The following is a 288,358-nucleotide window of genomic DNA, read 5'->3' as shown; positions in this document are numbered from 1 at the left end:
CATGTTCTCCCCACCGATCTTGCTCTTAAAGTCCGGGATATCACTGGGTGGAGGCAGAAAAGGCGGATTTTCCAGGTTTTGCGATGATGTGAGAAGACAGTTCTCCAATGACCTGCTCGTGGTCTGCAAGCCAGCGGCACAGTTTCTTTGTCGTTTATTGGACTTCTCCTTGAGACTTTTGGAAATAGCCCTATTAGGGGAAGGTATTTGGGTCGGTATTTGATACCTGTTAGGTCTTTTACTTGCATTGTGATGTAGGGGCTTCATCACCATTATCACCAGAGAGGTTAAGGGGGTTATTCACCATCACAAATATAAGGGGGCAGAATCAGATCTTGAGCCCATATTGCCTCCAGCTACCACTGCCTTCCCTCCCTTTCCTTGTCTGCCCCCACGTTTCCTCCTTCCCTACTTCTCTGGGTAGATAGAACACCTTAAATTATTATCTGAGAACATTGTAGTTATCAGCTAACACCTTGGTTATCAGCTAGCGCCTCAACTATCAGCTAATGCCAAGAGGATGAACAGAACTAGTGCTCTGAAGACAGCCAGGATGTCGGCGCATTTCCCAGCCATGTAAGTGGGTGGGCACAGAAGATTAACTGCCCTCATTCATGGGCTGCCTCCTGGCTGGGCCTGTGCCAGTTCAGCCTCAATGGTGTCCTGTGTGCAAAGGAATCTTTGCACTGAGCTTAAACCTGAAACTAGAAAGCATAAAGGTGAGAGGCAGGGGCTACCCCACTGGGTACAGATGCACTGGGGTGCTGTCCAGAGGCACACATCGCTCTTTCCCTACAGCAGCTCCATCATCCCCAGCGAGGTTAGTCTGAGGGTGAAGGAACAATCATATGGACATTTCCTAGCAGAGCGCCTGGCGTTTAGTAGGTGTGCGAAGCGGCATCCCAGTTCTGGTTAAAAATTGCTTACATTTGGCAGTGCCCTGCCCCCCTTCTCAAGGACCTTCCTCCTACAGTTTTGTTCTTTCCTGCATCCTCATTCACTATCTGTCTCTCTCTCTCTCATCATTGCTATCAGGATCTGACATGCTCTAGTGTCTCCCAGCTTTAAAAAGGCGTTCCCTTTACCTGGCAACCCCCTTCAGCTACCACGCCATTTCTCTGGTCCCTGTTAGAGAACGATTTCTTTAAAGAGGTCCATACTTGTTACCTTCACTTCTTTACCTCTCATTCATTCTTAAAAATGTTTGTATGTGTACTGTTACGTATATGCAAAAGAATATATGAATCAAAATAACTTATCTACAAGTACAGTATTAGTTAAGTTAGGCTAAGCTATGCTACAGTAACACACGAGCTTCAAAATTTCAGTAGCTTAAAAGGCTGGATACATTGCTGTCTCATGTCCCAGAGCAATGTGATTGGCCAGGAGCAGGGCTGGTGGGGGTGCTCTACTCCACGCAGCCATTCAGGGCCCCATTCTCCACCAGTTTTAGGATGCAGCTCTCTTCAGTGTGTGTCCTTAAAGATAGCTGCAGAAGGGAAGGAAAAAACGTAGGATTACATGTGTGAGTTGTAATAAGCCCGTATCCCAGTGGCCAGAACACAGCCAAGTGGCTGGGAAATGTAGTCTAGCTGTATGTCATGGGAGGAAAATGTTTGGCGAACCCTAGTATTCTCTCTGCTGCTGTAAGTTATGAAGTGAAAAGTTAAAATGAACACCCATGAATCCACTACTCAACGTAAAAAGGATTCTATTGAAGCAACATGTGTGCTTATCCCTGATCACAGCCCCCTGTTTTCTTACTTCAGATAAACAGATTCCAGAAATTATTTTTTATCATAGCCTTGCCTATTTTTATATATTTACCACATACATATGAAACCCTAACTGATATATTGTTTAGTTTTACTTGATCTTGAACTGCTTCAAATGGGATCAGACTATAGGTAGTCTTCTTCCATTTGATTTTTTTACTCAATGTTCCTAAGAGTCATACAAGGTGATGTACGTAGCTATAGTTTGTTTTATAGTTCATTTGTACTCTGTGTAATATTCGCTCAAGTCTACTATTCCATGATTCACTGATCTGTTTTCCTATCGATGGATATTTGTAGGAACTGGGAGAATGAGGTGTTATTTACTAAGACGAGAAAGGTTATTGTGATGGTTCACAATTTTGTGTCAATGTGACTAGGTGACAGTGCCCAGATATGTGGTCAAACATTATTCTGGATGTTTCTGTGAGGGTGTTTTGGATGAGATTAACATTTAAATCGGCAGAGGGACCTTCAAGATGGCGGAGGAGTAAGACGTGGAGATCACCTTCCTCCTCACAAATACATCAAAAAACCATCTACATGTGCAACAACTCCTGCAGAGCACCTACTGGATGCTGGCAGCACCTACTGATTGCTGGCAGAAGGCGTCAGACCTCCCAAAAGGCAAGAAAATCCCCACGTACCTGGGTAGGGCAAAAGAAAAAAGAAAAATCAGAGACAAAAGAATAGGGATGGGACCTGCACCTCTGGGAGGGAGCTGTGAAGGAGGAAAAGTTTCCACACACTAGGAAGCCCCTTTACTGGCGGAGATGGGGGGTGGCAGTGGGGAAGCTTCGGAGCCACGGAGGAGAGCGCAGCAACAGGGGTACAGAGGGCAAAGCGGAGAGATTCCCGCACAGAGGATCAGTGCCAACCAGCACTCACCAGCCCGAGAGGCTTGTCTGCTCACCTGCCGGGATGGGTGGGGGCTGGGAGCTGAGACTCGGGTTTCAGAGGTCGGATCCCAGGGAGAGGACTAGGGTTGGCTGCGTGAACACAGCCTGAACGGGGCTAGTGAGCCACAGCTAGCCAGGAGGGAGTCCGAGAAAAAGTCTGGACCTGCCTAAGAGGCGAGAGACCATTGTTTTGGGGTGCATGAGGAGAGGGGATTCAGAGCACTGCCTAAACGAGCTTCAGAGATGGGCATGAGCCATGGCTATCAGTGCAGACACCAGGGACGGGCCTGAGACGCTAAGGCTGCTGCTGCAGCCACCAAGAAGCCTGTGTGCAAGCACAGGTCACTATCCACACCTCCCCTCCTGGGAGCCTGTGCAGCCCGCCACTGCCAGGGTCCCGTGATCCACGGACAACTTCCCCGGGAGAACACACGGCACTCCTCAGGCTGGTGCAACATCATGCAGGCCTCTGCCGCCACAGGCTCGCCCCGCATCCGTACCCCTCCCTCCCCCTGGCCTGAGTGAGCCAGAGCCCCCTAATCAGCTGCTCCTTTAACCCCATCCGTCCTGTCTGAGCGAAGAACAGACGCCCTCAGGTGACCTACATGCAGAGGCAGGGCCAGATCCAAAGCTGAAACCCGGGAGCTGTGCGAACAAAGAAGAGAAAGGGAAATCTCTCCCAGCAGCCTCAGGAGCAGAGGATTAAATCTCCACAATCCACTTGATGTACCTGCATCTGTGGAATACCTGAATAGACAAGGAATCATCCCAGAATTGAGGCGGTGGACTTTGGGGGCAACTGTAGACTTGGGGTTTGCTTTCTGCATCTAATTTGTTTCTGGTTTTATGTTTATCTTAGTTTAGTATTTAGAGCTTATTATCACTGGTAGGTTTGTTTATTGATTTGGTTGCTCTCTTCCTTTTTTAAAAATATTATTTATATATATATATATTTTTTTCCTTTTTCTCTTTTTGTGAGTGTGTATGTGTATGCTTCTTTGTGTGATTTTGTCTGTATAGCTTTGCTTTTACCATTTGTCCTAGGGTTGTCTCTCCGTTGTTTTTTTTTTTTAGTATAATTTTTAGAGCTTGTTATCATTGGTGGATTTGTTTTTTGGTTTGGATGCTCTCTCTTTCTTTCTTTTTTTATTACTTTTTAATTTTTAATAATTAAAAAAATTTTTATTTTAATAACTTTTTATTTTATTATTTTTTTCTTTCTTTCTTTCCTTCTTTTTCTCCCTTTTCTTCTGAGCTGTGTGGCTGACAGGGTCTTGGTGCTCTGGCTGGGTGTCAAGCCTGAGCCTCTGAGGTGGGAGAGCTGAGTTCAGGACATTGGTCCACCAGAGACCTCCCGGCTCCACGTAATATCAAACAGTGAAAGCTCTCCCAGAGATCTCCATCTCAATGCTAAAACCCAGCTCCACTCAACAACTGGCAAGCTACAGTGCTGGACACCCCATGCCAAACAACTAGCAAGACAGGAACAGAACCCCACCCATTAGCAGAGAGGCTGCCTAAAATCATAATATGGTCACAGGCACCCCAAAACACACCACTGGACACAGTCCTGCCCACCAGAAAGACAAGATCCAGCCTCATCCACCAGAACACAGGCACCAGTCCCCTCCACCAGGAAGCCTACACAACCCACTGAACCAACCTTAACCACTGGGGCAGACACCAAACACAATGGGAACTACGAACCTGCAGCCTGCAAAAAGGAGACCCCAAACATAGTAAGTTAAGCAAAATGAGAAGACAGAGAAACACACAGCAGATGAAGGAGAAAGGTAAAAACCCACCAGACCAAACAAATGAAAAGGGAACAGACAGCCTACCTGAAAAGAATTCAGAGTAATGATAGTAAAGATGATCCAAAATCTTGGAAATAGAATGAAGAAAATACAAGAAACGTTTAACAAGAATCTAGAAGAACTAAAGAGCAAACAAACAATGATGAACAACACAATAAATGAAATTAAAAATTCTCTAGAAGGAATCAATAGCAGAATAACTGAGGCAGAAGAACGGATAAGTGACCTGGAAGATAAAATAGTGGAAATAATTACCGCAGAGCAGAATAAAGAAAAAAGAATGAAAAGAATTGAGGACAGTCTCAGAGACCTCTGGGACAACATTAAATGCACCAATATTCGAATTATAGGGGTCCCAGAAGAAGAAGAGAAAAAGAAAGGGACTGAGAAAATATTTGAAGAGATTATAGTTGAAAACTTCCCTAATATGGGAAAGGAAATAGTTAATCAAGTCCTGGAAGCACAGAGAGTCCCATACAGGATAAATCCAAGGAGAAACACACCAAGACACATATTAATCAAACTATCAAAAATTAAATATAAAGAAAACATATTAAAAGCAGCAAGGGAAAAACAACAAATAACACACAAGGGAATCCCCATAAGGTTAACAGCTGATCTTTCAGCAGAAACTGCAAGCCAGAAGAGAGTGGCAGGACATATTTAAAGTGATGAAAGGGAAAAACCTACAACCAAGATTACTCTACCCAGCCAGGATCTCATTCAGATTCGACGGAGAAATTAATACCTTTACAGACAAGCAAAAGCTAAGAGAATTCAGCACCACCAAACCAACTTTACAACAAATGCTAAAGGAACTTCTCTAGGCAGGAAACACAAGAGAAGGAAAAGACCTACAATAACAAACCGAAAACAATTACGAAAATGGTAATAGGAACATACATATCGATGATTACCTTAAATGTAAATGGATTAAATGCTCCAACCAAAAGACATAGACTGGCTGAATGGATACAAAAACAAGACCCGTATATATGCTGTCTACAAGAGACTCACCTCAGACCTAGGGAAACATACAGACTGAAAGTGAGGGGATGGAAAAAAATATTCCATGCAAATGGAAATCAAAAGAAAGCTGGAGTAGCAGTTCTCATAACAGAAAAAATAGACTTTAAAATAAAGACTATTACAAGAGACAAAGAAGGACACTACATAATGATCAACGGATGGATCCAAGAAGAAGATAGAACAATTGTAAATATTTATGCACGCAACAGAGGAGTACCTCAATACATAAGGCAAATGCTAACAGCCATAAAAGGGGAAATTGGGGCTTCCCTGGTGGCACAGTGGTTGAGAATCTGCCTGCCAATGCAGGGGACACGGGTTCGAGCCCTCGTCTGGGAAGATCCCACATGCCGCAGAGCAACTAGGCCCGTGAGCCACAAGTACTGAGCCTGCGCGTTTGGAGCCTGTGCTCCGCAACAAGAGAGGCCGTGACAGTGAGAGGCCCGCGCACCGCGATGAAGAGTGGCCCCCCACTCACCGCAACTAGAAAAAGCCCTTGCACAGAAACGAAGACCCAACACAGCCAAAAATAAATAAATAAATAAATAAACAGGATGGTGAATTAATAATTACTGAATAAATGTGCGTTTATTAAAAAAAAGGGGGGGAAATCGACAATAACACAATCATAGTAGCAGACTTTAACACCCCATTTTCACCAATGGGCAGATCATCCAAAATGAAAATGAATAAGGAAACACAAGCTTTAAATGATACATTAAACAAGATAGACTTAATTGATATTTATAGGACATCCCATCCAAAAACAACAGAATACACTTTCTTCTCAAGTGCTCATGGAACATTCTCCAGGATAGATCATATCTTGGGACACAAATCAAGCCTTGGTAAATTTAAGAAAATTGAATTCGTATCAAGTATCTTTTTTGACCACAACGCTATGAGACTAGATATCAATTACAGGAAAAAAATCTGTAAAAAATACAGACACATGGAGGCTAAACAATACACTACTAAATAATCAAGAGATCACTGAAGAAATCAAAAGATACCTAGAAAAAATTGATAATGAAAACACGATGACCCAAAACCTATGGGATGCAACGAAAGCAGTTCTCAGAGGGAAGTTTATAGCAATACAATCCTACCTCAAGAAACAAGAAACATCTCAAATAAACAACCTAACCTTACACCTAAAGCAATTAGAGAAAGAAGAACAAAAAACTCCCAAAGTTAGCAGAAGAAATCATAAAGATCAGATCAGAAATAAATGAAAAAGAAATGAAGGAAACAATAGCAAAGGTCAATAAAACTAAAAGCTGGTTCTTTGAGAAGGTAAGCAAAATTGATAAACCATTAGCCAGACTCATCAAGAAAAAAAGGGAGAAGACTCAAATCAATAGAATTAGAAATGAAAAAGGAGAAGTAACCACTGACACTGCAGAAATACAAAGGATCATGTGGGATTACTACAAGCAACTCTATGCCAATAAAATGGACAACCTGGAAGACATGGACAAATTCTTAGAAAAGCACAACCTTCTGAGACTGAACCAGGAAGAAGTAGAAAATATAAACAGACCAATCACAAGCACTGAAATTGAGACTGTGATTAAAAATTTTCCAACAAACAAAAGCTCAGGACCAGATGGCTTCACAGGTGAATTCTATCAAGCATTTAGAGAAGAGCTAACACCTATCCCTCTCAAACTCTTCCAAAATATAGCAGAGGGAGGAACACTCCCAAACTCATTCTACGAGGCCACCATCACCCTAATACCAAAACCAGACAAAGATGTCACAAGGAAAGAAAACTACAGGCCAATATCACTGATGAACGTAGATGCAAAAATCCTCAACAAAATATTAACAAGCAGAATCCAACAGCACATTAAAAGGATCATCTACCATGATCAAGTGGGGTCAACTGTACATCCTATTGATTCTGTTTCTCTGGAGAACCCTGATTAATACAGCTGCATTTGGATTGCTTCCTAAATTTTTTTCTGTATTGTGAACAATACTGGTGGGCACTTTCTTGTCCATCCTTCATATGCCTGTTTTTAAGATTTTTCTCTAAGTGTTTTTCAAAGGTCTCAAGGGTGTGAAACAGTAACTCATTGTTGAGTTTACATTTTTCTGATTACCAGTGTGTTTAAACATTTCCCCATGTGTTTATTATCCATGCTAATTTCCTCCTCAGTGAAATGCCTGTTCAGAGCTTTTGCCCATATTCTCTCCTGTGATTTTTTTTTTGTCTTTTAAAAAATTGGTTTAACATTTATTTATTCCGAACATGATTTTCTGCTAAATTATAGATTGTCCTTTTATTTTCTTTAGGATGTCTTTTGATGTTCTGAAATTCTTATTTTAATATAGCAGAATCCATCTTTATGGTTTGTTTCTTATTTAGGAAGTCCTTCCCTACTTCTGCTTATGAAGATAGTCATCTATAACACACTGCTACACATAAAATAAATAACAAGGGCCTACTGTATAGCACAGGGAACTATATTCAATATCTTGTAATAACCTATAATGGAAAAGAATCTGAAAAAGAATATATATGTACAACTGAATCACTTTGCTGTATACCTGAAACATTATAATCAACTATACTTCAATAAATAAATAAATTTTAAAAGATAGTTGTCTATATTTTCTTGTAAAAATATCAAAGTCTTCCCTTTCACATTTAAGTCCTTAATCCATCTTGAATTGACTTTTCTCTATGATGTGAGGTAGGGATAGAATTTTTGTATATGGATAAACGATTATCCCGCCACAATTTATTAAACGGTTCATCTTTACCCACTAATTAACAATGCCACTCTATTCCATATAAGTGTGGGTCTGTTTCTGGGCTTTCTATATTGTCCCATTGTTCAATTTGTTCATTGTTCAATTTGTCTATCCCTGTGCCAATATCTTAATTACTGCAGCTGTATGAGTCTGAATATCAGAGAGCTAAGTGAGTGCTAAAATTAGATAAGAAAAGTTTCCTACTTTATCTTCTACTCTATTCTTGGCCCATTAGTCTTCTGTATAAATTTTTGAATTAAGTATATCAAATTAAAAAAACATTGTGTGGAATTTTGATTGGAATTAAATATAGTCTGTAGTTCACTTGGAGCAAATTGATGTTTGAAAAATTTGAGTCTTTTACTCCATAAGTATATTTATCTCCATGTATTTAAGCCTATTTCAATAAAGTTAAAACATTTTTTCCACAATAAGCTTCATATTTTTGTGAGGTATGCCTTAGATACTTTAGATTTTTCTTGCTATTAGTTAAGCAAGAAGTAAGCAAAAGTAGATAAAATAGTAAAATAAATCCAGTGCACTTATCACTCAGTTTCAGCAATTATGAATACATGACCAGTCTTGTTTCATGTATTAATATAACCTCACCTATTCCTCCTACCTCAGGATTATTTTAAAGAAAATCTGCCCATTTATGTTATTTCATCTATACATGTCATACATTTAAATTTACATTTTAAACTGTTCGTTGCTAGTATGTAGAAATGCAAATGGATTTTGAAATTGACATAAAATCTAGTAACCTTGCATTTCTCTCTCTATTATTCTCTCATCTCTATTATTTATAGTGATGTGTCTGTAGATTCAACTGGGTCTTCTACATAGACAATCATATCATCTGCTAATACAGTTTTGTTTCTTTCTCATACATGTGCATTTTATTTATTTTTTCTGTCTTATTACACCATGTCTTTCAGTTTAGTGTAGTAAATAACTTTGTGGTGATATTTCGTGGGGTGACAGCTTTGTCTTTTTCCTGATTTTAATGGGAATGATTCTAATACTTCAGCTTATTGTAGGTTGAATAGGTATACTCTATGAGGCTATGAAAGTTTGCTCTCTTTTTATCCTCTTTTGCTAAGAGTTTTAAAAAATTATGAATAATTGAATTTTACCAAAGGCTTCTTCTGTTTATACTGAAATGATTGTATGGTGCTCTGGACACTCCTTGTGCACCACTCAGATGCTCTCAGCCTTGACATTGTCCTACCGTAGTCACCATGGCAGTGACCAATTTTGTGTGAGGTCCAAGTAGCCTCCTGCAGGTGCATCCTGACAGCACCTCACCTCCAGGTCCCACTACATGCCTCATCCCTTCTCTGTTGATGCCTCAGTGGGAACCAGTATGGGAACCACTTGGCACTTACTAAGATTTATTCATCGAGAAAAAAGATTTGTTCTTCCCCTGTCTGGACAGTACCGAGATGCATTTCACATGGCAATTCACATGACAGATGCAGCTCCGTGGGATTAAGCCGCCCATGCCGGGACCAGCTTGATAACTCATCTGTGTTGGTTTTCCCTCCCTTCTGGCTTTCCTTTCTTGTCCCTCTCTCCTGATCCCACACCTCAGACGAGTACTGACACTTTAGCCTTTATTTCAAGGGAATTCAGGTTAAGGATGTGGTCTTTCTCCTTTAGTCTATTCACATGTTGAATTACATTTATAAAGTTTCTGATGTTAAATTACCATGCATTTCTTTGGATAAACTAGCCTGGTCACAAAGTATTTCTTTTTTTAAAAATAAATACTGCTGGAGTCAGTTTGCTACCACTTCATCTAGAAATTTCACATCTGTATTCATGAGTAAGATTGGTGTGTATATATATTTTTCTAAACTCTCCTTGTCTGGTTTTGGTATCAGTATTATATTAACATCATGAAATGGGTTGTAGAGTGTTCACTTTTTGTGTTCCATGGTAAAGATATTTGAAGGTATGAATGGTCTGTTCTTTGAAAGTTTGTAAAATGCACCTGTAAAGTCGTCTGGGCCTGGTGTTTCTTTTCAGAAGGTTTTATATTGCTGATTAAATTTCCTTAATGGTTATAAGATTATAGAGGGTTTCTATTTCTCTTTGAGTCAGTTTTGGTCACCTTTTCCTAGGAATTTATATTTTTAATCTATGCTTTCAAATTTATTAACATTAAACTTCAATTTAATTTAAATTTATTAATATTAAATTTACACTTATCATTTTAAGTCTCCGTGGTAGTGTTATATCCCCCTTCATTCCAAATATTGCTTATTTTTATTTTTATTTTTAATTTTTTTGATTAGTCTCACTACTGGTTTATCTGTGTCTTTCGTCTTTTCAAAGAGCAAACTTTCAGCTTTGTTGATCCTTTCTACAATGCTCTTGTTTATACTATGTTGTCATTAGACTTTTGTTCTCCTTATAACTTTTTCAGCTGGTTGCTCAGCTCATTAATTTTAAGCTTTTCATCTTTTCTTATACAAGTGTTTAAGGGTACTATAAATTTCCCTTGAAGCATTGCTTTCACTTTACCCCATAAATTTTGATATGCAATATTACTGTTATGATTTAATTCTATGTGTTTTTAAATTTTCATTTTTGTTTCTCTTTTCCCCATGAGTAATTTATACATTTATTTTAGAATTCCCAGTGTGTTTTAAAAACTATCTTTCTGTTATTGATGCCTAACTTAATTACATTGTAATTAGAGAATATCTTCTATATAACACTCATTTGGAATTTGTGGAGACTTATTCTTTAACATACTGCATGGCAATTAAAAAAGAAATGTTCCATGTTTTTGAAACTCACATTTTCTAATTATTGGAAGCAGGTTTTAAAATATGTGCTTAAACCAAGCTTGTCAATGAATTATTCAAATCTGCATTTTTTTACTTTTTTGTTTGCTTGATCAATGAATCACTGTAAGGGTGGATTTGTCAATTTCTCCCTGTAGTGTCATTAACTTTTGATCTCTATAATTTGAGGTTATTTTTTTAAATGTATACAAGTTTAGTATTATTATATCACATTGGTTAATCTGACTTAGTAGAAGTCTGCCCTTCCCTACTGTACTTACACAGTATAATATAATGGCCTAATTTGTGTCTATTTTTCCCATGGACTCTAAGTCTTGGGAGTTCAGGCAACAAATCTGTCTTGTTCATCTAGCATAGTGTTCACTCAATAATTGTCAAATGAACGGATGCATGAATTGACCATGATTCTTCTGATACGGCAAATGATTAATACTGAGTTATGTATACCAGGATCTCTTGTTTTATGCCCAGTCCTAAATATGTGTCATGATGTCAGATTTGCAAGCTAGATCTCAAATATCCATATCTCAGTTTAGTGGTCCTCCTCATTTTACAAAGGGCTAATATGCTGAGGAATCCTGCTGGTTTTAGTATTTTGATGGCAGCTCTGTTTCCACTTGGTTGAGAATCATTCTTCCAACCCTTTTTTCATTCTGAGATTTCCAACAAGGTCAGCAGGTTGTTTCCTTCCCTCGAGGCCATATCCAAGTGCTGATGGAGCAAAGCGGGGAAATGCCTCTAGTAGGGTACTAGGAAAGCTCTCTTCTCATTTGTGTCTGGAGGATCTGAGATTAGGTTGGGAATTGTTAATAAAAGAATCCAAAGGACTTTATTTAGCTTTAAAAGAATAAAGCCTTAAAGCTATTTTTGTTGCCAAGAGGATTGACTAAATGAAAGCTCCTCCCTCAGGCCCAATGGTAGATTTGGGGAAATGGGCAACTACTTTAAATCAATCAAACAAAACATTTTTGAGCCCCTGCTCCGTACCACGCATTATGCTAAGCATAATGGTTGCAGAGAGGCAGAAGACTCTTCAAGGAACTGCAGGTCTTTGTGGGGCAACAGGCCATGTACAGTTGCGAGCAATTTCAGTGAACCTCACAAAGCTGGCCTGTGAGTAGCATCTGAGGGTCCCTGGGCTGCCAGGGCCTGAGCAGTCTCAAGAAAAACAGTTGTTTTTTCCTTTTGGTGATGTAACTCATTTATATTCATTATCTCTTTTGTTCTTCACAACAACCCTTGCGGTTAACTTTTGTTGTTCCCATTTTGTAGATTAACAACCTACAGGCTCTGAAGGGGGCTCTGCCATGAGGGCTTGACTCCAACCTGTTCAATAAGTAATAAAAATATCTCACATTTCCTAAGTTCCTACTAGGTGGCAGGTACTCTTCTAGCTTTTTCAATGCATCATTTCCTTTAATTCTAAAAAATAACCCTGTGAATGTTGGTACCATTTAATCCCCTTTTGCAGATGATAAAATTGATGCGTGGAGAGAGTGAGAAGATGGTGCAAGGCTACCAGGTGTCAGAGGTGGGATTTGAACCCCCAGAGTCAGGCTCTGGAACTTTTATACTTTTAACTTAATCATAAACAACATGATTTAGTCCAGTAATCTTGGACTTGAAAACCTAAGACTCCATTTTGAGTCCCAAATCTGCCTCTGATCTCCTGGCTACTCAAAGTGTGGTCCATGGAGAAGCAGCATCTGCATCACCTGGGAGCTGAGAGAAATGCAGAATGTGAGCTCCACTCTAGACCTCCTGGGTCAGAATCTTTTTCTTTTCTTTTCTTTTTTTTTAACTTTTAATTTTATACTGGAGTACAGTTGATTAACAATGTTGTGTTAGTTTCAGATGTACAACAAAGTGATTCAGTTATACATATACATGTATGTATATTTTTTCAAATTCTTTTCCCAATTAGGTTGTTACAGAGTACTGAGCAGAGTTCCCTGTGCTATACAGTAGGTCCTTGTTGGTTATCCATTTAAAATATAGCAGTGTGTACATGTCAATCCCAAACAGAATCTTTATTTTACCTACATCTCTAGATAATTCGCCTGCTTGTTGCCTGACATCAAATCACTGTCTTATCAGCTCGGCCCAAAAAAGATCCCACAGGATTTTTCTCAGCCTCAGTTTCTCCAGCTGTAAAATGAGGACAGCATCTTGTCTGCTCCCTCCCAGGGCTGCTATGCAGATCAAAAGGCAGGAGGTCTGTGGAAGGCATTGTGAACTGCACAGTGTTCCACAAAGGTCAAAACCAAACAGTGAACCAGAGCATTAAAGCTTTAGAGACGATTTGACAAACAGATAATGCCTTTTATCCCCATGGCCTGGCTGGGCAGGAACCCACAGTGCTGTGTGTCATGCAAAATAACCAGACAGAAGAAATGCCTTTTACAAGCAGTTCCTGGAAATTTCGAGCTTTATCAAGGAATTTGGTTTCTCCAGTTCACTGCCTCGTGAAAATAGCTGCGCCTTAATAAGGCCCAGATGTTGACAGAGTTACTCACCTTCCCCATTGCATGGATGCGTTTCATACTGAATTTCACCTAAGGAATTTTAGACTTTAAAGATAATAATCAAAAACACTGCGAGCTTCCCTTTGGGATTCTTGCTGATTTGAGAGATCAAAGATGTCCCAATAACACAATGAATGTAGACAGAAAGTAGTTTTCTTTCTTTGCTAACGAAAAGATGAATTCAGCGAAACAATGGCCATTTTCACACTTTTAGCCATTTTCCCCTGATCTGCTCAAAGCTGGTTCTATTCTCACATATTTTTTATAATCCCCCCCCACCCCGCCCATTGCCCTTCTCCTCCTCGGGCTCTCGGTAAATGTGGTCGGTGTGCTAACAACATTAGCTTCTGTTTCAAATACAATTAAACGGATGCCCTTGCTGGTTAATTCTTGGCATACCTAAAAAATACTTCCTTTGGGTCTAGGAAAAGTATGAGATATTTAAATTCCATACAGTGAATGATTCCCAAGGCTATCTCACATGGAGTTTCGTGGGATGGGAATTTGGCCCAGAAGAAAGGCGCCCTCCATGGTGGCCCCTCGCTTTTTCCAGAGGCAGCCTGATTTGCCTTTCTGCGAGGGGCTGAGAAATAACATAACTCTTGACTTTCGAGAGAGCCCCGCACTCTTGCAGACCGACATCTATAGAGCAGGCTGTTTTCATTACACACGCACTGGAATGCATGTGATCTGCTGCAGGTCTCTAGGGATTGTACAAACCCCAAAGCAGGAATGGCAGAAATTTGACTTTTAGAGCCCCGCTGCCACTCTTCAATTTGCTCGGTGTTTTCCTCCCCTTCCCTAAAGAAACTATGGAGGGAAATCATCTCAAAACTGTTTTAAAGGGCCAGACATCGAGGATGTTACCTCACTGAGGCTACTCTTCCCCAGGCAAGGGTATCTTGTGGACATGGCCATTTCCACCAAGACAGAGGCATGAAAATGGGAAGCTTATCTTTTGGGCTAGCAATTGAGTCTGGGCAGTTACTCAACTCTTCGGAGACTCTGTTTCCTTGCTGTAAAAATGGCCAGCCGCATCTCCGAGGGTTCTTTGTCAGATTACATGAGCCCTTGGCTTATGCTACTGAAAATCTGTGGATTTCTCTAAAAAGATATTGTTTCCTTCTGTTCAGGAAGCCACCACTGTCAAGCTTTATCTTGAGTTCTATTATTTTTAAAATATTTAAGGTGGAAAATACAGAATTGGTCTACTTTAGGAGCAGGCTGGCTGATGCTGAGAACTCGGATCTACACCAGAAGCTGCTCTCTGCGAGTTTCAGAGAGCAAATATGTATTGGGCTCCTGCTAGGTGCTTCAGTTACAAGAGTGAATGAGACAGATCTGGTCCCTGGGGTTAAGGGACCAAGGTTAGTGGAGGAAAACAAATAAGCAAACCAGCAATTAGAAAACAGGGTGATAAATGCCACAATGGGAGAAGCATAGGTGCTAAGGACACCTGCTGAGACCTGAAAGGTGGGGGAAGCTTTCTCAGAGGTAGTGATATTGAAGATGTGATCTCGATGACAAATGAAACAGACTAGGGGACACATGTGCAAAATCCTGGACGTGAGACCAAGCAGGACTTGTTCTGGGAAGTGAAAAAAGGGCAGCAAAGGAAGAGCAGGGCCTGAGCAGAGGGGATTGTGGAGCAAATGAGGCCGAGGTGAGGACAGGCCCCATGACAGAGGGTGTATAAACCAGTTTAGGGAGTTTGGATAGACCTGAAAGAGATTGGGAGCTACTGCAGAACATAAAGCAGAGGAGTAACATGATAAGCTTTGTACTTTTGTCAGCGGGCTCTTCTGTGAGCCCCTAGGGGCATCCTGCTCCCCATCTCTGCTCTCATTCCCCTGGGTGGCAGCTGCCTCTTTCTTAATTCGTATGCCTTTCGAGGGCAGGGACTGGGTCTGCTCCCCTCTAAACCCTCAGCCGCCAACAGAGTACCTCAGTAAGTATCTTTTGAGCCATTTAAATGAAGGAGAAAGAGAAAAAGAACAGCAAACAGCTCAGAGAAGAGTGCCAGGCAGGAGTCTTAGCACTCAGCTAATACGAAGTCATTAAATCTTTACAACAATCCTATGAAGTAGGTATCATTTTTGCCTCTATTTATAGAGCCGGAACCAAGGCACAGAGAGGGGAAATCACTTGCCCAAGGTCACACAGTAGTAAATAGCTGATCTGGGAGTTGACCTCAGGCTGTCTGGCTGTAGGGTCTGTCCTTCCCTGATGGAAGAAATTCTCACCAGGTTGCTAGTTGCTAACCTAGATGAGAGGCAAAGAGCCTCACGTGATTTTCTGCATCACTTATCTGCCATGCCCTCCTCCCCACCCAACTGAGGGGGCCGCCTGGACAGACTGGGGGTACCACAGGAGAGAAGGGAGCCACAGGACTTGGCGCTGTTAGCAAGGCCTCTTCCTCTGATAAGCGAAATAGAATTAAAGGCTTTTGAGGATGATAGTGCAAGAAGCTCCATGCCAAGTTCTGAAATGCTGAGCAAAGCATTTACAGACAGAGCATTTGATAGGCATTTATATCATTTATGTTGACATTATGCTAAAAGAGTTCCTGGGTCTTCTGTTCTACCAAAAGTGCTCTTTTCATTTTGGCTGTATTTAATGGCATAGCTACACTTTTTATCCTGAGTGGAAGTGAGGGAGTGGCACCAGGCCAGAGTGGTGTTGGAGGCTGTGGTGATGAGGGTGGAGGTGATGATGGTATGACAGAGATTGGCTGGTGCTGGCGGTCCACCTGCATCATTGATTAGTGGGATAGCAAACTTCAACCTTTATCTAATTTTGGTATGGATTTTGTGATCTTGATTTCCAACTACATCTTAAAGTCATATTCTCAATGATCATCTGTTGTTACTAACTTATGCCATTGATTACAGTCATTCATATCCACAAGATATTACTCAAAAAAATGACCAGAAAGCTGTCACTTTGGGAGAATGTGCTTGGGGATTGGCTTTCTTGTTGAACATCTACGTTTCTGTTTCTTCGTGTTCAATCTGATCTCAACCACCTAGGCATGATTATACAGAATAAACGCGATAATGTGTGTGAAAGGTCACAGGAATAATAATAACAATGACTATTTGCTCAGCATCTACTCAGTGATAAATCTGGAATGTTCTCATACATTACTGATAATTCTAAAAACAATCCAGCTAGCATTGCTTGGTATGATCGATTTTCACTTTGATTCAGAAAGGATTTACAGGCTTATATTTGTATTACATAAAACGGGATTGGTTTAAAAATTAGGCACAAAACAAATAAGAACGTAGACTAAAATGAAGCCAGCAAAAAAAGGCTGAAAAGGCAAGCACAAAAACCTTGTATTTCCGGGGCCACGATTTGGGCAGTTAACTTTCTAACAACCATTTGGAAAGAGAAACTTGGTTATACAGTGCAACTTCCTTCAGAGAAAAGCCTGATGTTATTTGGTTGATCAGAAGTCCTGCAGGTGACCTGAAGGCCGCCCTCCCAGTGACTGGGGAGCCAGGTTTGAATCCACAGCCTCTCTACCTGCAACACCTGTGCTTGTCTCACTGTCTTGTGTTCCTTCTTGGTCCTCCGCTCTGTGAAGGCAGCAGTGGATGTTACCGACAGAGACTAAACTAGGGCTGATTCTAACGTTCTTTTAAAAATAGGAACCCCTACCCAGCTTGCACACGTATTCCAAGCAATCTGAAATCTGTAAGAGGTTGGGTTGCTTAGGACTTGTTCTCCAGCTTGTGTAAGATATACGTACCCACCCATCCCTATGGCTGTGGGCTTTGTGGTTGCCTTTAACAGTCTCTCTCCTCTCCCCTTACCGTGCCCCCTTCCCAGTGACCAGCTGCTGGAGAGGCTCAGGGCAGGGGAGAGTGTGGAGGGTGAGGCCATGTGATGGGGGAAAAAGGGGCCCGGGTGGGGGAATGAGTGGGACTTTCCCGACTGTTCATTCCGAGGGATTTAGATGCTTAAGTGTCTTTCACACTAATCCCTGGAAATCCTAACACTTGTGGAATGAGGAATTTCTCACTTAGGAGAGAAGACTGGAACCTGATTATTACCCTTCTGGGGGATTCGTGAAGACACATGCTACATGATGCCTTAGCAGATAAGAAAGTGAACCCAGAGGTGGGAGACTCTGTGCTCTGTGCTCCACCGTCTCCTTGTTTAGAATTCTTTCTCTCAGATACGATATGATCTCCAGGTTCTATTTATCACTGTCAGCTCGAGATGGGGGGAAATGCTTGTGTTCCCTCTGCTGATTTAAATTTTATCCCTCTTTTCTGATGCCTCAGCCTCCCTTGTTTAAGACATATCCATTGAGAGGTTAGTGGCTTGTGCTTGGATGATAATGAGACAGTGGTATTTGCCAGGGAGTTACTGTGTGTCAGGACTGTGCTGATTGCTGTACCTGCATCACCTCCTTTGCTCGTCATAACAGGTAATACTATTATCTCCAAGTGCACATAAAGAGAGTAGGATATAGGGAAGTTAAAGAACTATGTGATGTTACACGGGTTAGATGTAGTGTGGCTGAGATTTGTGCCCAAGACTGTTGGATTCCAGAACTCACAGGCTGAACCACTAGTTTTTGTAGCCTCCTTCCAACATAAAAATAGCCAATAGGTGCAGGACAGGAGTCAGGGCATTGAGTTGGAAGGTGGCTCTGCCATAGACAGCTGGGAGACCCATGGTAAGGATGCCACTTCCCTAGGACTCAGACTCCTTGACTTTAAGGATGCACAGTTGGTTTAGATATTCTTTAAGGTAACTTCTAACCATGAGAGTTGGTGGTTCTAGAATAATGTCTCCTCTCTGATCAAGAGCTGGAAAAAATTACTGTCCTTTCTTTATAGGCCTGGCTCCTTATAGCCAAAGAAGGAGACTTTGGCTTTGAGGTTAGGACCCTAATCTCATTTAGGAGGTTAATGTCCAGCATAAAGTTTTCAGGCTTTGGAACCTTTGGACCAAGATTCAAATCCTGGCTCTACCATGAGTTTTCTGCAAGTCACTCTATCTCTGTGAGCATCGGCTTCCTGGTCTGTAGGATGAGAATAAATAAACCCTTTCCTACAGAGGATCCGTGCATACCTCAACCATAATGGTGAGCCCATAGTATTACACCATCCTTGAGAATAGGACCATGCCTTATTTATTTCTGCCAGACATGGAATTGGGGTTAAACTGATTTCAAGAGGATAGAAAAAAGGCAATCTGGCTTTCTCTGAACAACCAGGGTATGTTTCTCCTTTGCTGGAGGTGGGTAGGGTATGTTTCCCAGCCCCATCATCTCCCATTAGCCAGTGTTTTGCCTTCACCCAAGAATATCACCCCTCAGTTCAGAGGACTGTGTCATCTCCTGCTACTCCAAGTGGGTCATGCGCAAGTGAAAGCACAGAGTGCACAGTGTCTCTGCCTTTGATCATGGGGAAGGATTTGGGGTGGGCTGGTTTTTCTTCTTTGGCCTCACACCAAGGGGCCACTTTGTTCCTACCTCTTTCCCCTTCCACCTGTGCATGCACGCTGGCTTACGTGGGTAGGGTTTCTTCTCTGGATTCCCCACACTGAGATGTCATCTTGGAAGATGACTAGCTCTGGAGTCAGACACACCCTGGTTGCATCCTGCCTGTGACTGACTTTCTTTCTGAGCCTCAGTTTCCTCAACTATAAAAAAGGATAATGATAGTACTTGCCTTCTACGGCTGCTGTGACGATTAAATGAGGCCTAGTACAAGACAAGGGCTCAATAAATGGTAGCTGTTAAGGGGCTTCCCTGGCGACGCAGTGGTTAAGAATCTGCCTGCCAATGCAGGGGACACGGGTTCAAGCCCTGGTCCGGGAAGGTCCCACATGCCTCAGAGCAACTAAGCCTGTGAGCCACAGCTACTGAGCCTGTGGTCTAGAGCCTGTGAGCCACAACTACTGAGCCCACGTGGCACAAATACTGAAGCCCACATGCCTAGAGCCTGTGCTCCGCAACAGGAGAAGCCACCACAATGAGAAGCCCGTGCACCACAGCAAAGAGTAGACCCCGCTCGCCACAACTAGAGAAAGCCCGCATGCAGCAATGAAGATCCAATGCAGCCTAAAATAAATAAATGAATAAATTTATATTTTTAAAAAATGTTAGCTGTTTTTACTTTTGTTTCAGCTGTACTCTGCCTGTCACTGGGGACTTGTTGGGCACTAAGTAGACAGAATGATGGGGAGAAAAGGAATCAAAGCTGTGGGTTTCTTTTAAGCTGTGCCAGTCATTCCGACCTATAGCTGAATTTGAAGTTAAACTTAGAAATTTGAGCTCTGTAAATGCATCCATAACTTTTAACTAGAACCATTGGTATTTCAGATCTGGAACAGACTAAATGATCATATACTCTGATATCCTCCTTTTGGAGCTGGGGGAAATGAGTGACAGAACATCCCTCCTCCCCTACTGAAAAACAGTGGTTTAAATAAGATAGAAGTTTGTTTGTTTTCACATAAGTATCAGTAGCCCAGGGCTGAAATATAGCTCATGATAACCAGTGAAACTAGGCTCCTTCAAGCTTGTTACTTTCTCATCCTCAATACAAGACTTCTACTTTGTGGTCCAAGATGGCTGCTCCAGCTCCAGCTATCACAACTTTAATTCAAACCCCAGGGAAAAGGAAAAGGAAAAAGAATGGCACAAACTTTCCACTTAAGTATACATCACGGAAGTTATACAAGTCATATCATACGTACATAATGATTTATACATATAAGAATTTATATACATAAGGATCACACGAGTCATATTCACTTACATCCCATTGGTTAAACTTTGTCTTATGTCTGTATCTAGCTGCAAGTGGGCTTGGGGGAGTGTAGTATTTATTCTGGTGGCTATGTACCCAGCCAATATTTGGGGGATTCTATTGTGGAGGAATAAAGGGAGAATGCATCTCTGGGGACAACCAGCAGGCTCTGTCACACTAAGGTAGCACACCTACTTTCCTGTAATGTTGAAATACAGATGCGTTGCCCCCCTCAACCCGTGTTCTCTCCATAGCATCACAAATTTAGATTACATTTCTCTTAGGTTCTTAATAAAATTTCCTGAAAAATTCTGGTCACAAGGGGCAGCAGTTGGCAAGTTCCAGACTCAGACGGGCTGGCAAGAGTACAGACAGAGAATGGGTGAGAACAAAGTGGGGGACAGAACCCGGGCAGAAGTGATACAAATGCCTTCTGTCTGACCGGGTCCCTCATCTCGAGGAGACCCTTGTCTGCACTTGGAGCATGGCAGAGGCGCCATACTGCAACAGGGAGAAATGAGATAATACAGTGCTGGGAGAAAAGGACAAGAACTTCTGGGAAGATCAGACACTTGTAAAAATGCCATCTATTCTGTAAATGTAAAATGATTTACTGCTAAGGTCGGTAAGTGGCTCCAAATTCAGCAGGCAGCAGGAGCTGTCCCAGTCTCTTAAAACAGCAGCCCAGAATTCTGGGAAAAGCCATATGAAGAGGATCTGGACCCAGAGTTAATAAAGGGTAGAAATGTGGAGCCTTCAATTTGTTTGGGTCACTGAGACTTGATAAGGACATGAGAGTGAGAGAGAGGGGTGAGTGTGTGCGTGCGTGTGTGTGCGTGGGGTGGGGGAGGAAGAAATGTGTGTGTGTGGAGAATAAAGGGATAGACATGGGGAGGGGAAGCAGAAATAAAGATGGGAGAGTGAGTATGGGAGAGGAAAGTATGATGGAGGATAGAAAAATGGGTGTTTGAGAGAGGATAGAAAAGAAAGACAGATGGATAGAAAGAAAGATGGAAGGAAGGAAATAAAAAGAGAGAGAAGAAGGAGAGGGGGAAAGAAAGAAGGAAAGAGAAAGCAGAAAAAAATGGAAGGAAGGAAAAAGGGAAGGAAGGGAGAGAGGTGTGTTTACCTGTGTGTGCACATCAGAAAACAGTGTTGAGTAGACAAGGTACTGTGAGCCTCTGCTATCACTTAAGATAAAAACCCAGCCCTCCCCCCCCAAGACTTCTACTTTGGTAGAAAGTCTACTTCTACTTTGGTGTATTTTCCAATACACCAGCTCTAATGTTCACACCTTCAGGTCCCAGGAAGAAGCGAGGACTCACTGCTGTTTCTCTTCCATTTCCAGTCTCCTGAGCATGGTCCTAATTCTACATCATTCTCATCTCACCCAACCTCCACCCCAGTGGGGTTCTGGAGCCTCTTGGGAAACTGCAGAATTGTTTCGCTCATGTCATTGGCCGTGCTTTGGCCAAGGAGACCAGGGGCTTCAGTCTGCCATGTGTTTTCAGTGTGCTGGTTGCCTGAGAACACATCTGTCAACCTTAACAGAGAACAAAAGCTTGGGTTTGACATGAAAAGGACAGCAAAAGAGCAGCCCTGACCTGACTGCCATGTGGCATTCCTAAGCGTGCACAGATTCGGCCTGGAAGATATGCACAGTACTTGAAAGAAGTCTTTTATCCAGGCAAGAGGGGATAAACACATCTGTATGGCATTGATTTTTTTTTTTTTTCCTACTTTCTTTCTGGGATTTGGAGCTGGGCTGGGGGAAGGAACAATGAAAACATTTGAAACATCTGACACTGAGTTGGGTTTGTGGGTAGGCAGCGTTTGGGGGGAAATGAAAGGTGAAATGCCAAATTTAGTTTGGCTCTTCTTTCTTTCTGGCGCCATTTTTCTCTCTTCTATTCCACCCGTATTTTCCTTTTAGCACCGGTGGGGGGGGTGGATCATGTAACATTCCTACTTAGCACATACATAGCTTGCCTTGTCTTGGAAGGGAAACATACACTGACAACGGAAACCCCACAACCTCCCGAGTGGGAGACAACCTTAGGATTCTGGCTTCCAGGATATTTATTTTGGTTACTGTTTGGTGTACTGATACACCAGGATCCCTTGACTCACAACTGAAATGGGATCAGGATCCAAAGGCAGGACGTCTCTGCTGGAAACACAAAAGTTGTAGCTATACAAGAGCAAACAACTATATTCAAGAAGAAACGAGTCATTTGTACAGGGGTGTGGCCAAGTATATCCAACCAACCTTTCTGAGTTTCATTACTTTTAATTTTCAAAAGTAGGATATTGTGAGATATAAGTTAAAATATAATATACAGGTGAAAAAAAGCCTAGTATACTAGAACTTAGCAAATGCTGAGTAACATATTTTCTTATTTCCTGCCAGTGTATCTTCAGCTAGACTGTAAGCTTCTAGAGTGTGTATGTATTAATTTGGGGGATTTCTATAATATTTAACTTTATTGCTTTGTAAGCTTAAACATTTAAAATTCCTTACTAAATGTGCTTTGGTTGATTATAATAAACTTTCTTTTTCTCTTTTAAGATAATTTTAGGGTGGCTGTTTTGGGAAATCATCCTTGAACTCTTAAAGTCATTTTTTAAAATAACAGTTTAAGATATAATTCACATTCCATAAAGTTTGCCATTTCAAAGTGTACATTTCAGTGGTTTTTAGTATATGCACAGAGTTGTGCATCCATTACCACTATCTAATTCCAAAATATTTCATCAACCCAAATAGAAACCCTGTACCCATTACCACTCACTTCTCCATGCCCTTTACCTCCCCTTACAGGTCTGGGCAACCACCACTTTATTTTTGTTTCTATAGATTTGCCTATTGTGGACATTTCATATAAATGGAATCATACAATATGTGGTCTTTTGTGATGGGCTTCTTTCATTTACCATGTTTTCAGGGTTTATCCAGGTAGCAGTACCTCATTCCTTTTCATAGCTGAATAACATTCCATTGTATGGATATACCACATTTTGATTATTCATTCATCAGTTGATGAACATTTGGGGGTGTTTCTGCTTTTTGGTTATTATGGATAATTCTTCTATGTACATTCATGTACTAGTTTTGTGTGGACATGTTTCCAATTCTTTTGGACATATACCCAGGAGTGGAATTGCTAGGTCTTATGATTACTCAGTGTTTAACTTTCTGAGAAACTGCCAAACTGTTTTCCAAAGTGGCTGCACTATATTTTCCTGCCAGCAACATGAGAGTTCCAATTTTTCCACATCTTTGCCAATATTTGTTATTGTATTTCTTTTTTTTGTTGTTATATCCATCCTAGCGGGTGTGAAGTGGTATCTCATTGTGGTTTTGATTTGCATTTCCCTGATGACTAATAATTTTGAGCATCTTTTTGTATGCTTATTGTTTATTTGTATATCTTCTTTGGAGAAATGCCTCTTCAAATTCTTTGCCCATTTTTAAATTGAATAATCTTTTTATTGTTGAATTGTGATTTAAAACATATTCTCTACTATTTTTTTTTTAACATCTTTATTGGAGTATAATTGCTTCACAATGGTGTGTTAGTTTCTGCTTTATAACAAAGTGAATCAGTTATACATATACATATGTCCCCATATCTCTTCCCTCTTGCGTCTCCCTCCCTCCCGCCCTCCCTATCCCACCCCTCTACGTGGTCACAAAGCACCAAGCTTATCTCCCTGTGCTATGCGGCTGCTTCCCATTAGCTATCTATTTTACGTTTGGTAGTGTATATATGTCCATGCCACTCTCTCACTTTGTCCCAGCTTACCCTTCCCCCTCCCTGTATCCTCAAGTCCATTCTCTAGTAGGTCTGCATCTTTATTCCCATCTTGCCCCTAGGTTCTTCATGACCATTTTTTTTGTTTGTTTTTTGTTTTAGATTCCATATATATGTATTAGCATACGGTATTTGTTTTTCTCTTTCTGACTTACTTCTCTCTGAATGACAGTCTCTAGGTCCATCCACCTCACTACAAATAACTCAGTCACCATCGTCCTCAGTGGTGAAAAACTGAAACCATTTCCACTAAGATCAGGAACAAGACCAGGTTGCCCACTCTCACCACTATTATTCAACATAGTTTTGGAAGTTTTAGCCACAGCAATCAGAGAAGAAAAAGAAATAAAAGGAATCCAAATTGGAAAAGAAGAAGTAAAGCTGTCACTGTTTGCAGATGACATGACACTATACGTAGAGAATCCTAAAGATGCTACCAGAAAACTAGTCGAGCTAATCAATGAATTTGGTAAAGTAGCAGGATACAAAATTAATGCACAGAAATCTCTTGCATTCCTATACACTAATGATGAAAAATCTGAAAGTGAAATTAAGAAAACACTCCCATTTACCATTGCAACAAAAAGAATAAAATATCTAGGAATAAACCTATCTAAGGAGACAAAAGACCTGTATGCAGAAAATTGACACTGATGAAAGAAATTAAAGATGATATAAATAGATGGAGAGATATACCATGTTCTCTACTATTTTTTGAAAGAGTTTGTGAAGGAATGGTATTAATTCCTCACATGTTTGGTAGATTTCTCCTGTCATGCTATCTGTGCCTGGACTTTTCACTGTGAGACTTTTTGATGATTAACATAATCTCCTGTTATATGTAAATTCAGGTTTTCTATTTCTTCTTGAGTCAGTTTCTGTAGTTGTGTCTTTCTAGGGATTTTTCCATTTCATTTACGTTATTTAATTTGCTGGCAAACAATTGTTTATGTTATTACCTTAGAATTTCTTTTATTTCTGTAAGGTAGGTAATGATGTCCCCTCTTTCATTCCTGACTTCAGTAATGTGACTATTCCCTCTCTGTCTTGGTCAGTCTAGTTAAAGATCAATCATTTCTGTTGATCTTTTCAAAGAAACAACTTTTGGTTTCACTGGTTTTCTCTATTGTTTTCTATTCTCTATTTCAGTTATTTCCACTCTAATTTTTATTATTTTTTTTCTTCTGCTTGTTCTGGGTTTAGTTGGCTCTTCCTTTGCTAGTTTCATAAGGTGGAAAGTTAGGTTATTGATTTAAGATCTTTCCTCTTCTTTTTAACGTACATATTGATAGCTATAAGTTTCCCTCTCAACATTGTTTTGTCTGCATTCCATAAATTTTGATATACTGTGTTTTTATTCATTTCAGAGTATTTTCTAATTTCCCTTTGATTTCTTTTTTGAGCCAAGTTTTGGCTAGGAATGCATTGTTCCACAACCACATATTTGTCAATTTCCCAAATTTACTTCTCTTGTTGATTTCTAATTTCTGTCTATTGTGGTTAGATAGCATACTTCATATAATTTCAATTTTTTAAATTTATTGAAGCTTGTTTTGTGGCCTAACATATAGCTTATCCTGGAGAATATTCCATGTGCACTGAAAAAAAATATGTATGTATTTTGCTGTTGGCTAGAGTGTTCAATAGATGTCTGTTAGGTCTAGTTGGTTTTTAGTATTGTTCAAATCTTCTATTTGTTAGTATTCTGCCCATTATGGAAATGGATCCACCAAAAATGGATACCTTATCCATTATATAAAAGGGGGATATTAAAGTCTCCAATTATTATTGTTGAGTTGTCAATTTCTCCCTTCAATTCTGTTTTTGCCTCGTGTATTTTAAGGTTCTCTTGTTAGATGCTCATATGTTTATAATTGTTTTATCTTTCTAATGGATTGTCCCTTTAATCATTATAAAATGTTTCTCTTTGTCCCTAGTAAAAATTTTTGTCTTTGAGTCTATTTTGTCTGATAGAACATAAATACTCCAGCTTTCTTTTGGATACTGATTGCATGGTATTTCTTTTTCCATCATTTTACATCAACCTATTTGTGTTGTTGAATCTAAAGTGTGTCTCTCATATAATTAGATAACTTTCCCCCATCCATTCTGCCACCTCTGACTTTTTATTGGATTCTGTTGTCCATTTAAATTTAATGTAACTACTACCCCTGACCTTTTAAAGTGTCATTTCTCAATGTTCTCCCCCACCCCGTTCTTGTCTCTCTTATTACATTTTAAAAACATGTTTATAAAATAGACATTGTCTCCTTGAGTTCAGTGGCATGTTCATGTTTGTACCCCCAGTGGCTATTACCATGCCTTATAGGTATTATCTTAATGTTTGATGAATAAAAGTGAAGTTTTTTTTTTGTTTTTGTTTTTTTAATAATTGACTTCATTTATTTATTTATTTATTTATTTATGGCTGTGTTGGGTCTTCGCCTCTGTGCGAGGGCTTTCTCCAGCTGCGGCAAGCGGGGGCCACTCTTCATCGCGGTGCGCGGGCCTCCCACCATCGCAGCCTCTCTTGCTGCGGAGCACAGGCTCCAGACGCGCACGCTCAGCAATTGTGGCTCACGGGCCCAGCTGCTCCGCGGCATGTGGGATCTTCCCAGACCAGGGCTCGAACCCGTGTCCCCTGCATTGGCAGGCAGGTTCTCAACCACTGCGCCACCAGGGAAGCCCATAGGTGAAGTTTAAGAACTAAATAATTTAATGAAACTTGTTGAGAATTTTCCATAGAGGCATGACTCAGAAGGATAGAACGTTTTTCTGATACATTTACTTCATAACCTTTTAATAAAAATGCATTGTTTACCACTAATGCATAATCATATTGGGGAAACTGAGGCAATATCCCATAATTGTAAATGTGTTGCCAGTATGAATCAGGCACCACTGTGGGGCAAGAATCAAAAGAATCAAACCTCCACAGAACTGACCTGACTCAACTACTCAGTTTCAGGGGGAGAAGCTGGAATAGCGAGAGCAGATTCCTGGCTGGGTCTGTGTCCAAGAGAGCAAGAGACAAGTGGAGATGTGAGACAAGCCCTATTGCTATTTCAGTGTGGTGATCTTATCTCCTGATACATGCAGCACAATGGATGTCAGGATTCACTGGTGTCACCAGTTACTTCCCTTCTCAGGTAGATAATACAAGAGTGGAGAGAGAAACTGGATGAAATCACTCTATACTGAAGTTCCCTCGTATTTCAAAACTCTTTTTAGAAAATCTCCAAACTCAAACTGGCTTGAGCAAAGATTTTATCAATCCAGGTAACTGAAAAGCTCAAGAATTCTCTAGGAGCTTGGTTGACGCCATGAGAACTGAATTTCTCTTCATCTCTCTACTTTCAGCATGATGGATTCAATCTCAGGCTCTTCGTGGAGGCCTTTGGCACTCTAGGCTCACATAGTCCCAGATTTAAGTCCTGCAGAAAAGAGGACGTGTTTCTTTCTTGGAAGTCCCAACAAAAGAATCATTGTATTTCAATTACTCTGATTGGGTCTTATGTCCACTCCTAAAGCAATCACTATGCCCAGAACCATATAATGACCTGAATAGCCACCTCTGGATCTGGCATGGCATCAACTCCATTCTAAATGCATATGAGCTAAATGGGGGACAGGTGGCTATAGATAGGACTATTAGGGTACCATTCAAGGAAAATAATAAAAATGGAAAAGACGGATGTTCACTTTACTCTCCCTCAATGGAAGTGTAAGAACCGTGTTGATTTTCCCACAAACATTGTTGAGGTTTGTGTTGTCCAGTATGAAAGCTATTAATCACATATGGCTATTGAACACTTTAGATGGGGCTAGTTCAAACTGAGATATAAAATATACATTGAGTTTAAGACTCGGTTAGAAAAAATCTTATTTATAATTTCCTTATATTGTTTACATGTTGAAATAATTTTGAATATATTGGGTTAAATAAAATATATTAAAATGAAATTCACCTGTTTGTTTTTATTTTTGTAGTATAGCAACTAGAAATTTTAAAGTTACATTTGTAGCTCCCATTATATTTCTATTGGACAGTGCTCTTCTAGATGTTTCTAGATTCTTTATTCTACTGCCATATTAGATGGCATTTCTCTTGAGATTGGGGACTGTGTCTTATTTGTTATTTCTTTAGTAGAGGGCCTTGTATATACTATGTGCTTAATAAATATTGTAGAATAAATAAGTGTTGTCTGTGTTAAATAATTACCCATTTTCAATAGAATGAATGCAAATTTCCTTAACAATCTGACTCCAACATTGTATTCCAAATTTATTTCCTATAGTAGGTTGGACCACATCTCTTGGGCCACGTTATGTTCAAACAGGCCTCTGTCCTCTTCCTTCCCAGTCTAGCCTGCAGAGACAATGCAGCCCAAGACACAGAAGAAAGAGGTAGTTAAGAGGGCTTGTGGCAGTAAGATATACTGTCATATTAAGAGCTGTTCATTTCTTGATGTTTAAAGCCATAGCTAGAGAACCCTCATTCTCTGAAGCCCTCCAGATTTTTAGGGAATGACTCGGGCATTCCCCCCACTATGCGAGTCTTGGACTTAATTCAATTTGGACTTCCTGAAACTTTTCCTAAGATTCCCAGAGTTCATAAATACCCTTGTCCCCTCTTTGGCTTAAACTAGTTCACCTGAATTTTGGTCAGTTGTCCTAAAGAAGAAGACTCATAGGAGCACAGCCCTCCCAGGACTATGTGTGGTAAGTGCTGATTGGACAAACTAAAGGTTCTGTGGTCTTAGTCCAGAGAGCAAGACAGAGCAGGAACTAGGACCCAGGTCCTTTGGCAATGTGATCAGTGCTCTTTCTTCCCATCTATACTGGGCCACAAAAAAGAAATACTGAAGAAGTACTGTGCACTCTTTATAAAAGGTGATATCTGGTTTCCTTCTTCAGGCAGTTTTCCTGTAGAGGAAAATGGAATAGATTGTGGGTATAGGGCCATGGCGTCTGTTGTGTCTGTACTTGTTCCATGAGCTTTGAGATGTTCTCTCAGTCCCCCAGGAAACAATGTACATGTTAATGTTTCCTGCTATGTTTTCCCTCTTTTCAGGAAAGGTGGGAATAGTACCATACTATTCTTCCTAGAGGGACAGTATCTCCCAGGCTCAGGCCTGTAGTGCTCTGTAGAGCTGATTCTGGCTATGTTGCAGAGGTCAGTAATCACACCTGTAGTCTGAAAGCCGAGAGCCCTCATGATGCACATCCAATACTAAAAAGTCCAGAGTTACTGAGTTCAGGCATAGCTGGAGCCAGGTGTGCACGTGATTTTTATCAGGAAGTGACTTCTCTACATCTCTGTCTCTTTCTTGGTATTGACTTCTTTCTTAGGTTGGGGGGCTTTACTCTTGAGGTGATGCCTGGCAGCTCTAGATTTATAGATTCACAATTGAATGACTCTTCCTTGATCACGCCAGCAACATTTCTAGGATTAGCTCCTATTGGACACACTTGTGTTACATTTCCACTGTTGAGCTATTTCTTTGGTTCATTGTTTGCTAAACTATTCAACCAAAATACATTGACTGTTTCCACGTTGCAGCAGCATTTTAAGGTACTGGGGATATAGCATTAAAAAGACATACAAGATCCCTGCATTCATTCCAGATGTGGGAGATACACACACACACACACACACACACACACACACACACACCCCCCACAGAAAAATGAATAAACAGTAAGAAAAGACATCAGATAAGAGCTGTGTAGAAAATTAAAATAGGGCGATATGATTAAAAGTGATTGGGTTTCTACTTCAGATTGGGTGGCGAGGACAGGCCACCAATCACCATCGCCAAGTGGCACCTGATTGGTAATATGGTGTTGCCCCCTGTATCATGGAGACAGGGCAGCATTCCCATCCAAACCAAGTGCCAGAGAGAGAGAGAGAGAGAGAGAGAGAGATAGACAGAGAGAGAGAGTGCTAGCTTCTCAGGAAAAACTGGAGTGCTATTTCCAGAATCAGAGGGAATGAATGCTAGGTAGGGAAAATCATAGTTGTAGACTATAGGAATCTTTTTATCAAAAGATTAATAAAGCAATTTCTATGAGGATACTTCAAATATTAAAATAAATGAATTCAGCAGTATTTTCTTAGGTTGAATTTGTCTTGCAAGGTCAACGTCATCACAGTAAGCACTGTGAAGTCAGGCTGTGAGAACAATGTTTTGACGAGCCTCATGTGAGATCTATCTTGAGCTGCATCAAATGTAATTCAAATCCTTTTCTCTGTCGCTAGTCCTCTGCGAGGGGGACGGAAGGGCACATTTGCCAGTTCCTTCCAAGGACTCGTCCATTTGAACTGATCCTACAGCAAATAACTGTTTGAAGGAAAAAACACCCAACCCCGAAAGAATAAAAACATGTTCAGCTGTATGGTAGACACATCCATATAGAAAAGAAAATTTTCTACCCCCAAAGGCAATGGCGTTCACAGAGATTTTGCTCTTGGAGGCTCTGGGCATAAGCAAACAGGCTATTCAGCTCACTTGTCTAAATTAGATGTATTTATCGGATTCCTATCTTTCTCCAAGATGTTCTTGCATTACTTTTGCATATCTAAAAGCATCATTGATATGGTTTTATAAAAAAAGAAAAAGAAAAAGAAACCACAGACAACACCCCCCAAAAAAATGGATTAGCCAATCCCAAAGGAGAGATCAGATTTCGGGCAGATTCGTAACCTGACACATTCAGAGTCCTCCACTCATGATTCCACCTTAATTCTCACATTTTTCTCCTTCACTGCTAGCCAATGTATCGTTGGCTTCAGCTTGAACAAGTTCTCCACTCTCCCTTGTATATTCTGTGCCAATTCAGCCTCCACATTTTTATTTATGTTGTGATACCACTGGATTCCTTCTCTAGTTCTCTCCAAATCCCATCTATCCTTCAAGGGTCTACTTAAAGTCAAGGAAATCCTCCCAGACCAGCCCACTGGATTTCCATAATGCTTTGTTTCTCTCAACAATTTGGATTTGTTATCTAAATCGCAGACAGGAAAAATGAGGTGAAATGTCTATGATCTAACTCCATTCTTTTCGAGAGGGAACAGCTTTGGCTAAAAACACCTTGATTTGTCCATTAAGGGGATTGGCAGGCCCCAAAGGCATGGGTTTTGGCGGGCTCACAGGCAGATAGAAAGATGGCTCAGATGCTCTGCCTGAGAATAAAAGAGAGGCATTTGTTTTCTGCTTCTGGGAGGAGGTGTGGTTAGAGAAGAGATGAGAGGTGAAGGGAAGGAATGGGGAAGAGAGGGAGGAACCTGTGAGATCAGTAAAGGTGGCACCTTTGAGCGAGGAAGAGCAGCTTCCTTGTGGCAGGTGACAAGGGCTTTTTAAAAAGGGGTGTATCTTGTGTTCCTCCTAATGTTGTTCGTGCTGTGTTGTTGTAATCCCTTTCCTCGGCTTCCTCCAAATCTTTAGAAAAGTCTGCCGTTCTCATAAGAGCTTTGAGTGAGCAGGTTTTGGAGGAAATGGAAGAAAGAACTGAGTTTTATATCGGGTTGATGTGAAAGTATGGGTAAAGGGAAGCAAGAAACTGGACCCAGTGACTACACAGTGACTCTGTAGAAATCTTTGGGAAGAATCTTTGAGGAGTTCTACCCAATCATAACCATATCTCAAGGGCTCACATTGGGACTCCCCTGATTACAGTCTCTGTACAGTGAATCATCCCAACAACTTGATAATCCCCAAACCACCTGTACAGGAATCTCTTGTCCCAAGGTTCTTCTCCTTTAAGAAGCTACTTATTTCCTCCCCCTCATTCTTTCTCACTTTCTGAGAATGTCTCCTTCCTCCTCTCTCCCCTCTTTGGCCTCATCCTGTCTTATTTAGAGCAATTTGGCCTCTACCATCCTTCGGTCTACTCTCTCTGTCAGCATGACAAAGACCTGGTAATGGACCAAATGATCAAAAGATCATTCTTTCAGGGATAGTGGGAAGTAGGGTGCAGAAGAGGTAGACTGCAAATCTTATCAGAACCCCTAATTTTTAAATTCTATGAGAGCAGAGACCACATCGCTTTTATGAGTCCTTATTCAAGGAATCCTAGATGACCTTCAGCAAGTCACATGACATCTATGGGAGGAGGAGGGAGGGAATGGGATTGACATTTATAGAGCCTCTGTTACATGCCAGGCATAGAACAAGGCACTTCACATGTAACATCTACAGTATACTCAATGCCAACCATGCATCCAGTATTCTACATAAGTTCTCTTATTTAATTCTCACTGCTGGACTTTGTTACTCAGTTTTAGGAATTGTGCAATATGATGGCCATACTCATAATCGTCTTATAATATAGACATTGTGAGCACCATTACACAGATGAGGAGTCTGAGGCTCTAAGAATCATTACCTCTGCTCAAGCTTCCACAGTTGGAATGGCAGAAACAGAACTTGGTCCTGGTATTTTTGACTCCACGGCCATGATCTTTTTTCCTCCACCATAAAATGTGAAGACAAGATATGTCAAGGCCAGGAATGAGGAAGCCTGTGCTCATAACTAATGTACTGTGGAGTAGGAGGGTACAGGATGGGTATAGGGTGACACACTCTGCTCCAGCAGGGTTTCTCTGGAGGGACGCCAGGAACATTTTTTGGCTGGATAATTCTTCATTATGTGGGAATGTTCTGTGCATTGCAGGATATTTTATATCCTTAGTGCTTGCCCACTAAATGCCAGCAGTGCCCTTTCTCTTTGTGACGCCCAAAGATAAGTGCTCTCAGACATTTCCAAATGTCCTTAAGAGTGTGTACTGCCCCATCTACTCTAAGAGCCACTATAGACCAAGCTGCCTCCCAAAGTGATTTCCTAGATCCCTTTAGCTTCACTATTCAATAATTCTGTGTAGAAACAAATGAATGAATGTACAAAGAAGAGACGGTCAGGAATGATCCCAAGTACTGGCTGTTCTAATGAGGACAGGTTTGACTGGGATGTTCCTGTGGCCTCGGAGTACTGAGATCACAGGGGCCTCAGAATGATACCCAAGTGGAAGTGTGATGTATGACCCAGGAGTGAGATGAAATCACCCGGAAGGCAGACTTCATCTAGTCTGTAGTTTACCTCTAACCAGATCCCTTCCTGGTGCTTTCAAGACTGTTAAATGAAGACTCTACTTGCTTAGTGGCAGCCCAGAGTGAGAGCAGAGGAAGGAGAGGAGGTACATCAGCCTCAGTATAGTAAAGCAGAATCCCATCGCTCTCAACGCTAATGCAAACCAGCTGCTGGCCGGCCCCAGCTTGCGATAGAACAGGCGGAATTCTTGGACACTGAGTTATTCTTAGAAGCGTATGCACAGCCCCCCTGGCAGCGCTCACTGTGAACTGGCTGCTGCCAGCCCCTGTCGGGATGCCGTGCCAGCAGACCCAAGAGTGATTGTTCTTGCTTATGAAAAATAACTTTGGGATTTTAATTTCAAATTACCCACAGAGTTGGTGGGGCCTGGATGTGGAGAATGATGGTAAGGGCAAAGAGTGGAGCAGGACAGAGGAGGGCATGAGGGATGGAAGAGCATCATTCACTAGTTCAATGAATATTCGAGTGTCTACGGCATGCAGATACTGGGGTTCTCATCACATCCGGACTTTCATTTGATCTGGGTGGAGGTAGATGGATGTTGTCTAGACCTTGAGAGTGGGCACTCCCATGAGTTTTTAGATTGTTCATTGAGTGCCAGGCTCTTTACATAGAAGATCTCATTCAGTCTTTACAGGGACATGGAGAGGTGGGTATCATTTCTCCTATTTGACAGGAAACTAAATGTTGGAGAAGGAATCTGCCCAAGGCTCCACAGCTATCAAGTGGCAGGGTCAGGATTTGAACTCAGGCCAGCCAACTCCTCCCTTCATGGCTATGTTGAGAGCCAACTCTAGGCCAAGGCTGAGCTGGATGTTAGGCCTCGTGAAACTGAATAAAGGGACTGAATCTCAGTACTCAATTCTCTGGGTTGCACTGTCTATGGGAGAAACAGGCATATGACAAGGAATGATAACAGGATTTGTAAAGCAGGAGATCAGAGCTACTGATGAACACCGCTGGGATGCGTCAGGGACAGCATTGAGGAGGGAACGGTTGAGTCTTACGTGGCACCTCCATGGATGACAATGGGGAAGGGGCGCTTCCAGCAGAGGACCAGTGCGTGTGGTGCCGCATAGCTGGCAATCACGGGTCTCTCAGTGGGGCTGCAGTGCAGGGCGTACTGAAGATATGTAAGACGAGATGGCTGAAGGTGAGAAGGATCTGACCTGGAAGGGTCTTGTAGGACAGACCAAAGAGCTGGAACTTCGACCTGGAGGAACTGAAAACTCCTGTATCCATTAGTTTAATTATTCGTTTATTCAACATATATTTATCGAGCACCCACTTTACACCGGGCACTCTATTTAAAAAGTTTTAAGCAGGAAACAGGTGCATGCTTTTAGAAAAAGAAAAAGTACCTGTATGGAAAATTATTTAGGGGCCTCCATAGTTGCCCAGGTGAAAGATGATTCCAACATGACCCATGGTAGAAGCTGGGAGTTTAGGGGCATACGTAACAACATGAAAGACCTTTTCACTTGACAAACACAGCCTGCAAAACACATAGATGAATGCATGCCCTCAGCACCGGAAGTGCTTGCGGATGTGGGCTGCACTCCAGGATACCCACTCACTCACGCTTGTGCCCATCAGTCGAACTGTACATCTACCAAGGATCATTTGTGTTTGGTACCAAATCTATGTATGCCAGGCTTAGTTGTTAATTACTTAATGAAACATTGGCCAAAAAAGAGTGTGTAGAAAGGAGAAATGTTTCTATCAATGCTGGGTTGAAAGCTTTGAAAAGACTTAAGAGAATTGCTAAAAAAAAAAAAAAAAATTGCTATGGAATTGGGTGTGGTTGAGACAATGAAAGGACTGGGAAAATCATAAAATTCTAGCAAGATTCTGCACTCAGACTGCTTTACAAGGGTCTTTAAGGTCTCTCTCTACTTCAAAGAAACTGACGCTGGGAATTGCAGATGATGCATTATGGGTGTGGTTTATGTAAGAAAGATGACAAGAAGCTCCAGTGAGCTGACCCGTTAGCAAAGAAAAGTCTTGGCTCCAGATCAAAAGAATGGTGAATGAATGTGCATTTATATGCTTTAAGTTAAAATTAAACAGGTTTGAAGTATTACGGATCATTTTTAGCTTTAAGAAACGTTTTTATTGAAGCATAACATACATAGAGAAAAGTGCACAGATCTAGGAGTAAGTGGGATGTGTTTTTACAAAGTGAACACCCAGTGTATCCAGCAACCAGATCAGGAAATAGAATTTTCCAGTACCCCAGAACCTTTCCTCATGGCTTATCCCAATCATTACATACTCCCACCTCAAATGGGACCACTGCCCTGACTTCTACAAGCATTGATTACTTGTGCCTATCATATAAATCAAGCAGAATGTTTTTGTTTTCTGTTTGGGGCTTGATTTCTTTTGTTTGGTATTATGTTTGTGAAATCCATCTATGTTGTTTAGCATAGCAGTAATTTGGTCAGTCTTGTTGTATAACGTTCTATGAGCTATGTAGTGGTACACAGTAGGCACTCAAAAATGGCAGCTGAAAAAAGATGTAAGTGACTGCTAGCAAAATAGAACACCTGGATAGCTGTTGATCATCTGAGTTCAAATGGTGCTTTGGAAAAATGTCTATTCAGGTCCTCTGTCCATCTTTTAATTAAGTTGTTTGTTTTTTTGGACTTCAACTTGTATGAATTGCTTATATTGATATATTTTGAATATAAACCCATTATCAGACATATCATTTGCAAATATCTTCTCCCATTCAGTAGGTGGCCTTTTTGTTTTGTTGATAGTTTCCTTCACTGTGCAAAGGCTTTTTAGTTTAATGCAGTCCCATTTGTTTATTTTTGCTTTTGTTTCACTTGCCTGAGGAGACATATCCAAAAAAAATGTTGATTGCTAAGTCAAATAGCGTACTACCTACGTTTTCTTCTAGAAGTTTTATGGTTTTGCATCTTACATTTAAGTCTTTAATCCATTTTAGTTTATTTTTGTCTATGGTGTGTGAAAGTAGTCCAGTAGGATTCCTTTGCATATAGCTGTCCAGTTTTCCCAGCACCACTTATTGAAGAGACTGTCTTCGCCCCATTGTATATTCTTGCCTCCTTTGTCAGAGATTAATTGACCACACAAGTGTGGGGTTATTTTTGGGCTCTCTATTCTGTTCCATTGATCTATGTGTTTGATCTTGTGCCAGTACCATACTGCTTTGTAGTATAGTTTGAAACCAGGGAGCATGACTCCCCTAACTTTGTTCTTTCTCAAGATTGCTTTAGCTACTTGGTGTCTTCTGTGTTTCCATACAAATTTTAGGATTATTTGTTCTAGTTCTGGGAAAAATGCCATTGGTATTTTGATAGGGATTGCATTGAATCTGTAGATTGCCTTGGGTAGTGTGGTGATTTTAACAGTACTAATTCTTGCAATCCATGAGCATGACATAGCTTTCCACATGTTTGTGTTGTCTTCAATTTCTTTCATTAGTGTCTTATAGTTTTCCGAGTACAGGTCTTTTATCTCCATAGTTAGATTTATTCCTTGGTATTTTATTCTTTTTGATGCAACTGAAAATGGGATAGGTTTCTTAACTTCTCTTTCAGATAGTTCATTGTTAGTGTATAGAAACGTAACAGATTCCTGTATATTAATTTTGTATCCTAAAACTTTACTGAATTTATCAATGAGTTCTAATAGTTTTTGGTGGCATCTCTGGAATTTTCTATATAGTCTCATGTTGTCTGCAAACAGTGACAGTTTTACTTCTTCTTTGCCAATATGGATTCCTTTTGTTTCTTTTTCTTGTCTGATTGCTGTGGCTAGGACTTTCAATACTATGTTGAATAAAGTGGTGAGAGTGGGCATCCTTGTCTTGTTCCTGATCTTAGAGGAAATGCTTTCAGTTTTTCATCATTGAGTATGATATTCACTGTAGGTTTGTCACATATGGCTGGCCTTTATTGTGTTGAAGTGTTGTTCCCTCTATACCCACTTTATCATAAATGGATGTTGAATTTCATTGAAAGTTTCTCTGCATTTATTAAGATGATCATATGATTTTTTCTTCTTCAATTTGTTAATATGTGTATCACATTGACTGACTTGTGAATATTGAAGCATCCTTGCATTCCTGAGGTAAATCCCTCTTGATCATGATGTATGATCCTTTTAATGTATTATTGAATTGTGTGCTAATATTTTGTTGAGAAGGTTTGCATCTATGTTCATCAGTGATATTGGCCTGTAATTTTCTTTTTCTTTTTTATGGTGTCTTTGTCTGGTTTTGGCATCTCAGTGATGCTGGCTTTGTAAAATGAGTTCAGAAGTGTTCCTTCCTCTGCAGTTTTTTGGAATAGTTTGAGAAGGATAGGTGTTAACTCTTCTTTAAATGTTTCATAGAATTAACCTGTGAAGCCATTTGATTCTGGACTTTTGTTTGTTGGGAGTTGTTTTATTACAGATTCAACTTCATTACTGGTGATTGGTCTATTCATATTTTCTATTTCTTGTTGAGTCAGTCTTGGGAGAGTACATTTCTAGGAATTTGTCCACTTTTTCTAGGTTTCCATTTTACTGGCATATAATTATTTTAGTAATCTCTTATGATCCTCTGTATTTCTGTGGTGTCAGTTGTAACTTCTATTTCATTTCTGATTTTATTTGGGCCCTCTTTCTTTTTACTTGATGAATCTGGCTAAATGTTTATCAATTTTGTTTATTTTTTCAAAGAACCACCTTTTAGTTTCATTGATCTTTTCTATTTTTTTAGCCTCTATTTCATTTATTTCTGCTCTGTTCTTAATGATTTCTTTCCCTGTACTAACTTTGAGTTTTTTTCTTCTTCTTTTTCTAGTTCCTTCAGGTATAAGGTCAGGTTGTTTATTTGATATTATTCTCGTTTCCTTAGTTAGGCTTGTATCCCTATAAACTTCCCTCCTAGAACTGCTTTTGATGCATCCCATAAATTTTTGGATCATTATGTTTTCGTTTTTATTTGTCTCCAGATATTTTTTGATTTCTTGTTTGACTTCTTCAATGATCCATTGCTTGTTTATTAGTGTATTGTTTAGCCTTCACATGTATGTTCTTTGCAGTTTTTTTTCTTGTAGTTTATTTCTAGTCTCATAGTGTTGTGGTTGGAAAAGATGTTTGATATGATTTCAATTTTTTAAAATTTACTGAGACATGTTTTGTGTCCTAGCATGTGATCTGTCCTGGAGAATGTTCCTTCTGTACTTGAAAAGAATGTGTATTCTGCTGCTTTTGAATGGAATGTTCTATATTTATCTGTCAAGTCCATTTGCTCTAATGTGTCACTTAAGGCCATTGTTTCTTTTTCTTTTTTTTTTTTTAGAAATTTCATGTAATGTCTAAGGCCATTGTTTCTTATTGATTTTCTGTCTGGATGCTCTGTCCCTTGATGTAAATGGGGTGTTTAAGTCCTCTACTATTATTGTGTTACTATCAATTTTTCCTTTCATGTCTGTTAATAATTGCTTTATGTATTTAGGTACTCCTATGTTGGATATTTACAACTGTTATATCTTCTTCTTGGATTGATCCCTTGATTATGTAATGTCCTTTTTTGTCTCTTATTACTGTCTTTGTTTTGAAGTCTATTTTTTCTGATATAAGTATTGCTCTGTTTATGATTGTAAGAATATTCTTCTATGTTATCTTCTAAAATCTTTATTGATTTACCTTTCATATTCAGATCTATAATACACCTGGAATTGATTTTTTTGTGTAGTGTGAGGTAGGGTCAAGGTGTTTTATTGTTTTCCATGTGGACATACAATTGACCAACCCCCATTTATTGAGAAGACCATCCTTTCCTCACTCCAGGCATTTTCTTTTTCTTTCTTTCTTTCTTTTTTTTTTTGAATCTCTGTTGAATTCTGTAAGTCTATTTGTCTATCCTTTTACCAGTACCACGCTCTCTTAATTACCATTGCTGTAAGTCTTGGTATCTAGTACTGTAAATCCTCCATTTTCTTCTTATCCTTCAAGATCTTGGCTATTCTTGGTTCTTCTTTTTCCATACAAATATTAGAACAGCAAATTAATCATCACACACACACACCCCTATAAAAATAGATGCCTTTATTTATTTAGGTCTTGTAAAATTTCTCCCAATAATGCTTTTCAGTTTTTGTGTAAAAGTCTTATACATATTTTGTTTTAATTTAAGTAGTTAATATTTTTGATATTGTATAGGTAACTTTAACATTTTAATTTGAAATTGTTTACTGATAGTGTATCAAAGTATTATTTTTAAAATATATTGATGTTATATCTACTATTTCTAGCTTCCCTTATTAATTTAATTATTTGTCTGGAGAATCTTTTGGCTTTTCTATGTACAAAATTATGTTATCTTGTCAATAAGGGCAGTGTTTTTTGTTCCTTTTCAGTCCCTATACCTTTTATTTATTTCTCTTTCTTTTTTACACTGGCTATGACTTCCAATACAATGTTGACTAAAATGCTGATAGTAGACATTCTTTTCTCATTTTTGATCTCAGGGAGAAACTTTAAACATTCCATTGTTAAGTACTTTTGTAGCTTTTAAAATATATATACGTATCAGATTTTAAAAGTTCCATTACAGGCCTAGCCTGCTAAGATTTTTAAAAAATCACAAATGGATGTAGGCTTTATAAAAGTCTTTTATTCATTTTCTCCTATATTATACTGATGTGGTGAATTACATTGACTGATTAATTTTGAATGTAAAACTAACGTTGCATTACTGGAATAAACCCAACTTGGTTGTCATATATTATTCTTTTTATATATGGTTAGGTAATATTTGGTTACCATTTTTCCACCTATGTTTATGAGAGAGATTGACCTGTAATTTTCAACTCTTATAATGTCCTCATCAGGTTTAGTTTTCAAGGTTATTCTGGCATTATAAATTGGGAAGTGTTTTCTCTTTTGCTTGCATTTGGAAGAGATTGTTTAAGACTAGTGTTATTTCTTCTTTAAATATTTAGAAGAATTCACCAGTGAAGTCATCTGGGCCTGGAAATTTCTTTGGGAAGGTTTTAGATTACAGATTTAATTTTTAAATTAGATATAGTACTATTTCAGGCAAACTCCAGGATTCTTTGATATTCCTGAAAATACACAGTTAAACAAAAATGCTCTAAAGGTATCAAGATTAATGCATAGGTCACCCAGTCCATACAGCTTAGTGGTTAAGAACATGTACTCTGGCACTCTTCTGATCCTCTTTAAAAATGAATTATAAATGCAAACAAAACAAAAATCCTTGTTTACTCAGCTTTAGTATTAGAATCCCAAACAGTCAAGAGGCAAGTCATTCCAGGGTTAAAATCTGCAGCACATTTCTGTTTGGCTTCTTAACCTTTTGCCCTGGGTAAACGCTTTGAGGGGAGAAGAGTGCTGGGCTCCCTTCTCCATGCTTCTTTTCTCTAAGGGATCTTGGTCCTTCAATTCTTGGCTGCCTTGGAAGCCCTAAAATGCAGTTTTTATCTCCCCAGCTCTGTGAGATTCTTGAAAGCTTTCCTGGCATCTCTGCCCTTAACAATTGTCCTCCGCCTGGATACCTTGCAGATGCCACTAGGGGAAAAAAGAGGAGAATGTTGGCTCACCTCCCTGGGGCTCCTCTCTCTCCAGGATCTTGATTTATCATGTACTGGCTGCCTCAGTAACTCTCTGATGCCTTCAAACAGATTTATTTTTGTATTTTAATGAGCTTTTCTACTTTTTCTTGGCATAAATGTTGATCTCCTGCAAGCTACTCAATATAAGTAGAATTAGACATTTGAAGGTATCTTATTATTAACTTCTCATGATCTGACTTTTTGATTTTACCAATTGACCAAGGCTTTTGATTAATAAGAGATCTACTACTATGATGATGATATTAATAGTAATAATAACAGCTTAGCATCCATTGATAAGTCACTAGGTATAACACTCTATGTTAAATTATTTCTATGTGCTCGCTCATTTTATTCCCCTAAGAACCCTGGAAGTAGGTGCTATTATCCTTATTCTTTGGAGCAGAAAACTGAACTCAGAGTAACCTGCTCATACTCACAAGGCTAATGAATGATCATAATAAAATATGGGACAATGCTACCTGATACCAGGGGCCACTCCCTTACACAGTCTTCAAAATATAGAATGTATTTACCTTATAGTTGATATACTTGGGTTAGAGGGACATGAGGGTAATTGAGGCAGGTGGGACTGTTTGGAAGTCTGGAATGGGGTGCAGGAAAGCCAGACTGGAAGGGTGAAGGGGCAGGCTCCTGCCACGTGGGGGATTGACTTATTGCCTAGAGAAAAGGGAGATTCTAGTTTCGAAAACCCTATTTCCCTCAATCTGAAATTTGCTATTTCATATGTTTTCTGTTCTTATGAAAAGAGGATGCACCTTACAATAGATGTCAAAAGAATCTTGCCAACTCCCCGGCACTGGGATCAGCTCTAACAAAGCTGTCATCTCAGCACATGTGCAACCTGCCTCTACTCATCTGATTGTCACTTCAGTTGAGTTATTGGTTTTGGTAGCACCTTATAAGGAGGACTATTATTTTCTCTTGCCTACTTCATGAAGCGCCTTCAAAAAAGTTACATTAGGATTAAGCATTAAAACACGAACTTGCTGAATTCACAGGTTTTCCATCACATGTCAGAAAATGCTATTAATGCAGATGAAATTGCCAAATATTTTGGGATGCAGAATAGACTTTTCAAAGACAACAGCAATTGGTGTGACTGATTCATGTGTCATGAAGGACACCGAGCACCCAACATCTAGCTGTCAAAAGCTTCTGACTGACTTTCAAGAGAAGCTATTGAACTTCCAGGAAGGTAAACTGCAATTAAGGAAAAAACAGAACAACTCATTTAACCAAATCGGAAATGCATGCAAACTTCAGTGTTCTTTGATATGCCTGGAAGTTACTCTGTTAGTCGAAAGGTTTCCCAAAGGTCAAGATCAAAGATTTGATTGTGAGAAATTACAGCCTATTTGTTAAAATGCAGATCTAGCCCACACTGCCTGGGTTTAAACCTTTGCTCTGTCTTTCAATAGCTAGGGAATTGGGGGGCACTTCTCTCTGCCTCTATGTTCCCAGCTCTACATAGGGATAATAACAGCCCTGACCTACCTAGCAGAGTTGCCATGAGGAGTAAATGAGTTAGTCAACATGAACACTAGGAAGGATGTTTGGCAAATGTTAGCCATTAGGATAAGCAGCACATCAGTCCCGATATTACACCCGATGTTGTGCCTGACTATCCACGGCCAAAAATAATTCAGAAAAATATTTAGATTCTGAATTTAAGGAGGCCTTCGGGGCTAATTTTGAATGTGATATTGATGAAGCAAGGAGCATTGACGTATATGGAGAAATGTGTGCTGTTGTCAGCCACGAAACATTCTATTTGTTGTTATTGTTTTTTGTTTACACTTAATGTAGTGTCTCTTTTTTCCACCAGAGCTGATGTTAAATTACAATGTCAATAACTGAAATCTGTAAATCATTCTCCATTCACCGGCCCTTAGTCCATGCTGGGCCTCTTACAGTCACCGCTTAGCTGGTCTCCCCATGTATTCTTTTGGTTTTTGGCCATCTTTGTTAGGCACCAGTGACAGACACCTCTGATAAATGCAAACTGGATTATGTTGCTCTCTGGGGGAAAGCATCCAATGGGTCGCCACTGCTTTCAGAAGAAAACCCCAAATCCTTCACCTGGTCCACAGAATCTCCCCCCCCCATATGCCACCTTTCTGGTCTGCGTACCTGTGCTGCTGATTTGCTCTTCTCCCGCATCTGTCAATCCCACCCAAGGGCCAAGCCCATCTTGCTCAGAACTTTGCTGTCCCCTCCCTCTGCCTGAAGGAGGCTAACTTATGCAGAATTGAGTCAAGTGTCACTTCCTTAGAGAAATCTTCTCTGATGCCAGGTTTCAATCAGAGCTCATGTTACAATCTCCCCCACTTTTTTTTTATTGTACTGATCGCAATTTGTTGTTCTTTCTTCCTTTGGGTAATTATTTGCTTAATGTCTCTCCCTCCACTCACTCATGAGTTCCACAAGGGCAAGGATAGTGCTATTTTTAAAGTGTTAAACCCCTAGTGACTGGTTCTCTCTCTCTTTCTAAGTATCTATATATGTATGTATATGTAGATGGATGGATATAGATGGATATTTCTTATTAAAATACAATATAAAGTTCACAAACTTAAAATGTACAACTTGATACATTTTTACAAATAGATGCTCTCATGTTACCAGCACCCAAATCAAGAAACAGAACATTATGAACACCTAGTAGTCTCTCTTCTGTCCCTTCTGGTCATTCCCTCAAGGCAATTACTCTTTGTACTCTTATCATTGTGGATTACCTTTGCCTGTTTTTGAGCTTTGTAGAAGTGAAGTTGTAGGCATGTACTCTTAAATCTGGCTTCTTTTGCTCAAAAGTATGAGTGTGAGATTTATCCATGTCACGTGTGTCCTAGAACCCTTTTCATTGCTGTATTACAATCTATTGTCTGAATATACCAAAATTTATTTATCCATTGTGCTATTGATAGACAGCTGGGTTGTTGCCAGTTTGGGGGTATAACCATGCTGCTATGAACATTCTTTTGCCTGTCCTCTGGCAGACATACGCACTGATTTCTCCTGGGTATGTAACCAGGAGTGCTATTGTGGCCACTGCAGCAATTTGGCAACAATGGATTTGACAAAACATATGTTTTCTCATATGTTTATCATATGTTTTGTCAAATACATAGCTGCCAAATTTTAAAAAATGCAAGATTTAATGTAGTATTGGAGGAGCCCTCACCTCTATTTCTGATGAGGATTCTGCCAGAGTTCCGGACTTGACTTTAGTCTCTTTTTCACTAAGTGTTTATGGACTGCGAAGATTCACAAAGATGGATGGATACAAATTGGCTGTCACAAAGCTTGGAAGGAATTTACAGGGAGAGGGGTATCCAGAGGTGCAAGGTCTCTTTGCTGGTGCCCCGCTGAGAATTGCTGATCTCAGCCCTGAAAAGTCTTCCGGGCTGGGACCTGTCCAGCCTCCTCCACCCATCTACCCCCCTCCTCCCCTTCTTGGGCCCCTGCCTTTCTGTCCGTTCTCACTTTCTGGAGGGAATGGGTTCCAGGGATGAGTTTGCAAACCTCTCCATCATTTGTCTCCCAGGACTGAAGGTTCTCCCCAGACCCTGCTACACTCAGATCAGTAGGGTTAGAAGGTGATAGAACCATTCGTAAGGGGGCTGATCGTTATGTATGACTGAGGGCTAGCGGTGGGGACCGGGCTGATTCAGAAACAGGATTTGAGTAGTGGCAGAAAGAGCTATGTGCTCCAGCCTATGTCCCCCTTCGGGGTGACAGTGACAAACTCCACTCTGTCTTCTCTCCCCTTTGGTTAAGCAGCAGCCCTGCTAACACACCCAGCCCTGGCTGCAAAGGTGTCACTAGCACCAGAGCATGTGGATCCTAACAGCTTGGGGACACACTCAGGGTCCAGAGGAGGCAGCAAACATTTCTCCCCTTCTCAGATGGCTTTTTTAGGCAATGCCGAATCTCCCTTTCCTAGGTGTCTGCAGTCCCTTCTCCTTTACTTTTCCTCTCTCCTCTCGGTTCCGCCCCTCTTCTGGGATCCTGCCTTTATGTTGGGCATCTCAGGCTGGAAGTAACATTTTCAGCATCCTCTGCCTCCTTCCCCACCCGCCCCACTCATGTTGGTGTACTAGTTAGGGTCCTTCAGAGAAACAGAACCAAGAGGGTGTGTGTGTGTGTGTGTGTGTGTGTGTGTGTGTGTGAAGAGGAGATTACTGTAGGAATTGGCTCATGCAGTTATGGAGACCAGAAAGTCCCACAATCTACTGTCTGCAAGCTGGAGAACAGGGAAAGCTGGTGATATGATTTAGTCTGAGTCTGAAGGCCTGAGAAACAGGGGAGCAGATGGGGTAACTCCTAGTCCAAGGTCAGAAGCCTGATAACCAGGAGCTCCGATGTCTGAAGACAGGAAAAGATGGACCTTCTATTCAGCTCAAGAAGAGAGATAGGGAATTTGCCCTTCCTTCACCTTTTTTTACCTTCTGGGCCCCAGCAGATTGGATGATGTCTCATTGTTGAGGGCAGATCTTGTTACTCAGTCTACAGATCCAGATGCTTAATCTCCTCCAGAAATACCCTCATAGACACACCAGAGAAATAATTTTACCAGCTATCTGGGCATCCCTGACTCAGTCAAGTTGAGACATAAAATTAACCATCTCAGTAAGTAAGGACCTTTTCCCCAGGCTCTCACTACTTCCAAGAAGACATGAGATAAAGGCTTAAGGATCTCCTATTCAAGCAGATTTCTGCCCCTAAAGCACTACTTTGATTCATTATTATCCTAAAACACTCCTCCCCACCAAACTTGAGGATTGGCTGGAATGGGTAGGAGAGTCAGAGAACTAACATTGGCAATTTCTTTTAATAATTAAAAATTTAAATTCTGATTTATTGAGTTATACTATATAACCAGTACAACGGGACCAGTACCCTTTTTGGACCTATAGGGTGATGAATTATGACAAATATAGACAGTTGTATAACCACCACCATCATTGAAATACAGAGCATTTCCGTCTCTCTGAAAAATGCCCTGGGGTCCCAGCACAGACAGACCCCTCCCCAAACCCATGGAAGGATCTGCATTTAACAGTGCAAATGCCCCCTGAGATGGCCACATTAGTGGGTCCTGAACGTTTGACTGTGGGGATAGATCTCTTTCTTCCAGATGAGAGGCCCTGGGGGAGGGCCGGTTGAGGATGGAGTGGCTGGTGCCCAACATATAACTGAGCCCCTGGAAAGAAGTTTTCATTGGGGTGTCAGGAGACTGAGATCAGGGTCCGAAGGAGAAACTGGGGGTGAACCAGAGCTGGGTGTGGATGGGGGCGGGTCACAGCGGGTGCAAAACCAGAGAACAAGATGTAGGAACTCAGCATCCAACATGGAGTCCAGTGCGTTCTTCAGGCTGGGTCCTTACTGGTCAAAGTGTCAGCAGGGTCACCTGACTGGAGGAATATGGGCTGGGCTCATGAAAGAGGGGACAAAGGAGGAGGGTCTGTGTGGCACTGCAGACTTGCTGATTTCAGGCAATGCGTGTGCGTATGCATGTGTGTATGTCTGTAGTTGGAGACCATGGCAAGGCGCTCGTCCATCTAGAGACATCTTAGCTGACCCACATTCTCAGTCGGGTGGGGAAGCTTGGAGCCTCCTCTCCTTGTGCATGTGAGACCCCCCCCTCCACCTCGACTGCAGCCCTTGCTGCAGCCTGAGAAGCATGTGCCGGGGGCTGACCTCCCAGCCGCGAGCTCAGCTCACGTGTCACCCCGGCTGGGGCAACCTCACATTCTTAGACGCTCTATGTCATGGAAAGAAAGGTGAAGTGCTCCGTCTGCCTTGCTCTGCTCTCCCCAAACATTACCACTCCAGCAACAAAAGGGGGGGCCTGGTGGTGAGAGACTTTCTTTCTCCTCTTGGAGGGTGGGGAGAGTCTTTCAGATCCCAGAGTCCATGGTGATATTAAGTTTGAGGAATTTTTCAAATCATCGTCCCACAGAAACATTTGTGAACCACCCTGCTGCACATGGTCCTTGTAGAGACAGTCCGAGGAGAGGGATGCGCTTTCTTCCCATTGCTCTTTGCTTTAATGGATGAACACATTCAAACATCCAGCCCCTACGTGTGCCAGGTGTGAGAGAGAGAGCAGGGGGCACAACAGGCAAGGCCTCTGCCCGTGGGAGCTCACAGCCTCGCAGGAGTGGGCTCCCATGTGGTGCAAGGCTGGGGGAGGCGCTGGGAGGGGATCCGGTAGCCAGAACTGGTTACTGCTTCCGCGGTCTCAATTCATGATTTCTCTGCACCTGTGCCCTTTACAAAATGATCGTCTTAGCCTGTTCGGGCTGCAGTAACAGAAATGCCATGACTTGAGTGGCTTGTAAACAACAAACATTTCTCTCTTTCAGTTCTGGAGGCTGGGAGACCAAGGTCATGATGCTTCAGGTTGGGTGTCTGATGAGGTCACTCTTCCTGGTTCATGGGCAGAAGGGGCTAGGAGGTCTGTGGGGCCTTTTTCTATAAGAGTGTGAATCCCATTCATGAGGGCTCTATCCTCATGACCTAAGCCCCATTGCCTAAAACCATCACCTTGGGGGCTAGGTTTCAACGTGTGAATTTGGGGCGTGGGGGTGGGGGGGACACAAACGTTAAGACTTTGCCGCGCTTGCATCACGAGGCGGAGCCTGCTTGCCTGGACCTGGGCTGACCTGTGACTTGCTTTGGCCGACAGAAGATGAGGAGGGGAGGGAGGCTGTACCCATTGGGAGCCCAGGCCTCAAGAGGCTGTGTGTGCACAGCCCTTCTCTTTCTTAGAGCCCCGCTTCTGTGGTGTGAAGCGGCTTGGCCTCATCTGCCAAGGGATGAGAGTCCACGTGGAGAAGAGCTCATTTGTCCAAGTTGAAGCCATTCTAGACCAGTCGACGGCCAGCTGCTTCCAGAACACGTGCAAGTCCAGCCCGGATCAGCAGTACCACCTCCGCTAACCACAGCTGACCAGAGACTCATGGCTGTGCTCAGCCAAGGGCCGCAGGGCCATCCAGCCCGCCTGTAGACACAGGCGGCACTCTTCCTAGAAGACCAGTCTCACCTTCCTTCACCTTCCTCCAAAGGGTCAAGCTTCCTGAAATACCTCACCTCCAGAAACTCTGCCAAAAGCCCCACGATGACAACCTGTCCCCAAAATAAAGCGTGTCTTTTACTTTCCAGTTAGGAATACTGCTAACAGCTAGCATTATTGGGCTCTCACCACGTACCAGGCATTGTTTCAAGTGCTTTCTGTATATGAATTGGTTTGCCCCACACAGCAGCCCTACGAGTGCCCATGTCAGAGGCTGGTTGTACATGCCGGCCCTGGAGTCACATGTTCTGCCTGTGAGTCCTGACTCTGCCATGTACTGGCTGTGTGATCTTTTGCAAGTTACTTCCCCTCTTTGTGCCTCAGTGCCCTACGGATAATGAGAGCATTTACCTCAGAGGGCTGTCATGAGGAATAAATGAATTAACTCACGGAAGTCTTTAGAACAATGCCTGAATGTCTGACACAGAGAGAATGCAATAGGAGTGTTAGTATTATCACTCTCATTTTTAAAATGAATTAACTGAGGTGCTGAGAGGTTAAGGAACTTTCCCAGGGTTCCACAGCTAGGCAATAACTGTGATAGTCTTTCTACAGCATATCACAGTTAAAATCTTGTCTTGATTGGTACTCACAGCAGCCTGATGAGGTAAATAGTCTCCATCGTTATATGGGTGAGGCACCTGAGGCTCAGAGAGGGGAAGTATCTTGCTCAAGGTCACACAGCTGACTTGAGGTAGAGCTGGCTGTCCTGTCTGGCATAGTTTCTTTATGCCATTGGGACAACCCCACACCTCCCCACAAAGCTGCTATTAGGCCAGCCTAGCATAATGGCAGAACCCCTGATCACAGCCTTACACCTGAGCCCTTACCTATCGCCTGGCATCCCGGCAATCATCTGGTTACTGTTTTCTCATCTCTGTCTCTCCTCACTCTGAGATGCTGATGTTGACCCCCACTCGCCTGGCGGCAGCATTTCCCCTCCTCCCTGCCTTCTCCCCGCCTGGCTCCACAGAGGAGCCCCTTGGTGTAGCTCACATGGGCCACAGCCCCGCAGGGTCACCTACAGTCTTGGTTCTGTGACTCTAGTTCCAACTCTCTCTCCCTTACACCAAGCAAGGGCTCACTGGTTGGCTCTTCCATGCCATTTCTGAGTGACTGGAAGCGGCTGCCTAGAGTTCTGTGCTAAGAAGGATTCTGAGGCCATGTGGCAAAGAGTGCTGTGATTGATTTGTTATGTCTGCCGTGGGGGCAAGAAGGGGAGTGGCAGTACGTGTGGCATGTGTGTTTGCCATTGATACTCAATCCTGCATTAGTTTATTGTGAGATATGGAATGTCTGTTTTTACGTATACTCTTCCTCTAAATCTAAGCGTTATTGTCACATCTTCCAGGAATCCTTCCTTGGTTACCTGAGTCCAGCGAAATCCCCTGCTTCTGTGCTCCCATAGCAGTGTAGGTGTCCTCTCCTCTCGCACTTAACCATGTAGGACTATCACCGTCTGGCTACTTGTCTGTGTTTACCATTAACCTGGAGCTCTGTGAGCAGAGACCATAACTAGTTGCTTCACTGTGGTATTTCCAGCACCTCAGATAGGTGCATGGCAAACACAAAGAGTTAAATAAATATGTAATGGATGAACACATGCATGAGTGAAGGAATATGGTACTGACTTTGGCATGACCTTCCGTGCCTCAGTCTGAGGCTTGGTTTCTCACTGAGTGAGGCCTTCTGTGTTCATCGTTGGCCAGAGCAAGGCTCCTGACTTTCTGGAAGCACAGAAAGCACCTTGTGCCCGAAAGGGCCCCCTTGTAGCAGCTCCTCCTCCTTTCCACCCTCCAGCTTCAAACCATCATCTGTTTGAGGCAGCAAGAACTAGTGCAGCGATATTTATAGCATTTCACAAACCGTTTTACAGAGAGAACTACACAGCCACATCTCTACCATGGTTATTTATTTTCCTCATACCACTTACAAGGGGCTAGTTGTGGGAAGAGCTGGTCTGCTGGACTCCTCTGCAGCTGGCGAAAGGGTGGGGCTGCTGAGAAAGATTTGAGGAAGTGAGAGATGCAAGGCACTTCTCCCGTCTCTCAGAGGGGAGGGAAGGGAAGTGGGTGGTGGGGAGAGTGGGGAAGGATACAGGAATGTCCAGATAGGGATTTGGTGGAGTGGTTAAGAGATGAGTGTGTCTGAGCTTTCATTCATTTGTTCCCTTGTTCACCCACTTGACACATCTTCCTTGGGCACCCACTATATGCTGGGCACGTGCTAAGCACTCCTGTTACCATGGGGAACGAAGTGAGCATCATCTCTTCCCCAGGCAGCTTACACTCCATCCAGGTGGACATCACTACGTAAGGATAAATGTGGTGAGAACGCTCCCAGGAGGGTTTGGGTGGGTGGGCTGAGTGCAGGGGAATGCAGGGGATGCAGGAATGGAGGCGAGGCAGCAGTTGGGGCCAGCTCAGCACCCTTTTCTCCATTTTCCAGTCTAGCATCCTGCTTCCCTTTAGGGGAAGAATCTCTCCCCACCCTTGTGCAGTCGTGGTGAGTTAAATCAAAGTGCTTGCCCCTCCTCAGCCACTCAGTTCCTCTCTCTCTTGGGACTTTGAATTTTGAACTCAGTGATGCAAAAAATATAACCCAGCAGTTGGGGAGCATTCATACCAGTGGCAGAGTCCTGCTGAGGCTGTGAGCCCTTTCTGCTATTTAGACCCACAGAACTCTCCTGGTCTCTGTGATTGAGAATAAATTGCCAGGTTTTCCTTTGATTCTGTGAATTATCTGATAAACTTCAAAGAACTTCCTTCCTTGTGTAAGCTAGCCACGGTCAACTTTTGTTGCTTGCCACCAATGACCTCTAATTACTTCAGCTGCCCTCATGGGCCCTCCTCAGATACTTCCTGGTGTCAAGGTCAATGGCTCTGACAATGCTGACCCAGAGTAGGGCCTCTAGACATTCTTATTACTTCTCTCCACATGTTTTGAAAATCCCATACACTCCTCATAGGATATTTTCTTTTTCTGAATTGTGCTTTAGTGCAAGGATTAGCAAAATTTTTTTGCAAAGGGCCAGATAGTACATATTTGAGTTTGTGAGAGGTAGATGGTGTTTTAGTTTTCTATGTTGCGTAATAACTTATCACAAACGTAGCAGCTTTAAACAACACACATTTATTATCTCACGGTTTCAGTTGACCAGGCTCTGGGCATGGCTTAGCTGGATCCTCTGCTGAGGGTCTCATAAGGCTGTAGTCAAGTGAGAGGTTGAGCTGCATTCTCATCTGGGAGCTCAACTTGGGAAGAAGCTACACCCAACTTCATGTGGTTGTTGGCAGAATTAAGTTCCTTGTGGTTGTAGGACGAAGGCCCTTAGCTCCTAAGACCACCTGCAGTTCCTAACATGTGGCCCTCTCCATAGGCAATTCACATCATTGCTGTTTGCTTCTTCAAGGCCGGTAAGAGAGTCTCTCTCTCTCTCCAGTCTGTTTAGACAGAGTCTTACACAAAGTAACATAACCAAGGGAGCAATATCCCATCACCTTGGTCTTATAATGTAATCCAATCAAGGGAGTGGCATCCCATCACCTTTGCTGTAATCTACTGGTTGGAAGCAAATCACAGGTTCTACCCACACTCCAAGGGGAGGGGACTGTACAGGGTATGACTCATTGCGGGGGGTGGGGGGTGTCATCTTTGGGTGTCTTGACTTTGTAACATCTGTTAAACTCTGCCTGTGTAGTGCAGAAGCAGCCATAGACAATATGTAAACAAATGAGCATACCTATGTTCCAATAAAACTTTATGTACAAAAACAAGCTGAGGGCCAGTTTTGTAGTCTGATGAGCCCTGATTTTTAGAGTAATATTGGTGACCTTCACCAAGAGATCTTTTTAATAAGAATATTATTCACTACTTCATTTAGCATTCTTTTTATGATAAGTCTTGGAATGAATTTCTTTCTGGTATTGTGTTTTTCTTGAGTAACTGTCTGGTTTTAATCTCATGAACACTATGATTTGTAAAAAAAATTTATTGAAGTCAAATATAATGGCAAAAAATATGCTGAACACTGATTTTTAAATTTGATCAGATTTCATTCTTCACTTTGTTTGCTAGGAATCTCAGAGCCAAAGTACAACCATCCATACCAAGTGTAAAGGACTCCACAGTATGCATTTTCTGTATTTGTTCCCCCCTTGTTCCTAGTTCCATTTAATGTTCTAATCTTGATTTCTCTTCTTTCACGCTGACATAATTCATGTCTTCTTACTGCATTGTGCGTGTCTAAATCCTAAATCATCTCTGTATAAGGTGGGGAAAATGCTTTATAAAAGAATAAAGAATTGTCCTTTAGTATGTATGGTGCACTGAAATGTGAATAACCTCTATATTCAAATTAGGGTGAATAATAATTCATTGGAGGGACATTCAAATTCTCCTCTTATTGATATTAAACATGAGGAGAGAGTTGAAAAAATTCTTCTCCAGGGAACATTGTTGGTTTCTTCTTATTTATTCTAAGCTTTGGTTTGGAGGAGAAGATTAATATCAGCTTATGGACAGTGCAGGCTGCCCTGGGCTGCACCTGGGTAGGGCTGGGCTGAGGCAGGGATATTGGCTCTGTGTTTCTGGACCCATGAGATCACGAGCTATATCCTACAAGGGTGCCATTGTACCTGGCGCCTCACTGGTGATTTCACTGCTGGGCCGTCTCCCTCCAAGATTTCTTGCAGCCCAGGGAAGGCAGCTGTAGAATGGTTCTTCAGGGAAATCACTGGGCCCAAACAGCAGCTGTCAGCCTCACCCTGCACACTCAGGTCCCAGCCTCATCTCCTGGGGTGGAGGTACTGAAGGACAAGCAGGCTGACTTAGTCAGCATCTGTGACACTGGCCTCCTGGCCTAAGAGGCCTGAGGTAACTTAGCTCATATGACCTTCCAGAGAAACCTGGCCCTTCCCGTGTAACTGGAACCTGAGACCAGCTTTCTGAGGCCCAAGGACTTTGGCTTCTCTTCTTCCAAGCCATGAATGCCCCAGAATCGTGGGATTTTTTTCAGGGGTGGGGGTGATGTGTGCATGGCTGAAATGTCTCCTTGAGTGTCTAGCCCAGTGCTTGGCACATAGTATGAATGGACCAAAATCGAGCTAATTTAGGGGAGCATATATCACACACAGTTCCTAGCGAATAGTAGTTTCTTTTATCCAGTAAATATTTACTGATTGGCCTAGAGAGGCAGGATAGCATAATGGTTAGTAGCAAGAGCTCTGGAGCCAGGCTGCATGGTTCAAATCTTACCTCTGACACTAATTAGGTGTGAGACCCTGGACATATTTACCTGGCTTCTCTGTGTTTCCTTATATGTAAAATGGGGATTAGTACAGATGTTGAATCTTTGTTATGTCCCTGTTTTCTCTCTTGGTTTTCTCTCCCTGGGAGAAGCTAGCTGACGTGTCATGAAGACACTCAAGCAACCTAACGAACACATGCATATGGTGGAAAATCTGAGGCCTCCTCCAACAGCCATGCGAGTGAACCAACTTGGAGGTGGGTCCTCCAGCCCCACTCAAGCCTTCAGATGACTGCAGGCCATGCCAACATCTGGACCATAACATCATGAGAGACCCTGAGCTAGAATCACACAGTTAATGTTCTCCTGGTTTCCTGATTCTTGGAAACTGCATGAGATAATAAATGTTGGTTGTTTTAAGCCACCAAATTTTGGGGGTAACTTGATATGCATTATGTAATTAGATATGCAATGATTACTAATATGGATTTTTTTTAATGTACAAGACAGACATGGTTTCTGCCATCATGGACGTTAAATTCTAGTGAAGCATAGAAATGAGAAAGCTAACAACTATATTGCAGTGTGAAAAGTGCTATGGGGATAGCACAGGGTGTGATGGGAGTATATAGAAGGGGTACTGGATATGGCTTGAGGGTGATGGCCACTGGGGGAGGGGGCTTCCTACAGCCAGTAACATCTAAGTTGCATCTTGAAGGATGAGCAGAGTTAGTCAAGCAGGAAAAAGAAATGGGGAAGGGCATTTCAGGAGAAGGAACAGCATGTGCAAAGACCTGAAGGTGAGAGATGGCAAGCGGGGGCACGGGTTGGAAAGGGGCCAGATGACATTGGCTTTTGGGCTCCATGATAACGTAGTTTGGACTTTGAAGGGTTTTAGGCAGGATAGATAAGATTTGCATTTTAGAAATATCAATCTGACTATGCATGGAGAATAGATTGGAGTAGAACTAGAAAAAAAAATTGGAACCTAACCATTTATTTCTATTTGTTTGTTCTATGATGATATTATATTACATTACCATACATGTGTAGACTTAAAAATAGAAGTCACTCTGAATATACTGAATATACTTGCTTTATTTAAAATAATATAATGTGGTGAGTATTTTCTCATGTTATTACTAAATAAAGTCTAATATGATGGCGTGGTATATTTGAATGTACTACAATTGATTTAACTTCTCTCCTATTGATGGGTAGTTAGATTATTTTTTTATTTTTCACTATTATACATACTACTAGGGTTGATGTGAGAAGGGTCTCCAAGAATCTTGCACAGCGAGTTTTATGTTCTGGTGGTCTTGAGTAAGGAGTTGAGCTGCATGTAGGGGCAGGAGTATACAGCACAAGTGGTAGACTGAGCCTTAAATACCTAGTATATTGGTGACATCAGCTCTGGTATTTTCTGAGACATTCCTGATTTGGAACATTCCGCCTCACTGGGGCCATATATCCTGAGTTTTTGTTTGGAAAATATTATCACCCCTCCATGCCATGAACTTCACGCTTCAGCAACACTGACTGGCTTCACACGTCCCACACCTGCTCTACTGTTCTCACTTCCCTGCCTTTGCTTATGCAGAGCCCTCTGCCTGGAATGCCTCCCCCTCCTCTTCATCTGTCTACCTCCTTTTCACCATTCTTCAATATCTCCTCCAAGAAGGTATTCCTAATCTTGCTCCACCCCAGACTGGGTTGGGATCCTCTCCTTCATGTATCCATAATGCCCTGTGCTTACTTCTTTCACTGAACTTAGCATTTTATGGCTCTCCCCACTCAGCTGTGAGATCCTCAAGGGCAAATGATCATGGATTTAAAAAAACAAAACAAACTCTTTTATATAGTGACTGGAATACTTCGGGCATTGAGCAAAATTTTAGTGAAATCATAAACAAATCAATGAGTCCCAGTGGAAAAGGTGAGTAGTTGAACTGTTCTAGGGCCAGGGTTTTGCTGGACAAAACTAGCCCATCTGGGCAAGGAAACTGAAATTGCCAAGAGGGTTGAAGTGGTGGATGATGGGGCGTGTGCTAGACGGGAAGAAAGTGAAGGTAGGAAGGGCTGGTAGAGTGAACGCGGAGGAAACAAGGATCAGAGGGCTCTGTGGCTTTGAAGGACAGCTGTGGTGAGAGTAATGCCAGGGCTGGACTGACAGGTAGTGATTCTTAAACTCAGCTGTGCATGAGCGTCATCTAGGGAACTTGTTAAAAGTGTAGATTTCTGAGTACCTCTCTTAGTGATTCTAAACCAGTAGGTCCGAGGTGGGGTCTGGGATCTACATATTTAACAGGCACCCCAAGAAGTTCTCATTCAAGGGGTCTGTGCACCACCACCCTTGGATAATTTCTGAAATGTGAGGCTTTGGGCAGAAAGTGAGTTGTCTGATTTTTAGATTTCAGGGGTGGGGCCATCCCTTCTGAAGCCGAGGTTCAGGTGCAGACACAGGAATGCATGATTGGAGCTGGAATGCAGTGGTTGTAGGTGGAGACGAAGGTCAAGGAATGGAATAGATCATCCACGTGACAGTCACCAGGAGGGTGGAAGGGCTTAGGGGGATGAAGGACTCAGCACCGCGTGCCAAAGCCTTCCATGAATGAAGGGGAGTTTCCAGAGGGGTGGGAGATGATCTCCACGTTGGGGTGGAAATTTTACGAACTAATAACTACAGTTCTTGGGTGTGAATGCCAGCCTGTGCTGTGGTGAGGAGCCTGATTGTAGCTGAAAGGAAGAGAGAGGGCTAGGTCGGAACCGTAACGACTTTTAAAATATATCCCAACCCTGTCTGCCTCTGCGTTGCCACCACTCCCACTCCCGGCCACACCACTGTCTCCCCTCCCCGGCAGCTGTAGTAGCCTCCTAACTGGTCTTGCTGCTTGCATTCAGCCCCTTCTAGCCCCTTCTGTTTGCATACAACCAAAGAGATTGCGCTAACAGTCAAATCCATCACAGCCCTCTCCAACTTTAAACACTTATATGGCTTCTGGTTACACTTGGAAAAAGATCTGGACTCCTTCCCACAGCCCCAGTGGTTCTTGAGGCCAGGTCCCCACCTCTCGTTCTAGCCCTCTCTGGTCCAAACACCTTCCACTCCCCCATCACGTCTCTGTGTTGCTGGAACAGACGGAGTTCTTCCCCACCCCACGATCTTCGCACTGGCCATTTCGCTGGCCTGAAATGCTCTCTCCCATCTTGCCATGTCTTGTTTCTCCCCTTATTCAGAGTCCCCATGACCACACAATCTAGAGCCAACTCCTCTCCTACCCCCCAGTTGCTGCCACACAACACTGCTTTATTTTCCTCAGAGTGCAAACCACAATGGGAAGTTACGTGATTTACATATTCACGTGTTTGTGTTTCCCCAACGGGAATGTCAACTCCATGGGAGAAGCCTGCTGTCTGCTTTGTTTGATTCTGTATCCTCAGCACTGAGAACAGTGCCAGGCACATAGTAGGTGCTCAGTAAGGATTTGCTGATTGAATAAAAATCAGCAATGGGAGTAGAATTGGGTCTAAATGAAAATGTAAGCCAGTGGGGAAGAGGTGAGTCTAGATATGACGTTACACACAACAGCATGTTTTTAATCCACCTGCTCTTAGAAGAAACCCGTGTTCTCTTCCAATAAAACCGGACTTAAAGGAAAAATTCATTAAGAAGATTTGAAGGCTTGATTCAGGATGGGAAGGCCTTATGGCACACGTCTCCAATCAGGTCTCCCTCAGGGAAATTAGAGGGGAAGGAGGTAACATTTGGTGGACACCTACCAGCGGCCCAGGCTGTGCTGGGGTCATGAAAATAATAAATGGCGCTTATTGTGGGTTTACTGGGTGGTACCATCCCTGCGACACATGTGATATCCCTTCTGTCAATTAATCCTCACAATGACCCTAGTGTTGGCACTGTCGTGGACCCCATAGTACAAAAGAGGAACCGAGGTCCCAGGATGAGCACTTGCCTGAAGAACCACAGCTCGAAATGACTGGAGCTCAGATTCCAATCCTATTCTCTTTGATTTCAAAGCTCGACATCATACAACCTTACGTGTGACTTACATGGCTGCCATAAATCGCATGTTCACAAGGGCCAGGCCCAGGGCTAAGGTTTTGGGTAAAGGCATGTTTATCAACCAGGACTGGAATCCAAATTCTCTGCTGCTTCTCACCTCAGGCCACACGGCCTATTGAATAGCTTGGCCATCCTCTGCCTTTGGTTTCTGGTTTGTTCTCCTGGGAGCAGAGATCGATACAATCATGTGACTGACTCATCCGTTACCAGCAAAATAAAGGCTCAGGAAGGTTTTTGACAATTTGTGAGGTGTGATGTTTGTTGCTCGGCATTGGAATACTATGTGCCATTTGCAAGGATACTTCACATGTTTATTGCATGCCCACTAGTTGCCTGATGTTCCCAGTGGAGTGTCGGGGTTATTCTGTGGGTCCTGGAGTCACAAGTGGGTTCAAATCCTGGCTTTATCACTTATTAGCTGTGAGAAAAAGCCTTTCGAAGCCTCTCTTTCCCTATTTCTGTGTGTGCAGAAAACAGAAGTGGCCTGTGTCATAGCTGGTGCTTGGTTGTGATCAGGTACTTGGCATGGTGCCTGTAAGGAGCTCTCAGTAAACGTTAGCTATTGGTGATATTTTTATCACCATTATTGTATCGTGTTTGAGGGCTGTCCTGGGCCAGACTGTAGGAGAGGCCTGGGGACAGGATGATGGGGAGGTGATTGTGTTCCAACTACATTGGGAGGCTTTAGATGACTAAGACCAAGGATCTTGACCGCTCATGCTTTCTACGTCTATAAAAGAGCAATGGCTATCCTCTTGGTTGGGTGTAAAATTTAAATGAAAACACCTACAAGGATAAAGATAAATAATGGCTAATATTTACGAACACTTAATATGTTGCAGGCAGTATTCTAAGACTTTAACATGCATTAACTCCGGAAGTCCACACAGCAAACACTCTGAAGTTGGTGCTGTTAGGATCTCCATTTTAAAGATGAGGGACTGGAGGTGAGAGTGTGTCTGGGATATCACAGGGATTAATTAAATATTTCTGAGATGTTGAAACCTTTTAGGGGAAGAAACTTTTTATTACCCTGCCCACCTCCCGGTACAGAATAGGTGCTCAGTACATTGTTATTTTTGAAAAAGTGATACAGATCAGAGGTTGCCGTACCTTTACTGTGAAGGGCCTCATAGCCACTATGTTGGGTTTTGTGTTCTATACACAAAATATGTTGGGTTTTAAGTTCTGCTGTACCTTCTCAACTCTTCTGTTGTAGTGCAGAAGCAGCCATGGATCTATAGGAATAAATGAGCATGGCTGTGTTTTCATCAAACTATTTCTAAAAGCAGGTGGCAGGACAGATTTGGCTGTGGGCTGTAGTTTGCCCCACCCTGATATAGATGCTGATGCTGATAAATGGTACCATTTATTAAATGCATCCTCTGTGCTAGGCTGTTCAAAGTACCTTCATGCTCTATCTCCTGAGATACCTGTGAGAAAAGTAGGCTCACTGGGTTCAAGTAACCTGTCCAAGTCTGCCAGACTGCAGAGCCCAGACTGAGGAGATGATGTCAAGGACTTTGGAACATGATCCAGATGAAAGTATAAGTCTAGATCCTTACTACTCAAAGTCTGGTCCGTGGACCCGCAGCCTTGATATCAACTGGGAGCTCATTAAAAATGCAGGGTGTTGCAAAACAGAAATAGAGTTACAGATGTAGAAAATAAACTTACGGTTACTGGGGGGGGGGGAGGGGGGAAGGGATAAACTGGAAGATTGGGATTGGCATATACACACTACTATATATAAAATAGATAATCAACAAGGACCTACTGTATAGCACAGGGAACTCTACTCAATACTCCGTAATGGCCTATACGGGAAAAGAATCTAAAAAAGAGTGGATATACGTATATGTATAACAGACTCACTTTGCTGTACACTGAAACTAACACAACAATGTAAATCAACTATACTCCAATGAAAATTAAAAAAATAAAATAAAAATGCAGGATGTTGGCTTCCATCCTTACCCCAACCTACTGAATCAGAACCTTCATTTTCCCAAGGCTCTCAAGTGATTGTCATGCATGTAAAAATTTGAGAAGCAAAACAAGACAAAGATCCAAACACTGTTCAATATCCTCAAATTTTTAGCTTTTGTGAGTAATATAGCAAATCATAACATGGTTAAGCTTTGCATTCATCCTGCAGGTACCCATGTAAACCGACTGTCAGCATATTGCTGCAAGAATAAGAGGCAGAAACACCTGTGAGGAAAGATATATTTAGATGCCAGATAGAAGCTGTATTGTCTAACAGTCTTTGGAAGCTACTCCGAAAATGTAACCAGTGATTTAATGATCTTTAAGGTAAAGGCATTAGAAATCTGCAAGTGAGCTGGTCAGTTTTGCCAAATGGGGTTAGAACTTGGCTGTCTACACAGAGAAGAAAACCCAGGTTTACATTTTCTCAGAAGCTCCGAACAAGAGCCAAGCATATAGATGATCTATTCGGCTTTTTTCTTGTGATGGGGACAGACGCGGTAGCGCCTGCATGGCCTCTGCTCGCTCTGGCTTAATGTGATTGACAATCAGGTCAGCACACAAAGGGCAGTGAGGAACCACTCAGCTAACAAGCTCCTTGCCCTCCAGTCTCTAGAAGAATGTTGACTGACAAGGACACAATTAAAAAGGGATTGATTTATTGAGCTGGAATGCTCTGGCCCCCCTAATCTCAGCATCTCTCTGTTTCGTGTAATCACCATTTCCAAACAAGAGTCAGCCTCTGCAAATGAAACCCTCATGGTCACCGGGGAGCCAAAGATGCTCTTAGTTACCGAAGGTAGCTCAGCCCTAGATGCCCATAAAGAGAAACCGCATGAAAGAAATCCTCTCCTTCACCAGGGCCTGGATAAGGATCTGGAATTCAGCAGGGAAGGATGATCCAAACAAAAAGTAAGCAGTGGTCATGAAAACTGCTAACCTTGGCCCCAGGAGGGAACTGGGTTAAGAAGAGTAGATGGGCAAGGAGCTCTATTTTTGTCTTTTATATAGTGAAAGTGTAAATTTCTGTTAGAAATCACAGGGTCATCAAATATCTGGAATGTTGATGGGGATGCCAGTGAGATTCAAGGGAAGAAAAAAGTCTGTGGATTGGAATTCACTGTTCCTTTTGAACTGTTTCATTGAACCGATGCAGTTGAATCTCAGTTATATGTATGCAAATAATTATTTCTAATTGTTGGGATTTGAGGGTCACCCCATAAATAGCACCTCTCTTTTCCACTGGAGTTATGAACTGGTTGAGAAGTAAAACAAAAGTCTTGGCAGCTGGAGACTGAAATACAGCACCATCTTTGTTTCTGATGAAGTGGGAAATGTAAGCTTATATCTGTGTGTTCTATGGACGGGTAAATCTCTTGCTACTGAGCCCCAAACTTAAAATAAAAATATCACTCTTTCTCCCCTGGGGGTCAGTGAATGAGGGGACAGAGAGAAACCAGGAGTGGAGTGGGACCTCCCCCACGTGGAAGGAATAGTCTTGAGTGAGGAAGAAGGGCTGATGAGAAAACAGACTGAGAGGGTTGTGTAACTTGCCCAGGACACAGAGCTAGGAGGTAGGAGGACTGCAGGGCACACCCAGCTTTCCCTGGCTCTGAAGCCTGAAATGTGAAGTAGTTCTGCTCTATTTGTTGAATGAATAAAGTGAATGGATGAATGAAGGAGGTGACATTTGAGGGTAACAGGTTGAGAAGTACAGTCAGGATGGGATGGTCTGTGCATCGTTGTAGATCCTTTCTTCCAGCTCAGGGGCTGGCACTGGGGACGGTTCACCTAGATGTCCTGCCCTGCCAGGCCAGGCCAGGCCAGGCCAGGCCAAGTGTCCAGGCAGGTGGGCTCTGGAGCCGGTCCTGCTGGCGCAGTGGCCTGGTGTCAGGTGCACGAGGAAAAGCCGGTGTCTGCTGGTCCGTTTGGCCATCACCATCCCCATGGCGTGGTCTCTGATTTCGTTCTAGGTTGCCAGGGGATCTGCAGATTGGCCTTCCAGATGGCCAAGGGGAAAAAGCCCCACCCTGCAAGGGGACTGGGATAAACCCGAGCTAGAAATCTGACTCACAGATTAGGGAAAAGCACGGCCAACCAAGGCTGACATTCAACTTCCCCTCTCCTGGTGGGGATTTCACAGTCCCCTGTGCACCTGGTCACCACATTTCCGACATCTTCTACTCCTGGGTATTGAGCATAAAACAGAGCCCCTGATACCTCATTTTCCCTCACTTACTCTTCACACCTCGTCATTCATTTGTAATCCTTGGAGCAGCTGGAGTTCCCTTTATCAGCGTGTCCTCCCTCCAGGAGGGGACCCCTTCCCTCCCCAGGGGTCTGTTTCCTGCTCATCAGCGTTGCCACCTCAGCCTGTCCCCTCCTTTGCTGTCACGCCGGCCCTGGCATGGACTTCTGTGATCTTAATTTCTTTCTTCGGAAACTTCTGTCACTTCCAATCTTCCCCAGTTTTCTCCCTCCGCCTCAGCCGTTGGCCCCAGGCCCCCTTCGCCTTCTCAGCTTTCTCTTCAAAGATGTTGTGTGTCTTTTTCTCCTTATTTGGTCCAGTGTGACCTGACAGGGTCGCTGAAGCAGCATACTGGGGATAGAAATATGTACTTAGTTCTCCACAGATTTTCTTTTCCTTCCTTTTTGAATGGGGCATTTGCAATCAATTTATGTCATTTAGCTGAAAGGTTAAGAATTTTCCACTTAAAAATCAACTTCCCTGAATGAAAACAATTTTTGGTGCTTTTTTCCATTGTAGTTAGGTCTCCACATGCCCCTGGGCACAGAGACTGTTCTGGAAAGGGCTTCCTGAGGAATGCCTGTGGAGTGAGTACTGCTTCTATTCAAGCCTTGTGGACATCGATTTCACGGAGCGGGCAGGAGATCTTGTTCTTTTGTCTTCTTTAGGATTCACTCTCAGAGAAGTGATGTCACCATGAGATGCTTCCAATGGTGCCACGAGTGGACATGAGACTAAGGGTCACCCGTACTGACCCCTTCCAGGATAGGTTTCTATGGAAACAAATGTGAACAGAATAGAACAAGGCAAAGCAACCCTGAATTATTTGCTAAGACCCTGACTCCAAACCTTGTTACAAACCTCAGTAGACCCAGGCTCCTGTGAAGACTTCCTTTTCTTAAGTGGCACCAAGTATGGAATCTAAAATACGATACGAATCAACATATTTACGGAACAAAAACAGGCTCACAGACATAGAGAACAGACTTGTGGTTGCCAAGGAGGAGGCGATGTGGGGGAGGGAAGGAATGTGATTTGGGATTAGCAGAGGCAAACTATTATACATAGGATGGATAAACAACAAGGTCCTACTGTATAGCACAGGGAACTATATTCAATATCCTGTGACAAACCATAATGGAAAAGAATATGAAAAAGAATATATATAACTGAATCACTTTGCTGAACGGAAGAAACTAACACAACACTGTAAATCAACTATACTTCAATAAAATTTTTTAAAAAGTGGCACCAAGGAGTCTAGAGGGGTTGCTGTTCATGTTCCCACCCCGATCCCTGTTACCAGGCTGGTGCACCCAGATCCCAGCTGCTCTGGGTGCTGCCTGCTAAGGGCTCCCAGCTTCCCCTTCTCTAGAAGTTTGCCTTCATTCCCAGAGTTTCTTGGGAGGATACAAGCTCCCTCATTCACCTCCTGTAGCCTGCATCCAATGAGTAACCACCAGGGGATATAAGAGGCCAGCCCCCATTTCAAAGTGGGATCAACTCTAAGGTACAGTTCACACTCCAGGGCTCCCGGTGGGGTCAGGCTTCAGCTAGATCCCAGCTGAGACCGTATCCTGGCTTAAGTCCTCCCCTCCCGATCCTGCTTTCCTCACTTCCTCAGTAAGTCACGTGTGCCCAAATCCTTGTCTCAGGCTCTGCTTCCAGGGAACCAGATATAAAACAGATTACCACACCACATTGGCAAAAGGTTTACCCCATCAATGCCCACACCTGAATCTGGGGTCTTACCGTGTCAGGGCGAGGGACGGTCACACTCATGGGGAGAAGTGGGGAGACCATAGTACAGATGCTTGCCCCGGTGCCAGAGCAGAACTGGTCTAGACGGCTTGACACAGGCTTGTTGGGACTGGGACGGTGGAGGGAGTGGCAGGCCTGTATCAGCCCCTACTGGCAGGATCAAGAGAGAAAGTATTCCCAAATGGGTTGGAGGGTATCCAAGAGAAAGAGATGGGTGGTTGAGCTCAGGTTCCTAACCAGCTGCTGAGAGATGGAGCACGGTGGTCCTTAGGTCCCTGCAACTGTAGAAGCAAGGGAGATGCAGAAAAGACCCCACTGTTTGGTCCTGAGCTTTTAGGCAGGCCCAGCGAAAGCTCTGTTTCACCTCTTTCAGGGGTAAGAAGGGAGGGGGTGGAGATGGGGTGGGTGAGAAGGGATCGAGGGGTAGGTGTGTTAGGATGAGCAGACAAAGGTGAAGAGAATTGCTGCTCTCCTCCCCAAGACCCACATTTACCTACATCTCTCTCTCCTTTGTCTTACTTCTTGGACTTCACGTCCTTCCTACCCCTCCTCACTGTGAAGTCTTAGCCCACCTTTCGCTTCTCTCAGCTTCACTCCCACTTTCCTCCCTGCCCAAATTCTTGGTGTTCATTCAACAAATATTTACAAAGTGCCCACCAGGCGTCAGGCAATTTTCTAGATCTGGGAAGTCACCAGAAACAGCTGTCCTTAGTCATGGCCAGTGTGGGAAGACACCCAGTAAACATGCAGTCAGTTGCAGAGAGTAAATTCAGCTAGAGGTAAGTGCCATGAAGTAAACACAAGGAGAGGATCATGTGGGTGTTTGTTTTGGCTGGGAGTCTTGTCTGCCCTGTGGAGCTCCAGGTGTTTGAGGGAGGAGGTCTTCAGATGATACTTTGCTTCCTCCAGCCTGACGACCCAGCGCCCCCCCCCCCCACACGTCACCACACACGTGTTCATTTCTGGACTACACTTGGGCTTTTCCCCTTCAGACCAGACTTGGGTTTCAATCCTTTTGCCGTTGGGTTTCTCCCCCTGAGTGCATTGGGTCAGCATTGCGCCTCCAACCTCCAAGCGCCTGCGCTGGAGTCTCGAGTTGCTCACTGGTGTGGGACCTACAACGCGTCTTGACGTTCACAACCTCAGTTCCTTCTGTGTGAGACAGGGGAGGTGAGCGCGCCCACTTTCACAGGGTTATGGAGGGCAGAATGAGACCATCAGCAGGAAGTGCTCCCTCAAGGGATGTGTTGATGATGGGTCAAGTCTTCAGCACCACTGGGTCAAGTCATCCACAGGCAGCCAGCCAAGAACTGGGACCCAAGGCTCTTGCAGGCTGGATAGCTTGAACTGGTGGACTTCCATAGCCCTTTCCACTGCCCCAGACCCGGAGCTCATGCTTTTCTCTCCTCAAGACTGACTGACTTCCCCAGCCTTCCACTGCCCCAGACCCGGAGCTCATCTTTCCTCAAACTGATACCCTCCAGCTGTCCCTATATTGCTCCTTTCTTAGGTTGAATCCCAGTTTCATCCCCCAGCCTACTCCTCTACACAGACTCATCCTACTCCTCTACTCAGAATGCGAGTCTCCCACATCCTGTGGTTCATTTCCCCAACTCCCCTTCTCCTTCTCCCTGCCCTCGCTCCAGCCTCGGATCCTCCTTTCACATTTCTGGTGGCTGGTGTAACTTCCTCTTGGTATCTCCCACCACCGTTTCTACTCATTACGGGTCCATGAGTCACACTTGGAGATCCCACTCCCTAAAAGAAAAAGAGTTCCTACTCCTCGTGCTGGCGTCTGGAGCTCTCTCCTCCATGACTGCCTCTACTCTCCCACCTCAACCCAAAGAGCCAACCTTGCCCATCACTGCTCCCCAAACAAATGCCGTATTCCCCTGCCTCTGACGCGTTTGTTTGTTCCTGCAGCTCCCGCTGCCGAGGCTGCCACATTCCCCCCCCCCCCCACAATACACCCAATTAGACGTAGCCCCTGATGCCATGACTGTCGGGAATTCGCCCTCACCCCGCATATTCATACCCCTTATCTCACACCTTTCGTAGGACACTCATATCGACTGCTCCAGAATTCGAAGCACATTGTGGGATCCTCCACACCAAGAAGTACACAGTTGCACCTCCTAATCCCCACATGGGATCCCCTGTATTACATCCCACAGGGGAAACGTGAGATTTCCTCTGGTGACACATGAGGCTCAGATTAAATCACTTGCCCAAGTTCATGCAGGTCCTAATGGAGAGAGGTGGAATACAAACCCACAGTATTTCTTAATCCAAACACAGCGTTCTCAGTAACTATGCTATCGTGCCTCCAGGTAGACGTTTGCTGACTGAACTGGGTTGAATAGCACTAAGGGACCGTGGCTGGTTGAGTGCCAAGTGCCCAGTACGGAGAGGATTGCTGTAGGAATAGAGTGGACCTCCTGCTTAACTACTGGCGCTGCCGTGGGGCTGTCAGGTGGCCCCGCCACCGGATCGAGCCAGCAGCTGCCAGTGGGGCGGCCTCGCTGGGCAGCCCGAGAAGGATGCGACCTCATAGGAAAATTGATTTAGGATGAACCGTGCCAGAAGCGGCCCCTCCGTCACCAGCCCCCTCTTGGGTCATATTTCAAAGCCTGGCTCAGGGCCACTGGCTGGGGCGCACGCTGTGAGATCATGGCTGAGCCATCTGACTCTCCAAATTATAAGGACCAACTTGGGAGTTTTATCGCATTTCTGCCGCCCAGGCATGAAGTCAGCTGGACGGCGCGTGACAGGGAGTGTTCCTCTTGTAATTAATCGGGGTGTGCGTTTTTTTTCATCTTCTGCCTAAATTCAGCGTGCCGTGAGCGTGCACGCTCCCTCGGAGCTACCCTGCGCAGTAGCGGAGGTGAGTCACGGCTGTAAAATCTGGAAAGCTTGTGGGGGGATGCAGGTGGAGGAGCAGAGAAATAGAAATTATTGTTATCATCTTCCAGGCGTGCTCGACTTAATTACTGCCCTTTCAGCAGCTGCATTGTGCCTTCCTAACACCGAGCCAGAAGTGATGGTTTGAGCGGGGAAGGATCGGTTCTCTATTGGGGCCGAGGCCCCGGAGGCCTTTGTCTCTTTTGAGGGAGGATGGGGCAGGTTGGATGCCCAGCACTGCCGCTAGGCAGCTGGAACCCGTGTGGATTTGCTCTGAGACCCTTGGGTGTGAGCAGCCACACGTTTTTTTATTTTTCTAAAGCAAATAAATCTGGCTTGGTCCCCCATCTGCCAGGGCTGGCAGGAAACCCATTCTTAGTTAATGTCTTTTTGGGGGGAGCAGCGGTGAAGGATTCTTTCTCTCCTCCTTGGGAATGTAAGGAAACCCTGGCAAGTGTTCAGCAAGATTGAGGGGCAAGTTTGCCGTGTTGGGTCCACGGTTGAGAAATTCTGGCTCATGGTCTGCAAGCACCATTTCGAAGGGAGCCTCCCATCTTCCTCCATCCCAAGCCTGGTCGGGGGTCTCGGCAGAGGCTCCCGAGGTACGTGGCCTCACATTTTCCCTGGGCGCACCCCTCAGTCATGCCCCCATCCCGGGCTGCAGGTCTCCACCCTCAGGGACTTGCAAACCATTGTCTCTTTCCCAGTCTCAGAGAAGACGCATAACCCCTCAGGCTGAGCCACCTCTCCTCTGTCTTCCTACCCTTAAAACAGTTCCCCTCTCAGACAGCACGGTTCTCTCATCTCTTTAAGCCTTTCTTTTCTTTTTTTAATTAAAAAAATTTTTTTTTGCGGAGCACAGGCTCTAGGCACGCAGGCTTCAGTAGTTGTGGCATGCGGGCTCAGTAGTTGTGGTGCGCGGGCTCAGTAGTTTTGGTGCACGGGCTCAGTAGTTGTGGCTCTCAGGCTCTAGAACACAGGCTCAGTAGTTGTGGTGCACAGGCTCAGTTGCTCCACGGCATGCGGGATCTTCCCGGACCAGGGCTCCAACTGGTGTCTGCAACAAGAGAAGCCACTGCAATGAGCAGCCCACGCACCGCAAGAAGAGTAGCCTCCGCTCACCACAACTAGAGAAAGCCCGCGCGCAGCAATGAAGGCCCAATGCAGCCAAAAATAAGTAAATTAATAAATAATTAATTTAAAAAATGTTTTTAATTTAATTTTCATTTTATATTGGAGTATAGCTGATTTACAATGTTGTGTTAGTTTCAGGTGTACAGCAAAGTGATTCAGTTATACATATACATATATCCATTCTTTTTCAGATTCTTTTCCCATATAGGTTATTACAGAATATGGAGTAGAATTCCCTGTGCTATACAGTAGGTCCTTGTTGATTATCTACTTTGCGTATAGTAGTGTGTATATGTTAATCCCTACCTCCTAATTTATCCCTCCCCACCTTTCCCCTTTGGTAACCGTAAGTTCTTTAAGCCTTTCTTAAAAGACAAACAAACCAACCAACCTGCCAGAAAAGCAGAAAACCAAACCAAAGTAAACAAACAGAAATTGTTAGATTTTTTTTCCCTTGGCTATTTGTTCAGACAAGGAGAAAAATGACCTTTTCATTCTTTGAGTCTTCTAGCAAGAACAAGATAGAGCCACTCCTCCATGAGTTTGTCACACTACAGCTCGGTGATCTTGGGCAAGTTACCTAAACTCTGAGGCTCAGTTTCTCTTTTAAAAGGTGGGATACATGGCTCCTTGTAGCAGGGATATTGTGAGGATTAAGTGACATAAGTCAGGCATTTAGTGTAGAACTTGACATGGAGTTGGCTCTCAAAGCATGGCTGTTGTTGGAAGACCGTGAGCTCTGTGATGGCACCTGGGGCTTCCCCATCCTGGAGGCCAGGGGCTGTAGTTCGCTGATCTCAGTATCCTTGGCAATTGGGCCATACCCGGCACCCAGGAGGCATGCACAAATGTTTGGTTAAGTGAATGGTTGTAAACAGCAAGGATTTAGGAGGGGCTGAGAGAGACAAGCTTCCTTTACCAATCCCAAACAACTGGCATTCCTGTTGCACGTCCACAGTACACACACATATGCATCTTGGGTGTGTGTGATGTGTGACACAGTGATGGCAAGATAGAACCACACAAGGGAACTGCAGGTTGGGTCCTCTGACTCTGGTTACTAACATCTTGACTGGAATAGGTCAGGGGACTGTACTCATTTGGGACATATGCTATATTTAACAAGAGTATCTTTCCCTTTTGCCCAACTTTTCCTAAGGCTCACTTCTGGGGCTCTCCCTTCCACGTACCCTTGGCTTCAGTGGGGTTTACAAGTGTCCCAGATTGTTGAAAAAATGGGAGTATGCTACAAGGAAAATTTGATGGGGCTCAGGTAAATCTCAGGTCACAGGCAGGTGACTTTCTTCTGGGTGATCAATGGACAACGTGCAGGCACCACAAGGACACAAGTAGCTGAGGTGGCTCCTCTGTCCTGTCTACTTGGGATGCTCACTTACATGGTGGCCTGTGTTTTGCAGGCATTGTCCTTCTGGGCGTAGCCCAGAGACTCCAGTGCCTCCCCTTTCTTGACTGACCTTTGGTCCTTTTCATTTCTTTGCTCCCCACCCCATCCCCATCTCCTGCAGTGTCAGTCCTGAGATCTAGTCATTCTGTTACAAAGCAGGTGTCCCTCACGTAGGGGAAGGCCTGCCTTTTCTCCCATCTTCTTTCCAGTTTTATGGCTATAGCTTAAACTCTGCATTCGTCTTCCCTTAGGTCTTCCTTTTTGGACACTGAGAACCTGTGCATTGCTGATAGTAAACTGATGGGTTAGGCTGGCCCTGTTTCTGAGAATCCCCCAGGGTTTCTGAATTCTTTTCTCCACTCGTGTCTCTGCCTTTCTTCTTTGATGGTTGCTTCCTCCATTCCCAGTGGGAAGAGAAGAATCCAGGGGACCCAGATCCAGAGGTAGGACTAGAACAGAGGTAGGATCCAGAGGTAGGACTAGAACACCTCAGTGGTGGAGACCCTTGGAACTCTCTGGAGGAGGGGACCTCAGGAGGCTTCCAGCCCCTTGCTCAGCATGCATGAAATCTCAGCAGCTGATCCAAGGGACACTGGCTTCTCCCCTCCACTGCTAGTAAGCCTCCCCTTTCAGGGCCGCATTTTGACTTCTGTGAGCGTGAGCCACTCTTGCCTTTTTTGGGTTCCTTCCTCCATAAAAACATACGAAAATAATTTAATGGATGTTCAGGGGCCCTAAAGTTGATTTTTTTCTCATGTGGGAAACAAATGAAAACATTTTATTCATCCTTACAAGTTCCTATTTTTTTGGCTTGAATTTTAAAGGAATGAAAATATTTTTGTGGGTCCCTGAAAGTGTGGAGGGCCCTAGGCACTGTGCCTCCCTGACTGGTGGAGAAGTTGGCCTGGTCCTCAGGGATAAAAAGGAGACATCAAAGGGCCAGTCGGAACCTGCTTGGGGGTTCCAATTTCTTGATGCCTGGTCTCTAGATGCAACTTCCTTTACTTGAGACCCAGATGAGTGTGGAATGGCCTGTGGCAAAGCAGCAGGTGGTGTAGGGTGAGTCCAGAAGCTTGTGGAAGCTTCAGTCCTGCATCTGCAGTTTCCTGTCTGCACTTCCTTCCTTTCCTTTGTTGAGCTAAGGAAGACCAAGGACTGCCAGAAACCACCAGAAACTTGGAGAGAAGCATGGTACAGATTCTCCCTCAGAACCCCCAGTGGGAACCAATCCTGCTGACACCTCAGTTTTGGACTTGCAGCCTCCAGAACTGTGAGAGAATAAATAAATAAATTTCTGTTGTTTTAAATTAGTTTGTGATAATTTCTTATGGCAGCCCTAAGAAACAAATACATCCCTTAAAATGCAAACAAACAAATAAACAAACAAACAAAAACAATGCAAAAAAACCCCCACATAAAAACAAAACAAACAAACAAAACCCCAAACCAAAACCAAAAGTAGTGATTTATCCCTTCTTCCTTCACTGAGAGACATTAATGAGCATTGAAAAATCACCTGGAGGATCAGGTCCCCCAGGTGAAGCTGTGTAGACTGTTCCCACCTGGCCAAGGGGGTCCAGCCCACCCTAAGCCATGCTGCTCACGGGGCCACATCCACTCAGGGTCACTGTACAGGGCACCTCTACAGGTGAGTGGGTTGAAGTAGAGATTCCCAGGTTCCAAGCCTCAGATTCTACTTTTGTACTTTGGATGTATGTCCTGGAAATCTACATTTTAACAAACCGCCCAGGTAATTAACTCATGGCCATGTCTTGGACTTCCGCAACTAGGAGTTCTTAATTTTTCTGTGCCGTTGATCTTTTGGCAATTTATTGAAGCCTATAGGCCCTCCCTCAGAATAGAATATAGTTCCTAACTGAGTAAAACAGAATACAAAGGATTACAGAGCAAGCCAATTATATTGAAATACACAATAAGAATATTAAAAAACACAAACTTCTAAATTTAGTGCTATAAGTGTTTCCTTATTGACACACTACGTACAAGAATTAGCAGTGAGTCTGGTAACTACTGTAATTTCAAGGTGGTGATGAGTCTAAAATCATATTTTGAAAAGCTGTGATGACTATAAAGTGATGAAAAAATCTGTGATCTCCATTCATGCAGCGTCACAGGAACTGCTTATACTCCCATGGTTTGTGGTCCACATTCATAACTGAACACATTTCAGTTAGAATGAGTAGAAATAAAGATGAAAATTTCCCTCAAGATCATGGTCCTCCTGAACTCTGTCCACAGATCCTTTGAAAGTTCATGACCTCACTCTGGAGTCTAGCTCTTCATCTTTTTCCTTTCTTGCTGGCTCCCACCCCCAGCCCCCTACCCACCACCTGACACCCTGCAAGCCCACAGCAAACCCAGATCCCCCTCCTCTTAGCCCACGTTAAAACCTGCCCTTCGACTACACGGTATGGTAGGCCAAACACAGGCGTCTGGGCCAGAAGGTCCACAGGTTCAAATACTTCCCTCCCAGTCTATTAGCTGTATGATTAACCCCCTGAGCCTTGGTAGCTACATTTATAATACCCACTTTGTCAGGCTATAGTGAGGATTAGAGAAGATGTACATAAAGTGTTTGGAACATATTAGGTGCCTAATAAAGATTAAATGTCATTTGATTAAAAAAAATTTTAATTGTTTCCCCAGTTAGGAGATATTTAAGTTTTAATGAGGATTCATAGCATTTCAGCATCTGTTGGAGAAAGGATTGGATGGGAGGGAATGAGAATTCCTCGAATCGCTCCTGGTTGGAGCTGGATGGACTCATTCACTGAACAGTCTTTCAAAGAAATGGCTGAGCATGGTGTCTATTAGTGCAGTGCTGGAGCCAGAGGAGCACGGGGAAGACCTCGTTGGAATCTGGGCCGAGTAGCAGGCGTTCAGGCCTCCTGAGGCCTAGTCAGCTGATTGTTGCCATGGTGATGACGGCTAGCCGAAGGCAGGTGGGCGCTTGCAGTGGTTTGGCCACTCCTGAGACATGGCCAGTGCCTTGCCTTGTGTGAGGCTGGGGTGTTGAGAGGACAGGCAGACAGGCGGGTAAACATTCCACTATGGTGTCCGGCCTGCACAGTGCCCGGGCCTGTTCCTAATAAACCCCGTGTGTGTGTGTGTGAGGGCCTCTAACAGATGTCCTGGGGCCTCCGCTTGCCAAGTTGGCTCCCCTCGTTCTGCTTTGGCCCACTGGGGGTGTTGTCTGCAGAGCCCCAGGAGAAGCCCTCCTGCACCCCTCCTTCCCATCTCTGAGGAGAGACAGGAGAGAACTAGAACTGGAGGTCTCTGGGGAGCAGGGTGCTTGTATCGAGGGAATGGTAGGGGGGAATTTTACTGCTGTCCTCTAGGGTCAGCAATAGGGCAGACTGCAACTGTGTCTCCTGTGTGAGGGAATCGGGGAGTGGATCATGTGCTCCGGCCCACGCTGTCCAAAAGTCAGGCCCCAGGCCCATCTTCTGCCCTGTCAATGCTGACACTATTCTTTGTTCAGTAGCATCAAGATACAAGGGAAACAAGAGATTGAAGGTCAAGTATATATCCTGCATTTAATTGGATTTTCTTTCTACCACCTGCTACCTGTGTGACTTGGGGCAAGGTCCTTAACCTCTCTGGGCCTCGGTTTCTTCACAGAACAGAGCACAGCTGGAAACTAGGGCCATTCTGTCAGTGAGACGGTGGAAAAGGAGGCTTAAACCTCTCCCCACTCCTACCACAGCTCATAAAAATCTCCCAAACGTCTGAATTCTGGGCTCCAGCTTCCTCATATGCAGTCTCTGTTCTGTACCATGTGGACCCAGCATGAAGCCTGGTCCTTCCTGGGAGTTCCAGAACAGCCCACTTACAGACTAGGAAGAGTAAGATGAGTAACATTGACCAGAGTGTCTTGTTTTTGTTTTGTTTTCATTTTGGTTTTGGTTTTGGCAGGGGAAAGAGAGATGAGGGGTTTACATGGCAGAAATTTCATCAACTTCAAGAGGGTGGTAGGCATTATACCATCCATAAAGTGTCCCTCAGATGCCCTCCCCCTGACGAGCGAGTCTCACTGGCTCCTCACCTCACTCCTAGTTTAAGTCCTTCCCTCTCTTTGGGTCCTTTCTTCCTATCAACTATCTTCTCTTCTTGTAACTGACCTCAGCATATTCACCGCCTTACCTCTTGCCCAAGGTCAAGATTCTTTGCTCTCCTCTGTTGTCTGGGTCAACATCTCTGCCCTCGTGGTTCTCACCGACCTCCACCACCTTGAAGTGTTTTCCCACAAAAAAACTGATATACATCCAAGTGGAATTTTTGTACTTGATGTTCATAATAGTAACAACTCACCAAGTCACATGAAGATGACGTGAGACAATGTAAACAAAAGTGTTTTTTGAAACGGAAGGTTTATACAAAATCATTCATCCAGTCATTCGTTTATGCCATGAATCTTTGTGAAGACTTTATCTCAGCATCCCCAGCACCTACTAAACAAGATGCTGTCAGGAGTTCATGGTCTAATGAGCTGTTAGGAAACAATTGCAATAATGCATAATAAATGCCATAATTGCGCTACATCTCATGTGTAATGTTGGGACAAAGAAAAGAGTGATAGATTCATGTTGCTATAAGTATAATGGAGTAAATATTTGAAGTGTAATATAGACAAAGCAAGCTCAAAGTGCTCTTCTGAGCATTTTGGGGAGGAAGAGCTTTCTATTTGATGGATCAGGACCTTGGATTCATATCACCTCTCTGCATGTTCTCTATGTGTCTACAGACTCAAATCTGTGTTCAAAGTCTGCAACTTTATACATGGGATAGGGTATTTGACCTCTTAGAGTCAGTTCTCTCATTTGTCAAATCTGTATGATGATCCCCCATAAGGCTGCCATAGAGACTGAAAGAGATTCATTAACTCATTCATTTAACAAATAGTTATTGAGCAACTACTATGTACTAGACACTGGACAATGGGGTTTTACAGGGAATGAGATGGCAAATGGGTTCTTGTCCTCTCAGAGTGAACATCCTGCTGGGGAGATAACATCTAGTGGTGCCCAGCCCTGTTAATTGCACTAGAAGCTATATAACATCTTCACTCCAGCCTTTTCTTTTGATTGTTTTCCTTATTTACTCCCCCTGCACCTTGCATCAAAGTTCTGTTGCCTTAGGGTCCTTCAGATAGAACTCCTGGGAGTCTGGGAGAAGGGGGCAGTCTTCAGGCCCATGGGCCAGCAAGCTGCTATAACAAAATACCATAGACTGGGTGGCTTAAACGGCAAACATTTGTATCTCACAGATCTGGAGGCTGGAAAGTCCAAGGTCAAGGTGCTGGCAGATTTATAAATGGTGAGAGCCTGCCCTTATGTCCTCACATGGCAGAGAGAGATCAGCTAGCTTGTGTCTCTTCTTTGAAGGGCACTAATCCCATTTATGAAGCTCCACCATCATGACCTAATGACCTCCCAAAGACCCCACCTCCAAATACCATCACACTGGGGGTTAGGCTTCAACATATGAGTTTTGAAGAGGATACAAACAGTCCATAGCAGGGAGGAAAAGTGGGGGGCAAAGTGAAGATACTAAAACCAATGAGGAAATACCTCTTTCTCTTTGCTCCCTTCTGCCAAGGGCACTGGGGAGAAACCCAGCTTTTTAATGACTTCATTTTTGGTTCAGGATTTATTACAAATGTGCTTCCTTTGCTTCTCCGATAATCATGTCATTGAGTGGCCCAGAGAGAAATGTCAACCGTGCAGCCCTTAAGGAGCCCTGGTGGTGGAGAGAGTGGAGGGCTGGCAAGCTCAGCAGAGGACACATTCATTAAACTATGGGAGGGGTGGGGTGAGCCATCCAAACCCTGGGTCTGGCAGAGTTCACAAGCAAGTGGTAGAGAGAAGAGTGCTTTTGTGGCTCAGGGAAGCTTCTCCTTAGCCATTGGGCTGGTTTTCCCTGGCTCCTTTGTCAAGCCTGGGCTCTTCAGTTTTGACATTTGTTTTCCCTTTTGGATTTTTCCTCTCATTACAAGTAAGTGTAGTGAATTGAAGCTTTGGGAAACACGGTTGCATTTGGGGCATGGAGTGTTATGGGTACATGGGACCTGTGGTAGGAACCCAATACTGGGACTCTTAGAAGCAAGGCTTGAGGCTTTGTGGTGTGTGGTGTGGGGATGGGATGGGATGGGAGAGTGATGCAGACAAGTCAACCACGCAGGAATGGGACTGGGTGTCTCGACTCCCAAGCTGGCTGGCAGCACCGCACAACTCCAAAGGGCTCTGCTCACAAAGATAGGTCAGTGGTGCCCTCGGGATGTGCAGCACAGCGGTCAACTCTTTATACTCCCCTCTCTCTCTCTCTGTCTTCCTAGTTTTCAAGTACTTGGACTAAGTGCCAATATCCTTAAGAGCTAGGATTGGATCCAAAGGATGTACTCTGGGGGGATTTCATCAGGAATCCTGTTGTGGAGACAGACGCAGGGGAGCCATGGAATCAGATGTTCACTACAAGGCTGGAAGAAGGACTCTGCTCCCAAGGGCCTGGGTGGGACCTCTTAGGATTGGGTGGGAAAACGGGGGAAGACCTTGCTGCTGTGGTTTGAGGATGCCTTTATTTACCTCTCCCCTTTCCTTGCTCCCTTCTCATTCCCTCCATTGCTCCTTCTAATGCCCGTGTTAGGGTTACAAAGACAAATAATGATGGGAGTTTGGAGTAAGGCTTAGGTACCTGAACCTCACCATTCTCTCATTTGTGCCTTTTGGCTTCCCCACCGAGAGCCTGGAACTCCCCGGGGACAAGAACTGAAGGGAAACAAAATCCTGCTCCAGTAATAGTTGGGCATGTACCCTATACCCCGTTCCTCTGTATACTGCCCCCCATCCCTGGTGCTGTTGTAGGGCTTTCTGGGGCTGTGCTGGGGCACAAGGAAGCCTGGAAACCTAAGCAGGCTTCCTATTGCCTCCACCCAAAGCCAAGGTAGATCTGTAAAAGAAGCCCGTTTTTGTATCCATCTAGTGGCTGATATGGTGATGCTGGAATAGAGAGAAGGAGATGGATTAGGCTCAGCCTAGGGTGTAGGAAGTGCAGGAGAACATGTCTGACATCAGTCCTGTCCTTGAGCAGGTGCAGTGACCCTGTCTGCAGGAAATCATGACCCAGGGAATGTTTCATCACAAGTATCACAAGCTGGGAGCCAACCTTGACTCCTTTCTCTTTCACTCTGGTACCCAACTAGTTACCAAGTCCCATCAACTCTATTTCTAAAATATCTTTCAGATCCATCTGCTTCTCTGTATCCCATCTGCCACCCTCCTGGTCCAGGCCACTATCACCTCGCTTCCAGTACAGCAACTGCATCTTTCTACATCTCCCCACATCCTCTCCACCCCACCCATCATCCATGCATCCATGGTCCACATTGCAGCCAGGGAAATCTCTATCTGGTTAAGTAATTCTCCCTATTGAAACTCTTTAACGTCACCATTTTGCCCTTGGAAAAAACTTTTTAAATGTTTCTGATCATTCTGAGAACCCCTGTTTACGCTTCCTATCTCATCTTTCACCTCATCTATTCCAGACATGATGAAATGCTTTCCTTTTCTCCAAATGAACCATGCTCTTGTCTTTTCTCCTGCTATTCTTTCTGTTAAGGAACTTTTACCCCACCCCCACTCTTTTCAACTCCTACGTGATCCTCATGTTCTTTGCTCAGCTGTCACTTTCTCCAGGAAGCCCTCCTTCCTTTGTCTGGGCGGGTGGCCCTCTCACATGTTTCTGTAGCTACCTATCCCTTTCTGAATATGTTTTGTCACCACCAGTTTACTTGAAATCCTTCCTCGCTATTAAGAGCAAGCTCTCCCTTCAACAGGTACCTCTTGACTTCTGCTCGGCTGAACACGTGAGTCGCCCTTCCATCCCACACCATGTGGATTCACTTCATCTCTTTATGAGTTTGCCTAAAGCAAGAGAAAAGGGACACTGGACATCGTAATGGATGATGTCCACAATAGCAATTATTTCTTTTAAGACGGAGACATTCCACACATTATTGGTTGTTTTATTGGCTCTCAACAAAACCAAGGGTGAAATGAGATGTCAACTCCTCTAGAATCTTCAAGTAGTGATTCTAGGGGGCAGTGTGGTAGGGACTGCTTTTTAGGTTATATCTGAAAACTCCCAAATGGAACACAATTTCACCTCCTCTCTTCTTTGTTATGGAGGAAACTTCGGAGAAATCTTGGTCAAATTTTTCTCTCTCTGGAGTATCAATAGTTCAGCTAGGCTTTCGACAGGAGCTGTATATCAGATGACTCACACTGTGGAGCCACTCGGGAGAATCTGAAGTGTTGTGTTTTTGGTTAGGAGAGAGTCTGCACATTCTAGATAGCAAGATGCTTCTCTCCTGCAATCCGCATTTCCCAAGCACCTATCCTGTGCCAGGCTCTGCTGGGTGCTGGGGTACAAAGTGATTCACTTAGACCCATCCCTGCCCTTGAAAATCTCACCAGTCCCTAAGTTCTATACAAATGGCACAAACAAAATGGTAGAAGTTGAGAGAAGGAAGAGAGCACAGACAGAGACATACCCAATGAAGAGAAATGGGCAAGAATGGTGGTTCTCATTTACACAGGCAAACTTGGAGATGACGGGGGAACCTAAAGCTTCCCACTGCCACATTGGCCCCTGGCATTGCCCCTGCCAAGGGGACACTATCCAAGGCAATTATATCATGTCACTCTAAGTTTGCCTGTGTAAATGGGAACCACCATTCTTGCCCATTTTGTACAATCACCTCTTCCTTAATGTTATGTAAAGTGTTATGTAAACACATCCTCAAGTCCCCCGATGTCCTATCCGCAGGTTGTCTCTCAAGCATGATGTTAGACATTCTGTAGCAAACATTTCCTCCCTCCCGTTCTTTGCTAATTTACAAGTTGCCAACAGTCGGTTCCTAGTTGGAAACTGAAGGACACTGGGCTTGTCAGAGACCTGGGCACGGACAGACGCAGATGCCTGGGCCCGTGCAGACACGCATGCACTTGTGTGCATGCACACACAGCCCCATATACCCTGTGACACCATGTTGTTGTCCAGTTCCCTTACATCATTGGATAGGAATGTCTGCAAACACTCCAGGGACTGAACAGACTCGTGGGTAAGACCCTTCCTCCTCCTAAATGCTTGGCAGGCTTTTGCAAAGCTGACCTAACAAGGCCCTGGCCCAAGACAGGGGGACAATGAAGATCTCAACATTATTTATGGCAGCCTCTTTTGTATTGTAAGTGACCTTGGATTGTAAGTACCCTCTTACTAAGGGAAGAGTTTATGTGCTAAGAAGACAGGAAGATACGTGGGTGTGGAGTGATGGATGGGGTGTTTGTGGGTGAGAGTGCAGAGGAGTTGGAGTGAGGGCACAGGTGCTGATCTTGAGGCCATTTGCAGGGGTATTGGGACATCTCTGAATCAACCAGTGAAGATGGAGATCCTAAGTTTTTGTGGTTGGTAAATTTGTCTCAGAAACAAGGAAATGATGATATTAATCATCGCAGCTCTCATTTTTGTTAGCTGGGGTTTTGAGGGGGCAAAATTAATATCTCCTCTTCCTTCTGTTTCTGAGACAAGACAAAGGCGTGAGGTGGATGGGGCCGAATTGTCACCTTTATGACTGGAGCACTTTTGAGTGACAGCCCACGTGGGCTTGTGGGCTCCCCATATCCAGGCTGGACTTCAGAGGAACCAACCTGAGAGCACGTTGCAGCCTGCAAAGCTGCACACTTGGCTGGGGAATAGAGGATGCGGAAGAGAGACCAATTAATCTTCGCTAATCCTTGATAGATGAGCACCACCCATTCAAGAAACAGACAGCGGGCTCTTGTTCGCCCACCAGGTAACTCATCGTCTCCCCAGGGAGTAACGAGAGGCAGGACAAGAGGCCAGGTGTGGTCAGGGGACGCCCCTGCCCCATTGCAGTGAACACCTAGACTGGGGAAAACTTGTCTCCCCCGAATGTTCCCGTGTTTTTGTCATAGCCAACCCACAGTCAGGGAGGGGTGGGGCTGTCCCCTCAGGGGAGATGAGTCCCTTCATCTCCCCCTTCAAGAGGCTGCCCTTCCCATATGATCTCTGCTCCTCTGGTGTTCTTCTTGGGCTGCTGGTGCAGGGTCAACTTAGCCCTCAGAAGGTTCTGAGATGAAGCAAACCCTATGTTAATTAACTCACCTCCACTGACATTCTGGTCAAGGCTAAAAAGTTATTCCATTTCTTACTTCTTATCCCAAATTCTGTCTAGCTGTGTTGCCTAATACAGCTCCAAAGAGGTTCCTGTCCAGTGGAGAAACAGGAGTGATGAAGGGGATCTGTCAGGACTGAGCCCTTGCGCAGAGCCTCTGAGGTCGGGGAGAGAGTTGGTGCTGTGAGGGGCTTGTTGAAGGGGTTCCAGCTGCTTCCAGAGAGGAGGTGCTGTCTTGGATTTGGGGCGGGTGAACTCCATTCAAGGCAGGAATGTGGTTATGCACGAGGGCAAAGCCTCTCTCTTTCCCTCTCTCTCTCCTTCTTCCTCTCCCCCATTTTTTCTCCTTCCCTACCCTTCAACCTCTCTCTCTCCTCCTCACCCTTCCTGAATTAATAACCCCACCAGGACATCCTGAGAAAAACAACCAAGTCAGAAATCACGCCGCCTCTCTGACAGCCCAGCCCAGCCCTACAAACCCATATCTCATGGGCAGCCACTCCCACGTGTCACCAGGGCCACCGAGAGACTTCCTGTTCATTCCACTGTCAGAGACATTAGCTGTTAGCATTTTTGGCAAAGGATCTTGACAAACGCCTTGGGAAGGAAAACAAGGCGGAGGGCTAGTGGAAAGAATGTGGCTTTTGGGGCCAGGCAGACCCTGGGCTCACCTCCAGCTCTGCCACTTAATACATGGGTAACCCTGGGCAAATCACTTAACCTCTTTGACTTTTCGGTTTCCTCACCTGCAAAATAAACAACACAAAGAAGACAATAGTAATCTTACAGAACAGTTTTGAAAGGTAAGTGATTCAATGCATGAAGCGTGCCTGCAAGACACATAGTAGATAGGTTTTTAACATTTTGGGAAGATTCCATTGCAGGCTAGTTGCAGAGTTTTATGGGTCTCTTCTTCTTGAAGACTCTGAAATCATACAAATCAGGCAGCATTTGCTCTGCATAAGGAAGTTCTTCTTAAGGAGTCTTCATTAGGATTTCTAATGAATTAATCTTTCTTTTGCTCAAAGTCTGTGCCTGTTTTCTTCTTGGTGGTAGCTCCTCATTAAGGTCATTTTGTAAAACACCCTCTCACAGTATCTTTTCAGCCATTCCCTTACTAGACTGGCCCTGGTTTGTAATGAATTTCTATTGTATTGAGGTTGCCTATACATAGCCATGGGATTTATAGTGTGGACAGAAGTGCAGAGGACTCGGGAACCTGGCCGGCCCATGTACTGTGGCCTCTGTTATGGACCTACTCTGTAGATGACTCAAAGCCTCTTTGTTCGTCCACATTTTAGAGATGGATGGAACACAAGCTGGACCAGTCTACCCAGAAATCCTTCTTTGAGGCCAAATGTGTTAGAGAGAACATCTCAGTATGTCCTGTGGATGTTTCTCTAAGGGTATCACTCAGGGTTATTGGGTGCAAGCAACAAATTTGAACAGATAATGTATTGAGAAGATATTGAGTAGCTTCCAAAATTGATGGAGGACCAGAGAACCAAGTTTAGGAAATGTGTGTATTCCCGGGAGGTTAGGCCACAACTGAAGTCCCTTGTTAACATCCTGCCACTACGTCACCACTGCTGCTACTGCTGGACCCTGAGGTTTCTAGCACTGAACCTTGATGTCACTGGATAAAAATCCTCAATTATCTCTGTGTCATTGGATTGCATGCTCAATATTCACAGGCCTGAGTTGGAACAACCCAGTGACTGATCCTAGGTCATGTGCCTGTTTCCAGATAGCAGGGAGAGTCCTCTTTGGCTTTCCTTGTGGGATCACATAGTAGGGAGTTTCTCCAAAAGTAGGAAGGTGGTTTAAAGATTAATGTCTGGTATGCTCAAAAACTAGGCAGCTTTAATTTACTGTCACAACTTTTGGTTCAATAGACAAAGGGCATGAGCGAAATGCCCTGCCCACCCCTAAAACTTAGCTGTAGCAGAAAAAGCACTGAGTCTCAACTTCTCTGACCCTCAGTTTCTTCCTCTATGAAATGGGAGTTAAAATAACTATCCTGCATATCTTTCTCAAGGTTGTTGTGAAGATCAAATATAATAATATGAATACATAGCAAATGGTTAAATGCTATATCAAAGGAGCAGATGGTCTGAATATTTTCCCCTATTATCTGATAAACCACTGGCAAACATCTATAATATGGGCTATTCGTTGTCTGGAGTGTGATGATGTGCACAGGGGCATGAAAGATCTCATTCTGCAATTAAGGTGTCCAAAGCTCAGGGACAGAAAATGCTGAGGGAGTCCCCTGAGGCTATACACTGGTACGTGGCAGAGTCGGGATTTACACCCAGGTCTGTCTGACTCTAAATTCTACCTTCTTTCCAGGAGCCCTCATTCTCATTCCCCAAACCAGATGAATTAACTAGAAGCTCAGGAAGGAGATTTCTGCCCAGGAAAGAAGTGGGAGGAACCATAGAAGGAGGGGAAATGGAAGCCCAGTTCTTGAGTTCTTTGAATGCTGATTATTCCATAAGAGCACATGGAGATATCAAAGCTGGAAAGCCCTCATGAAAATCACAACCAGTCTTCCCAAGAAGCCCGTGAGCCATTGCACTGAATGGCTTTCATTTGGTAGATGAGGAAACAAGCTGAAAGAAGTTAAATAATTTGCCCAGAGATACCCAGCTAGGATATTCAGGGTATGAGATTCAACCCAGGAAAATCACCTTGGATTCTTAGTTGGAAACAGAACCCAATATTGGTTAGTTTAAACAAGGAGTTAATTTCATAAGAGATATTGGTGAAAACTAAGGAAAGCTGAATCAACTTAAACGAGAACATATCAAGATTGGTTCATTAACTGCAGTAAGTGTACCATGCTAATGTGAGATGTTAGTAACAGGGAAATCTGGGCATGGTGTATATGCGAACCCTCTGTGCTGTCTTCTCAATCTGCCTATGAATCTAAAACTGTTCTAAAAAATAAAGCCTGTTTTTTTAAGGAAAAAGAAAAAGATATTGATTGGCCCTAAAGAAGCAGGCATGGAATATTATCCCCAATTCAGCAGCTTATACTGCTAATGTCACCATTAGGTTGCTCATGCTAGAACTTCTCCCATTGCTCTCTCTGGGAGCTGGACGTAGCTGCCACTACTCTTGTTTAAACAGATTCTCCCTGGTGCCACCTTCCTCGCATCATATAGTTTACAGAGGCTTCTGATAGCCTGAGCCCAGGTTACATGCCTGCAACTTATCTGCAAGGGAGTTGGAAAAAGTGAGTATATGGCTTCTATAGAGGGAAGACATTTCTTCTTCCCATCAAGGTGAGGTATTTCCCAAACAGGAAAGTGTTCCGAGATGCTGGGGGTGCAGAGACTTTGGTCATTCTTAGCTGAATTCCCAATGCCTAGGACAGCGCTTGGACATAGTAGATGTTGTGGACTAAATGTTTGTGTCCTCCCCAAATTCATACGTTGAAGCCGTAACACCATCCCCCCGCCCCCGAATGTGATGGCATTTTTGAAAGGACCTTTGGGAGGTAAATAGGTTTAGATGAAGTCATGAGGGTGGGGCACCCATGATGGGATCTGTGCTTGTATAAGAGGAGGAGACACCACGGCTCTCTCTCCGCCATGTGAGGACACAGCAAGAAGGCAGCCATCTGCTGACCAAGAAGAGGGCTCTCACTGAGAGCCGAATCAGCCAGCACCTTGATCTTGGACTCTCCAGCCTCCAGAACTGTGAGAAATAAATGTCTGTTGCTTAAGCCACCCACTCTGCGGTATTTTGTTATAGCAGCCTGAGCAGACTAAGACAACAGGTGTGTAATAAGTATTCACCAACTGACTGACCAAATGATTCTGTCTGTGACTTTAAAGTCCATGCCTTCAGCCCCTACACACTACCTCTCTATAGACAGTCCGTGACAAGATCTAGCGGAAAATATGCAATTGCACAATAGCGAAATTATATAAATTTTCTGTCCTGTATAAAACTATCTTCCTGTGTGCATATTATTCATTCGTTCAATAAAATGTGCAGTTGTGGTTTCTGACTATTCTGAGAAGGAAGGGACGTATCCATCTTGTTCACCATCGTATCACCCATTTTTCATACAGTACTGAAGAATAAGCAATTGTAAAATAGATGAGTGGATTGATGAATGACTAAGAGGTAGAGCTGTCCGGACGTGGGATGAATGGATCTGGTAGGTAGGGAGAGATGGTGTCAAGGATGGCTTCCAGGTTTTTGGCTTGAACACCTGGTTGGATGGTTCCTGCCATTTCCTTAGATAAGGAGCATGGGAGGATGAACGTTCTCAGGAAGGACAATCAGGAGTTTAGTTTGGGGCTTGCTGAGCTTGTGCATCTGTGAGACATGAAAGTGGGGATGTTGAGTGGGCTGCTGGATATATGGGTCTGGAACTTAGAAGCAGTGTCTGGAATGGGGATGTAAATTTGAGAGTTCTCAGCATTTAGCTAGTAACTGAAGTTACAGGCATAGACAATGAAAGCATATGATAACACAATATATAAAACTATATATGACTCTATAAATATTTAAGTAGAAAATTACATACATGTGCAACCATGCATATCGTGGAATGAGGTTACTGGTAATATTCAGGAATGAAGAAGATGTAATGTCAGCCTGAGAAATTAATTACTGATCAATGTTGGTAGAAGCCATACATTGGAGGTTGGTATAGTTTAGGTTTAAGTTGGTCTGTCTGCAAGGACAATATAAACAGATCAGTGGTGTGTCCATGTCTCAGAGCCCCTCCTGCTAAGTTACTGGACACAGCATGTTAGATATTTCGGGTAGATATTAGCCAAGGTGTAGGTATTTCCTTTGTGTCAAGCCTAAGATCATTCTTGGGGAGGAGCACAAAGGCAGGGCAGTGGGAACATCAGGCTTAGAAGGGGTAGGGGCTTGCAGAAGAGCTCTACAGGGACTGAGTCTTAGGAACAGGAGACTGTGAAAGAAAAGAATACCCCATACCCCTTCTCCGCTCTGTGAAAGGTATTTTCAAGGGACAAGGAAATCAAAAGATTAACATTGAACTTTCCTAGGCTCCCAGCCTGGGAATGGGCAGAGGGCCCCTGGGTTATGAGTCCTTATGCTCTACAGTTCAGTGATTACAGGCCACCCAACCATCACTGAGATTAAGAGCAAGAGGTGTGGATTCAGCGTTCAAATCCCACTTCTGCCACTAACTTGTTGGGCAGCCTTTGGCAAGTGATTTATTCTCTCTGAACCTGTTTCCTCACCCTGCTGAAAGGATAACTGAGGTACAGTTTACCCTTGAACAATGAAGGGCTTAAGGGTGCAATCAAAAATCCTCATTTAACTTTACAGTAGGCTCTTCATATGCAATCTGCGATTCAACCAACCGTGGATGGTGTAGTACTGAAGTATGTATCTAGTGGAAAAAAAAATCTGCCTGTAAGGGGACGCGTGCAGTTCAAATCCCTATTGTTCAAGGGTCAGCTGGGTAGGGCTTCCCTGGTGGTGCAGTGGTTAAGAATCCGCCTGCCAATGCAAGGGACACGGGTTCGAGCCCTGGCCTGGGAAGATCCCACGTGCTGCAGAGCAACAAAGCCCGTGCGCCACAACTACTGAGCCCGTGTGCCACAACTACTGAGCCCACGTGCCACAACTACTGAAGCCCGCATGCTTAGAGCCTGTGCTCTGCAACAAGAGAAGCCATGACAATGATAAGCCCACACACCACAACGAAGAGTAACCCCCGCTCGCTGCAACTAGAGAAAGCCCGCACACAGCAACGAAGACCCAACACAGCCAAAAATAAAAACAAATAAATTTATTTTTAAAAAATGGGTCAACTGGGTAAAACACAGGAGGTTTTGGAAGTAGCGAATATCTAAACAAGTTCTTATTGGTGACAAATTTGAATCCCCACTCTGCCGCCCTGTTAGAGGGGTAGCCACTGGTGGGTTAAATAGAGAGGTGATGAAATCTATTTACCACTTAAAAAAATACTCCTGACTCCCATATGGGGAGTCAGAGTGGACACCAGGGGACTAGGTAAGTGGCTTCTGCACTTACTCAGTGCAAGCATGGAGTGATGGTGGTTTGGATCAGGGCAGTGGTGAGGTGGGGTGGTGGATTTCCAGGTTGTTGTAAAGATTTGTGTTTAGTAGGAGCTTAACAAATGACATGGTTAAGATTATTGCTTTCATTCTTAACAGTAGGCAGTTGCAAAAACATATTTGGAGATATGGCAAAACATGCACATTAGTTATTGTTTATAAAGTTAATAAACTCCTATGTAGTGCTTACTATGTACCTGGCACGGTACTAAGCACTTTACATATGTTAGCTTATTTACTACTCCTAACACTTCTATTCCCATTTTACAGAAGAGGGAACTGAGGCTCAGAAATGTCACACAGCTAGTACGTGGTAGAGCTGGATTCGTACTCTCGCCATACTCCCGGCCCCGCCACCTGGGTAGTCTGGATTAATATTAGATTTGGAATTTAAAAAGGTGATTCTTAGAATTAGTTTGGAAAAACTCTGTTTTAATGCCTCCAGCAGTAACTGGCTCAAAAATCTCTTGCCTGGGGATTGAACAAAACTCCTCCATGGAATTCAGCTGTCTCCCTGCTACACTCCAGGGCCATTTAGGACACATCCATTTTGATGGTGGCTATATGAACATTTGAACTAGTGGGCATTTGGGTTGAAAGTTTCTTGGAAAACTTCTTGTAGTTCTCTGGGGTGTATGCTTTCACCCCCAATCAAAAATGAAAAAAAAAATAAAGACTTAAAAATATTACCTGACTGTGCAACTGCCAAGAGCCCAATTAGTCAGGGCAGACCTTACAATAATACCAAATAAGGGAGGAAGTCTGATAAGAGAACACCGCCTAAGATGATTTTTAATTGGCAGTGAAAAAGAGCTTGAGAACAATAGCCTGATGGAGCCAATTCCCTTCCCATTTCTCACTAAATCAATGTCTTTTCCCCATCCGGAATGCTCTACCCTCCTCTTGACCCACCCATTTATATAATTACATTTGGGACTTGGCTGAAAAGTTAGCTCCTGCTAAATACCTTTCCCACCTAGCATCTACTTGCTTGGATTTGTTGGATTGAACCATTAATTCCTCACTCATTCAGTGAGGGTCTTCTGGGTATTAGATACTCAGCTGGCTGCTGAGAACCCAGTGGTGAGCTAGGCACCATTCCTGGCCTCTTTGAGTTCAGAACTTTCTATTCTGGGAATAGCCTATGTTTGTGTTCCCAACATAGTATCCACTAGCTACGTGTGGCTTCTGAGTGCTTGAGAAGTGCCAAGTGCAGCTGAAGAAATGAATTTTAAAATGTTATTTCATTTTGATTAGTTTCACTGTAAACAGCCACATGTGACAGCACAAGTCTAAAGTGAATGACTGGGCTTCCCTGGTGGCGCAGTGGTTGAGAGTCTGCCTGCCAATGCGGGGGACACGGGTTCGAGCCCTGGTCTGGGAGGATCCCACATGCCGCGGAGCAACTGGGCCCGTGAGCAGCAACTACTGAGCCTGCGCGTCTGGAGCCTGTGCTCCGCAACAAGAGAGGCCGCGATAGTGAGAGGCCCGCGCACCGCGATGAAGAGTGGCCCCCTCTTGCCACAACTAGAGAAAGCCCTCGCACAGAAACGAAGACCCAACACAGCCATAAATAAATAAAAATAAATTTAAAAAAAATTATTAAAGTGAATGACTAATGATAAAGAAAGGGTTTCATCTAAGTCTTCAGGGGCTGTGATAGGAATCTGTAAGCTGTGGAGAGAGAGAGCCAAGGTGGGGCTGGTCAGCTCTCCTGGGCAGAGTGAGGGTTGTTCAAGGGGATGGTTATGCATAGCCTTTGGGTCAGCTGCCTGGGTTCAAGTTCAGGGTTTTTCCACCTGTTATCTCCATGATTACAGGCAAGCTACTAAAACTTTGTTTTACAAATGAGGAATCTGAGGCTGAACTAGGGCAGAGGTGAGTGGAGCTGGAGAACAGGCAGGTTCAAGGTCTGGCCAGTCTTAACAGTAGTGCTCTCCTTAGCACACATGACAAGGCTCATGCACCATTACTTTGCAGGACCATTCTTGCTGGGATTCACATTCCAGTTATGCTTCTTGCCTTTGTCATTTCCTCTTACTCACTTGCTCACTCCCAAATAAAATCAATTTTTTTCATCTGATTACAAACCATATTCTTGCTCATTATCAAAAAAGTACAGAAATCAGGGAAAATTCTAAAGAAGAAATCACAAATCCCCTCACCCAGATTTTCAGGAACTGGATGGACATGCAAATATTCCTAGAGATTCACAAATTTACATAAGTGGAAATGTACTGTACATTATGCTCTGTAATTGCTGTTTCACCCAACAGTTTGCTGTGAACATTTTAATATGTTAATGTAGAACTTCGTAAACACATTCATGACTACACACTATTCCATTGTACCATTGTGATGGACACAGATTGTTTTTAATTTCTCCCCATTCTAAAACATTGTGATGATCATACATCTTTATGTGCTTTGTGATTATCTTTATGGGAAAAGTTCAAAAAATGAATTTAAAATTTTGTTATGTAATGGGTATTGCATTGATTCTGTAAAGCGCTTTGGGTAGTATAAACATTTTAAGTGTTAAATCTTCTAATCCATGAACACAGGATGTATTTCCATTTATTTGTATCTAATTTCTTTCAATGTTTTGTAGGTTTCAGTGTACAAGAGTTTTACCTCTTTAGTCAAGTTTATTCCTAAGAAGTTTATTCTTTTTTTAAAATTAATTAATTAATTAATTAATTAATTAATTGATTGATTTTTGGCTTTGTTGAGTCTTCGTTGTTGTGTGCAGGTCTTCTCTAGTTGTGGCAAGCGGGGTCTACTCTCTGTTGTGGTGTGCGGGCTTCTCATTGCGGTGGCTTCTCTTGTTGCAGAGCACGGGCTCTAGGCATGCGGGCTTCAGTAGTTGTGGCTCGCGGGCTCTAGAGCACAGGCTCAGTAGTTGTGGTGCACGGGCTTACTTGCTCTGCAGCATGTGGGATCTTCCCGGACCAGGGATCGAACCAATATGCCCTGATTGGCAGGTGGATTCTTAACCACTACACCACCAGGGAAGTCCCAAGAAGTTTTTTCTTTTTCATGATATTGTAAATGAAATTGTTTTCTCAATTTCTTCTTTGGATAGTTTGTTATTAGTGTATAGAAATGCAACTAATTTTTTTTTTTTTTTTGTGAGTGAAGACAATTTTATTTCTTTGTTTTGTTTTTTTTAAAACATCTTTATTGAAGTATAATTGCTTTACAATGGTGTGTTAGCTTCTGCTTTATAACAAAGTGAATCAGTTATACATATACATATGTTCCCATATCTCTTCCCTCTTGCATCTCTCTCCCTCCCACCCTCCCTATCCCACCCCTCTAGGTGGTCACAAAGCACCAAGCTGATCTCCCTGTGCTATGCGGCTGCTTCCCACTAGCTATCTATTTTACATTTGGTAGTGTATATATGTCCATGACACTCTCTCACCCTGTCACATCTCACCCCTCCCCCTCCCCATATCCTCAAGTCCATTCTCTAGTAGGTCTGTGTCTTTATTCCCATCTTGCCACTAGGTTCTTCATGACCTTTTTTTTTTTTGTCCTTAGATTCCATATATATGTGTTAGCATACTGTATTTGTTTTTCTCTTTCTGACTTACTTCACTCTGTATGACAGACTCTAACTCCATCCACCTCATTACAAACACCTCCATTTCATTTCTTTTTATGGCTGAGTAATATTCCATTGTATATATGTGCCACATCTTCTTTATCCATTCATCCGATGATGGACACCTAGGTTGCTTCCATGTCCTGGCTATTGTAAACAGAGCTGCAATGAATATTTTGGTACATGACTCTTTCTGAATTATGGTTTTCTCAGGGTATATGCCCAGTAGTGGGATTGCTGGGTCGTATGGTAGTTCTATTTTTAGTTTTTTAAGGAACCTCCATACTGTTCTCCATAGTGGCTGTATCAATTTACATTCCCACCAACAGTGCAAGAGGGTTCCCTTTTCTCCACACCCTCTCCAGCATTTATTGTTTCTAGATTTTTTGATGATGGCCATTCTGACTGGTGTGAGATGATACCTCATTGTAGTTTTGATTTGCATTTCTCTAATGATTAATGATGTTGAGCATTCTTTCATGTGTCTGTTGGCAATCTGTATCTCTTCTTTGGAGAAATGTCTATTTAGGTCTTCTGCCCATTTTTGGATTGGGTTGTTTGTTTTTTTATTATTGAGCTGCATGAGCTGCTTGTAAATCTTGGAGATTAATCCTTTGTCAGTTGCTTCATTTGCAAATATTTTCTCCCATTCTGAGGGTTGTCTTTTGGTCTTGTTTATGGTTTCCTTTGCTGTGCAAAAGCTTTTAAGTTTCATTAGGTCCCACTTGTTTATTTGTGTTTTTATTTCCATTTCTCTAGGACCTGGGTCAAAAAGGATCTTGCTGTGATTTATGTCATAGAGTGTTCTGCCTATGTTTTCCTCTAAGAGTTTGATAGTGTCTGGCCTTACACTTAGGTCTTTAATCCATTTTGAGTTTATTTTTGTGTATGGTGTCAGGGAGTGTTCTAATTTCATAATTTTACATGTACCTGTCCAATTTTCCCAGCACCACTTATTGAAGAGGCTGTCTTTTCTCCACTGTATATGCTTGCCTCCTTTATCAAAGATAAGGTGACCATATGTGCGTGGGCTTATCTCTGGGCTTTCTATCCTGTTCCATTGATCTATATTTCTGTTTTTGTGCCAGTACCAAACTGTCTTGATTACTGTAGCTTTGTAATATAGTCTGAAGTCAGGGAGCCTGATTCCTCCAGCTCCATTTTTCGTTCTCAAGATTGCTTTGGCTATTCGGGGTCTTTTGTGTTTCCATACAAATTGTGAAATTTTTTGTTCTAGTTCTGTGAAAAATGCCAGTGGTAGTTTGATAGGGATTGCATTGAGTCTGTAGATTGCTTTGGGTAGCAGAGTCATTTTCACAATGTTGATTCTTCCAATCCAAGAACATGGTATATCTCTCCATCTATTTGTATCATCTTTAATTTCTTTCATCAGTGTCCTATAATTTTCTGCATACAGGTCTTTTGTCTCCTTAGGTAGGTTTATTCCTAGATATTTTATTCTTTTTGTTGCAATGGTAAACGGGAGTGTTTTCTTAATTTCACTTTCAGATTTTTCATCATTAGTATACAGGAATGCAAGAGATTTCTGTGCATTAATTTTGTATCCTGCCAAAATTTTACCAAATTCATTGATTAGCTCTAGTAGTTTTCTGGTAGCATCTTTTGGATTCTCTATGTATAGTATCATGTCATCTGCAAACAGTGACAGCTTTACTTCTTCTTTTCCGATTTGGATTCCTTTTATTTCTTTTTCTTCTCTGATTGCTGTGGCTAACACTTCCAAAACTATGTTGAATAATAGTGGTGAGAGTGGGCAACCTTGTCTTGTTCCTGATGTTAGTGGAAATGGTTTCAGTTTTTCACCATTGAGGACAATGTTGGCTGTGGGTTTGTCATATACGGCCTTTATTATGTTGAGGAAAGTTCCCTCTGTGCCTACTTTCTGCAGGACTTTTATCATAAATGGGTGTTGAATTTTGTCGAAAGCTTTCTCTGCATCTATTGAGATGATCATATGGTTTTTCTCCTTCAATTTGTTAATATGATGTATCACGTTGATTGATTTGCATATATTGAAGAATCCTTGCATTCCTGGAATAAACCCCACTTGATCATGGTGTATAATCCTTTTAATGTGCTGTTGGATTCTGTTTGCTAGTATTTTGTTGAGGATTTTTGCATCTATGTTCATCAGTGATATTGGCCTGTAGTTTTCTTTCTTTGTGACATCTTTGTCTGGTTTTGGTATCAGGGTGATGGTGGCCTCGTAGAATGAATTGGGGAGTGTTCCTCCCTCTGCAATATTTTGGAAGAGTTTGAGAAGGATAGGTGTTAGCTCTTCTCTAAATGTTTGATAGAATTCACCTGTGAAGCCATCTGGTCCTGGGCTTTTGTGTGTTGGAAGATTTTAATCACAGTTTCAATTTCAGTGCTTGTGATTGGTCTGTTCATTTTTTCTATTTCTTCCTGGTTCAGTCTCGGCAGGTTGTGCATTTCTAAGAATCTGTCCATTTCTTCCAGGTTGTCCATTTTATTGGCATAGAGTTGCTTGTAGTAATCTCTCATGATCGTTTGTATTTCTGCAGTGTCAGTGGTTACTTCTCCTTTTTCATTTCTAATTCTATTAATTTGAGTCTTCTCCCTTTTTCTCTTGATGAGTCTGGCTAATGGTTTATCAATTTTGTTTATCTTCTCAAAGAACCAGCTTTTAGTTTCATTGATTTTTGCTATTGTTTCCTTCATTTCTTTTTCATTTATTTCTGATCTGATCTTTATGATTTCTTTCCTTCTGCTAGCTTTGAGGTTTTTTTGTTCTTCTTTCTCTAATTGCTTTAGGTGCAAGGTTAGGTTGTTTATTCGAGATGTTTCCTGTTTCTTGATGTAGGCTCGTATTGCTATAAACTTCCCTCTTAGAACTGCTTTTGCTGCATCCCATAGGTTTTGGATCGTCGTGTCTCCATTGTCATTTGTCTCTAGGTATTTTTTGATTTTCTCTTTGATTTCTTCAGTGATCTCTTGATTATTTAGTAGTGTATTGTTTTGCCTCCATGTGTTTGTATTTTTTACAGATCTTTTCCTGTAATTGATATCTAGTCTCATAGCGTTGTGGTCGGAAAAGATACTTGATACGATTTCAATTTTTTTAAATTTACCAAGGCTTGATTTGTGACCCAAGATATGATCTATCCTGGAGAATATGCCATGAGCACTTGAGAAAAATGTGTATTCTGTTTTTGGGTGGAATGTCCTATAAATATCAATTAAGTCCATCTTGTTTAATGTATCATTTAAAGCTTGTGTTTCCTTATTTATTTTCATTTTGGATGATCTGTCCATTGGTGAAAGTGGGGTGTTAAAGTCCCCTACTATGATTGTGCTACTGTCGATTTCCCCTTTTATGGCTGTTAGTATTTGCCTTATGTATTGAGGTGCTCCTATGTTGGGTGCATAAATATTTACAATTGTTATACCTTCCTCTTGGATCAATCCCTTGATCATTATATAGTGTCCTTCTTTGTCTCTTGTAATAGTCTGTATTTTAAAGTCTATTTTGTCTGATATGAGAATTGCTACTCCAGCTTTCTTTTGATTTCCATTTGCATGGAATATCTTTTTCCATCCCCTCACTTTCAGTCTGTATGTGTCCCTAGGTCTGAAGTGGGTCTCTTGTAGACAGCATATATATGGGTCTTGTTTTTGTATCCATTCAGCCAGTCTGTGTCTTTTGGTGGGAGCATTTAATCCATTTACATTTAAGGTAATTATCGATATGTATGTTCCTATTCCCATTTTCTTAAATGTTTTGGGTTTGTTATTGTAGGTGTTTTCCTTCTCTTGTGTTTCTTGCCTAGAGAAGTTCCTTTAGCATTTGTTGTAAAGCTGGTTTGGTGGTGCTGAACTCTCTCAGCTTTTGCTTGTCTGTAAAGGTTTTAATTTCTCCATCAAATCTGAATGAGATTCTTGCTGGGTAGACTAATCTTGGTTGTAGGTTTTTCTCCTTCATCACTTTAAGTATATCCTGCCACTCCCTTCTGGCTTGCAGAGTTTCTGCTGAAAGATCAGCTGTTATCCTTATGGGGATGCCCTTGTGTGTTATCTGTTGTTTTTCCCTTGCTGCTTTTAATATGTTTTCTTTATATTTAATTTTTGATAGTTTGATTAATATGTGTCTTGGTGTGTTTCTCCTTGGATTTATCCTGTATGGGACTCTCTGTGCTTCCAGGACTTGATTAACTATTTCCTTTCCCATATTAGGGAAGTTTTCAACTATAATCTCTTCAAATATTTTCTCAGTCCCTTTCTTTTTCTCTTCTTCTTCTGGGACCCCTATAATTCGAATGTTGGTGCGTTTAATGTTGTCCCAGAGGTCTCTGAGACTGTCCTCAGTTCTTTTCATTCTTTTTTCTTTATTCTGCTCTGCAGTAGTTATTTCCACCATTTTATCTTCCAGGTCACTTATCCGTTCTTCTGCCTCAGTTATTCTGCTATTGATCCCATCTAGAGTATTTTTAATTTCATTTATTGTGCTTGTCATCGTTTCTTGGTTCCTCTTTAGTTCTTCTACATCCTTGTTAAATGTTTCTTGCATTTTGTCTATTCTATTTCCAAGACTTTGGATCATCCTTACTATCATTATTCTGAATTCTTTTTCAGGTAGACTACCTATTTCCTCTTCATTTGTTAGGTCTGGTGTGTTTTGACCCTGCTCCTTCATCTGCTGTGTGTTTTTCTGTCTTCTCATTTTGCTTATCTTACTGTGTTTGGGGTCTCCTTTTCACAGGCTGCAGGTTCGTAGTTCCCGTTGTTTTTGGTATCTGTCCCCAGTGGCTAAGGTTGGTTCAGTGGGTTGTGTAGGTTTCCTGGTGGAGGGAACTAGTGCCTGTGTTCTGGTGGATGAGGCTGGATGTTGTCTTTCTGGTGGGTTCGTCCACGTCTGGTGGTGTGTTTTGGGGTGTCTGTGGCCTTATTATGATTTTAGGCAGCCTCTCTGTTAATGGATGGGGCTGTGTTCCTCTCTTGCTAGTTGTTTGGCATAGGGTGTCCAGCACTGTAGCTTGCTGGTCGTTGAGTGAAGCTGGGTCTTGATGTTGAGATGGAGATCTGTGAGAGATTTTCGCCATTTGGTATTACGTGGAGCTGGGAGGTCTCTTGTGGACCAGTGTCCTGAAGTTGGCTCTCCCACCTCAGAGGCACAGCCCTGATGCCTGGCTGGAGCACCAAGAGCCTTTCATCCACACGGCTCAGAATAAAAGGGAGAAAAAATGGAAAGAAAGAAAAAAAGAGGAAAAAATAAAATAAAATAAAGCAATTATAATAAAAAATAAGAAAAAAAATTATTAAGAGTAAATTTATTAAGAAAAAAAATTTTTTTTAATTTTAAAAAATAGATTTATTAATTTTTTATACTAAAAATAAGAAAAAAATTATTTAGAAAAAATTTATTAAGAAAAAAAATTTTTTAATTTTTTAAAATAAAAAATATGAAAAAACTTATTAAAAATTTTTTTAAAAATAGAAAATAAGGAAAAAATTATTAAGAAAACATTTATTAGGGAAAAAAAAATTTTTTTAAGCCAAAAAAAAAAAAAAAAAACGGACGGACCTAACCCTAGGACTAACGGTGAGAGCAAAGCTATACAGACAAAATCTCACCCAGAAGCATACACATCTACACTCACAAAAAAAAAGGAAAAGGGGAAAAGTTAATATATCCTGCTCCCAAAGTCCATCTCCTAAATTTGGGATGATTCCTTGTCTATTCAGGTATTCAACAGATGCAGGCACATCAAGTTGTTTGTGGAGCTTTAATCCGCTGCTTCTGAGGCTGCTGGGAGAGATTTCCCTTTCTCTTCTTTGTTCGTACAGCTCCCGGGGTTCAGCTTTGGATTTGGACCCGCCTCTGCATGTAGGTCCCCTGAGGGCGTCTGTTCCCCGCCCAGACAGAACGGAGTTAAAGGAGCAGCTGATTCGGGGGCTCTGGCTCAGTCAGGCCGGGGGGAGGGAGCGGTACGGAGGAGGCGGGGCGAGCCTGCGGCGGCAGAAGCCGGCGTGACGTTGCAGCAGCCTGAGGCGCGCCGTGAGCTCTCCCGGGGAAGTTGTCCCCAGATTACGGGAGCCTGGCCGTGGCGGGCTGCACAGGCTCCCGGGAGGGGCGGTGTGGAGAATGACCTGTGCTCGCCCACAGGCTGTTTGGTGGCGGCAGCAGCAGCCTTAGCGTCTCATGCCCGTCTCTGGGGTCCGCGCTGATAGCCGCGGCTCGCGCCCGTCTCTGGAGTTCGTTTAAGTGGCGCTCTGAATCCCCTCTCCTTGCACGCCGCGAAACAAAGAGGCAAGAAAAAGTCTCCCGCCTCTTCGGCAGCTGCAGACTTTTTCTCGTGCACCCTCCCGGCTAGTTGTGGTGCGCTAGACCCTTCAGGCTGTGTTCACGCAGCCAACCCCAGTCCTCTCCCTGGGATCCGACCGAAGCCCGCGCCTCAGCTCCCAGCCCCCGCCCGCCCCGGCGGGTGAGCAGACAAGCCTCTCGGGCTGGTGAGTGCTGCTCGGCGCCGAGCCTCTGTGCGGGAATCTCTCCGTTTTTCCCTCTGTGTCCCTGTTGCTGTGGGATCCGCACTGATAGCCGCGGCTCGCGCCCGTCTCTGGAGCTCGTTTAGGCGGCGCTCTGAATCCCCTCTCCTTGCGCGCCACGAAACAAAGAGGCAAGAAAAATTCTCTTGCCTCTTTGGCAGCTGCAGTCTTTTTCCCGGACTCCCTCCCGGCTAGCACCGAAGCCCGAGCCCCAGCTCCCAGGCCCCGCCCGCCCCGGCGGCTGAGCAGACAAGCCTCTCGGGCTGGTGAGTGCTGGTCGGCACCGCTCCTCTGTGCGGGAATCTCCGCTTTGCCCTCCGCACCAATGTGGCTGCGCTCTCCTCCGTGGCTCCGAAGCTTCCCCCCTCTGCTACCCGCAGTCTCTGCCCACGAAGGGGCTTCCTAGTGTGTGGAAACCTTTCCTCCTTCACAGCTCCCTCCCACTGGTGCAGGTCCCGTCCCTATTCTTTTGTCTCTGTTATTTCTTTTTTCTTTTGCCCTACCCAAGTACGTGGGGATTTTCTTGCCTTTTGGGAGGTCTGACGTCTTCTGCCAGCGTTCAGTGGGTGTTCTGTAGGAGCAGTTCCACGTGTAGATGTATTTCTCATGTATCTGTGGGGAGGAAGTTGATCTCCGCGTCTTACTCTTCTGCCATCTTCGCAACTAATTTTTATATGTTGATTTTGTATCCCTCAATTTTACTGAATTTATTAGTTCTAACAGTTTTCTTGGTGCCTTTAGGGTTTTCTACATATAAGATTGTATCATCTACAAAGAGAGAGAACTTCTCTTCCTTTCTGATTTGGATGACTTTTCTTCTTCTTGTCTAACTGTTCTGGCTAAGACTTCCAGTAACATGTTGAATAGAAGTGGCAAGAGGGGGTCTCTTTGTCTTGTTTTTGATCTTAGAGAAAAAATTTTAGTTTTTCACCATTGAGTATGATGTTAGTTATGAACTTTTCATATATGACCTTTATTATGTTGAGGTAAATTCTGCCCCTCAGAAAGTATTTACTAATGTATGTTCCTTTTCATAGTGATGATGCACAACAAAGAAAGATACAAGTTCTGCAATATTTACTTCCAACTTCTTTTGTGTGAGTCAGAAACAAACTTCTATCTTAACCCCCTGTTATTTCCATCATTTTTTACCCACAATCAAAGGTAATTCCTTACTAATACACAACCTAGGTCAGCATATATGCCTTAGCTCATTTCCATAACTCTTTCATCTGTTTTTTGTTATTGTTGTTAGTTTCTGCTTTATAACAAAGTGAATCAGCTATACATATACATATATCCCCATATCTCCTCCCTCTTGCATCTCCCTCCCTCCCACCCTCCCTGTCCCACCCCTCTAGGTGGTCACAAAGCACCAAGCTGATCTCTCTGTGCTATGCAGCTGCTTCCCACTAGCTATCTATTTCATATTTGGTAGTGTATATATGTCATGCAACTCTCTCACTTCATCCCAGCTTACCCTTCCCCCTCCCCGTGTCCTCAAGTCCATTCTCTACGTCTGCATCTTTATTCCTGTCTTGCCCCTAGGTTCTTCAGAACGAATTTTTAAATTTTTTTTTTTTATATTCCATATATATGTGTTAGCATACGGTATTTGTTTTTCTCTTTTTGACTTACTTCACTCTGTATGACAGACTCTAGGTCCATCCACATCACTACAAAAAGCTCAATTTTGTTTCTTTTTACGGCTGAGTAATATTCCATTGTATGTATGTGCCACATCCTCTTTATCCATTCATCTGTTGATGAACACTTAGGTTGCTTCCATGTCCTGACTATTGTAAATAGAGCTGCAATGAAACTTGTGGTACATGACTCTTTTTGAATTATGTTTTTCTCAGGGTATATGCCCAGTAGTGGGATTGCTAGGTTATATGGTAGTTCTGTTTTTAGTTTTTTAAGGAACCTCCATACTGTTCTCCATAGTGGCTGTATCAATTTACATTCCCACCAACAGTGCAAGAGGGTTCCCTTTTCTCCACACCCTCTCCAGAATTTATTGTTTGTAAATTTTTTGATGATGGCCATTCTGAGTGGTGTGAGGTGATACCTCATTGTAGTTTTGATTTGCATTTCTCTAATGATTAATGATGTTGAGCATCCTTTCATGTGTTTGTTGGCAATCTGTATATCTTCTTTGGAGAAATGTCTATTTAGGTCTTCTGCCCATTTTTGGATTGGGTTGTTTGTTTTTTTGATATTGAGCTGTTTATAAATTTTGGAGATTAATCCTTTGTTAGTTGCTTCATTTGCAAATATTTTCTCCCAGTCTGAGGGTTGTCTTTTCATCTTGTTTAAGGTTTGATTTGCTGTGCAAAAGCTTTAAGTTTCATTAGGTCCCATTTGTTTATTTTTGTTTTTATTTCCATTTCTCTAGGAGGTGGGTCAAAAAGGATCTTGCTGTGATTTATGTCATAGAGTGTTCTGCCTATGTTTTCCTCTAAGAGTTTGATAGTGTCTGGCCTTACATTTAGGTCTTTAGTCCATTTTGACTTTATTTTCGTGTATGGTGTTAGGGAGAGTTCTAATTTCATCCTTTTACATGTAGCTGTCCAGTTTTCCCAGCACCACTTATTGAAGAGGTTGTCTTTTCTCCATTGTATATTCTTGCCTCCTTTATCAAAAATAAGGTGACCATATGTGTGTGGGTTTATCTCTGGGCTTTCTATACTGTTCCATTGATCTATATTTCTGTTTTTGTGTTAGTACCATACTGTCTTGAGTACTGTAGCTTTGTAGTATAGTCTGAAGTCTGGGAGCCTGATTCCTCCAGCTCCGTATTTCATTCTCAAGATTGCTTTGGCTATTCAGGGTCTTTTGTGCTTCCATACAAATTGTGAAACTTTTTGTTCTAGTTCTCTGAAAAATGCCATTGGTAGTTTGATAGGGATTGAACTGAATCTGTAGATTGCTTTGGGTAGTATAGTCATTTTCACAATGTTGATTCTTCCAGTCCAAGAACATGGTATAACTCTCCATCTGTTCATATCATATTTAATTTCTTTCATCAGTGTCTTATAGTTTTCTGCATACAGGTCTTTTGTCTCCTTTGGTAGGTTTATTCCTAGGTATATTATTCTTTTTGTTGCAATGGTAAATGGGAATGTTTCCTTAATTTCTCTTTCAGATTTTTCATCATTAGTGTATAGGAATGCCAGAGATTTCTGTGCATCAACTTTGTATCCTGCTACTTTACCAAATTCATTGATTAGCTCTAGTAGTTTTCTGGTAGCATGTTTAGGATTCTTTACGTATAGTATCATGTCATCTGCAAACAGTGACAGCTTTACTTCTTCTTTTCTGATTTGTATTCCTTTCATTTCTTTTTCTTCTCTGATTGCTGTGGCTAATACTTCAAAAACTATGTTGAATAATAGTCATGAGAGTGGACAGCCTTGTCTTGTTCCTGATCTTAGAGGAAATGGTTTCAGTTTTTCACCATTGAGAATGATGTTTGCTGTGGGTTTGTCATATATGGCCTTATTATGTTGAGGTAAGTTCCCTCTATGCCTGCTTTTTGGAGGGTTTTTATCATACATCGGTGTTGAATTTTGTTGAAAGCTTTTTCTGCATCTATTGAGATGATCGTATGGTTTTTCTCCTATCCTTTTAATGTGCTGTTGGATCCTGTTTGCTAGTATTTTGTTGAGGATTTTTGCATCTACGTTCATCAGTGAAATTGGCCTGTAGTTTTCTTTCCTTGTGACATCTTTGTCTGGTTTTGGTATCAGGGTGATGGTGGCCTCGTAGACTGAGTTTGGGAGTGTTCCTCCCTCTGCTATATTTTGGAAGAGTTTGAGAAGGATAGGTGTTAGCTCTTCTCTAAATGTTTGATGGAATTCGCCTGTGAAGCCATCTGGTCCTGGGCTTTTGTTTGTTGGAAAATTTTCAATCACAATCTCAATTTCAGTGCTTGTGATTGGTCTGTTCATATTTTCTATTTCTTCCTGGTTCAGTCTCAGAAGGTTGTGCTTTTCTACGAATTTGTCCATTCCTTTCAGGTTGTCCATTTTATTGGCATAGAGTTGCTTGTAGTAATCTCTCACGATCCTTTGTATTTATGCAGTGTCAGTTGTTACTTCTCCTTTTTCATTTCTAATTCTATTGATTTGAGTCTTCTCCCTTTTTTTCTTGATGAGTCTGGCTAATGGTTTATCAATTTTGTTTATCTTCTCAAAGAACCAGCTTTTAGTTTTATTGATCTTTGTTATCATTTCCTTCATTTATTTCTGATCTGATTTTTATGATTTCTTTCCTTCTGCTAACTTTGGGGGTTTTTTGTTCTTCTTTCTCTAATTGCTTTAGGTGTAAGGTTAGGTTGTTTATTTGAGATGTTTCTTGTTTCTTGAGGTAGGATTGTATTGCTATAAACTTCCCTCTGAGAACTGCTTTTGTTGCATCCCATAGGTTTTGGGTCGTCGTGTTTTCATTATCAATTGTTTCTAGGTATTGTTTGATTTTCTCTTTGATTTCTTCAGTGATCTCTTGATTATTTAGTAGTGTATTGTTTTGCCTCCATGTGTTTGTATTTTTTACAGATTTTTCCCCCTGTAATTGATATCTAGTCTCATAGTGTTGTGGTCATAAAAGATACCTGATACAAATTCAATTTTCTTAAATTTACCAAGGCTTGATTTGTGTCCCAAGATATGATCTATCCTGGAGAATGTTCCATGAGCACTTGAGAAGAAAGTGTATTCTGTTGTTTTTGGATGGAATGTCCTATAAATATCAATTAAGTCTATCTTGTTTAATGTATCATTTAAAGTTTGTGTTTCCTTATTTACTTTCATTTTGGATGATCTGCCCATTGGTGAAAGTGGGGTGTGAAACTCCCCTACCATGATTGTGTTACTGTCGATTTCCCCTTTTATGGCTGTTAGCATTTACCTTATGTACTGAGGTGCTCCCATGTTGGGTGCATAAATATTTACAATTGTTATATCTTCTTCTTGGATTGATCCCTTGATCATTATGTAGTGTCCTTCTTTGTCTCTTGTAATAGTCTTTATTTTAAAGTCTATTTTTTCTGTTATGAGAACTGCTACTCCAGCTTTCTTTTGATTTCCATTTGCATGGAATATCTTTTTTCCATCCCCTCACTCTCAGTCTGTATGTTTCCCTAGGTCTGAGTCTCTTGTAGACAGCATATATACAGGTCTTGTTTTTGTATCCATTCAGCCAGTCTATGTCTTTTGGTTGGAGCATTTAATCCATTTACATTTAAGGAAATTATTGATATGTATGTTCCTAGTCCCATTTTCTTAATTGTTTTGGGTTTGTTGTTGTAGGTCTTTTCCTTCTCTTGTGTTTCCTGCCTAGAGAAGTTCCTTTAGCATTTGTTGAAAAGCTGGTTTGGTGGTGCTGAATTCTCTTAGCTTTTGCTTGTCTGTAAAGGTATTAATTTCTCCGTCAAATCTGAATGAGATCCTGGCTGGGTAGAGTAATCTTGGTTGTAGGTTTTTCCCTTTCATCACTTTAAATATGTCCTGCCACTCTCTTCTGGCTTGCAGTTTCTGCTGAAAGATCAGCTGTTAACCTTATGGGGATTGCCTTGTATGTTAGTTGTTGTTTTTCCCTTGCTGCTTTTAATATTTTTTCTTTGTATTTAATTTTTGATAGTTTGATTATTATGTGTCTTGGCGTGTTTCTCCTTGGATTTATCCTGTATGGGACTCTCTGTGCTTCCTGGACTTGATTAACTATTTCCTTTCCCATATTAGGGAAGTTTTCAACTATAATCTCCTCAAATATTTTCTCAGTCCCTTTCTTTTTCTCTTCTCCTTCTGGGACCCCTATAATTCGAATATTGGTGCGTTTAATGTTGTCCCAGAGGTCTCTGAGACTGTCCTCAATTCTTTTCATTCTTTTTTCTTTATTCTGCTCTGCGGTAATTATTTCCACTATTTTATCTTCCAGATCACTTATCCGTTCTTCTGCCTCAGTTATTCTGCTATTGATTCCTTCTAGAGAATTTTAAATTTCATTTATTGTGTTGTTCATCATTGTTTGTTTGCTCTTTAGTTCTTCTAGATTCTTGTTAAACGTTTCTTGTATTTTCTTCATTCTATTTCCAAGATTTTGGATCATCTTTACTATCATTACTCTGAATTCTTTTCAGGTAGGCTGTCTGTTCCCTTTTCATTTGTTTGGTCTGGTGGGTTTTTACCTTTCTCCTTCATCTGCTGTGTGTTTCTCTGTCTTCTCATTTTGCTTAACTTACTGTGTTTGGGGTCTCCTTTTCTCAGGCTGCAGGTTCGTAGTTCCCGTAGTTCTTGGTGTCTGCCCCCAGTGGCTAAGGTTGGCTCAGTGGGTTGTGTAGGCTTCCTGGTGGAGGGGACTGGTGCCTGTGTTCTGGTGGATGAGGCTGGATCTTGTCTTTCTGGTGGGCAGGACCACGTCCGGTGGTGTGTTTTGGGGTGCCTGTGACCTTATTATGATTTTAGGCAGACTCTCTGCTAATGGGTGGGGTTGTGTTCCTTTCTTCCTAGTTGTTTGGCATAGGGTGTCCAGTACTGTAGCTTGTTGGTCATTGAGTGGAGCTGGGTCTTAGCATTGAAATGGAGATCTCTGGGAGAGCTTTTGCCATTTGATACTACGTGGTGCTTGGAGGTCTCTGGTGGACCAATGTCCTGAACTCAGCTCTCCCACCTCAGAGGTACAGGCCTGACACCCAGCTGGAGCACCAAGGCCCTGTCAGCCACATGGCTCAGAAGAAAAGGGAGAAAAAAAAGAAAGAAAGAAAGAAATTAAAAATAAATAAAATAAAATAAAGTTATTAAAATAAAAAATAAAAAAATTATTAAAAATAAAAAAAATTAAAAAGTAATAGAAAGAAAGAAAGAAGGGAGCAACCAACCAAAAAACAAATCCACCAATGATAACAAGCGCTAAAAACTATAGTAAAAAAAAAAAAAAAGGACAGGCAGAACTCTAGGACAAATGGTAAAAGCAAATCTATACAGACAAAATCACACATACACACTCACAAAAAGAGACAAAGGAAAAAAAATATATATCTATATATATATTTAAAAAAAGGAAGAGAGCAACCAAATCAATAAACAAACCTACCAGTGATAATAAACTTTAAATACTAAACTAAGATAAACATAAAACCAGAAACAAATTAGATGCAGAAAGCAAACCCCAAGTCTACAGTTGCTCCCAAAGTCCACCGCCTCAATTTTGGGATGATTCGTTGTCTATTCAGGTATTCCACAGATGCAGGGTACATCAAGTTGATTGTGGAGATTTAATCCCCTGCTCCTGAGGCTGCTGGGAGAGATTTCCCTTTCTCTTCTTTGTTCACACAACTCCTGGGGTTCAGTTTTGGATTTGGCCCCGCCTCTGCATGTAGGTCGCCTGAGGGCATCTGTTCCCTCCCAGACAGGACGAGGTTAAAGAAGCAGCTGATTAGGGGGCTCTGGGTCACTCAGGCCGGGGGAGGGAGGGGTACGGATGCAGGTCAAGCCTGCGGCGGCAGAGTCCAGCGTGACGTTACACCAGCCTGAGGCGTGCCATGCGTTCTCCCGGGGAAGTTGTCCCTGGATCACGGGACCCTGGCAGTGGCGGGCTGCACAGGCTCCCAGCAGGGGAAGTGTGGATAGTGACCTGTGCTTGCACACAGGATTCTTGGTGGCTGCAGCAGCAGCCTTAGCATCTCATGCCCATCTCTGGGGTCCATGCTGATAGCCACGGCTCGCGCCCATCTCTGGAGCTTATTTAGGCGGCGCTCTGAAGCCCCTCTCCTCATGCACCCCGAAACAACGGTCTCTCACCTCTTAGGCAGGTCCAGTCTTTTTCCCGGACTCCCTCCCAGCTAGCTGTGGCACACTAGCCCCCATCAGGCTGTGCTCACGCAGCCAACCCCAGTCCTCTCCCTGAGATCCGACCTCCAAAGCCCAAGCCTCAGCTCCCAGGACCCACCCGCCCCAGCGGGTGAGCAGACAAGCCTCTCGGGCTGGTGAGTGCTGGTCAGCACCGATCCTCTGTGCGGGAATCTCTCCGCTTTGCCCTCTGCACCCTGTGCTGCGCTCTCCTCCGTGGCTCTGAAGCTTCCCCCTTCCGCCACCCGCAGTCTCCGCCAGTGAAGGGGCTTCCTAGTGTGTGGAAACCTTTCCTCCTTCACAGCTCCCTCCCTCTGGTGCAGGTCCCATCCCTATTCTTTTGTCTGTGTTTTTTCTTTTTTCTTTCACCCTACCCAGGTACGTGGGGAGTTTCTTGTCTTTTGGGAAGTCTGAGGTCTCCTGCCAGCGTTCAGTAGGTGTTTTGTAGGAGTTGTTCCACATGTAGATGTATTTCTGATGTATTTGTGGGGAGGAAGGTGATCTCCACGTCTTACTCCTCTGCCATCTTGAAGGTCTCCTTTCATCTGTTTCTCATCTCATCTATATATCCCACCCAGACCTTGGATGAATCCAAATTTCAAGTGACTGTGTGTACTGCTGGAAAAAAAGTGAATCAAGTGGCATCACTGAATTCATCGTTACCAACCACAAATGGGTCTCTGCAGTGTCCCCAGTAATCCTAATAAGTCAGTTCACCTTTCCTTTTTTTAAAAAAGTAATTATTGCAAACCATCCCTCTCCTCATACTTCTGACAACCCTTCACATGCCCATTTCTCCCTTTACGCTCAATGAATGACATTAGGATCTATTTGATTGTGAAAGTAGAGGCCATGCCAAGGGAAAGCCCTCTCTTCCCTTCTGATTTCTTCCTGTTACTCTAGCAGAAGCAGCTGGAACTCTCATACACTGCTAGTGAGAGTGTAAAAAGTTTCCTCCACTTTGGAAACTTGTATGACAGTCTCTTATAAAACTAAACATACATTTACCAGTTACCCAGAAAATCTACCGAAGAGAAATTAAAACTTATAAAAGACTTGCACAAGTACATTCCATACCTGCTTTATTCAGAATTGCTAAAATAGGGAAATAATCCATATGTCTGTCCATCAATAGAATTAAAACTAACATTCATACAATGGAATAAGTAATAATGAACTAGAAATAGATTCAACAACATAGGTCTCAGAAGCATTATATTCAGTGAAAAAAGCGAAACACAAAAGAGAACATGTCACGTGATTCAATTTATGAGTTCTCAAATAGGTAACACTAATCTATGATGATAGAAATCAGAACAACAGTAGCTGCCTCTGGATAGAGGGCTGAGATTAGCTGGGTAGGGGTTGGAGGGAGCTTTCGGGGGTGATAGAGAGTGTGGGTCACATAAGTATAAGTATATGGTCTCATCAAAATTTATCAACCTGTACTCTTGAGATCTGTGTTTCAGTGTATATATTTTAACTAAAAATCAATATATTTATATACATACAAAATAGATACTAGTATAATAAATCTGATGCAACTATTAGCTTGAAAAATTATTAAAACATGGCAAATTTTGTTTCATCTATTCTCCCACCAACCTTCTGGATTATTTTGAAGCAAATATTTCAGTATATATTTCTAAAAGCTAAGAGTCTGAGGGTTTTCCTTTGTTACCGTCTATCTTTTCTGCCTGCCTCTGTGACCAGCTCCACCATGAGAGCCACCACTGTCTCTTGCCTCCTCACTGGACTCTTGCTTTCAAGTTCATTCTTCATATAGGATCCTAAGAAATCTTCAGAAATCCAGTGTGATTATGTTATCCCCTCCCAGCCCCTCTTTAAAATTCTCCAACGACTTCCTAATGTTCTAAAGGTAAGTACCCAAATCTTTAAACAGCTGTACTAGTTTCTATTGCCACACAACTAATGACCACACACGTAGGGACTTAAAACACCCACTTGTTATCTCCCAGTTTCTATGGGTCAGAAGTCTGTGCATAGGGTCGCCAAGTTCTCTGCTTAGGGTCTCACAAGGTTGAAATCCAGGTGTTGGCTGAGGCTGTGGTCTCACCTGGAGCCCAGGATCCCCTTCCAAACTCATTCAGTTTGTTGGCAGAATTCATTTGCTTGAGGCTATAGGACAGAGGTTTCCATTTTCTTGCTGGCTGTTGCCCAAGGCTTACTCAGCTCCTAGAGGATTCCCTCAGGACCTAGCCACACGGCACCCTCCATAGGCAGCTCACAACATGGCCAGTTCCTTTCTTCCAGGCCAGCAGGAGTGTCTGTACTGCTTCTCGTCTCTTTTAAGGGCTCACTGGATTAGATCAGGCCTTCCCATGATAACTGCCCTTTGATTTTGTTCCAAGGCCACTGATCAGTAATCTTAGTTACATCTGCAAAAGCCTTTTGCTATTTAATGCAACACGATGGCAGGAGTAACATTCCATCATATTCACAGGTCCTGCCTGCCTAGACTCAAAGGGAGGGATTACAGGGCATTGGAATCTTAAGAACCATTTTAGACTTTTACCTGTTGTGATGGTAACCCCTTCACACCCTGGCCTGGATGTGTGTCTCTGCTTCCCTCTCTGGTCTCATCTTGCTCCACTCTTTGCCTATCTTTCTCTGTTCTAGCTTCTCACCCCCTGGCTGCTCTCAGGGTCCTGAAAGTCCCTTGTTCTCTCCTGCCTCAAGGCCTTTGCACACACTTTCTCTCTGCTTTTCCTCCCTACCCACCACTCCCTTATCTAGTTAAAGCCTATCAGTCCTTCAGGTCTTAGATCTAAAATATGTTCTTGGTATCCCGAGTCCCTCTTCACAGAGCTCAGCTTGTGTTAGATATTCACACATGTGATTATTCAATGTCTCTCTCGTCCCCACTCTACTGCAAGCACCTTGAGGGAAGGGGCTGTATATATTTTCGCTCACTGGTTTATCCCTAGCATCTAACACTTCACCTGACACATAGTAGGGCTCAAGAAATATATGCGAAATATATGAAATCGGCCTCAGTTTACTCGTCTGTGGTATAAAGGAGTTGGTTTAGCTCACCAGTCATACTCTAATATTCTGCGATTCCAAGATCTGGTCCAACCAGCTCAATTTACAGTCAGGAAAGTAGCTTCAAATATGAAGTGACTTCCAAACACTTGGTAGAGCAGAGGAGCTGCAGCCCCTACCTCTTCTACACTATGGCTCTGAGGCACACTCTGGCAGCCAATCAGACATTCCCTTGTTCCTTTCCTTCTCCAAACCCCAGGACGCCTGAGTGAGATTCCCTGTTTTCAGATTGACTGGCCCCTGTGCCACGATGACTGTCCAAGTGTGGACACGGCCTTCGGGTGTTTTTTGTTGGCCAACTCGATGTGACCTACTCGGTGAAGAAAGACAGTCCCTCCTCCTTGTTGGCAGTGGTTGAGTGATGCTGAGGGCAGAAGGCGTGGTGAGCAGGGAGGGCTGCTTTGTCGCTGTCTGCACTGGGCATGCACCAGCCTCCTTGCTGGACAGCTATTCTTGCTCCTTGGCCTGCAAGGGACACCGGGCAGCAGATCCCCCGAACAGAGGCCTGTTTCTCATTCGCTTGTCACCGTGCGGTCTGTCCACCTCAGCCACGTGAGGATCACCGGATGCCTGGAAGGAGTCTGGAGACAGAGAGAAGCGTTTATTCTCCTTGGCTCTGAGTTACTGATGGAGCTTGGAGAGAACAAAAAGAGCTCAGGATGATGCACAGTGTCACGGGACCAGTAGAAGCCGGAAGCATCACAGGGGGCACCAAATTCTCAAGGGGGGGAAACAACTTTGTGAGAAAATTAGGAAGCAAGACGTCCAGGTGTGTCGCCCTGGATGTGTTCCAAGAAATGGTGTTCCAAGAAAGGGAAGTGAACCGGGCTTTTCTATGCAAAGCGGGTACTGAGTCTGACTTCCAATAGCTCTGAAATCTTTAGGCTGGAAGCAGGAACAAACTGATATTCTAAAGCTGCCACAGGTTATTTTCCCTGTACGGGTAGAAGCAGAATTCATCTTTGGAGTAAGGCTGGTCTTTTATTTTGTGAAAAACATAACATATTGGCGTACACAATGTCAAGTTAAACTGCTAGTCTATAGTGGAGAAGTTTGAGACAGAATAGCTCAACTACTTTGCATGACAATGTATCATAATATAACAAATTGCAACTCTGGAAAGTATTACATGTCTGAGGGGAGTTGGGGGCTTGGATTTCAGGACACTGGTGATGGTGGGAGGTGGGCTGGCCCTCAACATGGCAGAGGGCAGAGGAGCACTTCAGTCTCAAGAGGGTTGCTGGTGGGAGGGCACGGGTGATGGACCCCAGGAGCAATGATATCTGATGTCCACTTTTTAAAATTAATTAATTAATTTATTGATTTACGAGTGTGTTGGGTCTTCGTTTCTGTGCGAGGGCTTTCTCTAGTTGAGGCAAGTGGGGGCCACTCTTCATCGCGGTGCGCGGTCCTCTCACTATCGCGGCCTCTCTTGTTGCGGAGCACAGGCTCCAGATGCGCAGGCTCAGTAGTTGTGGCTCACGGGCCCAGTTGCTCCGCGGCATGTGGGATCCTCCCAGACCAGGGCTCGCACCCGTGTCCCCTGCCTTGGAAGGCAGATTCTCAACCACTGCGCCACCAGGGAAGCCCTGATGTCCACTTTTAAATGTCCTCTTCTCTCACCCCATGTGAATTAAGTGAGGTTTCTTTCATTGTCAGCCTCAAACCCCAACACTGTCTAATTGAAGAAAAACGTTCTGGAAAAATATGTTGGGAAGCTCCTAGGATTGGAGGAATAGACAATCCAGAATTTAAAAAGCAGAAATAAGCACATTCCCTGAAATACAGAAGCACATGTTTATGTTCCTTGTCATTTGGGCGGACTCTTCATGTGACCCAGTGCCCCAATTTTTAGTCTCTGTCTCTCTGTTCAAGCTTCATATTCCAGGTGGGAAGAAGCTGATTCCTCCAGCTCGTAAGGTATTTCTACTCCTGGACCAGTTGTCTGTGCTGGGACAGAGGGTGGCAGCGATGTGGTGGCTGGTACATTGTAGAAAACCTGGCAGCTGCTCCATGTGGTTTCCCTACAGCAAATCAGAAATTTTGTTTAGAAACTACCCTCCTCCAGTACTGTGAGAAAATAAGCGCAAGTGCCTACCGACAAGGATTCTTCAAATCTTTAAAATTATATTATTTAGCTATTCTTTAGGTTGGCTCTTACAGAATGAAACTAAAATTTAAAAAGTACTTCTAAGTTCATTCACTTTTATAGTGAATAGTGCAGGCACACGCTTTGTGTTAAATACTAAGACACCTGTTGTATCTCTTGTTATCTCATCCTAATCAATAAAGTTTATTTTATACGTATCCATGCAAAACAGTGTGTGGTTCTGGATATATTTTATTTTAAACTCAAAGACTTCTATTTATACATTATTCATAACTTTTTTGGATGTAAGTACAGAATCTAAGGTTTGGTTTAAGCCAAATCAGGGTTTGTTGGCTCACATGAAAAGTTCAGAGGTGGTTGGCTTTAGGCACAGCTTGATCCAGGAACTTAGAAAATATTATTGGAGATCTTCTTTTTCTTCACTTCTTGTTGATATTTTTTTGTGTGTTAGCTTCATTTTGTAGATACACTCTCTCTAATAAATGAGCAGATTACCACTAAGAGGCCACCATATACATTATTCTACCACAAGAACCCCTGTCCAATTACTGTTGTAAGAGGGTGAAACGGTAGGGTCTAGCTTGGGGCTCCTGCCCATTTCTGTGGTGGGGAAAGTTGGGGGGGTGGGTGCCATGAATCAATAATTTCCAGCCCATCAGAACCACATGCAGTGGAAGGAGTGTCATTCCCTGATGGAAAATGTAGTTCTGGGAAGTCAAAAATGGCAGGTTTTCACTTTGCTATAATCATAACTCCTGAATTACAGATTTGGGAGGGATCTTAAAAATCACGTGTCTGCCACATCAATTTTAAAAATAAGGAAACAGGACTTCCCTGGTGGCGCAGTGGTTAAGAATCCGCCTGCCAATGCAGGGGACATGGGTTCGAGCCCTGGTCCAGGAAGATCCCACATGCCGCGGAGCAACTAAGCCTGTGCGCCACAACTACTGAGCCTGCGATTTAGAGCCCACGAGCCACAACTACTGAGCCCACGTGCCACAACTACTGAAGCCCGTATGCCTAGAGCCTGTGCTCCGCAACAAGAGAAGCCACTGCAATGAGAAGCCCGTGCACCGCAATGAAGAGTAGCTCCCGGTTGCCACAACTAGAGAAAGCCCATGTGCAGCAACGAAGACCCAAAGCAGCCAAAAATAAATAAATAAATAAATAAATTTATAAAAAAGTAAAATTAAAAATATAAGGAAACAGAACAGAATTGAAGAGACTACTTATTCATTCAACAACGCTATGCTTTGCAGGTATAATTGTGGCCAAGACAATCCTAGTCCCTACCTCCAAGAAACACTTTGTCAGTAGGAAAAAAGACAGACAAGAGTCTATTACAACAGCATGGTACATGTCACTGAGAAAAGAATGGGTGTGTTATGGGAGCACATAAGAGGGGCCACTAACCCAATTTGAGGGACCCTCTATGAGGAAGAAATGTCAAACACCCAAAGAATGCATGTATTAGCTAAGATAATGCTAGCTGTGCAACAAGCAAACCCTCACATTTCAGTGATATGATAGACGTTTCCTTCTCACTCGTGTAACTGACAATGTGATTGGTCTGTGGGTGATCTTTCTTACAGTGATTCAGGGTTCCAGCTCCTTTCATCTTATTATAGTTCCACCATCCCCTAAGACTTTGGGGTCCTTACGTGTGGTTTTCAGATGAGGATATAGGGAGAAGATATACCTGCTTCTTAACGACTTTGGCCCAGAAGTGACAGGCATGCTTAAACTCACATTCCACTGGTGAGATCTAGTCACATGGCCCCACCTGGATGCAGGGGGCTTAGAAATACAGTTGCTGACTTGGTAGCCACAGCCCAGTGACAACTTTACACTATGGAAGGTGAACGTGGAGCTTTGGTGTCCCTGACTCAATAAATTAGCCAAGCTATGACAGAGAAAAGGCTTGGTGTTCTAGCAAAAGGATGGCGCATTTTTAAAAAGCCCAGAGGTGAGGAAAAATCAGGGTCCAATTGAAGCAAAACTGCCAGATTTAGCAAATAAAAAGAGAGAGCTTCCAGTCAATTTGAATGTCAGATATCCCAAATATTCCATGGTACATACTTTATAAAGATTACTCATTGTCGCTCTGATATTTACACTTAACCCGGCATTGTGTATTTTATCTGACAATCCTCTGTTTGCAGAAAGAGCAGATTATTCAGGATGACTGGCAAAGAGAGTTTGGGTGGGTGGAAATGGGGATTATGAAGCTGGGGACGAAAGCGTACGCCAGGTTTGTGAAGGTCCTTGTGAGCTGTGTTACACATTTATCCTGATAGCAGAGGGGAGTTATTACAGGGTTTTAAAATGGGCACAGGGGGTGAGACTGGCTCAGATCTGCATTTTAGGAAATTCCAGGGGTGGTGAAGAATATGAATTACAATGAGGTGACAGAGGAGGTGACCACAGGCAAGGAGATAGTGGCAAAAGCAGGACCAAATCCAAGTTTAAGTCTGAATCCATCAGTTCATGACTCTGCAGGGTTCTTAGCAGTTTGGAATAGTGGAAATGTAACCAAGCAAGACCCTATTGGGCCTTCCCAGGACAGAGCCACCCCCCATGTCTGTGTGCCTCTTGTTTGTAGTAAAATTTTAGCCTCCTAGACCTTCTGAGTTCCAACAAATAAAATTAATCAGAAGCAAGAAAATGCAGAAACACAGGAAAAGAGTCAAGCAAGAAAAAAAATAATTTAGCCATTAAAGTCAAGGACCTTTAGCTCCTCCTTAAGGGCTACAGATAATTTTCTGACCCATGTCCTTGGAGCTGTTTCACAGATACTGAAACCCCCACCAGGTAGAAGAACTGTTTGCTGCCCACAAGCAAGTAGACCCCGGATGGGTTGCAACCAGAAGGTTGATGATGTTGACTCCCGATTACCTCACGAGGAAGCAATCAGAAGAATGTCCACGAGCTGATCACACACTGCACCACTCCCCTCCCTCACCTTGTCTTTAAAAACCTTTCTCTGAAAGCCATCTGGAAGTTGGGGTCTTTTAAGCACTAGCTGCCTGGACTCCTTGCTTGGTGCCCTGCAATAAACGCTGCAGTTTCCTTCACCACAACCTGGTGTCAGTAAATTAACTTCACTGCTTGCAAGTGACCCAAGTTTGGTAACAAGTAGCATGGGCCGGGAGACTCCGGGCCCAATTCTGAACAGCTGGGTAGTCACTAGACTTTTCTAGGCCTCCCTGTCCTAGAGGCCTAAGTTCCTCTGGAGTTCGAGGATTCCACCTACTCTGCAGAACGAGTCTATCTCTGCATTCTTGTTCCTTCCCCATTCCCAAACCCTGAAAGTCTGAGTGCTTCACAGTCAAACACCAGACCCTGCCTGGCTCTGGCACTTATATAATTGTCAGAATCTTCACAGTGTTTTTCTTCTATCAACAGTTTGGTGCTATCAGCTCCAGCTGCCACTGGCAAATCCATTACATTAAGCCGCAAGAAGTCACACCTGTCAGGCCCAAGCTGTTTATCTCAATAATTTCCCCACATAAAGACAAACAGCTGACTATTTATTTTCCTTCCTGACATACATAAGGCTGTTAAAAGTCTGAGTGTGCTGGCAGTTTACACGAAGCTAACCTTAATTGCATACTAGGGCACCATAAAAGGATGATCAGGCCTCATTAGCTAGCGACCAATTTTACATTTTTCTCCCCTGACCAAAACTGTTTAAAAATGTGGGGTACTATCTCCTCCCAGGCAGACATAAATTTCAGTGCTGTCAAAATGCCCTTGCTGAATTCCAACTTTTCTCATGCTTGAAAGTGTTCAGTGTGTCAGCTTGGGCCACAGAAGGGTTGTCTCTTCCTTGGTTCCCCACCCACAACCCGAAATGAGTGAAAATCTCGTATTTACAGCACAATCTCAGATAACCCAAAGGGCATTCTCCTGATCCAATTTTTTTCCTGATTAGGGGTTAATCAGAAATATTTTCAGCCATCCTTGTGGAAAGTTTTCCTGGCCTTCCTATTACTTATGGGCCACCTATGCTGTGGCAAGCAGACTGATAATCAGGGCATTATCTCAGTATCCACCACTGCAGCCCAAATGTCTTCCACTGCAATATTCCTCCTTTTCTCAGCAGAACGCAGCCCAAACCTCCAAAGGTCACTCGGTAAGCTGATAAGTTTTTTTTTTTTTAATGCATGCTTATATGACACCTGTCACAATACAATCTAGTAAAATTGTTTCGAATGAAGTTCAAGACAAAGCACTCTTAGAGCCATCTTACGGAAAAACCCAGGGAACTTTTTGGCCAACCCAATAGAACTCCCGCCAAGACAAGTGAGGGCACAATCCTGTCCTATCAGCCCCGCTGCCTCTACAAGAGAGCTAAGAAAAATAAACGAAGAGAATATCTTATACAGTGGGGAGCTGCATGGGCACGTTACGGAACTAGGTTCATTTGCCCCCCACGCAGCAAGCCTAACGCAGAGATGCTGAGCTTTGCAACACAGAAAGGGCTCAGTTCACCGGGCAGCCAAGCGAGGAGACGGGAGCACAGATCTCCAGCGCACCTCCGGGAAGGCGGCGGTAGATTTAGGGGGTATTTATGGATAGAGCCGAGGCGTGGGAAGCGTGGGGAAAGGTGATCGGAACTAAAGTTACAGTCGTCTGTGGCTCTGCGCAGGCGCAACTAAGCTACAAGCTTCTTCCTGGGACAGAGTTCACGCTCTTAGGGCGGAGTTTTGGGCCCTCTGACGTCAAAAGGTCACCTGACAGACTTTCGTGCATGCGCAGTTGGTGGGTTGGGCGTCTCCACCCGTTTTAACCAGCTCGAGTTGGAACTGGACGCCGCTGACTCCAAATTTCTGTAAAACTACTTGGGCAAACATCTTGTTTAGGCCATGTGAGACTTGGAGGACGAGCAGGATTTTGTAAAAACAAAGCGAGCTGGATCAGAGAAGGCCGGTTACAGGTTTAATGGATCTACCCGATGATTACCTTGGTTTCAGGTGTAGGTCAGTGTTTTTGCTGTTTTATAGGACTACGGGTCAAATGCAGGGGTGGAGTGAAGTGGCATAGAGAGTGTTAGAAGGAGCCCTGGATGGCCTGGGCAGTAGGAAATGATGTGACCTTGGACAAGTCATTTGCTTTCCCCATGCTGCAGTTTCTTGCCTCTGAGATGAAGGAGTTGTACAGGGACCCTTGCTGGAGTCTCTTTCAGCTGTAACCTCTCTGATTCTATGGTGGACCTTTAGCTAAGTAGAGCCCCTGGAAGTTGTTTGAGATAAATTTCTAACACAAATTATTATATTTTAAAGGATTTGCCTTTTCTCCTTCATGTAGAGGATGGCAAATGAGCCCAGTGATCAAGGGTTTCTGACCATTGGGTTGCAGTAAGTTGAGGTTTTGCTCTGTGTTTGTTGGTACATGACCTCATCCCAGGACAGGGGACTCAGCACTGCCAGGGATTTTTTTTTTTTTTCCAGAGATGTATTCACTAATCCTTTTTGTTATTCTCATTCTTGTTTTTCAAGCAATTAATGAGGCCCCAGCACCCCGAAGACCCCCCAAGTTTTAAAAGTTTGCCCTGCTGCCTGCTGTTCTCCACGGAGAAGCTGCCAGTGGGCCTCAGAACTCTTCCTGGGTTAGTTTGCCCCAGCACGTGCATAGCCTCAAATGGCTCCTTGGGCAGCCTCTGGACTCTGGCTCTCGGATCTTAACTGGCTGATGGCACCCCAGGTGAGTCTAGTAAAGGTGCGGCTGTCTGGCTCAGAGAGGACATCAACCAGAGGAGTAAGTGTTAAATTTTTCCTTTCTCATTTTCTGCCTTTCCATCTCTCTGTGTGTCTCTCTCCTTCTCCACCCCATTTTATGGTCCGATTGCTTGGTTTCGCATCTATAAGTACAAAATATCTGTGGAGGAGCAGTGGAATGGAATGGTGCTTCTCTCTCAAGAGGGTCTGAACTATGATGTATCTTCTTTCTTGTGTATTCTGATTTCTTTCCTTTTTTAAAATCTGCAAAGTGTAAACAATGCATGTGTTGGAGTTGGAGACCTTGGTTCTGAGTTCTGAGAGCTGTGTGACGCTGGGAAGTTACTTAACCTCTCTGAACCTCACTTTTCTCAGTCCAAATGTGACATCATCTACACTGATACTGTGGTGATTGCTTTCTAACTTGTCCTCCTCCAAGTCACTCTCCTAAGGCAGATGGCTAGAGCTTTAAAGAACATAAAGCAAGCCTTAAAAATTTTTTTAAAAAAAATTTTACCTTTTTTATTTTTTTAACAATCAGTAGATTCTTTTTAACGCAATTTATTTAAACTGAAAAAAAAAAACAAAAAACCCCAAATCTTGTTAAATCATGCCATGACCCTGTTCAGTATCCATCTCTGACTTCCCAAAGTATTTAGAATAAATTCCAAGCTCTTTGTTGTGGTCTGAGAAGCCCTGCATGGCCTCACCTCACACCTTGCTGCCCTCACTCACTAGGTTCCCCCCACCATGCTTACTGCCCCAGGGCCCTTGCATATACTGTTCCTTCTGTTCAGAATAACCTCTCTCTACTCTTCTGGTAACTGATCCTTTGATCCCCAAGTCTCACTTTAAATGTTACCTCCTGAAACAGACTTTCCTTGACTCCCCTCCCCAACCTAATTTGGTGTCTCTGGTTATAGTCTTTATAATTAAAAAATTTTATTTTTATTTTTAAAAATTGTGGTAAAAGATACAGAACATAAACATTTACCATCTTAACTGTTTTTAAGTGTATAGTTCAGTGGCGTTAAGTACATTCACATTCTGGAGCAACTGTTGTCACCATCCATCTCCAGAACTTTTTTTCATCTTCCAAAATGGAATCTCTCTACTTATTAAACAAAAACTCACCATTCCCTTCTCTCAAGCACCTGATAACCACCGTTATACTTTCTGTCTCTAAGAATTTGACTACTCTATTCCTCATATAAGTGGAATCATACAGTATTTGTCCTTTTGTCACTGGCTTTTTTTCACTTAGCATATTGTCTTCGAGATTCATCTGTGTTGTACCACGTGTCAGTATTTCCTTCCATTTTAAGGCTGAATAATGTTCCTTTGTATGTGTATACCACATTTTCTTTATCCATTCATCTGTGGATGGACACTTGGGTTGCTTCCATCTTTTATATTACATTTGTTATTGTGAATGATGCTGCTTTGCACATGAGTATACAGTTATATTCTTTTATAGCGTTTTGTGCTTTTCCTTCAGATCTTGTGTGTTTATTCATTTACTCTCTAATCCTCCAGTAAACTTTAAGACATATAACAGGAACTGTTAACTGTTTTGTTTTGTACTATGATGTACCAGCTGCCTTTGCAGCAACTGGCATGTGGTGTTATGACATGAATGTCAGAGCTAACTTGTTTGTGTTCGAATCCTGCCTCTACTCCTTAATAGCTATGTGACTGTAAGCAAATAACTTAACCTCTCTGTGCCTCAGTTTCCTCACCTACATAAGATGAGTACTTGCCTCTTAGGATTATTGAAGGCATATATGTAAAGGGCTTAGAAGAGAGCCTGACCCATAATAAATGTTCAATAAATGTGCACCGTTATTACTGTCCTAGTAGATGCTCAAATATTTATTGAGCCAATATGTTAAAAGAATGAGATGATGCTGGAGATGAATCTATTTATTTCCCTCCTTATCTCTGTCTTTTGTATGCATCTTCATCGTCCTGCTCTTCACTGCAGGTGTAGATGCTAATGGAAGGCATTTTCCAGCATCTCAGTATGCTCATTAGAACGCCATTAGCAGAGCCTCTGTGAAGCTGTGGTTCTCAGCCTCGTGCACATTAGAATGACCTGGGGAATTATATTTAATATCTTGTAATAACCTATAATGGAAAAGAATCTGAAAAAGAATGTATACATATGTGTGTATATATGTATAACTTTTATATTTATCTATATCTATATAATGGAATCACTTTGCTGTACACCTGAAACTAACACAACATTGTAAATCAGCTATACTTCAACAACAACAAAAAGAATGACCTGGGGAGCTTTAAAAAATCCTGTTGCCTAGGCTGCACCTAGATCAGTTAAATCAGCAACTCTGGAGGTAAGACCCGGGCTTCAGTGTTTTTAAAGCTCCGCGGGTCATTGTGATATGTAGGCAAGGCTGAAAGTCATTGATCTAACGAATGCCTGGGAGAAGCTGGGAGGTAGCACCGGAGGGCTGGATGCTTGGGCTCAGCTGCTCAGAATCTAAGCATGCCTGAGTTTGGGGAGGTTTCTGTAACCTTAAAGAACAGACCTGTCGCTAACAAAAGAACCTACCCATGGTCGACAGTCATATGAACACATGTTCAACCTCATGAGAAAATCAAGGAAGGGCAGATTAAAAGACTGGGGTGACTATTCATTTGCTCCCCATCAAATTGGTACAGATTTAAAAATAATAATGATACCTATGGTTTAAGGTTATGGGGAATTGGGCGAGCTGGGACAGTCTGTCTGGAGAACACTTCAGCATTAAATGTCAAAATTTTTATAGGCTTTCATATCAGGTCTATTATGTATGGTTAAACAAAACAATTGGCTTGAAAAAAATTGTATTATTTTTTTCTGGCTACATAATTTATATATGTTCATTATAAATTAAAAAAAAAAGTGATCTCTAGCCCCACCAATCTAACATTGACTAACATTTTGCTGTCTATCTTTCACACATTTTTATACATGTATGTATTTATAAATTTTTAAGAGAATGTAAGCGTATTATGACTACCATTTTATAGCCTGCTGGTTTTTTCTACTTTATCATATTTCATATATTGTTGGTGCCAAATAAATATTTCTCATCTGCTTAAATGAATTAACATTTTCCAACAATGTAATTTTTAATAGCTTGAGATTTGATTATTATGATGTACCATGATTTAACTAATCCTGTATTGTTGGATATTTCTATTACAAATTACTTTGTCATCAATTTTTGTCTTAGTCCATTTGAATGGCTGTAACAGAATGCCATAGACTGGGTGGCTTATAAACAACAGAAATTTATTTCTCATAGTTCTGGAGGCTGGAACTTCAAGATCTGGGTGCTTGTATGGTTGGGTTCTGATGAGAACTCTCTTCTGGGTTTCAGATTGCTGATATCTCCTTGTGACCTCACATGGTGTAAGGGGCAAGGGCACTCTCAGGCCTCTTTTATAGGACTAATCCCATCAGGAGGGCTCCACTCTCATGACCTGATCACCCCCCAGAGGCCTCAACCTCCAAATACCGTACACTGGGGATTAGGTTTCAATATAAGAGTTTTTAATTTTAATTTTTTTTTTATTTTTTAACATCTTTATTGGAGTATAATTGCTTTACAATAGTGTGTTAGTTTCTGCTTTATAACAAAGTAAATCAGTTATACACATACATATGTCCCCATATCTCATCCCTCTTGCGTCTGCCTCCCTCCCACCCTCCCTATCCCACCCCTCTAGGTGGTCACAAAGCACAGAGCTGATCTCCCTGTGCTATGCGGTTGCTTCCCACTAGCTATCTGATTTATGTTTTGTAGTGTATATATGTCCATGCCACTCTCTCACTTTGTCCCAGCTTACCCTTCCCCCTCCCCGTGTCCTCAAGTCCATTCTCTAGTAGGTCTGTGTCTTTATTCCCGTCTTGCCACTAGGTTCTTCATGACCTTTTTTTTTTTTTTTTCCCTTAGATTCCATATATATGTGTTAGCATTACTGTATTTGTTTTTCTCTTTCTGACTTACTTCACTCTGTATGACAGACTCTAACTCCATCCACCTCACTACAAATAACTCAATTTCGTTTCTTTTTATGGCTGAGTAATATTCCATTGTATATATGTGCCACATCTTCTTTATCCATTCATCTGTTGATGGACACTTAGGTTGCTTCCATGTCTTGCCTATTGTAAATAGAGCTGCAGTGAACATTTTGGTACATGACTCTTTTTGAATTATGGTTTTCTCAGGGTGTATGGTACTGGCACAAAAACAGAAATAGATCGATGGAACAGGATAGAAAGCCCAGAGATAAACCCACGCACATATGGTCACCTTATCTTTGATAAAGGAGGCAAGCATATACAGTGGAGAAAAGACAGCCTCTTCAATAAGTGGTGCTGGGAAAACTGGACAGGTACATGTAAAAGTATGAAATTAGAACACTCCCTAACACCATACACAAAAATAAACTCAAAATGGATTAAGGACCTAAATGTAAGGCCAGACACTATCAAACTCTTAGAGGAAAACATAGGCAGAACACTCTATGACATAAATCACAGCAAGATCCTTTTTGACCCAGCTCCTAGAGAAATGGAAATAAAAACAAGACTAAACAAATGGGACCTAATGAAACATAAGAGTTTTGAGAGAACACAAACGTTTAGTCTATAGCAATACTCTTGTAGATAAATCTTTAGGTATGTTCAGTTATATCCTTTGTATAAATTTTTAGTATAAAGTGGAATTACTGGGATAAAGAATATATACCTATATAAGGCCTTGTTTCCCTTTTAGCTTTCAAAGCTTAAATATAATGCATCTAGGTGTGCTTATAATGACTAGTAGCAATAGTCTCTGATATAAGTAAATTGTAAACAGAAGTGGCAAAGGAGACAGATACAGTTAAAGAGAGGCTCAACCCAATCCTTAGTTAATCATGGTGTATATTAGCTGGTTGTTGTACTTTAGGGACTATTATCTACACCTGTGTGTGTGCGCGTGCGCACGCGCGCGTGCGGGCATGTGCTTGTGAGCATATACAGTATATGTCCTGCTGATTCCCTCATGTAGACCAACAAGCTAGCAGTCCCTGTTCTAAGTAAGCTCCTTTCATAGTCTTGACCCACCATTTTGTCCTTATTTTCCTAGCTGATTTGTAGAACCCTACCCCATACCCTGGCTTCCGACATCTGTTTTTGTTCTCCTGCCTTGGAATCTGCATTTGCAGTAGAGTTGGCAAGCCAGTTAGGAGCCCAGAGTTTGGGCTGGAGATGAGGATCGCCTTCTGCCAACGTTGGCTTTCATGGGACCTTCCCAACTGGGCTTCTTCCTGGTCCCCCTCCTCCTACTCCCACTAAGGGGCATCCAGGCTACTGGGGGGTCCCTGGAAGATCACAGATCTGGGGTGGGCAGCCCCTCCACTGGTATGCAGCCAAAAGGAGACTCTTCCTCTTCCCATGAGTAGGTTTCCAAATGCTTCCTGAAAGTCGCCTTCTTCCTCCTTCCCTCCATGGCTGTTTCTTGATTCTTCCTCTTCCTCTTCTTCCTCTTCATGTGGAAGCATTTTTCAAATAAGAAAATGGAGAATTATATGAATGAGAAAAAGGTCACATTTAATGCCGAAAAATTGGTATTAAAGTAACAACATGCAGCAAAAAGCCTCCAAAGCTCGTATAACATCTGTTTTCTGGGCAATGGAGAAGCCCTCTTTGTAGTTGAAACCCAAATCGTGATCCTCAGGGGCTGCTGGGGAGTCAGAAACTGGAATAGTGAGGTACACACTGGGCTTTGGAAGAAAGTTGGAATCTAAATGGCAGCTCCAGCCATAATTAGTTATGAAAAGTCAGAGACCAGGGCAAGTTATTTACCTGATTTTTAATCATAAAGCCCTCTGTAGGTTAGTTGATTCAGAGCCCAGAGATAAAGCTGGCTTTCTTGTAAGATGACTGTGAAAACAAGCAAGGAAAACTACACTGTTCTAACCTGGAGGCTGATTGCAAGGGCCTTTATCAAAATGTTATTCTTTTCCAAAAGACATTCATCATGTTCAACAAGGCTTCGTCCTGGTGTCATGAAGGAAAGTCTTGCCTCAGGTTAAACTAGCAGCATTCAGGAAAAAAATAATCCTCTGACTACATCCAGGGAGCTGTCAGCATGATTAATTAGCCCCGAGGGTCCCAGGTGGGTGATAAGGACCAACGCGTTCTTGCCTACTCTTTGTGCTTAGTCAATGATAAGGGCTTGGGTTTGGGTCCCCTGCATGTCACCCTCATTCTGGGGAAATGTGCCCTTATACCTGTCTCAGGGAAGTCAGTGGGCAGCTTTTGGTTTAAAACCTGAAAGGCAGGAGTGCAGGCTGGTTTCTGTGCCACATTTACTCTATACCGTTGAGTAAGTTTCTTGGTACGTCTCTGCAGCTTAGTTTTCTCAAATTTAATGCAGCTCTGAAAGCGCCTTGTTATCGGGCTATGGTCCACCTCTCCAACTTCATCTGTCCCCCCTTCCCTCAGATAGGATGCTACACCCCAGCCTGATAGGGCTGCTTTCAGCTCTTTCAACTTTCCTTTCCTCCTCTTGTCTCTAGCCATAACCCAAGCCCTGCCCTAGGTCTACTACAGAATATACTTTCCTCTCTTCTTTGCTTGGCTAACTCATGCGTATCCTTCAAGCCTGAACTTAAACATAGCCCTCTTTGCGAAGTCTTGCTGGAGGCTCCTCTGGTTAGTTAGGTACCCTTAGCACTCTGTCCTTCCCTACAGTGGCGCTAACCTCTCATACTGTGATGGCTAATTCGTGGCTGCCCCAGCTGGCCTTTGGGATTCTTGAAGTCAGGGAAAGTGTCTTTCTCATCACAGTAGGTAGAGCACCTAAGTACACTGCCTGGCACATGGAAGAGGCTCAAAAAATAATAAGGAGATAACAATATAAGATGAAATAAGAGGAATCCTATTTGGTGAATGGCACAAACGTTTTGAGTGTAAACACTATCCTAATATCCTAAAATTTGCATCGTTATCCCTCCTCCTCACCTCCACACACATGCATGACAGTTGCTGGCCCTTTGATACCCATTTATTGAGAAATAGGAAATGACAAAAGTCACTATAAATTAGCAATGCCTTTAAATTAATTTGTATTTTACTAATCACCATAACATCAACGTGTGAAAGTACTTATACGTATAAGTAGTGGAATATTCCATCAGAGACTAACATTGTGTTTTAAATTTACCTTTCAGCCTGAGAGGTGAATAATATTGCTTTTAGAATCCTTGAAGGTAGTATATCCCACACACCTCCGTTCTCCCTGTCCCTCCAATTCTCCCTACTTGGGGCGGGTATGAGAATCTCACAATCACTTGGAAAGTTTCTCTGGAAGAGTAAATCACTTTTGAGTCACCAAGAACCATTATTACTATTATTATTACTATTAATACTAGTAGTAGTAGTACTGTGGTTATTATTACTCACTTAGAAGTATGATATATAGACCCACAGTTTGGGGAAAAGGGTGTAATCAGATTCTTTGTATTTTGAAGGTGTATAGGAAAACTGTTATCACCCTTGACGGAAAATAGACAGCAGTTCTGGGGCCAAGAGCTGGCAGGTATCATAAGCCATCCTGACTCAGTGCTGCTGGGGGGGATTAGACTTCAAATAAGCCTAAAAACTCAGGCTCTGAGTTCCATCTTGCAAACCTAAGCATTTCAGAGCTTAATCCTGAGTAACTAAGATCATCCTGCTCCAAAGAACTTCAGTGACCACAGTGAGTTGCCATAGAAGCCAAGCGTTGGACCTGTAGGACCAGTCTTCAATGGCAACATGGTCATAGAAGACTGATCAGTCCCTAGTTCTCTGTCTGCTTGGGTGGGAAATCAGATTGACACCCTTCTGGACTATAAAAGTTCCTGAGGTTCTTGGACAATGTAAAGGAAGGAATTGCTGAAAGGAAGAAGAGAATGGATTTTCTGCTAATAAATTTAGTAGGGATTGCTCATGAAAAATTAGTGGTAATGAGTTTCACAGGTAGGGAAACAGCATAGACACAGGCAAGGAGGTGAGAAAATGTGGGGTTGATGGGGTAAGAAGAGCAGCTTGGCTTAGTTTAATTCATAAGGAAGAAACAACATGTAATGGTTGAGAGATTGGGTTATGGAGTCAAACAGACTTGAGGTCTTTTTTTTTTCCCCTCTCTCTTGGTTTCTGATGTTTTATTTTTTTCCCCAGGAATTTATTATGAAAAATTTCAAGCATACAGAAAAGGTTAAATAATTTTACAGTGAACACATCACTAGATTCTACAATTCACAGTTTACTATAGTTGTTTTACCATTTATCTGTCTATCCACCCATCAATCTATTTTTTTTAATGCGTTTCACAGTAAATTGCAGACGTCAGTCCCGTCTCGCCTAAATCCTTTGGATGCATGCCATTAACTAGAGTTTAATATCTGTGGTTCTTTAAAAATTTTTCCTTTCGAGATGAAATTTACATACAATGAAATGCACAAATCTTAAGTGTCCCATTCAGTGAGTTTTGATATATGTGTAACCCAATGCTCTATCAAGATATAAAACATTTCTGTCACCCTAGAAAATTCCCTCATGACTCTTCCCAGCCATTCCCTGCTCCCACACCCCCAGAGGCAACCATTGTTCGGATCTTTTTCCACTATAAATTAGTTTTGCCTGTTCTAGAATGTTTATGAATGGAGTTGTACAGTTTGCACATTTTTGTGTAAGGTTTCTTTCACTCAGTACAGTGCTTTTGAGACTTACCCATATTATCGCATGCATGGTACTTCATTCCATTTTTATTGCCAAGGAGTCCCCTTTTGTACCATGTACCACAGTTTGCGTCTCCATTGTCCTATTGATGGACACCTCAGCTGTTTCCAGTTTTTGACTATTACAAATAAAGCTGCTATGAACATTCTTGTACAAGTGTTTTAGAGGGAATAGGTTCTTGTTTCACTTGGGTAAATGCCTAGGAGTAGAATTGTTGGGTCTGTAAGGTAGGTGATGTTGAGAGACAACATGATTTCTCACATTTCTGTAGATCTGACGAGCAGGGGCACCAACTGCATTCATTCCAGGCTATTTCGTCAAGAATGTTTGTATTTGTGAACAGTCTTGGAAGATATGGTGTCTCCCTCTAGAACAAGAGGTAACTTTGTTTACTGTCTAGTGTAATGTCTTCTTCCAGGGCAAGGGTCAGGCAGGCTTACTTCCCTTTGGAAAAGATTTGGGTTCCCTAAGGTCTTTCCTAAAGGGTTCCTCCCCTGGAATCCAGCCCACCATATGTGCAGATGTTACCTGGTCCTCTTCATGTCACCCTGTGATTAGGGCTTGGGGACTGACACTGGCTGATATTCTGACTACTGCCATAACTGTGACTAATAAACTGTTCTTTTTCTCTAACTCAAGTCTCATAACTTCTGCCAGCATCCAAGAAGCTGTGGCAGACTAACTTATTAGATTGAAGTATAGTAAAATCTTCGACACTTCACAGTTTTTGTAGGTATATGTTTAGTGGTTAAGAAACTAGCAGACCTTTTTTGTTTTTACAAAGTTGTGTATCATTTCTTCTAACTTTGTATTTTTTTCCAAGCTTCAGTTAGATATGAATTTAGAATGAGCTGGTCAATTTCTGTAAAACAAAACACTGCAGGGATTATTATTGTGATTGCCTTGATTCCATGAATCAACTTGGTAATGGTTGATATCTTAACACTATTGGGACTTTCAACCCCTGAACATGATATAGGTCTTCATTTATTTAGGTTGTCTTTAATTTCTCTCAGCAGCATTTTGTAGTTTTCAGTGTAGAGGTCTTGTTTGTCCTTTGTTGAACTTATGCTGAAGTATTTTATGTTCTTTACACTTTTGCAAATTTAACTGTTTTTATTTTAATTTCTTTTTATAACTCTTTGCTACTAGTATATACAAATACATTTGATTTTTATGTAATAATCTATCCTGTGATTATTGTTTTAAGAGTTGTTTGTAGATGCCTTGCAATTTTCTACATATACAGTAACACCATCTGTAAATAGATACAGTTTACCTCTTGCTATCTGAACTTTATGCATTTTATTTTATTTTTTCTTAACTGTATACAATGGCTAGGACCTCTAGTACAATGGCTCAATAGAAATGAACCATTTCTGAATCTCAGAGGACAAGTTTTTACTGTTTCACTATTCAGTGATAAAAGTATGAATTAACCTATCAATTTTTTATAAATGCCCTTTATGAGATTGAAAAAAGCCTCTTCTCTTCCTAGTTTGCTGAGAATTTTTGTCATGAGGGATTGAATTTTCTCAAATGCTTTGTCTGAATCTATTAAAAATGGTTTTTTCTCTTCTGTTCTCTTTATATGTTGAATTGCACTGATTACTTTTTAAATACTGAAACATCTTGCAGTTCTGAGATAAATTCCACTTGGACATGACATATTCTTTTTATGTACATTGTTAGATTCACTTTGATAATATTTTGTTAAGAATTTTGCATCTGTAGTCAAAGGAATTTTGGTCTATAATATTCTTTTCTGTAATATCTTTGTTAGGTTTTACATTAGAGTGAGGCTGGCCTCATGAAATGAACTGAGAAGTATGCCTTCTTCCTCGATTTTATGAAAAAACTTTGTATAAGATTAGTGGGGTTTTTTTCCCGTAAATGTTTAATGTATTGCATTACTGAAACAAGGGACCTGGAGTTCTGTTTGTTGGAAGTTCTCTGAAGATGAATTTAATTCTTCAATAGGTCTGTGACTGCAGATTTTCTGTTTTTTTCTTGTGTCAGTTTTGTTAAGTTGTAAGGAAATTTGTCCATTTCATTTAAGTTGCCAAATTTTTTGAGATAATGTTGCTTATGAAATTCTGTTACTATCATTTTTAAGTCTATAAGATCTATAATGATAATCCCTCTTGTATTTCTAATGTTAGTACTTGGTGTTTTCTTTCTTTTTTTTTCCCAACCAGTCTTGCTAGGAGTTTATCAATTTTTTGTTGAAAACTGAAATTTTGGCTTTGTTAATTTTCTCAGTTGTTTGGGTTTTTTTTTCTTTTTTCTTAGCTTTATTTTTTTCTTAACTTCTCTCTAAGTTTACCCTAGGCTTACATTTTTCTTTTTCAGTTGGAACATTGAGTCATTGACTTTAGACTTTTTGTAATGGGCTACATTGTGTGTCCCTCCAAATTCTTTTGTTGAAGTCTTAGCCACATGCTGAAGTCCTAACCTCAGAATGTGACTCTATTTGAGGATAGGGTTTTTTAAACAATGATTAAGGTTAAATGAGGTAATTAGGGTGGACCTTAGTCCAATATGACTGATGTCATTATAAGAAAAGGAAGTTAGGACACAAATGGATACAGAAGACAAACCATGTGAAAAACACAGGGATGAAAATGGCCATCTATAAACCAAGGAGAGAGACCCCCATTAGTTCCTTTTCTCTTGAAAATATATCACATTTTCCTGTTTCTTTGTGTGTTTATCAATTTTGGATTGTGTCCTGGACCCTGTGAATATTTTTCTAGTGGGCACTTAACTTGGCTGGACTCTGACTGCAGACATTGCTTCCCCTGTACCGGGTGGCAGCTCCAATTCCAGTTGAATATTTTATTCTTTGCCTGTCTGCCTGGGGTCTGCTTCATGTATTCGTGATGCAGCGTTCAGCCAGAGATTTGGGCATGGTTTATATATAGAATTTAGGGTTCCCTCTCTCTGGATCTCTCTTTCCTGGAATTGTGCCCCACACTTTGCAGTGGCTGGGATCACCCCAAACTCTATTCTTTGGTTCTTTAAGCTAGTAAGACTGGGCTTTCTGCTGGACTTTTAGCCTGTCCAAAGTGTTGACTCCCCTCCCCTCCAGTGTCTTTTTGCTTTTAATTACTCTGTACTGCCTTCAAATATTTGTTTTAAAACATTTCCCAGAGTTTTTTAGTTGTATTCTGTGAGAGAGTTGGTCCTATAGAAGCTATTTGGCTATGTTATAGGCTAGACTTGAATTTGATTCTCAGATCTGCCACTTACTAACATCTTGACTTTAGACAAGTTGGTTAATCTCTGAGACTTTTAGCATCCTCATCTATTATATAAAATGAGGAGGAGGATGATAATGATGATGATAATAATTCATATAAAGTTAGTCTGAAGATTAAATGAAATAATGTAAAGTACTTAGCAAAATGTCTGGCATATAGTATATGCTCAGTAAGTGATAGTCATTAACAATTATTGGTACAGGTGCAAAAAGCAGTGGAAGGTAGAAAGGTGGTTGGATATGGAGCTAAGGAATTTGAATTTTATTTGAAATGCATCAAAATCTATGGAGTGATCAGTTTTCCTACTGTGGTTTAGACCTATATAATCAATTCCTTGAAAGCTACAAGCCTCTTGAACTTCAAATGTGATGGTGCCCTTGGTGAAGTTTGGATATCTTTCTATGTATCTTCTCCCTGTGTTACAAACAATTCTACCTTTAAGATTTGTCTCTGCTGCATGGGCATCCATTTTTCTCTGTCTTCATGTGTTGGTATACCTGTGTTGGCATGTGTTGGTATACCTGTTGTGCTGTAGGCATCCCAGGCTAAATGGCTGAAAGATTTAGTGTGTGTTGCAGAGCACAGGGCTTCCAAAGGATGTCCTAGATTCATGGCCTGGAGGCCTGTTGGCTCTTTCCATTTCAGTCTGCATGCTAACTGAGGAAGCTCAACATCCATGTCTGTGTGAAATGGAAATCAAAGCAGGTTGTCCACAATCAGTGGGTGACCAAATTGTGACAATTCTGCATTCCAAATATCCCTCGAATCTTGCCGTCTCTCTCCATCTGGACGCTGACGTGGCTCTAGCTCAGATTCTCTTGGCTCCCATCAGCACATTTCCAGTTGCCTTTATTCACCCTTCCTCTAGCCTCTCATTCCTCCTGTTTCCCTTCCATGTCACTGTTATAAATGTCTCCAGGTGTGCCACTCCTTGGCTCCAAAAACATTAAGTATTGTAGACAAATTCCTAAGAATTGCTCTCAAAGGCCTTCATGGTCTGGACACTTATTTGTCCATTTACTAATCCATTAGTCAGAGTCCTTTCCTGTGTGATGTGTTTCTGTGTCATTTCACTTTAGTTAATAATAATAGTAGTAAATAATTTCTTCAATCTTCAAGGGTCAGTTATTACAAGACTCACTTTCAGTTTAATAACAGCTTTTCAGGAAGAAAAGAAACACTACTACACTAAATAAATGAACATTTTAATTGTAAGACACATTGTAATTCCAGAAATGTTGAAATGTGAAAAAGTTGTAGGTCTGAGTGTTGATGGCACATCCTAACAGGTACTATTTATTGTGAACCAAGGGCTCAGTACTGATTTAGCTGAAGAATCTTTTCTTGCTTCATTCTGCCTCCAAGGAGCTCTGAAACACATAGTCCTGCCCCTCTGTAGATGACTTTCTAGATTGTTCTCTTGTGCTAAAATCAAACTTTGCAGAATATATTTTTTCCAAGCTGGTTGGGCCTGCAAAGAGCATACATGGTTTGTGTATTCACTGTGTAAAATTCGCTATTCTTTAAGGAAAAAACAGTTTTTGAAAATAGGACCAAAAGAAAAAAAAAGCCCCCAATTTGTTCTCTATTGCTGGCAGCTAAGGATTGATTATTTCTGCTTCCTGGAAAGAGTATAGGGGTGAAAGTGGGGGAGCTCTGCTCTTTTTGTCCAAGAATGTCATTTTTTTTTTTCAAGGTATTACCAATGCAGTTATTACATCAAGGTAAATTAAATACTTGGGGTCCAGGCTAGGGTTTCACTCAGTCTTTTTTTTTTTTAAACCATTTTTAGCTTCTAAATATTTGACCCAGCATTTGAGTTGGGATTAAGCTGTCACAGGTCTTGATTTGATAAGGGAAAAGGAATTAAAACGGGCAAAAAGAAGTGAGGCTAATCGGCATTTCCAAGTGATTTTCCCTTCGCAGTTGGCCAAAGAAAATTTCATGAGGGAGAATGGTGTTTGCCGTCTTTGCGCTTGCCCGTGAGACCCCTGACCAGGCCTCACCCCAGTCGGTCTCTCCGTTCTTGGGGTGTAAGTGAGTCGGGCTTCGTTGTGAGCGTCTCTACACGTTTAATGGGACTTCTGTTTTCTGTGCTCAGAGGATTCCAGACCCTCCACTACATTTTATTTGGAATTCATCCGATGTGGGCTGTTCTCCAGGCTTAATGACTGAAGAGTCCTTCCAAAGGGGAAAGAATTCAGGGACAGAATTTAATAAAGTTTAGTATGAAAGCTAATTCTCCATAAAACCCTGAAAAATTTTCCCCAAAGTCCAGACACCAAAACTATTGTCGACCTCAGGATTTCATCTCTGCCCTCCTTGCTGAGGGCCTGTGGACTGTAAGCAATGTATCTGCGTTTGTAAATAAGAAATAACTTCTTGACAGTTTGATGGGGTTGGAGAAAATGATCGCCATTTTTGGGGGGGAGAGCGGCTCTTCCTATCGTGTCCTGCTGTGGTAAACCATGACGGTGGATTTGCTAGAGATAAGATCCTTAAAGTGAGACTAAAATAAACCAAAGATAATCTTACTCCATTTCTGGGCTTAGACTGTCTACCAAAGAGAAGTCCGTCCATTGTAAAAATGAACAGCATTCCTGGCCAGGCGGTCTGAGGGGAGGGTGGGGGAGCAGGGGAGGAGAGGACAGAAGAAGCCAGCTGCTGGGAGCCCTGATGGATGTGGCCCCCGCTGGCCACTCATCCATCCCACCCCGGTGACGCCTCCCTTGGTTTCAGCTTCAGTCAAGCTCAGGTTCATCCTCAGTGCTATCATTTAAAATTTGCCTTTGAACTTGAATATCCTTGTTCACTTCTTTGCTTTGGCAATCCCTACCCACCCCTTAAGGATGGTCTTTTTGGGGGGTGTCCCGGTTACCCTTCCTTTGTGCTCTCCTGGCACTTTGTTTGAGCTTGTGTACAGTACGATAGTGTTATTTCCTGCCCTAGACTGTGAGCCCACTGAGGTCAGGCACGAAGTAGACATTCATTTGTTCATTCGCAATCATTGAGTCAGTACTTCTCACACAAGCACACTGTGCTAGAGATACGAGGGAGAATGCAGCAGACTTGCCCTCCTTTTCAGTATAGTGATGGAGACGGAAAGCACGGTGACCAAATAAATAAATGCTGTGAAGGAAGCAAACAGGGTGCGGAGATAAAGAAATGAGAATATATAATATTATATGTTTTACTGTATTATATATAGGGTCCATGAGGAAGTTTCCCTGAGGACAGCATCTAAGTTAAGACCCCAAGAAGGAGGAACTAGCTGCAGGAGAGCGCACTGACTACTCAGTGATTGATGGAATGGATGAATCTAAGTGGGAGGTCCTCATAGTTTACTGTGTTGAGTTAAAAATACTGCTGAGAGTAAAGTCAGGCAGTATTTCTTAAGGCAGTGTTGGTGCTGACTCTGATCTATTGGCGATGGCTGCTTGGAGCACAGTTTCGGGGAGAACTGCGGTTGTATCCAAGCTCAGTGGAAAGAGTGCCATGATCAGTGAGTGAGGTCAGCCATCAGTGTGGAAGTAATGGTTGCCTTGAGTGCTGGACCTTTTACATCCCCGTTGAATGGACTGACTGGCAGCAGGGACCATTTCTCCGTTCTTACTTGTTCTAATCTTTCCTTTTTTGCTCTCTGATTCTTCTCCCAAAGTCTTCCCACTCATCTCTTCTCCATTCAATTGGCTTATGATATTTTCATGCTTAAGATTTTCCTAACTATATATATATATGTGTGTATATATAGTGTATGTATGTGTATATATATAAAAATATATGCATCAGTATGTGTATATATATCATATATAAACACTGGGCACACACACACATTCCCAGTCAATTCAATCTCATCTTATGTAAATAGCACTACCCCCATATGATACTCAAATTACTCACTCTAGTCTTAGCTGAAGTAAATATTTTACCTTATCTGTGTACAACTGCTTCAAGCAGCCTGGTCAACCCTAAGAAAATAGGATTTGATCTGAATCTAAATCTTAGCTCTTCCATGTACTAGTAATAACTTCCCCAAGCTTTAAATGTAAAAGGTAGATTTAATAATAATAATAGATAGCACATATTCCTCACAAAATATGTCAGAAGATCAAATGAAACAATGCATGTGAGTGCATTTGGAAAATTTGTGCAGTGTTTTAGAAATGTATTATTCCATGAGTTTGTTTCAGTGACCTCTTTGTACTTGGTGTTTTCATGTGAAAGATCTTAGAGGTGGGCTCATTTGATTTATCTGGAGAATTGTTATATATAAATTGGTGTTTATTAAGTACATTCTGATACAAATAAAAATGGCTCTATATAGGTTTGTTTTACCTTTTGGTAACTGAAGAAATAAATTTTAACACGGTTTTAAAACTTTTTGCTCTGCTGGTTTTCATAGTGAAGTTCCATTAGACTAGAATTTCTTTCATGCTAGGTCCCTTTTACAGGATCTAATATTTTCATGTAGAGAACAGATAGCACATCTCATTTTAAGGCTACTGTTAATTCAATGCACATTAAATACTTTGAAGTCAGGTCCTATTACCAAGGGAAGTAGGCTAAGGGAGAGAATGGTGCAAACTTCCTGACTGGAAAATATCAGCTGTGGAGAGGACACATCTACTAATATGAGAAACACAATGTGTGATTGGCCTGCCTTCGTGTAGAGTAGAAATACAAGCAGGAAGTCAAAGGGAAATGGCTCCAAATTCTGACTCCTGAAACCTAATGGCTGCTCAGCTTGGGAAAGGTACACCTCTCTGAACCTCATGATGCAAAACCAGGCTTTTTTCTAGGCACTAGGGATGCAACAATGAAAATAACAGACAAGATCCCTGCCCTGATGTACCTTACATTTTGAGAAGAAGCTCAGCAAACTGAAACAGGATAAAAACAATGAACACTGCATCTAGATAACATTACTGTCAAACAATCGAAAAGCAAAGATAAAGAAGAAATCTTAAAATCAGTCAGAGAAAAAAAACCTGACATGTTACACAGGTGAGAAAATGTTTCATGTGACTGCTGCCTTCTCATCAGAAACTGTGGCAGCCAGGAGACAGTGCAAGAACATTTTTACTGTGCTAAAAGAAAAAAGATCTGTCAATCTAGAATTCTATATCCAGCAAATATATCCTTCAGAATAATGTAAGCAGAATAAAGACATTTTCAGATAAAGATAAGCTAAGCAAAGTCACTGCCACCAGACCCGCATCACAAGAAATGCAAAATGAAATTCTTCAGTCTGAAGGAAAAGGATTCCCAGGAAGAAAAGAAAAGGATGCAGGTCTTTAGGAATGGATGAAAACCACCAGAAATCGTAACTGTCTGAAATTCACTGCAGCCTGATAAAGTCGTCATTAACACAACATTTACCCATGAGGAAACCCTGGCTTAGAGAGTTTTAAATACTTAACCATACGTCATACCTGCCGAGATAGCACAGCTTGTATTCGAAAGGTGATCATTTCTTTGTTCCTTTGACTATATCAACCTGTCTCAAAAGTGGTTTTTAGCAGCGGAAGTAGAAGATTTAGAAGAGATGGCACACCCTTGACCTCTCTTCTTTTCTATGGGTGAAAATGTCACAAAGCAAAGTCCAGAGCAATGGAGAATCTGGCGTTATGGAGGAACAGAGGGTGACATGTGCAGGAGAACTGGACGGGCTGTGGCTGTAGAGTGACATTTTTTTCCCTTCTGTGTTTCTAAGAGACTTTTCTTTAGCTTGGATTTTGGGCAAGTGTTTATTGGCAGCTGCTATGTGCGGAACACTGGGCTGAGAGCTGGGGAGCCTGAGATGCATGCAACATGGCCCTTGTTGATGAGCTCATGGCATTCACCTGGATGGGCTCGTGCAGACCTGTGTAAAAAGGCAGGTGGACTGCTGGAGCTGCTGTAACAACACTCCAGAGAAACTGCTTGCTTTGCTCCAAGACTCTCTCTCTGCCTAACTCGTCACCCACTTTTAGGCAACACGGGCCATCTGGCCTGGCCAGTTCTCCTTGCCACCGTCTCCTGGGCTGAACTCGGCTAATTCTCTGTGCTACAATATTACAGTTCCCTCAGCCTAGATATTTAACATTAAGACAAACCCTTAACTTACCCTCAACCCTATTTCTATCCTCTTCCTTAACCTTTTAGAGCCACCCTGGCTCTAACCCTAACACTCACCAGTTCTCTCAGTTTGAATACTTTTTGCTCTTCAAGGGCCAAATACTGTCTTCCTTTTTCTAAGTAGTGTTCCTTGATTTCTCCAGCCCCAGAGCTCTTGGGGCTCACAAAGCGTGGTACTTTCTTAGAAAATTCCCTACACCATTGCTTTCTTTTTCCCTTCTTCTCTTTCTTTTTCTTCCTCTTCTCCCCCTCCTCTTCCTCCTCCTCCTCCTCCTCCTCCTCCTCCTCCTCCTTCTCCTTCCTCATGATAGCTAACATGTATTGATGCCCTTCTGTGTGCCAGGCACCATGCGAAATGCTCATATATTATTTTAGTTAATCCTCATACCAAGCCCACGATGTCATCTCCATTTCACAAATGAGGAAACCAGGGTTCATGGAGAGTCACTCCCTGGCCCAAGTACCCCAGGTGTCTCCAGAGCCTCCTAGCAGTGCTCTCTCTTATAACATTTTACTGTATCCCAGATCCTTTTGTGAATCTGGTATGAGTTAAAGTCGTTTCCGAGAAAAATTCACACATGCACTTACACAGAAAACTGCATTCCTGTTTTTCTCCTTATCTCTGCTGTCATCCCTTGAAGACCTGGGTCCTGTCTTAGTCATGTCTTGTGTCTGCTCGGAACAGTAACTCCAATAAATATGCTGATTGGCTGAGCTGAGGGGGTTTGGTGTTCTGATGGTGAGTGTGATTAAAACAAACAAGTAGCTGATCAACCCTTTGAGGTTATTTGCAAAGCTGAAATAAATTGGATCAGGTCCAGCTATTGTGGCCAAAACTCTAATCAAGACTGCAAGGTTCAGTGGAGCCTTGTACCCCATGCTCACACCGCCCACACACGTAACCCCTCTTAGTTCTGTTGCAAAAATGGAGACAAATCCCTAATTGCTCTAAACACCTGAGGGGAGAAATGTCAACCTATTTTTCATGCAATAGGTAAGGCCAGGACAACCAAAACTGAAATGAGAGTTTTGCAAACATGAAGAAGTTTATTAGCCTGGGCAGAAAGTCAAAATCACTAAATTTTCCTGCAGATCTGCTTTACCCCTCATTCTTGAAGTCTTAGGCTTGGTGCACACTGGTCTCTGTAGTGCGTGAGAGAGTCATTAATTAAGTTTTGCACGATGGGGAGAATGGCTCCCAATATGTTATTCTTGCGCTAGGCAGGTTTCAGTGGTATCATGGCCTCATTGCTTCCAAAATGTAGCTGCTGCCCTCCACTTGCCCTCTCCTCATCCCAAAATGTATATGCACGGATGGCTGAGGAACTCTGGCACCTTACAAATTACCCATTCAGACTGTCAAGCATCTTTTGTTTGGAAGGAAAAGAGATGTGACAAATGTAAACACTGGAGAATGGGACCTGCAGCGAGGACGGATGCCATGTCAAACCTGATAAAAGCTGATGCTGCATTCCTTTGCCATCAGTCATCTGGCTCCTCTCTCTCTCCAGCTCTCCCAGCCTCCTTTTTTCTGCCATGATATTTTCTTTCATTCTGACTCCTTAGGCACGCCCTGGAAGCCAGACTCTGATTAGTATGAAACTGCCCACCATAATTTTTTATTTTCATCCATGTTTCCTGTTTGGTGCCAGGCTGCAGGATTCAGATACAGATCAAATTAGATGAGGGCCTCTTATTTCCTAGGACACAAAGCAAAGAGAATTCCTTTCTATCACCCAGAGTGGAAGGACCATCTGATTCAAATGTTGATGGAGGCCATGCCTTCAGTTACTGAGATCCTGATTTCATAAAATTTCCTGAGGCGGAGGTGCAGGTTTGAAGGCCTGGGGAACAGTCAAAGGAAAGGAATAGCCCCTGGCAAAGTTTTGAAAACCAAATCGGTGTCATACTCCAACCCCATCCCTAAGACACGACCAGATTAGCTCCTAGCATGCTCAACATGGCTCTAAAGTTGGAGTTGGCTAGCTATGGATGGTACCTCTCAGAATGGTCATCCAGGTTGGAATCTCGAAACAGGATACCAGCTGTCAGCTAAGCCTTCTCTGGCCATGTTAGGACATCTCATTTCTTCTCCATTTGTACAAGCTCTTGCCTTGGATAAACCACAGTAGAGAGTAGTGATTAAGAGAACAGGTGTTGGCCTCAGATAGACTCGGGCTTAGGTTCCAGCTCCGTCTTTTCACTCTTACATTTGATCACAAACAACAAAAAAGTTGACCAGTGATGGCTTGAAGGGAGTTATTCATCTTACACAACCAGAAGTCCAGACGGTGGCAGGCCAGGGCCATCATAGTGGTTCACGGATTCCATTGTGAACCAGCTCCTTCCAGCTTCCTGCCCTGCATCCTTAGGGGGTTGTTGTCGTGGGACAAAAATATAACCCCCAAATCTCCATGGAATGTAGTTTATTTTCAGGAAAGGATCCAACAATGGTGAGATTAAACAAGCAGAATCACTCTGTGTATCTCAGTGTTCCCAGGAGAGATGCTGCTCTCGTTTCAGCTAGAAGCTTCCCTAAGTATGTTCGAAAGCAGAGGTTCCATAGGGGGAAAACCTCCAAAGTCTTCTCCTGGGTCTTGTCAACCAACGAACACATATGTGTCAACATAAGTGATGTCTTTTGTCTTTTTGTCATGCTCACTTATTTAAGAATGACTGATCTGGGCTGACTCTCTACACTTTATTTCACAACAGTTTTACTACTACACAGCCATGAGTCTGAGCCAGTGGTGATAGATGGGGGCCAGAATGAGGGCAGGGATAGGGGGTTTCGAGAAAGAAATTGGTGAGCAAGAAACTCTATCCAGATGGAGAGTGACCGGTGGTGGAGAGGTCCAAGTAGACTCCGGGCCCTTCAGTTGGAGGTGCTGGGAGGACAGCGAAGCCATGAATGGGAATGAGGAAGTCCAGAGGAGGAATCTATTCAGGATGGAAAGTGAGAAGTTCAGTCTGGGACACACAGAGAGGCGGTGGGTTTAGCAGAGGCATATCCAGAGGGAGAGACCAAGGGCACAGCTGGGCATCCAGACCTGGGGCTCAAGGGAGCCGTCAGTAGAGTTCCAATGCGGTATCTATTTAATGATATTAGTGAGAGAAGATAGATTTTTTTTAAAGTTTTTGCCTGAAATAGCGGGGTACTTTGCCATGAGTTACAGGCATCCATTCTGTGACTGAATCCGCAAGTTGAATAAAATGAAGTCTGTAATTATCTGGTGAACATGATCTTTGTGGAGGAAAACACAAACCCCTGATTCCCCATAACTGTCGGGGAAGCGGGAAGGGTGGTTATTTCTGAGTTCACAGGAATACATAATTCCTTGGGTTATATAAGTTTTAAAAGGTTTTCACACATCAGCTTCTTCAGTGTTTACAAGAACCCTATGAAGAAAGCAAGGGAGAGCTCCTTTCTTATATTGACAGAGGAGGAAAGAGAGATGCAGGCAAGCCCTATGGTGAGTCCAGATTCTCGAATGGCTGAGCTCTTGATGGAGACCAGAACCCAAACCAGCTGGCCAAGTGCTATTTCCATCCTGAGTGTAGGGAGTGGCTGCCAGGCCTCATGGCTCCTCCCTCATAATAAAGTATCCCTCCTGCAAAAATAGGACTACTTAAAAGCATTTTACAATACCACCTCCACTCTTTGATGACTTCACAGTGAAACAGATAATTGTTTCTTAAACTTCAGTTCATCTGGGAAACTTGTCAGATGCAGAGTTTTGATCCTCACCCCAAAAGATTCAGTTTTAGTATGTGTATTAGTCAGGGTTCTCCAGAGAGATATAACTGATGAGATATAGATATAGATGTAGACAGATAGAAAAAACAGAGAGATTTGTATAGCTATTTATGTATCTATCTCTATATAAAGAGAGATACTATGAGGAACTGGCTCACATGATTATGGAGGCTGAGAGGTCCCACAATTTACCATCTACCAGCTGGAGCCCCAGGAAGCTGGTATTTCAGTTCCAGTCTTACTCTGAAGGCCTAAGAACCAGGGGTGCCAAGCGTGTAAGTCCCAGTCTGATGTCCCAGCTCAGAGAGATGTTTCAGTCAGGCAGAGAAAGAGAATTCTCCCTTCCTCCACCTTTTTGTTCAATTCAGGGCCTCAGTGGATTAGATGATGCCCCCCTCCAATATTGGGGAGGGCCATCGGCTTTACTCAGTCTGCTGATTCAAACGCTAATCTCTTCTAGAAACATCCTCACAAAACATACCCAGAAATAATGTTTAACCAGATATCTGGGCATCCCATGGCCCAGTCAAGTTGACATATAAAATTAACCATCACAGTATATTTGCCTGGAGTCCAGGAATCTGCATTTAGCAAACATCCCAGGTGAGTCTGATGTGATGGTTCACCCACTGCATTTTGAGAGTCACTGAAGTAACGGGGTTGGGAGTGGGGGAAGGCGGTCTAAGTCCCCTTCTGTTTCCTTTCCTGCCTCTCCCCCACTCTCCTCCAGATGAGGAGCTGCATATCTGATGGGCCAAATTCTGGGACATTACCCAGGCTATGTTTACTGATGAACCTGATCATTATATTTTAAAATGTCAAGTAGTTTTCTCCTCTCTTTGCTGCTTCTTGCTGCTGTTTTGATGTGATATCCCTAAGCTGAGCCAAGATCCCTCAGTGTCTGACTACTGTATCCTGTCTTTCGTTTTCTTTGCATGCCTTCCTAAAAGTTGTCATGAAAACTCTGGTCCCCTGGATCATCTGGCCCATCCAGAAGGTGATTAATACCCAGGAGTTGCAGTTGGGAGGTTGGAGCCTTTGTAAGCAATTAGACCTGTTTGCTTACCAGAGTGCCACATGTTGGAATATCAGATATTGATCCCAATAAAAATGAAGTTTTACCTTGAATACATTTGGTCTTGTTTCCTATGTGTATAGCACCTTCAGGACTAATAGCTAGACTTTATTGAGTGCATACTAGGTGCCAAACAGTGAGTGTTTTGAATAAAGTAATTCATTTTATTTTCGTAACAACCCTGTGAGACGGTACTATTATTATCCATTTTTTTTCCTAGGTGAAGAAATTGCCTGAGGTTTTCTCACTGGTGAGTGAGCAAAATTTAAACCTAGGCCACCTACCTCATTCATCCCACTCTACCCTGACCATACTTTATTATCTTAGGAAATCCCTGGGGGACGGGATGGGTGAACAAGATAGAATGTTGGAATTCTTGGGTCCCCTGGATATATACCATCTTAATATCATCCAAGATCTGCCTAGAACTCCTAATAGAGGGCAACTCAAAGGCGAAAGGACACAGGAATGCAAAGACATTATCTGGCTAATTAGAACCAAAACTCTATAATAGAGTTGCATTAACTAGACAGATTTTTTCAATAGCTTGCTGTCTTTCTTTTGAATGAGTACTTAACTCTGGCCTCTCTTAGCTGCTGTTGAAATTTCTATAACCTCAGTGGTTCTGGGATCAACGGATGACAAAACTTTTTAGCAGATTCATTTTCTCTGAGCCAGTTGACAAGAACAGGGCTGGTATTCCCTATCTTAGAACACACTATAATCAGAAAGAAAGGCTGCAACCATAAATCGACATGAATTGGGTACAATCGTCCCCGAATGACTTTGCCCTGCCAAGAGTGTTCTTAGCTTTATAACATTGGTCGACACTGGCCCTAGCCCAGCGGTTTTCAGTTTTTCTTTATGGAGGTAAATAGACTAAACTCAGCACTTTCTCAGTCTCTCAAATAAGTGCACTGACATCATTTGGAAATTATAAGAATCCACATATCAAGCCAAATTCCACCCTGGGTTCAACATCCGCTGCCCCCCTCCCCCGAATCAACCCCCGAGAGTATGGTTAAGTGAGGGCAGAACTTGGCCGGAAGCTTGTTATTTCTGCAGTTTTAATTACACATACCTCAGCCATTTGCCCAAATTAGGAGAAAAGGTTCACAGAGGGAACCTTCGCCTATTGGCTTGCTTCAATGTCTGGTTCTTCTATCACCTAACTTGGGAATTTTAAGAAAACAGTCAAGAATTGACATTTTACATTTTTAGGGATGGAAAGAACTTGGATCATGAGTATCTAGGCCCATGGTTTTACAGACCAAAAAACAAAAACAAAAAACTTCCTGAGATTTAGAGAGGAAAAGTGCTCAAAGTCATAGGAAAGGTATGGTGAGCCAGGCTCCCCAGAAAAACAAAAAAAAGCTAGGAATTGGTCTCTCTTGTTTACTGTGCTTTCTACACATCCCACCAGAAAGGGTAATTTTTCATAGAAATTTGCTCTTGTTGTATCTCTGAATTGTTGTATTCAGTTGTATTCAGTTGTATCTCTCTCTACCTCTAAAAACCTAGGTCCTTTTCTAGGACCTAGGTTTTTAGAGGTAGAGAGAGATAGGAGTAGATCCAAGTTCAACTACTTCCTAGTCGTGTGTGCCTAGTTTCTTAACTTCTCTGGGTCTTAGTTTGCCTATTTATCACATGGGGAAGACTAATACATATCTCCTGCAATTAAGTGGAGTGATACTCCCTCCCCAGGCAAGTGGGACACAGAACCTGTTTGGTCCCCTTCCTCTTAGAATTCTTGGGTTGCAAATGATAGAAACTCAAACTGGCTTGAGCGTAAAAGGGAATTTGTCCAGCTACCTGTATGATTCTGAGTAGATTTTGGTTCAAGAGAGGCTGGTTCTACAGGCCTAAGTGTTATCATTAGAAATGACAGCTTTCTTCTGCATCAGTGACATTCTCAGTCCATTTCCCTCCTGGTGTGATGAGATGGCTGTCAGCATCTCCAGGCTTCTCCCACAAGGTTCTAGTCCAGAAAAAAGAAAACTTTTCTTTCTCAATGTTTCCATTGAAGGTCCTTGAATTAAACCACACTGAGCTAGCTCTGATAAAACATAAAACAGAACAAATTAGGTACAGAAAAAATCACTGTGTCATAAAGCTGGGTAGTAGATCAGAAGGTCAGGTGGAGGTCATATGCCCACTCCTGGAACTTGGGGGTGGCGGTGAGTGAGGATGGGGCAAACCTCCAGGAACATATAGATTGAGAGTGGGACAGGGTTAATTCGCCATAAAAGCATCCAAATGTTCTTTTTTTTTTTTTTAATTTATTTATTTATTTTTTGGCTGTGTTGGGTCTTCATTTCTGTGCGAGGGCTTTCTCTAGTTGCGGCAAGCGGGGGCCAGTCTTCATCACGGTGCGTGGACCTCTCACTATCGCGGCCTCTCGGTGCGGAGCACAGACTCCAGACGCGCAGGCTCAGTAGTTGTGGCTCACGGGCCTCGTTGCTCCGCGGCATGTGGGATCTTCCCAGACCAGGGCTCAAACCCGTGTCCCCTGCATTGGCAGGCAGATTCTCAACCACTGCGCCACCAGGGAAGCCCCCCATCCAAATGTTCTTGACAGGATAAAGTCAATAGACACTGAAGTTGGAAAAACAAGATTCTCCTTCCTCTCCCTTCTCCTTGCCCTAGGCTGTTTGTTTTCTCAAAATGTTTGTATGTTCTATCTGTGCAAGGAGGTAGTAGTATTACTGAAGTTAGCGCCTCCTGGGCTGAGTAATTAGGCTTCCGCGGTTCAGAAGAAAGAATTGGTCAAAGGAAGTATTCTTTTCCATTCAGCTGTGCTTTATCTGTCCTTATGAAAACATCACACTATATTAAAATAGACAAATAAGGCTTGCAAATAGACATATAAAATGCTACCCATTATTAAACGTGAGTCATCACACTCTATAGCACTATGACCTATTTAGATGTAATAATGCATATTAAAGCAAAAGTTATTTATTAAACATTTACTATGTGCTAGGCACTGCGATGGAGGTAAGTGCTGGGGACACAGCTAGTTTTGATAGTAATCTATCTTAAAATTCAGTTAATGCAAAAGTATTTATTGAGGCCCAGCCATGTGTTGACCATCTTTCCAGGTAGAGCAGGAAGTGAAATATTAAAAGCCAGAAGAACATGGTGGTTAAGTACATGCAGCTTTGAAGAGGGACAGATATGTGCTCAAAACTCGGCTTCATCACAGATCCACTGCATGGCCTTGAGGAACTTGCCCTTGAACTCAGTTTCTGTAAAAGAAGCATGAGAATTGCATTTGTTTTTCACGGTCATTGTCAAAATTAGCAGTCATCATGTATTTTAAGTTATTTGGCACATGTCATAAAGTAAGTTACAAAATGGTAGGTAGTGTACATTGACTTCCTGCCACTCACCTCAAAGCCCTTACATGCACGTGTACACACACACACACACACACACACACACACACACATACGGAGCCACTGATGTAATAGAAGCAAAGGCTTCTGCCATGACACACGTGTCCAAGCACATGTGAAATGTGAATTGTTGATGATACATGAGAAACCAGGGTCCCCATGTGGTTCATAGCTGTGACTCTCACACCAAAAGTAGCCTGTTTGTAGTGAGGGTAGCCCAGCTGCTAACTGTGTGACAAAAGAAGTGAAATAGCAGTGGTAGAACTTCTACCTCTGGTCATGATGGACTAACAGGTACTTTATCTGTTAGACCTTTTAGCATACTAATCATAATTGTTTCAAATTCCTGGTCTGATAATTCCAACACCCATGACCTATGTGACTCTGGTTCTGATGCTTGGTCAGTCTCTTCAAACTGTGTGTTTTGCTTTTTTTTTTTTGGCTCATTTTGATGCCTTTTAGAATGTCTTGTAATTTTCTGTTGAAATGCAGACATGATGTACTAGGTGGAAGGAACTATGGTAAATGCGGTAGGTAGCGCATTTAATGATGTAGCGGTAGGGCATGGAGAGAGGAGAGAGGGTGATCATTCTATAGCCCGCTGATTAAGTCTCAGTCGTTTGGTGAGCCTGTGCCACTGGACTGTGAATCTCACCAGTGCTTCTCAGTTTTTCCTCCTTAGGTGGGACTAGAGGGAAGGAGGAGGCTGGAGTTGAGTATTCCCTCGCCCCAGGTAGGCTAGGCTTTGCTATAACCATAGCCGGTGAGGCGATGGTAAGTAGTTTTTCTTGAGGGCAGACCTTGTTAAGAACAACAAATGTTCTGGCATATTCACAATGGTTCCTTTTTTCCTCCCCCTGCTGGAAGCATGAAATTTTCTCCAATATTCACTGGGAGGACCAAACAGAGTTCCTGGAGGTAAAACTCACAGAAGGGTGAGGGTGCTTCTATGACTGAGTTCCCCTGCAGTTTCCTTCTCTCGGGGTGGTCTGTACTGAGCCTCCAGCAGTTCCTCAATTACAGTTCGAGTTTTCACACTGTTGCCCATGGAAGTTTCTGCTCCAGCAAATTGTGATTCTCTGTATCCACCTGTCTGTCTCTAATTTTGGAAGCAGCAGTTTGCCCTGTGACTTCCCTTCTCTGACAGATCTAAGAAGAGTTGTTGATTGTTTCAGTTTGTTCAGGTGTTTATTGATTGTTTATTGATGGACGGAAGACTTCTAAGTTCCTTACACACCCGACCAGAAACCAGAAGTCTACACTGACTTTTAAATACTTATCCCACACCTGACACATGTCACTTTCACTGCCAAAATATTGGCCACATCCAGTCACGGGACCCAGCCTATGACAAGAGATCCTTGACGTGTCCTCCAAGCCTCTGCCCAGAAGGGGGAGAAGAGAAACTATTTGGCAAACCACATTAATGTCTACCACGGAGATCAACATACATTTTTATTACTGATCAACTTGGACTGGCTCTGCCTAGATATAGAGACACAGCAGGAGCTCAGTACTCCCCCTGAATTAGATGCTTACCAGTAGTCACTGGTATAGTTGGACAACCACAGCCTTCTTTTCCCAGGATGCCAAGGAGACCAGAATGTATTCTCTCTGCAGGCAGATCAGAAAAGAGAATCCTAAGAGGCTGAGAGGAGCACGCCCAGTTTCTTCTCTCAGGCTCATCGTTAGGTAGACCTGTCCTCCTCCTTGGTGCGAAATGAGACAGGAGAGCATGACGGGGAAGGGCAAGAATCTTACTCCATTGAGAGTCCCCTCATGGAAAATAATAGCCCTGCTTTCTCACCGAGAATCATGGTTTCTTGGAAACGGTTATAGAAACTCTGTGTTGTGCTCATGGCGCTTGCGCCCATGGCTGAATGCCTTTGATTGAAAGCACCAACTAGAACATGGCAGATCCCACCTCAGTGATTCACATTTTTCAGAAGACTCTGTTTCCTGGAAGAGTTTGTCAAGCGCTGTAACTCTCTCTTGAGTAACCTTCGAACGGCACGTCTGGGCTTCCGAGGGGAAGATCATGGTCAGGAGAGTTGCTTTGGAAGAGGGAGGAAGGGAAGCGAACTAACACAATTGGAAGGCCTGTAATGGACCAGGAACTAAGACGGGTACTTTGACATGTGTTTTCATCCAATAATGTAACAATATTTTATTAAATGCCTACTATTTTCCAGCTATCACTTATAACCCTCAAAACATGCTGACAAATTGGGTAGGTGGCTACAGTGTATTGGTTAAAAACATGGGCCAGACCGCCTGTATTTAGATCCTGGCTCTGACCCTTGTGTGTTAACCTTGGGCAAATCACTTACCTTCTTGTGACTCAGTGTCCTCATCTGCAGAATGAAGATAGTAATAGCTTCCTCCTCACAGGCTTCTTTGGAGGATGAAATGAACTAATCTGTGGCAAATACAAAGTGCTCTCTCACTGTCATCTATTACTGCCATTATTACAGGTCAGGAAACTGAAATTTGAAGAGCTGTGTCCAGGGTCAAGCAGCCAAGAATTTGTCGACTTGAGGTGAAGGGGTAAGCGTTGAAGGACAATTAGACTTGGATGAGCAGACAGCAGTGGGGAGTGTCACCTACAAATTGGCACTTGCCATCTACCTCTACAAGGATCAAATCATGAGCCGCTGCAGCTGCTGACCATCAACACCCCCTGAAAGGAGTTCAGGGTGCAGATCAGGAATGAGGCCCTCTGTGCTCTGGGAAAACTGGCAGAACGGGTCTTTAGATATTTTCAGGAGGAGATTTTATGAGCCCAATTCTTGCATCTCTTTGTATCTAGAAAAGCACTAATATCCTTCAAGGTGACGTCTGCTGCTCGTGACTAGCAGTAACCTTCACGAGATTATCAGAAACCTTCTGCAAAAAATATGTGCTTGATTGCATGTATCCCCCCTTCACCAAAATCACATATATACTGACCTTCCCCCCTACCTCTTTGGAGCAATTTCTCAGAGCTATCTGAAATGCTGTCTCCTGGGCTATAGTCCTCATTTTGCCCCAAATAAAAAATTCACAACTCTCAAGTGCATTTTTTTCAGTTGATAGGAGAGCGCTAAAGGGCTAGACAAGGATAAGATGATGGAGAATTGCCCGCAGGGAGCTTGGATATTGTAAGGGAGTGTGGTGAGGATGGAGTTTCCAAAAGTGAATTTTTTTCCTAATTTTTTTTCCCACGGAGGCATCCCTGCAGCTTGCTTTTTACTGATAATCATACAGGATGTGATCTCCTGGGAAGATAAATGGGAAATGGGGTCCCCCAAGCACAAGTGATGAGTCATGGCCTATTTTGGTTCAGGTTAGAAGGGTAAGCTGGTGAAATTCCAAGGCTGGTTGGTGGAAAGAGCTTTCTTCTTTGCTTTCCTTACAGAGCTAGATGTTGTAAACAGAGTTTCCCAGACAGGAAGAGGAAACTAGGTTCCAGTAAAAACAAGTCACTTGAGGAGAGCCAGGAAGGAAGCTGTGTAGGTGTTTGGGTCTACTTGCTTTGGTTCTGGTTGGTCTCTTAGACCCTTACATGTGGCCAGGGAATTTCATCAGCATTGGAATAAAGCTGATAAGGACCCTGCAGGCTTATAGAGCCTCCACCATTGATGCCTTCTGGGAGGCATCATGTCACGTCTGAAGCCCCGCATGTTTGCTATTTATGCCAGTTGAGGAGCTTCAAGCCCTTTTTGGTGTCCACATTTTATATAATGTTTCATTTCTTCCAAATCTTCTGTGACTGTTGTCTCAAGGCTACACAGCTACCATGATGAGATGGGCAGGACGAGAGTGATTATTCCCATTTTGCAAATGAGAAAGCAGTTTCTAAGAGAATACATTTCCTGCCTGAGGTCACACAGCTGGCTAGCCGTAGCGCTGAGGTTGAACCCAGAGCTTAAGAAGAAGCCCACTGGCCTGGGGCGGGGGGTATGTGTATGTGGGGAGTGGGGCTGGACTGCGAGATGTGGAAGTGGAGGCCGTCTTCTGCACCTTTGCACTCTGCTGCCCAGCCCTGTGCCAGCCGGTCGCAGGAGGTCTCACATATTTCTTTAAATGCATTAAAAGGAAGCCACCGGAAGTCAGGGTTGGCTTGGGACCAGGGCAGGGCTGAGCCTTTTTGTAGCAAGAGCAGGAGTCCTGGCTGGGGAGATGCACAATAAAGTTTTAATAAAAGACTGCCCAAGAGATGTGTTTTTAGACTGTATCGTGCAACAGCAATAAAATGTGTTGCTTTCCCTTGTTTTGGTCAGAAAGGAAGTGCCTGAGACCAGCAAGTAGAACGAGATGCCTTTCTCTGCCTCAGTGTTGCCCCAACATGAAACAGCCACCCTTCAGCACCTCCTGTGTGTTTTACATGCCTGCCCCATCCTCCCTTCCCTCCGGCCTGACACCCCAGTGGCTCCAGCACACAGCCATCTTCCCTCATCCCAGGTGAAGCTCTTTGGACCCAGTTTAAGAAAGACAAATGGGCCCCTTCATGTTACTGGAGACGGTGTAGGGAGGCACGGCTTTGCAGGCAGGCAGCCTTGGGGTCTCCCACACCAGGGTTTCCCGCGTGCATCCCTGGCCCTACGGTAGCTCCCTTCTCCTTTGCCCTCTGCCACGGCCCAAACCACAGGCCCAGGTGTGCGGTCTGGATGAGTCAGATCTGACTCTTTAGAGAACACGCAGGGGAAACAGCCGGCGCCCGAGAAGCTGAGAGAGCGCCCTGAAGAGCTTATTAGGTGTGGAATCCCAGGGCGTGTCGTAGGGCTGTCAAAGAGGGTGCTTTGTTCTTCCTCCCCTGCCCCCCAGCCTCACTCACATGGAGGGAAGCCAGCTTCTCAGCCGCACTGCGGCTGCCTGCCTTTCACTAAGGGACAGCATTGCTGTTTCTGCAGGTGCAAGTGGCTTGTGTTTCTGGAAGCCTCCTTTCAGTTTTGAATAGTTAGCCTGACTTGGGAAGAGCCTAACCTAGTGAGTATTTCTGCCATGCTGCATGGACACCAGTGAATAGTACCAGGAGTAACGGTGGTAATAGCAAAGGTGAGCTTTAATTGAACACCTGCTGCATGCCAGATACCGTTTTGTTTTTTTTTTTAAACATCTTTATTAGAGTATAATTGCTTTACAATGGTGTGTTAGTTTCTGCTTTATAACAAAGTGAATCAGTTGTACATATACATATGTCCCCATATCTCTTCCCTCTTGCGTCTCCCTCCCTCTCACCCTCCCTATCCCACCCCTCTAGGTGGTCACAAAGCACCGAACTGATCTCCCTGTGCTATGCGGTTGCTTCCCACTAGCTATCTGTTTTGCGTTTGGTAGCAGACACTGTTTTAATTGCATTGCACACATCATTTCTCTTAGTCCTCACGGCAATATGTAGTAGGTACGACAATCACATTTCAAGATGAAAAAATTGAGACTCCGAGAGCTTACATCATTTGCCCATGGACAAAGTGTGTGACGGTGAGTACCTGACAGAGCCTGGGTTCTATCACAGACCTTCTGACTCCCTGGTCCAGCCTCGTAACTGCTACATCACACGGCTTCTCAGATGCCGAGCATCTGTGCATGTGGACGTTATGTGACGGCCTTTGCTGATGTGTCCTCTCACCAGATGGAGTTCAGAGAGGCTGGTTGGAGGGGCCATCGTACTCCTCCACCACCCCTGCCACGGCCGTGCCTGCCGAGCCTACGGCCCTCATCAACACGCTCCGGACACTTCTGACCTCACATCCCGCTACCCTTCTAACCCCTCACTCCTTCTGTTCTGCTCTCATTGACCTCCTCACGGTCCCTCAAACATATTAAGCATTCCCCTGTCTCAGGGATTTTGTGCTTCCTGTTCTCTCATTCTGGAATGTTCTTCACCCTGATGACTGCTGGGTTCACACTCTCGTTTCACTCAGGTCTGCTCAAGTATCACATTAGCCGAGAGGCTGTCTCTATTGTGTATAAACAAGCATCCTCTTCTTCCCCCACCCCCCTGGCCTCTATTCCTTTCCACTGCTTCATTCTCCAATCTCACTTTATAACTTAGAGTAAATGTTGACATATCAAGGTAGAAGCTGATAAAAATCCAGAAGGTTGCTATTAAACACAGTAGCTGAAAACAGCACAAAGACTTCAAAAGAAAAAATGTGTGTTTTTTAATGATCATATACAGATTATGTGCTTGTAACTATTGCATGAAAAGTTAGACTTTTGGACTTGCTCCCAGCTAGAAAAGTATTTGTTATTACCTGTATGAATGTGTGTATTTAGAACTCTGTATAGAAATTATATGTGCTTTCTCCATGAAGTCTCCTAACTTTCCCAGTAGGAATTAATACCTATGTCCTTGGAAATTCCAGAACACGTTTTTTGTGCCTCTCTAATAAATAAGGCAGTTAAGCCAAAGTGATTCAAATAAACACTGGATTTAAAGTCTAGCAAATGCAAGTTCAAATCCTTCTTTTTGACATTTGCTGGGTAGGTAACTGGATGATCCACACAACCACTCTCAACTTGTTTCTGCATTTGAAAAATGAGGGTGCAGTAATGCGGTCAATATTTCATTCATTCAACAGATATTTCTTAAGTATTTTCTGTATGCCAGGTTTCTATGTGTTTGTGATACATTCTCAAACAAAACACACAAGAGATCCCTGAGCTCATGGAGTTTATATTCAAGTGATCATGTGTATGAAAAGGATTTGAATACCATCAAATGCCAAGTTAACGATTCTAGCAGATGTTGCTAGTTGCCCTCCTGCCGTCTATCCTGTTTCTCCTGAGTTCCAGAGTCTCAATTATGTTTTGGTGTCTGCCTCTCCCACATGTTTCATGTTTCTGAGAACAGTGACCACATCGATAGCCTCAGGAATAAATCCTTACCGTGGTGGTCCCAGATCCATTTGCCAGTGGTTGGGGTAGGGATGGGAATGTCACCTGGGTCTGGACAATGAGATGGGAGAGAGGTTTTATGGGAAAGGTATCCTTTCTTCTGCAAATAAGACAACAGAAGAGATAGCCTCATTTTTGCCTCTGGAAATTGTCATGTCCAGGTGTCACATCTGGAACTGGCACAGAAGAATTAAGTAACTCCCTAAACTGAGGAAGAAGGCAATATTGAAAATGCAGAGCAGGAAAGTGGAAAGGATCTTGGTACTTGATGTTATTGTCAACCACAAATTCAGAATTGTCACCCAATTCTAAAACCTGTCCCACCTTTGGACTTGCTGCTGCGTTTCCAAATTATTGAAAGTATGAATTAGCATTTCCTATTATTTGCATCCAAAGACGGTTTAATCTATTATTTGTCACCACTTCCACTGCTTATCAGTAGCATCACTGGGAATTGCGTCTGTCTCAGGTTATGTTTGTATTTGTACTCCTTGGCACACATAGCACCGTGCTTGATATAGAGTGGACAATGAATGTGTATCTCAGTGAAAATGTATCTACAAGCATATATTTATAGTTTTGTATGTATACGATCTTTTAGATTTTTTGCAGGTCTCGGATTCAATGCTTTATACAATTATACGAGAGGATAATAAATACCACCTTACTTGCAAATGTTTGGATATGGCAGATACAAAATTTAAAAAAAAATTTTTTAATCCATGTACTTTAAGTGCAGATTCTCAGATTCAGTGTGTGTAAAGTGGGTTTACTTGAAGCAATGGCGTGTAAGTCAACACAAATATCTTTTATAAAACCCTATCAGCATGGCTGAGACTTGCAATTCCACTGAATAAGCAAGGACGGTCCTGCCCTGATGTCTGCTGCGTGTTCATGCCAGTGAGCTGGAGTGAGGGTGGGGTCCACCCTGCCCCATGATTTTGTTTGATGAGGTCATGGGAACTGGATAAGGTTTGCCCTGGGTTCCAAGCTGACAGCCTGAGGTCTGGTGATGTAGTGTTTGCATGTCATGGGCCAATTACTCTGCTTTCACAGGTGGAGAAGCTGAAACAAAAGCAGCAGGAAGAAACTGGTCTACTTGAGAAGGACACTGAGAATTTATGGGGAGAGTTCTCACTGCTCCCCAGAGAGTACCCGCCCCTCCATAGAGCAGGCCCTTCAGTTCAGTTCAGCTTCACGTTCAACACCTATTTCATGTTTGGTACTGTGAGGGATATAAAGTTGAGAAAAATGCAAGCTTTCCTCAAGGGATGAACCATCTAGTAGAAGAATATGACAAGTATATAATTCTTTCATACATATGTTCATTTGTTCATTCATCCCTTCACTCATTCAGCCAACTTCTAGAAACTTGAAATAAAGCAGTGAATGATGCAGATGTGGGCTCCGCCTCAGTGGAGCTTGTATTCTAACAGAGAAGACATATATTCAAGCATGTATTACCCAACCAGTGACCTAACTGCATTGGTAGTATGTGCCACAAAGGAAAGAAGGACAGGCTACCACAAGATCATTGACAGGGATCTGATCCAAATTGGGAGGATTATTATCTCCATTTTATAGGTGAGGAGCCACCTGAGGAATTAAGTAACTTGCCCAAGATCACCCAGGTAGGTGTGATGGAGCCAGGTTGTCTTATCCAGAGCTCTTTTTTTTTTTTTTTTTTTAATATTTATTTATTTATTTATTTTTGGTTGCGTTGGGTCTTCGTTGCTGCGCATGGGTTTTTCTCTAGTTGCGGCGAGCGGGGGCTACTCTTTGTTGAGGTGCGCGGGCTTCTCATTGCGGTGGCCTCTCGTTGCGGAGCACAGGCTCTATCTAGGTGCACGGGCTTCAGTAGTTGTGGCACGTGGGCTTCAGTAGTTGTGGCCTGTGGGCTCTAGAGCGCAGGCTCAGTAGTTGTGGCACACGGGCTTAGTTGCCCCGTGGCATGTGAGATCTTCCCGGACCAGGACTCGAACCCGTGTCCCCTGCATTAGCAGGCTGATTCTTAACCACTGTGCCACCAGGGAAGCCCATCGAGAGCTCTTAACCACCCTACTTTTCAGGGAGAGGCCATGAGCCCCAGGTTTGTCATGGAGCGGTCGTTTGGGTGAATAAGCCTGTACCCATGAGGAGGCATCTGGGCAGGGGCCGTAGCACAAAATCCAGTGAATGGCACCAGAGAAGCACAGCAGGCTGCAGGGGGACTTGAGGGAGAGACTGCATCTATCTGACAGAAACATAAATGACTTCCCAGGGAGGGTGCCCTTTCCTTCAGACCCTGAAAGAGATATGGAAGAATTTCTGCAGGGAGAGAGAGATCAAGGGTAAAAAGGGCTTTGCAGGCGGAGAGGAATAAGGAGTCAGCAGAGGCAGAGTGGGTGTTAAAGACCTTGCCAGCCCTTTCTCCTGCCTTGCCTATTTCTTCCTGACATTCTGAACAGCACACGTGCACTTGCAGTCACGTGGGCACACACAGAACTGTAGCTAGTTGTTCAATACTCCCTAGGGCCTCCATTTTACAACCACTGAGCAGCAAAGAAACCAAACGCAGCATCTATCCCGACAAGGGACCCAGAGGTCATCCAGCCCAAAGCTCCCATTTTACTGCCTATGAATTGAAGCTCAAGATGGGAAGTGACCATCCCAAAATCATGCAGCCCTTTACTCAAGACTTGCATTCCCTCCCCCAGCCTCTTTCTCCCTTCTTCCAACCCCACCGCTTTAGTAAATTTCTCTACCCTCAGGCCCAGGCACCCATTCATTACCTCACTGCAGGGCTCTGTAATGTGCATCTGTTCTCCCTACCCTGCCCCCCAACTATGGTTTTTGTGTTTTGCTGTGTTTTATTTTGTTCTTGACCATTTATGGAGCATTACCATGGGCCAAGGGACTCTGCTAATTGATGTACATGCATCATCTTTTGTAATCCTACAACCCTCCTGTAAGTTATAGGAATTCTTCTACCCTTTTTACAGATGCAAAAACAGAGACACTAGGAGATTGAAGTGCTCTTCTCCAGCTCGCAAAGCAGGCATTTAGTGGAGCCAGGATTTCAACACTTTCTGCCTGACTCAGAGCCTGTACTCCTGTCTAGTCACCCTCGATGCCTCTCACCCACAGCTTCTACCTCATGGGAGCCTCATGGCTTTTAGGCTAGAAGCCTAACAGTCTGTATTCTCCTTGAGACATGGGTGTCCCTACACACAAGGAACAGTTTCCTCTCTTATAAGTGTATTTCCTATAGTTTCTTGGCCATTTGGCTAAGACCAAGTGTAAAAGTGTGTTTTCTCTGTGTGCCATTCATTGTTAACAACTGGTGTTTTCAGCCAAGGCTGAAATTGAAATTCATGCTACGGTGTAATGGCTTCTTCTCTTCCTCACCCAGGCAAATAGCAATTAGATTTAATATATTTAATAGATTGAATTATTTAATCTGTATTAAATAGAGTTTGTTTAGTTTTTTTAAAATTAATTAATTAATTTATTTATTTTTGGCTGTGTTGGGTCTTCGTTTCTGTGCGAGGGCTTTCTCTAGTTGCGGCAAGTGGGGGGCCACTCTTCATCGCGGTGCGCGGGCCTCTCACTGTCGTGGCCTCTCTTGTTGCGGAGCACAGGCTCCAGACGCGCAGACTCAGTAATTGTGGCTCACGGGCCTAGTTGCTCCGCGGCATGTGGGATCTTCCCAGACCAGGGCTCGAACCCGTGTCCCCTGCATTGGCAGGCAGATTCTCAACCACTGCGCCACCAGAGAAGCCCAGTAAATAGAGTTTTAATATTATTTTTTGTTGATTTCTTATCTAAAAATGTTATCTGATCCTCAGAACTTGGGAGGAGGGAGAAAACATTACTAACCTTGACTGTCTTAATTTTGGATAAACACTTAATTTCCATAGTCCGTATATACCTCCTTAGGAAAGATAGAATAAATTTGATCTGGTACCCAAAAAGATACAATACCACATCTCACTGTGTTCCATGTCTTTCTGATGGAGTGTCAACAATGGCTCTTTTCCTGGCTTCATTTAGCCTGGCCTGGAACCAGAGAACATTATCTCCATTCCCAGAATGCTCGTGGATGAGGCTCCATGTCAGATTTCCTTGCGTTACCCAGGAATGCCAGGACTCTTGCCGCTCACTGTGAATTTACAGTTCTTCCTCTTCCAAACTCCTAGCATTTCTTTTGATGTGAAAAAGCAATTTAAAAATGTACCATATCTAATATAACACATGGACGTATTCACCACACACACTCTTTTAATGAAAAGGATCGGTACCCTGCCTTTTGCTGACAGTTAACACCAGTGCTTTAATGCCATTTTCTATTATGGATTTATGAGGTGCATACTCAAAGCAAATTAGGGAATAAATCATCGATGACATTGATTGCTTACCAGCTCTCCAATAAATGTGTGTAATTAATTGTGGGTGTGCTACCTGTCTCTGCTAGTTGAGACCTTCCCACAGCTTTTGGCCTCTCCTCTCTGTTACACTGTTACACTGCTGGGCTTAATGAAGAAGGATTGGTAGCATCCCTGAAGGAGTAGTGCAGCTAAGAGCTTAATCCACCAATACAGCTGATAGTCGGAGGTGGAAAAGGAATTTTTGCGTACTCCTCAGGAAAGGGGGTGAGGAGATGGGTGGGGAGGGAGTTTCTGCCTGAGTGAGGCAGCTCATTATTTCAAAGGGTTTACCTGGGTCTCAGTAACACCTCTGGAACTGGTTATTTCTCAACCAGGTTGGCTGTAGACCCAAGTGGTTTTTACTCTGGTGGTCATGCTGGGAAAAGGGCTTGGGCTGCAGGCGTCAGGTAGAGGAACAGGCGGCCCCTGCTCTTGACTGATTGGCCAAAGGGTCTGCTCTTGTAAGAGCAAGTATCTCCTCTGGATGCAGGTGGGGAGTTCAGTACCCCTCCAGGAGGCGGGGTCTTGAGAGGCAGCAGGGTGTGGTAAGTGGCTGTACTTTCTCTAGAGCCAGCTTGGTTTGAATCCCAGCAATGTCACTTTACTCTCACACTTTAGTGTGACCTCTGGCAAGTTATTTAACTCCTCACTCTCAGCTTCCTTGTTTATAAAGGAGGAAATAATAGTAGTAGCTACCTCTTAGGGTTGCTATAAGGATTAAATGAGATAAGTTGTGTGAAGTTCTTAGGCTAGAGCCTGGAACACAACTGCGCCAGCATTATATGGTCACCATTATTTATTATTCTGGAATCCATGGGTGTGCTTTTGTGCAAACTCTGTGTGTGTGTACATGTTTTGGGGGGAGTGGGTCCATAATATTCATTAGTCTCAAAGCGGTCCCAGACCTCCTAAGAGTTCAAGGCTCTCTGCCAGAGGAGAGCTCTTTCCTATTTTTAGAGCACTCCTAACTTCCTCCCTGCTTTGAACATACTTTTCCACCTGGAATTCTGTGTGGAATATACTGCCCCCAACCGCTCTCCCTCCTTTTCAGTAATAATAATAATACTAACAGTGACAATAAAAGCAGCTAATGTTTATAGAGCATCTACTATAGGGCAGGTGTCAACTTGAGTTCATTACTAATTTTTCTCTGAGCTCAGTTTCCCATCTTGTATGGCTGTTGTAGAAATTAAATGAGATAGTGTGGGCAGATGAGCTGATATTTTATTGGTATATAGGATATAATCAATACATCCCCTTTATTGTCCTGCTTTCAGATAATCATTTTGCAATCCACAGTGGATAAGAAGCATGGGGAGAATAAGTCTTTGTTGTTTTAAGACATTATGTTCTTGGGATTGTTTGTTACTGCAGCATAACAGAGCCCATTCTGACAGATACATTGCTATATTCTCCAGTGCCCCAGGATAACCAGGTACATGACTTAATACTCAGTGATTATATGTTGACCAATTGAATAAGGGAAAGAAGAAAAGAAGGGTGGGAAGAAGAGGGGAGGAAAAGAGTTGGAGAGAGTTACGATGAGGCTAACTAAAATGACTCACATGGGTCATCTTTTCTGGAGTCATCTTAAAACAATAAAAATTCTTCCATCTAGAAAAATAAGGACTTTCCAAAGCCTCCAAAAGACTGAAATATAATTATAAACGGCAGGCATATTTGGGTTTGTGATGGGATCCAGGAGTCTTGGGGTATCCTGCTCTTTTATAGGCGGTTATCAGGTTAATCACTGAGTGTGGTATTACCAATCCTCTTTGGTGCCTGTGGTCTCCTAAGAAAAACAGACTATAGGGATGCTCTGCTGGAAGACTCCTTTGCATGTAGGCCTTGATCCAGTATTGAATTCCTGGTCTTTAACAAAAAAAGCCCTCTCCCCTGCTAGCCCAGTTCTCATTGGAGTGTGACTCGCACCTTTGTGGTCACGTCTGGCCCCAAAGGCTCTAGGTCATGAGGTTCACTTGGTCCTCGGCGCACTCCTGGCTGCATGGTCCCATAGAATAAAGAACGAGACCAATTAAAACCAGATGCCTCGCCAACCACCAGGTCCTCTCTCTATTTCTAATCTCCCTAAGCCACACCGTGCTGTTTCTCAGAGCTCAGGAAGACTCTGGCTGGGGATGTAGAGTGTAAAGGACTGCTGAATTATTGGCATTCTTTTGTTCTGAGGAGAATAAACTAGTTTCAGCTAAAATAAGAACCAGATTGCCCCCAAAATGTCTAAGCCTTGGGACTTGCTGGTTAAAAACAACTCCTAGAGTGTTTGAATGAGAACTTTTCCCAAGGATGGCTTTGGTGAAGGAGGAGAGGCTGCCAGATACTGCACTGTTAGCTAAATACCACAGAAAACAGCTCTCTGTTTTATTGCTGTGTGTGTTAAACTATGGAGAACAAGAATCTGGAAAGCCCAGCCGTAGTCAAAGAATGAAGAACAAAATGCCCCAGCTGTTCTGTTCGGGGAAGGATAATTCATAAACACAGAAACAGGCAACACATTTTTTGGATCTGGCTCAGCAGCTACTTGGAAGCCATGATGGGGGCAGAACTCTTCCGGCCACTGAGCAGCACTCCCTACCTTCTCCCCTCAGATGGGCTGAAGCCATGTCTCAGTCCCGTTCAGGACCAAGTCAAGCAGCATGCACAACACTGTCCAGCAAGTTGCCTGGGCCCTTTTGGTGACCATTTCTTGCTGATCTGGGCCTTGCAGAGGGATGCACAACCTAACACGAAACCAGGGCAGCTGCTGGTGCCCCTAAATTTGGGTTAGAAGAGAGAAAAAGGACTAAAGAAAGTGGCAAAACGGTGACCTCCCCACCGTCTCCTGTTAGAATCCTATTAGAGCTTCCATTCAAGTCTGGAAAAATTCCGCTGATGACATCTGCTTGACCTCCTGGGCAGTGGAAGAGCGGTGGGGCTTACCAACAAGAGAGCTTCTTCCTTCCCCCACATCCTGCAGCCTCCTGCTCCAGCAGCGCCCATGGCTGCCTTCCAGCTGGGCCTGGCTACTCTTCTATCGGGGACCCCACCCTGCACGTTCGTGTCTGCATCTGGAGGCCCCTCGGCCTCTGGCTGCTGTCCTACTAGAGCAAGACAGACTTTCCCAGCCCAGCAAAGGCGTTGGCTCTGAAGACAAGCAGTTAGGACTTGAGAAGCTGATGGGTAAGGAATTCCAAGGTCTTAGAGGAGCTCCCTGTGAAAAATGTGGATCAATACTCCTGTTTCTGAAAGAGTTCTTCCTATAGGAATGTTGGACTCTGTTATTCCCTTTGAGCAAAAGCGTGGCATAAAATAAGGAGAATCCATTTCATTCCCTTTTTGTTTGCGGATTAATTGCCACTATTCAACTGTTTTTGAGCTACGAAACTGGCATTTTCATATGCTTCCAACTACTGTATTACTTTAACACTGTGCTGGGCACTGAGGATAAAAAGAACAGTAAGAAAAGGTCCTTCAGAGAACATAGCATCCAATAAGGGAGATGGATATTTACTGGATGATTACAGAACATTGTGAATAGTGTAATTGGAGAGGGCATGGCGAATCCTGCTTGACCAGTACTTAGTAACTGCATGCACATGAGCGTCTTTGCTTAAGACTACTTTCTATCAGCTTTTAGAGTGGGGAGAAGGAGGTGTGTAGCATTCCTGTTTAATTCAGCTTTTTATTTTTGAATAATTTTAGGTTTATAGAAAAGTTGCAAAGATAATACAGAGAATCTTTATACACCCATCATCCAGTTTCCCCTAATATCTCACATTGCCATGCTACATTTGTCAAAACTAAGAAATTAGCTTTGGTACATTACTATTAACTGAACTGGACTTTATTCAGTTTCACAGTTTTTCCACTGATGTCCTTTTTCTAGCCACGTTGCATTTAAGTGTGGTGTTTTTAAAATGCATTTGCAAATTTTTTGATGCCTTCCTCTTGGAGAGTGGGGTCTATGTCCCTTTGCCCTGAAACTGGATAGGCTTTGGTGACAATTTTGGCTGATAGAATACAGCGGAAGTGACAATACATAACTTTCCAAGTCTACGTCATAAGTAGTGATTCATCTTGAAGCCTCCAGTCTCCACATAAGCGGTCAACTGCCCTGAGCTGCCATGTTGGGAGGAAGCCCAAACTGGCCCACTTAGAGAGACCACACAGAGAGGCCTTGAGACTACATGGAGAAAGATACCCAGCCACACTCCAGCCTCTTAGTTCCCAGCTGCTCCAGCCCCATACTGTTCCAGCTTTAATCACTATCAGACTGCAACCAAGTGAGAGACCCTGAGCCAGAGCTTGCCAGCCAAGTATTTCCTGAAGTCCTAACACACAGACACTGTGAGAGGTATTATACTGATTATTGTTGTTTTTAAACTACTGTATGTTGAAGATTTTTGTTATGTAGCAGTAGATTAGTGGAATCAGGTGGCTCCATCAGCAGGTCTTAAATGAGGTATGAGGCTCATTCACGTGTAATAACCTCCCAGATGTTCCACTGTTTCATTTTTCACACATTCGTTGAACAACTGTTAGGTGCCATGTGCTGGGGGAACTAGGTGACTAAGATAGTTTCTGACCTTAAAGCATTCACATCAGAAAGAAAAGCAGACAAATGGCCACAGTAAGATATGTTAAGGCAAAGTGTCATGACACGAGAGAAAAGGGACAGCTTTCCTGGAGACCCTGTGCTTGAACCAGGACTTGAAGGATGAATCCGAGTTTTCCCCTGGGGAAGGGGATGAGAGAGCATGGGGTGTTTGGGGCTGGGAACGCAGAATAGTTCTGTGTAGCTGTAAACACCAAATTTCTTTGCATGAATGTGTTTTTGGGGTTGGGCGTGGAGTCAGGCATGGAATAGGAAGTAAAAGTGAATAGGGAGACAGAGGTTGAGTTTCCAGAGTGTAATCTGGGGTCCGAAGTGGAATGTCAGCCCTTTTAGCCTGGATCTGATTCTGTTTCCTGAAACTTCTCAAGAAGGTGATGTTTAAATGTTAGTCGTTGGTGTCCTCAGGAATTTGGACTCAAAATATGCATTCATTATAGGTAGCTTGACCTTCTGGAAGAATAAACTTCGGAAGTATCTGGAGGTTAGGGTTCAAAACATCTACGCGAGCCTGTCAAAGTAGTGGTCAAGAGGGTTATGAAGTTTTATTTCTGTGGTTCGTCTTTTCCGTGGAAACAAGTGTATGGGGAGGGGGGAATGGAATGAAAACAGGCATTTTCAAAAGTAAACAGGTGAAAGGAAATCCAATAAACTCTGTAAAGGCAACAACTGAGGGCTGAAGTGGGAAAAGGGTTGAAGGAGAATGAACTCAGTGTGGTGGGAAAAGGAAAGAAGTTAGAGCCGAGAGGAAAGGGGCAGTCGACGGGGTGGAGAGAGAGCCTGCACTTTGGGAACTCGGAGTGTTGTTTGTTTTAAAGTGGTCCCTTCTTTGGTTTAATCTGCTTTGAGTCTGTTTCTGTCCTTTCGAAACAGAAGAGTCTTGACTACTTCTCCAGGCTTATATATACTCCCTCATTTGATTCCTCCCCAAATGCAGATTCTCAAGGAGATGAAATAATATGCTCAAAGTCACACAAGTGGTAAATGGCAGGGCTGGATTTGACTCCAAAGCTGGTGGTCTTTCCAGAATCCGAGGCAACACTTCCCCTATTTTACCTGCCTCTCTGACTGCTCACCTTCTTTCTCTGCTCACTCCCTCTGCTAGCAAAAGATGGCTGATGCCCCGGAAGCCACCATGGGCTCTCGTAAACTCTAAGTTACTGGAAGGCATATCACTGTAGAAGGTTACATCACCTGCTCTTGTCTCTCAACTTAAAGAGAGAGGTTATACCTCTCAGCTGCCATTCAAGGCGAGGCAAAGTCTGCTCAGGCTGCCGTAACAAAATGTCATAGTTTGGGTGGTTTATGCAACAGACATTTGTTTTCTCACAGTTCTGGAGGCTGGAAGTTTGAGATCTGAGTGCCGGCAGGGTTGGGTTCTGGCGAAGGTCTTCCTGGCTTGCAGACTGATGCCATCTTGCTGTGTCCTCACATGGACTTTTCTTGGTGGGATCTCTCTCTTCATCTTCTTATGAGGCCACCAGTCCTATCAGATCAGGGCCTTACCCTTATGACCTCATGTAACTTTAATTACCTCCTAAAAGCCCCATCTTCAAATATAGTCATATTGAAGGTTAGTGCTTCAACATGAATTTTGGGGAGATACAGTTCAGTCCACAGCAGCAAGGGAGACAACACTGCTGTCATTTCGCACATTAGGGAGCTGAGGCTCAAAGAAGTTGTCTCACAGTCAGGAAGTATCCAAGGTGGAGTCTGAGACCAGGTCTCTGACTCCAAAATCCATGATCTCCATTCCCGGAACTTTTGATGCATTCTTACCATTGCTGATGATAATACGGTACAATTTCTCAGAATATACATAGTGCTTACTATGTGCCCGGCACTGTTCTGGTACTTACAGGTATTAACTAATTTAATCTTTGTGACAGTCCTGTGCTAGACTTTGAAGGTGGTGAGTGCAAAAGTGAAAGTAATTAGAAATGAGTCTTCAGAGCAAGTGAACTTTCACCCTGGCATCTTCCCTTCCTTCAGCACCTTCTTGGCATCCTGCTTGTGCTTCAGAGGCGCTTGATGGCACTTGTCTGGGTAAGAAGTGGGGGGTTGGGGGAGTCCAGATCCTCTGATTAAGGTCTGTGATTTGCTTACTTGCACCCTTCCAGGCTCAGCGGCTTCTATGCACAGCCTCCCCATTTCTTAGAGTTTCTGGTGGGGGCCCTTTTCCATTGAGGTCCTGTTTCCCCATCTCCCTTCCCGTCTCCTTTGGCTAAGTCTGATCTGTCTCTTTGACAGCTGGACACCTGTTGCCAAGAGAAATAATCCCCATGTGTACAGGGTGTTACGGAAGAGAACAGGGTGGAGAGAGGAGGGAAGGGCTTCCTGCCAGCAGCCCAGTGGGCAGGGGGGAGGAGCAGGAAGGCTGGTTGGGCCGGGAGGGTGGGGCAGATGTGTGCAGGGAGAGGATGTGCCAGGGGAAGGAGCGGGGTCCCGGGGCAGCTGGGAAATAGCAGGGATGGGAGAAGCCCAGAAGCAGAGGGGAAGAGGAGGCAGCTTCCAATGAGCGGGGGAGGGGGGAGCCGCTGGAGCCTGAGGAGGCCCACGGGGAGGGGAGTGGTACTGGTGAAGGAGACAGGGGTGGGTGGTGGTAGCGACTCACGGCTGCACAGCATTTCACGGGACACACAGCACTGCGACCTACGTTGTAATACCAGGGGGCTTCCCGAGGCTACCCACTTTGCTGAAAAGTCAGCTGAGGCTCAAATCATGAAGTGCATAGTAATAATGCTTGTTGGGTGCCCACTATGTGCTGGATAAGGTAGCAGGTGCTTTTGCACCTGTGAATTGAAGCAATTCTCAAAAGCCAGTGGCAGGAGGTACTTAGACTTAGCTGCCCTTTTGCAGATGAAGAAATAAGCTCCAGCTAATTCCTGCATTTTTGAAATACCTACTGGCCAGTACTAGTTTCCAGGTGCCATACAAAGGCTGGAGGTGAAATCAGTGCAAACATTCCCCCTGGGCCGATTGTTCCAAGAGTTTTGCACACATGATTTCCTTACATTTTCACAGCCAGGAGATAAGCACACAATTGTCATCATTCCCTTTTTGACAGATGAAGAAACTGAGCCACAGACAGGTTAAAGTGGCACAGGGGTATGTTATGAATGAGGTTTGAACCTAGGCATTCTGGCTCTAAAGTCTAAGGTTGCACCTACCATGCTCTACAGCAGTGAGTAGAAGAAACACAGCAGTGTTCTTAATTTCGAGTGACTAACTCCAAATCCTGTGTACTTTCCGCTAACCTGGACTGCCTTTCAGGTTAATTAAAGGGTCAACATATACGATCTAAACATAGTGAAAAAGGGATGGTCATGCACCACATGCCATGCTGAGCCAAATGAGTGGCCCTCTTCCCTGATTGCCGGGGCATAGCCAGACACTAGGACCCCACACCAGGACCTACAAACCAACGTACCAACCAACCAACCAACCAACCAACCAACCAACCAACCAACCAACCGACCGATATGTCAAGGAAGATGCCGTGGTCTCTGGTTCCTTGCAGATTAGCCAGGTCTCAGGCACTTGGGCAACATCCAGCTCCAGAATAATCTCTACACATAGGGAAGTAAGATATTCAAGTGGTTTGAATGCCAGGCTCAGGTGACAGACCTGGCTTCCATTCTTGTTCTGCCACTTGCTAGCGTGGACCTCCAGCTTATTGCTTCACCTTCTTGAGCCTTAGTTTTCTACTGCAAAATGGGTGAAACGGTACCAATTTTTTTAGGTTTGTTGTCAGAATGCTCAAGGCAGGATCCCTTTATATGGGCTTTGCATTCAGGCCGATCTAGGTTTCAAATTTGGGGTAGGCTGCTTTGCCTTCCTGAATTGCCATTTCCTTTTCTGTAAGACAGGGAGAATGATTTTTAACTTGTGTGCGCTACAGGATGATTAAATGAAAGGGCCCAGGACTTTACCTGTCATGTAACAAATATTAAGCAAATGATGATGATTATTCTTGACCATAGGAGTCAATTTTTTTTTTTTTAAGAGTATGTAATACTGAATGGAAAAGTTTTCACATTCTTTTGATAAGAAATGTACAATATCATCTTTATATCGTGAATAACTGACTTTTTAGTTGAGGAAGGAAAGGAGGGGTAAATAGAAGGAAGGAAGCAAAGGGGGAGGGAGGGAGGGAGGGAGGGAGGGAGAGAGTGGTGGATTCAAAATTAGAGTTACTATAGGTCCTGCCACAATCTTTTATTTCTTGTACCATACCATCTATCTCTTCCTTTCTCTGCTGCACCCCCTATCCCTTCCTCAACTCCATTTATACATTCTGTTGGACACTTGTGTAAAGAAGTGGTCTAGTTAAATAGTTTTTATACAGTGAGTGAGTTTAAGATTAAAGTATAACTTAATTACAAATGTATAAATATGGCAACTCATAGTTACAGAGAAAAGGGAGAGTGAGTTTCTACAGAAGAGCTAACTATAACTATATTTACTTTCTCCCCACAACCTTCTGAACTGGTTTTAACAAAGTCGACTTCTGAAAGGTTTCTATTTTAATGATTCATCAAAGACATCCTCTAAGGACCCAATTCCTTCCTGGACCCTGCATTACAGGCAGAGGTTTGGGGACAGGAATGTTTGCGTGTGGCTGTGCTTCTGTTTCAAAAGCCAAATGGAATTTTGTGCCTCTTTTTTTCTGCGCTGAAACCTTACAGTCACTTTGGCTCCTTGAAATGATATTCAATGGTATAATTCCCTTTCTCACTTTCTTTAATTCTTTTGTTTCTTAACGTCAATCTGTACCAAGGAATCGATGAATTTCTGGTCATGGCAGCTAAAAAAGATACCTAATCTGGGCTTTATCTGGGTCCTCTTTATTATACATCATTCTTTACCTGTATTGTATTCTGAGCTCCATCAGCATCCATTACTAGTCTACACCTCATGTTGATCCATTTTTGTGGGCCTGTGCTGAGTTATTCAGCGTCCTCTGTGGGGTCTTTCATAGAGCAAATGTTTTAAATTTTGATGAAGTCCTTATTATCAACTTTTTTCTTTTACGGATCATGCTTTTGGTGTCATGTCTAAGATCTTTTCACCAAGCTGTAAGTCCTGAAGATTTTTTCCTATGTGTTCTTCTAAAAGTTTCATAGTTTTATGTTTTACATTGAAATCTGTGATCCATTTTGAGTTCATTTTTCTATAACCTGTGAGGCTTAGGTTGAGCTTCATTTTTTGCCTATGTCCAATCGCACCGTATGTTGAAAAGACTATCTTTCCTCCATTGAATAGTTTTTGTACCTTTGTCAAAAATAAGTTGGCTGGGTATGCAGTTAGGATAGCTATGTCTTCTTTGTGGAGTAACCCTTTTAGCACTTTGTAATGTCCCTCTCTGTCCCTGGTCATTTTCTTTGCTCCAAAGTCTATTTTATTTGGTATTAATATAGCCATTCCTACTTTCTTTTGGTTAATGTTTGCATGGTGTATCTTTTCCCCTCCTTTTACTTTCAGTCTACCTTTTACTTTCAATCTACCTTCATCATTATATTTGAAGTAAGTTTCTTATAGACGGAACATGATTAGATCATGTTTTTTAATCAATTCTGCCAATCTGTTTTTTAATTGGTGTATTTAGACCATTTATATTTAATGTAATTATTGGCTCATTAACCCTGAGCAGTGGTTAAAGTCCTGACTCTCCACTAGGCCCCCTCTGATACCAACCCTATGAGTAGGGGATGGGATCCTTGTTGCCTCCAGGTAAGAGTAGAAGCTCATTTCCCTCCCTGTGTTGAAGGGGAGAAGCGAGAAGGACTCTGGCAGTGATACAAATCTTGGCTTCCTATTTGGTCTTCTCTAAAACCACCCTGGTGGAGGTGTTAAGAACCTTGTTACAGCCTGAGTGGAATTCCTCTATTGCTATACCTAAAACACTATTTTCTTTGCTGCAAAGGAACACCAGAGAGAGTTGCTAGCACTGTTTCTCAGAGTCAGTATGCACTGACTCCACAATGACCTGCCTTCCTGTCCTGGGAATGCCTTTCCTTTTTGTCTCATGACAAACTGATTTGGATCTACCTATTTACTGAGGACTTCTTCTGTGCATTAGAGCATGGGTAGGACTCTGAGCCTCAGTCTCTTCTTTGCACACCCAGGATACCCACTGCCTACAAAGGGCTGTTGGATAATGGAGCAAGTGCTAGAAGATGCCAGATGCACCCTGGGTTAGTCACCTGGCTCCTTGAATGTGCTGAAGTTGAGTCTCCTTGTTCCCCTATGGGTATCACAATACCTCCTATACTTCCCAGAGTTATTGTAGAAATCTAAGGACATAATGAAGTATAAATGCTAAAACACTGGAGCAAGGGCAGGATTAGTAGTTATTGTGGAATCCAACAGGAATCTTGATTCCAACAAGAAAATTATTAGTAGACACTGCTAGTTGTCATCCAATATCTATTCTCTCTGCTTTTCTAAGAAATATGTATTTCAAATTTGAGCTGAGCTACCCAGAATAAACAATAAAGTTCCCAATGTCTCTTGTAACTAAGCATGGCCAATGGGATGTAAGTAGAAGAGATGTGTGCACCTTCGCATGAGTATTCCTCAGAAGAAAAGAGCATCACCTTCTTCTTTCTTTCTTCTTCTTTCCTGTTGAATGAAATTTGGACATAGTGACTAGTGCTCCAGCAGCCATCTAGAATAAGGAACCGCACTGTAGGAATTTCAGAGTGAGTGGAAGAAGCCTGGTTCTCTGATAGATTCACAAAATTGCAATACCAGCTCTGGACAGTTGATCCAGAATGACTGCATAAGGAAGTAAGGCCTTTTGTGTTTAAGCAACAGCTACATTGGATTTTCTCTTTCTTGTAATTGAACCAACCCTAAACAATAAAAATGCACACTCCAGTAAAAAGTACAGATTTCAAATTAATTGCCTATGATAGAAATGAACATCATTAGCAGTTACACAGCCTTAGGAAGATTGGTGTGGGCTAAATACTGATGAAAGCTCTTTTTTTCATTGAAGCTTTACCTGTCAGAACTTACAAACTCTTATATGAGGATTTTTCAAAGTCTAATCTGTGAAACAATTGAATTAGAATCAATTTGTGGGATTATTTTTTAACATGGAGATTTCTGGGCCACTCCCCCAAATTATAAGTAGAAATTCTGAAGAAAGGAATCATAATTCTGCATGATTCCCACATGATTCTTGATTATTCCAAAGCTTGAGAACCAACTTAAATGTTGGCTTTTATTCAAAATTTCATTGAATGTTGTCTATCACAGAACCACAGATGAAGAATATTGAAGTGATCTTTAAAGACTGCAGCCATATACTGTCAAACTTAATTTATAAACCCAATCATCTTTTTCTCATGAATAGCAGCTAAAATTTTCTTAAATTTGCTTGTTAAATATTTCCTAACCTTTATTATTAATATTATCAGAAAAACAATTCCATGTGCTTGTGACAATCTGATAATGAAATGCATTATAAGTAATTAACAAACAAACAAAATCCAAGGAAGTTTTCTCTATTTAACTGACAGGAACCATGGCAGCAAAGACTTAAGCAGCCAGGATCACAGAGGGAAGGAAAGGGAAGCACAAAGAAGTGAGGCCTATATTCCGAGTTGATTTTCCCTTTAAGGAATTTGCTGTTCTGAGATTAGTAGCCAACAAGATAAGTAGCTATGAGCCTGAGTAACTGACAAAGCTACTGGCCAACTCACGAACTGGGGAGACAAAAATAGTTCAGGACTCACTAAAGAGGAAGATCCCTGATTAAAAGCACAAAGTTTTTTGGTTTGGGTCCTCTGAAAGGCTACACTCTAGGAGTACAGCTTAACTAGAAATAAATCAATGCTCCCAAACACTCAAATGCAACTTCAGTTTAGCTCAGTCCTAAACTGAATTGTGATCCACCTTTATCTTAACTGCCTGATAGAAGAAAAAGTAAATCCTCTCTTGAAGACTATAATAGTACCCAGAGCCTTATATTACATCTCAAGTTTTTCATGTGTGAAGTCTGGCATTCAGTAAATAATTATTAGGTACACAAGGAGATTAAATTAACTGATTGAAAGACCAAACCAATAAAAACAGACTCTACAAGTAAACCCACAGGAGATTCTGTTAAAATAACTGTGATTAATAGATTCAAGAGAATAGAGAACAATGAGGACATTTTTATTGCATGTGAAATTTATAAAATATAAAATAGTAATTTTACATCTTAAAAAAGCAATAGGTGACATTAACAAATTGAACGTTGGGTTTAGTAGAAAATTAGACTCTGCTGAAGAGAGAATTAGTAAACTAAAAGATGCATCAGAAGAAAATGATCAGAGTAAAGAGTGGATTAAAAAAAGATGCAAAATACAAAAACAAGCATAAGAAACATATGGGGCACAGTAAATGGACTTAACATATTTACAATGGATTCTAAGAAGGGAAAAAAAGATGGATCAGAAGAAATATGTTTTTCCCCACAGCATTAAAAAAAGAATGAGTGTGAAGAGAATGCAGGGATTTAAGATGGATCAATACAAGGAAAACCAACCCAAGTGAAGAATATTAAAACTGATGAAAATAAAAGACAAAGATGAAACCTTAAAATACGTGAGAGAAAAAGACACATTGCCATCAAAGGAGCAAAAATATGCCTGACAGCTGGCCTCTTAATAGAAATGACAGAAATCAAATTCCTTGTCTGCATCTTCTAAAAACAAACAATCAGGCAAAAGAAAGCCAACCTCGAATTTGATACACAATGAAGAAAAATCTTTATACATGCAGGTGAAATAAGGACAAAGACTTTTTCAGACAAATAAAATAAGTAGAGTGAATTTGTTATAACCAGTCCTGCACTAAAGAAATACTTTAGGGAATACTTTAGGTGGAAGGAAGATGATTCCAGATGGAAGCATGTAGATTCAGGTCTGGATGAAGAACAGTGGAAATGATAACTATGTAAGAAAAATTAAATATTACTTATTATTTTTTAAAAAAACAAATGTTTTGTAGAATTTAAAATGTATTTAGAAATAAAATGCCTAACAACAATAATATAAAATAAGGTGGTATAATGGAATTAGAGTATTCTTAGGTCTTGAAAAATCTAAGTAGTAAAAACACAAATTTATATTTGACTTTGATAGGTTAAAGATGCATATTATAATCGCTAGGGTAATCACTAAAAGAATAGTGAAATAATAGATAAGTAAGAATTTAATAGAGGTATGTCAGCAAGATGGCAGAGTAGATATCCCAGCCTCTGTTCCCTTCATTCCCCCCACAAAAAACAATTAGACAGCTATCCTTGAACAAAAATACCTCTGGGAGAGCTCAGGAGCCCACTTAAGAAGTTTCAGAAACATAGAGGAGCAAGTAACCTGAGAATAACTGCACAAAAAGGGTAGGAAGAATAGTTTCATTTTGCTTACATCATCCCATTGCCCAGGCTGGCACTGCTCAGCACCAAGAGGGAACTCGCCAGACTGAGACTATCCCTAGCAAAAAAAAAGGAAAGCAGGGTGAGTGACCAGATTTCACAGCCTTTTGGGTCACTGACCAAAGGATCTGCTTCGGTTCTACGCCAGCCAGATTGCTGGGGAGACCAGCATAGCTGAGATATGTGGAGGTGGCTAGGAACAAAGAAAAAGGGCAGGGGCTATCAGTATCAGCCTAATGGCAGGAGCAACCATGGTACCCAGTGGTCTGATTTGCAGAAGACCTCAGCAGCCTTCATTGCTGAGGACCTCAACAGACCTCATGGTAGCCATGTACACCTACCCTCACTGCAGCTTTAACCTCTGAGAACCCTGCCGTGTTCACCATTGCAGACACCAGCAGCATACCCTGCAGAGGACCCAAGGAACTTTGACTTCCGAAGAAACCAACAGCCAGTGCAGTTGCCTCAGACCCCCCACAGGTTTCAGAACCACCTCAGCCAGCACCACTGCAGGAGCCCTGGTCTTTGCAACACAGCCACCACATGTGTGCCTGCAGCCAGCTCCAGCCCTTGCAAGCTCGTTGCATGCACACTGCCAGCCCTGACCACCACCACTGCATGCCCCAGTTCCTTGCCACTGAACTCATCTTTAGCATTCCAATGGCATTTTTCACAGACATAGAGAAAACAATATTAAAATTCATATAGAATCACAAAAGACCCCAAATAGTTAAAGCAGTCTTGAGCAAGAAGAACAAAGCTGGAGGCATCATATTTCCCGTTTCAAATTATATTACAAAGCTATAGTAATCAGAAGAGTATGGAACTGGCATAAAAACAGACAAATAGACCAATGCAACAGAATGGAGGGCCCAAAAATAAACCTATGCATATATGGTCAACTAATTTTCGACAAAGGTGCCAGGAATACACAGTGGTGAAAGGACTGTCTCTTCAATAAATGGTCTTGGGAAAACTGGACAGCCACATGCAGAAGAATGAAATTGGACCCTTTTTTTTTACACCACACCCAAAAAGCAACCCAAAATGGATTAAAGACTTAAATGTACTACCTGAAACTCCCAAGAGAAAACATAGGGGAAAATCTCCTTGACATTGTTACTGGCAGTAATTTTTTGAATTTGGCATCAAAAGCACAGGCAACAAAAGCATCAAACTAAAACATTTCTGCACAGCAAAGGAAACAACACAATGAAAAGGCAACCTTCAGAATGAGAGAAAATACAGTTGTAGCTCATCCCTTGGTATCTGTGGGGAATTTGTTCCAGGACGTGCCCCAAATACCAAAACCCATGGAAGCTCAAGTCTCATATAAAACGATGTAGTACAATCACCCCTCTAGATCTGTGGGTTTTTCATCTGTGGATTCAACCAACCTCTGATCAAATTTTGATGGGCTCTTGGATCTGTGCATGCAGAACCCATGGATACAGGGAGATGACTGTATTTGCAAACCATATAATTGTTAAGAGATTAATGTCCAGAGTATATAAGGAACTGGTACCACTCAGTATCAAAAAAAACAAAAACAAAAAAAAGAATAACCCAACTAGAAAATGAGCAAAGGATCTGAATGGATATTTTTCCAGAAAAGATCTACAAATGGCCAACAGGCATATGAAAAGATGCTCAACATCATAATTGTTGGGGGAATGCAAATCAAAACCACAATGAAATATCACCTCACACTTGTTAGGATGACTATTATCAAAAAGGTAACAAGATGACTATTATTAAAAGGTAACAAGTAATGGTAAAAATGTAGAGAAAAGAGAACCCTTGGACACAGTTGGTGGGAATGTCAATTGGTACAGTCATTATGGAAAACAGTATGAATCTGGTGGTTCTTCAAAAAGTTAAAAATAGAATTACCATATAATCTAGCACTTCTGCTTCTGGGTATATAGTCAAAAGAAAGTCACTATCTTGAAGAGCTATCTACACTCCCATGTTCATTGCAGTATTATTCACAGTAGCCAAGACATGGAAACAACCTCAGTGTTGACAGATGAATGAATAAAGAGAATGTGGTATATTATTCAATCCAAGGGAATATTATTCAGCCTTAAAAATGAAGGAAATCCTGCCATTTGCAACAAAATGGATGAAGCTGGAGGACATTACACTAAGTGAAATAAGCCAGACACAGAAAGACAAATACTGCATGAGCTCACCTATATGTAGACTCTATAAAAAAAAAAGTTAAATTCATAATAACAGAGAATTGAATGGTGGTTATTCAGAGGCTGGTAGTTGTGGGGGAAAGGGAGCTATTGATCAAAAGGTACAAACTTTTAGTTGCAAGATGATTAAGTTCTGGAGACCTAATGTACAGCAAAGTAACTACAGTTAATAATAATGTATACCTGAAATTTGCTAATAGAGTAGATATAAACACACACACACACACACACACACACACACACACACACACAGAGTAACTATGTGAGCTGATAGATATGTTAAAAAAAAAAAAAAAAACAGTGCCAGGTAATTGCTTCTCAACAACCCCTGCTGGTCCTCAATAGTTTCTTTCTTGCTGAGATTGTAATTAGGGAATCAGTAAATTTAAATAGAAAAATCTTAAAAAGAGGAAGTTAATACAGGAAAACTGCAATAATTAATGCATAATTGATTAATGCAAAAGAAGTCAAAGAAGGCAATAAAAAGGAATATTGTTGTGAGAAAAAAATGAAATGACATCAGTAATCATATAAAATGTAAGTAGACTACTGCAATTAAAACACAAAGAAATTGTCAGACTGCTGCAAGAATACAGAAATTGTGAAAGTAAAAGGATAGAAAAATATATAGCATCTGAACACTAACCTAAAATAGACCTTAAGGCAAAAAGCATTACTAGATGTAAAAAGGACCATTTTGTAATAACAAAAGGTCCATTTCCCTGAAATATGTAATAATTCTAACTTTGAGTGTATTTAATAAGAGTATCAAAAAATAAAACAATAATTCTCAGAACTAGCAGGAGAAATAGATTAACTCACAATTCTAGTTAGAGATTTTAACATCTCTCATAGTAAGTGAAAGAAGACCAAAACAAAAAATCAGCAAGAAATAGAAAATTTGAACTTGATTAACAAACATCAGATATAGGATACTGTACTTCAAAACCAAAGAACATACTTTCTTTTCAGATGCACATGGAATAATTACCATTTGCTGAGCTATAAAGCATGGCTTAACAAATTTGAAAGAATTCCAATTATCCAGAGAGCATTTTCTGACCACAGTAGATTTAAGTCAGAAACTTAAAGGTACCCAGAAAATCAGTCCTATGTGTACTTCAAAATAATCCATGGGTCAAATTTTTAAAAATCAGGTTGGAAATTGCAAATTTTTAAAATTGAATAATCATGTATGGGATGTCCACCTGCCCCTTATTTGTTGACTGAATGTTTCCCTTACTGACTTGCAATATCTTAAACCCAGGAAAGGACTGCACCAACTAGATCCAGAAAACAAATTTTCATGAACCCCCCTCTCCTCAGAATTTCGGGGAAGGAATAGAGAGGACTGGTGGAACTCTGCAGTAGGGCCTTAGGGGCTATGAGGCCTTGTGAAGCAGAGCTCTGAGAACATTTCCACCATAAAAACACTCCTCCTCACCCTTCTCTCTAAGGAAAAAAAATGTGGGATGCTGCTAAAGCAGAGAAGACAGAAAAGTTAGAGCCTTAAATACATTTATTATAAAAGAAGAAAGGTCAAAAATCAGTGGTTAACTATCTATCAAAAAGGTTGGCAAAAGAACAGCAAATTAAATCCAAAGAAAGTAGAAGAAGGAAATAATAAAGATAAGGGCAGAAATTAGTGAAATAAAGAATAAACATTGGAAAGAAAATAATCAGCAAAACCAAAACTTGTTTCCTTGAAAAGACTAATAAAATTGATAACCCCAGGAAAAAATAATTAAAAGGAAAAAAAAGAGAAAGCACAAATAACCAGTATAAACAAAAGAACAGACATTAAAGAGATAATTATAGGTTATTATAAACACTTTTTATGAATAAACTTGTCAACTGAGATAAAATGGATAAATTCCTAGAAAAACACAAGAAGATATAAACATTTAAATAATTCTATATCTATTAAAAACAGTAAATTCATAATTTAAATCTTCCTATGAAGAAAAATCCAGTCCAGATGGTTTCACTGATGAATTCTTCCAAACATTTAAGGAAGAAATAACACTAATCTTAGATCAACTTTCTCAGAGAATAGTAACAGAAAGGATACTCCTCAGCTTTTATTAGGTCTGCAAACCTTGTTACCTGACAAGGCTATTACAAGAAAGAAATCTTTCTCATGAATACACATGATGATATTTTAAACAAAATATATATATAAACAAGATATACAAAAAAAGTACACATCATGATCAAGTCATGTTTTTTCCCCAACAAAGCAGAGTTGATTTAACAGTAGAAAATCACCACTATTATTCAGTACATTAATAGAAAAGAGAAGAGAAATCAGGTAATCATGTTCATAGATGTAGAAAAATACTTGATAAAATTCAACATCTGTACATGACTTAAAATAGTCATGGCAAACTAGAAATAGAACTTCCTTAATTTGATAAATATTTATAAAATGTTGCAGGAAACTTTATATTTAATGATGAACTATTAAAAAGTTCTTTCTTGAGATTGAGGTTTAGGAAGAAATGCTGGAGCTCATCATTGTATAGCACCATTTTATTGCCTTTATTCAACATTGTATTGGAGGGCCTAGCATTTGCAATAAGGCAAGAAAAAGGAATGAAATGCATAAGAATTGAAATGTAGAAATTACCATTACTCACATATAATATGATTGTGTACCTAGAAAATCCAAAATAATCTACAAATAATACATTAGAATTAGTAAGTGATTTAAGCAAAACTACACAATATTATTAAGGGAAATTAAGCAAGATCTAAAGAAAAAGAGAGATTTATTGCAGTTTTAATCAAAATCCAGTAGTTTTATTGTAAATTATCAAGTTGATTTTAAAATTTATACAGAAATGCAAAAGGCAACCTTGATGAGGAAGAACAAGTTTGGACCTCATATACTACTGGCTGTTAAGAATTAAATAGCTACAGTAATTAAAAGAGCATGGTATTATTGACACAAGAATAGACAAACCAATGGAGCAAAATAAAGTCCAGGTAGAGAACCAAACATACATGAACACTTAATTTATGACAAAGGGAGCATAGTAAGGCACTGGAGAGAGGATGGTCTTTTTAATAATATGTTCTGGTCAAGTGGAAAAATGATATTGACCTCTGTCTCACATCATACTAAAAAAAATTAATTTCAGATGGACTGTGCCTCTCAATGTGAAAGAAAAAACAATGGAGTTTCTGGAAGATAATATAGAGAATATCTTCATGATCTTGGGGTAGATAAAGATTTTTTAAATAGGATATAAAATTACCAAGCATAATGGAATTGGTTGATTAACTGGAATATATTAAAATTAAGAACTTATGTTCCTCAGAGGGCACCTTTCAGTGAGTGAAAATGCAAATCACACAGTGGGAGATGTTTTGAATATATATAATCAACAAAGGACTCATATCCACTGTTACAAATCAATTTTTATTTATTTATTTTTAAATTTTTATTAGAGTATAGTTGATTTACAGTGTTGTGTTAGCTTCTGCTGTACAGCAATGTGAAACAGTTATACATACACATATATCCAGTCTTTTTTAGATTCTTTTCCCATGTAGGTCATTACAGACTATTGAGTAGAGTTCCCTGTGCTATACAGTAGGTCCTTATTAGTTATCTATTTTATATATAGTAGTGGCTGTATGTCAATCCCAATCTCCCAATTTATCCCTCCCCTTTCCCTCCACAAATCAATTTTTAAAAAAGACAGACAAACCAACTTAAAAATGGGCAAAATAATGAAGCATTTCACATCTAAATGATCAATAATTACTTAAGAATGTGCTTAAGATCATCTGGAGAAGGCAAATTAAAGTCACAATCTGATACCATTACAAACCTACTAGAATGACAATTTCTAATGTCGATGAAGCTGTGGTGCCCCATTGGAATTCATATACTGTGGGTAGGAGTGTAAATTGATACAACCATTTGTAAAAAGTGAACATTTGTGTCCCCTATTACCCAGCAATTCTACTTCCAGGTATGTACCCAAGATAAATGCTTACATCTCTTCATAAAAATGCCGGTAGAAGATGTGGTGCCATATGAAATACACAACATTGCCAGTGAAGAATTTTGCCCAAAATATTTAACCCAAATCTATTTAAGCTTTTAAACCTAATGTCCAGTTTACAGTGAATTCAGGGTAAAGAGGAACCATGATAACTACAATAAAACACTCAGATAAATCCAGAACGTTAGATACTGCACAAAATGGCCTGAACTCTTTAAAAAGTCACTATCAAGGAGGAAATAAAACAAAGCAAAGGTGAGTCAAAAAATAAAACACCTAATGGAATGCATGAACCTGGACTGGATGTTGGTTAAGAAAAAACAATCTACATGGCAATCTTGTGACAGCTGGGGAAATGTGAAGGCTAGATATCAGATGTTATTATGAAGTCATCATTATTTGTCATTGTGTGAAAAAATATAGAAGTATGTTCTTATCCTCAGGAGGTACATGCTGTGTATTTAGGGGAACATATTATGGTGTCTGCAACTTATTTTCAAATATTTAGCAAACATAAGTATAGATAGATGATGAATGAATGTAGACATTGGTCTATATATATTATGAGAAATAAGGCAAATATGTCAATAGGTACAAGTTGTTCAATTTAGGCAGTGGATATTTTGGTGCTTATTATACCACTCTTTCAACTTGTCTATTTAAAATTTCAATAAGAAATTTCTGGAATATATTTTTTAAACGGAATTTTGTACCTAGACTTCATTAGAAGGGCAGTTAAGTTCTGCTCTATTTAAGAAAATAGAAACTACACATCCTAAAATATATGTTATGGGTGTAATTTATTTTAGAGATAATATTAAAACTCTAATCAGGGAACTTAAAAGTCAAAGAAAATGCCTTGGCTCTACATCAAAAGTCTGGTTCACGAATGTACATTGATATGTTTTAGGTTAAAATAAAATGCTTAATGTGTGTACACATCACCTTTTAATGATTCCCAGCTTTAGCCATGTTTTTCCGATGAGCCAACCAATGACTAGTGCCAATTAATGCCAGATAAGAGGGCATCCTCTGTGTACTTTGTGTATGGGAAGAATGTAGCACCCCGCAAAGAGTTGGCTCAATGATTATGATCAGAATAACCATCTGTTAGTGCCGTTGGGCTTTCCAAGAGAAAATAGGAAAAGTGAAGAGTGTCCTGGTGTTCTAGGGGGCTGCATGCAACACAGTACCTCAACAGCTGGGCTCCTCACTGTCGTGTAGCATGTGCCCCCCACCCCAGAGCACCAGGACAGTTTTTCTCAACCTATTTTTTTTTTTTTTGGAAAGCACTAATGGATGGTTATTCCAACCAGAGGCATGTGGCTTTAAATTCTGGAGATGCATGACCTTGAGAAGGTCATTTAACCGATATGAGTCCAGTTCTTTCACATGAAAGGTGAGACCTACCTTACAGAGTTTTGGTAGGGGTTGAATGTGCTGATGTCTCTACAGCAACTGTGTAATGCAGATTTACCACAAATTAATTATTGCTGGTGGTGCTATATGTGTAGGGAGGTCTGGCAGGAGGAAGGGGGTTCTGGTATATCAGCCAAGGCTGTAACTGTTGCTGGAGACATATGGGAAATGGAGGTTCTGCTTTCTCAGAAAATTCTAGAGGGGGAACTAGGTTAAATTTACCGAATATGTTTAAAATGATCTGATTCTTATAAACTGGTTGAACCAATTTTCTTCCAAGGATGACCAGGCCCTTGGGTATCAGTGTCACCTCTTGCAGTTGTTCAAGATGTAGATTCCTGAGCCAAGCCCTGTACCGACTGCTCAGAAGCTCTGGGAATGGGGGTGGGGTGGGGGAGGGCACGCAGGGAAGCTGCATTTAACATGTTTGAAAGCTACTGAGTGCCCATTCCTGTTCACTGCTGTGTCCCCTGAACCTGGCAGAGCGCCTGGCACACAGAGATGTTTAGTAAAAGCTGATGATTCAATGGTCAGACAGGCAAATCAACAGCATACTACCGCTCCATGACTCTTACAAAGGGGGCGGAAGGGCAGGACTGATTTCTGCCCTTGCTTACATACCTTTTAGGCTGCAAGTTGCCCTCTCCCTCTTTTCCTTTTTACCACTGCCCTTAGGGTCAGTATAACTTGATTTTGCTGCAGGGACTTGCTTAGGCTAGAAAAAGGAGGGACTCTACCTATACCACCTGGTAAGTCCTGTCCAGGGAGCTGCAGACAGCAGTGGTTCTCACTCCTGGCTGCACTTTAGAATGACCTGAGGCTTGGCCCGCACTCTAGACAAATTAAATCAGAATCACTGGAATTAAGGTCTAGATATTGGTATTTTTCAAGAGCTCCCCAGGTGATTCTGTTATGTAGTAAAGTTGAGAGCCACTGGCAAACTGTAATATGGATAGCTCTAAAATTCTCAGTGTTGAGTGCAAAAGGTGGAAAATGATTTATAACACAATACCACTTAAGGATATTAAAATTTAACATACACATTAATCGAAGCTACATGTTTTTCAAAGATACACACAAATATAAAGACATACATGAAATCCCAGGAAGGAGGAGAAAGGAGGGGAGTGGGAGCGAGGTTGTGGGATAAATGGTGAAATATAAAATAAAACAAGAGAGAGGCCTTGCACGGGGCTTAAAGCCATGGGCTAAGGAGTAAGGCCTCCAAAGATCTCTGTTCATCTTTATAACATTTATGAAGTAGATATTATTACTTAGAGTCATTTTACAGATGAAAAAAACTAAGGCTTACAGTTTAAGAATATTAACTAAGGTCTTAAAACTAGTAAGTAGCCGAGTTGGCTATAAGCCCAGTCAGCCTGACCAGAGTTGAGCGAGTCTCTCTTGGCTCCATTCATGGCCTCTCTTGGGTCTTCATGAGCATCTGCTGGAAGAGAAGCTTCCTTCTCCCCTCTCCCTCATTTCATCCCCATCCCGTCTTGCCCAGGATGGGAAAGAGAATGACTTCAGTGCTCTGTGCCCACAGCAGAGGAAGGAGGCTACATATCATCTTCCTGACCTGGAAACACCCAGAAAGAAGCCTCCTGTGATGGAACAGAGGAAAAGAATAGTGGGGGCTAAGATGGAGAAGAGGGAAGCTCAGAGCTCATTTAACATATTTAATTTAATATATTTAATAACAGCAGATATACTTTGCCTTATTCAGACCCATCTCATGGAATACTTTTGTGTAACTTCATATCCACTACTCACAACACCTGTCTCTGAGGAAAGGCTCTCCCCACCAATCTCAGGATCCTTAGAAATTATTATTATTGTTAATAATAATATTTATCGAAGCAGGCACAAATATTAGTTCCCATTCTCCACAGAGAAGACTGAGGCACAGAGGGGCCACTTGCACAAGATGTCCCAGCTAGAAAGTGATGAGGCAGGAGAGGCAGGAAGCTCACACTCCGCTCAGCTGGCTTGGTGCCCTCGGGAGGTGAGCTGACTCTCTGCGGGCCCTTCTCCCTCCCAACGGGATACCCAAGTTTCCAGGTAGAGTTCTTTACTGCAGAATCCAGCCCCCGCCAGTCTCTAAGTGCTCTGCCTGTGAGGTGCACTCACAGGGGCAGAATAGAGAAGGCTGACCCTTGTTTTAGCTGCACGTGCAGCTGCCTGTCTGGGAAAAATCATGAAGCGCTGGAAAGTTCTCTTACCCCACTCACTTAAAGGACCTCCTCTGCTGCGCTGCCACAGTATCCAAAGTCATCCCATTGGTTTGTGGAACTAAAGGCTTTTGTTCAAATATAAATCTCTCATCTGAGGGGTGGTGGGGGAAAGGATAAGGGAGGTTGCTCAAACGTTACTGCGCCTAAAACTCAACTGGAAAACTTGCTGAACATGCAGATTCTTCGGTCCCCGTAGCAAAGGTTCTGATTCAACAGGTACAGCGTGGGGCCTGGAAACCTGGAATTTTAGCGGACTCTTCTGGTGATTCTGTGATGGAGTTCCCTGCACCTCACTTGGAGAAGCACTGTGTTAACATGAAATCTCCGGCTTTCATTAGTTCATCAGACTCTTGGCCCAAAGGTGAGCTCAGGCGATCCTGGCCGCATCTCTTACGAGTCAGAGGAGAGGTACCCAGCTGCCCCCCCCTGACTTGGTCTCTGTGCCGTTCGGAGCTGTGTTCTCAGCTCATGGCTGAGAAGGAACCTTCAAGGCCCTAACCCAGAACTTGAACTCAGCCCTCATCCTGGAGACTGACCAGGTTTTGTCCAGACACACATTTGGGGGGATGACCTGTGCTATGTCAAGACCTCATGCGGTAGTTCTCAGCTTCATAGGCCCACTCAAGAAGTAAAGGTGGAGAGAGAAAAGTGATAGTTTGAATTGCAGTGGCACTGCTTAGACGTATTCGTAGAGCCTTCCACAGTCTTGCATGGTATTACAACAGAGAGCCACCTGAGGGCGCTCTAGCGAATCACCAGGAGCGGATTCCAGAGGAAATGAGGAGGAGGAGGAAGAGATTTCACCTTTTAGTGTGATTGAGCCTCCTCAGCCTAGAAAGATCCACAGAGCTTCCACCTGTGCGTGCTTGCATGCCTGTGCTCAGCGTGTGGGTGTGCATGTGTGTGCGCTGCACACGTGGAGGGGTGAGGAGTAGAGAGGAATGAAATTGATGAGGAACCATAGGGAAAGAAAATTAAAATAATGAGCCCTCAGAGGTCAGCTTCCTTGTGATTTGAGAGACAGTTTTCTTTACTGCCATTAAAATGCTCCCATCCCTTCCCTTCGACGGAAAAAAATACCAGTTCCCAGAGTCCTTGAGGAGGAGGGAGCACAGGGGAAAACGCGCCAGAAGAAAAGGCAGACGGAGGAAGGCTTGTCGGTGCAGGCGCATCTCTCGGGGTCTGCTTTTGCGGGGGCGGGTCAGGCTCCCACCCCGTGTCAGCCTCACAGGGCTCTCTCGGCAGCTGCCCCAGAGGCTCACGCCCCAGAAAGAGCAGCTCCGGTTACACGTTAGTCACAAAAATAATAAAGATCAAAGGGAGCAAAAGGCATGAAACGGCTTCATTTTCCCCATTTAATTATGGGACTTGTAGATCCATTTAGATCTGGAAGAAGTCTGATTTTAACTTGTTATAAAATAGTTGAATCAAGTACTGGGTATTATTTTTATTCCCCACTTTCCCAGCTTTTTCTCCCCTCCCCTCCCCGCCTTCAGTGCAAGCTTTTAATGGGCTCCTGGGTCCTTGTTATTCCCTCCCCGTAGACCCATGATAAGAAACATAAATGGAAAACCGTATTTACCCCCTATTCACCTGGGAAAGCTTTGCCAAGAGGCTGAAGGGTCCAGTCAGAGCCTGCAGTTAAAGCTCCTTGGAGTGTCCTGGGCCTCCGCCTCCTCCCCACCAAAGGAACGACAGCAGGTGAATAATGAAGGGACCTCCCCGCTCAGGGCAGTGCAGTGGTCTCATTGTGAAGATACTTGGTCATCGGAAAAAAGGGGCCTTTGGAGGCTGGATCAGGGAACAGGGCTCCAGATGCACTTGTGGAAGTGTTACAAGCTGTTTTACTGGGCAGTGGAAGATGCCGATCGAAGCCATGTTCCAGGTGCACGAGACGGCTTTCCTCTCACCCCCACTCCCTCGGACACACACGTGCACACACCCATATGCACGCACACGGACCGTCTTGCCCCAGAGCCAGGCCTTGAGCTTTGAAAGGCTGGCTGAAAGAAATAGACCAGGGGATGTGTTGTCATCTTAGAGGCTGGTGGGTTTTTATACGTAGGAGATACAGAGTATAATGACTTTGTTGCTTCGTGAGGATAAGGCCACCAGATCACTTGGGGAACAGTGATGAGGAAGTCTTTTTGGGTCATTCATTGTCCATAAAGTGTTCGGTTGGGACCCCGTAGTGGGCAAAATCATCTAAAGCTTGGATTGGCAGCACAGAGGCAGCTGGAGAGAGGGGTGCTGAAAATCAGGGGTGCAGTTTGTGGACCAGCTCTGCCGCTGACTTGCTGTGGGTGTTTGGCAGGGGCTGCTCTGGGGTTCATGCTCTTCCTCTGTACTAGGCAGTTTCTCTCGCTGGATCTTTTGAGCTCCAAGGTTCTGGGAGTCCAACATCTGTGTGCAGCATTTTTAGGGGGCCTCTGCTCTTTCCATGCACATTGCTTTGGGATTTGTTTGGAATTTTACTTATTCTCTACAAGGTTTAACTTTAGTGCAAGGTGAGTCTTTTTCCTATCTCCCAGGAATTAACCCACAATGCGTATTATAGGCAGGAAGTAGATGAGGCAGATAAGCATCGAAAGTTCTGACTTCTCTTTCTTTTTCTTTGGGCCTCTTTCCTTGTCCATATTAAAGCCCAACTCTGGCTTTCTTCCTGCACATACCTATTACGGGCTACATAGGACAAGGCTGTCTCCACCAGGTTTAATTTGGCTTCTTCTCATTTAAAATTTGAGTGAACTCTTCCTTAGGAAATGGGTTCGCCTTTTTAAAAAAATGTAATGTGGCTAAGGTGAAAAGCAAAAAGGACATACATGAACAACAAAGCAAAATTACATTGATATCTTCTCTTAGCCAAAAGTGACAGGTTTCTTTACAACTTGTACATGTAACAGATGCCATATGAAAGCAACCTCAAGGCTGATTTCACATTGAAATGTACATACTCCAAACTGATAAGAAGCCACACATAGAGTAACTTATGCCTTATATTTTATGTGATATACTTGGCAATGTAAATAATCACATCTGAAGGCCCACAATTAGCATTGGCTAACGAGAACACAGACTATGTATGTATAGGCAAGGGAGGGTGGAAAGAATTTTAACCTTGGGAGTCCCTGTTTATTGACTATTTAGGATCCTAATCTTAGAGCTGGATACATGAGGTTTTTTGTTTGGGTTGCCTTTAATATTTATGTATTTTTCCAAAAAAGGGCCAAAGAATAAAAGAAAGGTTTAAGTTTTCTAATATCCAGATTCACTCCTGGTTTAACAAAATGATGCATTTACTGGGCATTAAAATCACTGGGAACTTGTTTAAAATGTTGATTCTCAGACTCCAACCCTCAGAGTGTTTGATTCTGTAAGCTGAGTTGGGTGCAAAAATCTGTATTTTAGCAGGCACTCCACAATGATTCATATGCCTTTAGGCCAGGGAGATTGCACTTTATGACACTGATCTCATATATATTCATTTTTGTCCAATTAGAAGGTTTCCATTTTTATTTTGACTATTTTATACACTCAAAGGCACAGGTGTATTATTAATATTATAGCTGAACTTATTTGATAACATTTTATAGATTCTAAGACACACTAGGTAGAGGCCACACTTTAACATCTTTCTAATTCCAGAACTTAGTGCACTGCCTGCCATTCAGGAGACTCTCAGAATGTGTTCACGCATCTCATGGAACCAAAGGTTCAGCTGTGATTTAAAATCTTGGACCTTCAGGGCACAACCTGGAACTCCGAAGACAAATGTCAACATTATCTGATCTCCAAAGAGGCCAGGTCTTGCATCTTTGCACTAATTCATGTCCTCAGCCATAGATTTTTAGATGATCATTTAAGTAGTATCTGTAACAATCTTGCTTATCTTGCTTCCTAGCTTAAAGGAAATGAAGGGGAATTAGAGGAGGGACCTCTACAGCTTTTTCCTTCACTTGTCATCACCCAGGTAATGTGTTCTCCTGCCAGGGATCCTTTCTCCACCTCTGTTCTTGTCTGAAACCTACTCATCCTCCAAGGCTCAGCTCAGGCCTCAGTGGAAGCCCACCCTAGTTATTCTCACCTTCTCTTTTGGTCTTCCACGTCTAGTCTTCTTTGTGTCTAGCAGCTCTTCCAAACCAGTCCTCACATTGGCCAGGCAAATCTTTATTGCCTTTTGGCTCTGCCCATCCCCCCACCCCTCACCTTAGAGATACTGCTTGGAGCTAGAATCCTAATCCCCTCCCTGCCTTTTCTTCCCACATTCCTGAGATCTGCAGTAGAAAATGTAAATGGTTTCCAAGTCCGCAGCATGGTGTTGAAAATATTGAGTTCATACTGCCCAGTTAGCAACTCAGACATATCCTGCCTTAGATTCTTATTTGTCTTTTCATATATACCTAATCTATCACAAATCCTTCTACTTTCAACTCCTAAAAGTCTCACAAAGTCATCCACCTTTCTCCCTCTCCACTACCACTTATCTAGCTCGGCCAAATTACCGTCTTTTCTCACTTAGGCGTTTGTCCTAATTTCCTGCTCGGTGTTCCCACATCCCATCTGTTCTCCATCCCATGATCAGAGTGATCTCAAAATGCAAAATGATCATCTCTCTCTTGAGCTTAAATGCTGTCTAGTTTCCTCTTGCTTTTAAGATAGATAAAGCTTCTCAACATGAACCGTAGGGCCCTGTGTGGTATGGACCCTGCCCACTTCTCCAGCATCATCCTCCAGCAAGCTCACCCGGTTCTCTCTGCACCAGCCACCATAGCCTTCTTTCAGTGTCCGGTATTTTCCAGACTCCCTTATGCCACAGGGTCTTTGCACACACTTCTCCATCTGCTTGATCTTCCCTCACTTCTTCATTCAAGTAACTGCTATTTACAGTGCATAACTCAGCTCAGATGCTTGCCTGATTTCCCTAGCTATGTCAAACCCCATTCTAAAAACACCCCTGCATCTTCCTTTAGGACACTTAGTGCAGTTTTAGGTTCACAGGTATCTTTGTACTTGCTTGATGAATAATTGGTTTCTGCAATTGACTGCTAGCTTCGTGAGGACAGAGGTCATATCTGGTTTTGCTCACCATCATGTCTCAGGTGTTTAGTCCAGCACTTGTCAAATTGGCAAGCACTCGATAAATATTTGTTGAATGATAAATATTGGTTAGATTTATTCAACAACACTGAATGTGTCATTCACTGGGCGTGTGAATATACATTAAATATTGCCCTTTATAGTTAGGATCTCACCATCTAGTGGAGAAAACGAACTTGGAAGCTCTTAATTTCAAGAGTGTAACACGGAGATGACCATAGATCTTGGGATCCAAAGGAGAGAGCAAATAAATCTGCCTAGAGAAATTTATAGAGACTTCACAGAGAATGAAATATTTGAACTGTGTCATGAAAGACAAATGGGAGTTTTCCAAGTGTAGAAACATCCCAAACAGAAGAAAAGTATATGCAAATGCCTGAAGGTGTGCAGTAGCTGGGTGCAGGTCTGTAGAGTTCTGGAGTGGTGTTGGGTTGGGAGGATGGGCATGATGATGAATGGGTGGCAGGTTGAGGTGAAAGGTCTTGCTCAGAACATTAGACTATAAGAAATCAGTGTAAGTATCAGTGGAAGTATAGATAAAATAAATTTAAGGGTGTTTGCATTTTGGGAAAGTCATTCAGACCAGAGTGAGAAATCATGGGCAGGACAGAGAGAGGAGCTAGGGAAAACAATGAAGAAGCAACTTCAGTAGCTCAGATGAGGAAAAAACAGGATCTACACAAGGCAGTGATAGCAGAAAGGGGAGGAGTTAAATTTGAGAGCTATTTCAGAGGAAGAATCAACAAGACTTGATGATCGATTAGCTGTGGGGCTTGAGAGAGAGGGAGAAGTTTAAGGTCAAGTTTACTGGTTTGCAAGGCAGAAATAGAGACACAGATGTAGAGAACAAACAAATGGACACCAAGGCCGGGAGGGGGGTGGGATGAACTGGGAGATTGGGATTGACATATATACACTAATATGTATAAAAGAGATAACTAATGGGAACCCACCGTATAGCACGGGGAACTCCACTTTGCTGTACAGCAGAAACTAACACAACATTGTAAAACAACTATACCCCAATTAAAAAAAAAAGATAGTTCAAGTTCAGTAGACTTAGTAAAATGGCAGAATTGTTAATCTGCAGAGAAAACATTTCAGGAAGAACAGGTTTGGGTATAAGGGAAGAGATAAATAGCTCAGTTTGAACCAGGCTGAGTTTTAGGTGCCTGTGGAGCATCTGGGTGGAAATGGTGGGGAGAAGGTTGGACGATCAATGCAAGTGTGTTCCTATAACTACCTGTTACTACCTGTTTCTCTGACTTTGGGGGTGACCTATAAAAATACATCAGTCCTGTGTGTCTTTAAAAAGACATTAGGCAGCATCAATTGCCATGCCTGGAGCCAGGTATATCATCACTAGAGCAAAGCACCACTCAAACAATAGCTTAATTGAGGGAAGGTCATCATATATTGTCTGAATAATTGAAAAGGCACCTCTAGTATTTAAGTGGAGCTTTAGTTTGGAATTAACTATCAACAGATAGACGCTGGCTAGGCAAGTGAGTAGATTGGAACTCTTTTAAGATTTAATATTACCAGGTAGGGCACAGAAGACACCTACAAAGGATCATTACATTTGCATTTAGGTTCAAAATCTCTTGGCAAGAGGTGACAAAGCCAACTTTGGTTCTCGTTCTTAGTTAAAACACATGGGCTCCGGAGCCAGAGAACTTTGGGTTCAAATCTTGGCTCTGCCACTTACCGACTGCATGATTAATTTTATTTTCTGCGTCTCAGTTTCATTTTCTATAAAACAGAGAATAATGGTAACTATTTTAGGGGTTTTGCGATGATTAAGTGACTCAATATATGTGAACCCCTCAGGGGAATGCCTGGCATTTAGGAAATGCCTAATAAATGTTAGGTTTATTACTGGATCTTGAAGTTCAAGGATTGCAAACTGGGGTATTTTCTTGATAATCAGCATCTTAAAAAACAAATTTAAATGACTTTAGAGGAGCAGGTACTATCCAGTTTCTCAGGCTCCACTAATCCCCATAGCCTTAATACTCATCCTAGTTACACATTTTTGTTAACCTTCTGGCCCCTGTATGTTTTGGAGTCTGTACACGCCAGTACATTCCAATCTAAGAAACTACTTCAGATCATGGCCTAATGATGAGAGGGAGGATAATTTTTCTTATCTCTATAAGTAAGAGTAGTTTGTCCTATATGAGGGCAGAATAAGCAGTTACGTGATACGATTAGAAAAAGGTAAGGAAATCTCATTGATTCTGAAATCCCACCGTTGAAGAATAATTTCTTTGGATGAAGTACCATGGGATTGGGGATATTCAGAGAAGCAGAGGCTAGTAGGTCCAGCTTCAGATATAAGCAGCACTTTGATGTGTAGAGATTTAAGCGCCTGTGGATTTCTGACCCAGATTAAAAAATTGCATTGGTGTTTGAACCTGGTGGAAGATGACTCTTGAATTCCAGTTAAGTGTGGGTCTCAAATGGGCTCTCGGGCATCTGGGGCTTTCTATTGTGAGTCAGGCAGTGTACATGATGCTTTATCACAGGAGCCCTTTTCTTCTTAAGCTATCTTGTGCTTGCCATGGTTAGCATTGGGAAACATGAGACTTGAGGGTCGCAGAAGTGACAATGAAGGCATTCATTCCTGCCTGCCCCGCACCTCCATCATTCGCATGTAACCCAAGCTGGTTTATTTCCAGGAAGCAGGAGGCAGGGCAAAAATAAATTCATGAATGAAGCTAATTGCATTCAATGGTAAAGCTAGCACCAAGCTGTTTTTAACATACATTGAGTGACTCAGGTTACACACTGAATTCAGCAGCATGAGCGCAGGGACTTCTCTGAGAGCTGCTCACAGCTGTTACCGTTCATTCCAGCCCCTCCCGGAAAATTCCAAGCAGAAGACATATTCCCCTGTACTGCCTTGATTTGTATGGTTTAGGTGTTCATCCGCGGAGAAAAAACTTGATTGTATTCAATGACAAAGCTGTCACCAAGCTGTTCTAGTTAAACTTCCCTCGTTAAGGGACTGTTTGTTGTCCAAGGCTTCTGAATTTAGAAATCTATGTGGTCCATTACAAATCGGCCTTATTCATCTTTTGTTTGTTGCTTTGCCTTGTTTTGTTTTCACTTTCTTATATATATGGATAACCTGGAGCAAAACTGGGAAGGAGGGGACGTGTGCCTTCACCACTCTTTCTCTTTCTCTTTGTACCTTTTTTGCTCTTTTAATGGACCAACATCCAGTGGACCAGATCCTTGGCTACTAATGGTGGTGCAACTAACTGATTGGGCTGGATAACTTTAGGAAAGTTGCTTCTTCTTTTGGGGCCATATCTGTGCCACTGATAAAATGGAGAGTTGTCCTTGTTGCTCTAGCACCAATTATTATATCATTAACCTCTCTGCTGAACCCCTTGCCCTAGAACAGGGTTCGCTAATTCACGGACCTTGATGCAGCCACTTTCCCTTCCTGTGCTCAAGGCAGACATCAGTAATCAATCATGCCCCTCTTTCTGACTGAGCCTAGGCTCAGCCTCAACGGCTCCTTTCAACACATCACCTAAGCAGTCAACGAAATGGAGTTGTGCTCAGGTAGAACACCATTTGCCATCCTACTCTGTAATCTCTCATTAGAGCATATTTGTTTGTGTTTAAGTAAACATCTTTTCCCTTTGATTTTAAGATGGTGAGATGGGACACACTGATAGACAACACTTCTCTGAGCTTGGGCAGTCTGTATGCCTATCATTCTAAAGCTGACTTTATATATTCTTATTGAAATAAAGGTATTAATATTAAAACTGACACATGACGATATGCCTTCTACATACATCACCTTCTTTGTCAGTTCCTCAGAGTCTGAGAATTTCTCTGTGCATTGTTCATGGCCCACTGGACCACACTGGATTTGGAGAGTCCAGATTTGATTACCCAGAGTAGGAAGAATTCAGACACATTTGTCTGAAGGAGGCTTATTTCTATCTGATGTTGCTATATGTACATAATAAGGTAATCAGAAAAATTATATTGGGGAAAGGATTTGGGAGAACACAGGGTGGGGGGCATAACATATTGTATGAATAAATAGACTCTTAAGTCTGTGATACAAGCAAAGCAGCAGTTATACAGAGGGTTTCAAGACTATAGTCAGATCTAAGTAAGATGACAAGAGGATAAGAAAGAAAAATGTAATGGGCCTCAGAAGTTTATTCTTGTCAAAATGAGCCTTTAGACATGGACTCTTAGTAGGGTGACAACATAATTTATTGTCCAAACCAGGATGTGCTTGAGAGTGAAAGGCCCACTATAAATGATTCCAGTGGGACAGCAGGTGTAAGCTGGCCCATATGATCACTGCGGCCATAGTCCAACCCTTTACAGAAACTTCTGAGTGTGTGTCAGTCAGAAAGGAGCAAATGAGTGAAATACATTCGACAGAGGAACAAAGTCTGTGAGTGCTGTCTTCCTTCCCATTGAGGGGCATCAGGCATGGGGGCAAAAGTCAGGTAAAGATACAAGGAAGAGTATTAAAAATATACAGTTTTCCTACCAATATGTTGTTCATCATGTATTTTTGTTTCAAAGTAGGGATAAATTGGAAGAAAAAAATTTGATTTAAAAGTAAATTTGTATATTCCTCAAAAAGAGTGTATCTTAAAGAATGAGAAAACTCAACTGTATCATTTTGAAGCCAGCTCTGTAGTTTTAACAACCAGAAGTTTCTGTCTGGCCCAACCGAGAAGTCACATTTCTCTGTTTAGGACACTGCAGAATGTTGCCACGAGGATCACCTGACTGTCTTTGCATCAGCTCAGATTTCCTAGAGGAAAAAACTAACACCATATTATTTAATCTCACAAAAAATCTGAGTATTTTACAGATTCACCATTTTACAAATAAGGAAACAGGGCTCAGAGATGACTTACCCAGGGTCACCGTGTTAAAGACAGTCAGGGATTCAAATTCATCAGGTCCAACTTTTCCCATAGCGCCTAGGATAAAGGCATCGAACAAAAACAGCAAATATACAACTCACTCATTAGTTCTTCAAATCTTTATTGAGCATCTACTGTGTGGTAGACAGTGTTCTATGTATGAGGGGTAAAGAGATGAACCCAAACAGTGCCTTTTTGATGCTTATATTCTAGTGGGAAAGGCAGGAAGAGGATTCTTGGCAAAGGGAACAGCATATGCAAAGGTTGTGAAGAGAAGTTTTCTCGGCCATGTTAAAGGACCACCAGGGAAATCGATCTGACCATAGAGAAGTGGGTTAGAGAAGCTTGCAGAGAGAACCAGGGGACAGAGCGTGTGGGGTCCTGTCACCCCCGTGTAAGGACTTTGGCTTCTGAATAAGATGGGAAATCAGAGAAATGATGTGATCTTATTTATAGCTGTGTGGAACCTGGACTATAGGGGGCAAAAAGGAAGCTGAAAGACCAGAGAAGGTGCTACCACAGTCTTCCAGGCTAGAGCGGATGGCGGTTTAGATAAGGCAGCAGCAGCTGGGTGGCGAAAGTGGATGGAGCGAGGAAATGGTCTGAAGGCCAAGGGGCAAGACTGGCTGATGAATCGGATGCTGGCGCTGGAAGCAAGAGAGGCAACTGTTAGTGGAACCACGAATGTAAGGTTGGTGGTGAGGAGAGATGAGGTGGGGAAAGTGGGCAGGACTTCATTTTTCTTCCAATGGAAGGATTTGAGATGTTTAGTGGAACTTCAGGTCCTAAAGGATCTCCTAGGGGATACCTTGGGAAGTTTGTTTTTTTAAAAAAATTTTTATTGTAGTATAGTTGATTTACAATGTTGTCTTAGTTTCAGATGTACAGCAAAGTGAGTCAGTTATACATATACATATATCCATTCTTTTTTTTTTTAGATTCCTTTCCCATATAGGCCATTACAGATTATTGAGTAGAGTTCCCTGTGTTATACAGCAGGTTCTTATTAATTATCCATTTTATGTATAGTAGTGTGTATATGTCAGTCCCAACCTCCCAATTTATCCCTCCCCTCCTTATCCCCGGGTAACCATAGGTTTGTTTTCTACATCCATGACTCTACTTCTGTTTTGTAAATAAGTTCTTTTGTACCCCTTTTTTTTTTTAGATTCCACATATAAGCGCTATCATATGATATTTGTCTTTCTGTGTCCGACTTACTTCACTCAGTGTGAAAATCTCTAGTTCCATCCATGTTGCTGCAAATGGCATTATTTTGTTCTTAAGCAAAGGAGAAAACTCATTCCACTTTCCTTTTGGAAAGACCTCTCTTGTGGCAGTGTTTGGGTGCATTACAGAAAAGGGGAGAGGAGAACAGGGAAAACAATTGGAAAGTTAATTGCTGAGTTAGGTAAAGGATTATGAAGGCTTGGATCACAACAATGGCAAAGAGGATAAAGAGGAGAGCTTATTTTGAGAAATATTTAGGGGCGGGGAGTTAAAAATAGCAATTTATTAGATGTAAGAGGCAAAGGAGAAAATTAAAGTAGTTCCCCTTTTCTGAATATTCTGTAGTCTGGGAAGTACAAAAAATTCAACAAATCCAATTTCCTTAAAGAACCAGTATATGTAGATTAATGAACCATTAAAAAATTTTTCCACAGAAAAATAGAGTTTTAAAAGAGAGAGTGAAGAAATTTCTTTTTACATTGGATCCAGAATTGAAATATATACCAGGGATTGGAACTGTAGTGATCTTTTTATCGACTCGCTATACCACAAATAAGCACAGCATCAGATAATGTGACATTCTAACAAACAGTCCATTCCAACATGTCCTCTCTCAAGGAGTCACCGTGGGAGTTTGTTTAGAGACTTACTGTCATGTTGCTGCCCACTGTTGGTGCAAACCTTTCTGTTCTTTTAGGAGAAAGTAATTTTTTAAGTCAGGCTATGAATTGCGCAAGAATGTAAGTCCCATTATTTTGCCACCCCCCGTGTTGGCCTTAGGATAGAAACACCCATCTCAATGGCGCAATTTGTTCACATGACTTAGCTCCCAATGATTCTGGCTGCTTCAGAAAGTCAAATCAGTGCTCAAAGGATGGAAATTTTTTCCACTGAGAATATGTAAGATGATGTGCTGCAGGTTTTGAAAGCCATATGGAACCACTGTACTGACGTTTCCCCTGAGACAGCATGGTCCTCTCTGGCCTCTATGCCTCTGGGGAGACTGCATCTTCCACCCCTGGGGCTCTTCCTCCCTCCCACCTAGATTCACACAACTTGTCTCTCGGAACCAGCTCAGCTATCTCTTACCCTGGAACGTGTCCTTTGCCCTCCAAGGACAGGTCGTCCCTGCCATCCCTCCTGTGTGCTCCTGGACCTCTGGTGTTTACCTCTGTCCGCACTGTGCCGTGATGCTCTATTGGCTGCTTCTACGACTTGTCTGTGAGCTCTTAGAGAATTGGGACCTGCGTTTTTATATCCCCATCACTTAGCATAGGGCTTAGGTGTAAATACATATTTGTTTAATAATTGAATAATAGTCTGCTCTAAGGATTGAAACAACTTTTTTTTTTTTTTTTTTTTTTTTAAAGCAGCATCAAAACAGTTGATCTGTATTCTCTGCTGGTAACAACTTTGGCAGGTACATATGAGTGCTGACATGTGGGTGTCTGAAATCAGCTGTTTTATCCTGTTGTTCATACGGAAGAATGGGAGTGTGTTTTAAAGACCCATTTTTGTTGACACGTCTCTAACAACAACAACGGCAACAGCGACAGCAACTGACCTTAACTGGGCACTTGCTTCTTGCACCAGGTCCTGTGGCAGAGACTGTTAGTTGCCTACTAACACCCAGACTCTCTTTCCTTACTAACAGAACCCTTATTTTATTGAGGTAATGAGGTGTAAGTCTATATTTTCCAGTCTCCCTTGGTTTGGGTGTGGCTACGTGACCCAGTTCTAGCCAGTGATCTGGAACAAAGATGTTGGAAGTGACTGCCAGCAGGGCTTCTTAAAAGGTGGACAGACGTTTGAGGAAAGCCCTTTTCCGCATTCCTGACACTTGCAATGGAGCCATTTTGGACCATGAGATTACCCTGAAGATTCAGTCTTTCTCTAAGGTGACAGAGCCAAAAGATATCAGACTCCTAGCTCCCTGTGACTTCATGGGACCAACATATTAGCTGTAGTCAGCTGTCTCCCGACCTCTTTTACATGTGGAAATGAATCCTTGTGCAGTGAAGATGTTCTTATTTTGGATTTTCTGTTGCAGGCGGCTAAACCTATTCCTGATGAGTTTAGGTGTTTTACAGAGACTATTTCAATTAACCTTCACAATATCCCTGTGAGTTAGCCGTGCCTGTCCCCACTATATAGATGAGGAAATTGAGGTGGCAGAGTTGGGTTTGAACCCATGGACTGCCTGGCTCCAGACCCTGCTATAATATAAGGATGATCCTTTGTTTTAAATGAGTTTATGCTTTTCCACCCACTCGGGAATTGTGGATTTTATACTTTTCTAAACATTTCTGTAGGTCATTCTTCCTTGTACCTTCTTTTAAGCATGTTTCATGTGATCAAGATTTATGATTGGACAAGAAACCAGGAAGACCTTGTCCCTAGAAATTTTAGCCCAGAGAAGAAGGCCTAATGATAGCCCCTCAACCAGAGGGGATGTCCTATGGCTCTCCTGGTGTCTGTATAGCAGGTGTTTTGCTTTAGAGAAATGCCGACACTTCCTTCGTCTGTTTCGTCCTCGTGATTCTTGTTACCGAGTCCAAGCTCGCTCTGCTCGCCACACGACAGGCCAGTGAATCAGAGACGAGGTGTTGCGGCAAGGAGTACGACTTTATTCAGAAAGCCGGCAGACCGAGAAGGTGTCGGACTAGTGTCTCCGATAAACCATCTTATGGGGGTTAGGATGCCAGTTTCTTTTATAGCACAGAGAGGGGGAGGAGATGAGGAAGTAAAGTGAAAAGGCCATAAGTTTTGCAAATGTCCCCTGGAATGGCCGGCCTCGGGGAGGGGCTGTGTTAATTTCTTCTTTCTCGCAACCATCCACAGGTGGGCGGGGTCAGATTGTCTCCCTGTGAGCTGAACCATTCAGGCAGAGGGCAGGGTTCCCTGAGGCAGGCCATTATATATGATTATAATAACAAAAGCAACGAAAAGCAAAGGTTAAATTCAAAGAAACAGATCAAACATGGAGTCCGATTTAGCTCTTCCTTGTTACACTCTGAGACCGGGGCAGGACTGCCGATGTTTGCATTGTTTAATGAGTAAGAAGATTGAGGCTCCCAGGGTTAGCTCTGAGCAGAGCCAGTTGGAGGCTGCTGACCACTTTTTATTTGTACCGGGGATTCAGTATTTGAGGCCACTCTGTGCTGCCTGGGGAGTTTGGGGGAAACAATGTAGTAAATAATACCCTGGAGAAATTTTAGAACAACAGAGAAACGTCTCTAATATCACTCTCTCAATGTATCTATTTCAATTCAATTCCAGTTTTCAAACTTATGTACATTTTTGTACCAGGAATTCTAAAGAACTCTCAAAACAAAACAAAACCCAGTAAAGAGATTCCAAGTATTTGTTCATTTGCTTTTTAGGGTTGTAAAAGAGCAATCATGCAAACATACTTTATCTGGACTTTATCTGCCACATCTTATGTATCTATAAAAAGATAACTCAATTTCTAATAAATATCTCTTGGATTCCTTTATAAGACACTAAGCTCAACTGTGTTCTTGCCTTTCATCTAATGAAACTCATTCTGTTAAGAGGATCATGTCATTTTGCACATCAGTGAATAAGCCTCACAACTCCCATTTCAACCCACAGCAAACGCCCTTGAGGTTAGAGCTTGATGGTTAAACACAAAAGGTCCCAATGCCCCAAGATTCCACAGATGCCTGTTGAATTACCAGGATGCCCACAGACTGCAAATACTTAACAAAAGAGGTTTCTCCTCCCTGACACCCCCTGTACTCCCACCCCACCACAACTAAAGGAGAAGGAAAGCCCCCAGACTTCAAATAGTGCACCTGGCTGTAATCTTTTCTACTTGAACTAATTGCTATTTGCAGTGGCATAAAGTTGGGGACTGCGGGTGTGTGCAGACTCCTCCGGCTAATAATGAAGTATCAAACCACACAATGATTTCATACGGTTGGTTGTTCCACTCCAGGACAGCCAACATCTTACATTAATTTTCAGTTGCAGGAAATATAGTTCTCATACAAAGAAATACATTCCTAACAAGGTACAGGAATTAATTTTCAAAATGCCCTTAATGCAAAAGCAGGCAAAGAGTTTCAACTTGTTTCAGAGTTTTGGAGTGACTTTTATAGATGTCTAAAAATTACTCAACTTCTGGACTTTTTAAAAGCTTTCATGTTCTTAAAAGGGGAAAACCCCAGTATTTTATAATTAACCACAGTTTTAATTAGGCTTTTGTGTTTATGATTTTTCATTTAATGTCTGTCTCACCAATTAAGTTGCACATGTTACAGTCACCATCACATCCTCAGTATTCTGCAGAGTGCCTGGCATATGGCAGGTGTTCAGTAAATCTTTGTTGATCAAGTGAATGAATCAAATCCCAAGGATAATTCTTTAAATATTTTCAATAACATCCTGTTGCCAAATAATTAAAAGGGAAGAGATAGAAGGAAGGGAGTTTATAAAATTCTGTAAATTGGATTGTTTATAGAGTGCCTTACCTAACTGGAAATATTTTCACATATAGTAATAATAATGATTACCAGTAGTAGTTGTAGTAGTGATAGCAGTGGGGTGGTGGTAGTGACCTTGAGTGATTACTATGTGTCACATGTTGGGCTTAGCTCTCTGCATAAATCATATTTTATTTTGTCAACTTCTCTATGGGGTAGTTATTATCACTATCTTCTTGTGTGAGAAAACTAGGCATAGGTACACTAAATAACTTTCCTAAAGTCCTAGCTTTCCCATAGCTAGGAAGTGGCAGAGCTGGGACTAAACTTCAGCCCATCTGTAGCCCACATTTTCTCCCCTCCCCTCCCCTCCCCTCCCTTCCCTTCCCCTCCCCTCCCCTCTCCTCCCCTCCTCTCCACTCCCCTCCCCTTCCCTTTCCTTTCCTCTCCTCTGTTCTTCAGCATAATGGTGGTATGTCAACATCACGGTAGACATTGTAGTTTGACTCTTCAGACATCCATCCCCAGGCACCTTCTCCCCAACCCTTCCTCTCCCAAGAGACTGGAAACCTAAGCACCTCATTTCCCAGTATCCTTTGCATCAAGGCTGGACGTGTGACCCAATCTGAGGCAGGGAGTTAGAAGAGGAAGTCAGCAGAGAGGCTGCAAGTGGGGGCCTGGGGAAGCTCTTGATTTCTTTAAAAAATGGACAGGTGCAGCTGGCATTCCCCCATTCCCCATCTGCTCATATCCATTATTAAATATGATGTTTGTTTCCAGGGGCAGCAACCATGTTGTAACCTTGAGGCCAAGAGAATCACAGGGCAGTCAACCCCAGCATTGTGGACCCACTGCACCAAGCTCAGTCACCACCGGCCTGTGGACTTTGTGTCATGTCAGGAAAACCAGCCTCCATTTTTTTTTAGCTGTTCAAAAGTGATTTGCTGAGCATAAAGTTAGTGATGAAAATAGGTGTTTCATTACTACAGCCCAAAATAATGTTATAAAGGAATAAGATTCAAGTGTATCTGTAAATATGTGTATGTTGGGACAAAGTGGCTATGTGTGCCAATGTGACATGTTTTTGATAGCCTCTCCCCTAAATGGTATGCACAGGAAGAATCAAAATGAATATCTGAGGGTACACTTTACTATAAGCAAATTACACCTAAAGAATCCTGACTTTCAAAATGAATGAATGCATGAATGAGTGAGTGAGTGAATACATGAAAGTTAGATTGTATTACTCTCTAACATGCAGTGTATTATCAATTTTGGAATTTTGTAGAGTAGGAACATAAAGTCAACAACATTTTCATCTAATTTTTAAACAAAGCCTAGTGGTATAACTGTTAAGCCCTTGAGTTTGTCCAGAACAAGGACAAAATAATGCTTTCCAGTACAAAACTGGTGATTTAATTAAGGCAGTGAAGCAACCAAAGCTCTTGAAGTATCATCCAAATTCCTACTCCTTGAAGCAAAACATCTTCGTTACACTGTGGCCAAGACCATTATAAGACTAGCCTCAAGTTAAAAAATATGCCCTGGAAGAAATCAGAATGAGGCTTTGGCAAGATTCCCTCATCCAGTGACACTTTTGGATTTCTTATTCATGGTAGTGCACAACGGAGAGATTGCTATTACTTTTTTGTTGGTTGACTCTATTGATGTTCAGAGTATGAATGAGCTCTTAGCCTTTTGCAGGACACATATGAGGGGAAAGTGCAAGACAACATCTTGTTCTATTTAATTGCTCAAGTCCCTGACACAGGAGAAGACGTTTTCCATGCAGTTAACAGTTATTTTGTGATTCACTTGCAGGCTGCAAAAGGTGGCTAGAATCGGTAACGATGGCAGTGCTCCGCAAATAAAGGAGCTCTCACCCAATGCTGGTTCACACACTGCTTGATTCAAAGGGAATTGGCTGAAACAGCTCCAAGAAACAGTACTGACATTGTGCTTGAGGAAGACAATGGCAGTGTTATCAGCCGAAGTTGTGCAGTGAGGTAGCCCTGATGCCATACCACCCGTTCCTAAGTCAGGGTTGAAAGAAATGGAGAAAATTCCAAGTCCTAGCAAACCACGTCTAATGAGTGTATGTCTTTTCTGGGTCTTTGTTAATTAACTGAGCTGTACACATTCTGCATTTTGGCACTAGCGTATGCTGGCTCTTGTGGGGGAATGTGTTCTCACAATTCTTTTTTCAAATGAAGGATGAGGAAGAAACCCACATTTTTCCACGATACTAAAATACCCTTTTAAAAATATTGTTTCAAGTAGCTTGCTCAAGTGGACCATCTCAACAACATAAGCTCCATGTCGGTTCCAAAATGCCATGACGTTTAATATCAAGGATTAGATAACGTATTAGGATTACTTATGAAAATCAAACTGGTACAGACACTTCCAGTGCTGGGAATCTGATTCATTCCCAGTGCTTGATGATTTTCTTCACTTACTGAAGATAATCACTGATGATGTATGACTGGTCATATTTGAAAACCCATCCAAACGTTCCAACATACCACGAAGACATGCTTTTGAGAGCAGCAGGCAGCAAAGCGGGTGCATCAGGAGTCCACCGGCCAGTGCAGATCTCCCAAGTAGAAAAAGGCAATTTCCAACATTTGAATAAGATAAACGTATTAACCTGATATCCAAAACGACTGAATGCTCGCTGCCAGCCCTGACCACCTTTCTCGATGTTCAAACAAACATGTAAATTAATATATGAATAGACACACATATGTTCTCTTCCTTCTCATTCTTTTTATTAACAAAAGGATGGCATTTTACCATACATTTTACTCTGCAACTTGCTTTTTATTACTCAAGAATTTATCATGGGTAACTCTCCAAGTCAATAGGGACAAAATTTTATTTAGACTATTCTAATTTTGTAAGTAAAATAATAAAAAGAAACCAACTGAATGTGAAACCTACCACAGATGAAGAAAAATTGCAAATGAATCCCTCGTTAATAGGACAAAACCTTATTATTAATTTTGAAATTTCATATAACATCTGATCCTTTAAAAACTGAGACATATTTTGAACAATTATTGCAGTATCATTTGACCTACAACAAACTGCAGATAGTTAAGCTGTAAAGTTTGATGTTTGGACATATGAATATATCTGTGAAACCGTCACTATAATCAAGGCAATGAACATATCATTCACCCCCGCAAGTTCTCTCATGCACCTGTGTAATCTCTCCCTCCAGCCACACCAGGCCTCAGGCTGCAGGTAAGGTTCAAGTCTGCTCCAGATGTCTCATTCTGGGACCAGCGGTCATGTAAGGTGTACTCCTTCCCCTGTGATGACAGAAGCCCAAGAGGCCAAGCCAAATCATGCAGATTCATTGAAAACTTTTCCATGTTTCATGACTACTAACATTGCATTGGCGAAAGCAAGTCACATGGCAAAGCCTAACATCAAAGTGGTGGGGAATTGTACTCTACCCACTCTAGTGGGATGTCCTGCATAGTTACCTGGCAAAGGATGCAGGTGTGTTGTTCTTTAACTGAGAGGAGGTAAAAGATGGGGAAGAATAACTTGGTTACAATAAATGGGCAGCTGAAAATATGGGATGAGTGTTCAAAAGCTGGGAATTCATGTTTGGTAGCTGAAGCCCCTGTGTGTTTGACAGCATACAGAAGGGAGGGTATTGAATGATAAGACAATGCTGGAACTTCAGGCTATGCCACAAACAGGGAGTGAGTGCAGGATAAGGGGAATGAGTAGAGTCCTCAGGAGGCTGGAGGAGGATCCAAAGGGCGAGAGGAAGTGTTGTCAGAAGTCATCTTTCAAACAGCAAAAGGTCCTATAGAAACTTTAATGGTTCTAACCATAGGCATTTTATGATTAATTCCCTCTACTCTCAATCTCCTACTTTCCTTCTCCATTACTTTCCCTTATCCTTTGGTTTCAAATAAGGGACCCAAACTATGTGCTGAATTTTCTGATCTCATTTTAAAAAAATCACTAGATTCCTATGATAACCAAAACAAGAATTATAAAGGGGCAGAATAGAGATAATTTCTATTTTCTTTTAAGCGTTTAGAACATACACAGTGAGAGGTTATTCACTATTCCACAAAACCTTCCATATACAAATATATATATATATGTCTAAATTTAATATATGTTCACTACAAATGGTCTGAAGTATAAATATATCGTATGGTCAGTCTTCTGGAATAATGGATGCTCCCTCATTTTTTGTGACTCATCACTTCACAAGCACTGGGAGGACCTGACCGCAGCTGTACAGAAACTTCCATAATGGACATTGCACAAATTGCCTTTTTTAGATTTGGGGTTTCGTTGCAATTGGGAATGTTGGACGAATTTCCTTGAGGCTTGGCTTGAGGGACATCCAGTTGCTCTTTGCCCAGTCCTGAATCTGGAACGTGGTTTTAGGTGGAAAATATGCTCTAAACTCAGTGCTAGGTGAGGTGGTGGTTTGTTGTTGTGTACAGCAGACTCTATAGAAAATTAAGACCAAAAAGTAATTACTTATGCGAAGAGCTACTTTTCCTTCTTGGGCTTGTATTGAGAAGAGAAAGTGATGTAGTTCATTTAAAATTTTCTGACATGGTATGTCAGTTATCAGTTTATGGCCTGTGATTTCCCCTGTTTAACCTACCGTGTGATTTCTACCTCCTGATTGGATCAAAACTGCTACCCAAGGTGTTTAAGGATTTCACAAACTAGCCCGACTTTCCCCCAGCTTTCCTCTCTCATCCCTCCTTTTCTCAGAGTTGATTCTTCAGTCTTAAACCCTCTCTCATCTCTGGCTTGGGTCACCCTTTCCCTGCTTTTCTCTTCCTACACCTTTTGTCATTAAATCCCACTCATCCTTCCCATGTCAGAAAGGAATCATTTCTTCTGGAAAATCTTTTCTGAACCAGCCAACACTGGGTTGAGTGTCTTTCCCAAGTGCTCCCATAACTAAGTTTAGTACTGATCACTCTGTATTGTAGTTATCAATTTACTTCTCTTTCTACTCATGAAATAAGCTCCTGGAAAGTGTAGAGTTTACATCTTTCCCTGTTACAACCTTAGCCCCCAGCTGGGCCCAGGCACATGCACCCAATTGGTACCTCATACATGTTTATTGAATGAACACCTGAATGACAAGATACCATTAGGGAGATCATAATCAACCACACAGATTAGTGCACAGAACACTAGATCAATTTAAAATTTTAATTTTGTTGTTTAGAGATCAGAAAAAGCTTGATGGAGAAAGCCGTATTTACACTAATCTTTGAAGGATTTCATGGGCGGAGGGAACAGAATAAACAAATATATAGAAGAGACTCATTTATGTTCTGGGTGCATAGAAAAATAATCTCCATTTTTTGGGCTGGGCAGGTGCATGATGGGGAACCTAACTGTGGCAAAGAAGTGTGAGTGAGAGACTTGGGGCCAGGTCCTGAAAAGTGTCACAATACATGCAGGAAGAGTGGTTATGAAAATGTGGTCTATCAGTATCAGCACCAACTGGGAACTTGTAAGAAATGCAAATTCTCGGCCTCCACCCCAGACTTCCTGATTCAGGAGCTCTGGGGGTGGGCCCAGCAACCTGGGTTTTCACAAGCCCTCCTGGCCATTCTGGTGTGTGCTAGGGTTTGGGAACTGCTCTAAGATGTTTGGACTTCTGCTTTGAACCCAAGCCACTGTTGCTGTGTTTGTGTTGACTGTAGAACATCTTCCCCAAACCTCCTGAGGGACGCTGTACTTTGAGGTTAATTTGCCCAGATAAATAAAATGTGGTGCATTCTGCTGGGTTTTTGGATCATATGTCAGACATCTTCAGAGAAGTCTGACCTCAAAAATCAGCCCCAGTCCATAATTTCTGCATTAGCACGTCACATCCTCTCTCCAGCTCCCAAGTTTATCAATGGACCACCCTTCCCCTTCTTACAGAGGTTGTTTGTGGGATATTTCCAAGAGAAGAGGCAAGACTCTCTGGAATGGTTTATGTTCATCTGTTTGGGGGTGAAGTCGTGGCCCACTGCTCCTCCTCAATCTGTTTCCTTAGTGTGCAGTAATTCTTACACTGATGTTCACACTGTCATTTGGAGAAATAGGTATTCTGTCCACAGAATGCACACTGAGGTCAACTCTACCCCCTCCCCATTCCCCCCCCACCCATTCTCATGGAGACCGATTAGCAAGAGAACAGTCACGTCTCTCCCATCACAAAATCTCTTGACTACCCAAATTAAGTCTGTTCTCCCAGTTATAAGCACTCCTAAGATCCTGCACCTTACTTTTGCAATGCTCATCATTCTTGTAATTATTCAACATGTCTTTGGATTGTGAATTCTATGAGGTAGGACACCATTTCTGATTTGTTCACGGCTACATCCCCATGTTTTAGAGGCAGAGGCTGGATCATGGTAAGTGCTCAGTAACTATTTTTAATTCTATGACTGAAGGAGTGATGCAGTTTTATAATGCAGGTCACAGGAATTTACCTCTTCGTAGCCCCAAGGGCTTAGAGTCATGTGCACAGTGGGCACTAAATAAATGATTCTTGATACCTTTACATGTACTCTTTCCCTCTACCTGGACTGCCCTCCTTCCTCTTCCGTACCTACCCAAATCCTAGTCCTTCAAGACCCAAGACACGGTCACCAGGTAAGACCCCACAAGTTGTTCCATTTCACACCTCCGGGGGTGCCGTTGACATAGACTGTGGTGTGAATGTGCAATACAGAGGCCCCTCCCAGCTCGGATGTCTCCTCTACTGGGAAGCTTTTCTGGATATAGACTGTCATCTCCACGAGGGCAGTGATTTTTTTCTCATCCGGCACCTAGAGCAGTGCCTGCCTCATAGCAAGCAGTGGAGAAATATTTGTTGAACATGTGAATGTCTTCCTTACTCATAAAGAGCCATTTGTCCTCTGTGTTTTACACCTTGCTCTTGCTTCTAGTTTGGCAATTTTTTTATGTGGAATGATATTCATAAGTTCACTCATGATTGTAACCCAGCTGCCTGTGATTCTGAACTGTGTTCTTTCTTATACCAGAACATGAGTGTTTCAGAGAGCCTGTAATTATAAGATTGAAGGCCATGTGCCACATCTATAGACAGGTGGGTCAACTCTCCACAGAAATTTCTGGAAGTTGGGCACACCCATGTTTTAATGTGGCCTGGAAGTTTTACCTCAGGGTGTGGTACATGCAGTTTAGGCCACAAACCATGGTTTCTAAGAAGGACTGTTTTGAGAGTGAAGGTTCTGGAAACTTGGATAGGAAGCATGAATAAGTTCTAATGGAGGACAGTTATACTCAGAGGCTGCCAGCCTAGCCCCAAACATTAGGTACGACTGCCAGGCATTGCTGCTTGAATTATATGTGCCCCGTGTTCTAAAGAGATGGGGGAAGGAGGGACCGCACCGTAAGCTTGGATGAAAAGACCTTGTATTTTTGGCAGAGCCATCTGGGATATATGATTTCATGTTCTGTGTATTTAGGGGTCTCGGACAGATCCTACAGGATCGTGTGTTCTCTTTATACAACGCCCAAGGATCTGTCCACACTTTCCTGGACACACCTCACTTGACAGGACATTTATGCATAGATGTTCTATGTTGGCCTGAAAAAGTGGTCAGGCCATCGTCCAGTGTAGAACAAAGGGTAGGTGCGGGAAAACTATGGTCCCTGGGTCAAATCTGGCTTGCATCCTCTTTTTATAAATAAAGTTTTATTGGAACACAGCTCTGTTCACTGTTTATATATCATCTATGGATGCTTTCACTCTACAAGTTGAGAAGTTAAGATAGAGACCATGTGACCCACAAAACTGAAACTATCTACTTCCTGGCCCTTCACAGAAAAAGTTTGCCTACCTCTTACTTAGGAGATGAAGCCTTCCTCTTTCAGTAGGAGGTGTCCTGTTTTATTTGCTTGTTATCATAACTCTTTCCCTCAATAGATTAAGTTCCATGATAGCAGGGAGGCATCTTTCTCCCTCACTGGCAGACCCCCAGGAACTGGCCCATACTAAGTACTTGCTAAATATTAGTCAAATTAATTAATTAAGAACTAAATAGGTGGATATAGAATATGGGAAATGAAATATACCCTTGAGGGGCACAAAAATGACCAGTTGTTTGAAATTCACATCCATTTCTTTGAGACCTATACATTAATTTTTGTTGTTTACTTTTTTAAAGATGAAACACTCAAGAAAAAGTTGCATGTAAAGTAGATGTTCATCTATTGATTCATACACCCCTAATGAGTTCTATTTTAATTTCAGAGAAGTTTACATAGAAAATTTTGACCTTTGATATGCAATAAAATGTATACTTAGGAAGTCTAAGTATATGTTTTCAGGGACACTGTAACATCATTGCACTTATCTATTGTATTAATTTCTAGGGCTGCTGTAACAAAATACTATAGACTGGGTGGCTTAACCAGCAAAAACTTCTTTTCTCACAGTTCTAGAGGCTAGAAGTTCAAGGTCAAGTTTTCAGCAGGTTTGGTTTCTTCTGCGGCCTCTCTCCTCGGCTTGTAGATGGCCACCTTCTCCTGTGTCCTCATATGGTTTTCCCTCTGTGTACATCCCTGGTGTTTCTTTTTGTGTCCAAATTTCCTCTTCCTATAAGGACAGCAGTCAGATTGGATTAGGACCCCCCCACCATGACCTCTTTTTATCTTAATTATTGACACCTCTTTAGAGACCCTATCTCCAAATATAGTCACATTCTGAGCTACTGAGGGCTGGGACTTCAACATGTGAACTTCGGGGGGACACAGTTCAGCCTGTTACACATCCATACTCTATGTACTTCTTTTCTGTAAGTCCTAAGTACTTGTGAGGTGACTGTCACATCACTGACCAAGGCTGATGTGGCCCATCCAGCTGGTAAGGCAGGTGTCCTCACCTTCTCCACCTTTTCCATCAGAGGAATTTAAATTCCTTGTTTGGTCAAGGGCTTAGTAATGACTGTTTCCCCCAGTTCAAGCCTCCAACTGAGTTTTCAAGGTCAAATTTTGCCCAGCATAGATAAATCATTTCAATACTTTCAGTGCCCTACATATGTTTAAAAATGGGGGGAGGGCATGGGGGAACTCAGCCTAAATGTTCAATCATAGAGGGTTGGATAAACCCATTATAATAGAGCCATAGTGTGGAATATGATGTAGTCTTAAAGAGTGGTATGCTGAAGAATATTTAGTGACCCTGAAGGCTCTGTACGACATTGTTAAAGGGAAAAAATGCAGGTTACCAAAAAATATTTATTCACTCATTTAACCAATATGTATTGAGCACCTACTATGGGCCAGGCATTGTTCCAGGTTGTGGAAATTCAGTAGTGAATGAAAAAATGTTCTTCCTCCAGATACTCTGATGACTACCTCCCTTGCCTTCTTTGGTTTACTGCTCAAATGTCCCTTCCTCCAAGAAGACTTCCTGATCACACAAGCTGTCTTCTTGGAGTTTAAATTGCAGTGGGGAGCACCCATAATAAACAAGTGACTCTGTAATAGGACATCAGGTAATGTAGTGCATTGAAGGAGAATAAAGCAGAGCACGGGAATAGAAGAATGACAAAGCGAAGCAATTATTTCAGCCTGTCTGGGGAAATACACCCCGGGCAGTGTGGCCAGAGTGGAAGCAAACAAAGGCTTTTTTTCTCTTTTTTTTTTTTTTTTACAGGAACAGCATAATTTCAACTCTATAGAAATGAAAAGCAAATGCAGATAAAAAAGGTTAGCAAGAGATATATTAGGATTATGACATTCTAGGTGATCTTTATTCCCTTCCCTTTGATTATCTGTAGTTTTCTAGATTTTCTACTCAATGTATGTATTGTTTTAGAAAGGAAAAAAAAATAAATGTTTCAGTATCAAACTTTCCCTGGAGCTCATTATCTTTGCCCTGGAGGCTCTCACTGATCCCACGGCACCTGGGTATTTAGACAGCCACTCCGGATGTGCATTACTCCAGGAGCAGAGAGGTAGAGAGAACCCCGAGCTGGAAAAGCCAGACGGAGGTGTTTTTGCAGATGCTCACAGACAACTGGAGTGGCCCCTGATTTACTGTTAGCGGTAAAGGTGTTAATGTCTCCTCTCAATGGCATCTCTGCTATCAATAAGTGTTGGCTGAGTCTAATGACGACGTAATTGGCAACAGAGATCGGAACAGATGTCTCATTTAATAAAAAGCCTTTGTGTCCAAGGGCTGACCCCTTTTGGGCTTAGCTGGGCTTTGGTACTGTGAGTGATCCCTCTTGGCAATTGTCATTAATCAAACATGCTCAGTGATGGTTGCTTGGTGAGTACCGAGCATCTTGGATAAACCTGGACCCACTGAGCATGCTCAGCCTGGTTTTCCCTGAACTCTGACCTGGGCCTTGTCTTCTGTCACCTCATTTAATACACATACAGGTTAGACTCGTCATCCATGCATTCACTCTATGAGTCCTCGGTGGATTTACAGTGGATCCTCCACTCCCCAGATGTAGGTAAGTGAAGAGATCATTACTGGTTCTTATCTCTCTCTTTGACAAAGAGGGGCTATGTGTAGTGTGAAGTGAACTGGCCTGAGTTTCCATCCTGTGGTAGAATTGAGACCAAGGACTTTCTATGCTGGGAGGGAAGGGAAGCCAGTGCCTTGGAGCTTAGATATCCCTTTTACCTCCTTCTGAATGTATACCTGATCAGGTATGGTCAAGATGACGGTTATCAGCTTGCAAAGGCAAAGACATTTTACCTGTCAGATTTCTGGTTGAATTAAATATATTGATGAATAAAATATACTATTGTTAAGAGAATAACCTCTTTATGGAGGCCTAAACAACCAGTTAACAGAATTAAGGAATATTAAGTTAAGGCCAGATGCCCGGGAGGCAGCATTCAGGACACAAGTAGAGCACTCCCTTGAGAACCAAAACCTTGAAAAATTTGTATTCTGTAATCCTAATTCCAAAATTCATCAAGTAATCATTAAAAAAGGAAAAGAAATTTCCATGGTCAAATAAATTTGGGCCTCACTAGGTTAGACAAATCTAGACAGGTTGCTTTTTCTACAGGACTTACCAGAGCCTTCAGTGTAAATTATAATTAATGGAAGTGTATTATTTCCACTCAACCTTTCTTCCGAAGAGTTGTATTAGGCCAACACTGGTAAGTCATTATACAGAACCTGACATGCCTATCTTTTTTCCAATTTTTGTATTTGATATTTCAGAAATTTCTAATATAAGAAGAGAAGTTGAATTTTTCAAGCTCTCCGTTAGTTTCACTAGTTATAACAGTTTTCTGAATTCATGAATAGATGGATAGATGGATAAGATGGGATGGGATGGGATGGGATGAGATAGGCTGCAAAAGCATAGCAGCAAAATATTCTCAAGAGTCTTGTTGCTTCCCCTCCAGCTCTGTTTTTATTATTGTGTGATTTGGGGACATTTCCTGTTATTATTACACGTATTGTGGTCAGAGGAAGCCAATTCATTTTAATATTAGTCTGAGCAAAACATAATTAGGAAGAGAATCTGCTACCAAAAAGGAAACATGTAATTGCTGCTTTGCATTCCAAACCCCAGTACTCAGATAAAGAAAACACCCAGAGATTGCTCTCCACACAGATTCAAAACATCCTGCCCCTGTCCGGCCAGTGAAAAATCCAGTCACTCCGAGGAAACACAGCCGGAGAACCAGATGATCTACCAAGCTTTCCACTATTCCTATTTGTATTTTGGAAGAGGAAGGAGAAGAGGCGAGAGAGAAAGGGACAGAAAAGAAGGGGCTCAGAAAGGGAACAGCGTGGAGCACTGAAAACATCGCCAGACCCCAGGCTGAAGGCTGAACTGCAGCCTCCTTTCCTTAGATCTTTCAGCACCGCCAGGGCCACGACTGACATTTCCTCCTGGGAACCGAGAGCTCCTGAGGGCCTGAAAGTCCATCATCTCTGTGTGCTAAGGCTTCTTTTTCTCCTCTCTCTCTCCTCCTCCTCCCTTACTAACAAAGCATTTCCTCTTAATTGTGTGGGATGTACACTCATCTTGGAAGGAGCGCGATTTCCTGGGCATGCGCGGGAGGTGTGGGAAGATGGAAGAGGAGAAGGGACAGGGAACCAGCAGGTGAGGAGTCCAGCTCTGTGCCCAGCCGTGTTAAGTCTTTTCACATCATTTATTTCATGTAATCCTCACAATCACAGTCTGAGGTAGGTATCATTATCATCCCCATGCTACAGGTGAGGAAATCAAGGGCTTGGAGAGGCCAAGGAACATGTCCAAGGTAACAAGGCTCCGAAGTGCTGGAGGCAGGGTTTAAATACAGGTGGGTTTGTTTACTTTAAAAGCCTGTGCTTTTAACCACAGTCCTAATGCGCTTCACTTCACTTCTTCAAGCCTCCGGGTTCTCACTCAGGAAAAGAGAGTGTCCTTGTTTTTGCCCTTGTCCCCCTTATAGTTCATGCCCTACACGTGGCTGTGGGTAAAATTATACCATTGAGGACTAGGCTCAAGTGCCAGAAACAGAGACACAAAATAAATGTCTGCAGGTGGCCTGTATGGGCAGGTATGAGTCTGCTCCATAGAGTCCTTGGGGACTTAAGCTTCTTCCAACTCACTGCTATCCCATCCAGAGGGGTGGGCCTTGTCTTCACAGTCCAATGTCGCAGCTAGAGCTCCAGCCATTACATCTGCATTCCAGGCAGAGGAAGAAGGACAGAGAAAAAAGAAAAGGGTCAAAAGGTACAAATTGCCTGTCTTTTAGGCATGAGTTTTTGAAGCACCATACCATACTTCTGCATACCACCCACAGACTTAGTCATGTGGCTCTACCTACCTGAAGGGGAAGCTAGAAAATATAGTCTTTATTCTGGGATGCCATGTGGCCTGCTAGAAATTTGCAAGACATTATGCAAGAAAGAGGGAATGGATACTGGGGGCAGGGCGCAGTCTCAGACAGAGTAACCCTTTCGAAATGTAAGTCAGGTCATGTTACTCTGCTGAAAATTGTGGAAAGACTTCCCACTCACTCAGGCAAGAAGCCCAAGCCTTTGCAGTGCCCAGCAGAGCCTTACATGTCTTGTCGCTCTTATCTCTCTGACCTCATTTCCTTCTGCTCTCTGCCTTGCTTGTTCTGCTACAGCCACATTGGCCTCCTTGCTGGTTTTCTAACAAGCCAGTCACATTCCTGCCTAAATATTTCTTCTGAGCCCTTGGAAGCCTCTCTCGCCAGGCATGTGCTCATCTCGGATCTCAGTTCCTTGGGTCATGCTCAAATATCCCTTCATCAGAGACCGCCCTGTAGAGAACAGTATACCCCTCCCCAGTGACTGTCTGTCTCCCTTACCTTGCCTTTTGTTTTCTTCTTTTATCCCCACCTATCCCATCTGATATATTCTATATTTGTTCACATTTGCTTATTGTCTTTTTCTCTTCTCTTTTCTCAGAAGCTCAATGAGATCAGGAACTTGATTTGTTTTAGTCAATGCTTTGTATCTTACAGACCTGGAATAGTGCCAGGCATCCATTGTAGACATCCAATAAACATGAGTTGAATAGATGAATGATTGATTGAATAAATCCTGCTTTATCCATCTCCCAAAATTTAGGAGAGAATGAAGTGAGGTATCCAATCTAAAAGGGCTTTGAAAATAGAGGCAAATATAAATTGGTACTATGCTTCTCTTTGATGTCCTTCCACTTGTAAAAGCCCTCTGTTGACTGTGAAGATTAACGCAAATGCTGTTGGCAATTATTATTTTGAAGTAAGGCACAGTGGGATAGCATTTCCAGTCATTTCTTCCCAAAGCACCAGAACTATTTATTCTAAATCCATTTCTTCCCTGCCTTTAGTTTTGAATGAACATGGCTTTGCTGCACATAGTTGCCTAATATATCACTTTGATGGTTTATTTCACCTTAAGTAGCATGGAATTGAAGTCTGAGACTGTATCAGGCTGATTTCAGGTCTCCTTTGCTTCCCTTTGTGCCATCACAGTGGGGGAAAGCTGTCAAGCTGTGCTTGGCCAAGTTAAATGAGGAGACCAGATGGTCAGAAAGAAAGGAATTTGGGTCTAGGTTGAGGAGGAGAAAAGCTGAGAGCAAAACTCTCTCTTTTTGACCAAGAGATCAGAATATGCAGCAGTGGGGGAGCGTCACTGAATGACGGGGTTCTCCAGCGAATGTTTCTGAGACAGGAGTTCCTTTTCATGTTAATCTCCTAGGACTTTCTGCCAACACTTCAAAATCATCTTGCAGTGCTGGGGGTTTGGTTCTATGTTGCTTTTAGTTTCTAGAGAAAGAGAGATTGATTTATGTGAAACACAACAAAAAGGAAAAACAAAACAGGAGGTAAAGCAGTCACTTTGTGCTTTTGCGTGTAGTAGGCAATTTTAGGAAGAAAAGCAAGCAAAATCCAAAGTTGGGGAAGAAAGGAAGATAGGAAACACTAGAGTGACATGCAAGGCAATGAAAGAAGATCTCTAGTCCTCTAGACAGAAAAGGCAGGTTCTGCAGGAACCGAAAGGTCGTTCCAAATTGAATTGAGAAGTGGCGTCCTGAGCCGTCTGGCCCTGAAGTGGGGTCAGGAGGCAAAAGATAGAAAGTCAAGCAGTAGGAGGTGGCAGGGATCCAGGCAGGAAACAGACCATGTGTGAACAAGTGTCTTCGTGGTAGGGACAGATGGAAAAGGAGGCATGAGAGGGACACTGCTGGGAGAGGAAGGGCGTGGCTCCTTAACGTCCTCCGATAGAGCATTTCATTGCTGCTGTGCTCGAAATAAAGTGCCAGGGCCTTTGCCCTTTGGCCTCGTAGCTTAAGTGTCCCCTAAAAGCCATAAACATGGGACACAATCCTGGGAGACCTGTGGCACCAGTGTCGCCAGGGCTGGCTGAACTTTCCCAGTTTTTGTGTGGATTGTCTCTGGCACGCCAGGGTGACCTAGTAACCACGCGGAGTGTCTGTAGCTGAGACTATCAGCCACTTCCCTATTGGCCCGCTTGTGTGAGCACAACAGCCTTAAGGCATAAATACGGAATGAATCATGGCCACCTTTGCGAAGATGAGAGGACAGATGTTTGGGGATTTGAATGGCTTGCCCGCGGTCCCTCAGCAAGGGAATCGTGAAACTGGGACCAGAGCATGCTTCTCTCTCTCCTAACATGTCTCCTCTTCACCACGTTATTTATGTGAGTTAGTTACCAATGCTCACTATGTCTGCACTTCTCTAGACGCCGTGGGGAGAGACCGAAGAGCAAACCAGATGTGACCCTTCTCCTTGGGACTCTCCTGCTCTAAAGCGGGAGACAGGACAAAGGCGGCTAAATGAATCTATGTACGAATGCTCCCACAAGCATACATTTAACTAGACGTTCAGACATAGTCATACATCCAGGGGCGTTGTTGGAAGCTTCTGGAAGTAAATCTCTGAGGATCTGAAGAGACTCAGAAAACTGACTCATTGGCTTGGCTCTGAGGCTATTCCAGATATTAGGAGCTGTGTAAGTGGGGGCTTGGAATTAGGGCCAAAAGATGCAGTTGACCGGAGGGAAGGGATTTGGGATTGAGATTTGAGCAGTTCTTGGGCAGCGAAGATATTAAACAGTCTCAGAAAACTTCCCTGGGGTGACTTCTCTGCCTAGATAATGGGACTTTTCAGACTCCTTATAACTGGCATCTAGATAGAGAGAGAGAAACGTCTGGAAAAATTTGCCCAGTTGTCGTTTGGCTTCCCTTTCATAGTTTTCTTAGTGTGGCATGTGTCAGGCTTTGAGTGTCTGGGGCTCTTGGAAATACAAATACCATCTGGGTCTGGATCATCCCCCAGAGCTCAGGGATGCTGAGTAGGGGAAGAGGAGATGGAAGGAGATGGAACCCTGAGATGAGGGGTTTATCCGCGGGTCACCCCTATCTCTCAGCCTGGATGTGCTCAAATTCCCTGTACAGAAAGTGTCTGTGGGCAGATACCACAAGACCCATCTTTTCATGACACAGTGACCTCATTATCTGGTGAGAACATCCTGATTTCTCTTAGGGAAACAATTGCTCTCCCAAGGTGTGGTCTTTAGGGTCTGACAACCATTTGACTGGATGGAGAGCCTGAAACTTTGAACAGGACCAATCCCATCTCCCTGGCTCTGAGTCCTGAGCAGCATGACTCACCAGACTAGAGTGACTGCAGTTCAGTCAAGGAGACAGTGGTTCTCTGCAGCGGTGCCCATTCACATCTGCCAGATGCCCCACTGCCTCTTCTCCAGGTTTACCTTCTATTCTCTGAAGGGCTTCCTAGTCTTCCCCCAAACTCCTCTTTCACTTTGGACGAAGTTTGTTTCAGATGCTTTCAATCAAAGAACCCCAAGGGATGAATTCGCCCTAAGTGAGATCATACACTTTCTTTTAGGTGTTCAGGATGTGTCTGCTTCTGTCTGTCCTCCAGCCCACCTGCCTCAAAAGACCCCTTAGTGGGTGCGAGCCCTTCACGTGGGCCAGGGTTCTCAAAAGAACACCAGGGGGTTGAAACAATCAGTTGGATACAGTATGATGCAGGCTTCTATTTCAGAAAAATTACTAAGAATTAATTGCCCCTTGACCTCCATGTCATTCTGCAAGTATGACACTAATTACAAGGTTAAGTCTCAGCAGTAAATTTATGTCTTCAAGACTATTTCCAGCTATACACAGAATTTCTATTTCTATTTCCTTGTGTTAAAAGCCATGTAAAATGTATTCCCAATGTCACTATTAAAACATTTACACCCTGAAAACTTATAATAAATGATCAACATAGTAATGGAATGCCTAGAAATACCCATATTTAATGGTATATAGACTTTAATGCCTACAAAGTCTTTGCTAAGAACGTTAGCTTTTTATTTCTATCATGGGGAACCCAAGTTCTCTGACAGTGGTTTGTAGAACATGCCACAAAAAAAGGTTGATAATCCTTTACTACAGAATTAAAAGGCCAGAAATGAAGGAGAATTTTACAGCTTTGGAATTGCATGAAAATATACTATAATTCCAGAGTAATCTAGAACAAGGTGGAATCTGAATGCGATAGTCAAATACTGGCGCAGCTGCAATGGGAATGACAGAGAAAGTCTTCAGATTCAGGTGGCCCTGCGTTCACCTTCCATTTCTGTGTTCCCTTTGGGTCCAATTCCAGGATGCCTGGCTTTGAAGTCCACAGCTTCACCACTGAATCATGTCTCTGTTGGCATATGCGGGCCATGATTGGCATGTTTTAATATACTGAAAAATGCCAGTGAGAAGGCAAATGCCAGTGGGAGATGAACAGTAATAGAAAACTTTAGTGAAAATAATAATGTTTGAGAGAACTGATACTTTTTTAATGCAAGATTTGAGGGATCAGTCTGTTTCTAGCTACTCTGATCAGCCAGCTTGTCTTCACTTTTCTTCGCTCTGCATTCAGCTCATGCTTTTGATTGCTGACCTGCTGACCAGTGCTCAGTTCCGGGCACAGAGATTCAGTAGCACAAGGGCATCAACTTGCCATAGACTCCTACGAGAGCTGCCCCTTTGCTGGCCACTGCAAAGGCTGGACCTACCTGGCTTCTCACAGCTCCCCGTACATGCCAGCTTGTTCACCTGCACCTGGGCTTCAGGAGGCCTGGTCGGTAGCTCCTTCTTTGATCCTTTTATTCCTCTTTTCATACCTTCTGTTTCCCAGCCTCTCTCACACTTGTGAAAGGTCTAATTCCCATAATAAACTCCTTATTCCCCTAATATTAATTGTTACTCTGCATCCCTGATTGAACCCTGACTGATACAACCTGCAATCTAGATGGAGTTACGAACATTATTGCCATGAAAAGAGTCATCTCCCAATACAAGGAGAATAGTGAGGCTCCCAGGTTAGCAGTGCAAGGCGATAGATGTTAGCCACAGGAGGGCAGGAGAGTGAAAACAAGCTGGGACCCACTGAGGACCCTTCATCTCTCCAACACTGCGTCTGAGGATACACTCTGCATCCACTGAGAGCAATGGCCACTGATTTACTTCCACCTTCCAAATATTGAACAAGTTCTTCTTTTGGCCAGCTCTAACCTGGAACCATGCAGAATAGGGAGAGGAAGAGAAGGGAATTTTGAGAAAGTTTCCAGCTTAACCAAGTTGACAGTGGAATGGTTGAAAACAGTGCAACCCTGATCAACTTAATACATCTCTCTTCGTTTCTATATTTAACTTTCAAATAAAGACAATGCAAAATCATGCTTTCTATTAACAATACAACTGTCCTTCACACAAATGAAAACAGGCTAACTTTCTCCAAGGCAGTGTACATTTATTCGTCTTTTGGTTACATTCACTTTCACTACTAGCTGAATCATAGCCCCCTTTAATATTCTGTAACTTAAATGTCAAGATATAAGGCTTACCTCTTTTACCACATCTTTTATTACAGAGTAAAATGAATAGGATAAGGGGAAAAAGAAAGAAAAAAAATATGTAAAACATATATATATATATATATATATATATATATCTCCACATACACAAATATATACATAGATATTTATATATATATATATATGATACAAATATATCAAAGAAAAGAAGAAATGCTCTTAACTATTAGAACCATCATTTCTGCAACTGGTCATGTTATCATTGCTGGTATTTATAATTTCTTCCTTCCACTATCGTTTCTGTATTTGCTTTGCCCTCAGAAAGTCCTGTAACTGATGGTAGTTCCTTGTCTGGTGGAATGATCCAAACTCTAATTCTACTAATAGTCTTGTCTTCACTGAGTTGTAGTTTTCCATTAATTTTTTGCTATTAATTTTAATCACAGGGCATGGTATTACTAAGTGATGTCCCAAAGATTGTCTGCATGCCAGACACCCTCTTCCCTGCCCTCAGAGCATAGTAGCGACTCCATTTCTCCTGGAGAAGGTCAATCACCCTGGCCAGTATGGTAATCCCCTTCTTTGCTTGTTGGTTCCCTAGCATGAAGTTTTCAAAGTAGGCTTGTAGCAGTCTTAGTTCGTAGTTAATAGAACTATTTTTAGTCCCTGATAGACAATCCCCTGTCAGGAGCACCTAAAACCTGCTCATGTTTTAGCAAAGCAACAGATATCTTCTTGGGCTCTCCTTCTGAGCAACTTCTAAATTCTCTCTGAGACATGAGCCTTGAATTCAAAGCAAATTAGATCTTTCCCCAGAAAAGTTCCTCTTGGAAAGTAAAGATAGAAAAAGAAGGAAGAGGAGAAGAAGGAGAAAGAGGAAAAAAGAAAGACGTTATCTTTCTCAGGGCAGGTAGGTTTTCCCAGAGAGGATTTTATCACAGTTGTTTCTTGTCGTTGACCTTAAAGCCATCACCATATGTGTTGCATGTGGATCTGATGCTCTATTTTCTGGTTTGACATATCATGAAAAAATTAATGTGAAAAATCTGTATTTAAGAGCAGTGAGATCATGTGATACTTGGGACCTGGAGCTGGGTAAATTCAGAAATGTGTAATTATTCTGGAAACAAAAACAGAAAAACTACTTTCCAGTCCTGTGCAAGGCTTTTTAAGTTTTAATCATTTTTATGAGGCTAAAAATAACAAAAAGTATGGTTTGACAAAATATTGAACACTTAGTTCAAGACGGAAATTGGTAGGTTGGGGGAAAGGCTTGCACCGACTGGATTTTAACCTATAAATCAAGAGAAATCAACAGATAATTTAATCCAAACATGTGCTGCAAATAGTTTCCACTGGCCTTGTGTTGCTAAGGTTAGAATTATGGTTGGGTTCACAGTGAGAAAGTGAAAAATTGATGACATCTGCCCTCTGAGGTCTTTTTGCTTTCTTGGTAGCTACTGCAGAGGCCTTGGCATTCTGTGATGAAAGCTTCAGATGTATGATGGGAAATGTCACGTAGGGGTGAACCATTTGAAACCAGAACTCCGTCCATGTTTCTGGGACTCTTGTAAAGCATCTTCCTCTTACTGTGGACAAGATCAGACACCCTGGTTGTCCTGTGGTAGACTTTCCTGAATGGTGGAATCTCACTGAGATGGTGGAAGGCCTAGGAGTCATACCAAACCAACGGAAATCAGGGCATCTTTGCGTCCCATCTCCTCCATCATCCCATTCGTTCATTCATCTGTTCATTCAATATATGTCTGCTAAACACTGTCGTAGATGCTGCTGGTGTCTGCCTACACCCTTTGAGCCTTACCACTTGGGTGCCTTCCAGCCAGCTTCCTCTCCTGGTACCTCTCCCTCCTCTACCTGAGGGATTTCTCCCAAGCCACTCTGCCTGTACTCACTGAAAGATGGAGGGGTAAAGTGTTAATGCTCCCTGGGAGCAGTGCCCCCCCATGACTGAGTTTACTTATAAATACCTCTGCACCCTCACTCTTGGGGTGGATAATACTCAGGCACCTTTCCTACACCATTTCCCAGTGTCCCCATGAGGTTGAGCTCCGGCGGCCCTCAACTTCAGCTTCTCTGGTGACACACCCCTTTGTAGGCTGCCCTCCCTTCCCTGTGCACCTTCCCAGCTCCTCCCCGTGTTTTTCTCCCAGATGAACCGCCGCCTCTAGAGTCCCATCTCCGAGTCCACTTCTGGGCAGCCCACACACCCGCTCAGTGCCAGGCACTGTGGCAGGGCTTCACTGATGGAAGAACCACCAGATTATAAGATTTCAGTTACAGGCTGATGGGAAGATGTTTGATAGAAGGTTGAGAGTCTGTTCTAACAACTTACTTCATAAAATTAGTGTGAGGTTTCAGCTTACAAAACACTTAAAACAGTGACTGGCAGAGAGAAGCAGTGAAGTAACTATTAGTTATTTACTATATTTGTTATTCTGCTGAGCTAAGGAATTGAGTGTTTAGCAGTTCCTTGTTAAAATATAAATTCCCATGCACAGGTGGTGCCCTGGGCTCTTACTGGCCATCCGCACTTCAGAAGGAACAGATTTGTCAGAGAAGCTTTAGTCACTTTTCTAGACCTTGAGGGAATGAGACAAAAGGCAAAGTGCTTTAAAGGTGGTGATGGAGGGGAAGGGAGAGCTGACTGATGGGGCAGCAAGAGGGGTGTGGGCATGGGACCGGCGGGCCCTTCAGCCAGGCAGGGACCAGCCTGGGGCTCTGGACTGCACAGTCCAGGGCAGGTGAATCCAGGCTCCTCTGAGCCAAAAGCCCTCAAGAGAGAAATGGCAGTGCCAAGATTTGAACCTAGGTCCTGGTCATGCATTTATTCATTTATTGTTTTGATACATTTGTTCAACATGTAATGATTTAAAATGGCATTTCAAAGGTTGTCAGAGGACTCGCAGTGGGAGAACACGTATTTGGAAACCAATGGTGTGCAAGAAACTATCCTAAGTGCTTTGGTAGAACGTGTATGTGGTTCAGAATCGAGGGACTGGCCCCTTCCACCCTGGGCAGGAAGAGGGAGGCCTGACCTGAATTTGGACAGGCGGCTGACCTTGCATCCCATTCCGTCCACCTCACTCCTTTGTCTCCCTAGTGGTGGGTGTGGACAGGTCACTTTTTCCCTCTGCACCTCACTGGGGTTCTTCATCTGTAATGCGGGAGCATCCTGACCCCAACCTCTCAGGTTGCTCTGAGCATTGCAGGAGGGCTGGCTGGGGACGCAGCAGATCTACAAATGCCAACTTCCTTCCATCTTTCTTCCAGCTTGAAAGGAGCAAGATGTGAATAGGCAAACCCCTCCTCAACATAAGGACCGACAGGCTTGTTAGCAAACAGTCGTAAGAGCAGAACGAGCTTTCCTGGTCCTGAGGGGGCCCTGACACAGGGGCCATCGGCAGGAGGGCACTGAGAGGGAGGGGTGAGCCCTTGAGTCAGATGGCCCGGGGCCAAATCCTCGCTTCACTCCGTACTCAGTGTGGGCAGGTTCCTGGACTCTGTGAGCCTTAGTGACTTCATCTATGCAATGCGAGTGAAAATATTAGTAGTTCTCATCTCCTAGTGTTGTTATAAAAATGAAATGAGATGATTTAAGTGCCTGGCACATCGTAAGCACTTAATAGATGTAGTTCTTTAGAAGGGGTTTCTGGCAGAGGGAGAAGTCATCTGCCAGGTTTCCTAACTTCTGTATCTCAACGACCATGATTCCACAGTCTCTAGAGGAGTGGCATGAGGTCTGGATGGTCAATGCTTTAGATTCAGGGAGCTCTGTGTTTTGACTCATTGGCTGCAGATATTGGCGAAGCGCTGCCCACACACCCTAGATACTCTCTGCAAGCCAAGCTCACCTGTGACTCTCTGCCAAAGAGGACGGAGAGGGTCCTGCCTTCCCAGCAGGCTGAACATGCTCTTGCTGGGCTGTGATTCTGGGGCGTTTTTACAGTGAACTCAGTAGGCTCCCAGGATTGATCTCCAGCTGCCTACGGTGGTAACAGCTGGACAGCACACCCTTGGTTACCCTCTTTCCCTTCTCCGCCTCGCTCTTCCATTTCCCTGCCAGGACACCCTAGGATCACTCCCTAAGTGAATTAATTGCACTGAAATCCTTCATTCTGAAGCCATTTCTGGGGGAATCCAAACTGAGACACTCATTGACAGACTCCTTTAAACAAGTTCAACACAGGCCAAATGAAGTACAAGGTCATACCTCTGTGCAATCGTGACCGTCTAGACATCCAGCTCAGGTCCAAGCAAATTTTTGCTTGCTGGAATTATTTGGGTTGGCTTGCCCAGGCAGCCCTGGACTCTCTCCAAAATTCCCCCAGTCCCTGCTTTTCTTTGGTCTTGGAAACTTAACCTCTGAAGCTGGCAGGCCTCAGATGGGAAGAGCACAGGATTCTGTAAAAGGCAAATGTGGGCCGCCCCTGTGAGCAAGTATAGGATAGAAGCACAGCTTTCCTCTTGTTCTCGAACTGGAATACCCGAGGCCTTCCTACCTCTCCTGAACCCAGCAATGAGAATTAAACTATTATTTCTCTGGAATCAATGCCATTGTCAAAGGTGAGATATTAACAAAGTGTTACAGGTATACATGGAAATGGGGGCAAGTTGTCACCAATCGGAAGCAGTAATAGCCGACCTGCCTTGGTCTGTAATTCACATCTGGGCTTCTGAGTTACTCTGTTCTTATGACTCTGTTCAGTAGAGCTGGTGTGATTCGTGCATTTAAAAGGGTGTCCAGGTCTTTATAAGAACACTGCCAGCTAAACAGATAGAAAGCACTAAATCAACCCCATGTTCAAAGGTAGGGAACCAATCCCAAGTTCAATAACAGGAGCCCTTTCTCTCTTCTCTAGACCCCGTTGAGAAGAGAAGAGAGTTACTGAGAACTCAGCAGTGCAGATCCAGAAGTGAAAGGGCATGATTTCAAAAGCAGACAGAAGCTTGTGAGATAGTAATTAAAGGTGAGCATTTATTGAGGGTGTCACATGGGCCAAGCGTTGAGCTAAGTAAGCACATTACACACACAGTTGTATTCAGTCCCTCCTCCTTTCTCTCTCTCTCTCTCCTCCTCTCCCTTGCATATTGTTTAGTTTACTTATGGGGAAATTGACATTTGTAGAGAATAGTTTTCTGCCCAGTATCACTGGGCTACTACATATGAAAGATGAGACCTAGCCCAGGTTTATCAGACCCCACATTTGTGTTCATGTTCATTTATGCTCCGAGAGCCTGACTCATTAGAGCAACCATGAATTGTCATCCTTCTGGTCTTCCTTATACTGTGACCGGCAATAAATATTTGTGGTCCTATTATCGTTGGGGTAATGAAAGAGGCAAATAAATTTTCGTTCATTTTGTTTCCCAAGGGGTTGGTTGTTTTTGTGTTTTGGTAGACATCAACTCTGGGTTTGAATAATAAATATATTTTGAAATTTTTAGTTGGAACATAATAGGACTAGAATTATTGATATAATAATAACTCATGTTGATGTATCTAGTTGTGGCATACCATTAAGGGGAGGTTTAACTCCCAGTCTTTAACTTAAAAGGTTAACACTATTTAGCTTCTTAATGAATTTATAATATTGATGTGGATCATCTTATATGCTGAATATTGTTACAGAAGGTACAAAGATAAATAAAACATGGCCCGTCCTACCTGCAATCACTTCACTGTTTTCCTCTTGTCTCTTTAAGCACCACGTTCAACTATTCAACAAGCATCTTTCACAAAGTCTCCCGGACTTTGCCCTTCTTTTTGACTTCCGCAGTCACTAGGAAGATGGGTTCTCTTCACGTCCCTACTATGGTGCCACAGACTTGGCCTCCTGGCTGACCTCTGTGCTTTCAGTTTATTGGGGTGACCTTTTGAAGCAGGGCCTTCACAATATCACCTGATAGGCAGAAGGTGACATCCATTCCTTCCACTGTCATTGGGACATGAATGGAGAGAGACCAGGACTATGAAATGGGAGACCCAGAATCTGGACCCAGCGGTCTTTGACCGCTGGGTGACCTTGAGCCAGTGACTCCTCTCTGTCATTGGGCCTCGGGTTCTGATCTGTAAAATGGAAGAACTGGGGTTTAGGGTTTCTGGGAAGTACTTCATGGGCCTCTTCACAGGATTTATTCATTCATCCTTTATTGAGCTCCTGCTGTGTGCCAGGCATTGTTCTAAGCACCAGGGAGAGAGTGGCAAACAAAGCCAGATGAAGATGCTGCTCTGGCTGAGCCTTCTTGTTAATAAGGGAGGCGCCAGTAAACAAATAATATGTGATATTTCAGTTAATGGTAAATGCTGAGAAGAAAAATAAACGGAGTAAGGACACAAGGAGACAGTGGCCCTGTGTTACACAGGGTGGCCAGGGAAGGACTCACAATGGGGTAATAAATAAAAAGGAGCCTGAAGGATGTGTGGAAGAGAGCCAGGTGGATATTTGGGGTAGAGTTCTCCAGGAAGGCGGAAGAGCCAACGTGAAGACCCCACTGTGGGTGTGAGCTTGGCATATTCAAGTTGCAAGAAAGGGCTGGGGGGAGGAATCAGTTGTAGCGTGGCAGGAAGTGGAGTTGGAGACTTAGCTGGGCACACGATTGTGGGAGGCTTGCAGGCCTAGGTGGGAATACTAGAAGTCACCAGGGGGTTGGAGAGAAGGAAGGACGGGGTCTGACTTACATTTTAAAGTAAGGGGAATGGGCTATAGAATGGCAAGGAGACAGTAGGGAGATCAAAAGCCAGGTTATAGCTGGTGGTGACCTGGACCAGGATGGGAGCAGTGAAAGAGAAGCAGTCAGATGTGGGATAACACTGACAGGATTTGCTGATAGAGTAAATGTGGGGCGAGACCGAAATCAGGCCAAGGCTGATGGCCTGAGAAGCTGGCAAAATGAAGTGCCATTTATGGAGGTGTGGAATCCTGGGGAGAAGGGCAGGTTTGGGAGGGAAGGGCAGGAGTTTGGTTTGAACATGTGAAGTTCAGTATCTAGCGGAGATGAGGTGTAAGGCACTGGGTTTAAGAGTCTAGAGCCACGAGGCGCTTTCTGGGCTGGAGGTACATACCAGCGAGTGATGAGCATAAAGATGGGCTTTAGAGACGAGACACTGGATGAGCTCAGGTAGGGAATGCAGGTGTGTGGAGGACAAGGATGGGGGCCCTGGGCGCGTCAGCATTTAATGACAGGAGAGAAAGGGAGAAGCCAGTAAGGGAGGCCCGAAGGAGCAACCAGCAGATGGAAGGAGGACTAAGGACGTGGCATGCCGAAAGCTAAGGGGGAGAGTTTTCAAGGAACAGGGAGCAATGAGCTGTGGCCAGTGCTGCTGACAGGATGAGAACGAGGTGGACTGAGAACTGACCACTGGATGTGGGGTTGTGCAGGTGACCTTTATAAGAGTGGTTTCAGAGGACTGGGTGGGTGGTGGAGAAGGCTAGGTGTGCAGGGCTCTGAACTCCTAGATCCCCTCCAACCAGAGCTTGTACACACACACACACACGCACACACGCACACTCACCATCCAAAGGAATATAGAGAAAAAATATTTTAAACTAATTATATTTGTGTTTTGATCCAATACTTCTTTGTATGAATCCATCACTTTGTCCCTAATTAGTCAAAAGCATCCAAATTGCTTTGTGGAATACTGAGAATGTTATAGCAGAAATTAAAAGTTAGAGAAACTGTCAATGTTAGGTCTGACTTCAGGATGTCAAAGCCCACGTCAGAAATATTAATTTAGGAAGTCAAAGCCTTTGCTTTGTGACTCCAAGTTTTTATCAAAAGAAAAAAGGATTCTTAATAATCAAGATGTTGGGAGCAGAATGGAGACTTTGTGCAAGAACGTGAGTTGTAGAGGACGGAGGAAGCCCCAGAGCTCTCATTCCACCATCCTCGGGGGACTGGCTGAGGGTCAGCTGGGCTAGAGTAGGGCTGAGGGAAGAGGACAGACCATGATCTTAAAGGATGTATTTGAAGTTTCAGACAAGAGGACCAAACCTTGACAGTGAGGGTGGAGGGCACATGGGACTGGAGGTCAATATCCAGAGAGTGGCCAGCACCAAGGAGTTTTGTGTGGGCCAACCAGAGCCTGAGGACCATCTGCCTCCCTGTCATGGGCAACGTGACCCACCATCACATGGAAGAAGCCACAAGAGCTCCTCTTCCCATTACTGTCTGCTGGGGTCCTTCTACCACCTGTCTGACCATTTCTGTTGGACTTTCCAGCTGAAAAGATTCCTGCCCATACCCAAAATCTTTCTGAGGCCCATACTTACTTACTTCCCCATATGGACACCCCACTTTTGAATGACCTAGGACACTTGTAAATCTCCTGAAACACAGCATGGGAGAGGAGGGGTTGCCCTAGACACCCAACAAGACCATGGAAATGCAGATGGAAAATACTCCTGCGCTAGGACTTGGATTGGGCTGCACAGTGATGAGACCCACCCAGTTACATAAGAGTTCATTTGAAAAAGGTTTCCAGTCTTAAAAATGTTTGGAAGACTTCTGGTTTAGCTTCAACTAGTAAGGGGCTTAGAAGTCAGCACTCTGATCTTTCCAAATAAGAAAAAAGCTGAATAAACTGAAAATCAATGATTTTTCTTAGACCCATCAGAGAGTTGAGGTTTCAGGGGTAACCACCACCCTAAAATCTGGGAGTTCAGAGGGAAACCCAAACAAGGCTTCAACGGGGACAGAAAACAAGGACAGCAGAGGAATTTTTTTTTTTAATATTTTACATTTTTTAAAAAATTTATTTTATTTATTTAGTTTTGGTTGCATTGGGTCGTCGTTGCTGAGCGCGGGCTTTCTCTAGTTGCGGTGAGTGGGGCCTACTCTTCGTTGCGGTGTCTTCTCTTGTTGTGAAGCATGGGCTCTAGGCGCACGGGCTCAGTAGTTGTGACTCTCGGGCTTTCGAGCGCAGGCTCAGTAGTTGTGTCGCACAGGCTTAGTTGCCCCGCGGCATGTGGGATCTTCCCGGACCAGGGCTCGAACCCGTGTCCCCTTCATTGGCAGGCGGATTCTTAACCACTGCACCACCAGGGAAGCCCCAGCAGAGGAATTTGAAGCTTATGGCACTGACATCTCCAGCAAACACTAAACACTGCCCAATTTGTAGCCAGATTAACATGAATCCTCAGACTAAAGCCCTGTTTACCTCAGTTCCTATTGCCTGATACATCATATCCAGCTTTCTAGAAAAAATTACAAGGCATGCTAAAAGGCAAGGAAAAACATAGTCTGGATAGTCAAAGTAAACATCAAAACCAGACTAAGATATAACACAGATTTGGAGATTATCAGAGAGATGATCAAGGTCAACATCAACAATAGTAAATCATGTTGATAGTATGGCGCCTTGATACAACGTGATGAAAATGGTGCTTTTCTCTGTGGTCCTCCTCCCAAAAGCATGTAGCTCCAGTCTAACCTGAGGGAAACATTATATATAACCACAGTGAGGGACATTCTACAAAATACCCTACAAAATCCTCTTCAAAACTCTCAAGGTCATCAAAAAGAGGAAAAGTCTGAGAAACTCTCACAGTCAGGAGGGATCTAAGGAGACGTGCCTATGAAATGTGATGTGGATCCTGGATGCACTCCTAGAACAGAAAAAGGACCTTACATGAAAACTAAGGAAATTTGAGTAAAGAGTGTACTTTCGTTAATAATTTATGAGCATTGCTTCATTAATTGTATCAAATGCACCATACTAATATGTTAAAAATAGGGGAAACTGGCTGTGGGGTATATGGGAACTCTCTGTACCATTTTTACAATTTTTCTGTAAACCTAAAACTGTTCTAAAAATAAGGTTTAGGGAATTCCCTGGCTGTCCAGTGGTTAGGACTCAGCGCTTTCACTGCCGTGGCCCAGTTTCGATCCCTGGTGAGGGAACCAAGATCCCGCAAGCCGCACAGCGTGGCCGAGAAACAATAATAGTAATAATAAGGTTTATTAAAAGAAAAAAAATGTTTGGCAATGCCTGGGCTAATGATCACTGAGGTGTCTTCAATTAGTTGAGTTTAGTTTTGTTTTGCCTGTCCTATCTAGGGGACCCAGAAGGCCAGTTTATCCTTGGTCCACTACAGAAAACCCCTGGGTGAAAAAAGATTGCAGGATGCAGGCAGTGGTACCAGGGACAAAAAGGCTGCTTGCAATGCTTACTATTTACTAGCTGAGTGACCTTGGGAGAGTTATTTAACCTCTCTAGGCCCTAGTTTTTTCATGTGTAAAATAGAGGTAAAAATAAGAGTGCCTCGCTCATAAGATTGGTATCAGAATTAAAAGAATTAGTATTTGTAAGATGCTTACAACAGTGTCTAGAATATGGTAAGTGCCGCATACATCTACGTCATAAATAAAAGGCAGCTATGTGGAAGCAGGATCTGTGGCCAGCATATGGTAGTTTATGTGCTATCTGTTTTTCCATTAAAAAACAAACAACAAGAAAAACAACCAGTCCCCGTGATTTTCCTGATCATTTATTTAACACTGAGCAAATTTTATTGTTTGGCATTGTGTTTGTCACTTCTCATGTATTAAATACATTTACTTATTAATAGCTTACAGTTTCTGATATTTTCTTTTCTCTTCCTTTTTTGACAATGCAGAGTGTCTGTTCAGCCCATACTGAACGTACCTGGACTTCCCCCTGAGCCTGGACGGCTCTAATATGCCCACCTTTCCCTGGTACAGGCAGATCCTGGTGATGACCAATGAGTCCACTAAAGAAAAGTACATTTTCAGCCTCATCCTGTTGCAAACCAGCAGTAGCCCTTTCAGAGGAAAGCTTACTTCCAGGTTCCTGTGTCCTTTCCTATTCTGTTTGAATCCCTTTTGCTTCTCCAATAGCAGCAATGAAGTGTCACACCGGGGAAGTTGCCTGGATTACATTCTGATGACGTGTGGGGCTCAGGAAGTTGGGGGTGAGGAGGCGAGCAGGACCGGCTCCAGCATCTCTTCCTGACAAGTCTGTTGGCTGTGGCCGTTTTCCCAGCCATGAGCCTCAGCTGAAGCTCTTCTGTCCTCTGATCCCAATTTATTTTCCTAAGTTAAAGGCTTAGTCTTTGTGTCTGGAAAGCAATTTGGATATTCACGGTGGCTAAAGCTATCCAGAGGAAAACTAAAAAGTCACCATGAGGTAATGAGGCCAGACTATTGGGTGTCTCATATCCTGGCTCCAAATGCAGATGTAAAAGGGGAGCCCAGAAAGGATTTCAACAATGGCAGCAATTGTTGGAATAAGTAACAGTTGCCCATGATGACTTAGAGGCCAACACCTATTTGGATCTGTGAGATCTGGTGTTTTCAAAAATCAGTCACATTCTGTATTGTCATCTCTGATACTTTCAATGTGGTGGATGTGGAGAGTTGAGAGGATCACCATGGCCACAGCCCAGTTAATTTCCTATCACACTGTTATGTCTCTTCCTAGGTCTGTTTCAACAAAGAGTCCTAAATCCTAATGAATCCTATTCTTTTTGAAGGAGTAACACTACTATTGTTAGTGAATGTTATGGACCGGATTAATGGTGGGTCCACTGGATTCTGCATCCTAATTGCTATCATATCTGCCCCTTCTACCTCCATCTCAACAGACCCATCTCAGACTCTCCACTATTTTTTCTATACTAATGCAATCCTTTCTTTATTGGTCTCTGTGTTTAGTCTCACTCTGTTCCCAACTCAATCCATTCTTCATACTGCTTCCAAAGTCAGATTTTAAAGATACAATAGAAATAGACACTGACATTTTACTTATATAATTAATATTCCCTGGTGCCTCTCAAGGTGTATGAAGATATCGATGTTGGCAAGTCTTTTTTTGCTGAGTGAGGTGATGGCAGTGCATGAGAAAGAGGAAGAGAGAGTGAGACAGAGGAGGAGGAGAGTATGATTCTTCAATAAAGACCTGGGGTCAGAGGAAACAAAAGGCTTTGCAGGAAAATGGTCCCGAGAGAGATGGGGACCCTGCTGGCGGCCAGTGAGGGACTGGGGGATGGGGACTTTGTGAGGTTTTGTGCACCCTTGAATGTGACTCCCTCTGCAGTCTTGCACATAAGACCTTCAGTTGTTTTAGAGATGTAGAAATCTCTACATTGTACAAAATCCATGTTTCTCCCTAATGTTTTGTGGAGGGGATTGTTCTTTGGGGGCAATGTATGGAAGCACTGAGTTATGCTACAAGAATGGCATGGAGCAAACAAACGAACAAACAAAAAACCAAGGCAGGATGCAGATCAGCCAATTGGCATAATGGACAAATCCAATCTCCCTGCTTCTCTGATGAAGTCTTCCATGGATCCGCATCCCCCATGCGGTGGTCATGAGGACCTGGAACACTTTTAGCATGGAATACAAGATCCTTCCTGCTCTGGTCTCCACATACCTGTTCAACTATGCCTTCTAAGCAACAGTACACACACACACACACACACACACACACACACACACACACAACTTACACCCAGAACGCTGAGCTGTAATTCTAGCAGACTGTCATGATGGTATATGCTATTTCACCCTGTCTACTGTGTTCTTCCCCTGCCCTTGCTTAGCTGGAAAATGCCTCCTTCTCATCCCCAAGCATGCTTAGGATCCCCCTCCTCTGGGCTCCCATTTTGTCTTGAAGATACACACTTTTATTACATCATCACACTGTTTTATAGTTGTGTATTTACACACCTGTCTCCCTGACATGACCATAAGCTCCTTAAATTCAGACTTAGTCGTATCTCTGTAAAGTATTTCTAGCACCTAGCGAAAGGCCAGGCATTTAGTCTTATGTGTGATGAATGTTTACCTTCTACGGCTTATAAGTGTCCTATAGAGAGGTTACCATAATAAGTAGCTGGTCAGAGAGGAGAAAAATTTTCATTGGTTCTCTAAAAACTTGCACAATATGTGTCATTTTGTCTTCATAAAGCCTGTTACTATGGTGATCCTCAATAAACCATGACTCCCAGCACTGAAGTCTCTGTGTCAGCCTTTCCAACAGTGACTCTGGGCTTGGCCATATGACTAGCTTTGGCCTATAGAAAATTGGCAAGCATGACGCAAAAGTGGTTGCTTAGTAAATGCTTGCACATTGGGTCGGCCAACTTGGAATGCTCTTTCTTGGTACCAGGTACCATATTATGAGGAAGCTCAAGCAGCCATGTGGAGAGGCCCATGTGGAGAGGCCCATGTAGAGAAGACCGAAGCCACTGGATGATAGTCTCAGCTGAGCACCCAGCTAGTGACCATCACCCACTGCTAGCCATGTGAATTAGACATCTAGACCTTCTAGCCCTCCCAGTACCCCAGCCATTGCTACATGAGGCAGAAGAACCACATGGTTGATCTATAGAATTGTAAGAAGTAGTAAATTGTTGTTGTTTTAAGACACTAAATTTTTCAATGCCAGACATTTCATATAATTGGAATTATGTGATATGTAGTCTTTTGTGACTTCATTCATGCTATAGCACGTTTTCAAAGTTCATTCATGCTGTAGTACGTTTTTAAGTTCAGTTAGCTATAGCATGTACTAGTACTGCATTTCTTTTTATCACTGAGTAATATTCCATTGTATGGATATATCACACTTTGTTTATTCATTCTTCAGTTGATGGCATTTGTGTTGTTTCCACCTTTTAGCTATTACGAACCATGTTGCTGTGAACAATTGTATACAAGATTTTGTGTTCACATCTGTTTTTATTTCCCTTGGGTATATGAGTAAATACTAGGAGTGGAAATTTTGGGTTAAATGGTAACTCCAAAGTGGCTGCGTCATTTCACATTCCCAACATCACCCTCTCTTTACGGATGAAGAAACTCATATTACAGAAAAGTGAGGTTGGTATTCTGTGATGATCCTGCATTCAAAGGACAATTTGAATTGCTGACATTGGAAAAAGATCAATTGGAAGTAGCAGGAGAAGGAAAAACCATTATCATACAACTGGTAGAAAGAAAGAAGGTCAGTGTGAAAATAATCACAGGCAGCAGAAAGGTAAATTGCAATAATTATTGAAGAGAGGTTTTTAGGAAGATATGTGGTGATTCTTAGAAATCTCACGGAGAGAGGTGGTGGAAGAAACCAGATTGCAATGGTGACAGGTTAAGAGTGTGCGGGCAGCATGTTTTTGGCATTCAGCTGTGATGAAAAGAGAAGGAATCACCCTTACGGTGAAGGGGACGTGAACGTGTCTGTGGAGACAAGAAGCCAGAGTGATTGAGATGCAGATACAGCTGAGAATGCAGTGAAGCACCATATTGGAAAAACTGAGGAAAGCACAGGGTCAGAGAGAAGGGAAACCTAGTTCTCTGTGGCCAGGGATGGGAGGAGAGAGGGGTGAGTACAAATGAGAGTGATTTGGGGGATATGTTCAGATCTGATGACCTTGTCTAGAATTTTCTGTGTTGAGAGGCTCAGAAGACCTAAGAAAGTACTAGGACTTAGGCTGTGTTCCCTCCCTCCCTCTCCTCCCCCCACACATCCATCCCTAGCAAATCACCTGCAGGGGGAAGCTGAACCCTAGGCAGGCCTGTCCCCTTGTCCTCACAGCAGTTTCCAATGCAAATGATAAAAGGATACTGAGAGCATTCAGTCTTTCAGCCTTTCCTTCAAGGAAGATTTCAGTCTTGAGCCAAGTACATAGAGTTCAAAGTGAGTTTTTTGGGGGCTTTCTGGATTCTGAATATTCATTATAGTATTCATGGAAGCTAGGTTTTCAGAGGATGCCAGTAAATACAGATTCCTGGGCTATAAAGCATCAGCTTAAAAGAACCTTCTAAACTGCCATTAATCATGCTTGTTCCTTAGTATATTTATTATACATTACATTTTTCCTTCATAGCCTCCCAAAGCTTTCCTAATTGAAAAGCCAGGAAATAGTTCATTGTTTCTTAAAAGCGGAAGTGATAGTGCTTACAGTAAGTCTCTGCCATTCCAGTTAATAGCACTGATGTATAAAACCTGCTGGAGCTTTCCTCACAGGGAGAAGAAAAACCCCACTGCATGTACTAGCAGCAAGTTTGCCACAGCGCCTGCTGATAGCAGAGGTATTTTAATAAAACCCAGCATAGAAACGCAGGTTTTGTTACACTGACTCCAACTGATAATTAGCTGCAAAAGTTTGACAATCTCAGGAAAAAGTGATGTGGTTTCACATCTAGATTACAAATTCTGGGGGTGGTGAGGGGCGGAGAAATCTGTGCTTTCAAGTAAAATGAGAGCCTTTGCTGTGGAATGCTAGGACATCTCCCGGGCCCAGTGAGCACCACTTCCCAGGAGCTGAAACCATTTAGATCGGCCTGCGTCTTCCCCCTGCAGAAAACGATGGCCTAGCCCAGGGTCACTTACAGTTCTGCATGTGGTCCCCCACAGTTCAGGGACAAGACCATGGACCATTGCATGAATAACTTCCTCCATTTCTACAGCCCTTGCTTGCATCCAAGGAGACTTCTGGTGCTGTCCTTGTGTCGCTTTGTTTTGTTTTAATCATAACTGATGGGAGAGGCAAGACAGGTGTGTTTACCTGAAGTTCAGGGAGGTGAAGGGATTTTTCCTAAAGTCACATAGGTTCAGCAGGAAGAGAGATGGTTCCAAGTTTCTTGGCAACATTATCCAGAAATCTGCCCATCAGACCATACCCGGCAGGTAGAGTTTAAAAGCCAGTAGCCCCATTTTTGTGTGTGCTTTTAAAGATGAAGGACCAACAGAATGGCTTGAGTATCTGTTGGGCAGGAGGGGATTTCATCTGAAAGACACATTTAACATGGTTAGTGCAACAGTGGGTTAAATCCATTTCACCTACCTTTACTAATCAAGGTCGTTCTAAGAATTGCACATCTTCCACGCGTCACGTACCCTTAACAGTAAGATATTTACCCAAGTTGTTTTCTAGGAACTTGGAGTCAGCTGAGCCTAGTTCGAGCCGAGCGGGTTAAGAGTGGATAGTTAAGACTGGATAGGACCACCAGTGTTTCAACTGGGCATGCACGGGTGTCCGCTGGGTGACCTCTGGGAATGAGAGGACCAAAAACTCCACCCTCAGAAGGTGAGGAGGCCTGTAGCTGAGTTACACCTGCCCAGAACTACAATCAGTGCACCTTTTTTCCAATCACCTTTCCCCATGCTCCCCACACCTCAGACCACCCTGCTTCTTTATTCATTATCCCATAAATACCTGAGTCCCTTGCCTTCTCAGAGGTGGATCTGAGATTTGTTCTCTCCGTTTCCTTGCTCGGCTGCCTTTCAGATAAGCCCTCTCTTTGCTGCAAACCTGGCATCTCAGTGTTTTGGCTCGCTGTGCATGCCTTGGGGCAAAACAAACCTGGTGACTTGGGGCTTCTGCGGAGTTCCTGACCTCTTGCCAGTATCTCCCTGCCTAGCTGTTCCTCTGTAACCACCACCACCAACTGACCTTTTCCCTTGAGTTTTTCAAAATCCCATCCATACAAGGAGATTCTGTATAGTATAATTTAAATGAATATTTGGAGGCGATGCCCAAGAGTAAGGACTATATTCCCAGAAGCAATATAAAATCGAACAGCTCTTTTCAAAATCCCCCCAGCCAGCATACTCCTGCTGGTCCAGATGATGTGTAAATTAGCAAAACAAGCTCCTTTTCCTTGAGACTTTTATTACCATCTGCTGAGAAATTGTTTTATAACTATATGAACCGGAGGTTGATAACCTCTTCCTAGAGTCGTGCAATGCACAGTTGTCACAACTGGAAGCAACAGCCATTCCTGCCATTGGGAGCGTCCCAGTGGACTCTTCTTGGTGCCAAGTCTTTCTGCATCTTGCTGCCTCACTCTCTCTCCCCCCTGCCCCCAACCCTGTTTCCTCCTTTAATCTCCCTCAGGTTTCTTCTAGGTCCCTTTACTCTCTTCTTTTTGAGATTCTTTGGAAACAGTTATAAATCTTACTTGATTGTACACTAGCAGCACATAAATTCTTACTTTATTTTAATATTTAATATTTTACTTCTCTTGCCTACTCATCCCACCCCTGGCCCAAGGGTAACTCTTCTTAACTGGGATGGCCCATCATGGTATTTTGCTATTAATTCCCTGAGGATTTCTGCTTTCAGTTTTTACATCAACTTTCTTTCCCCTCCTTTTCACATTAAAAAAAAGAAAGACTTGGTTGATCTCTTTGCTATAATCCCCATAGCACCTCCTAGCTCTCCTTTAAAAATCTACATAATATAGACCTGGCATATAGTGGATATGCATTAAGTATTTGCCAATGGAATATTTGTGATCAAGTGTATAATGCTATGTAGTTTTGATTTTGAGGATATATTAGATTGTGAGCTAATATCAGAATTCTTGGTGTGTGCTTAGCAAAGTGCTGAGCTCCCAGTGGACGCTCAAAAGATACTTGTTAAATGAATCTCCATCAGCAAAATAACCTGTTTTCTACTTAACCCAGGGAAATCTGTGGAGCTAAGCACCATGATATTAAAGAGAAATAGTGCACGGGGTCATTTTAGTTCTTTAGGTTATCATGGTTGATGAAGTCATTCATGGGATGAAGTTCTTTATAATGGAAACAACTCTATGTTAGTCCCTTCGGTGGATACATCACAACTTAAAACTCATTTCAAGAACATTATTTTCATATCTTCGCCTCAGAATCCTATGAAATAGATACTACCTGTCCCTGTCCTCTGTCATCCCACTTTACAGATGAGGAAACTAAGGCCCAGAGAGATTTAAGCCACTTGGTTTGGCTCACATACACAGTAATTGATGAACAAGAACGTGAACAGAAATCTACAAACACCACGTCTCCTACATGTTCTGCTACATCACAGCTTCCCTGGTTCGGAAGCAGAGCAACATGACTCCAAAGTTCTCTTTCCAGTGTAGATGTTTTAAAAATATGTTCTTTGGCAAAAGCATGAAACATATTACTCAATACCAATACCAGTCTTCAGTCTAGAATCCAGACCATGAAGTGTGCACACGACATACTTTGAAAGAGGCCTCATAAAAACACAAAGTCGGAATTGTCCCTAAGGGTTTTTGCTAAGTAGACTGAATCTAGGGGGGAAAATGAAATCTTTTCCCAGGGCTTCACAGGAGTGGGGACTAAACGACTGAGAGCTTGTGAGAAATAACGGATACATTAAAAAATGTTTGATTAGAAATAGAAGAATGGTAAAGAGTTTAAAAAATAAAAATAAAAATGGTACATTTGGAATATTTTTTAGAATCACATAATTTTAGGGCTGCAAAGGACCAGAAGAAGCACCTCTAACCCTAACTCCCTCTTTTGACAAAAAGAAGCAACGTTTTGAGTCACAACCAGGATCAGCTTCATAATTTGTGGGACCCAGGATAAAGTGAAAATGGGGGCCCCTTGTTCAAAAATTATTAAAAATTTCAAAGTGGTGTCTGAAGGTTGTTAAACCAAGTGTGAGACTCTTCTACATGTGGGGATGTGTATGGCTACAGCACAGGTCACACACCTATGAAGCCAGTCCCGGTCATGATATTATTAATACCAATACTTTACATTTACGTGGCACTTTACAGTTTACACAGCCTTTTCACTGGTAGCTACTTTGAGTTTCGTAATAGCTCAGTGGAGTAGATTGAGTTACCTTTATTTTAAAACATTCTCCCCCCAGGAATGAATTTACCAACCATGACATTCTGAGTGACTAAAATGATCCTATGCCCTTTGCACCATTTATGTTTCATTTCATGATGTTAGCAGCTTCTTTTAGATCAAACAGGAAGCAGTTAATTTGCTCATGGCTATTCAGTCAACAAACACTTCAGCACCTACTATGAGCTGAGCACTTTGCTGAGCATTTCAGTCAAGTGACGTGAACTTCACAGTAACTCAGTGACGCGTGACTCATCATTCCCAACGTACTGATGAGCGCTGAGAATCAGAGGCGTAAAGTTAGACGTTCAAGGTCACAGATTAGTTAATGACATCATTGGGACTAGAATATTGGTTGCCGAACTGTTCTGTGGTATTAAAGTCTCTAAAATGAGATACGAATGTAAATTTCAAATTGTCTGCTAAAGAGATTAAATTCAAATCAGAGTAAATTGCTATTCTCCTTTGCTACCTCTTTTCTCTCTCTTTCTTCTGCTTCAGTTTCTACTGTAGAAAGTACAGGAGTCTAAAGATGAAAGTTTCATACGTTTTAGGAGCTTGCCTAGTAAATGATCAGAAGTACATTAAACGACTTATATATAGGATGGATAAACAACAAGGTTCTACTGTATAGCACAGGGAACTGTAATCAATATCCTGTGATAAACCATAATGGAAAAGAATATGAAAAAGAATATATATATGTATAACTGAATCACTTTGCTGTACAGCAGAAATTAATACATTGTAAATCAACTATACTTCAACAACATTTTTTTAAAAAGAAGAAGTATGTGAAATGACCTGAGCCCTGGCCTCATTTCAGAGCACTGATTGCTTACTTAATATGCATGAGCTCTTCCATACTTTGAAGCAGCCTTGCAAGTTGGGGGCAAAGCCATATGACTATATCTGGCCAATGGACCACAAACTAAAGTCTCGTGTATCATTTCGAGGCTGAAGTATCAACAACTCCTTCATGACTCTTTGGCTCTCTCTTTCTCCAACTCAGTGACCCCAGAAGCCATGTGTTGAGATGGTAGAATCTCAAGATAGAAGCATATCGGCTCCCTGGATCACCACTTGGAAGGGAGTTTCTCTGGAGAACCATGGGTCTTGCATTGGACTCTTATGTGAGCAAAATACATTTTCATGTGAAAGTCACTGAGATCTGGGGGTTTGTTACTGCAGCATCTTAGCATCACCCTGACTAATGTTCAGTGTTCCTCTCATTCTGTCTTGGTTCCCCTTTCCCGTTTTTGACCCTTAGTGTCTGTAATTAACATATACAAAGGCTTTCAGATTTTCTCCTCAAGCTTCTTTTTGTTTTCCTGGAAGCTTCTGACAGCTGGCCAGTTTCTGTTATTTTCAAAGGTTGAGGCCTCAAGCTGTTTGATTTTACGTTAAAAACTAACATGACCCAAAAGGCTGAAGGACTTGAAAGCATCCGCGAGTCAGAGGCTTCAATAATTTCTAGGTCTTTCTAAAACACATTAATTTGGGGAAATTGTGTTTAAACACTAAAATGATAAGCAGATGATTGTCTATCTTACTAGCCTGGGTACTTGTTTCCAGGGAAATTGTAAAAGGGAAAATGTTTCAGTTTATTTTCTTTAGCCAGGGATGGTATAGGAAAAACTGAGACTCCCAAGGCATGATCATAAATCTCACGTTTAAATAGCAATACAAACAATAATTTTTGGAAACAAGATTGTATGACATGTGATCATCACATAAGTAATGAGACTGACTTATACCCAAAACATATAAAGGGCATGAGTTTTCCTCAGGGAAGTGATCATCCTCAGAGGCTAAGAGCTTTGACCAAAGATATTCCTCCAGGCAGTTAGCAGCTATGATAACTGCTCTCATTCCTTGCTCTGTATGATCATTGTAGCACGTTTTGAGTGGGAAGTATGGGCCTTAGAATCTGAAGAACTACCTGTTGTTAGCGACAGTCCCCAGAGTAAGTAAGCTAACCTCGCTAAGCCTCATTTCTCAGCTGTCAAGTGAAGGTAACAATCATCTATCTCATAAACTAACGGCAAGGAGTTAGGGAGATAATTTGTGGAAAGCGCTTAGCCTGGCACAGAGGAAGTGCTCACTAATCAGTAGCTATTATTCTGGAAGACTCTCTGGGATGGAAATTCTTATCTTTTGAGGATGACATTAACGTTTGGAGACAATAAGATGCCACCTGGAGTTAAAGCTGGTGAAACAGGACCAGCCGTCAAACTCACCAGACACGGGGCAACTTAAACCAGCAAGAATGTTCTCCTCCTTGGTCTGTCCCTTCCATGGTGTCAAGGTGACTGGAAGGAAGTCCATCTCTACAGAGTCTGAATTAGTCCTGGGAAAATAGTTGGGTTTCTAACAGGAAGAAAAAAGGTATTCAAGGCAGTAGTAGCAGCAGAGCAAATTCAGGAACAGATCAGGCAGGGAATAGGATGTGAAATAGTTTGGCTGGAACAAAGTGGAAATGGGGCCAGAGACTTGGCTTGAGTGATTTTGCAGAGCATCTTGAATTCTGCAGTGAAAAAGTTTTGCTTGATTCACTTGGCAGTGGGGAGCCCCTGAAAGTGTTAGTGAGTAAAGAGCTGGGCTGATTAGGTACTAGAGAGGAAGGAAGCAAACAGAGGGCTCCTAAACTAACACAGGTGAGAGGTAAGTGGTCCTGCATTAGGGTGATGGCAGTCAAAGAGGTGATGGATTTGAGGTGGAATATTCATGACTGGGGGACAAAGTGAAAGGAGTATAACATGATCACCAGCTTGGGATCCTGGTGCCTGGGAAAATGTTGGTGCCATTTACACACACGGGAAAGCCAGAAGAAGGGACTGGTATGGAGAAAAAGAGGAGAGAGGAGTTTGCTTGACGCCATGCTCACCTTGGGATAACCGCCTGTTTGTGTGGGAATGTTCCAGGAATGCAATATCAGAAATGTCCCTTGTTAAGAAGAGGGCTAGACTTGGGTGGGCGAGGGAAGAAAGGGAATCTGCGTGTGACTAATTTCATGAACTGTCACTTTAACACCAAGCTAAAATTACCTCTGGCTGGACCTAATTCTTGCACTAGCAATTATTTCTAGCTATTAAAGCTTTGCAATACTTGCAGCAGCTAGCCACTTGTGGGCACAGTTGGCCAGTTGCCCCTTCCCTGGCAAGGACAGATGAAACAGACCTTCTTTACAGCACCACTTGGGCACACAATTACTAATAACAGTAATTTTTGCACGTACACCAAGTATCAGGTATGGAAACTTAACTGCAGGAGGACTAGGGGAAATTGGCTGGAAATTTGGCCCAGGAAAGAAAGAAAATAGAAGAAAAGAAGTAAGAGCTACAAGCAGGAGGTTTTAAAGAAGAAAAGAAGGAAGAGGGAAAATAGGAGTGAATCAACATCTATTGAGCTCCCAGGGTAAGTGCTAAAAATACTTGGATGAATAGGACACAATCCCTGAGCTCTCAGTCTAGTGGGAGAAAAGTCTACTATAGAAACGATTACAAGAAGCTGTGCTGAGTTTCATAGGTGAGCATATTTTGTTTTGGATGCACCCCACTTAAACTGGGGGCACAAGGGTCAGAAAGTCCATTTGTAGGTGAGAAAACTGAGATTCCAAGAAGTTAAATAAGTTGCCTAAAGTCACAGTGTGATCATTAGGGCTCCATTGGTTACAAGAGACAGAAACCAAATTCAGACTGGCTCAAGGCAAAAAAAAAAACCAAAAACATAGTGGCTCATGTGATGGAAAAGTACAGGGAAGGTGGAAGGGTTGATGCAGGTTTTTTTTTCCTGGATTCAGGTGCCCCATCTGTGCCCTGTCTTTGACCCTGCTTTGTTCTGTGTTGCTTTACTGTCAGAAAGCCTCTCTTCTATGGGGAGGGAAGATGACTCCCAGAAGTCACAGGTTTCCGTGGTCCTTCGAGCTTGTAGCACATATTGACCCCTAGAAGCATTCTGATTGGCCCTTCTTGGTTGTCTTGGACCAACCACTGAGTCAAGTGGGATTGCATGCTCTGATCATGTGCCCACAGCTGCGGTGGGCTGGCAGTGCCCCTTGATTGACAGAATCACCTTCAGCAGGGAGTGGAATTTATGAGTGCCATCCCCAAAGGGAGGGGACAAACACAATCCATGTCCATTGCACTCATTTTAGAAAGTTGCAGGGTTGAGCTGAAAGCCCAGGCTGCATTCCAAAACCTGTGTCTTTCCACCGTACAAAATGCCCCCTTCTCCCCCCATCCCTGATAAATGAGGACAGTAAGAAGATAAGATGACAGGCAAATGAAAGGAAAGGCAGAAATCATTTGGGGAGGGCAAAACACCAAAGAAGAAATGAGAAGAGGAAGCAAGAGAAGCAGGATGGTGAGAGACTGTGGGAAAAAGGAAAGCAAAGATTGAGAAAGAAAATGTATGGAGGGGCCATCTTGCAGCCTTCATCCCCGTCCCCTGGAATCTCTGCCAGAAGCCGCTGCTATTTTTCAGAAAGCTTTTTCCCGTCTCGCTTGTTAAGACACAGAGAGCCAAATGCCCCATTAATCTTTCAGAGGCCACTTTGGCTTCTTGTGGCAGAGCCATGCACATTTGGCTTGGTTCCCCCATGTGAGTCTTCCTTCCCAAAGGCAGTGGGACTTGGCAGACACGCCCAATACCCATTAGGACCACAGGGACCAATGGCTGGTTTCACAATGGCTCGGTTTAACCTGGGGAGATAGTTGGCAGCCCTGTGCCTGAAGGGTTCTCCTACCATTTGCCTTGGATCTGCTGGATCCTGGATTTGCCAGGATCTGCTATACCATGTTCTTATTTCTCAGGCCAGTTTGCAGTGTGAGAAACTCAAAAGTCAAAAATAAACCCAGAGCCCAACTTGCCACCCACATCAGGCAGCTGCTGTGGGCCTGGGACAATGCAGGGTGTAGTCAGGAGACTGGGAAAGCCTTTTTCCTAGCTGAGCAGACAGTTGGGATGGAGTAGGCAGAAAAGAAACAGATGGGCTAAAGAGTAACATGACGCAATAGTCGTAACCAAACCAAAAAAATACAAAAATAAAACCAGTACAATGTAAGAAAAGTCACGAAAGAGACCATTTGTCTTACTGAATATCCCCGTGAACCCAATCCATGTGACCCTTGGAAAGGTTGCAGGGGCCGGTGATCAGTCAATTTGGAAAGAGTGCCACGTGACTAGTACACTTGTCGAGACTCTCATGGGTCGTGCTTGTCTCAGCTCCTCCTTTTTGGCTGTTTGGAGTTGCATTGCCAACTCAGAAGCCTGCTGTAACGGGCTGAATCACATCTGCCTCCCACCCCCAGCATCATATGTTGAAATCCTAACTCCCAGTATCTTGGAATGTGACTGTATTTGGAGATGAGGCTTTTAGAGCAGTAACTAAGTTTCAATGAGGTCATTGGGGTGAGCTCTAATTCAATATGACTGGTGTCTTTATAAGAAGAGGAGATCAGGATACAGACATGCATAGAGGGAAGACCAGATAAACATACAGGTAGATCGCCATCTACAAGCCAAGGAGAGAAGCTTCGGAGGAAACTAACCCTCCTGACACCTTTGATCTTGGACTTCTGGGCTCCAGATCTGCGAGAAAAGAATTTTTGGTTTTTTTAAGCCACACAGTCTGTGGTACTTGTTACAGAAGTCCTAGCAAACTAATCCACCTCCTCGAACTGGGCTAGAACACATGTCCCGATAAAACTGTGAGCCTTGGCTGATCAGGCATACCCAACCCACCATCACACCCTTCATGGGAGGATGGCTTCATTCCAGTGTTCTCTGGATTAAATGAGGAACAAAGCTAGGAGTTTGGCCTCCATCTGCCTTTCTTTTCATCTTATTTCTCAATTTGTTCAGATGTCAGGTAAAGAAGTAAGGATACTTTTTATTGGGCTTCCTCAAAAAATCCAGATTAGACAATAGCAGTCATAAGCCAATTTATATTGTGGTAACAAATAACCTCCAAATCACAGCAGCTGAACAAAACGATCGATTATTCCTTGCTCACATTCTGTTACCCATCTGCCTCGGTGGAACTAGAGTCTCCGTGCTGAACACGGCTCTGCAGGGAGACTACCCACCCAGCCACTCAGTCACCCAGAGGTCCCCTCTCATTATGAGGATCCATGGTCACCACGGTGCGAGGAAACAAGCATGGTGGTTTGCACACTGGCTCTTAAGCATCCCCCAGAAATGACACACATCACCTCCAATCATACTTCATTGGCCAAAGCAAGTCATTTGATTCTGGCTAATGTCAAAGGGGCGTGAAAATGTAATCCTAGCCTATGTCCAGAATAAAAAGACCTGGAAATACTTGTGAACAGCCCTAATGACCCCATATGGACCATTGTCCCTGCCCCCGAGGAGGTTACAATTTAGAGACGGAGAATGAGGATTTGCACCCAGATTGTCCTTCCTGTGTGAGGACATTGCCCTACTTGTGTGTGCGCGTGACTCACGTGAAAGTTACTCCCTAAGAAGGGAGGCCTTAGAAAGGGAAATTACAGGCATGCTTCTGCTCGGTCCATACACAGACTCGTTAAGTATCTGTGAATATGCCAGGCACAGGCACTACCCTGAATGTCGCAGGATTTGGGGGGGGCCCTGACCCCCCACTCCCTTAATGCCAGTAGCCTCCCCCAATCATTGTGAAAACAAAAGCATCTCCAGAGATTTCCAGACTAAAGCAGGGTAGAATTATGGCAGAAGTGGCTTTTGTGTCCATTTCTCATGATAGAAAAAAACATGGTATTTTGGGAAGGGGAAGCATTTATTTTACAGCAGGTTTGGTGGGGGAAGCGTTTGGGACAGAGGAAAAGCAATAGGTTTCCATCTTGATGATCCAAAAGTGGGTCGTCAATGTTGATGGAATGATCTCCTCAGAGCTGGTGGGAACCTCAGAGACCCTCAAGTTCAAGTTCCTTATCTTAAAGACAGACAGTCGGGACCTGATTACTCTGAAGACTCTTTTGATCAGGACTTAAGTGGGGGAGAAAAGGCACCCTCTCTTCTTTACTGCCCTGATCACACTGTCCTCCTTCCATCACTGCCCCACAACTCCTATACTACGCCTGTCTGTCCGCGACTTTGAACTTGGGCGAGTGGAGGGAGCAGAGGATAAGAGAGGATAAGAAAAGGAGAAGCTGAAAGAGCAGACCAGGTGGTTTCCCTTGCCATGTGGCGAAGGGGAATTCAAGCCACTGCAGAGAAGACCTGCAGCATGGCGGATATGTAGGCCAACCCAAGCATCAGGAGAACGGATCAGGCAATTCCGAAAGCACATGGTGATCGCCGTTGAGGAGGGGCTCTGATGTAAATACCAAGCATTATAATCATAATTATACCAAGTATAATAATAATACCAAGTATTATTATCACTGTTCATAGTTATAGTGTAGCTTCTGAAACTAGCAGCCTAAGAGGTCAGCAGAACTATTTGAGAACGAAGGCAGGAAATTGACTTGTAAGCATCATCAAAACTCAGTTGGCTTCCTCTTCCTCTTTCAGGCTGACAACATGGTTTTAAAGAGGATGAGAAAGCACTTGGTTTGTTGTAGCGGTTAGGTATTCCAGATGTTAGATCACCTGCTTCCAGATTTCAGCTGAGACTTGCAAATTCGTTTCATCTAAGTCCGTAGCTAGTTTAAAGCCTTGGTCCCCGAAGCAAAATTGGAGGTTATAAAAATAACCCCCTGGTACAACGCCTAGGCCATAAGACATGTGCTGCAGGCCTAAGCTGTGTTCACGGTTAGGACTGCTTCTACTTTGGGGCTGCCCCAGAATTTTCAGAAATGACTGCGAGGATCCAAGGGAACCACAGAGCTTCATTAGGAGCAGTTTGCTTCATCTCCCTGCAGGATCTTATGGGGATGTTTGTAGGTTACGGGAAGGGCTTGTGGGCTGGTTGCCAATGGCACCAGGAAGCAGGAAGTCAACTCATAAGTTAGTGCCATCGGGTGTAAGAATGCTCCTTGGTTCACCTCTGCAGAGACCAGCCTGTGGCTGAGTGGACAGCAAAGAGGGGGAAGGCTGCTGTTCCCTCCCCCTCCCCGCACTCTCTGCAAGCAGGCTCACACGTGCAGTGGAGGAAGGAAGTCCAGTGGATGTTCCCATGTTCCTCGGGTGACAAGTTTTCATGTCCCGTGTGCAGCTGTAATCAGCAAGTACGTCAAGAGGTGTGTGTGTGTGTGTGTGTGTAATAGGAGAGAGAGCTCATGTTATCTGAGGACATTCTGTTCTAACTCTGCCCTACCTTTGTTCCTGTGCCAAAAAGGATTGTCTAGGACCCCGAAATACCAGCCAGTGGAGAGCCTTTCATTTCCTTTGGTCTAGGAAGCAGAGGATAGAGAACAAATACCCAAAATCTATTATGAACTTTCTGACAGCCAGAAGCGAGAGAGACCATCCTTCTCTCTTATCTCCGTGCTGCGATAATTAGCAGAAAGAGAAACATCAGTCTTTATGAGATGGAAGCAGATTGTCTTCTTTTAGAGCAGCTGGTTCCCAAAGCCTTACCTGTGGGTCCTGCCAGCTTCTGACACAGACATGAACTTGAATCTTGGCTGTGTTACTTCATAGTCAGATAGCCTTGGGCAGGTTACTTTAGCCTTTTTTCCTCATCTGAAAATGAGAAAAAGGACCCCAGCTTATTTGATAGTATTGCTGTGGGATAACATGAAGTGATGCTTATGCAGCACTTTGCTCTGGGTTCCACAAGTGGCCTTGCTCCCAGGAGGGGCTGTGCCATTAATCAGATTCTCCTGCTCAGGTGAGGACCTGAGCCCCGGCCCAGGCAGGGTGGGTTGCAGGGCTTCGGTGAGACTGGCCAAGGAGCAGCATATAAGGCAGGGCTGAAGCACACATCCAGGACCCTGATCCAAGGGAAAGATCAACCCAAAGGACCAAGAGGGAGGTAGGACATGGTTATGAGGCAATGAGTTAGGAAAATAAATAAATCAAGTCTGAACAGATGAATTCCCAGTAGTTGGTAGGAAATAAAGCCTGTAGAGTAGTTCCTGCAGCCCAGAAATGCAGCAGAAAGGCTTTTTATAGAGTGTCTGCAGACCAGATTCCAGTGAGGAGGCCATTATAGAGGACATGGGTCGGTTGGGGCAGTGGCACAGGCTCTATGGTTAGTGATCCTTCCCATGCCCATCCACAGGAATATGGCAAAATCATTCAGAAAACCGGGCCCTGGAAAGAGCCGAGGTTCTTGTCATCTTGTCACAGATGTCCAAGGCTTCTGTTAAGAGCCAACTCAAGAAAACCTCATGAGGAGTTTGATCCCCCATCTCACCAGGCTCGGTCCACATCTGGCTTCACATTTTTCTAACACCTTCAGTACAGGATGAAACAGTGGTGTGTCTGCCCTATCTGCCAGGACCTCCACTGAGGATAGAAAATCACTATCCACCTGGAGAGATGCACAGGTGTTGCAATGCCTGGCCCACCAATCACGGCAGCTCAGAATTACTGCTTAGGACACAGAGGGAGAACAACTTGGTAGACATACATTTATAGTGCCTGTAACCGGGGAGGGGCTACACATGCATGTTCATCACTTACCTTACAGAAATACCTTGGTTGTTCCCAGGGTGTGTGGTTCTTAAGTCTTTAAAGGGCAGTAACTCCAAGGACATCCACTAGGGCACAGCGCCAAGTTCAAAGTGGACGCTTGAATTTAGTCCAGTGCTTGGCTTATCCGCCAGGCAGCTAGGAGTATCCTCAATTATTTCTGATGCTGATGGTGACAGCGCTTTTTGTAAAGCAGGAATGAGTTTTTTTAAAATACCTTTTGTGATGGGACAGTTCCAAGATCATATTCCTTTCTTTGTTGATCCAAATGAGGAGTTCCCCAACTAGGGGACCATGGTACAGGCTAATCGGTGACACCATTCCCTCTCTAGCCCCCTAGCTCACCAGCCCCTTCCTGTAGGGCACCCACTCTCTCCTTTCTCCACCCTGCTCTGGGTGTCCAACACCCATGGGCTTCTTTGCCCTTCTTTCCTGCCCTTTGGCTTCCTGTTGAGTTGAGCCAAGAGGAGGCACCAGCAGGAGACAGGAGAGAGGAAAATGAGGGCAGGGCATTTTCCCCCAGCATCCTCCCAGCAAGTCACCTTGGGCTGGCCACAGCCCTCTAAAGCTTTCCTTTTCCTCCCAAACTTTAGCTTGCTCAAGGAACCACAGTCTCTCCTTGCCTAGGAGTGATGGCAGAGCCTTATTGTTGCTAGTCCCCAGGAGAATTCATTGTCCTTTGTGATTTCCCCTACCTGACTTTATTAAAATTCCCTTTATTTGACCTCTCCTGGTTCTAATACCAACACCATCTCCGAACCTCAGAGACCTTCATTAAAGTAAAAAATTAATAATTTGTTGAAAAATGTTGTGAGCCTCGAAAGAGAGCAGAGGTCCAACACTTTCTTGTTACCTTGTTCTTTCTCTCCTCCAGCAGCTTGCTGCTGGCTCACCGATGTCACCCACTTGCAGGCCACAGCCCACTCAGTCCCTATCTGGGTCTTGTACGTGGGCCTGGGCACATCCAGCAGAGAGGTTGCCCCCGGGGCTCTGTGCTGAAGTTGAGATCTCCAGGCTCAGCTGGGGCAAAGGAAAGAGGTGCAGCCAGGCAGAGAGTCTGAACTGTATTGATCTGGGAAGCAAAATAGAAAACTGAAGAGTGGCACCAGGCATCAAGTCTGCAGGAAGAGGTGAGGCATCAACAGGGAGGTGAATCAGCAGGGAAGAAGGAGGGAAGCGCAGAATTCAAGGCAGCTTGAGGCAAGCTGATCAGAATGGAATGTGCAGTGTCTGCGGGTGAAATGTGTGCAGGTATCTGAGGACCGTTTCTACTTGATGGAGACAAACCCTAAAGGAGGTGGGTGGGAGCAGGCAGTTCATAAACCAATTCCTCTAGTAGGAGGCTGCCTCGGTATCCTCCATTTCCCCCCTTGCGGGGCTTGGAATTGAGTCAGGCTCCCAGTCCTGGGATTGAGGGAGCGACCGGGACACAGTCCTTATGGGGACCCTGTGATTCTCCTGGCTGCTGAGAAGATCAAGAACTTCTCTGCTGGGGGGAAGCCCTGATGTCCAAATCTCAGCTTTCCCGGTCCCCAGGTGGACCCAGGCCACAGGATTCTCTTCTATCAAAACCTGCTGTATAGCACAGGGAGCTCAGCTCGGTGCTCTGTGACGACCTAGATGGGAGGGATGGGGGGGTGGGAGGGAGGTCCAAGAAGGAGGAGTTATAGGTGTACATATAGCTGATTCACTTCATTGTACAGCAGAAACTAACACAGCATTGTAAAGCAATTTTACTCCAATAATTAAAAAAAAACACCCTCACTAAAACTGAGCCTCTGTGCTACTTAGTTTCCAGCTACCCAGCGGCCTCCATAGGGGCTCTGCTCAGCTGTCTTACTCTCCCCTTCCCTGGGGGTGGGGATTCTGCTTTGATGATCCCACTTCTGGTAAGTGTCTTTCAGTATAATTTCAGGTGGAGAGTCTCAGGCCCCATCTCTCTGGCTCTTGAGTAAAGAACAGGGATTTACTTCAACTTCCTCACCCTTCTGTTGGGCGATATCCACAATGACAGCCCCAGAACTTGGATGAGATCATTATGTAGTAATCCGCAAGTCCTGAGTATCCCCCAGAGGTCGGCCTTTCGTAGTAGGGTTAGTAGCCCCACTCCACACTGGATTTATGGGGTGGATTTTCCTCTAGTCTCCTCCATCCCGGTGTTGCTGAAAATTTAGGATGTCTTGGGCCCAAGCCCATCCAGGTGAAAGTGATTTATAGCCTCCTTCCATCTACTCCTTCTTCAAGGCTCTTCAAGCCTTCCGAGAGCTATATGGGGTGTTTTAAATATTGCATGGAGAGTAAAGGAGTAACGTTCTAGCTCCTGGGGTTTCTTAGTGGGATCTAGCTATTCCAGGTGTGGAGTACAGGGAGGGTATCAACTTGCATTACATTTTAAGCACTAACCACAGTCCAACCTCAGAGACCTTGAAAACATTGAAAAATGTTGTGAGCCTCGAAAGAGAGCAGAGGTCCAACACTTTCTTGTTACCTTGTTCTTTCTCTCCTCCAGCAGCTTGCTGCTGGCTCACCGATGTCACCCACTTGCAGGCCACAGCCCACTCAGTCCCTATCTGGGTCTTGTACGCAGGCCTGGGCACATCCAGCAGAGAGGTCTGCCAGCAGCTACTCTCTTGCCTTAAAATACAGAGCAGTCGTGGAATATCTATTACGCTACCTATTCAACACGTCCTTTTACAGGACCCAGGAGCAAAGTCCATAGGATGGGTAACACTCACATCCCAAATCCAAAGAGTCCTGCAAGAATCTCTGTAAAGAGAAAGTTGTCCAAGGAATAAAGCACGTATATATCTGCCTCTGTCTGGTACGTGGAAGACCGCAGCAGGCCTGGAGGTTATCTGGTAACCTGTTGCGGCCGCCCCATAGGCATGTTCTTATGGCTCATAATCCTCACCATCTACTGTGGCAGAGTTTGAGGGATGGTTAATGGGATAACTCTGGCTGGACACTTGCCTTTCTCTCTGCTCACTCCATTATGTAGAAAAGGACTACCTGGCAACCTCAGTCATTCAGAACATGGCCCCAAGCAAAGATAGATGTGTAATCACTTGACCTATATGTAGTCTAGTTCCCCCGTGAGAGTTTTGTTTCCTTACAGGATAGGTAAGAATCTTATTTTTATTTACATCATCTAGAGACAGACCTGCCATGTTGTCCAGTGCACAGCTGGCAGGAAATAGAGACTTTCTGGATGATGATGGTAGAGTCAAAACCTGCCTTTTGGTGATGTCCACTTACCAAATGTCATTGGTCCACTTACTGGAGCCATCCAGAAAAAGCTTTCTCCCTTCCACAGAAGAGTCTTTGCTTTTTAAAAATAATGCTTTTTTCCCCTTCAGTTTGTTACAGACAGCATAATTGCTTTTGAAATATTTGAAAGCAGCAATCATGTGGACTTCAGAGGAAAATAGGCCAGAATTGAATCCCAGTTTCGCTTCTCTGTGGCCAGAGACCCCTCAGTCCATTAACCTTCTTTTAATTGTCATTAAAATTGAGATGAACCAGAAAGCCATAAGATTTCTTGAGAGGTGATAACACAGGTAATCTGGCTCTCAGGAAGACTCAGTGACCGATTGTTGAATTTAAACAGAGTAACCCAGATCTTAATCCCAGTGCATTTTCACTCCAGGTTTGGTTTGTTTCCACTCTGCTGAGTTACCACCAAGCCCAATCAAATTGACATAAAATGCTTTTCGGTTACTTATTCTCCAACTATCTTTTTTTTCTCTTTAGAAAAACATAATAACACATCTGGGACCTATTATATGGTGGTATATATTTCAGTATATGTTTCTGCTAATGCTTTAGTAAACAGAAACCGCATGCATGTTGCCTCCTCGAATACAGTAGCCGCTAGTCTGCCTTGAGCGAGGCTCAATATAAAGTTAAACATTGCAGGATTTTAAAAAAGTGTCTCCATCAAAAGTAGAACTCTAGCCCCAGTTGTATCTGCATCACTTTTTATAGTTAAGATAATGCTTTTAACTACTTCCTACTGCTTAGAATGAGGAAAATTTTAAAAGTCTGTGATGTCCTTATTTATATCAAAGGTAAGTGTATCAGGAACACTTCTGGTTGTTGATATCCGAATACTTAACCAATGGTGGATTGAACACGTAGAGGGGTATTTTGTCATTAGTTTCATATTTTCTCAAACAGCAACGTTGGTTCAGGGACAGTATCTCTATGATTCTTTTATTTTCCTCATGGTTGTAAGATGGCTGCCCTGACACCAGACATCAAGTCCACATCCACTTGAAGAGGTAGGAGTGAGGAAGTAGAACCAGCCACATGTACATGTGTCCAGAAAAGCAAGACACTTCCCAGAAGCACTGAAAAGACTAACACCTTGTGGTGTCATAGGGCCACCTCTATCTGCACGGGAGACTGGGAAAGTGAGGTTTTCCTATTCCAACCTCTGTAGTGGAGGTAGACAAGAGAGAAGGAGATAGAGATGGATGTTAGATTAGCCAATCCCCAGTGTCTGTCATCATGAACTTCATAAAAGCGTTTGTGAGCTGAGGCCTACTGCATATCTCCCCAAACTAACCCTGAAAAACAACAGAGATATCAGGCTATGGAGCAAAGAAGAAGAACTTTGGAATCAGACTCACCAAAGTTTATGTCCTGGCTCTGTCACTTATTGAAAGGGATGGCCCTGGAGAAGTCACTTCTTCTCTTTGAACCTCTCTTTCCTAACTTATAATAATACTGTGTCCTAGGGCTAGTGTGGAGATCAAATGAAAGACTATGAAAGCACATTTTGTGCTGATTACTCCTCTGCACATGTACATTATTATGGTAAAGATAATGGTGGTGGTAAACAAGTAAAAGAAGAATGTAAGAGCCTGTTCTGTACTACACAGAAAAGCCAGGCCTATAGGTCTGTGATAACCCAAGGCTTCCTTTCTTTGGTCCTTCCTTCAAGCAGATCATTATTTTATAGCCCTAGACTGAGATCTCAATTTGTCATGTTCAGTTTTGCATCCCCAGTGCCTAGTGCACAGTGATAGATGCTCACGGAAAAGTTTAATGAATGAATGAATCCCCGCAGAAGCATGAACTAGTTGGAAAAAGAGGACCTTGTAATCCAATCAAACATGTTCAATAAAGACAAGTTTCTCAGGGAATTATTCAGCAGCTATTTAAGAATAAATAGGCAAGAAATTCTAACAAAAAGGTGGTGGCAGTGGAAGTATAGTTTTCAGATCTCAAATTTCCACAAAGCAGCTAGACACAAGAACCAAAACCCATGGGCTACATTTGCAAACATAACTGGGTGACAAAGTGTATCCTCAAACCTGCAACTATAGTGGGTGATGGAAAAATGCCAGTAACCATAAGATTTGCATTGTCTCAACATCTGTGCTGGAAGAGCAAAGGAAGCAAGAGAATGACTGAAGGACCTGAGAACAGAACCCCAAATAGCCGACAGGTATTCACCGAGAAGCACAGAGAGATAATTTGAGAACAGCAGCTAAAACAGAGATTCCAGTAGGATTTTGCTCACTGGAAAAGGGTTGAGGTCACAGTAAGAATGGAAAATCCTGGGGCAGCCTAGCCCCTATGAAATCTCGAAACTGACAGCCTTTTCTCCTTTTCAGAATAAGACCCCACACTAAGAAAAAAAATGGTAGGAGTGGAATCAAATTTAGCAGGTCAGAGACAATAGGGATGAGGAAAGAGAAGGTTCAGATAAAAGTAGAGGAGAAAGGGAAAAAAACCAGGAAATTTTAGGAAGAAAACCTTTATGTTTTTAACACTACATAAAAACCACAGAAGAGTGAGCTCTATGAAGTTAAATATGTTATCTGAAGAAAGTCATCTTCTTCTAAAAATTAGCAGAAACCAATTTCACATAAAAATGAGCAGTAGAATGGGAACATATGTATATGTATAACTGATTCACTTTGTTATAAAGCCAAAACTAACACAACACTGTAAAGCAATTATACTCCAATAAAGATGTTAAAAATAAAAATGAGCAGTAGGAAACTGTGGAGGTCAAGTTCCATAAAAAGTTAAGAAAAAGGAGACAAAGACATATGCAATATCCCTATGGAACATGAAACCATGCCAGAAAGACATGTCCATAAAACTGATCAAAATTTCAATTTATTATTTCAAAATGACTAAAAGACATTAAGAAAGTGATATAAGATATGAAAGAACAAAATAAATCATAACTAGAAAAAAACTCAGAAACCGAACTGAAGAAATAATTTAAAATGAAAGAATAAATCATTTTAGAAATGAGGTCTAAACTATAAGGAGCACAGAACAAATAAACACAACAAATGATGCTTTAAGAGAAATAGAGGTGAAAGGAGAAACATTTTTTTAAATCAAAAGCAAATGAAGAGCTGAAAAGCATTCAAGAGAATACTTTTTATCTATATATATTATTACATATATTATTTATTACATATATAATATATATATATTTTATATATGTATGTAATTTTGAAGATAGTAAAGAAGATCCAATATATAAGTAATTAGAGTCCCCTGAGAAGAAAACTGAAGCAAGGGAACAGAACAAATTCTAAAAAGTAATTCAAGAAACTTTTCTGAAATTAAACATTTGAAACTTCATACTGAAAGAGCATATTGTGTACCTGCAAATATTAACACAGACCGAGCAATAACAAGAAATATTACTAGATTTAAAAGAAAAAGAATGAAATCCCTTAGGCATCCAGGCAAAAACAACTAGCAACTTAACAAGAAAAGAGAATTCTATTACCTTCAGAATTTGGGGCCATATTTTATAGCAGAATACAATAGAATAACATTTAAAATAGTAAGTTTAGATTCAACGATTTTTATAATTACGTTAAATGTAAATGGTCTAAAAAACTTTTTTTTTAAGTTTAAACTTTTTCAGTATTCTTGCAGCACACCCAGCCCCACCCTGCCATGTTGCATTCAAACTCTGCCTTGTGATGGCAGAGGGTCTGGGATGAGAGTGAGCTTCTTGCTCCTTCTCCAGCAGCAGAGAGGTTTTCCTAATTTCAGTACAGCCAATGAGGGCTTGTCTTCTACCTCTTCTCCTGTTGCAGGCAACCTTTACCTTGAAGTAGGGGAGAAGGACTCACAGGAGAGCTTTCTGTTTGTCTCTCAGTGGCAGCCAATCACCACCAGGCACTAATGAGGGCTCAGAATGTTGGATGGGCTACTCCAAGAAGTCCCGCTCTACCTTCAAACTTTGACAAAGCCTGTTTACCCTCACTGTAGAGGAGAACACTCTCAGGTCTCCTTTCCTGCCCTCGATCTTTTTCATAAGCACTCAGTGAAGGCCCATGGGAAAGAGCTGTTGAGTACGTGTGGGCTCCCCTGTGTCTGGGACTCCTACGCTGTCACAATAGCCCACACTTAATATGTAAGAAGTTGTTAAAATTTTAGTTGTTCTTACCCACTTTTATGGCTACCACTTCTTCCTCCCACATTCTGCCAAAGGTAAAACATGTTGTGTGTCCCACATCTTCTCAGAGGGATTTGTCAATCTTTGGAATTCTTTTTTTTTTCTGTTGTGTTGAGACCTCAGATCTCTGATGGACTAAAGAGAATAAGATTTCATAAGTTATATGGCTTTGATGTTCTCGTGTGGCTTTCTACATCCTAAGTAAAAGGGAAGCTCCAATTTTTTAAAAACGATTTTTAGTAATTATAATTAGTAGTGGCAGTATTAGTATTGTTATTTTGAGTATTGTGTGTGTTATTTTATATTGTGGGATAAAGCAAATGAATAATGATGGGATATTTTAATTCTCTCATTCACTGTGTCCTTGAGAACCAAGGTTTTTGGTATGGAAGAAAGGACATACATACATGGTATGGAAGGAATCAAGTAAAAATCGTGCAACTCTGAATTTGAATTTGAAACACTATTATGAATTTGTAAGATATTTTATATTTAAATACATGTTTATTTCCTAATTCCATTCACCAAAAATGTCTAGCAATGTGACTGTCTAGTTGCAGAAAGCATCTGTAGTGCCCAGATTGTGATCTTCAAGTATCATTTCCTACCATAAGAAACCATAGTTTCTTAGAGAAATAGCTGATTGAAATTTGGTGTAGGAACTATGCAAGATGAACCTAGACCCTCTTATCCCACCAAATAGAAAGGATGCTGTCAAAGACTAATAGGGTCATGTCAAAAGGACTCAGCTGCCAATCTTAGGAGATTTCCACTGGCCAAAAATGGGACAACTTGAGTTTAAAGATAAGAAATGCAATGTACTTAAACCCATTTAAATACATTGCATTTAAATTAATGATTTCATAATTTTATATATGTATATACATATTTTAAATCAAATCAGTCACTTTTAGAGGATCATAGAGAACCAATTCATGATCTTTAAAACAGGTAAATAAAGGAAAGAATCACACATTTGTCCTTTTATATACAAACTATGCAACTGGGTAACCAAATAATAGATGAGAGAAGCATCTCTTTATAAATTATTCCAACTAAAAAGTAAAATGAGATGTAGAATTAGAATGTCACCATTTTTCAATCTCCAATTAATTTATGGGTCTAGGCCATGAGCCTCCGTGGCTGTTGACATTACAAAAAGAGAGACAACCAAACATATGCTATCTAAAGAAATAACATGCCACTTCCTATGGTCTTGCCAAAATGACTGAGTTCAAGTTTTATCCGTCTCTGAATCCAGCTTCTGATTTGTAGATAATGCAGAGGACAGAGAAACATGTTGGATGGGACCATGAATACACAATCAGCAAAATCCAGAGAAGAGGGAAATTCCATAGGTCAAACCACCAGGGATCTTTAACAAATAAATTATAAACAAAAGGAAGGGATGAAGGGAAAACCAACAGTTTCAAAGAAAGGTTAAAACTTGTTAAATTTTTGAGAGTGAGTGAGAATAAACTATAGTGCTAAGAATGTACACTTGGGTAACAAAATCATAAAGAAACATAGGGAAGTGATTACTCTAAAAGTCAAGATAGTGGTTATTTTTGGAAAGAGGAAGGGGACACATGTGAAGGGCTTCTGGAATATCTGGAAAATTTCTATTTCTTGATCTGAGTGAGTGTTAGCCCTATAATTCACTAAGCCCTATGTTTGTTTTGTATGGGTTTCTGTATCTGTGTTTTATTTTACAATAAAAGTTTTTTTAAAAAACCTGTTTCACTTCAGAACAGCCTCTTGATCTCATCCCCCAAACAGTGAATTGCATATCTCTATGTGTACAAATGAAATACATTATAAATTTTTTAAAAGAATAAACAGGCAGGGAGGATATGTTTAAGAATATATTTTAGATCAAGTTTTATTTCCCTAAGTGCCTTTATTAGAACCTACTTCACAAAATCCTTTCCTTCCTTAAAAAATCCTTTCAGAAGAGTCTGTGCACCCTTTTTTCTAGACTCGCCAAGCTAAATAGCTAGAAAGTATTTCCTTTTCAAAGTCCAATGAACATACAATCCTCTATATAATAAAAAATAGATGTATTAAGGTTTCTAATCCCCCACCCCTTCCTTCCATTTTAGAGGGGAAAAATATATGTGTATAAATATGCACACACGTACATATGAAAGCAACTAAATGCTGTAATGTAAATGTAGAAGTGACATTCAAAAGAGAGACCTTCTCCACAAGAAAGTTAAATACGTTTTTCAGGAAGAGAGGATGAAACAGTTTCCTCAAAAGTTTAAATACATTAAAGAATTTTATTTGCCATCTGAGCTGCAATTTCAAAGCCAAAATGTGAGCCCAATGTGGGAATTAGAGCGACAACTGAACTTGCTAGGGGATTTGGGTCTTCCTAAGTCTTTTGAAGTTCCATTTTGCTTTGTCTTCAGATGCCTTGACATAATCAGCCCATTGATGCCTTGTGCTGTCTTGTACATGCAAGCAATTGCTCACAATTCCATATCAGGGCTGGAGACAAGGAGGGGTTCAGATCCCTTTGACACCGGGGCGCCTGGTCAGGAAGTTCTCAAATGTGCAGCAACGTGAACTTTTAGCTGAACTGCTGCCCAGTGGGGCACCCGTCCTTTCAACCTCCATTGGCTCAGGTTTTCAAAGGCTGGGGGCATCTGTACCCAGTGACCTGCATGGCTGGCCTGACACATCTCTTTCCCATGGAGTGGTGGGGGTCGAGGGGATTGAAATGACTTATTCACCTTTATTTCAAATTTGAGCCAGAGCGTGTGTGAAATCCCCCCCCCACCCCCCCCGAGATCAAACAACCCGCCAGTTGCCCCCTAGTTGCACTGGTCACTGAAGGAGCATCTGTTTGACCTGCTTTTAGAAGCTTGCTTCCCACACTTTGGGATTAGCGCTGATTATGACAGTAATGCTGGCCCACACTTACATGGCCCAGTACTTACATTACTGTCCTTCTTAATCATTGCAATAACCACACAGGCAATTTAAGATGAGGGCACTGAGGGAATTCACCCAAGAACACATATATAATTAGCCGGAGAGCTGGCATTGGAACTCAGGCAGCTCTGGCTCCCAAGTCCATTCCTTAAACCACCATGCTATGGTACCTATGGCTAGAGAATAAACACCATCATAGACATAGCTAGCTATATAGAGTACTGCTGATGCTAGCTCCCTCCATGTACCAGGCACTATACCAAGCTTCACAAACACTTAATTTAATTATATATAGATAGATATAGATATAGATAGATATAGATACAGATATAAAGGACATAGGTACATGAAGACCTAAAAATTAAGAGTGAGCCTTCAACCAGATTGCCTAAATTTAATCCCAGCTCCACAGTTTAACAGCTGTGTGACCTTGAGCAAATGATTTAGTATCCCTGGGCCTCAGTCCCCCTCATAGGATACTGCAAGAATTAAATGAACAATTTATGCAAAGCACATAAATATATTTCCCAGCACAGAATAGGTACCCAAAAAGATATTATTATTTCTATATATATATGATATATGATATCATACAGTTTTTTTATTATATTAATTATACTTCATATAATTAACAATATGAATACTATTATGTAATAATGGTATTTATTATTACTATTACATATACATAGATGGACTATTTTCTCAAACAATCCAGAAAGCTCGGTAAAGAGGAATAACATTCTTCAAAACTTATCAGGGTCAATGATTACCAAAAAAAATTACGCTGAGCTGACTCATTTTTCTCAAGGAGATCAATTTTTGAGATACAAACCAGCAAAGTAGATTGATGAGAGTACAGCTGAAAATAAGTCTTAGGATTATAGACCACCCACACTGCACAAAAAGCATTGTTCTGAGCAAGACAGGCTGCCAACAGTCTAGACAGAGGACAGTTAGCATTTAACTCTCATTGCCATAGCTGGTGCTGTTCGTCTCAAGATGCATAAAGGCCAGGTGACCCTCTGGTCACAATCCCCACCTTACCAATCTTTCATCACCTAGATTCTGGTCCTTCTAAAATCAAGTCTATTTCTATCCTCATGGACGCTGCACGAGCATCTAGTATCCAAATCCTATTTGATGTTTAAATAATACATTCCTGTGCAAAGTAGATATGAGGAAATGATAATACAAGCACAGGTAGAGGGTACTGAGCAGATACTTTGAACTGGGTGCTGTGTTAAACACAAGCGTTCTCTCTTTGGCTCTCATGGCTCCATATGGTAGCATTAGATCATCTTCCGGTCCCATATCCATATTTACTGAATGGCAGAGGTGTCCTCAAGCCCAAGTTCGTCCACCTCGAGGGCTCATGCCATTAAACCCTGCACTCTAAGCTGCCCTCATTCCTTTCTAAACTCTTGTTCACTTTATCTCTCTTTCACCACCATCCACATACTACTTAAGGAAAGTTACCAAAGAAGTTCCTTTGCTGGGCATTAATTACTGGAAAAATAGCTGATGTCTCCATTTTTCTCCTCTGAGCACCCCTAGTACTTGATACATAGCTTCAATTGAGCAGCATGCTGAACATGGCCTTTCTCCATCACTAGGCAGTGACTCTTTGAAGGCAAGAACCTTGTCTTATTCATCTTTCTGACCCTGGCACTTAGCACAGGACCTGGCATATTGCAGGATTTCAGTAAGTATTTGCAGAGAGCATAAACAATTTGTGGGATGGTTAGATGCATACATGAAGGGATGCCTCAAATGACCTTCCTCCCTTTCGCTGAGACGTCACTACTAACCCCTACGTTGTTGATCACCAAGAAGTGATTCAGTTGCTACAGCACTTAGCACGATGTCACATGTATGGTTGGCGCCCAATAAGTTTTAGTGAATGAAAAAATAAACACATAATTCAGGCCTTAAGGCAACGTAAATCACCTGGGAGATCTATTTAAACACTACTTGTTCTTCCACTTCTGAAATCTGTGACAAATGAAACCAGATCAGCAGGATGCTGGTAATGTGGGCTACAGCCCACGAGGGCGTGAGCTGTGCTGTGCTGGCATCAGCCTGTAATGAAGAAGCCACAGGCTTCTGACATTTTCCATCACGTCCCCTGTCAGGCTGCTGTGGATGACCTCGTTCATTACATCCAGAGTTGGGGTCCTGTCTGGTTCAATGCTAAGAATTGTTCTACTGCTGAGAAACTGGTCAGTTTTTATATTATATACTTGGTAAATTGTGTGATTGTCTTTATTTCCCCCCATTTTTTGGCCAATAAAAAATTGGAGCTAAATTTATAGCTACTCATAGCAACGGAAAGATCTTTTAATAACACACTTCTTCAATGTCAGTCTTGGTTCTCTTTTATTTCCTTACTACAAACCCCTTCCTTCCTTCCTTCCTTCCTTTTGCTTTTACTTCTACTAATTTTATGCATTCTCATTTCTTAATGAATGATGGTAAACCATCCAGCGATCGTAAATGAAACTAAATTTAAAACAGCTTACTTTATTGTATAACTATAGACAAAGAAAATGTATTCAGCAAATATATTGTTATTTGGATACACAATGATTTTTACCTCCCCCTGATGTATTTCATGTATCCAGGACTAAAATCTTCTCTGGAAAAAGAGAATAAAGGAATAAAATATTAAACAATAGAGGATACTTTAACAAGTCTGCTGGTATCATTCCCTGTGCATTGGGAGGCTGAATTCCTGGGAGGATGATCTTAGCTGATGAAAGGGAGTCACCAAGAGGAGAAAAAGAAAGGGAGGCAAGGAATATGCAGGAAGAGATGAAGGGATAAAAGGGAGAAAGGAAAGAGGGAAGTGGAGAGAGAAGGGGGTGGGATCTGCAGATGGTCCTAGTTCATCAAAAGATGAACTAACAGTGGAGTTTACCTGATCAGCTAAGGCTGATGCTTGGATCTCAGTTGTCTTCAAGAGGCTGGTGGCCAGAAGCAAGAGGAACATCAGAAGTTACATCATTATCTGCACTTCCAGCCTTCTGCTAAAGAAGATAATGACCAACTCTATTCCATTTTAATACTGAACTAAGGGGAGAAGTCACAACCAAATTTTAGAACCACCAACTCAGACCTTCAGCTCAGAATCAACTGTCTCACCCCCCCACTATTTCCTGCCCTGAGAAATACAAGCCAAAGTTTTTCTATTTCTCCTTGTGTTAAAAAATTTAGCCAAGTGTTCTAATAAGGAAACTTATATCTTCACCATTTCTTTTTACATTCTTATTAATTTTTTTGTAAGAATAAAAGTAAACAAATCCATTGTAACCAATAGGGAGACAAAATTATATTAAAATAATACAAAAATGGCTTTTAATCTATCACCAGGGAATAACCATTTTGTTTTCAATTATTTCCTTCTAGTCTTATCTATTTTCATATACATGAGGTGGACATGTGTAGCTGAATGTACACTCAGTCCTGTATCCTTTTAATATTTTAACTTAATATGTCCCTATGTCAAGAGATTCCCTTCAAATTTTGATTTTTGAATGTATGCATTATATTAGATTTATGGAACTATATTTTATCTTGTTATTGAATCTTTAGATAGCTTCCAAGGGATGAATATTCTATATTTTCTTTGAGTTCCTCTAATTGCAAGGCACTAAAGTAATCGGGTTTTGGTGTGAGCATTGATAAGAGAATTGAAAATCAGGTGGGAATCCAGAAAAACAGGGACCACAGTATGGTTGGAATTAGAGACCAGAATTGGATTCAGGATAGCTCTTGTGGTTGAGATTAAAGCTGGTTATCAATATCTATGGCTCTTCTCCCTGCAGGAACTCTGTGTAGATTGTACTTCTGTACTTTTCTACCTCTTGAGTTTAGACAATGACCACGTGACTTGCTTTGGCCAATGAAATGTGAGAGGAATGAAATGTGCCACATCCATGTGGAAGCATTCATGGGCAGTGTGTGAGTCTCCACGTGCTCTTCCCATGCTAGAGTGAATGTGGTCGATACCCTGCCCCATTCTCTCTTACGAGGCTGGTGCTGTAAGTGTTGATCACTGAGTTACAGCTCCCTTCCTCTCCAGAGAATTGCCCTAAATCCCAGAGAGATTACACAGTCTCTCCTCCCTGAGAGACAGGCAGCTGTGAATGACCAGTTCACACTCACGAGCTCCTCATGGGACCAGGTGGAAGCTAGTCTCCACCACAGTCCACATCTTTGTTTAATTTGCTTTCCCTGCCTTATCCTGTTCCCTCACTCCCCTTGTCCAGAGAGAACTCTCTCAATAAATCACTTTCACAAGAATCCACAACTCAGGCTCAGGTTCTAGGCACCCACCCTAAGACACATTTCCCAGGTGATGGGTTGTGCAGCGTTGCAACCTCAGGTGAAGGACAGCACCCTGGAGAGTAGCCTGGACCCTCAGTGGACAGGTGTAAGTGAAGAGCAAGCCTTGTGCGGTTAACACACCAAGATCTGGGGAATTATGTCTCTCCTGATTAATAGAGCATTTGAGATGGACCTTAGTAGCAGAAGTTTCTTGATCTTCCTCCTGGAGCTCATCAGCTGATGTGACTCAGCTACAGTCTCCATCTCTGCTTCCTTTTGTGTGTCTCGCTTCACTCACTGCAAACTAACTACCTCTTCCTCTTCTCTACCCTCTGCCTCCTCTTTCTCAATCGTCATGTCACATGCCCCTCAGATGTGGCTTGGTTATTAATTCTCATGCTTCCTAGTCTACCTCAGAGATGCATTGGCTTCAGCTCCATTTCCAACCTAATTTTCTCTGTGTTTTCCAATTCTAGTTCCCAAGAGTGAGAGTCTGATTGGCTAACCTCATTCCTGGGCTTCTGGTAAGTCTCTGTCCTGGTTACCTTTTGGGTGGGGTCAGCCAGGGCCTAGGCCCTGAGGTACATGGCATGGTTGTTTAGTGTTACCTCAGATTTCCCAGAAATGGAGACATTCTGACATGGGTCTATGACGTGAAACTGGGCTGTGGTTCCAACAGGAAGATCAATAGCTTTTGATCTTACATTGAAGCACTTTCCTCTTTGGATTGCTTCTTTGTCACGGGAGTCATCCTCAAATTGGCAGGTAGAGGCAGAAGGGGCTAGAGACTCCTCTCCTACCTGAGGGAGTTACCTCCTCCCACAAAAAGCCAACTGGGAACCAGGCATACTGGGATCCATAAGCATACCACGTGTCCTGTGCAAGCAGAAGTAGTCCTTACAGCTCACATGATAAAATGAGCCCAGATAAGGGTTTTGGAATAATGCCCAAGTGTCCAAATTATGCTTAGAGCATCTCTTCTAGGAAGTGGGCACCTGAGAAAGCATTCCAAGGTTAGGGACTTTGTCCATGTGCCTTTTACCAGCAATATCACTAACAATCATGGTCATGTACCTGCCTGCACCCATCCATCCATTCAATCACTGATTAAACAAATATTGGTGAGCATCAACCATGTGCCTGGTGCTATTTTAGTTCCTGAGGATATAGCAATTAACAAGGCAGACAAAATCTCTACTGTCATGGAGCTTACCTTTTTTTTTTTTAACATCTTTATTGGAGTATAATTGCTTTACAATGGTGTTAGTTTCTGCTTTACAACAAAGTGAATCAGCTATACATATAAATATATCCCCATATCTCCTCCCTCTTGCATCTCCCTCCCACCCTCCCTATCCCACCCCTCTAGGTGATCACAAAGCATCAAGCTGATCTCCCTGTGCTATGCGGCTGCTTCCCACTAGCTGTCTATTTTACATTTGTTAGTGTATATATGTCCATGCCACTCTCTCACTTCGTCCCAGCTTACCCTTCCCCCTTCCCGTGTCCTCAAGTCCATTCTCTACATCTGCATCTTTATTCCTGTCCTGCCCCTAGATTCTTCATAACCTTTTTTTTTAGATTCCATATATATGTGTTAGCATGCGGTATTTGTTTTTCTCTTTCTGAGTTACTTCACTCTGTATGACAGACTCTAGGTCCATCCACCTCACTACAAATAACTCAATTTTGTTTCCTTATATGGCTGAGTAATATTCCATTGCATATATGTGCCACATCTTCTTTATCCATTCATCTGTCAATGGACACTTAGGTTGCTTCCATGTCCTGGCTATTGTAAATAGAGCTGCAATGAACATTGTGGTACATCACTCTTTTTGAATTATGGTTTTCTCAGGGTATATGCCCAGTAGTGGGATTGCTGGGTCATATGGTAGTTCTATTTTTAGTTTTTTAAGGAACCTCCGTACTGTTCTCCATAGTGGCTGTATCAATTTACATTCCCACCAACAGTGCAAGAGGGTCCCCTTTTCTCATGGAGCTTACCTTTAATTTAAGAGACAGTCAATCAGCAAATGTGCAAATGGTATGTCAGTTTCTGATAATGACTCCATGAAAAACTATGCAGGGTCAGGGGGCTAAGAGCAATGGAATTGGGGGTGATCTCTTAGATAGGATTGTCAGGGAAGGCCTCACTGAGACAGTAATATCTGAGCAGGCCTAAACAAAGTGAGGGAGGGATCCACTGAAAGATCTGGGATAGAAGAATACAGGGGAACAAAAGGTATAAGTGCCCTGAATCAAGAGCATGCCTGGAGAAATACCCTGACACAGGAGCATTGCCTGCAAAAATAAGGGGGTGGGGGGAGGGGGAGCACGCAAGGCGGGGTGAGCAGCCTGTGTGAAGGCCCTGAGGCAGGAAAATACTTGGCATATTCAAGGATCCCCACAGCTCCTCTTGGTGCAGTTCAGAGAGGCAAAGGAATAGTGAGTGAATTATAGGCGGGGCCAGAAGACTATGTAGGCCCTGTGTAGCCCATGCTATGGATTTTATATTTTATTCTACATGAAATAGAAACTGTTAAGATCCATCAAACATTATTTTTTTTTTTTTTGTAGTTGCTTTGAGGGTCGGTGGGCTTGGGAGGGGCGATGGAAATGGAGAGAAGTATTTAGGACCAAGGTCCATTTTGGAAGTAGGATGGACAAGACTTGGTGATTGATTGAACGTAGGAAGTAAGAGAAGGGTGACAAAAATGGTTCCTAGGGGTCTTTGGATAGCTAGTTGGGAGAGAGGTCATTTACCAAGAAGGGGGACTGTCATGGGGAAACAGCTTTGAGAGAGGAAAAGGACCTTAGGTTTGTAAACCACTACAATAGAGTATTATTATTATTCCTAGTTGATGACAAGTAAACAGACTCAGGAAAGTTATTTCACTCGCTCAAGATCACATAACTAGTAAGCAAAGGAGTCTGGTTTCACATCCAAGTTCATCTGATTGATACCCCAAATTGTGTTGTTTCCCTTACAATTCTCACACAACCTCTTGAAAGAAGAGATCAGAGCATTCCCTGGAGCATAATAGAAACAGTGACAGCCAGAGAGGGCAGCCAGAGAAATGACACAAGCATCCCCTGTGTGGGCTGAAAAGGCCACACCAGAATCACCTGCAAACACCCAACTTGTGCAGCTAGGCCCTCCAAGACCAGGACACTGGAAGTCAACCACCAGTCACAGCGATCCTGGCCAAGATGGCTTCTGCTCTCAAAACATGATTGGGGACCAAAGACTGTTGATTTAGAGCTGTGGTCTCCACATACGGTCCCCGGACCAGCTGCATCAGCAAAGGTTAGAAATGAAAATTCGCAGGCACCACCTCAGACCTACTGACCAGAAACTCTGGGATTGGAACCCAGCTCTCTGTGTTTTAACAAGCCTTCCAGGAGATTTTGACAGATGCTCAAGCTCGAGAGTCACTGAATTAAAGCATCTGGTTTCAACTGCTGTAAGTTTTCTCCTGTGAGCTGTCCTTGCCTGAATGAGTGCAGTATAATCCCATTAACAGGCCGAGTTTGGACGAACGCAGAAGCTACTGCTGAAGCTGGATGGAAGCTCTCTTTTCCCCATCTGATTCTCGTACATAAATCCTCAGCCAGAAAGGAAATAGCCCTTTTTTTTTTTTTAACGGTACTGTTGTTTTGCGGCAAAAGGAATGCTTTGCTAATTTTAGGAAGATGGCTTCAGTTATGGATAGGAAGTCTTGAGAGGAGGGGAAACTTTGTCTTGAATTTTTTTAAGTTGTGTTTCCTTTTTTCTTTTAGAAAAGAAAAAAACATTCCCAGAAAAGAAAACTTCATTAACAAACCTCAGCTGACTGAGAAGGGGAGCCCTTGGGGGCCATTTGCCGAGTCCCCTGAGCTGCAGTTGAATCAGCCTGGAAGGCAATGGGCCTCAAGATTTCACTTTAGAAAGATAATCTTTGCAGCTTAAATTGGGAGGAAGCAGAGCATCTGGCTTCTTGGTGAGACTGATCCTTGAGAACATTCCTCATCCCCTGCCTCATCCGGGGTACGGGGGCTCCTTGGATCGGTCGCTCCAAGTGTCATCCTGGTGACCAAGTACTCAGGAGGGCCCCAAGCTTTACCGTTTCCAAAAGACTTCCACATGCCTCATCTTGTTTACTCTACAGAAAGTCAGGGAGAGCATACGATTTTCATTTCTCAAGTAAGAAAACAGAGACTTACAGAGGAAGAAAGTAGGCCTCTCAGATGACTAAAACTCGTGAACCGTGGTTTTAGATATTGTACCTCATTGAATTCTTGAAGTGAGAAGGAGTCTTGTTTTCGTTTTGCAACTGAGGAAATTGAAGGCTTAGAAAGTAACAGTAACTTACCTAAAGTCCCAAAGTTAGGAAGTAGGGGAACACGACACAAACTCAAGGCTTCTGACACCCAGCCCTCTCCTCTGGGTCAGAGCTGAGTGCTTTAAAGTGGTCGGTCCAGGAGCTTATATGCACCTCATATTGATCTCTAGAAAACTGAACATTTCAAAATAATTTCTTCAAATTCTGTTTATCCCGACAGGTGGCCTAGCTAAGAAAACATAGTTGGGCGAGTCCTCTCATTAGGAACGTTTGCTATAATAAGTACAGCACTCAGAAGCTCACTGAGATAGATGTGGGTGTGGAGAGAACAGGCTGAGAGGTGGGACATGAGGGAGAAGTTTTTCCCAAGGGTCTGAATCCCCTGCACAGCCTCTGGCCTGCCGTGGCCAGAGATCGTCAAACCCTACTTGGCTCCTTAAAAATCCCCTGAAAAGTGTAAGAGAAGTATCCCCTTTCCTTTTGGCACAGAAGCATTACCTGTGGCCATCCCTTCCATCGCACCGCGCGAGTCTCTAATGGTGCCATCAGAGGAGGCTGCTGGGCCCAGGGAGAGGGCGGTTGGCCAAGAGGGTGGCACCTTTTGGCAAGCCTGGGTCAGCCCACACGTCCAGGTCTGGCAGGCAGGCCTATTCAAGACAATCCTTCTTACGTGGATTCAAACTGCTCTCCCCTGAGGGTGTCTTCATTACTCTGGCTTCATGTGGGTTAGATTTGACCCACATGAGTCATTGGAATATAAGTGAGACCCTATATATCACCTTCTGTTTATAAATGTTTGATGACATCCCATTGCCTTCAGGGTGAAGTCCACAATGGAATGGAAATGAGAAATTTTGAAATTCTAGCAGCAAGAAATCTATCACCCAGTTGTCATGGATTCTCTTTCCTTCATGATTGATTTGTTTAAAACATCCACCTTCCAGATGAAGAAGAAGAAGAAGGAGAAGGAGAGGGAGAGGGAGAAGAAGAAGAAGAAGGGGGAGAAGAAGGAAGAAAGAGAGGAAGGAGAGGAAGGAGAAGAAGAAGAAAGAAGGAGGAGGAGGGGGGGGAGAGGGAGGGGGAGGGGAGGGGGAGGAGGAGGAGAAGAAAGTGGGGGTGGTGGACGATCAATTGAATAAATGCCCTGGCAGAAATCTGAAAATGAAAATGGCTTTTACTAGCAAGTTCTGGCTTTTTTGGTTGCAAGGAAAAGTTTTTTTTTTTTTTTTTTGAGGAAATTTAAGTCTGTGTCAATCATCTTATACTATCTCTCAGCCTATGGGATTGGCTCAGAAATGAAACCGTGCCCCAAGTTGGGCCAATGAGATCTGAGGACATATTTTGTTGAGGCTTCTGGGAATGGAAAACTTTTGCTTGTAAGGGAGAGCTACTGAGAGAGCCGCTCCCTTGTCCCCTGGGAGTTGTCACGCGTGGATTGGGGCAGTCATCTTTCTAGCTGGGGGACAGCACCAGGCCACAGAGAAGGACAAAGTCCAGTGAGTCACACAGAAATGACCCAAGGCCACACTGGGTCTAATGATGTGACTCCTTCCCCGGCTCAGTGGTGAGGGCCCCGCGGGCGGGAGCTGGGTGGGTGTCACTCACATTGTCCGACACGATCGGCCTGGCCCAGCACCTGGCATGGAGGTGTGGCTCAGCTCAGGAGGTAGAGAATGAGCAGATAGATGGCTGAACCTAGGGTTTTCCCGGTGCCATCAGCTGAATTGCAAGCTTAATCTCGTGCAGGTAATACACTTCCCCAGCTGAAATTCAGGGACATGCCAATCAAATTTTGACGAAGAGACTTGGGTGTTGGGGAGGAAGATGGCAGGAAGGGACGGGGGTGGGTGAGTGCAAAGGGTCCCGGCTTCTGTGCAGTGCCCCAGACAGAATCACATGTCTGAGGCTGTCCCCGCTGAGGACACGGTGTTCTCCTGTGGGCATGTGCACGCTCAGCCAGCGAGGCGCTTGGAAGGAGTCTGCAAGACGCGTTAGACCTTTATTAGCTTAAGTACTTTACCAGAGTGTAGATTACATCCAAACCTGGAAGTTTTCAACAGCAAACTTGCAGTGGCTTTCCAAAAGCTTGAGGCTGGCCTTTCCTTCAGTCAAAAAGCAGCCTGTGCCAGTTAAAGCTGAGAACCAGAAAACAACCGTGTAGATTTTGAAACTTGTACTTGATGAGATTTTCGTGCCTTTCTGCTATGCAGACATTCAGCAAGGCTATAGAGATAGGTCAAATCCAACCCACAGGCTCTGGCTCTTTCTGAATTAGTGGCTGCCTTATCTTAAAGGAACTTCAAGGTCCAATTGAAAACAACACTGAGCTAAATTTCACTTGAGCACTAATTTAAGTTGGCCAAGATGCTTGGCCTCTCTGGGCCTACAGCCTCTCATGTATAAAGTGAGGGGTAGACCTAAACCAACACTGAGTTTCTCTGTATTGAGGAAAACCATTACCTGAAATGAAAATCCAAGTAGCATTTAGAGAAAAAAGAGCATGGGATCTGGGGACAGCCTAGGATTTGAGACCCAGCTCTCCCACTCTCTAAATACACGACCTCAGTTTACTCACTGAATCTCAGTTTCATTATCTAGAAAACAGAAATAATCTCATTTTCATTATCTGTGTTATGGGGATTTGGGGAAGGCTTCAAAGAGATGATGTACGCAAAGCAACTGACATGGAGTAGTCATTTAATAAAAAAATTAATTCAGCAAATATTTATTGAGCATATGCTATGTGCCAAGTAGCATGTGCTACTTAGCATGGTGAACAAACTAGGCATCGCCCTTACCCTCATGGGCAGTCAGACAAAAGCTTAGAAATCACATTTATGAATGTATAATTGCCATACTAGATAAGACCTAAGGAGAGTATTAGGGGGCTAATGACACAGACAACTCTTTTTTTTATTTAGCAATGCCACGAAAGCCATCATTCACCAAAGGTCTCCCTCACAGCCCTTTTTAATGGCTTATCAGGGAGAATGCATCACCCCAAAAAACTAGATTTCCCATAGGTTAGTTTTCTTTGGGAAATGAGCTAATTTCACATGCAAACCATGCATAAAATAATGCAAGACTATTCGTGGGAGTGGGAGGCCAATCTTGGAACTGACATTGCCAACCTCGTGTTCTTTCTCTCAAGGCTGCATGACTGCTCATCTCAGCTGAGGTAGATTTGATTAGTCAACACATCCTGCTACAGTCACCATCGACGAAGCTGTCTAACTACAAAGAATGAGGGCTTTCTGCCCAGTCTGACACCCACCTGGCACCAGGTAGATGCGGGGGCCCCAAGAGAGCTAGCCAGCTGGTATTGATCCTGTCTGAGAGCTAAGGAATGGGAGAAACCCCACTCCGGTAGCGCAGGAGTTTAGCTTTGTTAGGTGGGGAGTGTTTGGCATCTGAGAGCAACTTGGACATGTCACCTCTAACCTCTGTGCCACTGTTTTCTCATTCACAACCAAGAACAATCACAGCTGACCTGTGCATCACGCAGAGTTTTCAGTCACATCATGTGAGATGAATGTCTGCTCTCTTCTTTCAAATCCGTCACTTCGCTTACACATCTATAATCGTTCAAATCTTACCATCTCACTTCTGGATTATTGAGGTAACCTGCTCACAAGTCTCTCTACTCTCAGTCTTGTTCCCAAATGCCTTCTAATCCAGTTATGAGATTGCTTCTAAGTTTAAAATATAAGTGATAGCCTATCGCTTTCTGCTTAAAAATGTTTGATGATATCCTGCTGCTTTCAGGATGAAGTCCAAAATCTTCAGCATGGCATTTATGGCATACACTGTGAGTTGCCCACCCACAAGCCATTCTTCTCCTCCTCCATACCAGCAAAATCCAATTTGAGGTCTGGTTACAATGTATTCAAACCAAGGGGATAAACTGCGATTGTTCTAAGACAACTATGGTGATCTCATTTCTCTTTGGACTAAAGTAGGCAAGTGACCCAGTTCTGGTCAGGGAGATATAAAGGAAAGTTGACTGGGGCTTTAGTGAAAGACTATTTTCTTCTTGATCAGAGAGAATCGTGTGAAAAGATGGCCCATTTTCTGTGTGACACTTGGGGCTATGGCAGCCATCTTGTGACTGAGAGGAGACATGTTAAGATAACTAACTTATCCCAGGTTGCCTGGGATTTTCCCACTTTTAGCACTAAAAGTCCCATCTCCTGGGAAACCCCTCAGTCCCAGGATAACTGGGACAGTTGCTCACCCTAGGACACGTCACTGGCATTCTGAGAAAGAAAAAACAAAATAATGTGAACACCTTAATGACCATCATTGAGCTGCTGAACCAACTCTGAGATTACCTTTCTCAAGTCCTCTTGTGCAAGTTACCTAAATGCCTTCATCGTGTGTCTTGTAACTTGCAGCTGAAACTTGCAGCTTGAACACAACGTTTAAAGTCCTCATCATATGGCCCAGGCTGCCTTTCAAATGTGACTTCCTACCATTCCTACCCTTCCCCAATACACTCCCAGTGTGGACTACTCACAATTCCCTGACCTTACCATGAATCTGCACACCTCTGTGCCTTTGCTAATGTCATTTCCTTTTTCTGAAATTCCTTCTCTTCCTTCCATCTCTGAAAATTTCCTAAACTTCCTCCAAGGCCCATTTTACCAAGTTCCTTTTTTTTTTTTTTAAATGCCTTCCCCTCCCCCACTCCGTCCTCTGTGCTCTCATGGTTTTAGCAAGCAGAGAAACTCTTGGTTTATGTGTCTCTCATCTTATACTTTGAGTGTTTCAAGGGCAGGGATTATAACTTAATTCGTTTTATATCTATAATCCTTAACCCAGTATCTGCCACCCCTACCATGCTTGTCTACAGAATGAATGATAATGTTTATGGGATGAATAATTATATGGAATGATACATTTGTTTTGAAAAAGCAAAGTCTTATGGAAAGTGCAAAGTATTGCCCTTGTTTTCTAATGGGCTCTTCCCAAGAAACCTTCCCTGGAGAATGCTTATTCATATCGAGATTCCTCTTCCTTTGAATTCCCTTAACAACCGCATTGTTACCGAGTCCACACAAGATGCCACTATGTACATTTTCAAAGTATTGCTGACAATCATAGATGACTGGTTCCTGTATAACTCTTTATCTCCCTAATAAAAGAGTAAGGAAAGTGGCTTCCATCTACTACGAAGGCCACCTAATTCTGAGCCTACTACTCTAAATGAAGGAGTTTGGACCCTATAAATGTTGACTGTGTAAATGCAATAAATGCTATATTCTGTTATTACATTAGGAATGATTTGGCTGCAAGTAATAGAAAAATCTACTAAGAGTAATTGTGGCAGAGAGAGCTAGCTGACCATTAAACATTTGGATTTCCCTTCCATAGTGAAGAGTTGTTAAGCAGCTTTCTAGACAGGGACTTCATTTCTCAGTTGCCTTGCATTGAGGTGGAGCCATATTTCTACCTATAAGCCATTGGAATATGACCTGAAAGATGGGTATCACTTTCCAGCCAAGAAGGTTAGGGAGGGTTTACCCACATTCTCATCTCCTTCAGCAGTGACTTTGGAGGCCACAAGCTGAAGGTGGTAGCATCCCAAGCTGGAAGGAGCCTGAATTCCTGAGTTACCAATTGAAGAACAACCCAACTAGGAAGAGCCTCACTGGATTTCGTTTGAGCAAGATATCAACCATGATTGTATTAAGACACTGAGATTTACGGAGTTGTTTTTACAGTATTTATATTTATATTTGTATTTATATTTATAGCATACACGGTCCTGATAAATACTGTGGCCTAAACAAATAGTATATCATTTTCTCAATAATAGAATGTCTAAAGATAGATAGTTCCTTAGTTCTTTGCTTTTCATCTTGTGGCTCTCGCCTCATGGTCACAAGATAGTAATGGCTGCTCCAGGCTTTACATCATCGCACCAGCAGGGAAAGAGTCAAAGGGCTAGACTTTATGATTTTAATTCAAGTGGAAACTCCTAGCCAACTTCTCTTCCTGTGCCGCTTGCCAGAACTAGGTCATGTTGTCAACCCTAACTGCCATAGAGGCTGGTCAAGGGACTATATACCTTTGCCCATTTCTCTAGATGAAGACAGCAGGAGCGATTGTGGTAGGGAAGGGCTCTTTGGGCCAACTAACAACATCTGCCACAGTTTTTATTCCAATTTCCAATCATTTTATTTATAAAACTTGGCTGTATCTTATAAGAATTCCTATTAACAAGATAAGATTTATTGGCCAACCTGTTAGTGGAGGTGGTTTTAAGTTACTAAGTAAATTCAGAATACAGATAGGTCCATAGCATTAATATGTCGTAAGGGCAAATTCAAGCAGAGTGTGTGACAGGCATGAGAAAATACCACCTTGTGAATCAAAGCTGAGCTCCAGGAAGTCCTCGGGTTCCATAAACTCCAGTGCAATAGTGCTATCACCCAGTCTCACTGTGCACCTCACTACCTTCATACATCTCTTTTTTTCATGCAGTTCCTCCATCCTGCAAGGATGGGCTCCGGAGGCCCACAATCAATGTAGACAAATCATTTCTCCTCTCTGGACGTCAGCGGACTCCTCCATTAAATAAGAGGTTGCATTGTCAAGATCCTTAAGGTTTCTTCCATCTCAAGCCTATGGTCCTTAGATTCCTTCAAAGATACTCATCCTTCAAGGCCAAGTTCAAAGGCTGCCTCCTCCATGAAGCATTCCTTGACTCCCAGCAACCAAGTTATAACTGCTCTTTCTATGCTCTCTCAATGCAACTAATTATACCATTTACTCTCCCATCATTTTACAATAGATGATTATTCATATGTCTGGCTTCCAATCAGATTGTAAACACTTTGAGAGGGGACTCCTCTCTTTAATTCCCAGTACTGCCTAGCAGAGTGATTTCCAAGTAGTAATTGCTGAATAAAAGACAACTGAATTGATTAATTAACTAATAAGTCCATTACAAAAGATGGGGAATCACATAATAAAATGCACTGATGCATTTAATGTTTCTTTAACCGATAAACATTTTTTTCAAACAAATTCTTAAGCAAAAGCTCAAAAGGAGAAGAGGAAGAGGAGTTGTTTGTTGGCTGAAGTGGACATGAGAGTCTAGGAGCCCAAGTGGACCAGCCTCCACCCTCTAGAGACCCCTGAGGCACCTCACTGTAGAGCACCCATAGGGCTCCATGAAACATAGTCTAGAAATGACTGCACTAGGAGACAGAGAACCGAGGAATCAGGGGATGAGGGGCCCAGCTGGAGTTTGGCTTCAATTTCATTGTCAAATTATTGCTCTTGGCCTCAGTCTCCTAACCTGCAAAATAACAGGAATGGCAAATAAGTGACACCCATGTGACCATTTCTCTCTTGCCTTTTCCTGGTTTTTCTCTAGGATTCTTCAGAAGCTTTCTCAATGCATCGCTCCCGGGAGTCCCTAGCTGGCCATTGGAGTTGGCGTCACGTGAACTGATTTGCCACCTTTGGGCTAACTCTATGATGCTTAAATTCTCTTTCAGGTCTAACATTTTCTAATTCTCATTTTTAAAAAGATCAGTTGCTCCACTGATGTTCCTGCTCTGTCATCAATGACATTGTTAAGCAAATTAAGCCCTGAAGGTATGTGTCCAGAGATTCCGTCCCCCAAATCAGAATGGGTAATTTAAGGCCAAACAAACAACTGGATCATGCGATTTGAATCTGGTCTTGAGCAAGTGGTACCTTACAAATATGCACATAAGTGGATGACTACTAATTTCTTCTGATAGTCTAGGTTGAAGGATCCTGGGTCCAAGGAGATGGTGATGTGGATGGAAATTTTGACAAAAAGGGAAATAAAAATTTGCTGATGATTTTTACTCTGGTGATGAAAATACCTAGAGAGGCTATAGAGATGACTTTGAATCTCTGAAGGCCCATCTTACAGAGCTGGGAATGGACTGTTTCCATCTGGTCACCAAGGGTAGAACTAAGACGGAGGGTGGCAGCTCTGTGACAGCAGGGGTTGCAGGCTGGTGGTCCGTGGGCCACATTCACCTCCCCAAGAATAGCTTGTCTGGTTCATACAGCCTTTATGAAATGTTTAACGTAAAACTAACTTCAAAACCTTGAAAATGGACGTAAAAATAAAATTTCCATCGTCTCTTAAAAATTCAAGGGATCTGGAAACACCATCCTTTGGGTGAGTACTTCGGGCTGCCGCCCTAGGTTCTGCACTTGGGGTGGAGGAGAGGCACCCCATGGAGGGAGATGTCTACACCTTACTCCTCTTTGCTGAGAAGTGAAAATGTATTAAAGTCATTAAGATGCAAATTCAGTTTGTAGTCTTGATATTTAACAAGTACAGCCTCCCTTCCAGTGGGACGCTTTGGACACTCCACATGAGTTAAGCTACCCCAGCCCCAAACGGAACTCCAGGTCTGGCAGGTCTGGACCCACATTCCTGCAGGGTCCAGTAGAAATCACCTACTGGTGTGGAGGAGCAGCCATCTGCTTTTGAAGGGCACCTCTTTTCCAGTTAATCATCATCCTCCATGACCCCTTGTCTTTACCAGCCCCATCTCATTCATTTATCTTACCTGCCTCTGTAAGTGTCTCAGTTTTTGAGCTCTGCTACAGGGAAATAGATTTGGGCTTCATATAAAGAAAAATGGATTGTTAACTATCTGAAAATTTTTAAAGTGGAACAACTTTAAGAATGACATAGTGGGCTTCCCTGGTGGCGCAGTGGTTGAGAATCTGCCTGCTAGTGCAGGGGACACGGGTTCGAGCCCTGGTCTGGGGGGATCCCACATGCCGCGGAGCAACTAGGCCCGTGAGCCACAACTACTGAGCCTGCACGTCTGGAGCCTGTGCTCCGCAACAAGAGAGGCCACGATGGTGAGAGGCCCGCGCACCGCGATGAAGAGTGGTCCCCGCTTGCCACAACTAGGGAAAGCCCTCGCACAGAAATGAAGACCCAGCACAGCCAAAAATAAATTAATTAATTAAAAAAAACCAAACAAACAAATGTCCAAGTACAATTGGTGTCTTTAAGAAAAAAAAAAAAAAGAATGAGATAGTTTCCCCATTCCCAGGGGCATGCAAGGACCACCCATAAAAGGGAAACCAACATGGTTGGAAGCTGGTTTAGAAGATGCTGTCTGAGGCCTCCTCACCCTTAAAAGGCACAACTCTGTGAGCAGCTGGTGGCAAACAGGACTTGTTCAAGGCTGAGCATGCAGGAAGAGGCCTGAGAGCTACAAGAAAATAATTGGCGCGTTAATTCAAGGTTGGGTCCAAAACCATCTGGCAACTTTCTCCAAAGCAGGAAGGAAAATTTTAAGTGTTCACTAGACTTGAAAAATAATCAGCATTTATTCCAGGAAAAATAATACCTTTCACTTGCTCAGTGACGTGTGGCTTGAAGTGCACTTTGACGTACATTATCCGAGTCCATAAAGCTTCATAAAGCTACCAGCGGAGAGTCGTGTGGATAAGAGGAATCCAATTATACAGATGGAAGTGGAGGTCCAGGAAAATTAAGTATCTTATACTCAAGAAGTAAACAGGAATCAGGACCTATATCTAGGTCTCAGCACTCCTTGGCTTTTACTGTCCCAATTTTATCTCCCAGTAGCAAATCTCAGAGTCAGGAAACCAAAGAAAAGCATCTAAGGCTCACCAGCCAATCTCCCTTCCTCGTGAGCTTCCACTGGAGGGATTCTACTGATAATCTACAGAAGCAGGGGCGCTCAGTGCTGCAGCCCAACAGCTTTTCCATTGGCCTCACTTAGATCTTCTTCCCTCCACAAAAGCCCGATTCTTCTTCTGCTTTGGAGAAGATAGACAGGTGGCCGCCATCTTCCCCAAAACTGCTTCTCATAGCCCTGGAGTCTGTTATTAAGCTGACGCTCCATCTTTTTCATCTCCAGACAAAATAATTGACTTAACCTTTCCCCCAAATGACAGATACCCTCTTGAGTATCAAACACCCTTTTCGTATAAATGGAAAATTCCAGAGCGCCCACTTAACAAAACCCTCTTCTTTAAAAGCTCCCCCTTTCTAAAAGCAGTAGGGCTTTTAGGCAGCAAGCTCTTTAAGCAGCCCATTAGTATTCTGAAAGGATCAGCAAGAAATACAATTAGACCTTTGACCTCAGGTCTGAGTGAGAGCTTTGAAGAGAAGAGAGTGGCCAGGCCGTGAAGTCAGGTCAGTCTGGTTCTCTCACTCCTCGGCCCCAGGCATGGGCCCCAGATGCTCCCTCAGAAAAAGTAGGGATCCTAGGGCTCTCTTGGGACCCCTTCCTCCTGCCTCTGGCCTCATCTGACTTCACATCCTGAAGTCCATTGCTGGCAGTATCTCAAGGAAGTTACATTTGCTTGATGATAATTCTTGGACCACAGACACGTTGCTTCTTTATTTACCACAAAAGGGACTTACAAAGTATTTAAGCTATTGTGACTCAAACTATTTTTTCATCTGGCTTATGGTAGTTAAACTACATTTCCTTCAATATAAAAGAGAATAAACATTACTATATATTTTTGAATGGTTATTGCGAGACTTACATGAAATGAAGCTTATGAAAGGCCTTTAGAAACTATGAGGTGCTTTGTGAATGTCCAGGAATATTAACATTGCCATCTTAGCCACTCTTATGATGGTCCCCTAGCCAGCAGGTCCCCACGGGGATGAGAAAGACAATGTCTCCGTTAAACCTGGTCCAAACTAGGACACTGGTGACATGGGCGGAGCTTCCTGCGTGTCTCGCTTTTGTTTGTGCACACCTGCCATCTCAGACATCTGACATCAGTGTAAATAGGCCTCTCATAGGAATTGCCTTTGTCACTGCACCTGCCGGTTCCAATTTACTTGCTGTGATCAGAGCCCACGGCTCTTGACGGCTGTTCAGAGTCTGAAGGCACAAAAGAAAGCCTCTCCCTGGGGCCCATTTGTTTCTGTGCTGAGATGCCCCAGTGGGTGCTTATTCATAAATGGGGCATTTGGAGACCCCCAGCTTGCTTTTCCATCTCGCGCCTTCGCCAAGGTCCTTGGAGTCTGATGTCTGAACAAGAAGCTGCTTTTTTTTCCTTAATTACTTGGTCTGGAACTGGATGTTTCCCTTTGTGCAATATTTAGGGAAGATCCTCTATCAATTTGTAATATACCATTTGAAAGAAAAAAAAGACAATTTTTTGTTGATAAGCCAAGCCGGATGTAAATAGACATCTCTTTGTAAATATAAGTAAAGAGATAAAAATCTATTCTTACCTATAATAGACTGATTGCATTATTGAGCCCAATTCTTTATTCTTCCTTCGTGTGACTTTGGAGCCCCTCCAATAAAGACAGAGTATATTTCTCTATCCCCGGTGACCCGGTTAAACGAATGAGGGAGAAGGGAAGGTGGACCTACATCTTCAGGGGCCTTGTGTGTTTAAATTAGCCCTTGAGCTTCTACCACTGCCCGGTGAAGAATATGCCTGAGTTGGCTGGGTCCCAGGAGGGGTATGAGAGCCACGTGGAGCAGAGCTGCCCCAGCTTAGCAGCAAACTCTGCTCCACGGAGCCCGCCAGGCCACCTGCAGACACACGAGAGAGCCCAGCCAAGATCATCCCACCCCCAGATGACCCCCAGACACACAAAGTATAATAATACGTGACTGTGGTTTTAAGCTACTGGGTTTTAGGCTGATTTGTCACATAGCAATTGCTAATTTCAACATTGCCAATGACAAATCTCCGGAGAATTCAAAAAATTCAGCTCTTCCTAAAATAAACTTAATGTTAAAAAAAAGAAATGTTAGGAAACACATTAAAGTTTCCCTCATTACAGAAAAATCAATTCATTACAGAATACTTAGAAAATGTAAGAGAAAGAGGGAAAAAAGAACAATCAACCATGCTTTAATCCTGAGAAAATCAACAGCTGTTCACATTTTGGTGTCTATCATCTTTTAATACCCAAGATGGTTTTGTTACTAAGTTTAAAAACAATAGCAATAAATCACAAAGGAAAATATCAATAGATTTGAGTGAACAAAAGTATAGTATGTCCGCATGTTTAAAGGGAATACTAGAAAATGAAGAACAAGAGAAATGGGAGAAAATATTTGTAAGACATATGACAAAAGTGTTAATATCTTTGGAGCGTAAAGAGTTCATCTACATTGAAAAGAAGAATGTATGATCCTAAAAGCTAGATAGCCGAAGGGCCCAACTAAAACACTGACAGAAAGATGCCTATAAGTAAACGTAACATGGGAAAATATCCAACTTTATATGCAAACAATGAAATAGAAATTTAAATGACACTGAAATGTTACTTTCCTATGACATTAGAAAACAAAATTTAAATTATACTTACGGTGGGATGTAGTAGGGTGTAATAAATACACGTATTATTGGTGAAATGGTAAATATATACAATCCTTGGGGAAATAAATATGTCTTATAAGCCTAAAAATATGCATGTTTTTGACCCAGTAATTTCACTTATGGGAATCTATTCTAAAGGCGTAATACTAAATACAGTTAAAGCTTTCTGCATAACTGGCCAATTATAAGGCAATCTTTAAGTAAATTGTGATACCCACAATGATAGTATAGTATGCAGCTACTAAAATAGGGAGTATGAGACAGTTTAATAACTTAGTAAAAATGCTTACATTTAACATCAAGTGAAAAATCACCACTAAATTATACATGGAATGTAATTAAAATTGCGTGCAGTAAAAATCTCGAAAGAAATGCACCAAAATGCTCATAGCAGTTTGTTTTGTTTTGTTTTGGATGATGGAACAATGAGCTACTTGTAATTTGTTTCCATCTTTGTTCAGTCCAACTTAAACATTTTATCAACCCAGGGCAGACCTCACATTGGCCCTTTGAGCCTGTGCCCCAGAAGAGTGGCTCTTGATGCCGTGGTCAGGAAAAGTCCAGAAAAACACTAGCAATTCTAGCAATTCTTGCTCCATGACACACGTGACACCTGCAATTAAATTATTTTCCTAAAAATGTATCTTCCACTTTGACCCCAGATTTGGTCCTTAGCTGTTCGGTGCCTGTCGTAGTGAGAATTCTCTAGAAGTGGATCCTAAGATAAGGATTCTTGTGAAAGCAATGTATTGAGGGAATGTTCTTGGGAGGAAGGAGTAAGTAGGTTAGGGCAGGGGAAGGAAGCTGGAGCAAGGGATGGGCTTCAGCCTGGTGCTGGGAGCTCTGGAACAGGACTTACAGCCCCGCATCTCTGTGCCCAGCAGTCACGACGTTCTGGCTCTCCTCCCCTCCCCACCCTCATCTTCAGAGTGGATGTCACCTGTTTAGCGAGGCCCTCTCCCTGGAGAAGGAGGCAGCTGAGGCATGTCAGCAGCAGAGGAGTGGGTGCGGGGGCCCTGGGATTGACACCAACCTCAATCCGACAGCACCTCTCTCCCATCTCTCCTGTTGCCCACTCATTGTTGACCTCGGCCTTTTGGGATCTGGACCACATTGAGGGCTGAAATTCCTTTGTCTCTTGGCTTCCAGTCATCTCTGCCAAGTCTCTCTGACCCAAAGTATGATAATAAGGACATCTTACAAGAAGCCAGGCTTGGAAAAAACTGGGACTGTGTAATTCAGGAGGGCAGTGCAGCACGGTCTCCCCATGGAGAGGCCCTAACCCAAACCTGTGGCAGGATGAGCCAGGGTCCTCAGTCCAGCCTGTGTGTCCTTACTTAGACCTGAGCTCAGGGCATGGGCCTTCTAAAGGCTAGGCCCATCTAACCAGGGACGTGATGGTGACCACATTGGCTAAACAGAAAGAATCGGGAAATGTTTTTTTCGAAAGCATGCAAGGAGTAGAAAAAAAACTGGTGACTCAGATCTACTAATCCTACTGGTGAGTTTTCCAGCCATCTGTTATCTCTTCCAGGAGCCACCATCGAATGATCTGTAAATATTTCCTGAGGACCAAAAGGATAGGGGAGAGGAGAGTTTTCTAGGTCAATCAGTCACGAGTAAAGGTGAAATCACAGATGTACACAGAGTGTCTGCAGGCGGTGAGAGGTGGAGCTGCCTGGGAGAGCAGCGCGTTCAGTCAACAGGGAGTATTGTTGATGGAATCTCCTTAAGCTTGGATTTATCCTGCAATTAGCTGGAAACTTGATGCTTCCGTGGACAAGACCATGCGAGACAAAGCATTATAAACGCAGTATAAATGTGTTCCTGGGAATGTGTTTATCAAATCTTTAAAATCAAAACATTTTAAACTTATGCCTTCGCCCGTCAATATCTGATGCCCCTTTCTCTATTCTCCAACTATGTAGCTCATTTTATATTGTATTAGTTGATCTCATTAGGGAAATATGTCCCTAGTCAGATTGGAAGTTACGAGAATGGTCTTAATTTATCTTTAGATTCCAAAAAACTGGCAATATAAGTTTAATTGATTAATTAATTCATTAATTAAATGAAACCTCATTTTCCTTCTATAACACCTCTGCCAGAAAATCCTTCAGTGTCTGACTTGCCCTACAAATGCATCCTGCATTTCACAAGCCCACTACTGCTGTTTTATCCTTCCTCCTCCTCTGTGTTCCAAGGGGCTGAATTCACTTGATGTTTTGGTCTTGAATTCTAAAAAAGTCTAGCTACTGCTCTTCCGGCCAGGGAAGGCTATTGAAAGTGTTACTCACAAGGGTCTTTGCTGAATTACGGGACCCTGGATCTGCAATTTTCCCGGCAGAATTCCTGTAACCATGGCAACTATGCAATTACTAATGCCATTAATCGTGATGATACTGTTTATTGGTCCTTTACTCTCTGACTGGCATTGTGCTAAGCGCTTCACGTGTATTTTCTCATTTAATTTTTCAGCCACGCTACAAGCAAAGTGTTATCATTGTTCCTATTTTCCAGAAAAGGAAACTGAGACTCAGAGAGGTTTGGTGATTTGCCCAAGGTCACAAGGTTAGTCAGGGAAAGGGGACAGAGGCTAGTCAAAAGACAGCACAAACATTTGAATCCAAGTCCGAGTGACTCCAATCGCTACGTAGTGTTTGGTCCCACCATCACAGGCACTCACAGTTACTGAAAGTTTTTTATGTCCAGGCATTGGGCTCAGTGCTAATGTAAGTTATCTCATTTAACCCTCCAAGGAAGCACAGCCGGAGGGAACGGCTGAATTGTGATGCAGGAAGCAGCCAAAGGAGGATGCAGGAGAAACGGAGCCGAGTGTCAGGCACGAGGGGACTTCTGGGGCCACCAGAGGAAGATGCGACCATAGGATCAGGGACTGAGGGGGAGTGGAGTAGGGTGGGATGTGAGGCACGAAATGAGTCGGAGTGAATAGTTTGGGATGAGGACGGAGAAGACTCCCGAGCGTGCTGGAGCCCACTTTCATGTGTTACTGAGGGCAGATGGAAGCAAGATGGATCCATTCAAAGGGCGGGGCTGTAGCAGCCCCATGGCAACATCCCCTGCTAGGTGCAGCCCTCACGCTCTCTCCTTTCAAGGACTGGTGGCTGGATGCCACACGCCTTCACAGTACGCTCTTCACTTCATGAGACTGTGCATGGGAGGGGTGTCAGGGTAGAGCAGAGCCAACGCTCATTTGGAGTCCAGAGACCCTAGGTTCCTTTCCTGGTTCAGTCTCCTACCAGCTGTGGCATGTTTAGGAACTAATTTAACCTCTCTGAACCCTGGCTTTTCAATGGAAAAAATGATGCCTACACCATAGGGTACTTGAGTGACTAAATGAGGTACCATACAGGAAGCATTTAGCCCAATGTGCACTTAGAAGGCATTTAATAAATATTAACCTCCTTCTCCATCTGTCCTTCTACAACTCCCTTTTTCTTTCTGTCCTTCCATTGTTTCATACACTTGATTCTATATCTCCAACTAAATTGTGAATTCCTTCAGGGCAAGGACTAAGTCTTTTATTGTCTTGGTTTTTTCATTCATTCATTTATTCATTCATGCAACATGTACTCTGTGTGAAGCACAGTTTACCCAGAGTTGATATTATGGCTTCGATCACTTGTTAAAAATATGAATAATACATGATCGATTTTTTTTTAAATAAAAGATCCTTCACAGGCAACCGAAGTGTGAGGCTATGTCAAACTCAGTTTATACATCAGAAAAATGTTACATGGGAAGGGCTACTGAGTGTGTGACATTGTCAAACATTGGATCAGCACACTGAACAGTGAAAAGGAACAATTCCCAGAAGGTTTCTCATTTCCCTCAGTTATTGAAGACATTGCCTTAACCTCCACCCTTGGCATCAATCACGCCTGCCTTTCACACATTTTGGAGGAGTAAATAGTTCAATCAGTGCCATATATCAGCTTGTCAAATTTTTTAATTAAAAAAATATTTTCCAATTACAAGAGCAGTTCATGTTCACTTCAAAAATATTTTAATAAAAATAAGAAAAAAGAAGATGCATTTAAAACATTTCTAATCATTCCACATAGAGGTACCTATTGTTAACACTTTGATATAAATCCTTCTAGATTTTTGAAATGTGCGTGGGATTATATTACATATGCCTAAAATAGGATTATACTATGTAATATTAGTTTGTCTTTCATCACTTTAATTTCCACTTTGGATTCCACCAATCTCTATTTGTTTATCAAAAAGAAGAAAGAAGGATTTTCATATTAAAGTGAAGTCAAGCATGGCAGTGTTTATGTGACTTGAGTTCTTGGCTAAAGCTTCTGTCAGCAAGAGTCTGTCCTCAAGCAGAGAGAGGAAGGTGTGTTAAACCTCCCTCCAGGTGTGGTCCCATCGCACATACTATTTCTCTGACATCCTAGTTCATTCTAACTTTTTTTCTCCTCTCTCCCCCATTGTTGAACTTTCTTCTCTTTTGGCCTGCTAAGGGTTACAAGGATGTTAGCAGTGTCACCTCAAAAAGAGGTCAAGTCTATCGAGATCCCTGTTGTCCAAGCACGCCGCCTGCAGCCCTTGGCTGACACATACCACAGATGGCCCGGCAGGGGTGGATGGCGTACTGTACAAGAGAAGGGGCCAAGCCAAGGACATTGGGTTCTGCCTAGAATCAAATCCCATTTAACGGCGAATTCTTCAATTTGCAAGTTTGAATAGGATGGTACTTTAAAAAGAACTCCGGCTGGTTAAATTTAGAGCCTGAAAAAAAATTCCAGTCTAATAACATGTTCTGGCTCGGGGCCAACCACATCCTTTAGACTGGGCAGCTGGACGAGTTTTCATTCGCTCTGGGCTGCCGCTTCATGCTGACTCGGAGGCAGGCCATGAGCATCTTCACTTGAGTTGGCCTGGGTAGGACGGGGCCACTGAATGAGATGAGCAGCTTCCTGTGTGTCTCTGGCTATTAAAGCAGCCTCGTGCTCGCTGATGCATTTTCAGAGGTGGATTGTGCAAGAAGGAGTGCTATTTTTGTAAATGGTTTGGCCTCTTCAGTCATTAGCCTGGCATTTCTCCTCATGCCCCACCACATCCATCCACCCCTTCTTTTGTTTGTAAACTGTTTGCAAAAGAAAGTCCGCAGAAAGGTCCATGCTCCCGGCATCTTGTGTTAATGCCGACAAGGAATTTCTTTTGCTTATGTTTATCAACTCTACTAATAGGTATTTTCAGACTCTTAGCAGTATCTTCCTAATTCTCCCTAGTCTCTTAACTCATCAGAGCACATGGCCAGTTCCAGACCCTTTTATAGCTTAGTTCTATTCAAAGTACAAGTCAGCCAATGTTTCAGAGTACCTTCTATGGGCAAGACCCTCTGCCAGGTACCTGGGTGAAGGAGAGTAGGAGAAATCCCAATCCCAGGGATTCACAAGCTGACCACGCCAAGCCCTTTGCACATCCTTCCAGGCTGAACTAGTTGCCCCTTCTACACTTGCGCCAAGATTACAATACTTCCTGATCAACTGCAGTGACTGGGCACCGCAGGCTTTGCACGTAGTAATTCCAAGTTTCCCAACATCCTTGAGGTGTAAACATTATCAATCCCATTTCATAGATGAGCACACTGGGGCTCAGAGAGTGAGAAATGTAACCAAGATAACACAGTTAATAAGTGGCAGAGCCAGATCAAACACAGGTAAACTGACCCCAAGGTCAATGCTCTTTACCGTGATATTTTAGCACCTGCTAGCGCAGAAGAGAAGAGGGAGAGAGAAATGAACTCTAAAGTGTGTGAGTGTGTGTGTGTGTGTGTGTGTGTGTGTGTGTACAGAGTGGGTGGTAGTGGGGGGAGCTGGACAGCCTAGTAAAGGAGATAAGATTGTTTATTTTTCTAAGGTTCTCCCTGCTCCCCGACTCCAGGGATTTTACTCAGCCTCCGAGGTCAGCTGACCACTGGGACAGTCAGTGCTGTATGCCGGGGGAAGGCCTTGAGAAGGCCTTGTCCTCTAGAAGCACTGCCTAGCCTGGCTGCTCCAGGATTTCCCAAGCTCGGGCTGCGGCAAGCTCTCCACACACACATGCCCACACCCTTGGCTTTGCCTTCCATGAGTGTGGGTCTGCCTAACTTGTGTTGGGGGGTGTCCCTTCACAGAGACACCTGCCCCAGGTAGTTTGGCTCCTTACGGAATCTGGGCCCCTTCGTAGGATCACTGTTCAGTAGAGGTTGGGAGGAGACAGAACCTGGCTAAGCCAACCAGGCTAGAATGTTCTGGAAGGTAGGAATTGGTGGAGGGAGAAGGAAGGAACATTGAACTTTCCACATTATGCACACATGTATCATCTGAATTTTTAAAAAATTGAAATATAGTTGATTTACAATCTTGTGTTAGTTTCAGGTGTAAAGTGATTCAGTTATATTTTTTCAGATTATTTTCCATTATAGGTTATTACAAGATATTGAATTTTGTTCTCCGTGCTATACAGTAAATCCTTGTTGCTTATCTATTTTATGTATAGTAGTGTGTATTTGTTCATCTCTTACTCCTAATATATCCCTCCCCGACTTTCCCCTTCAAAAACCGTAAGTTTGTTTTCTTTGTCTATGAGTTTGTTTCTGTTTTGTATATAGATCCATTTGTATTATTTTTTAGATTCCACATATAAGTGATATCATATAATGTTTGTCTTTCTCTCTTACTTACTTCACTCAGTATGATAATCTTTAGGTCCATCCATGCTGCTGCAAATGGCATTATTTCATTCTTTTTTATGCCTGAGTAATACTCTATTGTGTGTGTGTGTGTGTGTATATATACACCACATCTTCTTTACCCATTCATCTGTCGATGGATACTTTAGGTTGCTTCCATGTCTTGGCTATTGCAAATAGTGCTTCTACGAACATTGGGGTGCATGTATCTTTTTGAAGTAGAGTTTTCATTTTTTTGGAATATATGCCCAGGAGTGGGATTGCTGGATCATATGGTAACTCCATTTTTAGTTTTTTTTAAGGAACCTCCATACTGTTCTCCATAGTGGCTACACCAATTTACATTCCCACCAACAGTGTAGGAGGGTTCCCTTCCTCCACACCCTCTCCAGCATTTGTTAATTGTAGACTTTTCAATGATGGCCATTCTGACCAGTGTGAGATGATACCTTAATTGTGATTTTGATTTGCATTTCTCTAATAATTAGTGATGTATCATCTGAATTTTAACAACAAAGTATTACATTTGTAGTATGTGGGGAGCAGTTTAATGCAGTGATTACACACCCAGTGCCCAGAGTCGAAATGCATAGGTTCAAATACGAGTTCCACTACGTGTGCCAGTTACTAAAACTTGCTGTACCTCAGTTATCCTGTATCTGTAAGTATACTAACAACACCTACCTCATAAGGTGGTTGTGAGGATTAAATGCAATAAAGAACGTAAGGCCTCAGTGTACTTCAGGCACAAAGAACACACTTAACCAATTTTACTATTTATTATTATTGTTGTTGTTAGTAATCTGTGAAAACAATGACATTTAATGAATCTTGGGGATTTCAGAGCAAGGAGGCAGCCTGCTGCTACCCCAGCCACAGGAGCCCCTGGAGGCCGGCCGGGGGTTAAGAATGCAGCTGAAATGAAAACCCATGGTCCCTTTTCTGCCCCTGCATCCTTTGGCTTTTTCTCTGCCTCTTCTCATTTTCCCAAAACCTCCACCACCTGAGTAATGGGACAGTGAAGGAGACAAGAGGTGGGAAGAGGGACGGGCCACGGGGACCCCAGGTTGAAAGGAAGGATGTTCATGCAAACGGGCTGTGCGGAGTCTGCACAGTTGATTTACAATCTTGTAAATTGTGGAAAACGGACTGTGGAGTCTGCAAAGCTAAGTGGTTTTTTTTTTATGAACTCCGCGAAAGCTCCAAAGTCAGCTTGTCGTGACATGGCCAGTGCTCCTTGAGAAGGGGGCTTTCCTGACGCTGCTACGATCTGGAGCACTTACAGCAGGGTCAGGAACACTGACCCGGGAAGTGTTCATCCAGGGATGAAGCTTCCCCAATGGAAGCTCGCCCATCACTCACCCCCTGGCCGGGCCAGCAGGCCTTTCTTACCAGCGCTTCCTCTTTCACAGCACACCACAGAGAGGAAAATCGAATCAGATCAGATCGCTGCCTTTCAAAATTTGCTCAGCAGCGATAAAAATAAACTCCAAACATCCACATATTTGATCAATTTACTTTTATCCCTTAATCGAATAAGCCCCACAATCAGAAAGAAAAACATTCTGCTAAGCGTTTCATTTCTCCAATGATTCATCTAGCCATGGTCTCAAAGCTGACATGATGGGAATGAGGTATATTGAATGCTGAAATAATTTTTATGACCACATCACAAGAGGCTGGAATGGCTTTTAAGGTACATCATATTTTAATCACAAGCACATATAAAGCATCCATTGCTTGAAAACTTAGGAGAAGTTTGAATTGGAATGCCAGAGTCATAATACCATTATCAAGAAAGGGAAGACTGGCTTTTCTTTTTTTTTTCAGTCCTTAACTCCTTCTGTGTTGTTGGCTACTCTGATAGGCTTGGAAGAAAAGTGTTTTAGAAAGAAAGCAAAAAAAGTACACACAAAAGGAGATTTCAAACCAGCAGACACCAAAGCGCTCTAAAATGGGTGACCTAACTATCTTGGGTTACTCACTGGCTGGAGGGAAGGTCTCCTTTGAAAGATTAGAAAGATTCCTGGAAGCCAGGGCCTCTGCAGCATTTCCAGGGACTGTATTCCTGGCCAGTGCATCCTGCTGGTCTGCTCCAAGCTCGGCATCTCTCTCCACCATGGAAGGAGGGAAATTAAACCATCACTGTGGTCCCTAATGCTAGGGCTCAAGTCACCCTCTCTTCAGCCTGTTGTCACTTAGGTCTAGGGAAACAGGAGGAAAAAGGCAAAGGGAAGTGGGTCAGGGAAGAAGGGAAACAGGCACAAGGAAGAGGAGGGACTATGGGGTTTTTTAAGGAGGCAGGATGATGTGGTGGGAAAATAAAATGTGCTTTGGAACCAGACAAAACTGGGTTCAAATCCTAGGTCTGCCATTTTTCAACAGCGTGATCTTGGATCAATTACTTAACCTGTCTGAGCTTTATCTTCTCAACGGTAAAACAAGGGGAAATATCTGGTGTACTGGGTTGGCGTGAGAATGAATGAGAAGACTTATGTAAAGATTTTAGGTCAGTGCCTGAAATATAATAGATACATGATAAATATTAGTTTTCATGTTTTCTCTCGTCTTCCAGCCTCTTCAAAGGTGAGAAAATAGAATAAAATAGAAAAGTGTCACTCAATTCAAATCTTGTCCCTCGACTCTGAAACCCCTCCACGGTGCACCGTGGTCTACAGAATAAAGCCCCAGCTTCCTGGCAAAGCGTCCCAGTTCTGCACAATCCAGCCCCAGGCTGGCATAATTATCCATCTCTCCTGCTACACGCATCTGGGCACCTTACACCCCATCCCTGCCAGACCATTCCATCCTCTCACTTTGCCACTGTTTTTGCTCATGTGTTACTCTCAGCTTGGTATTCCTGTCTCTCCTTATTTACTCATGGAAATCCTATGGTTCTCCCCTCTTTCCCTTCTCATTTATTGGGCAACAGCCGGGTACCAGATACTCTGCTGGGAGGCAGAGACACAAAGAGACAGATGACTGGCCGCGATCTGAGTGGGGAGGCTGGGGTGGAGGTGGGGGAGATAGCCTGTCCAACCAAAGCTTTAATGCAAGCAAGGGAATCATGAATTCTGCTGGGAGAGATGGTATAGAGAACAGCTACAGGAAGGAGGTAGCCACTGAGCTGGGCTCTGAAGGTTATGTAGGAGTGTTTCAAGAAGGAAGAAGGAAGAGGGGCAGTGGTAGCAAACAAAGGCAATGACACGGACACTCTCTTGAGGGACTGTAAATCCGAAATCAGACTCTGTAGCTAGAGGAAACCAGAGTCAGTCGGTATAGGTGGGGTAAGCAACTCCAAGTCACAGGACGTGGCACAGATCTTACCCCACCACTTCCTGGCCGGGCATCCCTGGGCGATTCCCTCACCTCTCTAACTTCAGTTTGCTCATCTGGAAAGTGGAGAGGTAAAAGCAGCGCCTCGCCAGTAAGATGTGTGAGGATAAAGGAAGGTGATCTGTGTAATACTCTTGCAGGGACTCTGGCAACATAGAAAGTGATGAGTAAGCATTAGTGCTTCTTATTTTTGTTGAGGTCTAGCTAAACTGCCAGCTCCTAGTCAGCTTTTCATAACACTCTGAATCAACTCCAACTCCTTTGTCCTCCGTGCTTTCAGGGCACTTTTATAAACCTTAGCGTTTATTTCACGGCCTCTTGCGTGACCCTGTATTTGTTTTTCTGCTTCTTTCCCTAGCAGAGGGAACCCTGTGCCTTGTTCATCTGTGGCACATCCTACAGCACCAAACACGGTTCTCTGGACGTGGCGGTTCATCACTGGATGATTGTTACTGAATGAATGAAACTTCTCACTAAACAACTTAAAATGAATAATTCTAAGAAATTTTAGAGCAAACAGAAATCCTCTAATGCAGTGTTTTTCAAACTTTGCCTACCCAATCCGCAGTAAAAAATGTATTTTACAAGACCCAGTGTGTGTCTACATATATATTTATGGTTAAGGAAAACAAAAATTTCATGAAACAATAATTATCCTCACTACTACAACATGTCCCAATATGTTCCAATCTGTTCTTTTTAAAAAAAATTTTTTTCTTTTAGAAGAGTTTTAGATCTAAAAAACTTATTGTGAAGATATTACGAAGGTTTCCATATACCTCACACCCAGTTTCCTTTATTAATATCTTACATCAGTATGATATGTTCTTCACAATGAATGAACCAGTACGAATGCATTCTCAACTGAAGTTCATACTTTATTCAGATTCCCTTACTTTTTACCTAAAGTCCTTTCTCTGTTCCAGGATCCCATCCAGGTTCCATATTACAGTCATCCTGTCTCCTTAGGTACCTCTTGGGTGTGATAATCTCTCAGGCTGTCCTTCTTTCTGATGACCTTAACCATTTTGAGGAGTACTGGTCAGATATTTGTAGAATGTCCCTCAGTTGGGACTTGTCTGACATTTTTCTCACGATTAGACTGGGGCTATGGGTTTGGGGGAGGAAGACCACAGAGGTAAAGGGCCGTTCTCATCACACACTATCAAAAGTGCATATTGTACTATCAATATCACTTACCAATGTTGACATTAACCTTGAAACCTGGATGGAGGTGGTGTTTGTCCAGGCTTCTCCACTGTAAAGTTACTCTTTCTTTCCCTTGTCTATACTGTACTCTTTGGAAGAAAGTCACTGTGTGCAACCCACACTTAAGGAGAAAGGAGCTATGCTCCATCACCTTGAGGATGGAGTATCTGCATAAATTATTTGGGATTCTTCTGCATAGGAGATTCGTCTCTTCTTCTCCCATTTACTTATTTATTCATTTATTTATTTCTATCAGTATGAACTTATCGATTCTTTTTATACTTTGGGTTATAATTCAATACTACGTTTACTACCGTAAGTATTTTGCTGCTCAGGACAACTGAGGTTGAGCTGTTGTCGGCTCCTGTATGCCTCTAACATACCTTTATCATTTATCATTATAGGTTGTTTTTCATTTGTGCATGAGCACTTCCTTACTTTCTGGCACTAAAAGATGTTCCAGAATCATCTTGTACCTTTCCTGCCACAGTCCTAGAATCAACCTTTTCTCCAAGAAGCCCTGGTTCCTTTTATTGGCGAATACTATAGAAACTAAGGTCTGGGCATGCTCATTGCCACTAGAGCATCATTGCTTCTAGGCCCTTTCACCTGACAGAACAAGGAAATATATGTCTGTATACTAACTGGTATATAGCTATATACCTATAAATGTTTCCATATGTAACCATCTGTGTCTATATTAAGCCATACATGCATTCGTACAGATGTCTCCAACTCTAATCCATTAAGACAGGTATCATTCCAGCCTTCTCCCATTACCCACCTGTAATCTCCCACTCCAACAGTGAGAAACCTAGATCCTAGCATCTGTCATCCACTTACTTATTTGTTCATTTCAGTATACACATATACGGGGTTCAGTATTGGTAACCCATACCAACATGGGGCTCACCTTGATCTGCTAGAGTACAGGGCTTTTGTACAGTTCCCTTTGCCTTTAGTCTTCCAGACCCACTCATTCCCAGACTGACTTACTCAGCACCTTTCCCCCAACCCTCTTCAGTAAGACTTTTTCATACATGTCATTCTTTGTCCTGCCACAGAGGTCTGGTCTTGGGGCTTCCTTTCATCAGCATCTACCTTCCAGTCCCAAGTCTTACTCATCATCTCCTACCTTGTTTGGTGGAGGCTGTCCTCCGACAGCTTTCTGAGAAACAGAAAATGGGAAGCTACATTTTTGAGACAATGTCTTGATTCTGGCCTTACACTTGTTTCATAATTTTGTAGGTAAAAATGTCCACACCCTGATTTCCAGGATTTGTGAATATGTTACATTACATGGGAAAGGGGAATTTGCAGATATGATTAAGATTATGGACCTGGAGATGGGGAAAATATCTTAGACTACCCAGATGAGCCCAGTATAACCATATGAACCCATAAGAGCAGAGAACTGTCTCTGGCTGACAAGAGTGATGAGGCAGGGGTGATAACAGAGATTTGAAGCATTAGAAGACCTTGAAGCAGCATTGCTGGTTTTGAAGACAAACGTAGGAAACCATGAGCCTAGGAATGTGGGCAGCTTCTAGAAGTGGAGAACAACCCCTCTGGCCAACAGCCTGCAATGAAAGTGGGAATCTTTGTCCCAAAACTGAAAGGAACTTGGTTCTGTCAACAGCCTGCATGAGGTTGGCCTAAGATTCTCAATCTAGAGACTTCAGAAAGGAACACAGCTGTGCCAACACTGTGACTTAGGCCTTGCAAGCCTCACGCCTGAGTAACCAGCCTCGCCTGCCATGTATCTGACCTCCAGAACTGTGAGATCATAAATTTGTGCTGTTTTAAGCTGCTAAGTTTGTGGTACTTTGTTATGGCAGCAATAAAAACTAACACATCTTGTTTGGATAGAAAATCTCTAGGTGAGAAATATTTTTCCCTCTGAACTTCAGAGATACTGCTCTACTCTCTTCCAGCATCTAGTGTTGCTATTTCAATGCCATTGAATAATTGCCATTGTTGTCATTTCAGTGCCATTCTCATTTCTGTTCCTTTTTATGTGACCTGGTGGTTTTTTTCTTTAGGATTTTCTCCTTATCCCATAATATTCTGAAATCTCATAGTGATGTACCTTTAATTCATTCCTTGGAGTGAGCTGTTGGTGGCACTTTTCAGATTAGAAGCTCGTTGTAACAGCTTTTGTTGCATGCCCACAGTTTAGTTGTTGACAGTCATTTGATCCGGGCTCTGCTGAGCAGTGGTACAGATGTGGCCAGGCTCAGCTGATCTAGGCTGTACTCATCTGCAATCACCCATCTGTGCTCCGTCTTGTCTCTCATAGGGTAGCCAGGCTTGTTTGCATGGTTAGCAGTCGTTGGCAGTGGTCCCAAGAGCAAGAGTGGAAATACACAGAGCTTCTCGAAGCCTGGAACTTCTGCCCTATTCTATTGGCTGAAGCAAGTCATAAAGCCAGCTTAGACTCAGCGTGGAGAAACAGATTCCACCTTTCGATAGGAGTATTATGATTCTTTTTGCATGTTCGTAAGGTCTTTTCCTATGTTATTTCTTTAATAACTTCCTTTCTCTCTTCTCCCCTGTTGTCTCTTTCTAGACCCTCTTTCAGTAGACCACTGAACTTCCAAGACTGATAGAATTAGTTCCTTATCTTTTCTCTCCTATTTTCTATCTCTTTGACTTTTTTATACTTTCTGGAAGATATCCTCAACTCTAATTTCCAACCCGTCTATTGATTAGTTTTTTCATTTCAACTGTCATAATTTTAATTTCCAAGAGCTCTATCTTTCTTACTCTTTGAATGTTAATTTTGATACCAGTGTGTTCTTTTGTCATGGATACAATAATTTCTTTTATCTCTCCAGACATTTTAGTATAGTGTTGTTTTACTTTAAAATGTCTTTCTGCTCCCTGATAATTAGCTTGATTCTCCAAGTTCCTCTTTATTTTCTCCTGTGGTTTGAATTTCACATTAAAGGACTTTCTCAAAGGTCAGGAGATTCTTAGTTGTCTGTGCCTTTTTAAGAATGAGATCCTGTAACACTGAGTGGAAGCACTTTGCCCGTGAATGGGACATGCCACCTGGTCAGCTCTGTAATAAAGTTATTTAGAGCAAATATATGCATTTAACTGGGAAGACTCTGCAAACATCAGTAAATGTAGGTCTTTTCTCTTGTACAGGTTGGTTTCTCCAGACTCCTTCCCAACTCAGGGCCTTTGCACATGCTGTTTCCTCTAACTGGAATATGCTCTTCTCCCCTCTCATGGTCTATTCAGTACCTACTTGTACTTCAAATCTAAGTTGAGGTGTCACTTCATCATAGATGCCTTTTCTAATCCTCCAGACTTGATTTTGAGCCCTTATAATGAACTCTTGCAACACCCTGGACTTCTTGTTACCACTACTTATCCCAAATAGAATTTAAAATATTATTTTATGTAAATATCCATCTAGTCTCTTCTCAATTAGGCTACAAGCTCCATGGAGACAAGACACTTGTCTGTGTTGTTCATTGCAGTGTCCCAAGCACATAGCATAGTACCTGGCATATAATAGCTACCCAGCGAATATGGGTCTATTTAATGAACAAATGAACACCTAAATAAAATAATTTTCCCCACTTACATATTTTTTCGTGACATAACTGAAAAAACAAAAACAAAAAAACCCCCAAAACACCAAGTCCTGGTATACCTTCTTGCATGATTTTTCTCATTGCTGCCTCACAAAAGCTCTTGGAAAGACTATTCTCATCCCAACTAACGTCTACCACAGAAAATCCTGGTAGTTCAAGAGGCTGCAGACACTCTGTTAATAGCCCCAGCTCGCAGGGGCTGCCTTATGTTAGGAAGGAGCCAGGGTTTGGCATGTCCTCAAGACAGAAACCCTTTTCTAAAATATTTAAGCCCAAGGAGTGGGTGTGTGGCATCAGCTTGGGGAAGCTGTCTCCCCATCTCCAACGTTCATGCCACGACCCTGACATTGATGGTGCCACTTCAAGTGCCTGAGTGTCTCAGGAGTAACAGAAAAGGGAAAGTTCCCTGTTGACAGATTTCACCTTACCAGGCACCACCATGACTTTCCCTAAGTGCTAGAACTAAAATACAAATAAGTTTAAAATAAGTTCCTTAATTGCTATGGTAAGTTTAAGAAGTATTCAAGGCTCACGGTCTGTCTGCTTCAAAGGCTGCCACTCACTCGTGACCAGAAGCACATCAAAGCCAGTGACCTGCAGAGGCAGAGTCTCCTTACCCTCCCTCCCCCATGTCGGAAGAAACAAGCAAACATATATTATCCAATCAAGAGAAGGTGACCTGAAAAATCTGACAGTAAAATGAGGCAAAACTAAGAATATTCCAGTCTGAGAGATTGCTCCAGTATCTTCATTTAAAATAATGGGCTATGAGAGCTGAATGGGACTGGTGAGATAATCGTGTCAACCTTCATTTTAACTTGAGGAAACCGAGTCTCAGCGAGGTTAGGCAACTTGCCAAAGGTCCCAGAGCTAGTGAGTTTTAAAGCCAAGAGTCAAATCCAGGCCCCTGAGAAATTGTACTAATTTATATTTAGAATAAATATTTGTGAAGGAATTCTACTTCTGCTTCAAATGTTGTGAACCCCAAGAGAATGCTGGTCCCACCCTAAGGAGGAAGAAAATGCTGGATAATTTATAAAATCATCACTTTTCTTGAGGCTGTCACAGGGCAGAGGTTGCAATTGTAAAGCTAATTGTAAACTGCATTCCAGTGAGATGCAAACCTCAGGAAGAGATAAGACGCAGGACCGTCTCACCTTTGGTGGAACACGGGAGAAAGGCAGCCACGGTTCCAGAGGGTGGGAGGAAATCAGCTAAGATGGTAACAAATTCTTTAAGGCCAGTGTGGGCTAGCAGGAGAGTTTGGGATAGCTGGGTGCCCAGACACAGGGGGAGACGGCACTGCTCACAAGCTTTGCTCCACGGGCCTCCACTGTGTGCTCACAGGAAAGATGAGGGACAGGCCAGAGACTGGAGGGCCCCAGAGGTGGCACAGGTGGGCACAAAGCTTCACTGCTTTCCCAGATCCTTCTCCTTAGAAAGCAAAGGCTGAAGTTGCTGAGGGAGCAGAGGTAAACCTCTTGTCCGTAGGCCCAGACAAAAATCCATTGCTGTAGGACAGGGGTAGAAACAAAACCCTCTCTGCTCTTGGGAAAGGAACAGGAGGCCACTTCGGGTCCAGGGTGGTGCACTGGCACCAAGCCGAAGTCAGCTGCCCCTGGAAGAGAGTGTATTTGACTCTTACGGCTGCTGTAACAAAGTACCACAAACTGGGTGGCTTCAGCAACAGAAATCTCACACTTCCGGAGGCCAGAAGTCTGAAATCAAGATGCCTACATGTTTGGTTCCTTCTGGAGGCTCTGAGGGAGAATCTCCCTCATGCCCCTCTCCCAGCTTCTGGTGATGCCAGCAATCCCTGGAGTTCTTTGGATTGTAGCTGCGTCCCGCCAGCCTCTGCCTCTGTCACATGGCTCTCTTCCCTCTGTGTGTCTCTGTCTCTGCATCTCCCTCTCCTTCCTCTTATTAAGACACCAGTCAGTGGGTTTAGGGCCCACCCTGATCCAGTAGAGCCTCATCTTTAATTACATCTGCAAAGTTCTTATTTCCAAATAAGGTCCCATCCTGAGGTTTCAGGTGGACATGAATTTGGGGGAGGGGACACTATTCAACCCAATGCAAAGGATAGGAAACTCTTCCTGCCCAAGATCAACCACAGACTCAAGGCAGAATCTGGCTGCCACTGAAAGAGGGATAGAAAAGCTGGAAAGGCCCCTCTCCCAAGGCCCAGAGCCATAGGGCTGAGTAAGACTGAGGCTGGGCCAGGGCAACAGAATAACACTCCCCTCCCAATATAGAAGAAGGAGCAACATTGGGAGGGCCAAGGGCATGGAGAGAGAGAGCCTGTTATAGACTGAATGTCTGTGTCTCCCCAAATGTGTATGTCAAAGTCCTAACCCCCAGTATGGCTATGTTTGGAGATGGGGCCTCTAAGGAAGTAATTAAGGTTAAATGAGGTCATCAGGGTGGGCTCCTGACTTGATAGGATTGGTTAGTAACCTTCTAAGAAGAGATATCATAAGGCTTCTCCCCACCCTTCACATACACACTCACAGGCACTGAGGAAAGGCCAGGTGAACTCACAGACAAAAGGCAGCTGTCTGCAAACTAAGGTGAGAGCTCTCACCAGACGCCGCCCTGCCTGGCTCCTTGATCTTGGACTTTCAGGTTCCAGAACTGTGAAAATACATGGCTGTTGTTGAAGCCACCCAGTCTAAGGTATTTTGTTATGGCAGCCTGAGCAGACTGATCCAGAGCCCCAGCGCCCCTCTGGACACAGGCATGCAGGGCCTGCTGGGAGCTGAGATGGGGCAGAACAAGGAGGAAACCCCCATCCTGCTGACCCCACGTTAAGTCCCGGGTATCAGCGCCTCTTGCGGGTGCACAGAGGGCGTGGCAACAACAAACCCCCAGCCCAGGGTAACTCCTGGCTGGATCGACTCACTGCCGCCCCCCGACGCACACACAGGAGCGGAAGAGGTGTGCCCATCTCCGGGTATAAATACTAAATTCTAGCTTAACGCTACCTGATGGCCACCAGGTAAAGAAGAAACAGGCAGAGGGACCCTCTTGGTGGTGTGGAAGGAGGGGCCGGGATGCAGGCAGGAGGTACTGCAACAGCACCGTCCGCACCTCTGTGATTCTCCATTTCGGGAGAATTTCCTCTTCCGATGGCAAGGTCAGCTTTGATGGCTCCCTACTTAGTTGTCCCTTGAACACACTTCACGAGCCAAATGAAAACCAGGAATCACTGGGCCAATGGCGATTGGGGAAAAACAGACCCAACCACATTTATGTTTGTAGTTTCTTCAACATTTTTGACAAATCTCCAATTTACTCAAATCTCTTTAGACTCACAGCTGTAGACGTCTGGTTTAATGCGAACCATTCAACACAGCCCTGCATGAATTACGGGTGATTTATAGAGATCGCTGTCAGAATCTCCGATGCAGGCGCTGCTGGGATTGCTGAGGCCTCACGTCATGAGAAAGTTTCGCAAGGAATCTGGATTGCACAGGGTCCATCAGCCCAATGACGGCTTCTGCCGCGTTTTCTTCTTCTAGTGATTTTCCTCGAAAAGGCCGAAGCTCTGCGCAGAAATGGAGCTCTGGCTGTGGGCGGCAGAGCTGTGAGCACGAGCCTCCTGCCTCCGGCTCCTCTCCTTATGCTCATTCACAGAGGAGAGGAAGCTAGCTGTAGATCTTTAACTCTTTTGGGATGGTTAACACATTTGGTCTAGAAGTGCCTGGACCTGCTTGGTTCCCAATGATCCACAATGCTTTCACTTTTCTACCTTTTCAGAGGTGATACAATAGCACAGACTCTAGTGCCAGCCCTGCCACCTAGTAGCTTTGCAGCTTTGTTTAAGTTACTTAACCTCTCTGTGCCTAATGTACCGATAGATATGCATCACTTAGAGCAGTATCTGGCACACGGTATGTCCTATAAATTACTAACTACTATTACCACCTAAACTTAAAACCCTTCCTTTCTGAAGCCCTGGTTCTTTCCACCATAAATCTCTGAGTCAGCCTCCTAGACCCTCTCTGTAAAGCACCCTTAACTCACCAGCAGCACTCATTACTCTTTTCTCCCAAGGTGCCCACAGAAAACCGTGCTGTGTGGATCCATCTGCCTCTTCCTCTAAATTGGGAGCCTCAAAAGGGCAGAGTCTTTTCCTCGATTAACAGGCCTGGCACCTCAATTACAAAAGGTCCAACTCATGGACAGAGCTCACTAAATGTTCTTGGAATAAACAGATGAAGGAATGTTCTCCCTCACCTATAGAGGATGGGGACTAGAGAACT

The 288,358-nt window shown here is 42.8% G+C and overlaps 1 long non-coding RNA gene across 5 annotated transcripts; it reads left to right on the top strand.

The window, feature by feature from the left end:
• The first annotated feature begins 113,050 nt into the window (after positions 1 to 113,050).
• On the top strand, positions 113,051 to 264,552 carry LOC133101078 (uncharacterized). Of its 5 annotated transcripts, none has more exons than XR_009702588.1 (5): positions 113,051 to 113,235; positions 113,755 to 113,959; positions 253,032 to 253,079; positions 260,032 to 260,164; positions 264,265 to 264,552. It is a non-coding gene; the product is annotated as an uncharacterized LOC133101078 (long non-coding RNA). The 5 variants fall into 5 exon arrangements; XR_009702589.1 differs by lacking the exon at positions 264,265 to 264,552 and adding an exon at positions 263,367 to 263,449; XR_009702587.1 differs by lacking the exons at positions 260,032 to 260,164; positions 264,265 to 264,552 and adding an exon at positions 257,701 to 257,812.
• The last annotated feature ends 23,806 nt before the right edge of the window (positions 264,553 to 288,358 follow it).

The sequence above is a fragment of the Eubalaena glacialis genome, chromosome 11 (genome assembly GCF_028564815.1).
Source record: "Eubalaena glacialis isolate mEubGla1 chromosome 11, mEubGla1.1.hap2.+ XY, whole genome shotgun sequence".
NCBI classification, from domain to species: domain Eukaryota; kingdom Metazoa; phylum Chordata; class Mammalia; order Artiodactyla; family Balaenidae; genus Eubalaena; species Eubalaena glacialis.
This window is presented reverse-complemented; position numbering and strand designations above follow the sequence as displayed.